Source organism: Canis aureus, chromosome 2 (genome assembly GCF_053574225.1).
Source record: "Canis aureus isolate CA01 chromosome 2, VMU_Caureus_v.1.0, whole genome shotgun sequence".
NCBI lineage: Eukaryota > Metazoa > Chordata > Mammalia > Carnivora > Canidae > Canis > Canis aureus.
This window is the reverse complement of record NC_135612.1, coordinates 85,467,847-85,754,141: the sequence shown is the minus strand read 5'-3', so window position 1 is coordinate 85,754,141 and position 286,295 is coordinate 85,467,847. Positions and strand designations below refer to the sequence as shown.

Here is a 286,295-nt window from a genome sequence, read left to right as displayed (position 1 = left end):
TGGAAGGATCGCTTGACTTGTCTGTGCTTGTAAAGTAAAAATAATAATACTACATCATCAGTTTCTCGTATAGGTTAAATAAAATGACATATGTAAGTTTTTAGAAAATTGCCTGGCATGGGCACCTGGGTGACTCAGTGGGCTAAACGTCTAACTCTTGATTTCAGCTCAGATCATGATCTCAGGGTGGTGAGATCGAGCCTTACGCTGCATTGACTCAGTGCTCAGAGGGGAATCTGCCTCTCTCCCTCTGCCCCTGCCCCTCCAAAATAAATAAATCTTAAAAAAAAAAAAAAAAAAGAATTGCCTGGCATGGAATAAGAACTAAGTAATATGGTCTATTAATATGACTGTTACGTAATGAAACTGGTGTATTGTAAAATACAAAGAAAGTAGAAAAAAAGAGAAAATTTAGATTTATGTGACAAAATAGCAATAGAAGTTCGAATATGTCAAATCCTTGACATTCGTGGGTTATCTTGGGAAGCCTGGGGTTACCCCCCCCCCCCGGGAGACTCCCGAAATCAGCAATGAGAAGAACATACCGTGTCCCTAAGTATTCGGCTCTCTAGGTATCTTGTAAAGCTTGGAGGACTGTGGGTGGACTTCCCCACATGTGGATTATGTGCACTCTCATTTCTACACTAATCTCCTGGCTTCTCTGCTTGTAAACAGTAATCAGGTGGGGCTGAGCATGGGGTTGGTGAGTCCTTGGCGTCCCGGCCAGTCCTGCCTGCCTAATCATTACTCGGGATGGAGCGGTGCCCGGGCTTTGCTCTGTGCTTCGTCTGGGCCTCCCTAGGCTTAAGCAACTCCTACCCAGCTTAAACCCAGGGAGCTCTAAGCCCATGGGAACAGCTGCATGGTCGTCTGTGCTGTGAAACCAGCCATCAGTGTAATCAAATGTGGTAACAGCTGATTAAAACAGAGCTACCTAAAGACAGGTTTGGAGTATGCTCACACTCAGTCCCCTGCTGCCAGCAGCTGCCCTTCTTGACACTTGGCCAAACCAGAGAGCTCCAGCGGCCAGGGAGCTGCTGACCCTGGAAATCCTGAAAGTGGCTGGCTGCATTGGGACTTGTTGAATGATTGATTGGTATGTGGGGAGCACCAGCTAAGGCTTGACTCTGTCCAGGGACGTTGCTGGTGGTGCCACATGAACAATGGTGACTGGTAAACCTCGTGGGAACTGGGTCTGGTTCCTGATGAGAGATTTCAGTGGATCTGCAGACATTGCCCCAAATTCCAGCTGATTTAGGTCAGATCATTTTAGAGCTGAAGAGGGCCCCAGGGATCGTCTAGTAGATCCCAGGCCTGGCTGCTTCCGGGGTCACTGGGGGAGCTTCCAACTTTCTTATGATGGGTTAGTTCACGCACATAAGACAATGTGACTATATCATTGTACATTTCACCCAATTTAAGAAACCAACTTTTCCAGTACAGCTGAAGTCCCTGGGTAGGTACCTACTCCCAACTGGATCTCCTTCTCCCCTCAACCCAAAGGTGACTTCAACCAGAGCTGGATGTTTATCATTCCAATTAGGGAAACACCTTAAAAATAAAAGTTATCTCTGAAGGTTTGGATCCAGTGCAGCTGGGATGATGCTTAGGAATCTGTTTTGTTTTATTTTCTTTTTTAAGATTTATTTATTTATGAGAGAGAGAGAGTGAAAGAGAGAGAGAGAGAGAGAATGAGAGCACATGAGTGGCAGGAGGGGCAGAGGGAGAGGGAGAGAAGCAGATCCCCTGCTGAGCCCAGAGCCAGATGTGGGGGTTTGACCTCACGACCCTGAGATCATGACTTGAGCCGAAATCAAGGATCAGGCACCTAACCGACTGAGCCACCCAGACACCCCAGGAATCTGTTTTTTTTTTCCCCAGATTTTATTTATTTATTCATGAGACACACACACACACACACACACACAGAGAGAGAGAGAGAGGCAGAGACATAGGCAGAGGAAGAAGCAGGCTCTGTGCAGTGAGCCCGACGTGGGACTCAATCCCGGGTCTCCAGGATCACGCCCTGGGCTGAAGGTGGCACTAAACCGCTGAGCCACCCGGGCTGCCCAGGAATCTGGTTTTTAAAAAGTTCCCTAAGTCCCTTCGATGAGGAGCCAGAATTGGTGGATGCCCGTCATCACTGAGGCTTGGCTGAGTGGCCTGAGCACTAGACTTGGCGCTAAAAGATCAGAGGTCCTACCTGGATTGCCACCTCCCACCTGTGTGACATTGGGCAAGGGATGCAATCTGTCTGAGCCTCAGTTTCTTCATCTGTAAAAAAGAAATAAGGACAACGAATCCCCTGATAGCTCACATGTGCCTATGAATCTGTAAGACGCTATACAGACCTAAGACTCATGAGCTCGTGCCCTGGCATCACCCTAGGGTTTCTCACCGATTGATGGGGACTTCCTTCCAGAGGCAGCCCATTTTGTGAGTGTGTTGGGAAGGGGCATGGGGGGGGCACTCTGAGATACAAAAAGTCCTTCCAGACCCTGGGAAGAAGTCTGTTCCCTGCAATTTCCTCCTAACTGGATTTAATCCGGTCTCTGGGGGTCCCTGGATAAAATGTAATCCCTAATCTGCAGATCTCTAAATTACCTCTGAGTAATTTCAGACGATCCTACTCTTTCTCCCCTCCCCATATCTTAGCTCTAGGCTTCCAAACACATTGCCTACTGAGAAGGCCCCTTAGTGGATAAGCAATATCCCCCCTCCCCAAATTACCATAGGCAGGGCTGCGTTCCAGCCATGCTAGAGAGGTGGCTCCGGGGTTAGGAATTCGGGAAGGGCCATTTTGCCTCTAGTTAATTAAATCACTCAGTTAAACTAATCACTCATGCTCTGGTAGCTACTTACTAAAGAATTTACTTAGAAAAGGCATAATGTTTAAGGAGCCCTTTTTCTGTGTCATGCGCTGTACTACTAACTCATTTGCGGGCACTGAGTTCTCCAAATAAACGTCAAAGCTAAGTGCTAGCATTATTCCCACTTTACAGATGATGAAACTAAGGCACAGAGAGGTCAAGAAAGCACCCAAGTTCATGCAGCCAGCAAGTGGCACAGTGGGATTTGGGCTTAGGCCCGGCGGACTCCGAAGCCTGCGTGCCCGTGACCGTGGCATCACCTCCTGAGCTGGTGGCTTGCACAGCTGGAGGGACAAAGCGCGGTAGTTAGTGCGTGGTTGGTTCCTCTAATTTATGGATGCTCTCCCTTTGCCTCTGGAACACTCCCTGCTCAGGCAAGAGCTAAATGTTCTGAACACGTCGACCACACCCTAGGTTGATGTGATCCTCATCAGATCCAAGGGAGAGCTTTGAACTCGCGTCAGCCAGGGCTTTACGGCCTCCTCATCTCGCACCCTGCCTCCCGCCTCCCCCGGGAGGTTGAGTTACTCTTTTTTTTTTTTTTTGGTTGGTTGAGTTACTCTTGAGCTGCTCATAGGTGTGCAGTGAGACCACCGTGGCGCCCCTTCCTATCCTCTCCCTGTTCTCCCAGACAAATTGGGGTCACCTCCCACTCGGTTTCCTGCTGCGTGGGCCTCGTTGAGAAAGAACGGCCCTGGCTTTGGAACAGCAGAGTTTCTGACACCGGGGCAAGAAAGCTTCCTGCCCGGGATGCCCCGTGTGATTTCTCAGATAGATATTTCTCCACACTTGGCCTGCCTGCCCACAGAAAAACTTCCCTGAAGGGAGTCGAAAGGATACAAAGCTGTCACCCACAAAAATCATGCCAATCCAGCCACACATACCACCCAGCAACCTGCCTCTGAGTGCCTGAGAGAGTTCGTCTTTTAGGTGAAGCTGTTCAGAGAGAAGCAGCAGGTTCTTTTTATTTATTATTATTTATTTTTATCTTTATTTTTAAGATTTTATTTGTTTATTCATGAGACACACACACACAGAGGGGCAGAGACACAGGCAAAGGGAGAAGCAGGCTCCATGCAGGGAGGTTGATGCGGGGCTCGATCCCAGAACCCCGGGGGTCACGCACTGAGCTGAAGGCAGATGCTCCCCCACTGAGCCACCCAGGTGTCCAGATGCAGATTCTTTTTAACTTACTGTACGATGAGGAGGTGATTGGAAACTTGCAGTATTTGTCGAGCAGGTTGAGGATATTAGAGTGTGGCCCTTTCTTCAGGGTCTATTTCTAGTTGGAAAATTTATTTTACCTCCACTCAGCAGCCTCCTCCAGGGCTAGACCAGAACCTATTCGACACTGACTCCCCCAGCCCCCAACTTCCCTGAGTTTCTCTTAATCTGTAAAGCAAGCTACTGGGTGTCAAGGCCTCACCTCTTGTGGGTGTGGTGAGGGGATAACCAATGGAAGAGTCTGGGGTAACAGTGGCCCTGACAAGAATAAAGTGTGGCTACCGTTGGCTACTGCAGATTCATTTCTTTGGCCCAAACTGATGGATACTTTCGAGATGATTTGGTATTTGTACTTAGGCGTGATGGTCAGAAGTCTGGGGTGAGGAGTATATATTTGGCATCATGCGTTACTTGCCTGAAAATACTCCCCAGGAGCAAGGTCAAATCTACTTTGCAAACAAACAAAGCAAAAAACCCAAACGGAAAAGAGTCGGTCTCTGAGCAGAACCGCACTAGATATATTATCATTTTTTATGGTATGACAAAATAGGGCCAGACTGTGTCCTCCTATCCACACAACCCATAGAAGCTGAAAGAAACTTAAGTTGATATTCTAAAACGATTGGGACCCAGGATTCCAAAAGAGTCTCTGAACTGGAGCTAAAGCAAATTGATGTTTCATTCTGAATCGATTGATACTAAGAAGTTGGCTGTTCTATTTATAAGAGTAGGTTTGGTTTTGTTTTGAGGGAAAATTTCCCTACAGAGAGGTGTACGTATCTGGAGTGTATGACTTGGTGACTTTCAGCAAGTGTAGAAGCCCCTGTATCCTATAGTCCAAGCAAAACAGAGTGGCTTCAGTGTTAGAGGATTCCTTGCGTCCCTCTGGTTGGTTCTCATCCTTAGAGAATAACTAGCTACTGTTCTGATTTCTAACACCATAGATTGACTTTGTCCTTGGCCTTTCCTTTCCCTTTTCTTTCCTTTTTTTTTTTTCTTTTTTTTTTTAGGTAAGCCCCTTGCTTATGAGGCTTAAACTCATGACCCTGAGATCAAGAGTCGCATGCTCTCCTGACTGAGCCGGCCTGCTGCCCCTGTCCTTGGCATTTCCAATGAGCAGAATCCTACAGAGCATTCTCTGTTGCTCAGCATGCTTTCAAGATCCAATCATGTTGTGGGTGTATCAGCAGTGTGTTCTTTCTCGTGGCTGTATGGTATTCTGTGGTATGAATGTACAGTTTGTTTACCCATTCTCGTAAACTGGTTTTCCCACGTCTACAGGTCATGTAGAGTAGAGGTGATCATATATAATCACTCATCTACTCATCAGGCAAATGTTTTTTTCCCCAGAGCTTTCTCTATGCCAGGCAGTGTTGGAGGTGCTGGGAAACTATAGTGAACAAGACAAACCCCTTGTCCTCATAGGGCTCTTATTCTAGTGGGGAGAGAAACAATATACAAGCAATTAAAACCATGAGCAGGCCGGTGGTGAGAAGTGTGTTGAGTGTCCTCCATTTCCACGATGGCATGAAAGTGGCTTGTAAGGACCCTGAGTCTTCTTTAGCTTGGGTGGTTGGGACTGGCCTCTCTGAGGAGGGGACTTGGCCGACATGGGGTGACAGAAAGGTGGCCAGGTGAAGGTAAAGACCCAGAAAAAGAGCACTCAGGTCTAGACAACAACTGGCCTAAAGGCCCTAAGGCAGGACTGAAAGGGCCACACATCAATGCTGAAGGAACAGAAATGAGCCAGGGGACTGGAATGATGTGAATATGGGCGCAAGTGGCAGGATATGGGGCCATAGAAGAAGAGGGGGAGAAGCAGGAGGTGTGTGTGGGAAAGGAGCTTGGGTTTTATTCCGAGAGTGATGAAAGGCCAGTGGGAGGTTGAAATAGGGTCTGATGATTTACATTTTTAAAAAGCCTTTCAGTTAGGAGGCTTCTGGTAGGTGTGCGTGAGATGGTAGTGATTAGGGGGACACCATCACCAATGAGTAGGGGGCCCTGGTAGTGGAAGGGATAGCGCAATGACCAAGGGGAACCAAGGATGATGACGCCTAGGTCTTTGAGCTGAGCAGCCACTTCTGAGACGGGAAAGACTCAAGGTGGTAGTAATGGGTGAGGGGGGTTGGGAGACAAGGGGTCAGGAGTTGTTTTTGGCCATGGTGAGTTTAGAATGGATGCCTGTTAGTCATCTTCCATCTGAGATGTCTAGGGGACAGTTGAGTATGTGTCATCAGGAGTTCAGTTGAGAGGCCAAGGCTAAATATAAAATCATAGAAGTCCTCAACATAGGATGGATATTTAGGGCTGAGGGACTAAATGAACTCACCTAGAGAGAAAAGAAGGATTAAGGATTGGGTCCTAGAGAAGAACCAGCAAAGGAAGCTGGGTGGACAGATTTGCTTAGGTCTCTTACCCTCATCTCCTTTAGCTCTTGAACATTCACAGGGGACTTAGCCATGTGCTTTGTCATTTGGGCTTCCTGACAATCCTGTTGAGATACTCATTAGAACCTTTGGTGCAAACTGACCTAAGCCGATTGGGTGATGCCTGGATATCAGGTTCTTTAAGGTAAGTCTTGGAGCCCTGGGAGTTAGAGTTAGTTACTCACCTACAACCTGGATAAAAGGCAAGAAACAAAATATGTATTAGATTAAATGTTACTACACAGGTAGATACTAGCCCATGGGCTCAGAAGAGCCCTGCAGAATAGTCCTTTGGTGGTTCTATGTGGGATATTGGGTGTTCTAGGGATCAACCCTCTGGTGCCATCCCTGAAGGTTAAGGGCAAAGGATCTAGTAAGGCTAGGAAGTGTCTAAACTATCTTATCTTATATTTTACTCTGTATATTGAATACCACTAATTCTACCAATGGAGCCCATTCGGTACATCCACTATGCAGATCAACAACTCACTAATACCCCCGGTAGAAACGCGTTCTGACATTCATTATGTGGATTAACAGAGCCTCTAAGTGTCACGGTTGGACATAAAAATAGAGGAAATGCTTATAGGACTGTCCTCTGGGGGGGACTTTCTGGGGTTTAGTGATCGCTCACCAGGCCTCAAGTGTCCGTACTTAAGGTGACTGAGTGCCCCTTGTCATGCCTGTTAACATCCTCCCTCATTTGTATCATGCTGGATTTTATTTTTATCTATTTATTTTAAAAAAGTTTTTATTTATTATTCATGAGAGACACAGAGAGAGAGAGAGGCTGAGACCAGGCAGAGGGAGAAGCAGGCTCCCTGAGGGGAACCCTATGAGGGACTTGATCCCAGGACCCCGGGATCATGACCTGAGCCCAAGGCAGACACTCAATCACTGAGCCACCCAGGTGCCCCTTTATTTTATTTTTTAAAGATTTTATTTATTTATTTGAGAGAAAGAGAGAGCACGAGCAGGGCGAGGGGCACAGGGAGAGGGAGAAGCAGATTCCCCACTGAGCAAGGAGCCCAATGTGGGGCTTGATCCAAGGACCCTGAGATCATGACCTGAGCCGAAGGCAGATGCTGAACCGACTGAGTCACCCAGGCGTCCCTTGCTGAAGTATTTTAAAGTAAATCATTAGTATCATAGTAAGATTTATACAATTAAAAAACAACCTGAGATAATAGAAAAAGTCTTAAATTTAGAAGAGTAATAATAATAATAGAGACTAAGGACCAAATCCCTATTCTGCACATGGTGCCGAGGTAAGTTCCTTGCCTGAGTGTCATTTAATTTCTATAACCCTGGGAGCGAGATGGTATCATCTGTTTCATGTGTGAGAAAATGGAGACTCAGAGAGTGACTTGCTCAAGGACATCCCGCTGGTGTTTGGCAAGAGATGACTTTGAACTTGGCTCTGATTCTACAGAATGTGTCGTAAGCACAGAGCTCTGCTGCTTGGGTTCAAGACTTGGATTTGACACTTGCCCTTGGAAAAGCTGCTGATCTTGCTATGCTTCAGTTTCCTCGTCTATAAAATGGGGGAGGGGGTGGCAACGGATGAGCCAGTGCAGGTGAATAAGCTTCCTAAGCTTCGAAAATGCTCCTGTGTCAAGTGCCACTATTTGCATGGCCCCCATCCTCTTCCTGGTCCCTCCCTTAAGTGACACACATCTTCCTTGATGGCAGGCGGGTGGCTGGGTGTGTTCTGTGTGGGGTCCAGCCTAACCCCTTGGTCTTATCTTCCCTTGATTGTTCTGCAGCCTGGACAGCCCAAGGCATTTTCTTGAAAGTCACTGCACAAGCAACAGTCCCTCCCCATTTCTTAGAAGCAGCCCCAGGCCATCCTCCTTGGGAGGGCAAGTTAGCCTGCTGGTGAGAGCTGTGCCAACTCTGGTCTTTCTTTAGGCAGGTGTTGGGCATCTGTGAGGGAACATGGAGCGTGTTACGAGAGGATTCCTGGCGTGGAGAAAGATGAATTCAAATCCCACCCCTGACACTTTGTGTGCCCATTCATTCATTCATTCATTCAACACATGTGAATTTAGCATCTACCACTAGGGGGTGAGAACATAATGATGGATGAATAAGCTAACAGAGCTGGAGCTGATGGTCTATCAGGAAAGAAAGACGATTAAACACGGAGAATAGATAAATTCAATGGAGTGAGCCAAGAATGCGGATAAAGTACCTCGAGAGCTGACTTCACTTAGTTTTGTGAAAGTCAAGGAAGGCTTCCAGGAGGAAGGGATGTTTAATATGGAAGAGTTCACCAGTAAGGAGATAAGGAGTTGGGAGAGGCTTCTTTGTAATGGCTTTTGGGAGTGATTTAGGCTTCATAACTTAAATTCATCTGCATGAGAATTGGAAGGAATCCACTTGGGGCCATGCGCAGAACAGTGTTGCTCATTTTCTGCAAATGTTCCAGTGCCCTGACACCAGCTCCACGGGCCATCTTTTTCAATAGACTCTCAGGTGTGGTGTGATTCCAAATCTAACATTTGGTGCCAAAATAAACACTTGAAGCTTAAGGAGTTGTGTTTGAGGAGCCAGCAGCCCCGAGAGGGGCCTCTCAGTCCTGTAGGCCTGCTGGTGGCGGAAATGCAGCTCCTCTGGCTGGCTGGCTCTGCATTGCTGTCCCAGGCACCGTGGTCCTGGCATCTGTCTGGTCTAGAGCTCACTGCTCTGGCCCTTCCAGCGATTTTTGTAAATTATTTTTCTTTGTAATGGAAACATAATTGAACATAATGTACAACCATGTCTTGTATTAGTCTCGGGGGTATAACATAATGATTCAATATTTGTATGTGTTGTGAAATGGTCATGGCCATAAGCTGACTTCCATTTAGCACACGCAGTCACACATTTTTTTTTCTTGTGATGAGAACTCTTGAGATCTATTCTCTTAGCAACTTTCAAATGTAAAGAATATGATATTTTTTTAAAGATTTATTAGAGAGAGAGCGCATGAGTGGGAGGAGAGTCAGAGGGAGAGAGAATCCTCAAGCAGACTCCTTGCTGAGTGCAGAGCCCGACGTGGAACTCGATCCCAGGGCCCTGAGATCACGACCTGAGCCGAAACCACGAGTTGGATGCTCAACCAACTGGGCCATCCAGGTGCCCTATGTACAATATGATATTATTAACCATAATCACCATGCTGAACGTTACTTAGTTATTTTATAACAGGGAGTTTGTACCTTTTGACTCCTTTCACCCATTTTGCCTACCTGCCACCTCCCGCCTCTGGCAACCACCAATTTATTCTCTATTTCTGCTCATTTTCCTTTTTTAAACTTTTATTTTTTTCCATATTCCACATATAAGTGAAATTATATAGTATTTGTCTTTCTCTGACTTATTTTGTCTAGTATAATGCCTCAAGGTGCATCCATATTGTAAATGGCAAGATTTCCTTCTTTTTTATGGATGAATAATATTCTGAAATATGTAGAGATATAGATATACACCAGATGTTCTTTGTCTATTCATCCATAATAGATATGTAGATTGCTCCCAAGTCTTGGCTGCTGTAAGTAATGCTGCAGTGAGCATGGAGATGCATATATCATTTGAGTTAGTGTTTTCATTTTTTTCTGGATAAATATCCGGAAGTGGGATTGCTGGATTATATAGTAGTCCTATTTTTAATTTTTTTTCAGGCATCTCCATACTGTTTTCCAGAGTGGCTGCACCAGCTTGCATTCTCACCAACACTGTAAGAGGATGCGTCTTTCTCTGCATCCTCACCAACATCTGCAGTTTCCTGACTTGTTAATTTTAGCTGTTCTGACTGGTGTGAGGTGGTATCTTGCTGTGGTTTTGATTTGTATTTCCCTGATGCCAAGTGCTGTGGAGGATTTTTCTTTTTTTAATGTGTCTGTTGCCCATCTGTATGTCTTCTCTGGAGAAATGTCTGTTCATGTCTACTGCCCATTTCTTGATTGGATTATTTGTTCTTTGGGTGTTGAGTTTGATAAATTCTTTATAGATTTTGGATATTAGCCCTTTATCTGATAAGAAATGTCTGTAATTTTTTTTTAAACGATTTCATTTATTTATTCATGAGAGACACAGAGAGAGAGAGAGGCAGAGACACAGGCAGAGGGAGAAGCAGGCTCCATGTAGGAGCCTGATGCGGGACTTGATCCCGGGTCTCCAGGATCACGCCCTGGGCCGAAGGCAGGCGTTAAACCACTGAGCCACCCAGGGATCCCCAAAATGTCTGTAAATTTTTAATTCCTCAGGTTAAATCCCTTTTTGCTTGAAATAGTTGGAGTGGCTTCTAATTCCTGCTGCTGAGCCCTTCCTGATACTATCGAGGTACCCCCAGATTCATTTATTTGGTCAATAGTTTCTGAACACCTAACATGTCCTTGTTTTAGGCTCTGGGAATACAATGAAGAAGACAAAAGTCATGTAATTTTCATCATATTGTCATGGCAATTATGGTCTAGGGCAGAGTTATCCAATAGAAACACACGTGAGCTGCATATGTAGTTTACAATTTCTAGTATCCACATCATAAAAAAAAGTAAAAACCCAGGTGAAATTAACTTTAATAATATATTTTACTTAATCTAATATATCCAAAATATTTTTATTTCAACATGTGATTAATAAAAATAATTCTTAAGGATATATTTCATAAATATTTTTTCATACTAAGTCTTGGAAATTCAGTGTTTTGTTTTTACTTACAACACATTTTGACTCAAACACAAAATTTTCATTGGATACATTTGATCTCGGTTACATTGCATAAAATTTACAGTTTAAAAGGTACTTTGTATACCTAATATATTCCAAACATAAAAGTTTTCACTAGCCAACAAAAAGACAAAAACCAATTTTTCTTTAATATTTACATCCATATTGACAAAACCTATTTATCTTTTCTAAAAGAATTAATTCGACTCTGAAACACAAGCATATCAGTTTCAAAACTGCATCTGTCCAAGTGAACTAAATTCAACTTTTGGGCCAATTCAGAAGCCTACTGTTTAAGTTGAAAAGCAACTTAAAACTTATCAGTGACAATGAAATGTTCTTTATATTTTTTTGTCTTTATGTCCAATTTACATAACACCTGTCAATTACAATGAAAATAATTTGCATACTAATCATATCAGGAAAAAGTATAAAATCATTATTGTTGATTTGTATTATAAAAGTTTCAATTTCAACATAAATTCTCGTCTCTAACTATGTCGCCAAAAAGCTTTTCTTACCTTGGAATTTAAAATTTAGCTCATTCATATGCAGTATGATTTTGATGAGAAGATATAAATCACACAGCTCTTTTCTGTCTTTGATTATTGAATATTTGACAAGCATTCTTTTGTTTCAAAAATCTTGGATGGGAGTTAAGGATTCTAGAAGTCTTTGTAAAATCCTTCCATGACTCAAACACAGAGCATTGGCAAGGAACAGAAGTTCATTAAAATCATCTATTGCTTTCAACTGTTTCATAAACTGGAGATCATTTATAGTATTTAATTAAATGTATATAAAAAAACAATTTGAACAACTATATCCATAAATGCTGTTCATTTGTGGAATAAGTGGAATAAGCAATAAGGAAAATATTGGTTTCTTATTTGAAAATTCCCGTAAATCCAGGGGCCCCTAGGTGGCTCAGTCAGTTAAGCTCAGGTCGTGATCTCAGGGTCTTGAGATTGAGCCCTTTGCTGGGCTCTGCCCCAGGTGTGAAGTCCACTTAAGATTCTCTCTCCCTCTTCTCTGTTAAATCTTTTAGGTTGTGAATTGACAACATGTCTTCGTAAATTGGAAGTACTTTGAGACAAAATGTACCCAAAGTATTAATTGGGTGGTGTCTATTATATGGCATGACTCATCTAAAGTTGAGGAAGGTCATTGTGATTTTTCAAGTGTATTGATTGATCTTTGCTATTGTTAGAAAAGCCTTATATTTTACGGCGACTTAATGGAAGGGCTTCTCTTTTCATAAAATATCTTTTTTTAGTCTTTTCTCAGGATCTTTTAATAATATTTCTATGACTGAAGAATAATTCCTTTTACCAGTTCTTCATCTAGAAATATTTTTCTTTTGTGTAAGAATCTAAGCTCTTTTATTGCTGGCTAAATTTATAAGCACAGATTCTGTTTAAGTATATTTTCAAAAGCCTAAGAAGTTTAAAAAAATTTAAATTAAAAAATTAATTTTTGGGGATCCCTGGGTGGCGCAGCAGTTTGGCGCCTGCCTTTGGCCCAGGGCGCGATCCTGGAGTCCCGGGATCGAATCCCACATCGGGCTCCTGGTGCATGGAGCCTGCTTCTCCCTCTGCCTGTGTCTCTGCCTCTCTCTCTCTGTGACTATCATAAATAAATAAAAATTAAAAAAAAAATTAATTTTTTTGTTGAACATTTAATTCTGTTTTTAGGCAGCTAATTTCATTTATTTTTTTTGACCATTGAAAAGAAACTTATCAAATTCACTGTGCATTTGCTGAAAATGTCTTTTTACATTATTAACTTTATCATCTTTAAAAATTTGTTTTACACCACTATCTGCTGCAGCAAATTGCAATTGCTTTTCATTATCTTTTTTTTTGTTGTTGCTTTACTCTTTCTATCATAGTGCTAGCTTCTGCGTCTCCACATGATTCTGAATCTTTAGTATACCTTTGTTTAGAATTTTTTAATTTGGTGTGGTGCATGGATGGCCCAGTCAATTAAGCATCCAACTCTTGGTTTTGGCTTGGGTCATGATCTCTGGGTCATGAGATTGAGCCTGGCACCAGACTCTCTCAGGGTCGTGAGACTGAGCCCCATGTTGGACCCCAGGCTCAGTGTGGAGTCTTGGGTTTCTCTCTCTCCATCTTTTCTGCCCTTCTGCCTCCCCCATAATCTCTCTCTTTCTCTCTCAAATAAATAATCATTAAAATAAAAAAAATTTTGGCTAAACCTTTTTTTAACTAGAAAAAATTAATGACATTATAATTAAAATAATAAGTTTTGCGATTTAATTACCAATTATGACTTCCATAGGTATCTCTGTATCCTTATTGTCTGCTGAAAATATTTGAATAAACACATTATAATGTTATGTAGGTGCATAGAGAAAAGCCATTGGAACTGAAACAATTCACTGACAAGTTCGCATGTAAAAATGACATCTGTGCTCTACATGTGCACTACAATAATATATTGTGTAAGGCAGTGGTTAAAATGAAATGTAGTTCCAGCACAACAATCACATTGTGTTAATGGCAGAACAAGAGCGTTTCTCACACCAGTAAGACTGTCCTGAGTCTCACCAGGCTCATTTCAAATGCTCAGTGGTTTCCACACTGGTGGATTGTGAATCTCGATTACGTCATGCTCTGAAAATTGGGCTAAGGGATTTGACCTGAACCTTGGGCAGAGGGGGTCATGAGTATGGACTTCAGCAAAGGATGCTGGGAGGAACTCAGGGAAGTGAAGTGGTGGATGGGGAGCTGGAAAGCCCAAAGGCCAGGCAGGGGCAGAAGTCAGGGTGTACAAAGGTGATGGGAACACGGGAGAAGGTGAGTTGATGCCGTTGGAATAGGAGGATCACCAGGCCTTGAGCGACAGGGAGGTAGTGGACAAAGGGATGTGTCATAGGTTTCTGCGCCTGTGACATTGGAGTGAGGCTGAAAACCAGGGGAAGCTCCTCTGAGTTTGTTTCATGAACTTTTATTGTTTTTCTCCTGATTTTTCTCAAAATACACATGTTTATTTTAGATTATCTAGAAAGAAAGAAGGAAAGAAAGAAAGAAAGAAAGAAAGAAAGGCAGATTCCTGAACATTTATTTTGTAAACTGCCTTTTCCCCACCATGTTTACATGGAGAAGAGAGGGATAGGCTACCTTCAGCTTGAAGCGGAGTTTAACTGGTTCCTATTCAACTTGATATTTATTGATTGGGTTTTAAAACATTTTATTGATTTGACAGAGGGAGAGAGAGCACAAGCAGGGGGAGCGGCAGGGGGAGAGGGAGAAGCAGGCTCCCTGCTGAGCAAGGAGCAGGGTTTGATCCCAGGACCCCGGGATCGCGACCTGAGCAGAAGGTAGATGCTTCACCAACTGAGCCACCCAGGCTCCCCTTGATATCGATTTTTGCATCTGCTTGGTACCAGCCCTGTGTCAGCCTGTGGGGGTCTAACAGGGGCTCCCCCCACCCCACCCCCTGCCCCCAAGGGGGAATGAGAATGGCTGTTGCCCTGACTCTGTGAACTCAGTTCTTGGGGAAAATACTAAGGGAATAGAGACCGAAGAGTAAAACCCTAAATAAATTTGACCTTGTCTCCCTCTCTCTGCCCACTGGTCTGCAGAAAGTACTAATTGTTCTTCAAGTGCCCCTTGAAGAAAACAGAATTTTCACGCAAACAGTATTTTCCACCTAGATGGAGTTTTTAATGATTTGCAGTTCAGCGATCTGGCTCGACTGTACATTTGCTATGCACGCTTCTACCCTCAAATCAAATACCTATTATGTATACATGTTGGGGAAAAGGCAGTTTACAAAATAAATGTTCAGGAATCTGGCTTGCTTTCTCTTTCTTTCTTTCTTTCTTTCTTTCTTTCTTTCTTTCTTTCTTTCTTTCTTTCTTTCTCTCTCTCTATAATCTAAAATAAAGGTGTATTTTGAGAAAAATCTGGAAAAAAACAATAAAAGTTCATGAAACAAACTCAGAGGAGCTTCCCCTGCCTTTCAGCCTCGCTCCAATGATCCCAGCCCTCAAGCCATAGGCTCCTTGGTCAGAGAGGCATCATGCAGGGTGTTTTGGAGGCTGAAAAAGACCCCGAAGGCCCAGGAGGACATGAGGGTGGTGCAGGGGCTGAATGTCATGAGAGGTGAAGAACAGCATGTGGAGAGGGTGGGGACAAGCGTAGGAGGGACTGCTCGGGGCTGGGAGGTGAGTGGGGGCAGAGCTAGGAGTCGGCCTGTGCAATTCTGAGCAGAGGAGAGCCAGAGGATTGTCTAAGCAGTGGGTCATAGGGTCAGAAATTACTGTACAGTAAGTCAATTGGTGGCAATACAGAGATTGTGGAGTGTGTGTGTGTGTGTGTGTGTGTGTGTTGGGGTGGGGGTGGGAGAGCCCAAAAGACAGGGAGACCAGGTAGGGGGCTGCTAATCAAGTCCAGGGAAGTGACGATGGCCATCAGACAGAGAGGAGCACTGGGTTTCTAAGGACCTCCTTAAGGTAGAAGCAACCAGAACGGATCACCATGATCTCCTTCGGGGAGAGAAATATGACTTGTTAATGTTTGTGTTCCTGGTTTTCTAGCACAACATTGGACATGCATTCTTCCTCCACGTATGCATCCATCCAACAAACATGAATTAGGGCTTATTGTGAGCCAGGTCCGTGCTGGGTTTGGGTCACTTAGACAGATGCCACCACTGCACGGAGTTGGGGATGGACATTAAGCCAGTAAATCCACAATCAGAAAATATGGTAGCTTCCAATTCTGTTAATAAGTGCTACAAAGAAAATCAAAACAGAGGAATCTGACAGCGGGCTAGGGGTAGAGATGGGAGGGTGGCCTCAGATTCCATGGGGCTGAGTCTTGAAGGAACCAGCCACACAGCAGCCAAGATCCCTCCTGCCATTACATACCTTGGCCATTGTTGATACTCTGAGCAAGGCCCATCACTCTTTTATCCTAATGACTTATTTTTAAGTTGAAGTAGGGCTTGATGTAAAATGCAGAAATCTAAAGGGCATAGCTTGGTTAATTTCTATAGTTTTCTTTCTTTTTTTCTTACATTTTACATATTGTTTTCATATATATGGGTCCCCACCACCCAGATCATACGTAAAACATTTTCAGCTTTCCAAAAGTTTCCCCAATGCCCTTCCCCGTTAATACCCCAAAAGTAACCTCTGCAGACACCCATTACCATCAGACTTGCTGGTTCTTGACTTTGTATAAAATGGAATCATTTAGCATGGCGTTTTTGTTTGTTTCCACCTGGATTCTCAGTGTGGTACCTACAGGGTTCACCCCTATTGCGGTGTGTAGCGGTAGTTTGTTTTCATCGCTGTACCGCATGCCATTGTACAAGTAGATAGATCATTTAAAAAAATCTATTCTCTGGCTGGTGGGCATTTGGTTTATTTTCAGTCTGGGGCTATTATGATTACCATTGCTGTGAACACTATGCATAGTTCCTGGTGAACATAAACACTCGTTGCTATTGGTCATATAATCTAAGAGTGGAATTGCTGGTTCAGAGAGCAAGTTTCAATCTAACTTTAGGGGACACTTGCAAATAGTTTTTCAAAGAGCTCGGATCAATTTACACCCAGCTCACAATGAATGGGAGTTCCTGTTGCCCGCTTGTGGCTTTTCAAGTCCCCACACGAGAAACTTATCAGCTGTTCGGACTCCTGTGATGAATGATGAATGAATGTAGGTATGATAAAATGTGCCTTTTCTTTCTTATTATGTCTCCGAGTTCAGTGTAGTTGGGAAAACTCATGAAACTGATTGTAATTCATGGTCAGCTGGGAACTGTGTCTGGGAGGAGGGTATCAAAAATAGCACACGATTTCCTTCCAGGTCCTAATTTCTAAATTCTTCTCCGTGTGTTGATTACACCTGCCTTGTTTCTGGCCCTAAACTCCCTTTAGGATTGATCACAACTTGGCCTCCTCTCCTTCTCCTCCTTGAATCCATGTGGCTTCTCTATTTTATGGTTAAAGCTCTTTTCAAAACTGCTGTGAGTGGCCTCCTTGAGCTCCTCCGCTCTCACGGTTGCACGTCATCTCTTGGAATCCATTCCTCCTCTGGCTTCCTGGTCGGATGATTTCACCTGACTCCTGTCGGCTCATGGATTCATCTCCCCTAACCAAAGTCAGCCTCACTCACAATCACATTCCCTTTGATGCTCTCTTCCTGCCAAACTTTTCCACTCCAAGCATACTGGAGGTGATGGCTCCATTTTTTCTGTATTTTTGTATGGCTTCAGACCACAGCTTAAAAAAAAACAAAAAGGCCTGGGGCACCTGAGTGGCTCAGTCAGTTGAGCGTCTGCCTTTGGCTCAGGTCATGGTCCCAGGGTCCTGGATCGAGCCCTGCATTGGGCTCCTGCTCAGCGGGGAGCCTGCTTCTTCCTCTGCCTGCTGCACCCCCTGCTTGTGCTCTCTCTGTCAAAAAGAAGTCTTAGTACATAGAGTTCAACATACTCACCTGCTTTTACCCACAGGCTCTCCTGTTATCAACATCTTGCATTCGTGTGTCACACTTCTTTACAATTAATGAACCAATACCAATGCACTACTATTAGCTATAGTCTGTAGTTTATGTAAAAGTTCACTCTTGGTGTTGGGCACTTCGATGGGTTTTGACAAATGGTATGACATGTATCCATCAGTACAGTTTCTTATAGAACAGTTATGCCAAAATAATAACCCCCCCACGCCATAGCTTTCAGGATTTCCTTTTTTTTCTCCATGGCATTTCATCTCTACTTGACAACACTCTCGAGTTGAATTATTAGTATTATTATTTTTGTATTTTTACTGTCTTTCCCTCACCTCAACCCTTTCTAGAGTGCAAGCTCCATGAAGGTGCAGATTTTTATCTGTTTTGTTGGTTGTTGCATTCCCCAGCTCCTAGACTGTTGGCCACCAAACTGTAGGCACTCAGTAGATATTTGCTGAATGATGAATAAGTGAACGAGTGGATGAGTGACTTAATGACCCTTTGGAGCTGAGTGATTTGTTGATCTATGTGTCCTCTTTGTTAGTTGTTGAGAGTTTTGTAGCAAAATGTATTGGAATACATTAAAACCTTTATGGGTTCCTGTCTATCTGAAAATGGGCAGCCAGCTCTGATCAAGGTGGAGGGACCCTGCTGCAATTAGCTAATCCTACTGAGGGGTGTTGGCAGCTCTGGGGAGACGTCCAGTGGGCTCATGATGTTTGCTCTGAGTCATATCCTCTAGGTTAGTGTTTTTCAACCATTTGTTCATTATCGTCCCCATAAAGAGCTTTATTAGACACTTTCCCCCAAATACCTATCCCTCTTAGGAAATTTTAACACTACAGATGATATACTATATGCTCATTTATGTCCTACATGGATATCTACGATTTATGCATAAAAAGAGCAAGATGGGTTTTGCCCCTTTGGAGGTGATGTTACCCTCATGCTCTCAATAGCCTTACTAACGACCTGGAGTGAAAGATGGGGAAGGCATACTGACAAGACCCGGGTGGAACAATAAGGAAGGGATAGGGGATATAACAGGTGACAGATTCCAGATTTTCCAAAGTTTGGAATCATTAGATTCTCACCAACAAGCCTTCGATATTAAACTCCTGCACCCAAATTCAAAAATTCATTTGCACAGACAGCCTAGAGGAAAACCAAGTTGATGGGTTGCACTCACGGAATCAGAATTTCTTTTTCCTGTCAAGTGGTGGATTCACTGTGTTCCCTGTAGTCGTGTTGCATATGGAGAAACCTGTTCTGTTCCGGAAATGGAACTAAAAGGGATCCTACCAAAGCTGAGGGTGTCCAGAGGAGGGTTCCCGAGACTCGGAGCCATTTGGAAATTGTGGCCAGTAAGAGCAATCTCCCCCGACAGGAAAAAGGGATGCAAGGCGGAGACAAGGCGGCTATGTTTAAGTGCTCTAAGTATTGATGTCTGGAGCAGGGAATTGGCTTCTTTGGCCTAATTCCGTAGTGCGTGGCATGGGCTGACGGTGGCCCCCCACCCCGCCTCACCCCTCTGCAAACATAGTGAAGTCCTAACCCCAATACCTGTAACTGTGGCCTTTGGAAATAGGGTCTTTGCAGATGATCAGGTTCGGATGAGGTCATTAGGGCAGACCCTAATCCAATGTGACTGGTGTCCTTCTAAAAAGGGAAATTGGGACGCCAAGACAAACAAGCATAGAGGGGAGCGCCAGGAGCTGGGAGAGGGGCACGGCACAGCCTCGCCCTGGCAGCCCTTGCAAGGGCAGCCCTGCCCTCCCCCTGTCCTGGACGTGCGGCCTGCAGAGCCGGGGCCAGCGCAGCTCTGACGTTGACGCCGCGGGTCTGCGGTGCTCGGCGACAGCAGCCACTGGCCAGTCCCGCAGGCCCTAAGCGGGGTCACAGGGCGGGGATTTTAGGGAAGCAGCGTTTGGTTTAACACAAGCGGGGAGTGAGAGGGAAGTTCGAGCCGCGGAGCGCCTGCCGCACCTCACTCGCGCATGCGCACCGAGGGCCCAGCGACAGGTGCACAGGGTCTCCAGGGCGCGGCAGGTGCACAGGGTCTCCAGGGCGCGGCAGGTGCACAGGGTCTCCAGGGCGCGGCGGGAGTGGGAGGCCCCGGGGTAGGAAGCCTCGCTGCAGCCAGCGTGTCCGAGCCAGGCTTCGGAGTCCGCGTCCGGCGACGGGGACGGGGAGCGAGGGGTCCCGATGCGGGGGATGAGGCGGGGGGGGCGGGGGGGGGCGGGGACAGGCCTCGGGTGGCGGATGGCAGGTGCCCCGGGGCCGCACGGGGAAGGCCACCCCGCGTCCCGCGTGCCCCGCCGCCCTCCGTGCCCTCCCCGAGCTATCCCAGCGTCGCTTGGGCCTAGGCGGCGTCTCCCCATTTCACAGACGAGAAGGTGGAGGCGCAGAGCACGGCGCGATCTGCCAGAAGTGGCGGAGGAGCCGCTGGGGAGAGGGATGGCCCGGGGTCTCGGGGCGCTCTGTCCTGTGGCCCAGACTAAGGCAGGCCCCGCCGAGGAAGGCCTGCGCCCCTTGCTCACCCCCGGGCCACGCCAGCTCCCTCGCGCCCCCCCCCCCCCCCCCAGCCCCGGAGCCGCAGCTTCGCGAAGGCCCGACTGCTGGCCCCGCGGTGAAGGCTCCTGGGCCTGGGGCCCCCTTCGGGCCCTCGCGAGCGCTGGGCGCCCTGGGGCGAGCTGGGGACGCCGGGCCTCGGCCCCCTCCGCTGCAAAATGCACCCGGCCTTGGGGGCGCCCACCTGCCGGGGCTCCTGTGCGACCAGCTGCCCTCCCAGGTAAAGGCCTCGGGGGAGCACCTGGCGAGGTGAAGGCCTCAGGGAGCACCTGGGGAGGTGAAGGCCTCGAGGAGCACCTGGGGAGGTGAAGGCCTCCGGGAGCACCTGGGGAGGTGAAGGCCTCGGGGAGCACCTGGCGAGGTGAAGGCCTCCAGGGAGCACCTGGCGAGGTAAAGGCCTCGGGGGAGCACCTGGAGAGGTGAAGGCCTCAGGGAGCACCTGACAAGGTAAAGGCCTCGGGGAGCACCTGATGAGGTGAAGGCCTCGAGGAGCACCTGGCAAGGTAAGGCCTCGGGGAGCACCTGGCGAGGTAAGGCCTCGGGGAGCACCTGGCAAGGTAAAGGCCTCCAGGAGCACCTGGCGGGTGCCAAGCACTCAGCGCCCTCTGTTCTTCTTATCTTTCTTTGTGAAGGCCTCACGGGCCTCCCTTGGGTCTTGATTTGAGCTCCGTTCGGGGACCGCATTTCCCACAGTAACAGTAAAGCAGACAAATTGGAGGCAGGGACCAAAAAATGCAAAAAAAAAAAAAAAAAACTCTTATTAGAAGGGAAGGACGCTTTAAAAGTCAGAAGCCACAGGAAGTGAAACAGCGCTTCTTCAGCTTCTCCCCGGGGAGCGGTTTGTCTTGGGCTTTCCAGAGGCACCTACGGTAATTTGCGGTTCCAGTTGGTGGTAAATCCTTAAAGGACGATTGTCTTCTGGGAGCTGGTTTCCAGAAGACGCACTTGAGGGAAACATCCCCCCCGGGGATGACGGGGCCCTTTGTGCCTTTTCTTTGTGTGGCCTCTCTGCCCGGTGGCGGGCAGGTCGGAGCAAGCAGGCAGTTTGTAACGTGATGTAAGGACCCAGAAGGGCCTAAGCACTTTGGGGCAGGGTAAGGGTGGGGGTGGGGCGGGGAGGAGGAAATTACTGCAAATGGTCTTAGCAGGAGGAACCGATGATCGCAGCACGTGATTTCAGAGTCGCGGGAAGGGGCTCTGGTGCTTCGGAGGCTCACCCTGGGTGGCACGTTCTTCCTCGCGTCGCACTGGCCTGGAGTCACCAAGGATGAGCTGCGGACTCTGAGCCCTGGTTCTATCATCTGAAAAAGCGAATCACAAGCTCCGGTGATTTCACCAAATTCAGCCTTCCTCTCTCCTTTCAGGGAGGGTGATGTGGGCAGGGGTGGGGGTGGTGAGGCGTTGGCAGGGAGCAAAGTTACCCGGGAAAGGAGACTCTAGGTCACCAACACTGTGGTGTCCATCAGCGCATTCTACTGTCCTGCTACTACCGACGACGTATCCTGTCACCGGGATCTATCCGCTCTGTGCCAGGTGTCCCGCCAGACCTGTGGATACCGTGACGAGTGTGGTCCAGAAGGGGATGACAAAGCCGAAACTCCCACTGAGGAGGCTGTGTCCGGGGGGTTAAGGGTGTGATTGGGAAGAGGCTCAGAGAGCCTGGGAGCCGGTGGGGGTCTCTGGCTTCTAGGAAGAAGGGATTCTTGATCCGAGTCTTAATCTAGGAATAGGAATTAACCGGATAAAGAAGGAGAATGAGAGAGTAGAGCCAGGTGGAAAGCCCATCTTACATAAAGGTGGGAGATCCGAGGACCCTAAACGTCCAAAATGCCTTTCAATTGGGCCTGCGGGCAAATTTCCAGAATTACAAGCCTAATCTCTCTTTCTGGGGGTTGGGAGAGGTTGAGGGTAGATTAATGAAGGGGGAAATTTTCACTTTTTTTTTCTTTCTGGTGAACCTATCACATCAAAACAGTGTGCGTGCGTGCGTGTGTGTGTGTGTGTGTGTGTATACAATCACAAGTGTGTAACTAACCTCTTCCAAACGCTTTAGGAGCCTCATGAAACCCCCCAACTTCCTAGATCAGGATCACTTAGAGACCAATGGGTAAGCTGGTCAGGGTCTGGGGTAATGTCTGCGGCCACGTGTAGCCCCAGAGCTTCCCTTTGTGCCATGTCACTGACGTGTTTCGGCTCTCCCAGGAGGAGAGAGAGAGATGGAGATGGAGAAGGGGAGAGACAGGATCGGAGAAGAGGAAAGGTTACATGAGGGTTTGGAGGAGAGCTAAGGAGAGGGGCGTTTCACCGCACCAGGAATCCTCCCCTGGGCTCAGCTCCAGGAGCTGGATCCACGAGATCCTCCTTGTGGACACCCAGCAGGGCCCCACTACCACCAGCAGCCCAAGATGGGCTCCCGTTTGCTTCCCAGATTTTTCTGGGCCCATCTCCATCCCCCCACTAGACAGGACTCTTTCATAGGCAAGATCCAGAAACTGAAAAGCCAACCTAGGCATTCAGTGAATGTCATCCCTGAGACTGCGTGATCTTGGGGGGGGGGGGGGGCTCCCATTGGTGAGGCTCGGGCATGACGCACGGCATCTGCAAAACTGGAGAAACACTTCGTGGTACCTAACACGTTGGACACTGTAGCAGGCTAAGTGGCAGGTGTGGAGATGGGGTTGTCTGACCTATTCATGGGGTCCCGTTAGCCAGTGGCTCTCTGCACCTCCCGCGCCTGCCCCCCCATGACTCGGTAAGTCACCCAGGTTCATCCAGAGGTGAGTGGATTTCATGGTGCCCCCGTCATGTTGCAGAGTCATTTGTGTGTGAGGAGAGTCGCATGCCCAGACAGGGCAGGGCCACGATAATTAATTTCCAGCTACACATTAGGATCTCGACAGTTCTCTTGCCGGGGAAGCTGGATGCTCCGAGTTTCCCTTTCTCAGATGGAACAGGTGACCTCGTGGGGCACAGCTAACCAAGTCGCACCCCTGAAACTGCCAGTCTGGTTCCCCTTTTGGATCGTTCATAGCTGACCACGTTCACCACTGCGAAGTTGAACGTCACATCAGACGAGTTCCAGAACATGCCCAGCGTGTCGGGAAGGGCAGGAAAGCAGGCCACGAGGCCAAGTGTTGGGACCTTCTCGTGCCTCTTTTCTCAGGGGCAGGCGATGCAGGCACGGGAGGGGGCAGCGTGCCATGCTATCGGAGTGATAGCTGTTTAATAACTTAATAGCTTGTTTTGATCACTTATTGTCAGGAGGGTGGAGTGGTTGACAAAGTCACCGGAGGCAGGTTCTTTGGGTCGAGATCCTGACTGCCTCCTCCCAGCAGCATGACCTGCTGACCATTAGCCTCCTTGCCTTATCTGAAAAATGAGACAGAAAGGCCCCCCGTTTTTGAGGGGGTTAAATGAGGCAAGGCCCCAGGCAATGCCCTTAGACCAGTACTCAGAAAACATTAGTCATTGCTCACTATCTGTACAGAGTGAGGACTTGTGGCCAATGATAAAGGTCAGCCAGTGCAGGCCCTGTTCTCTGAAGTCGCAGGAAATCGTTACTGGAGACGTTTTCTCCTTCTCGAATGGTGCTGCAGAGACAAAAAGGAGATATTGGAGGGATGCCAAGCTTCCCACCTTCCTAGGGTGGGGGTGGGGAGTCCTTGAAAGGTAGCAGTTTGGGAAAAAAAATTGTTTGTTTTTTAAACTGAGGTATCACCTACATATAGTAAAGAAAGTGCATACGTGTGTTTACACCCATGTAACATCACCATGATCCGTGAGAGTCCCGCATGCCTCACCCCGGGCAGGAGGCCGCCCCTCCTGGGACTCTCCTCACTGACATCGAATAGTATGTATTTGTCCTTCCTGTGCATGAACTTCATAAAAATGAAACCGTACCCGTGGCGTGCTGGCAGGTGTTCGGCAACAGGCTCTCCCACCTTGGTACCAATGGTAAAATAATAATAGTAAAGCCTGATTTGTGGTTTTTGTCAGCTTCCTCGGCCACCACCACCGCCACCGGTTGGAAGATCTCAACGCGACGTCTTTGAACACGGAGTTGAGAATGGATGCGCAGCAGGCCGCAGTTATTAGTACTCCCGTCATGCAGACGCAACCGATGTAAGTTGCCTCAAACGCATACATAGATAATAGTAAAAGTGTAGTAAAAGAATTAGGAAGTGAAGGGCTTTGAAAATTTACTACCTTTGTTCTCAATTTAATTAGTAAGCTGGTAGGATCGTTCATGTACATATATTTTAATGGCCGTAGGCTTTCGTTTCCCTTGGATATATACCTAGGAATGGATTTGGTTTGTCTTTAGAAGATTAGGCCAAGTAGTTTTACCACTGATTGAACCAGTTGGCCCTTCCATTTACAATGTTTGAGAGTTTCTTTGCTCTGCTTCCTTGCCAACACCTGGCATTGTCTGTCTTTAAAATTTTAGCCACTCTAGAGGCACCTGGGTGGCTCGGTCAGTTAGGCAGCCGCCTTCTGCTCAGGTCATGATCCCAGGGTCCTGGGATCGAGCTCTGAGTTGGGCTTTCAGCTCAGTGCAGAGTCGGCTTCTTGCTCTCCCTCTGCCCCTACACCCTGCTCGTGCTCTCTCTCTTTCTCTCTTAAATAAATAAATAAATAAATAAATAAATAAATAAATCTTAAAAAAAAAACCCCACAATTTTAGCCACTCTGGTAGATGTGTAGGGATTATCTCATAGTGATTTTAATTCATATTTCCCTGGTAAGTAATGATGTTGCATTCTTACTGGGTTTCGCCTATTGTCTTCCCCTCCATATCAGAGGCAGAAATTCATTTTTACAAACTGTTCCTGAGATTATTGGTGGTCTTATTCAGCTTTGCCAGAGGCCCTGGCTGCCATGCTGGAATTTAGGAGTGAGCACTGGGTACTTGTTAACACCTTGGCTGTCACCAAAGGGGCTATTTGTGTCCAGAGTGACAGATCCTTCAGGCCAAACTAGGGTGGCTTTTGAGGGCACATGAAGCCCCTCAGGGGGTGCCTCTGAAAAGCACCCCCAGGTCACAGTGCTGAGCTGGAAGGCATCAGGGATTTAGACCTGGAAGCCCTCAGGTTCAGGTTCTATTTCTGCCTTCTTCCAGCCACAGGATGTTGGGAGGCCGTATAACCTCCAAATGCTCAATTTGCTCATGGGGTAAATTGGATAAGAGCTATTGAGGAGCCCCAAAGAGACATGGAGAAAAACACCATGTAACAATGAATGGACGCCAAGTCCAACATCAGCTCTGTGGAGGTCCACAGGAGAGAGGCAGTGGTCTCCTTGGGGATGCTGGAGCTGGCTCTCAAGGCCTCCTCAGGGAACCAACACACCCTGGGAGATGCTTGACTGGGTGTATAATGAGCCCTCAACCCCTAGTTCTAAATTCTAATGTGGAAAATACCAAGGCAGGAAGAAAGTTGACTTTAGTGGTACTGCCTGGAAGCCTCAGCCTCTAGCCAAGTCCATTCAAGGGACAGGCAAAATGGCGGGAAGTCGTATAATGAGAAACCAGGACCCAGGGAGTCAAGGTGTCCACATAGGATGGGAGGAGAGGGTGATCTGAGATTTCCTTTCTTTTCTTTTTTCTTTTTTCTTTTTTTTTGTTATTTTTTTTGTTGTTTTTTTTCTTTTCTTTTTTAAAAAGTTTTTATTTATTTATTTGACATAGAGCTTAAGTAGGGGGAGTGGCAGGCAGAAGTAGAAGGAGAAGCAGGCTCCCCGTTGAGCAGGGAGCTCCATGCGGGGCTGGATCCCAGGACCTCGGGATCATGACCTGAGCCGAAGGCAGATGCTTCACCCACTGAGCCCCCCAAGTGCCCCTGATCTGAGGTTTCCGAACACACCGCATGCACCCCACAGGAAGGTGAACAGTGGGCTGATTTTGGCAAGTGCTCAATGACAGCGGAAAGTTTGACATATTTTCGAATTCTAAAAATCATGAATCCTAATTGAAGGACATGTGAGACACGCAAGAAAGTATAAAAAAGAAAAAATATTGTCTGTAATTCTAACCCTCCATGTTGATTATTATTAGCATTGTATACGCGCATCTCTTTCCCACTTTGCATTATGATATGCCATTCATGACTCTTTAATATCAAGTTCTTAGTGGTTGCATTGCATTCCATTTCGTGGACGTATAAAAAATTTGATATATAAAAAAATCAGATAGCTGCTTGTGGATATATAAACATTTATTTAACCACAAATGGTATTCTCTAGCTGCCCTCTACTTAATATTTTCTGGATACTTTAAGTTCCACCAATCAGCCTTATTGTGCTGTAGGAAGAAGGTGCCAGAACTTGCCTAGTTATCCCTTTTCGATCATGAAATAGCCTACCACGAACGTGACTGTCGGCCTAACAGTTGTTTATGGAAAAGAAGTGACTCTGGAAGTCGACAGGGAGAAAAACAAAAGTTCCCAAGTGAGGACTCTTACATTTCTAAAATACATAATAATGTTCATTCATGATTCCTTTATCATTCATTGGATTATTTCTCATACATTCATCATTTCATATTTTTTAGAGCCAGGCATAGCTCTGTTCTTGACTTAGCTCTGCCACTTATCAGCTGGGAGACCTTAAGCCAGTGACCTGTTTGCTTGGTTTCTTTTTTCCCATCTGCAAAATGGGTTGCAATGCCTCCCAAGCTGTTTTGAGGATTTAACCCAGTAGAGTACACCAGGCACCTTTTCCTGCCTGACCCTTGAGCTGCCGCCGCTCTGTGGGTCCAGGACTATGGCAGGCCCTGATGACTTGTCAGTTTTGCTGAAGGGTGGTGGGAGACACAGAGAAAGCATCTGGTCACTCGTAAAATCAGAGCTAGGGGCTGAAAAACTCGGTCTTCATTCCTTCCAATGGCCTACCGTGAGTCGTGAGGCTGGCAGGTGGCTTGTCCAGAGGGTTCAGAAGGCCATGCAAATATTTCCGACTCCTCACCACGCCTGGTATGGGAGATGTCGGACAGAGTTTGAATCTCAGAGCCGCACTTAGCCAAGTGACACCTAGGATTCTTAATTTTTTCCCTGTCACTTACCCAGGGTTACGTGAGATGTCATTTCGTCTGTTATCTTTCTGATTCTTTCCAGTAGTTTCTCTAGAAGAATGAAGGAGGAAGCCCTTTTGAAGTGGTCAGCATTAATGATGTCAACTAAGTGACTTCCATGGGCCATTAGGCAGCCAGCCAGCGACATTTATGTCCTTGCTCCCAGCACGATGTGGAATATAGGGGAAGGAGGAGCCATTCTCTCCTGCTGGTCCCACGTTCATTAATATATTGTTAACTGCAGCTCCCATCGGAGACAGACTTCTTCGAAAGATTAATGTTCTTTTCAACACGGAGGGAAAAAAGAGGGCAAAAAGCAAACCACCCAGGCCTTCCAAGAAAGAAGCCAAAGAAAGGTGTGCCTTGTACTCCTCCTTGCCCTCCTGCTCCTTCTATTCCTGCCACTCTCTTCGACAAAGGATTTCTCCATTTCTACAACAAATAACATTTGATTGAATTTCCTTTGTGCCTGGATCCTTTTGACAATCCAAGGGCACTGGGGAAACTGATGCCATGCCATCCCCATTGCCTTTTGCACGATGGAGAAATATTAGCCAACCTCCTCACCTCTTTCCTCGCCCTTGGCTCTCTGCTGAGCCTGTTCCTGCCAAGATCGCAAGGCCTGGAGACCCTCTGGTCACATCTCCGTCCTCATCCTCTCCGCCATCCCCCCAGCCCCTGGAGCCTCTGATGGTTGCCTCCTTCCTGAAAAGCTCCACTCCTTAGGCTTCCTTGTCAGTTAATATTCATTCCTCCTTTCTCTTGCATTTTTAGCAAATTCTCTCACCTTTGTGAATTGCTCTTTTCTCTGCCCTTTATTTCTTTGGATTTTTTTTGTGTGTGTTGTCTTCCTTCCTTCCTTCCTTCCTTCCTTCCTTCCTTCCTTCCTTCCTTCTTTCTTTCCTTTCTTTTCTTTCTTTCTTTCTTTCTTTCTTTCTTTCTTTCTTTCTTTCTTTCTTTCTTTCTTTCTTTCTTTCTTTCTTTCTTTCTTTCTTTCTTCTTTCAGATTTTATTTATTCAGAAGAGACACACAGAGAGAGGTAGAGACACAGGCAGAGGGAGAAGCAGGCTCCAGGCAGGGAGCCTGATGCGGAACTTGATCCTGGGACCCTGGGGTCACACCCTGAGCCAAAGGCAGACACTCAACCAGTGAGCCCCCCCATGTGCCCCTCTGCCCATTCTTCAAATCAGTGGTTTTCCAAAAAAATTTTTTTTTGCAGTGAAATCTTTTTTTTTTTTTAACCAGATGAAACTTTATGTACCTCCTATCCCACTGTAAAAGACCCAGAAAACCCCAGCTGCTGAGTTTGAGCTGGGAGGGGCTGGTGGTGCAGGGAAGCACTTTCCCCTCCCTGGCTCCTCTCCCAGAAGCTGGGAGGCACCTCTCCGGATCCCTGAGCTCTGAGAAGCCACCTCCGCTGTTGAGGTTCTACGCGGCCTCTGACTCAGCCTCCTCGTGTCTGCCTCCACCACCCTCCCCGGATGCCCTCGTTCTTCCTGGAAGTAACAGTTCCTCTCTTTCCTCCAAATGCGGGGTGGGAGGGCGGTAAGCAACACCCTCATTCTTCCCTCAGTGCTTCCTTCAAGTGATTGGGAAATGAGGCCCAGGAGACGGAGAGTAGAGTCAGCCTTACTGCTGCCCGGGCTGCTGGACATGTAGCCAGGTGGGCTGCTGTGCTTCCAGAGCTCCGCGCCGGCCCGATGCTGTGCAGCCTCCGCCAGCATTTCCATCGGGCTGGCGAGCAGTCCAGAAAGCGTGTTTCCTCCAGTGGGGCTCCCCCACCAGAGAAGCTGGGTGGGTGATGACTTCCCCAGAGCACCCACCAGTGTGCTCCTCCGGGGTGCGGGAGCTCAGTGGCTGCACGTCTGCCTCTGGCTCAGAGCATGACCCTGAGGTCCTGGGATCGAGTCCCGCACCGGGCTCCCTGCAAGGAGCCTGCTTCTCCCTCTGCCTGTGTCTCTGCCTCTCTCTCTCCATGTCTCTCATGGAGAAATACATAAGATCTTAAAAAAAAAAAAAAAAGTCAACTCCTGTTCCTCCCATGGGGAAGAAGCAGGAAGGGGTGAGGACGGAGACCAGGACTCTTGCCCCCCACCCCAGGGTGGTTCCATTGCTTGAGGTGCATTGTAATGGTTGGGGTGCTAAGGCATTTCGTGGTGGGGCCAGGGGTGCCAGGCATCACAACGTGTGGAACGATCCTGTGCATCGAAGACCCCAAGTCCTGCACTAGCGTCGAGTGTCCACCACGCATTAGTATGGGTGACTGATGCTTCTCACTACCTGCGACTAGAACAGAGCCCTGTTTTTACATCATCAAAGCACTTTTTGCGATCTGTCTTTATTTATGTATTTATGTATTTATTTATGTATTCATTTATTTATTTTATTGGAGGTGGCCCAGTGCTGACAAACATTTTACACTAAATTTTCTAAGGAAGCACATGCTATGAGAATTGAGGGCTGATGACAAGTTGGTGGATTGAGGACTCATCTGAGGATTGTTAATATTTCAGAAAACTATGTCACTGATGGTAACGCTGCCTGCGGTATTTTCATCACCGTCCACTCCAACGTCGTCATTGTCATGGTCACCCCATTGTCACGGTATCGCTAGTCTCTGTAGCTGTTGCATTCACTGTGTTTCCACATGTGGGTACAGACGTCTGGCTCCTTTACACTGGTGTCTCAGTATGTACAAGACTGAAATGCATCTTATTCAAAATTACCTTCTTTTTCTCTCTTACATTACAGTGAGGCTAGAATCATCATTTTAAAAAATATCTGTTTTTTTCTGGATTGCCCGGCTGGCTCAGTTGGTAGAGCATGGGACTCTTGATCTCGGGGTTATGAGTTCAAGCCCCATGTTGGGTGTAGTGATCATTTAAAAATAAAATCTTTAAAACATTTTTTCCCTTAGGTTGTATTGACTGTATATTCCATTTCATGATAGCAAAGGTGGTGCTGCAGAAATACTCCTTCTAAAAGTGAGGCATGCGTCTGATACTGTCCTAGTGGAGGATGCTCATGGAAACACAGTGTTGAAAAATGGAGTCTGTTCCTACAGGGAGATTTTTTTAAAAATTCGGATTCCTGGGCCCCATCCCAGGCCTGCTGGATTGAAGCCCTCAGGGGAAAGGCCAAGTTTCTTCCAGTGAGTACAGGTCCCTGTATAATGTGGTTTCTGCCTACTTCTTCACCATGCTATGGTCCAGGCTGCTCAGATGCAGACAGTTTCCAGAAGGTACCATGCCAGGCTCCGCCCCCCTCCCTATGCCTCCCTTACTTCTCCAGAACCTTCCCTGACACCCCTCCGAGCAAACAGGGAGTTGCTCATTCCGAACTGGAGTCTCTGCTTGTTTGCAGCCTCTGCCTCCAGACCTTCCGTTCTGACAGGGTGAAGGTCATATACTCTTGGTCTTTGTAGTCTTGTGCCCAGCCCAGGTATGAACATTCGGGAAGCATCTCTCTCCTTGATGCCCTGGACAAGGATTTGGGTACACATCTTCACACTAAAATACACAGTTTATTTGAAAAGCTATAAATCTCCCTCCATCAGGCATCATGGGGACAAGAGGTGGGATCGCCCATCAAACCTCAGGCGAGACAAAGGTCTCAGGGCGAAGGAAATGTTTCCTCCCGAGATTATTTTGGGAGACAGTGTCTTTTCTTCTTTAGTGTCTCTGCCAGAAAATCAATTGTTAAATTATTCATCGAGTCAAATCAGGTCCTTTTGAGAGCAATCTTCATGGCATGTAAAGCTTTATCAACGTTGACATTATTCCTGATATCAGAGCAGATTAGTTTTTATAATTTAAAACTTAAGGGGCACTTGAGCGGCTCAGTTGGGTAAACATCTGCCTTCGGGTCAGGTCATAATCCCAGGGTCCTGGGATCGAGTCCGGTGTTAGGCTCTCTGTTCAGTGGGAAGCCTGCTTCTCCCTCTGCCCCCTGCTTATGCTCTCTCTCTCTCTCTCTCAAATAAGTAAATAAAATCTTAACAAAATGCTTAATCTGTCCACAAAAATACAATGATGAGGAAGGTATCACCGCTTTCTGGATACCAAGGTAATCAAAGGCCTCAATGGGCTGTATTCTCTCATCACCTTATCAAGTGAATCAAACTGGAAAGCAATAAAAAGGGACACATGAGTTAGTATTCCTTTTGGTTTACATTTCTAATCCTTTAATTGCCAGCAGCTTAACTGCTTCTCCTGACTTCCTGCTGCATGACAGGGAAGGACACTGGAAGGGACCTGAGAGGTAGGTTATCCTTACTAGAAAGTCAGAGCAGGTGTGTTCAAGGGCACGAAGGTGAAGCTGGTACACCTGAGTTCTGACCTTAAGACATTGAGGGGCCCCTCCAAGGCACTTCTCTGAACTCATTTTCTTCACGGTAAGATAGGAGTGAAGGTGCCCACTTGGCAGACTCGTAAGGACTGAATGAGTGATGAGTGAATGTCCCCTGAAAGCAAGGCGATAGCAACAAAAGTTAGCCGCTTCCGGTGGGGACATAGGCCGCTGTGAGTTCTTTCTCCTGCTCTGGAAGCATAATCATCTCCGGCCCAAGACCACAGAACATCTCATTTCTCCATCTAATTAGATCTCTTGGTTAGACTTTGAGTCCTCCTCAGAAAGTCTCTAGGGTGGTAACTGCATATTTATCCCAGTGGGATTGGAGAGATTTGGATGTTTAACAAGAACCATGCAAATGGCTTGAAGGGTGGCAGGCCGGGGTGAGATTTTCGTCACCAAGACTTGCAGTGTTGGAGGAAACTAAGCCTCATCTTTTGACAAAGATCTCAATTCTCTTTATGGAGAGAACCTGACTCCACAATTTGCCAGGCCTCAAAACACTCTGTTAGCTTTTCAGTTGGCTAGGCCCAGCTCAGCTCATGAGTTACCTGGTGTCACAGACCAGGACATCAGGCCTTCCTGTGGATACTAAGCAACCTGAGGAGAGGATTGCATCTGTCTCTATACTTCAGTGTCCCCTAAAGACAGGTGCCTCATAGGTGTTCAAAATATGGTTGTCCCATGAATAAGTCAATATATCTCACCCATTCATGGAATTATAGTATTGAAATGGACTTGCTCATTGGGCCACATCATCAGTGGTTTTATATCAGCCAAGGCCTTCCGTAGCCCAAAAAATTTTCATATCTTGGGACGCCCGGGTGGCTCAGCTGTTGAGCGTCTGTCTTTGGCTCAGGGTGTCATCCTGGGAAACTGGGATCGAGTCTCACATCGGGATCCTTGCATGGAGCCTGCTTCTCCCTCTGCCTCTGTCTCTGCCTCTCTCGCTGTGTCTCTCAGGAATAAATAAATAAAATCTTAAAAAAAAAAGCAAAACAATTTTTCATGTCTTAACCCAATGACGGTTAGTAAAAACAACTGTCTTTTGGTGGCCATGTCCATCCAGAAACCAGTTCACGTTTGCCTTGGTCTATCTCACAGGTCACCCTTGATGAGACAGCTAGAGGAGATGTGGGAAAATTTGTGCCGGTGAGAAAGTCAATTAGAGCCCCGGTGAAAAGAATTTAATGACGGGCAATCATTCTGAGGTCTGAGGGCAAAGTCTCATGCCTCTTCCCTCCTCAAGCCAACGCTTGCTTTTCCAACCTTCTCAATGCTTTTGTAATGAGTTTTTGTTGTTCTTAATGCAGAGATTCCTAGTGAAATACGGACCATTCAGGGAACTGTTTAAAGCACTTACTTTAGTAAATGAGAAAATCTGAGAAATGTCTCTATTTGTGTTAATTTTACCAGATTTATACCTTGGGAAGACATTGGGTGCAATTGGAATAGTTAGGGAATCAAATATATAGGGGCCGGAACAACCTTATCATTATTACCGGCTCTAAATTACTGTGGCTGTTTTCCATTGAAATACTATAGGAAAATCTCAATTAGCTGGATGTCAGCCTTCTGGGGACTTCGAGCAATTTGGTAAAACACGACGCAACGCAATGATAAAACTTAACCAAATTCCCATGGTGGTAGGTAGGTATGCTGTGGGCTCAGTGCACGTTTGCTCTACATTTTGCATATTACTATCCTTGATATTTACTTACAGCATTAAATAAAGAGATGTTTGATGGACCAGGATGGTCTTGAGGCTCTGCAACTTCTGTGATGGTGGAAATGTTCTAAAACTGTGCTTTCCAATACAATAGCACCAACTGAGCATTTGAGATGTGGCTAGTGTGGCTGAGGAAATGAATTTTTATTTATTTTAAATTTTTTTCTTGCTATTTTATTTTATTTATTTTTAATAAATTTATTTTTATTGGTGTTCAATTTGTCAACATATAGAATAATACCCAGTGCTCATCCCATTAAGTGCCCACCTCAGTGCCCATCACCCAGTCACCCCAGACCCCCACCCACCTCCCCTTCCAGCACCCCTAGTTCGTTTCCCAGAGTTAGGAGTCTTTCATGTTCTGTCTCCTTTTCTGATAGGAAGTGAATTTTTAATTAAATTATATTAAGATTTGAATGTAGGTGTAATTTAATGATTAGAAAGCCCAATTCTGGGGCGCCCGAGTGGTGCAGCTGGTTAAACATCTGACTCTTGATTTTGGCTCAGGTCATGATCTCAGGGTTGTGGGATCAGGCCCCGAGTAGGGCTCTGTGCTGGGTGTGGAGCCTGCTTGTTTCTCTCTCCCTCTGCCCCTGCCCCTCCCCAACTCTCTCTTTCTCTCTCTCTAAAATAAATGAATCTTTTTAAAAAGCCCGATTCTATGATATTTTGAATCAAAAATACTTTTTTTATTAGGACACATTTCAAACATTCAGAAAAGGACAGAGAGTATTATAAACCACCAACTAGATTGGGGGCACCTGGGTGGCTCAGTTGGTTGAGTGGTGCCTTTAGCTCGAGTCATGATCTCAGGGTCCTGGGATCGAGTCCTGCATGGGGCTGCCTGCTCATTGGGGAGTCTGCTTCTCCCTCTCTCTGCCCCTCCTCTCTGCTTGTTTGTCTCTTTCTCTCTTTCAAATAAATAAAATCTTTGAAAGAATAAAGCACCAACTAGATTAAATACACAGGTAACTTTCTGCTGTATTTGCTTCAGATAATTGTAAAGGAACAAGATACTAAAGACACAGTTATGGATTTTTCCCTCCCTTTCTTCCTCCTTCCATTCCCAGAAGCATGTGTATCCTTCCCATCTATGTTTTTGTAGTTTCACTCTATAAACAATATGTACCATTGTTTGAGTGTTTAAACAAATTAAACAAATGGCATCATACTATATATATCATTCTGAAACTTGCCTTTTTTTTTTTACTTATTAATATATGTTGGGCCCTATCCACATTGATACATAAAAATCAATTTTATACATAAGTCCATTTTATTTGTTTTAAACTCTTCTAGAGAGTTCCAACTTATAAATATATTGCAATGTATTGATCTAGTCTCCGAAGGATGGTAAATTTGGGTTGCTTCTAATTCTTTTTTTGTTGCAAATAATACTGCAGTGAGCCTCCTAGTATATTTTTTTCCTGGGTCTGTGTGGGAGGGTTTCTCTATGGTTATTTATATTTCTTATGATTACTGATATGTGTGAATTTGTTTATACTAGATTATTATTTTTTCTATTTGCCATGATTTTTCTTTGCTTCTCCATCTACCTCTTTCCCTTCACATGTTTGGAAGCTACACATTCGATTTCTATTCATTTCATGGTTAATAGCACATGTGGTTAAAAGTTTGGGTCTAATCAATAGCCCTATCATTTTCTTAAACAATACAAGGAAATAAGAGTACTTTAACTCCTAATACCCTCTCCAAACTTCTATATTATTGTTGGGTAATATTTTGACTCTTCCTTTAAAAAGTAAAACCTCTCAGTTGGTCATCATCATTGTTACTGAGATTTTACATTCAGTGTTATTTAGATTTATCAACTTTTTCATCAATTTCTTGGCTTACCATTGCTTTTTGAATCCTACCCCTTTCTTCCGGGTTGAGTTTCTTTCTTTCTTTCTTTCTTTTTTTTTTTTTGAGTTTCTTTCTTGTTGAGATATCACCTTTGGTATTACTTTTAGTAAGGGAATGTTATAGTAAATTTTCTCAGACTTCTATGTCCAAAAAACCTTTGCCTATTCACCCCTGCATCCTGCTTTGGCCTGGACCTCCAGTAGTATCTCCTGGGGTCTCTCTCCCTTCTCTGGGACTCCTATTAAATGTATGCTGGATATTTTCTTTTGATGTTATGCATCTCTTAATGGTTTTCATATTTCCTACCTCCCAGTTGTGAGCTACATTCTGGATGATTTTCTCAAATCTACCATTCAGTTCATTAGTTCCCTTTTCACATGTGGGTCCACTGAATTTTTAATTTTAATGACTCTACTTTTATTTCTAGAAGTTCAGTTGAACTCGTTTTAAAAATTTTATAGTCCCTCCCTTAGTATTGTGTTCTCTCATTTTATTTTCTTTCTTACTCTAATGCATTTTATTTCTTTACATTATTGCATATTCAAATTACATGATTTTAAGGCCTCTTTAAGGCTGCTTTATATGCATAGCTCTTGGTTTGGAATTTTGTTGCATTTGTCATGTTTGCTGATTTTTCTCTTGCAGCAATTATTTACTTCATGAGATCGTTAATTGTTTTTATTGTGAGCTCATCTTCAGTGGGAATGGTTTCTAATGAAATACATGTACTTGATCAGAATTCTGTAGATTCCAGGCCTGTTTTATGTAAGCTTGTCAGAATGAGTTCTTGTGCTTCATCGGTAGTGCAGATTCTGATCAGGGGCTTATGCATGATGCAGATTGAAGTTCTGCTTTCTTTTGAGTGTTTTTTTTTTACCTTCCTTGGTCCTGAAAGATGGTCAACTTCCTTTTTGTATCACTGGCCAATGAATGGACTTCTGCTGCCTGTGTCAGAGACAGAAAACTTTGTGACTCTCAACTTTTGGCAAGAGAGGGCTCAGTTTCAGCTTCCAATCTCTCATGGGCTGAGATTCTGGTTAGTTGTTTCCAACCAGTCTCTGCAACCTTGTTCCAATACCCACGTGGACTCTTTCCTTTTAGCTCCTATGCCTGGTTCCCAGAGCCTGGGGAGATTCTCTTGTTTTCAAGCTTGGTCAAGTATTTAAACATTGGGGGGAAGGGTTTAAATTTTGTCCATCATTTGTATGTGATGGAAATAGAAGGGTCTATCAGTCTGCAAGATGAATTGGAAATATAGTAATCAACTATTCCAAATTTGTTCGTAGAGTATTCCTTGTCCTTTTTGAGTCTTGAGGTCTTATAATTGTGGATAAGAATAATATCAGCAGCTATTTAACAGGATAGTTGTCAAGGTCAAGGAAAGAAGATAATGGAAGTGTTACTTAGATGTCAGCTAGGGTCTTGCTGCCCTCTTTTTTTTAATTTGTAAAAAATTTAAAAATTAACTAATTAACATATACCATATTATTAGTTTCAGAGGTAGAGTTTAGTGTGCCCTCTTAAGTTTTGAGAGAATGTCCTCAAATTCTCTTTCATATGAGGTGAATGGGGTGGTAGTGGCACTTTACATTCTTCCACTCACTTCTGCTTCTGAATTTTAGCATGTGGCAAATTTGCTCAATTTAGGAGTTGCTTCTGTATCCTGAACATGCGATTCCTCTCCAACACAGTGTTATTTCATATGAGAAAATTTGACAGATACCAAATAAAGCCATAAGCCACTTGTAAGGCACTGTGTGCCCCATACCAGATATAAGGAAGAACATCGTTAAACTAAAGACTGAAGAACCCCTTGGTCACTTCACCATCTTGAGATCATCCACCTGCCCTGTGGACCAGCGTTCCTCTCTTCCCCTCCCGCCTCTCTTCCTTACCCTCTATCTCCACGATGACTTTAGAAACCCATATTCTTCTCAGTCCATGAAGCAGAGCATTTGAGCACCAAATTTACTTCCACTCATTTTGCATAATTGAACTAAGGTGCTCAGCAGAATAGGGCTCTCCAGATAAGAGACTCCCTCTCCATGGACGGAAGTTGTTAAATAGCAAGTTTTCCGTTCCTTTATATCTGTAAAGCCCACAGCACAGTGACTAGCACATAATAAACACTCACCAAGTGTTAGCTTTCACAATTTCCACTTCTAAAGACTGTGATTCTCAATTAGATGTAATGACCGGCGAAGCAGAATTGATTTCAAAGGGGAAGTGTTGAGACAAAACACCGATGGCTCCAATGTTCAATTAAAGTTATTTGTGAGCTCCTTGCATGCCTGTTCCATTGCTGGTGCATATGAATGAGAAAATCTGAGATGGCTGGGTACAAGTCAGGTATGATCATTTTGAACAGCGAAAGAAGATAAAAACCAAAACCATGGCCTACAAAGGGGCTCTTCATTCAGAGCCAGGGAAATTCAGAATAAAACCACAAGATGATACCATTTTACTATCACTAGAATGGTGAAAATTCTGACAAGAGTCTGATCACACCAAGCACTGGCAAGGATGCAGAATAACCAGTGACTGCCCCCTCCCCCTTGCTGTAAGCTCTGGTTTCTGTTTGTATTTTTTCAAAAATTACTCTGAGTACTTTTGCTGGGATCTGTTTTGAGCTTCATCTTTTGTCTTCTGTCCTATGGACAGTTTCAAGGGTCAAAGGCATCATTTCTTACTTAAATCTCTCCACGTATCCCTTCCAGAAAGAGAATCCTCTTCTCTGTAGAGAGCCCATTCCCTTTTTTTCTTTAAAAAAACTTTATTTATTCATGAGAGATGCAGAGGGAGAGGCAGAGACATAGGCAGAGGGAGAAGCAGGCTCCCTGCGGGGACCCGGTTGTGGGACTTGATCCTAGGACCCCAGGATCACAACCTGGGCCAAAGGCAGACACTCAACCGCTGAGCTACCCAGGCGCCCCAAGGAATGAATAATCTTGGGGTAAAGGAACACTTGAAGTCCTATTTAGTTATTTCATCAATTTGTATTGGTTCCTTTCAGTGAGCATGAGTCACCACACAGAGCACAGATGTAAGACTCCAGTGGACAGAGGCTTGAATTTTGGCTCTGTGACTCTGTGGACTCAAGCAGCTCACTTAATCTTCTGCAAAAAAGATAAAATAATACCCATTTCTAGAAAACACAAGTTCGCATCTTTGTGACTTACAAGCTTTCTTTACATAGAACTCGTCTATTTTTTAAGTTGTTAATATCCTAGGTGTGCTGTACTTTTCATTGAAAGGGAAAATTCTGAAAGCTCCCAGTGAGAAAAGGCAAATGGTTTCCTGAGAAGTCTGGAGTTCAAGTTCACCACTGGTGGAGTGGCCCCACAGTGTTACCTGTGTTTCCCGTCCTCCGTCTTTCCTGGGTGTCATCCTTAGCGGGTGGCTTTTGTCCTCATGCTTATCATCCCCTTGTGCTTGCTGTCTCCCCTCCAGCTGTGGGGCCATGTAAGGAAGAAGGAGCGCACTCGTGAGCACTTTTATACTTTGGACTATTCCTCTACAGCATCATTTAAAATGCCTGCCTTGGAACAGGTGTGCCAAAATTTATTTACCTCTTCCCCCATTGGTGCATGTGTTTATTAATTATAATTAATATTATATTTATATATAAATATAATATATTTATATTGATTTTATTAATTATATTTCTTATTTATATATTTCTATAACATAAATTATCTATATTTCTATAATATAAAGACATACCATATAAAGACATACTATATATTATATAATATATTTATATGTGACATATGTACACATATATGCATATATTTATTACTACCAATAACATATAATTACCCATGATGACATATATTATTACAGTATATATACATTAACAATACTGCAGTGGGGCAGCCCTGGTGGCACAGTGGTTTAGCGCCGCCTGCAGCCTGGGGTGTGATCCCGGAGACCCAGGATCAAGTCCCAAGTCAGGCTTCCTGCATAGACCCCGCTTCTCCCTCTGCCTGTGCCCCTCTCTCTCTCTCTCTCTGAATAAATAAATAAATCTTTAAAAACAACAAACAAACAAAAAACAATACTGCAGTGGACACCTTTGCAGTGAAATCTTTGCACTTATCCCAAGTTATTTTCTTAGGATGAATTCCTAGGAGAAATGTCTTTGAGTCGGAGCATATGGCTATTTCTAAGACTTTTGATGTGTTTTGCCAAATTGCTCATGGGAAATGTAGTGGTTTCTCGTCCATCATAACACTAGCCACTGTCAACTTTATTAAATTTCATTTATTCATTTAATAAATGAAAAGTCATATTTTATTATTCTAATTTCTTTGGGGATTAGTAGGTCAATCATTTTTTTTTACATCTTTTTGTTCAGTTTTTGATATTTTTAAAGGTCTGTGAGATAGCTTAAAGGCTTACTTTTATCCTTCTAGCTCCAGTAAATCATCTGAGAAAAAGAAGTAATATATACTATATACTACACACTGACACCGATTCTTAGTGCTGTACTGCAAAATAACTTATCTGTGTTGCAGGTCTTTAAAATCTTGCTTTATGTTTGTTAATGTCTTTGGTTAACACCTATATCATTTTAGTGGATTAAGATTAGGTCAGTCTCAACGATAAACATAAAATAATAATAGCCTACTAAAGTCATAATGTTTTCTGCTTACCCAGTTTGTTTCTTGGGAGATCAAAGAACTGTGATAATATTTTAATGAATCATCTTTGCTACCCCACCTGTTATTCCATTGAATGGGTGTTCATACTTACATCACAAAATTATCCCTTGTGTATCTGAAGTTAGAATTTAACTGGGAGCTCTGATTTGTTTTTGTTTTTTTTTTTTTCTCTGAATCTGGCAGCCCTGCGTGAGGAGGGTCCAGAATTTGAGATCCTGGTGGGGAGGTCTGTAGGGGCTGACACAAAGTAGAGGTTGGGAGCCGATGTCCAGGAGATGAAGCTCCCAGCCGCTTTCCCTCTCGCATCCACCAGGCTGCCAGTTACGGGTCCAAGCCCTCCTCTATGTCTGGGATTCAGTCCGGGGCCCCTGAGCTGGCATGTTCCACCCACAGAGAGATTCCATCTGCCTTGGCATGAAGATGGAGGCAGACAATCTTGACTTCAGATCCCATCCCTTCTTTAACTGACTTTGGGATTTGCGGCAAGTTGCTTAAGTTCTTTGAACCTCTGTTTGCAGGGAGAAGGAGGGCGAGGAGGGAGGAGGGGCAAGCAGAAATATTGATGACTGGGGGAACCATTACACCAGGCCTGAATGTTAACTCCGGACTCCTGTTGAGTGATTTCCTGTAACAGGACAAAAATAGACCCAGACTCAAAGGTCATCATAAGGTTTGCATGAGATGATGCTCAAAGGGCACTTAGGAGAGTCTTGAGTATCTTGCAAGCAGCCAAGACATGAGTCTGAACCTTGAGGCATCAGGGATTCATGGAGGTAGGGTGGCTACTCTCGGGGTTCACCTGAGAGGCCCTGGAAGGAGCGACAACAACAACAAAGCGAGGCGAGAGCGCAAGCCCGAGAGCCCGGGAATCCTAGTGTTTGGTGGCACAAGGTTTGGAAGCCTTCAAAGGGAAGTTATCTCTGTTTTTTTTCTATACGTGTTTTCCTCTGGGAATGACAGGAATTCCACAGAGGTGATGTGGAAGCAGCTGGAAAGCCAGAAGCCTCAGTGGTACAAAGCAGAGGCCCAGCCTGGTGCAAAGCCAGCCGCCTCCCCTGGTTTCCCAATAACACGACCAGAGGCTTGAGTTGACTGGGACATCCACGTGCTTTGGTGCAGAGGCAAACAACACCCTTGACCAAGGCTTTTATAGGTCTCCCAGAGCCTCAACAACTTCCTCATGATTCAAGATCTTATTGAAAAGCTAAAGAGTTACCTATTTGTAAATATTTTCAAGGGCAGGTGTAGGTGGCCCAGCCAACCCCTTCCCTCTGCCTCCCGGGGCTCGGGCCAACTGCTCAAGTGCCTTCCAAATTGCTCAAGAAGGGGCTTGTTGATGGTTAAGTGGGGAATGAACTGAAGGGGCCAGGGCGGCAATCAGGGCTTCCAGCTGCTCGGGGGCCTGTCGCTGTCGGGAGGGACAGGTGGCGCCTCCTCCTCTGGGTCGTGACCCACGCAGTCATCGTGCACCCTGACAGGCGCGGTCTAGTAGGAGCTGTCTCTGGCTGCCTCTAGATTAGGGTGTGGGCAACACACCCTCTGCTTTTTCCTTGAGGGTATGACCTTGACGCAGGAAACTGTTAGGATAGACTGGTTTCAGGGAATGGGACGCATCCCAGCCAACTTCTTTCTGGACGGCTGACCCAAGTAGAGGCAGGCATTTGTAAGGAGCAGAGAGGACAATGCCTGGAAGCAGGCAGCGTTGGGGGTCTCAGGCAGTGTTCCCCAATGTGTGGGCTTTTGTGTTCTACCTTAGTGATTTTTTTGCCGAATCTCTTTCGTGCCTCGGCTGTTGTTTACTGCATCCTTCTAACAATTGACTCTCTCGTTTTACTTTCATATCATTTCTATCTTCAACTTCAGTAGTGACATCATCGAAATTATGGGCAAGGTGCCTGCATGATTTCTTTCTAGGATCCACTTTTTTTATACATGCACACTATGAACTTTAAAAACTGTATCGGTATGACCTTTAAAATCATCCCATGCTAAGATTTTTTTTTGAGCGTTAGGGGCCAGGAACTGTGCCAGTCCCTTCGGGGGTTTGAATTTGTTTGACCATCATGGGGAGGTGCGGGCGGCAGGAGGAGAACAGCACGAGTGACTCCTGTCACTGTGTGAGGATGAGCTGGCTGGCTCAGGCAGTGCTCGGAACTGTGTCTGTGGGGGAGAGGGCAGGTGTTGATTGTTGGCCCATGGTATTAGCATTCTGTCCATTTTGCAGGTGGGAAAAAGAAGGCAGGTGTAGTGATGTTAGCTTGCACGTCAGGACCTGAGCTGCTGGAAGGCTAAGCCGGGACTCAAACCCAGACACTGGGTCCAGAGCCCAGGCCACCTTCCATGAAGCACCCCTGAGGGACTGGGGCCCAACCCCCCCAGAATGGGTGCTGGCTGGCAGTCCCCCGGATGCAAAGGAGTGGGGCATGGTGCCCACTTCCCTGGCCAGCGAAAGAAAGGCGAGGTAGGTTTGTTGGAGGAGCCAGGTACTGCCCAGAGACGCCAGGACCACGGCTGCTAAGCTGGCCGGTGGCACCTGGGCAGGGACAGCCCGGGAGGATGTCGTGCAGCACTGAGAGCAAGCCTTGGCCATTTGGGACCTGGTCTCTGGAGAACCCATTTCCCTTCACCGTGCCTGTAGTTCAGAACCAACTGCTCCAGCTGTGAGCAAAGGCATCGCCCAGGAGTAAATTGCTTACAAATATTCTGCGTGCCTGACCTGAGGGAGGCGGGATGGACTCTGTGCATCCGACCTGCTCCAGGAGTGTGTCCGGCCAGACTGTCTGCAGGAGGTTGCAAATGCTTTTGGCATTTTCGATCTTTTGGAGAATAATCTGTTTCGGGCCACCCCAGAGGCCTTCATTTACATAGGAACAGGTTGATTTGGTCAATAACACAGTCCCACGGCTTCTTTATAGCAGACCCCTCCGGGACCTCACCCCGACATTGGAGCCCAGTGTCAGCGACTCTGGGAGCCCGAAGGTGCCTCTCTGTGGGCATCGTGTGGTCAGAATCGGAGCTTTCCATCCATTCAGGTTTCCAGGTAGCGCCTAAATAATGTGCTGCCTACGCTACGTGCATTTGTCAAATATTCAGGAAACGCTTTGGCTGTCAGAAACCCTGCCACCTCTCCTCTGCCTTTCAGAGAAGAGCATTAATTATAAAACTTCACTTAGAACATGTTTCTCATACAGATTCAGCCCAACACACTGAATTAGTTTTATCATTGACTGGCTCCAGGAAGAGCTGTGACGTGGGCGAAGTTCATGAGAATCTCTCTCCTCCTCACCCCACTTCCCTTCCAGAATCTTACCGAAGACTGTTGCCCCGTGGCTGGTACCTACCGCCTGTGCCTCCCCCAGGGGCTACTAAAAGTAGCCGACTCTACACCAGGGACCTTACAGAAACCATTCTAGTTCTTGCCAGAGACCCTACAATGAGGGGACTGTCAACCCCATTTTATAGATTAGGAGCTGAGGCCCACCGTCACCCGGCCAACAGGCTGAGCCCAGTTCTGAATATGCATCTGGCCCAGAAGGGCCCGCTCTTGCCTTCAGGTGGTTCCACCTTTCAGGATAAGGTTGCCAAGCGTAACTTGTGAATTTGTGAGGAGTCCCCTGACTCCTGCTCCTGCCCACCAGCTAGCCTGCCGTACAGTCTTGGGTGAGTTTCCACCTTGCTCGGAACCTCAGTGTCGTAGTGTGTTTGGATTCTTATAATAGAATACCACGGACTGGGTGGTTGAACAATGAGCACTTATTTCTCACAGTTCTGGAGGCTGGGAGTCTGAGATCAGGGTGCTAGCCCGGCCGAGTGCTTGGTGAAGACCCTCTTGCTGGTTTCTAGACACCTGTCTCAGGACATCCTCGTGCTAGAGCGAAAGATCATCTCTCATGTCTGTCCGTCCTTCCTTCCTTCCTTCCTTCCTTCCTTCCTTCCTCCCTCCCTCTCTCCCTCTCTCCCTCCCCCTTCCTTCCTTCCTTCCTTCCTTCCTTCCTTCCTTCCTTCCTTCCTTCCTTCCTTCCTTCCTTCCTTCCTTTCTTTCTTTCTTTCTTTCTTTCTTTCTTTCTTTCTTTCCTTTCCTTCTTCTTTCTTTCTTTCCTCCTTTCAAAAGAGACCATGCACATGTGTGCATAGGGAGGGACAGAGGGAGAGAGACAATCTCATGCAGAGTCTGCACTCAGCCGGGAGCCCAATGTGGGGCTTGACACACGGCTCAATCGCACAACCTGAGATCACGAGATCATGACCTGAGCTGAAACCAAGAGTCAGGTGCTTAACCGACTGAGCCAACCAGGCATCCCTCTTGTGTCTTTTCTTATAAGGGACTGTAAGACCCATTCATGGGACTGATCCTATTCATGAGGCTCCACCCGTGTGACGCAATCACTTCCCAAAGGCCCCCCACTTCCTAACACTATCGCACTGGGGGTCAGGGTTTAGCACATGAATTTGTAGGGGACACACACATTCCAGAACAGTCAGTTTCCCTACTTATGAAATGAAGGTATCAAATGGGGATCCCCAAAGTCCTCTCGACCTAAAATGCCATGATTCTACTGAATCTGTATCTGTTAAGATAGAAATTCTGCTTCACCTCCAGTGCCGAGTGCACTGCCCGGTGCCTTGTAGGGATGTGGTAAATGTTTACTGAGCATGGATAAGAAAAAATGGTGAGATACTTTCTTCCATAAAAGCACATACACTCTCCCTGAAGGTTTCCTGACCATGGATCCTCGATCCTCATTTTTTGTGTCCAATTCAGTGGCACGGGCTGGGGGTGGCCCCCAGAGCAGTTGGTGGGACACAAGCTTGCAGCAAGTGACACCGGGAGGAAGCCTTCCCATCTCTCTGCCCTGGAGGTGCTGGTCCACCTACACACAGAAACCCAGGTCCCCACGGGGACCTGAGAACAGAAGCGATGCACCCCAGCTCTGGAAAGCATTCCTACAATGGCCTCCCTGCCAAAAATTAGCTTTCCCTCTTGGTTTGGTGCCCCTGATCTTCCTTCCTCAATGATCTATTTTTTTTTTTCCTGCTTCTCCCCAGCCCCCTACCTTTCTCCATTACTCCCATCTCATCTTTCTTTCCTGCTTGGGGCACATATACAAGCCTGGGGCGACGGGGGGAAGAACCCCCTTCAAGCTGTAGGAAGAAATATGGGCATAATGATGAAAATTAGTCTTCTTAATTTTTTTAAAGTCAGGCCTCATTGAGGTATAGTTTGCACATAGTAATAGGCATGTTCGTTAGGTGTGCAGTTCTAGGATTGTGACACATGTAGACAAGTGTGGTACTACCAGCACGATTGATATAGGGAATATTTTCATCATCCCCCAAAGTTCCTTTATGGATCAGTCTGCACCCCTGTCCCCCGGCCCTGGCAACCACTGGTCAGGCTTTTGCCTCTGTAGCTTTGTCTTTTTCAGAGTAGGTATTATTTTTGAATGACAAGGCAGCTGTGGGTTTTGTTTCCTTTTTGTTTTTAATCACACCTTCCACTGGTTCCGCTAAATGTGCCTGGAAAGAAGCTGCTGTTTAAAAATTATGTGCATTCTGCACTCTTGATCCAGAGTGGATGTGAGGCAGTAATAGTCACAAGTCACACGGTGAGAAAAATCACCGCAAGGACAGGCAGAGAGCAGACTGGGTCTAGGAGCCTCCTTCCCTTCATTTAAGAAAAATGTGCAAATCTTCAAATAAGTTGCAAGGAGAGGACAATGAGCACCTCTATGTCCTCCACCTAGATTTACAGACTGTTAACTTTTTTGCCATATTTGTGCGCTCGCTCTCTCTCTCTCTCTCTATATATATATATGTATCCACCCTTATCTATCTGTTTATGTTTGTCTGTTTCTTTTTGCTGAACCATTTCAGTGACCTGCAGACATCACGACATCAGTCTAGCTGCTTTAGCAAGTATCATAACCATTATATGACTGTCACCCACAGCGAACGTAGCACTGACGGAGCGTCATTATCAATGTGTGATCGGGCCATGATCTCCTTCCTCCAGTTGTCTCAATTATGTCTTTTATAGCTGTTTCAGTTTTTTCTTTTAATTATATATATATATTTTAAGAGAGAGAGAGAGCATGAGCAGGGGAGAGGGGCAGAGAGGGAGAGAGAGAGAGAAAATCCCAAGCAGGCTCCACGCTGAGCTCAGCACAGAGCTGGACTCGGGGTTCGATCTCATGATGCTGAGATTATGATGTGAGCCAAAACCAAGAGACGGATGCTTAACCGACTGAGCTACCCAGATGCCCCCATATAGCTGTTTCAGTTTTTAAACAGCATTTAAAATCCAGGATCCAGTAAAGGATCCCAGGTTGCGTTTTATGGATCTTCTCTCTTTGGTCTCCTGGATGCTTCCACAGGCCTTCAGCCCCTCTGGGCCTTCCTCTCAGTGTTGCCATGAACCCAAAACTGCTCTAAAAAAATAAAGTCTTAAAGTAAAGAAATAGAAGAATATCCTAAAACTTCACACCCATGTGGATGGCTGCTGTCAAAGAACAAAATAAGAATTGGCAAGAATGGGGATCCCTGGGTGGCGCAGTGGTTTGGCGCCTGCCTTTGGCCCAGGGCGCGATCCTGGAGACACGGGATCGAATCCCACGTCGGGCTCCCGGTGCATGGAGCCTGCTTCTCCCTCTGCCTATGTCTCTGCCTCTCTCTCTCACTGTGTGCCTATCATAAAAAAAAAAAAAAAAAAGAATTGGCAAGAATGTGGAAACTTGGAATCCTTGTGTACTACCGGTAGGTATGGAAGAGGTTACAGATGCTCTGAAGAATGGTAAGGAAAGTCCTCAACAAATTAAAATAAGAACTACCATATAGGGGCACCTGGGTGGCTCAGGGGTTGAGCATCTGCCTTTGGCTCAGGTTGTGATCCTGGGGTCCTGGGATTGAGTCTCTCACATCAGGCTCCTGGCATGGGGCCTGCTTCTTCCTCTGCCTCTCTCTGTGTCTCTCATGAATAAATAAGTAAAATCTTAAAAAAAAAAAAAAAGAACTAGATATGATCTGGCAATTCCACTTCTGGGCATATATCCAAAGGAATTGAAAACAAAGATTCAGAGAGCTTTGTACACCCGTGTTCATCCCAGCATTATTCACCATGACCAAAGGTAGAAGCAACACCTAGGTCCATTGAGAAATAAATGAACAAAAGAAATTGATATATATTATGAAATATTATTTAGCCCTAAAAAGGAAGAAAATTCTGACACATGCTACAACATGGATGAATCTTGGGGACAGTAGGTGAAGTGAATTAAGCCAATCACAGGACGGACACGCTGTGATTCCACCTTTCTGAGGTGCCTAGACTGGTCAAATTCATAGAGGCCGAAAGTTGAATGGTGGTGGTTGCCAGGGGCTGGGGGGAGAGGGGAATGAGGGTTGCCGTGTAGCAGGCATGGTGTTTCAGCTCTACAAGATGAGGAGTCATGGTGTGGACGGCGGTGATGCTGGCGTCATGTTATCAATGTATTTAATACCGTTGAACTCTATGCTTAAAAGTGGCTACAGTGGTAAATTTCATGTTATGTGTATTTTACCCTCGTAAATTAAATAATGTCTAAGAGGTAGGATTGGGCTTGTCATTTGAACTTGGCTCATCTTTTGGAAAAGACTATTCCAGAATCTTGAGATTAAATGGCAGTGCAACGTGGGGCAAAGTGGTGTCCTTGTTCTAGCATCTTGTAACCTGGAGCCTTGGTGCGTCAAGCTCTGTCAAAGCGGGGCTCTCATCCGTTGGGTCAGACTCTTCTCCCATTTCCTTCATTTCAAGGAGATGCCCCAGGAGATAGAGAGGGGTTCCCCTTTGCCTTTTATTCCTTCTGCAAATAGGCATATAGCACTGCCAGTGCTTCAAACTTCCACCTGCAGCACATTCCATCTGGTGTCACTCCTTACCCTCAGGGGTGATGACAGAGGGGACCTTGCCTTCCTGTGAAGACTCAGTGGATTACTGCTGCCACAGGGACAGGGGGTCTGACCCCTTCACTGTTGATCATGGGGCAGAAGTTATGGCGCCGTGGGGCCCATCCGGTACAACTTTCTTGTATCTCATTCAAACTTCAAGGAGCAGAGTCTCCCTATTTTTTTCACAGAAAAAAACAAATCAAGGCAGAATGATTTCTAAACAAAGAGGAAGTCCCAACATGGAATGTGTTGGCAGCCCATGTTCTTTCCCTTTGCTATAGAATGTGGCCTCTCCCTTCCAGAGGCACATTGAGACCTCAACACACCTTGCCCGAGAACAAAAGACAGCTAGAGTCGTAGGCTGTTCCCCTGGAGGAGGCAAAGTCACTGTGGGTGCGGTCGTGGGAACCCACAGCCCTTGGGGGACTTTTCTGAGAGCTGCCCACACTCCCGGGGCAAGTTCCCTAACCTCTGAAATTGAGAGAATTGTTGGGATCCGTAGTTGGGGATAATAATATTTACCTCCCGTGGCTCTTGTAATGGACAGAGGTACTATACGAAAGCGTTAGGTGGATAGTAGGTATTCAATATTACTAATCAGGCTAATAATAGCACAGCAGCTGCCACTTGCTACGGAGCTATTCTGTGCCAGGTGCCACGCTAAGCACTGCATGCGTGGCCTCCTTTACCACGGCAGTCTCATTCCATAAGCACTGTAAAATAGTTCCATTTTACAGGTGTGAAAACTGAGTCTTGACCCATTAAGATGGCCCAAATCAGGAACATGCACACCACCAAATGCTGATGAGGATGTGGAGCAACAGGAACTCTCGTTCGCTGCTGGTGGGAATGCAAAACGGCACAGCCACTTTGGATGACAGCTTAGCAGTTTCTTGTAAAGCTAAAGACACTCTCACCATTCCATCCAGCAGTTGTGATCCTTAGTTTGTACTCAAATGAGTTGAAAACCTCTGTCCACACAAAAACTTGCATATGGTTGTTGATAGCAGCTTGATTCATAGTTGCCAAAACCCAGAAGCAACCAAGATGTCCTTCAGCAAGTAAATGGATAAATAAGCTGTGGTCTCTCCAGACAGGGGAATATTATGCAGCATTAAAAAGAAATGAGGGGGCCCCTGGGTCCCCAATGGTTGGGCATCTGCCTTAGGCTCAGGGCATGATCTCCGGGTCCTGGGATCGAGTCCCGCATCGGGCTCCCCGCAGCGAGCCTGCTTCTCCCTCTGCCTGTGTCTCTGCCTCTCTCTGTGTGTCTGTGATGAATAAATAAATAATATCTTTAAAAAATAAAAGAAAAAGAAATGAGCTATCAAGCCATGAAAAGACATGGAAGAAGCTGAAGGGCAGAGGGCTAACCGAAAGAAGTCAATCTGAAAAGGCTCCATACTGTATTTCTCCAACCATGTGACATTCTGGAAAAGGCGACACTATGGAGACAGTAAAAGGATCCGTGCTTGCCAGAGACGGGATAGAGGGGTCGAGGCAGAGACGAACAGGTCAAGCACCGAGAATTACAGCGCTCGAACTATTCTGATGAGTCCATGTCATTATCCACTTGTCAAAGCCCAGAGAATGTACTAACACCAACAGTGAATCCTAGGGTAGAAACCATGGACTTGGTGATGCTGACAACGGGGAGGTTAGGGGTGTGCGGGGGCGGGGTGGGGAGTGAATGGGAAATCTCCGTATCTTCCTCTCAGTTTTGTTGTAAAGCTAAAACTGCTCTGAAGCGACAACAACAAAAAAACAGTCTTATGGTCACCTGGGTGGTTTAGTCGGTTGGGTGTTTTGCCTTTGGCTCAGGTCATGATCCTGGGGTCCCAGGGTCGAGTCCCGCGTCAGATTCCCTGCTCAGTGGGGAGCCTGCTTCTCCCTCTCCCTGCTTGTGCTCTCGGTCTCTCTCTCTCTCTCCAATCACTCCCATAAATAAATAAATAAATAAATAAATAAATAAATAAATAAATAAAGTCAGTCTTGAAAACAAAAACAAAAAAACCCCACCTGAGCCTTAAAAGAACGTGTTTCTACTTAGGCCGCATGGGGAGAAGGTAGGAAAGCTTGGGATCAGGGGCCGGCTGCCTGGTTCTGGCGCCAAGTTCCCAGATTCCGACTTGCGAGGCCTCGCGGCCTCGTGCCTTTTCAAGGAAGTGAAGCACAGACATACAGTCTTTTCCTTGGAAGTTGTGCAGAGGGACTGGGCGTGAGCTAGAGATCTCTGTTCTCGTGCCTTTTCAAGGAAGTGAAGCACAGACATACAGTCTTTTCCTTGGAAGTTGTGCAGAGGGACTGGGCGTGAGCTAGAGATCTCTGTTCCTTCTGGGAACTTGGGGAGGCCACTTGCCTCCTTGGGTCTCAGGATTTCCATCTGCGTGATGCCAAGAATACTCTCACCACCCTGCTTGGCCCGGGTCAGATTCTGGTCGCCCTGGCCACCTCATCTCTCCCGGGAAGCCCCCCTTGGCACCCTTCGTGATGGTCTTTGGCGACAGTGTCAAGTGGCATTTATTGTGGATCTAGAGGGCCTTGGCAGGCTCTGGGCCGGGGGTGGTGACAGGGGAGGAAAGAAGATGAGCCCCGGCTTTGAAGAGAGGCTAATATGGGCGGGGGACCTGGACCTGAACCCGTGTGACCTTGGGCCCGCCTCGTAACCTGTCTTCACCTTGGTTTCTTTAACTGGTGGAAGGAGCACGGCGCTTCTCCCCCGCAGGCCGGGGGGCCTGTGAGCCTGTGTACGCAGCAGCACTTTGAGACTGGAATACATGGTAGAGATACAAGCTGTTCTCAATCATGGACACGCTCCTTTTGGTGGAATGCAGAAAAATTCAACCAGGTCTGCCTTGACGAAGTTTGCAGAGCTATATAGGAACTTTCAAATCCCTTTTGACTCTGACTCGATCTCCACAGAGTAAGTTGTACTCATGCTGCAGATTCACAGGGCTCTTTGCTCTGGACTTAAACAAGCCCCAGGGCCTTTGCATGGCTGCCTGAATACTCCCCATTAGCATTGCTTGTCTTCGCACTTCGTTCAGGTTCTTCTCAAAGCTTCCCTTAGCAGAGAAATCTTCCCTGACTCCCTTATTTAATATACCCCCCTCTCCCCCACCCCATGCCCACCCATCACTTTCACTCTGCATTTATTTCCCTTCAGAGCATGTAGCTCATTATATATTACTCATTGCTCTGATCCTCCTGCCAGGCTGCAAGCTCCATGAGGGCCTGCGCTTGTCCCCCATGCCTGACATGCAGTTCTTTCCCAGGAAATACTTATTGATTGAATCAAAAAGCCAAAGAAGACGATTGAATCCCTCAGAGGCATCAGAGAAGACAGGCAGGGCCAGATCTCCAGATCTAGAAGCTCTTTCCTCCTCGGGCCCCTGCGTCTAGGTTTCCGGGGTGAGGAGCAGCACTGCCTCTGGACCACCGCGGCTGCTTCTCGAAGGGCGTTGGCTCGGCCTCGGTTCCCAATGGCCCTCAGACATCTCTGATCTCTGAGCGTGCAGCAGGCTGTTGCAGTTCACGTCCTACTCGGTCATCAGTCACTTTGTCCCCCCTTGACCCTCCCCACGTTTCCCAATGATTGTGACATTTATCAATTCCCTACTAGGGGCCTCGAAGGGTGCTAACCGCTATGGGTGATTTAGAGAAATATAACGTGACTCTTCCCCCTGAAGTACGCTGGAGGCAGAACGGCTGAGTGGTTAAGGCCGGGAGACTGTCTCCTGATGATAGAAAGTCTGGGTTTAAACCCTGGTTTACTACTTACCAGCTGCAGGACTTGCACAAGTCACTTAAACTCCCTGTACCTCAGGTTCTTCACCTGAAAAGCGGGAGTAATAACAGTCTGTCCTTTCTTAGGGTAACATGAGCTCATGAAGGGTGAGGTTGGCACGTGGCTCACCTTAGCTTTCACTGTTTTGTTGGATTCTACTGTGGAAGGTGGAGTAACAAGATGCAGCCGAGGACCAACCAGTGCAGTATTTATAAAGGCGTGTCCGCCCTGTACGCCGGGGTAGGAGGGAAAGAACCCTGCTATGGGGCCATCCGACCTGAGGAGGAAAGCCTGCTTGTCACCAGCAAGCTGTGAGGCCCTGAGCAAGCAACCAGCCGTCCTGGAACTCTAGGTTCCTCTTTTATAAAACATGGATCTGGGGACCCCTGGGTGGCTCAGCCAGTGAGGCCGAGGTCATGATCTCAGGGTCCTGGGATCGAGCCCTGCATGGGGCTCTGTGCTCAGCTGGGAGTCTTCTCCTCCCTCTCTCTCTCTACCCACTCCCACCCCTTGTGTGCTCTCTCTCTCTCTCAAGGAATAAATAAAATCTTAAAAACAAACAAACATGGATCCATACTTTTACTTAATAGACTCCTCATGAAGACTTACTGAAATGACCATTTTTTGCCCCATCTGTGCCTCCTGCCGTTCAGAAATCCCAGTGCGAAGGCAAAGCCTGTCCTGATTGAGTGGGAATTGGGTATACCTCCCTGAGAGACCCAGGAAGACTCCATGCAGAAAGAGGGTTTAGGATTCTTAAAAAAAAAAAAAAAAAGAAGAAAAAGAATAAAAAAAAAATGTGCTCTATCAAAACAGACAAAAAGATGGAGGATAATGGTTGGTTTAGGGAATGTGTTAACTTCTGGGTTAGGAAGATCTGCATCCAATAAGCCGATGTCATAGAATTCTAGAAACCCCACCACGGGAGGGACCAGCTCATTGGAGAAACCCCTAAGCCATCCACAAAAAGGTCATCCCACCTCTAGGTGAAGACTTCCAGGGTGGCCCATACACTGTCACAGGAGGTTTGGACTTTTGGTGAGGTCAGCTTTCAGATTTGCTCCAAACTCTTTCTTCCTCCTTTTCAACTTCCGCCAGTCCCTGGCAGAGAGCATTTTTCTCATTTCTTCCCTCTGTGACTTGGAAGGGATTGAATCTTAAAGGTAATCTGCTGAGCAGATTACTGTACAGTTTTTTAAATGGCCAGGATTAAGACAAATCAATACTAGCAACAGTTTAGATAAAAATTAAAAAATTCACAAAGCGCCCGTTCATGGTGGTTGAATAGCAGCACCTCGGTCATCCTCCGTGAGGTCTGCGAGGCAGGACGGTGGCACCAGTGACTAACCCTAGCCGTGATAACAGGTTAAAAGCATATTTCTCAGTTACAACAGATTTCCTAGGATCGCATCCGGAGACCAGTTCATTCCATCAACGTCACTGAGCAGCCACCAGGCTGTGGGAGGCGGTAAATCCAACATAGGCCTGCACGGTGGCTTTCTCTTTGTGGGGCTAGTATCCCTGTTTCGAACCTCATTCATAAGATGGGAATCCAAAATGTGATCGATATTTTTACCAAAGCTGTGGGACAGCAGCAAGCAGCCTACACTTGAGCTGGAAGGTCTTGACGCAGGGCTGGGATGAGGGTGTTGAGAGGGAAGCACATGGACACAGAGCAGGGAGGCGCTCGTTCTCAGGGATCCCCCGTCACCCTCGTCCCAGCCCTGCCATCCCGCCTCTCCTGGGTCTGGCAGTCTGTGGTTCGGTGCATAAAAATGAGGTATGTGGTCTTGCTGGGAAAGCTTCCTTTTCAAATAGCGCGTCCATTCTTCACGGGCAGGGACTCTTCCTCCAGAATCATCTTCAGAGCCTGCAGTGCATTTTAGATGCCGGGACACCCGTGAAGATTGCAAAGCTTAGTCTTCTGAAGGTGAATTTGACGTTTGGCCATAGACACAAATCATCTGTGGTCGAATCTGGAGACCAGTCCAGAGCAGGCAAGTCAGCGGATGCTATGTCGGGGTCAAAAGTAGGTTTCTAGGAGAGTCTTGTAAATTGGTGTTGAAGGCCGTCTTCACGGAGGGGTTGGAGAAGGTGATTGAGCTCTTGCAACCGGTTCCGTATCGAAACATGCCTCTGAGGGTAACTACTCTGAAGCCAACACTCATCCTCTTCGGAAAGTGTTGTAGTGTTTACCCCGAAAGCCACCCCCAATACTCTCTGAGTCAAACTTTGTGTTATTCATTAGAGCAAACAGAAACCATTTAACTTATCTCCGGCCTTTTTTTCCCTTAAAGGTCAGAAGTCTGGAGAGATTACATAAGAATGACATATTACAAAACTGTAGATGTAGGTATTTGTTTTAAAATTCATGGAGTAACCCTCAAGAGAAGTTGAACGGAACTGAAACACCTCAATTTTTAACTTCCGGAACATGTCAATTTCTCTCTAGGTCCGATACAACGTTTAGTGTTCTGGAAATCCGAGGTGAAGAGTCGTTCCCGGCGGGTCATCTGAGGCCAGGCATTCACTGAAGTACTCTGGAGGGGTTAGAGACGGAGGGGAGAGGGCCCTTGGGATAGTTCTACTGCTGATCTCAAAAATCTGGGCTGGCAGAGGGGGGAAGGAAGAACTGGAGAGCCTGCCTACCTTTAACGGGTAAGGCAGTTCCGAGAACTCAGACTCACCGACTTCGAGTGTGGTCACGCAGCGTGGACCCACCGTGGAAAAACAGAACTCATGAGTTTCCTTCCTCAAGAACCCCATATCCCCCCCAAATTTGTGCTGGGCTCCTCCTCCCTCCAGAGTTCCACTCGCCCCTTTACCGTCCTTGCCCCACAGCTCCTACCGCTGGTGAGAACCTGGTGGCCCCAGATGTCAATCACTAGACTTCGGTGGCAGCCTGTTCGGGTCCAAGTCCCTCCGGCCACTTCCCGGTGGCACGGCCTCCAGGTAGACGTGGCCTCCGGCTGTGTGTCCCTGCCACTCAAGTTTCCAGGAAACCATTGGGTTCAAGTGTTCTGAGAACTGCAAGCTGCTCAACCCTCCTATTAGTCTGTAAATTGGAGCCTCGGGCACACATTTATACTCCCTGATAATTAATTATTTGATAGCAGAGTATTGCTAATTGTTTTATGGTTTCGCAATGATGTGTGGTGCCTTAGAATTGGTTCAAAGCCAGAATCAAAACATCATGTGCCTTCCAGGTATTTTGAGAAAAGGAATGATGTTTGAATAAAGGGAGTGAGAGGGGGAAAGTCCAAAGGTTTATGCTTGGAGGGGAAAGAGGAAGAGAACAAATACCCTTTGAGCACCTACTATGGGCTGGGCACTGGCGAGTGACTTTCTACCTCGTTCTTTTTGATCCACCGCTGCTAGAAGGTAGGGCTATTAGCTCGGTGGAGACTCGGAGAGGTTAATAGGTGTTGCACAAAGTCACAGAACTAGTGAGAGGCAGAGCCGGGGTTTCACCCCACAGTCCAGCTGAGCCTGGGAAGCGCGGAGAGGGGGGAGAGGGGACCCGTAGGTGGTGGAGCTGGGCAGAAAGCAGAGGGGGAGCTTGCGCGGAGGTAAGCGTGTCTTGGGGGGACAAGATGCTTGAGAGAGGAACCAACGGAAGGGGTGGAGAACGAAGGGCAGTGAAGGCAAAGCAAGGCCTCCTTCCCGCGTGATCTCATTCAACGAGTGTCTGCAATCTCAGCTGCTCCACCTGTCTAGAACCTCCGCTGCACAAGGCGGAGGGTCGGGGGTGGAGGGGTGGGGGGGGTGAGGAGGGATGGGGCAGCGGGAGTGAGGCGCTAACACGTGGGTGAGCATCAAACCCACGCGCAAGGGGTGCTCACGGGCCCCCGGCGGTGCTGCCCCGAGGGGTGCGCAGAGGAAATGAAATAGTTGTAGTTCCCGACCTCTGACCCTTGCTCCCTAGTAGCAGATTACCAGCATCATTCCTAGCTGGGTGATGGAGGGCCGGTTACTTTACCTCTCTGGGCCTCAGTTTCCTCACCTGTATAAGGGGATCATAAAAATAGCACCCACCTGGCACATGGGAACGTTCCTTTGGGGGCCGGGAGCTGAATGCTGCAGCTTAGAGCCGAGGGTGGCTCCTGGGCTGTATTCCCCGCGCGAACCTACGGTAGGAACTCCAGACTCTTACAATACAGATAAGGCCCCCTTCAGCCCTAGTACCTCACCGGAAAGAAGGGGATGCATGCATGCACGTGTGTGTGTGTGTGTGTGCGCGCGTGCATGTAGACACGAGTGCATGGTGCCGGCTGTCTCTACAGCAGAGCAGAATAGGAAGCTGCAGCCTCTTCCCCACGATGTGCCTGCACCCCCCAGATCCAGGTCTTGTGTCTCCCCATCCTGGGCTGGCGAGATGTTGGAATCAGTCCCCAGACACAGCTCAGGGTGGTGGTGGGAGGGAGACCCTTAGGGAAATGTGCCATTACCCTCTTCTGGGCGACTCTCCGTGTCCCCGGCCCCTCGAGGGAGCCAGGCCCCGGTGTGTTCTCTCCTGCGCCGGTAGCAGATATGTGGCCACAGCCCCTGTTCTCTGCCGTGGGGCTGGTGGACGGGGACCCTGCAAGTGGGGCGCGTCGATGTTCGCTCTGCTTTTCTGGCCGAAAGATTCTCCAGGCCCAGGAAGGAAATTAAGGCAGCTCTGAGGTGGACCCAGACTGAACCCCAGGCTTCCGCGAGAACCAGGACTCTATGAGTGAGAAGGAACTTAGGGGTGTGTCTGGTCCAGTCTCCCACGGGGCATCCCTGGGGGCGACCCTCGATTATGTTTACCTTAATCTGCTTGCTCTGGGGACTGGGGTTTGGCCTGGCCTTTGCGAGTGTGGCTTCCTCTGCCTTGAACACCCTTCTGCCTCTGGCTTGGGTGACCTCAACCCTTCCGTCAAGCCTTGGCTTAGTCGCCACTTTCTCCAGGAAGCCCTCTGTGATTTCCTCCAGAAGGGATGTTGCTTCCCCTGCTCTGTGGTTCCCTCTACCCGCAATCATCCTCTGTTACGCCACACAACCCCAGAGCGTGCTTTGGTTTATTCCATTGTCTGTTTCTCCATCTGGGTGGTAGCCCTGGAGGACAGAGGCTGAGTCTGTCGTATTCAGTCCATAGCCCTAGGGCCTGGAGTGGTGGGCTCGCAGCAGGTGCTTGCTCAGTGAATGTTTGTTGACCCAAATGAGAAGCTGGGGCAGGTGGATTCTCTGGGCTAGAAGCGACAGAGGTGACCTAGAATCATGTAGAACTTTACGGGGGGCAGGGGGAGACAGACAAAAGGAGAGGCCCCCTGGGTACCCTGCTTCCACCCCCTTTACTTGATTTTTTTTTTTTTTTTGATGTTTGTTTTTTAAACAGACAGAAGTTCGAGAGCAATAGGCCATTTAAATAGTCTCATATTTGGGGTTCCCACGCCTTGGTCATTGTGGATCAGCCTTATCAGGGGTTGAGTTGAGCACATTTGGTTGCAGAGACCTCCTACTCCTCCCCCCGCCCCCAACCACCACCACCCAAAAAACCCCAAACAAAGCAGGGACTGGTCTCAGGTCTACACGTGCAGTCATGATGGAGACAGAATTTCCTGGAAAGTTGGGACCTGGGGCTGCAGTGGGGCCCAGGCTCCGTAAGAATAGATGCATCAGGCGTCTGTATCCAAGACGGTGCCAGGGACCTCTTACATCCAGAGATCCGTGGATCTCGCTTTAGAGCTGCGCTGTCGATGCGATGGGGCCCGTCCCCTCCGTCTCCTTGCGTCTGACTGGGGCTATGCTCTCCCAGGAGGGGCGGGCATCATGTCATGCCAGGCATAGACGTGGGCTTCGGGTCGGCCGGAAGACTGACTGTCCCCGGGGTTAGGATCCATTCCCGGCCCAGTGAGTTGTAGTTTGTTGAGGGGGAATGCGGAAGGAAGCGGGACCATAAGGTATAAAATGTGGTCCCCATGCCAGGCAGAGCTGGAGGTGGATGGGCCCAGGGAACATACCCCGTATGATCCGTTACACCCAACTATGACCCTTCTCCCCACCCAGAGCTCCTCTCTGAGGCCGCTACAATACAAATTTTCCACACCTAGTCCTCAATCCTACATCATAAATATCAGAATGTAGTATTTATTGCCTTCCTACAGACCGGGTGTCAAGACAAAAAAGAAATAATAATTCTAAATCTCACACAAGGGCTTCGGAGATCAATGAGGTAATTTATATGAAATAGTTTGGGCTCCCAGGGAAACAAGGTGTGGCATAAATTTAGACTTTTTCACTGCATGCCTCCCCCGCCACCACCCCCCGTGCCAATAACTCACCCCAGTGCATGCAAAGCTCACTTGGCCATACAGTCTGTGCAGGCTGCTCTCTGAGTCCAGAATGGAATATTCTGGCCTGGTGCGGACTTGCTCTAACCGCCGTGCAGACACCTGTCTCAAATATTTTTCCTCACAGGGCAGGATGGACATAAATGACAGGCGCTGTGCTCGGGATCTGGGACACGATGGCCCGTCTGAATGACACCTGCGGATCACACCATCAAACTCCTAGTGGCTGCAAACTCAACTTTGGATGCCAAAGCCCGGTGTTTCTTGTGAATCCAAACAACCAAGTTTCTTGAAGCAGCGTGAAAGCACCCTGGTGCCATCACTGCAAGGCCGCGACACGGGCCTTGAGACCCGTGCTCTATCACGGGTCCATCTTTGGAAAAGGGATGACCCTTTATTGAGCATCCCCTTTCTGCAGGGAGCTAGACCTTTCCAAAAGAGTTGCTTGGACCCGGGCCCTCCTACCCTCCTCTTTTGAGCCCGTGTCACTCAGGCTTTTGCCCCCACGGCCCCAGGAGAACTGCTCTGGCTGAGGCCGCCGTGACCCCGGCCATCCTCACAGCCAGGGGCTGATTCTCTTCCTTCGTGGGAGTCCCCTTGTCAGCAGCATTTGATACCATCAGGTCGCTCTTTCTTGCAACAGGAGGGACGGCTTGGCTTCCAGAACGCCGTGTCTTCAGCTCTGTCTCCACGCTGCAGGACTCCTTACGGCACCTTCTGGCTTGACCGGAGTTTGGCAAACCAGAACCCGCAAACCAGATCCAGCTTGCCCATCCTTCTCTCTCTTTCAAATAAATAAAACATTTTTAAAAGAGATTTTATTATTTATTTTAGGGATGAAGGGGAGGAGCAGAGGGAGAGGGCCAGGCAGGCTCCGGGGTAGGCCCAGACCCCGAGACCACGACCTGAACTGAACTGAACAGTCAGACGATCAACCGACCGAGCCACCCAGGTGCCCCCTTGCCACCTATTTTTGTAAATAAAGATTTATTGGAGCTCAACCGTGGCCATTCGTTTCCGTATCACCTCTGGCCACCACGGTGGCAGAGTCGAGTGGTAGCAACAGAGACCAGATAAAGCTGAAAATACTTCTTACGTGGCCCTTTATGGAAAAAGCTCGCCAAGCCCTGGCATAGACTCCGTGGGGACCCTGGCTTTCCTATGCCTCCCCCACCACCCCTAGTCTTCTTTGCCTTCTCTGGGGTCCTTGAACTCTTCTCTGTCTGCACTTAGACCCTGGCTGAGCATCACCCAACCCACCGGCAGGTATACCCAGCCGTCGACTCCGCGCCTCCACTTGCTTGCCCGATGGCCTTCTCAAACTTCAGTGTGCCCTAAGCTGCCTGCTTCTCTGCAGACCTGCCCCTGGGGCAGTTTCCCTCCTTTCAGTCAGTGGCAACCCGGGGTCTCCGGCCCCGCGCGCAGCCCAAGTACCTGAAACACCCATCGCCTCTTCCCAGCAGTATCTCCGTGGCCTCCGACTGGCATCTCTCTCGGCTCTTGTCCCTTCCAGCTTCTTTTCCTTGCACTGGGCAAGGGGATCCTTTCTTCACCGAAGCCAAACGTACCCTTTGGCTGCCTTCCTAGCCCCCCCCGGGGTAACATTTAGCTCTTCTCTCCTGCCTCCTCCTGCTCGAGCCCCGGTCTGACTTTATCTCCTTCGTCAGGCTCACCCGCCTGACTCACCGTGCTCCAGCTGCGGTGCTCTCCTTGCTGCGGGACGGCGACGAGCAGGCTCCTGCCCCAGGATCTCTGTCCGGCTGTTCCTTCGTCGGCACCCTCCTCCCCCAGATCTGTGCATGACTCCCTGCCTCGTGTCTCCTCATCACGAACCTCTCCTGATGCCCCTTAAATCAAAGAGCCGTCGTGCCCCGCCTGCTTCCTGCCCCCACCCAGGTGTACCCCGTGTTTACGTGTTTGTCGCGTGGCCCCTCTCTGCTGTAAGCCCTACAAAGGCAGACCGTTGTCCTGTTTGCAGTCCTATTGCCTGGAGTAGGGCTTGGCGTGTGATAGGCACTCGATGATTAAAACGTCTGTTACGTCTTACAGGTCTGGGGACCCTATTTTAGAGCCCAGAGTGATGGGCCTCCAGGAGATTAAGGTCCCTGCACAAGGCCAAGGAGGGTGGCGGTAGGGCAGCGCTGGAGCTGGTACCCGGAGCCGCCTGACGGCAGCATCAGCGCTCGCTGGGCAAGGACGCGCTGGCCTATGAAGTGGCTCTGGGGCTTGTTTTGTGGAAAGACAGCTGTGCCGGGGCCTAAAGGACTCCGGGGCCCATTGATAACTCCTGTGAGCTTTTGTCTTCCTTATCGTATTTCTGTTGGGGGTTCTGATCACCCAGGGCGGGGGGTGTGGATGTGTGAGTCCCCTAAATTGACCCCAACGTAGGATTCCCATTGGTTTGCACCATCAGGAGACGTTCCCTCTCCTTATGAACCGACACCATCGGTATGTTGGGTTGGGCTTTAGCAGTCTTTTGTGGATGACCAAATGCCTGGAATTTTAAGGTAGTTGTTGGTTTCTTTGTTGTTGTTTTTTGTTTGTTTGTTTGTTTGTTTGTTTTGTTTTGGGTCTGCCTGCCTTCCATCTTCCTTCCTTCCTCCCTCCCTTTCCCCCTCCCCAGCTTCTAAACTCTGGTTTCCAGACCTCACCATGCAGTGCTTTCTCCCCCTTCCTGCGTGATCCTGTGACGGTCTCCTTCAACGTGGCCTGAGCAGAGGTGTCCGGGCTCCTGCGCCATGAGAGGGGGGGGGCTGCGGGCTGCAGGCCATAAGGAGAGCCTTGGGTCGCGTCCCGTGGCTGACTGTCGCATCCCCTGCAGAAAGTTCGGCCCCGCTTCTTTCAGTCCTCGCCACTGTCAAGTCCTTCCTTTCCCGTCACTCGAGTCATCTGTCCCCCCTTGTGGTTCTGGTGCATTGCCAGCATCTTTTGTCCCTTACACCTGCCCCACTCGGGAGGCAGCGTGTGGAACCCCGGGGGCAGCGGCCTGGGAAGGTTTATCACATCCCTGCCCTTGTGCACTTGCACACACACACACACACACACACACATGCACACACTCCGCTGGCCACACGCGGACCTGGTGGCCCTTGAACAAACAGGCCGTCATTGTCAAACTTTGCTCTGGGAGTTTCCCTTTAATCCCCGCCGGCCTTGCCACCTCCACCTTCTCCCAGCCTCGGCAAGGTTTGGTTTGATTTTTAATCTGATTGCAAAGTGTTTGACCTCTTGAGAGATTTGGAGATCACAGGGGTCATGTGAGAAAGGAGGCTGCCCGCCAGAGGTCCCACCCCCACCCGACCCCGCTGCCCAGCTGCCCGTCTCCGTCCCTCCTCCTCATGGCTCCTCTTCATTTCAGCCACGCCAGGGATGATCCAGGGGGTAGTCGTTTGTCATCCCGCCCTTGGAGTTTTCTAGACTCTCTTTTCTCCCTCTCCCCTGCCCTGGCAACTTTCTCCCTTTGACCATTTGGCCGGCGGCTCAGCGGCCCGCAGAGGCCCCAGCAGGAGTCCCGGCCGCCCGCACCTGCCGTGGCCCCGGGCGAGCCACCCTCCGACACCTGTGGGGGCAGATGGAGCCGAGCAGCCACAGCCCCCCCCCACCCCCCCAGGGCCGCGGGGACCGAACAGGGCTGCGCACCGCCCCGAGGCCCCGGGCACTGTCGCTGCTGCTGGTGTGATTGATTCTCTTGTTTGTGAAACAATTGAACTTTCCTCCAGAAGATTAGCGGGTAGAGAGAAAGCCTGGAAGCCTGAGCGGCCTCCGGGAGAACAGGCTGGAAGCTCGAGCAGAACCAAAGCCGGTGCCTGCGGGTCGGGGGGTGGCGGGGCCCAGGCTGGGGGCGTTTATTGACTCCGTATTATTATGACAAGGCGCTCCATGCATCACATGACTGTCGTTCGTGGTCACATGGCTTCCTTTCCTTCGCGCCCGGAGACCAGAACCTGCAATTGTCTTTTGGTCAATGACTCAGTGGAGACATCCTGTCCTTCCCGAGCTGTCGGTTTGGAGCGTCCAGGGAGCCTGGGAATCCCGGTCTCCGGGCTGTATCACGGGACACGTGGGATGGGCCACTCACCTGGGCTGAGCGTGCTACCACCCCCCTGATGTGTGGTCTTCTCCACAAGCCCGGGAGGTGTTTCTGTGACTGTCACCGTGTATAAATGGGGGTGCGAGGCTCAGGAATTTGCCTGAGGCCACGCAGCTTGCCACGGGCCTGCATCAAGCCCCAGACGGATCCAACAGCAAAGCGGGCCCTTGCTCCTGCCGTCCCACTACACCTACTCCTTCCTCAGGACGCCCCCGGCTCACCTGTATCGTGTTGGATGAAAGCACATCCTGCTTTCCTCTTATATCCACGACAGGTTGCTGAATGAAGACCCCCCTTGCATTTTCACCTTTTACAACACACCTCCCAACAGAGCCCCTCCTAACTGACATTCTCTACACTGTCTGTGAAGTTACCTTTTCACCAGACTCACTTCACATTCCTTGTTCTGTCAGGGTCACGATACCCCCCTGGTGAGGAAGAGAACCACGATGTGGTTGCCCCAAACCCCCCCTTTGGGTGCATGTCTGTCCCCAGCACTCACCTAGGGGTCCCAACCAGAATCACTTCATGAAAATATATGTGTGCGGCGTGAGGTAGGGGTGCCACGTGTAGAAGAGGGGCCAGCAGGTGTTGGCGACCCAGCTGCTTCAATATTTCTAGGAGGGGATCTCAGAATAATGTAAAATCGATGCCTATGTTCTACAGAAGGGAAAAGGGTAGTCATGGTTGGATGGGGAAGAAGGACTTGCACCCGACAAGAGGGAGAAGAGAGGAAGGATCACCTTCAGGAGAAGAAGATGTGGAGGCAGGACCCAAACCCAGGACAGGCCGATGCAGCCGAATAGCCCAGGTCTCGGGAGCCTCACGGGGTCTGAGTGCCAGTCCACAGCAGGCCGAGTTTTGCAAAGTGAGGTGGGCTTGAGCCCTGCCTGGGAAAGCTCACTGCTCTGGGGCCAGGGTTCTAGGAGGGGGGGTTCAGCCCCGGGCCTGGGGCAAGAGGTACAGGGAGAAATTCAGATGAACTAACCCGTCCTGTCCCCACCCCGCACAGGGCTCGAACATAAGGGCTCTATCTTGGAATCCACTGGGCTGTGTGTTAAATTCAGATTCCTGGGCCTCTTCTCTTGAGGTTGAGATTTAATATTCTGGGGACCAAGACATTCCCATGAAAAAAAAATTTTTTTTTTTAAGATTTATTTATTTTTTAGTTGAGAGAGAGGGAGAGGGAGAAGCAGACTCCCTGCTGAGTGGACAGCCAGACACGGGGCTCGGTCCCAGGACCCCGGGGATCATGACCTGAGCTGAAGGCAGATGCCCAGCCGGCTGAGCCACCCGGGTGCCCTGATACCCGCGTTTTAATGAGAGCCCCCCAAGGCTCTGAAGCGGAGATCTGTAGTCCATCCACTGACTTGGATGGATGGACAGAGAGCTCAGGAAAACCTCAGACCTGCTCCTGGCTACCAGGGCCCCCAAGAGCCTGCCGGCCATCAGCCCCACCGCTGGCTGTAATTGGGGCCTCTTGCACCTACTGTTTGGGGGAGACAGACAAGTTCACCCCTGGAGCTGGCCACTCACCTGGATGCACAGAGCCAGGTAGAGGATGCCAGAGTGTCGGAAAGGGGCCGCCCCCCATTTCTAGGCCTGGGTGCTGCCGCAGGAAGCCCTGGACTTGGGGGGTTCAAGATGAGGGCTCTAGCTGAGTCTTCCACCGACCTCCCCAAGCCTTAGTGCCCTTATCTGTAAAATGGGCCAACGTGCATTTTTAGTTCTGAGGGTCACTGAGCAGATGCTCTGAAGACATGTATGTGGAGGTGTCCAGCACGGCACGTGGCAAGGCCGGGAAGCGGCCATCACGGCTCCCAGGGACCACAGACATTTCAGATCCCTCACCCAGTGCCAGGCACAGCCCCTGGCGCTGCACAAGTGCAAACTCGTGTAACCCTGGCAGCAGCCCCACGAGGCGGCTACTGTTATCCTCGTTCACTCCCCAGGAAAGAGCACAGAGACGTGAAACAACTTGCCCAAGATCCCACAGCTTGGACCCAGGCCATCTGTCCCTACAGTTGGTGTTGCTTAATGGTTGGTATGCTGTTGTGCCACTGGGGAGAGGCCTCTTCAGTCACGTTCTCCCCCTGCCCCTCAACTGTTTTTGAAGCATTTGTGAGCCACCGACCCTTCGCTCCAAATGACACCTTGTAAGGAAATGCCTCACAAAAATAGATACCCATGGAGCAACTTGGGTGGAAAGGGGGTGCTGTGGGCCACAGCCTAGCCCCCTCCCCCACTTCCCAGAGGAGCCCCACAGGGCGGTTGAAAACTAGAATAGCAACATCACCGAGTGATAACTAATTGGAGCTTAAAGCGCTCTTGGAATTTGGGATAGAAACACGTGATTTGTTCCTGACCTCAAGGCGGGGACCTTATCTACCCAGCCCGACAATCACTACACCTACACGCAAACACACACTCCCACACACTACACACACACACACACACACACACACACACACACGGGCCCCATCCTCTGCTCCCCCCAAATCCTGTATTGCGTGGGAATCTGGTTGAGTTGGGGGAGGGTAGACGGGAGCCCCCAGCCTCGTGGGGTATCCGCCCCACACACAGTGGCCCTGCCCTTGAGCCAGACCCCTCAGCACCTTGCTGCACCGCAAGCCTCTTCCTCCCAGGACCTCCGTGAACGAGCGGCCTCGTTAAAGCCCATTTCACAGATGCAGAAAGTCTCCACCCTGGTGGCCTTTCACGGGCGGATCACAGGGGACTCAGTCCTCACACTCAGCAGCGGCGCTGGCGGAGGACACTGGCCTTGGCCCTCAGCAGCCCTGGGAAGGGGCAGTGGTGGAGGAGACTCAGGATGAGGAGATGAGAAGTGCAAAGCCCGCTTCCCGGTGGAGGAGCCTGGCTGGCTGAGGACGCCCAGTGAGCCCATCAGTAATTGGACCTTGGGGCACCTGGCGGGGGGAGGGGGGTGGATTTAGGGATGGAGAAGAAGCCTGTGGGAGTACTTGTAATAATACTCACGACAGCTACAAACTTGAGTGGGTGCTCCCTGCATGATGAACCCAGTTCCTACACCGCCACAAATCACAGGCCTTGTCTAGCTGTCTCTGGGTGAGAATTGGAGGCAAATTTTTTTTAGTGTTTTATTTTTTCATGAGAGACACAGAGAGGGAGAGAGGGAGAGAGGCAGAGACACAGGCAGAAGGAGAAGCAGCTCCCTGTAGGGAGCCTGATGTGGGACTTGATCCCAGGACCCCAGGGTCACGCCCTGGGCCAAAGGCAGACACTTAACCAGTGAGCCACCCACGTGTCCCTGCAGGCAAATTTTTAGGCATTTCTCAGTTCACTGCTGCTTGGAAGATGTTGGAAATGTCTCAGCCAGTGACGTAGGGTGTTTGGAGATCATGGGTATTTTTTTTTTTTTTTAAGATTTTATTTCTTTATTCACGAGAGACACAGGCAGAGGGAGAAGCAGGATCCCTGCAGGGAGCCCAGTGCAGGACTCGATCCCAGGACCCCAGGATCATGCCCTGAGCCGAAGGGAGACGCTCAACCACTGAGCCACCCAGGTGCCCCCGAGATGATGGGTCTTAAAGCTGTGTGTGTGAGATGAATTGCAAGGGAATCCTGGCATGGGGTCAGGGGCCATTGCCCCATGCGTCTTTGGGCCTGATATGACCTATTTCAGGACATGGCCCTGGAAAGGAACACACTGTAGAGGCATCGGAAAGCTACACGGCAGTAGGATAGAGACTCTGAATCAAGTGGCCCGGAGTGGGGTCGGATGTGGCCTCCAGCATGACCCTAGAGGAAAGCCGAAGCTGAGAATCACTGTTCTAAACTCTTGGCCCTGGAGGTGTGATCCCCACCCCACCCCCAGCCCTGGTGTCCCCTGGAAACTTGCTGGAAATGCAGATTCTCAGGCCCCTGCCCCCTCTAGACCTACCAAAACCACATTCATATCCTAAGTGCTTCTCAGACTTGAATGTGCCTACACACTGGGGGAGGGCCTTGTTCAAATGTAGTTTCTGACTGGGATTCGGATCCGCTCAGTGCTAAACCTGAGAGGTGCTCCTGAGCCCAGGCGGTGGTCAGCATGATAACTGACTTTCCCGCAGCGTCTGGAGCTCACCAGGCCTTCACACAGACTCTTATCCTAACTCTTACCCTCATGCTGCCCTGCAAAGCTGGTGGGCTGGCACTATTTACCCCACTGGGGGGAGGGGTTCTGTTTTGCAAGCGGAAGGCTGAGGCTTAGAGCCCTAACGCCACCTCTTCTTGCTCATGGCCCTCCAGCTCACATGCGACCAAGATGGGACTTGGAGCTGCAATTCTTGTGGCATCGGCTACCGCACCCCATCACCCGGGGTCTCAAGCCTCCTGTGACTGCTTGCTAGTTGAATGACAGGTTAGCGCACTCCGTGAAGGGAGAAAATGATTCACGTGTGACTTGTGTGAGGGGAAGAAAAGAGTCACAGGTCACTGGTTCTCAACCTTGGTTATATGATGGAATCTTCTACGGGAGCTTTAAAAAATACCCAAGCCTGTGTCCCAGCCCCGGCGATTCTGATTTAACTGATCTGGTTGTGGCCTGTGCTTTGCGATATATTTAGAGTCACCCCAGTGATTCTAATGTGCAGCTGAGGCTGGGAATTTCCTTTCTTTTTTTTTTTTTCTTTTTAAAGATTTGTTTATTTATTTGAGAGAGAGTGAGAGAGAGAAAGCAAGCATAAGTGGGAGGGGCAGAGGGAGAGGGAATTACAAGCAGACTCTGAGCTGAGTGCTAAGCCCAACATGGGGCTCAATCTCACAACCCTGAGATCACGACCTGAACCAAAACCAAGATTCAGATGCTTAACCGACTGAGCCAGCCAGGTGCCTCTGGAAACCTCCTTCTGTCTCCCATACCTCCTGACACAGTCCTGTCTCTGTGCGGACACAGCCTCTGATTGCAAGATCCTTCCTGTTGATTTTGGATGGATTCCTATGGAATCCATCCATTGCCCCTGAGCCTAGCGGGGGGGGGGGGGGGGGCTTCCTGCGGGGACAAACATGCTCTTCCAGGATCCCAACCCACAACCTTATTCCAGGTTGCCAGATTTAGGAAATAAAAATACAGGGCACCCAGTGAATGCTGAGTTCCAGAAAAAACAATGAGTCAATGTTTTAGCCGAAGTACGTCCCACGTAATATGTGGGGCATATTTATACTACCAATTCCTGTATTATTTATCTGAAATTCAAATTTAACTGGGTGTCCTGTATCTAGCTGGTAACCCCGAGTCTCATTCCTAGCAACCAGGCCTTCCGAAACGAGAGTATCTGAGGTGAGGATGTCTGGGGCTGGCTTGGGGTGTTCAGTTTTGTCAGATGACGGCTGCTCAGAGGATTGGTTTTCAGGTTCCTTTATTAAAACTTCCCCAGATGGACAGACACAACACCCTTCTTGTCTTCTTGGCTGCCGAGTTGGTTTTCCATGAATATGTTTCACGTGAATGAGCAAACCGGTTTCTCCTCTCCCTGGCACCAGGCAGTGTTCACCCATGACACAGCCCATCTAGAAGCTGGGAGCCCAGAATTTGAACAAGGAAAGATTCCCCCCCCCCCCCGGAACTGAGGAACATGAGCCAAACAACTATATAAAAAGTTTGGTATAAATGTCATAGATAGCACATTCTAGGAAAGTTGGCCATGGGTGATCGACTTACATATGCAGCTGGCACTCACACTGCGGGTCCTGATGTGATGTTCTTTAATAAAAATAATGGCCCAATAAAGTCAGGGTGATGAAGGTCTAAACTGCAAGGGTATATGTTAGTGAGCGTAAGTTGCCTGCTCATGTCATAATTTATTTTGAAAAATATTTCTTGTCCACCTACTGTGTGCCAGGCACTGGGCATGCACAGATGCACCCCTGCATTCTGGTTTCCCCATTCTGTTGGTGGAGACAGAAGAGGGAGGGCAGCACAATGAATGCTTTGATGAGGGTAAGTACAGGGGTACTGACCCAGTGGAGGGGGCGGGATGGGATCTCTAGAGGAAGAACTCAAACACAGACGTGAATTAGTGAGATGAAGAAGGTGAAAGGAACAGAGAATACTCCAGGTGGAGGAAAGAGCATATGCCAAAGCCAGGAGAGGGTAGAGGACATGGTGCCCTCAGGGAACTGTGGGTTGTGGGTAGAGCTAGAGGGTATGAGATAAGCAAAGGAAAGTCATGGAAGGGTCTATAAGCAGACGAAGCATATGACCAAATTTATCTTGACATAGTATAGAGGTTGGGGTGGAAAGGATAGACCTGGAGTCACGGAGATGAGGCTGAAGGCTGGTGTAGGCGGGGACTATGCTCTAGGAGGTTTATAGAGGAAGGGCTATAGGGCTTGGAGATTCCATAGGATACCAGGGGTAAGGAAAGGACAGTGTCCCTATGGCTCCTGGCAGGGGAGATGCATCTGGTAGCACAACTGCCCAGAATAGGAGCTGCATCTCCACACCCAACCTGCCACCGGAGCCCCAGGCTTGAAGACCCAACTGATTCTTGATCGCCCTTTTGGATGACTAACAGGCTTTTCCTGGTTGTGACTCTAAGGGAGGAAAAACTTTTTCCTCTCCCCTCTTAGGTTTTGTACCCAGGGCCCTGCAAATTAAACTGACAAGAGACAGAGGAACAGGAGAAGAGGCACACAGATTTTTCTTGTTGTTAATATTTTCATTTCTCCGTGTACACGAGGGTCTTGCAGAAAAGGAAGACCGTGAAGCCTGAGGGCTTATATACCATTTTAACAAAGAGTGAAAAAAGTGTGGGGAAGCCATAAGACAAAAGCATAGGGTTGGGCCTTCTAGGGGTGGTACGTTGTAGGAAGGTGAGCGGATGGGGTAAACCCATGGAAGATAAGGGTTCTTCCAGAAAGGCTTGTTGATGTAGATTCAAGTTGGCACCATCTTTAGGGGTAAGAGTAGTCTCCTCTTCCTAGCACAGGAGAGGAAGATGGGTACATCTTTGCAAAGGGAAATTTATGCCTTTTATATGGAAAGAGGGAAGGTAAAGAGCTTTAATGTGTCTGCTCTTTCTTCATTGCCTTCAGCTCAAAACCATCCTTAGGCCAAGGTGGCATATTTTGGGGTGGCATATTCTGATACCCTGCGTGGCCAATATAGAAGTCTCAGACTTATCCTCCTCGCTCCTCCCCTTTTGGTTCCCCTACCCTCATCCTTCTTTCTTTTCTTCTTTTCTGTCTTTTATTCCCAGTTCTGCATCCATCTATTTGACCTCCAGTGGGTCACACAATCCCTCTGGACCTTGGTTCCAATAAAATGGAGGTACCAGCAAACTTTCTCAGGCTCACCATCGACATCTCTTCCTGTTCTAAAATGTGAAGACTGGGGGCACCTAGGTGGCTCATGGGTTAAGCATCCAACTCTTGATTTCCGTTCAGGTCATGATCTCAGGGTTGTGAGATTGAGTCCCATATCAGGCTCCCCCCTGGGCGTGAAATCTGCTTAAGATTCTCTCTCTTTCCCACTCCCTCTGCCCCTCCCTGCTTCCACTCATAGTCTCTCTCTCTCTCTCTCTCTCTCTCAAATAAATAAATAAAATGAAATTTTAAGACTGGGCCTTTGAAAAAGCCAACCAACCACAGCAATTACAAGGTTGGGCTTTCAAGTCCAACCAGCAGGGTATTATCCTGGCTTTGCCGTTGCTAGCATTTCATCTAGGCAAGATCACATCAACTCTCCAAGTCTCAGTTCCCCATGTATAGAATGGAATCAACAATAATATCTACTTCATACAATTTTTGTAAGGAGATAATCGATTTACCTTAGTGCCTGGCACATAGTAAGCTGCCAATACATGTTGCTGTTAAACTACATCGATAATCATAATATATTAATAATAGCCATTATTATAAGCTATACACTAGCCAATGTGGTGATCTAGGAAGTGGGCATAAAAGCAACTAAAATTTTTGAACACCTGCAATATGCCATGAATATTTCTACATTGCACATAGTCCATTCTGTACACCTTGAGGTGGGCACTGTAACTAGCTCCCTTTCACATCAAGGGAGCTGAAGCACAGAGAAGTTAAGTAACTTGCCCAAGGTCACATCACTAAGAAGTGGCAGGACTTGGCCTTTGAACCCAGGAAGTCTGGCTTTGAGGACCACACTTTTTGTCACCATGCAGAACACGGACCATAATAATATGCTCAGGATCTTCCTCTGTTTATTCTTTTGCAACACTCCAAGCATTCCTACCTGTAAGGAAAAGAAATTTGACATTCATTTAATTTAGATTATATTTTCAATCAAGAACTCTAAATAATCTGAATCTGTGTTTCTCTCTCTTTTTTTTTTAACATGCTATTTACTTAATTGACACATAGAGAGAGAGCATAAGGAGGAGGTGCAGAGAGAGAGGGAGAAGCAGGCTTCCCACTGAGCAGGGAGCCTGATGCAAGGCTTGATCCCAGGACTCTGGGATCATGACCCAAGCCGAAGGCAGACGCTGAACCGACTGAGCCACCCACCTGGCCCTGGATTTGTGTTTCTCAAACTGTGTTCCATGGATCACTACATCTATAGCAACAAAATGTTAATAGGAGTTATGGCCTCAGAGGATTCTATGGCCAAGTGAGTTTGGAAAAGTCTAGGCTAAGCAAAGGTGCTTGCTTAGTAAACTGTAGGACATCTCAGGGACTTTAAAATACTAGTGCACACTGTGAATCTCTGGGTGGGAACTAGAAGAGCAGTGCTTCTCAGATGTACTTCACTGTGGAACCCTTCCTTTTCTTTTCATAGAACATTCCACAGGATTTGTGTTCCATGGGACACACTTTGGGAACTACTGTTAATGGTGAAATAGGTTAATAGAGAGCCGGGGAGACTGAAGAAGAACAGGGCAATTAAAGTCTGTAGGGACTCCTGGGTGGCTCCATCAGTTGAGCGTCTGACTTCTTTTCGGCTCAGGTCCTGATCTTGGGCTTCTGGGATGGAGCCCCATGTCAGGCTCCAAGTTCAGCGGGGAGTCTGCTTGAGGTTCTCTCTCTCCCTCTCCCTCTGCCCCTTCCGCTCATGCTTGCTTTCTTTCTCAGATAGATCAATAAATCTTAAAAAAAAAAAGTAATAAAATCTGTAGCTTGGCAGGAAAAGTCAGAAGTTTGAATACCTAGTTCAGAGAAAACAGAAATCCTATCTAACTTAGAGGTCAGAGACAAGGACAAACTGAACATGGATTTTGTCATGGGCAGAACTTTACATAAACACATAAATATACATAAATATTAGAGCATTTGGTAACACTGGACTTACCTTCTTACATGACAGTAACAAGCTACCCTGTTTCTTAGGCGAATGGTCCTATTTGCCACAACCCTCCCCATTCCCTGCTTTATTCTAAGTTGGCCCATTTTTTCCATCATTTGTGCTACAGGGAAATGTTTGGTTGTGTGACCCCTGATCCATCTGCATCTTATAAGCCTCATGGAATCTGGAGTAGAGGTTTATAGTCTATAATTGCCACTCAGGTATTTATTTTTATCATGAGTTCTTTTTTTCTCATTGTAGAAGTTACTCATGCTGTTTGCAGAAAAGTCAGAAGTATAGAAAAAAAAAAAAAGGAAAACTGAAACTACGGCATGCATAGTAACCAAAGCTCAGATAATAACCCAAACTGTTAATCTTCTGGTATATTCCCTCTTTGCATCTGCATATCTAAGTTTTTGTTATATTTTGGAACACACCATATGTGGTTTTGTATCATTCCTCATTCAGAGCACATTGTATTAGTTCCGAAGTATGGTTTATTCTGCTCTATTGTAATAGCTGAGTTTCTAAGAAAACTCATTTTCTTAAAAATCACTTAACAATGAAACCAGAAAGGTTAGGGGCTAGAAAATTTTAGACTCACAATAAAAAAGGTATTTTTCCTGCCCAAATATCTATCACTGAGTTGCTTTTCATAGTCATTAAGGGCACAGCTCTAAAAGTTAAACACTTGAACAAAACCAATGTTATATAGTTCAAAAGGGATTGCAAAAAACAAAAACAAAAACAAAAACAAAAAAACAAAAACCCCCCAAATGTCAAAATGCAGTGAAGGACTTGAATGTGATTTCATTAAATGGGAAAATGGGAAATGCAACTTTTCTAAATTCACGTGGGATAATTTAATATAATCTATAAGTTACGATTTATGTGGCTCATACAATACAAATGTAAATAGACAGTTGACTACTTCATCTACATTCCTAAAAGTTTATATATTCAAATTTGCTCAAAGGCCTCTTACACTGGAAAAATGAGGGCTGCTCTTAGAGGAGGGGCATACAGAGGCATCGGTTGGTCCTTTATGTGGAACCCCAGCATCCTATAAGTGAAGGGCTTCGATGGCCATTCCAGAGAATTGTCTCCTTGCAGTCTGAGTCCCGTCCACAAATCACAACCTGTGACTGTCCATTCTTGGCACGAAGCTCTCCTGTGATGGGAAACCTAGTACCTCTCAGAGGTGTGCTCCAGAGCTTGTGGCTAAGGACGTCTTCCTCACACCGAAGCTGAGCATCTCCTGCCAACTCCCATCCAGTCACCCAATTCTACTCTTCAAGTTGAAATCCAGTTCTTTTCCTCTTAAGTATTTCAAGAAAGCTATTATTTTGTCAAGCAATCTTTTCTAAGTGAGGCATCTTTTATTTGGTCAAGTTTCTAATAGATCATAGTTCCTCGGTGTTTCTAGAAGCTCAGGACTATTTCAGGATTGCATAAATGTAAAAAAGAGTTAAATGAAGATATCTCTGGATCAGAGCAAGAACAAGCACGGGGAGGGAATCTGGACCACAGTAGCTATCTTCCGTGTCATCTCAATCATTCCTCACAGCTCGCAATGAGAGCGTGTTGGTCAAGATTTATGATCCTGCAAGGGACAGCAAACCAACTCAAACTGGCTTAAGCAATCACACAAACAGATTAATAAGGAACACTGAAAATCCCCAGAAGTTGATCTTGGCTTTCACTAAGTTCACTGAGTTCCTGGTCAAGTTATGATCCGGGAACTTGCAGCAAGATCATCAATTTATGATCCAGGAACTCAAATGCTTCTTTTTGACCTCTCAGCAATGCAGTCTGCTGAAGGGCCTTCATTCTTGGTCAAAAATCTGGTAACTCCTTGCCACTCCAGGTCTACATCCTTGTAAATTCAAGTTCAGCAGGAAAGAGGCCTCTGGGATTACAAGAAAAACCTCATTGTATCTCATTGGCTTTGACTGCCTCATATGCCTGCCTCCGAACCAGTGGCCAGGCAGGGGACATGGGTGATCGTGTTACCTTGGCCTGAGACCCACGTCTACTTCTGAAGCTAAGAGGGGAGGCTGTGTTTAAAATGTGTGGACTATAAATGAGGGAGGGGTGGTTCCCCAGAAGGAAGTCTGGCTGCTGTTCCCCAAAGGAGTGGGACTGGAGCGCCCACTCAGCCATATCCACATACCATTATTTTAATCTCCCATTTAGAGACAAAGGAACCAAAGCTCCCGAGACAGGAAGCTGTTTGTCCAAGGCCACATACGGAGAAAGTGCGGAATGAGAACTGCTGTGTGCTCGGCTGCAAAGCCAGTCCTTTCCCCTCTGTCCACAACAGGGGTGGTTCTGCTGACCCGAACTGAACCCCAGCAAACGCATCTCTGCTTTTTATGATTCAGTAACTTTAGGTGACAAAGTAACTGATTTTAAGCCCTGGTGGATAAACTCTTCCTGAATCATTTAAGCTAAGCTACACATTTGATCCAGAATTCCTGGCAAAGGTGTTAGAATTTCTCCATGATTAGTCAGTGAGCTCATCAGTATCTTCCCAGAACCTGGGGGCCGCGGGGGCTGAGCCTTCAGGAGTTAGTCACCCACTTCATCGCCATCGTCATTTCCTGGTAGCGAGTCCATTACTGTCTGTCACGGGGCCTTGTTGGTCATGGACAGCCTCAGTGGTATGTCTGGGCATAGCAGAGTGGAATCCTGGGATGATCCTGCTCCAAGGAGGAGATTTGTTTGGCCAGTGCACTGCTTTAGACGTAAATACGAATGCCTTGGTCACGGGGGGCAGTAGTCCCTATTATCATATCAGTGAAGCGTATTATACATGAATCTGTCTGTTCTGAAGATATTTGAACTGCTATCCCCGAAAGACCCTAGAAAGCTAAGCTGCATCCCTTATCAAGAGCGTGATGGAATCGTGCATGAAATATCTTCATATATGGGATACCAGCCAGCCCTTAAAAGGAATATAACGAGGTCACCAAATATCAGCATTGGCAAATCTCAAAAACATCACGTTGAGTAACAACAACAGCAGCATTACAGAAGGTTCCATGCCAGATCATGTTGTATGTGGTGTAGGGCGAGACGCGAACTAAAAATGTAAATGCACGCATAGCCATTTCAAGATGGTAGGCCCTTGGGGCCAGAGGAAGAGGCTTGACGTGGTAAAAGGGAACTGGGGCATCATCAACTTTACTTGGAATGTTTTATTTCTTAAGCGGAGTGGCGGATCCAGGGACGTTTGTCACCCTCACTCTCCGCACTTTCTTTTTTAAAAAATAAAATATTTGATAATATTTGATAATGGGACATGTTAACCCTGACATGTGTCAGGGTTAAGTGTCCACCTGTCAGACGTTGTATTGGTCAGGATTCAGCAGCAGAGACACAATCTACTCTGGGTCCCTCGCTAGTTTAGGCTGAAGAAGATCTAACAGTGTTGACAGCATTATCCAAGAGGAGGAAGGCACCAAGCTGAGTTTTCAGGAATACTTTCGAGAACCATGCTGCAAAATGAGGGGCCGTTAAGAGCGCCACTGTCTTTTAAGATCATAAAAAGACCAGACTCTCAGCAATGACACTTGTCAGGAGAAACAGTGAGAGCAGCAGAAGTGTGGCTGCCCCCTCTCTGCTTCCTTCCTGGTGGTGGAAACTCATGGGCATCTGGGAAGCGTAACCCTGAACTTTTCCAGCTTCTGCGGTGAGGGAAGACCCACGAGGAGAAGGTAGGAAATGTCATTGATCTACCACATTTCTCCCAGGCTCTGAATTGTTCCACCATGTAATCCCCTCTGCCTTTACACCACCAGGCCCCAGCCTCGAACTCATACCTCCACCCCCATGCTGAACCTCTACCCCCAGCCTCCATGATCGACTGGGGAAGCGGTAGTCATAGGACCGTGTGAGAATCAAGAAGCAATTCACTGAGCACCGTTACAAGACGGCAGGTTTATGCACGTAGGACCGGGCAAAGGATGCATTTGACCTGGAAAAATGTCTGGGGTCACACAGGACCCCAGTCAGTAAGGTGCTCCCAAGGGGAAGGTGTAGTGCTTTAGTGGTGCAAGAGCCCAGCTCTGGGCTCAGACCAACCACGTCAGGCCGTTTTTGATGGCTTCACTGTTTGCTAAAGGGTGGCCTTGGGCAAGTCCCTTAAATCTCTCTGCCCTTCCGTGATCTGAAAAATGAAGATGATGGTGATGGTGATGATGCTAAGAATAATAAAACCTCCCTCACCAACTGTTGTAAAGATTACAGGAATAACGATAAGCAGCAAGCGCGAGCAGTGCTTACCAGGCCCTGGGCTGAGCATAGCATATACTGTAACTCATGTAACGTCACCGCAGCTGGGGAGATGGGTACTTTTGTGGTTGACATCTCCCAGGTGTAGAAACTGAGGTTTGAACCCAGTGGTCTGGCATCAGACTCTGTGCCCCTGATGGCTCCATGCTGCTCCTCTCAGGGTAACGTGAAGGGCTCAGGACAGACTGGGTACCCCGGGGCATTACCTGGAACAGCGGGTAGAGAGAGGTGAGCGTGGGAATCACAACACTAATTCCTGTCAAATGGGAAAAATATGTGCCACCTGTGGCCCGGGGCGAGGGCACAGCTAGGCGGAGTGTCACCCATCACTCCATGTCCCCACTGCCAGGGTAGGGAGTGCGGGTCAAGGTGAGGGAAGAGGCTGTAGCAGAAGCAGATGTGATTTTTATTGACCTTTGGGAGAAAGCCTCCCTGTTTCAAGAGGCAGCAACTCACCCTTGGAAGTCTGTAGGGGCTCTCACGACCAGTGGGTGCCCAAAGGTGCAGGCTGGGAAAATGGGCAGGAGCAGAGGAGAAAACTGCAAGGGGTGGCCACTGTCCTTCGCGTGTCCTGCGGAAATTCCCTGCCATGGCCCTCCCACGAGAGCTTCTTACCACTCTGGTGGGGGCATCCAAGGGATGTGCTTAGATGCGCCTGGGAGTACGAAGTACCAGAGATCTAACCTGGCTTTGGGGGTAGGAAGTGCCAGAGATCTAACCAGATATTTCTACACGGGGAGGATTCTGTGCCCCAGCTTACTCTCCATCATTGACAAAGGGGACATTGGCGTGTGTTAGAAAAGTGTTAAAAGACATGCTAGAGCCCAACTGGGACTTTCTTGGTGTACAAACTCTAATAATGCTGCCACAGCACCGTGAATAAAGGAGCTCTCTTTCAAACAAATGTGTATTTTATTAAATTCATCAATGACTACATAGCTTTGAGAAATAGCAGATGAGAGATATGCACAAAGTACTCAGCCTTCAGATAAGGAATGTTGGTGAATATGTGCATTAGGGGACTGGGGACTGGTCTTCGTCCCCAGGGCCTGGGAAGCAGGAGGATCTGAGCCCACAGCCCCCCGCGACTTCCATACACACCGGGCAGGACTGGCTACGTAATTAGCAAGGCCCCGTGTGAAAGGAAAATTAAAAATGTATTGAGAATTTTGAGAGTGAAAGGAGAACATTGAGCCAAGCAAGGGGTCCCTCTCAATGTGGGGTCCTCGGAGGCTGCACAGGTCCCATGTACATGAAGCTGTGCCCGCTGCTGAGGATTCTCCCCAGACGAAAGCATAGTCTGGATGCTGGACAATGAGCCCTCCACTGAGCTGCCTTTTCTTTTTCAAAGACGTTAGCAGAGCAGGATGACAAATGATTTCACATACAAAAGCTGAAGCCTGAAGAGCTTCCCACTGCCCCCCCTCCCTTCCTTCTACCTGCGAGCATTGAGCATTGGCCTTGTGTGGGGGGCACTGGGAAAGATTTCATTCCCAACCCTCAAGACACTCATTGTCTAGAAGGCAACGAAGGAGGCTCCTGGGGGGTTCAGTGGTTGACGGTCTGCCTTTGGCTCAGGTTTTGATCCTAGGGTCCTGGGATCAAGCCTCGCATCAGGCTCTCTACTCAGCGGGAAGCAAGCTTCTCCCTCTCTCTGTGTGTGCATTCTCTCTCTCTCTTTCTCACATAAATTAAATTAAATTAAATTAAAATGAATTAAATTAAATAAAATAAATAGAGGGCAACAAAGGATCCTCAAGAGGCCCTTCTAATTCTTCATGGACCTGGGGATCCAGGGTTCTGATTGTGTTTTAGAAAGTCACGCTGGCCCAGGGTAGAGGCTGGCTCTGAGCCAGGCGGATAGTAGGGAGCCCATGTGGGATTGCTCAGTGCCCTGGTGAGACACAGCCAGGTCCCAAGTGACAGCAGTGATCTCTGGTGCTCCTCCTGGGGAGGAGGAGGTGGATTTAAGAGTTAGTACGTGGCTGGGTTTGGTGACTGCTCAGGGGTGCGTGGGTATTAAAAGAACATCTTAAAATGACTTCTTGGCTTCTGACTTTGAGCAGATACATGGGCACAGAGAGAAAGCCAGTTTAGAGCATAAGATTATCCTTGTTCTTAGTAATTCTGCAGATTGAAGATTTCAAGAGAGCTGCATATCACTAAATGCTTTTCTGACTCTCCCATCACACCTCTCCTTCCTCCCAACCATGAGCCTCCTCCACAAAATCAACACAGAGAAGAGCACAAAAGAATCGCCAGTCCTTAGTGGAAATATGCAGAACTGCAAGTTAAGTGGAATGAACTTAATAGATTGGTCATTCCACCTCAGAAGCAGAGCAAATACAATTTGGGAAAAGGAAATTTCGGGTTTATAATTGTTTCTACTTCTGTAATCAAAGGCAATCATCCTAACACAAAATATGTTAAAAAAAAAAAACAGAAATAAATCCCTGGCTTTTATCATCAGACTCTTTGGTAACTATTTATTTACACCTTAAAGACTGTAACAGATGAACTCAGGTACTTTTTAAAAGTTATGGGGGTGGGGGAGAGAGAAGGAGGATCCTTTTCAAGTTTAGCCAGATCTTTACCTTAAAAAAGAAAATGCCTTTAATGGTTAATTGCTTCATAGTCACCTTGTGGCACAACACAAGTCCTTGAAATGATTAACAGGAGGAGAAGATTGGTGGCAGCCCATAACATTTCCCTTATTTAGAAAGCATTTGAGGCCGACTCTATCATGCAGTCTTAAAATAGTAGCTAATCAGATTCTGATTCGGGGAACTGTAAAAATATGGAAGCCCCAGCCACGTCACCTAAGCGGTAATTAGCATTAAGCTACACCGTGTCCACTTCTCATTTCACACTTTACAGATCCCTTAGTTCCACCTCAACAGTGATGGAGGGAAACTACTCAGGTATTCATGTATGCCGACTCACACCGATACTCTCAGGGGGAAAATGGTCCTTTGATAGAACTTAGCAAATGAATTCTTGTCCATGTTCAAGTCACCCAGAGTCGGTCTTAAAAGGGGTCCTTTTCATCCCTTGCATGTTGCGGTGGGGCTCCACCATCCTGGGTCACCACCTCCTTCATGCGCTTTTCTTGGTGTGGCTTTCGGGGACAGGCACGGGAGCTCCAATACCGAGCCATCTCCTTCCCAGAGCTCCTGTATTTCAGCTTTCTTTCATAGCTTCTGTGGGAGGGAGCTGCTGTGGCAGTTGGCAGGGGGAGATCAAGAGAGAGATTTCTCTACTGACCTGTTCAATGATGCAATAACACACTTTTCGTGGAAGTAACTGTTCAGTGGATTTGGTCTTTAGGTGCCTCACTCTGCGAGCCTGGGCAGCTGGAGAAGGTGCATCACACAAAGACCTGATGGTACAGCTCCAGTCTTCTCTCTGCCTTGCACCTGGTGGCTTCTCTCAGGGGCCAGGTGTCCAGTGGCATATGCGTCCCCATCGACCACAGGGTCTAAACTGGCCCAAAAGACTTCCTATGTGGGAATTGTTGTTATTATTTCTTACAGGAACCCATCTCTGTGCTTTGAACCGGCCAAACCAGACTTCTCTCTAGGAGGATATTTGATCAGGAATGTTTCTACCTCATGATGGGCCATGCTCTAGGGATTGAAGAATGACCAAATTGACTTGGGTTCTAAAGACTTAATCTAGCATCTTCTTAAATGGGATTACTCACATTCCTGAGGCATGTGAAGCGAAACTGGAATTTGCTCCAACATTTTTGCTGGAAGCAGGTGGAAGTTTTTTAACCAGCCTTTAGGGGAAGATGCCAGATATCCAGATGGACAAAGAAGGAAACTTCCTGGGGAGAGTTGGCAGTCAGAGGGCATGAATGGAGTTACAGATTGTACTTTGGAGCTGGAGTGGGAGAGCTTCTGGTTCTGGGGGAACACTGAGAGTCTGCTTGGTACATGGCTTCATGTCAAGATATCAGGCCATGAAAAGCCTAGGCCCTGTGTAATTTCTGGATGATTTGAGTGTAGAGAACATAAGGGATAAACCAGCTTCAAACTTTCTGCTACAGTAGAGACAGTCGTTGTTTGGCTACAAATTCCTGGGTATTGGGGCAGAGTCCTGGTTGCTAAGCCAGGGGGAATAGCTCTGCCCCATTCACTGAGAGTCAAGGATCCATTGCTGATGTATATTTCCTGGGCCCACTTGGGCAGCCTTCAGGTTGACACAGGGTGTGTTCATCCAGGTACTGCAAAAATGTCCTACTAGAAATGAGGACTGGAGTTAACTCAAAAGCTTCTTGGACAAAGGAATACGATAGTTTTGTGGTTTTTCTCCCCTCCTCAGGAAGGCTGGTTAGTAGCTCTCTGAAGCAAAGGGTCTTCCAGCTGGAAAAGCATCTCTGGGAGCCAGGAGGGTGGGATGCAAATGTGCGAAGGGAGAATGGGAATGACCCCAAATGTCCCTTCTGCAGTGAGGCCATTCACAGCCACCCAATATCATTTATTGGCATTGTCTACCAAACCCTTCTGATACATTACAGAAACTCTTAGAAATCATGCATTACCATCTAGCTAGGCATCCCTTAGCCCAATCAAGTTAACACACAAAATTAACCATTGCAGGCAATAATGGAAAAAACCCCAATTCATCATAATGTTCTTTCTGTAGAGTCTTCAAATTAATTAGAAACTCCATATGAGCTAGGAATTTTGAGGAAGGAGGGATCCTTGTACACTGAGGTCACATTGGGCTTTAGGGAAAAAGTGTGATAGGATTTGAAATTCAAGGGAGGTTATAACTTATTTAAGTAGAGAGGAATGTGGGTATCAAAGATGAGGTTAGAGCAGGAGCAAAAAAATGGGACCAGGACCATGTGAGACATTTTTAAGAGCAAGTAAGTAAACCAATCTGCTGGAGTAGAAGTTTTCCAGAAGGGGGCTGGTGGAAAACAAAGCTAGAAAGCTAGGTCAGGCCAAATTAGATGGGGCCTTGCAATGCCAAGCTAAGAACTTGAGGTGACACAGCCAAGTAAGTGACCTGGTAAAACAGCTGAAACCAATCAGCAGTGCTTAACCTACAGTCCCTCCATAAGTGGTATATTTATACCCTGGCCTTGAAAGTGTGACTTGCCTTCTTTTAATCTCCCAAATAAGGATGCTTGGGTGGCTCAGTGGTTAAGCGTCTGCCTTTGGCTCAGGTCATGATCCCCGGGTCCTGGGGTCAAGTCCCGTATTGTGCTCCCTGCAGTGAGCCTGCTTCTCTCTCTGCCTGTCTCTGCCTCTTTCTGTATCTCTCATGAATAAATGAATAAAATCTCCTATACAGAAAGTGACCACAGGCAGGTATGCTGTTATTTCTTTGCCAGAATTCCATAATCTTGTTTTAAAACCTATTACCCAATTTGGAATGAGCCTAAATCTTAACTCCCAGACAAAGTGAGCCTGGCCTTGAAAGAGCAGGAGTTTTTGTCCTTTAACACAAGCCAGTCATTCTAGGTAAGAATAACAATAATAATGGCTGAACCCATCCCAAAATCCTGCCACAAATTCCAAACTCTCAATTACCTGAGCCAGCCTAAGGGGTATGTGGTGAGTGGAACTGTTCCCTGGAGGTAAAAAAGGGAGTGGTGGTAGCCAGCTTCACCTCTCCCCCACCTGCCTACCTGGCATTGGCAAATTCCATCAATTGCTTTGCCAATGCCAACCAAGTCCTCTCAAGAGAAAAGTGTAGGTTTCCTGATTTTCTCAAAGATTCTTTACTGGATGGATGGATGGATGGATGGATGGATGTTGGAGAAATGTATAGACGGATGGATGGACAGGTGGATCGATGGATGATGGACAGATGGGAAGAAGACCCCACTTCAGGTTCCAGAACAGCTCACTTAATGTCTCAGGAAAGCATCATACTATCATTGAATGACAAACATCTTCCTCACTACAAAATGTTTTAAAAGACAATATAGTCCAGGGAAGTAGAGAAAAATCAATAACGTGCCCTTCATTTAACTACTTCTTAGTGGCCTACACTTTGGATTTGAATATTCATTCTTTAATATATTGGATCTTAACTCAAAATGTGACTATATCATTCAAAAGCAAAGTGTTGAGTGCCTTTGCATTATGCAAGGTGCTGGGGACAAAGCAATGAATGGGATGGAGGTGGTTCCTATCTTCTCATATATTCTGAAATTAAATAAGATACTTAATGAGAAAATAGCCTGATGTTGGGAAGCTAGTAAGTGTTCAGTGTGGGGAAAATTAAAAATTGAGTAAATAAATGAAAATAATTAATTAGTGATTTCTAAAAAAAAAAAAATAATAATAATTAGTGATTTCTGAAGTGAGTCATCTCATTTGGTGTTTTCTCCTCTTTTCTCATTTGCATACCGACATCATGATTTGTGCCTTGTACACAAACTGCATTGCTATTATTTATTGAATATTTATTCTTAAAATCAAATCACTTGTTTTCTATCTAAACATTTTTTGAAACGAAAATATCCTACCATTGCTGCAAATGGAAAATCATTGTCATTTGCTATCAAACAAAAGTAATCCTGAAAATACATATAATGGGAAAAATAAAACAGTGATGTTATTCAATTCTAGCTTAGGGAGATTGGGCCTAAGGCCCCCTTTCTATTATTTATACCAGGGAGTTTACCACATGTTGGAAAGTGTTGAAGCACATTAGTACCCCACTGAGACTTTATCTAGTACAAAATACATACAGTGATGAAATGCCAATGTGACTTAAGGAACACTTTCGGTGAATGTGGATTTTATTAAAGTCAACTATAACCACTTAGCTTTGAAAAATAGCAGTGGATAAATATATAAGAAAGTACTCAGTCCTCAAAAAATGAGTGCTTGGTGACTATCTGCATAGGAGACAAGGACTTGGGCTCATTTATCACTGTTTGTTAGACTTACAGAGCTGCCAGTAATAGACATTTATTTCTCATGATTCTGGAGGCTGGACGTCTGAGATCAAGGTGTCGGTGGGTTGGTTTCTTCTGAGGCATTTCTCCTTGGCTTATAGATGGCCATTTCCTATCTGTTTCTTTATGCTGTCTTCATTCTGTGTCTGTGTCCAAATTTCCTCTTTCTATAAGGACATCGGCTTTATTGGATTAGGGTCAACCCTAAAGACCTCATTTTAACGAAGTACCTCTTTAAAAATCCTCTTTCCAATTACAACTCTGAGGTACTGGTGGTTAGAATTTCAACACATTTTGAATAGACACAAAAACAAACTGTATCCTTCCTAGCATCTAGAATAGTGCTTGACATACAATAGGTGCTCAATAAATGTTTGTTGAATGAGAGAATGGAAAGATGAGTGGATAAACCTATAGCCCCCCTCCGGGATCTATGATATAGGAAGATCCTACAGGTTTCATATTATTTAGTCTTTTCAGAAATATTTTTCATATATGCTTATGAATAGGTACTAGCATGATTGTCCATAAAGAAAAGTTATTTCAGTGAGTTCACAGAAGTACAAAGGACCTACTTTTGACCATTTTAGATTCATTCATTCATTCAAAAGTATACAACTAGGAGGGATGGTTAATTGGTCCTGGCTTCTTTCTCTGTCTTCCTTCCCTGGATTTCACCTTGGATTACGTCCTAAATTTTGGTCCACGTCCAATACCCAGGAATCCCTGACAGATTATCTCTACATCTGCACATTTATATTGGGCCAAGGCCTTATAAATTCCAGAAGGCCTCCACACTTACCCAGCCCTGACTTTGCATTAGAATCCTCTGGGAAGCTTTGAACATTTTCCCCACTGCCCATATCTCAACCCAGTTGGATTGAATTGGAATCTCTGGAGAAGAGGCCTGGACATCAGTATCTTGTCGGCCTCCCTACACAGTTCCATTGTACAACAAGCCCAGAAAACCCAGGAAATCCATGTTCCCCCGGAGAATAACCAGATCATATAAACTCCAGGGGTCTGCACATACCCCAGTCTCCTAAAGATGTTGTCTTCCTGCCTTGAGCATCCTTACTAAAGCACATTCTCCTAAATGAAGACACACTTGTCCATCCATTCAACCAAGACTCAAGGAGTACCAATGTGGGAGCTTCTAAAAGAAAAATATAAACATGAAAAACATAAACATGGTATTTCTCATTTAAAAAGAAGAAAAGAAAGCTTATAATCTTATAGGGAAACCAGAAGTGTATTTGCTGAGTATGATGCTATTTGTTCATTCATGCACTCATCAGCTATTTGTTGAGTGTCTATTAGCCACCAAGCTTGAAGATACAGAGGTGAGCAAGAGACCCAGTGTTTATCTGATGGGGTTGACAGTCTGGCAAGAAAGAAAGGTTAGACCATAGTAAGGTATGGTGATACTATGGGAGAGAAGAACAGGGTAATCTAGGGACACAGATCAAGGGATGTAACCTGATTTAGGGATGAGGGAGTACTTGTTTCAGAAAGAGATATTTAAGCTGAGCACTTGAAGATGAGAAGTCAACTAGACCAGTGAAGGCCTCATAAGAGCAAAAGTCCTGTTTGCATTATTGCTCATAGTAAGGACTCAGTAAATTTTTGCTGAATGAATAAGTGAATGGATGGCCAAAAATAAAAAAAAAAAAAAATAAAAACAAACAAACCCAGGGGAAAGTTTAATGTACCTGGAGCAAGGAGTGTCAGAGGGAAAATCTCAAGGTTTACAACCGGAGGCATAGGCAGGGGCCAGATCAGGGAGTCTCCTAAACTATAAAACGGAGGTGGGACTTTACCTTGGGGTCAAAGGGAAGCCACTAAAAGTTTGGCAGAACAGCAACTGGCCAGATTTGCATTTTGGGAACATCACTCCGGCTGCCAGGTGGGATTGGACGGGAGGAGGTCCAGGAGACCGTGTGATGGGGTCAGCGTGCTGGGCGGTGGTCTGCTCTCCGGAGTGGGGAGGTGAGCATTACCCAGGCAGGACAGACTGAGCTTAGTGGTTGCTTGGCAGGATTTGGGGCGAAGGAGGAAGCAAAGCTTCCTTGGGAAGCTCATAGGATGGAGACGCCGAGGCGGAGCTGTGGGACGACTGTCCAGAGAGGGGATGGTTGAAGCTCTGGGAGTGGTGAGATCACTGGGAGGACTGTGTGAAGGGGGAGGAAGAGAGACAGGGTTATTTTGCATTTTGCTACTGCCTTGGCCAGGTAGCTATTGCTCTGGTAGGGGCCTCACCCCCCCTGCATCCCACGGGGGAGGCTATCCAATAGTAACCTGACTTCCTGGGCTTTGGTTACCATGACTAATAGCTCCTCTACACTCAACAGCTAAACATGCATGGGGCACCCTGCACTTGGGACTGTGTGACTTTGGGGAAATGGTTTAGCTTCTCTGTTTCTCTGTTGCCTAACAAAATGAGGTTGAAAGTACTTACTTCATAGTGTTGCTGTGAAGGTTGAGTGAGTTCCTGTAGGTAGGCTCTGGGAACAGCTCATGGAACATCATAAGCACTATCTCACATCTGTTTTTTATCACATTTTTAAAAAAGGTTTTATTTATTTAATCATGAGAGACACACAGAGAGAGGCAGAGACATAGGCAGAGGGAGAAGCAGGCCCCATGCAGGAAGCCCGATGAGGGATTTGATCCCAGGATTCCGGGATCAGGCCCTGGGCCAAAGGCAGAAATTCAACCGCTGAGCCACCCAGACTTCCCTTTATTACTTTTACTATTGTGATTTTATCCTTTTATCTGTCTGCACAGGAGGAATCAGTAGCATCATTTTCAGGAGGAGGAAACAAAGGCTCAGGGAGGTAAAATAACCTGTCCAGGGTCCACCCTCTAAGCTCTAAGGACCCTTGGCCATGAGAAGTGGAAATCCACACGGGCTCCCCTAAGGGGGATATACACGGGCTGTCTCACGGAACCCAAGCTGGTGATGCAACAGGTGACTCTCAGGCAGGACGTCCCAGTTGCAAACAAGAGAAACCAACTCTGGTTTTGCTAAAACTAAAGGGAATCTGCAGAAGGATGATAGGGCACACAGAGCTTGCAGCCGATCGTGGATGGGCAAGGCCCGAGGCTGTCTGGAGGGACAGAACCTGGAGGCCCAGCAGGCACTGCTTGGCAGCCACCACCTTGGTCACCGGGGTGAGTCAGTCATTTGCTTCACACAGCTCGGGACACATGCCTGTATGTGGCAGTCCCTGGGGTGGGTGGGGGGCAGTGAGAAGGATCTGGCTCCCCGTCACATAGGTGAGCAGTTGTCCAGAATGACAGGTGCCAGTCACCCAAAGCAACTCACAGAGGTCACTCCCCAAAAGGACAGGAGGGCGTGCCTCGACAGTGAGTGCTGGGCAGCCCAAACCACTCAAACCTGCACTTTCCCAGCTCTTGACCACGAACTCACCAGGGATGGAAATGCCCTTGAGGCTGCCTCCAAGTCCCAGTCTCAGCTCTCTTTAGATCTCTGCTTCATTCATCTTTCTCTCATTCCCTGAAAACTGACTTTCTCTGCGTCTTGGGTAGAAAATGACTATCCACAGCCTCAGGATTTCTTATTTTATTTTATCTTATTTCTATCTATCTATCTATCTATCTATTTATCTATCTATCTATTATTTATTTATTTATAGAGAGCACCTGTGAGCAGGGGAGGGGTCGAGGGAGAGGTAGAGAGAATCTCAAGCAGACTCTGTGCTGAGCATGGAGCCCAATGCAGGGCTCGATCCTACGACCCTGAGATCATGACCCAAGCCAAAATGAAGAGCCAGAGGCTTGATGGACTGAACCACCCAGCTGCCCCACAGCCTCAGGATTTCGTGATCGGCCCAGCCCCAGTGGGACCGAATCTCTTAGTACAGTTTCAACTTTCCAGGCAGGGAACTGATTGGTCCAGCTCAGGTCCTGGTGTTACATCCGGTCTAATCAGTTGACGCCAGGAGGTCAGAGACAACTCAAACTCACTACTGATGGGGAGTGGGTAGGGTAGGGTAGCACTTTGCAGGACCAGCATGGGGTCTTCTTCTTTTAAGATTTTATTTATTTGAGACACAGAGAGAGCATAAGCAGGCGACAGGCAGAGGGAGAGGGAGAAGCAGGCTCCCTGCTGAGCATGGAGCCCAATGTGGGGCTCGATCCCAAGACCTCAGGATCATGACCTGAGCCAAAGGCAGATGCATAACCGATGAGCCACCCAGGTGTCCCCAGCACAGGGGCTTCTCGTAGACTGTGAGCCACAGTCTGTGGGGTTTGTAAGCCCCTGGCTGTACTAAACTGCCTTTCAATAACTGTTCAACACTCCAGTTTACAGACCAACCGCTAGCCTGGGGTCACCCCAGTATCTACACTCTCCAGAGGCTGTCAGAAAGCTCAGCAGGACAGAGATGACAAGACACTTGTCACTGTGAGGCCAGAGGCAGAAGTGAGCCTCACCAGTTGATATTAGAGGGAGGGGGCGGGGGAGGTAGTTTGTGCAGAATTGGGGACTCCGTGTTGGGCAGGAAGCTGTACAAAGGAACAGAGTCCCTTTCCCTGCCTCGGGGAGCGGTGCTCCCGCACACTGCCCATTCGCTGGGACTCCAGTGCTTGGGGTCTGAGACCAAATCCAGGAGAGGAGGATAGACAGAGTCAGAGGGAAGGCCTGGAACTGGGATTTTAGAGCTCAGGAGAGGATCGAGGGGCCATCACTCCATCCCCCCCTTTCACAGCTCCAGGGGTTTAGAGAGAGGAGGCCTTACCCAATGCCCCAGTTGGTGACAGAGCGGGGACCCGCACTTCGGTCTCTGGATTCTGTGCCTGGGGCACTCCGCACTCCAAACACCATCCCGCATGTTTTACTTTTAGGACTATGCTTTATTCTGAGTTTTGCCAGGAAACCAGAAGGAGGAAGTGAGCTTCCCTCTGAATGGCTGTGGGTTTGGTGTCACCTCGGATCCCACGGTTAATCCCAAATGTGAGCTAATGGCTGTGATATTCCTTTTTCCCCTCCAATGAACCGAGAGAGTGGTCAGGCCACTTGCAACTCCTCTGCATTCTCTGGGAGCTTCCCGTGAAGCTTGTTCTGGAGTCCGGACCACTGAGGGCCAGCGTCGCTCCGGGCCTGAGAGCAGAGCAAAGTCACGTGTCTGGGGAATCTGGAACGTGGGCCCAAGGAGTGAATTAATCCCGGAGAGGCTGGCCCATCCTGCCAGCCGGGGAGGACCGTGCTGGGGGACCTGCCAAGATTCTCTTGAAGCCAAATGCGTCGAGGGGCTGATCCACTCCAAGGTTCTCCTGAGGATGATTTGTAAGTTTTTCTTTTCTTTTTGCATTTTTGAACTGGAATGTGAGCACTTATTCTTGAAGAGGTAATCGTTAGATTCGGAGGGCTCAACGTGCAAATCGGGATGCGTGAAAAGGCCTCCCCGCACCCCGTGCTCCCCAGGCACCCAGCGCCGTCACGTGACAGCAGCCAGTGGTAACTGGTAATTCTTTTGCCAAGTGTCGTCGTGGGAGAAAGAACCTACCTGATGAACACAAGTTGCTGTGGGGGCGACGAATTTTGTCAGATAACCTTAGCTGGTGTGACTTTCTCCTGAATCCTAGGTGTGCCCCGGGGAAACTTCCAGAGCCGTCCAGAGGTGGGGGGCAGGAGGTCAGCTGTGAGGGCAGGGGTCAGATTCTGAATCCGTCTCTTGCTCCTTCTGGGATCCCAGGCAAGTGTCTTGCTGACTGATGCTGTCTGCAAACTGTGGAGGATGAAAGAACCTCCTCTGTTGGCTGCTTGGCAGGATTAGACGAGGCCACGCAGATTCCAGGCCCATTCTCCGGCACGAGCATTGCACAAATAATATCATCTTAATGTATCTGCTCTCAGTGACCTCTTCACCAGAACACAAAGGCCAGGGCAAACGCAAGGGCAAGGCCACGTCCATCAGAAGCACCAAGCTGCAAGCTGTCCACCGTCGGGGCTAATGTGTGTGGCACTTGCCATGTGCCAGGCATTGCACCAGCCTTCCCACAGATGAATTCACGGTAGCCACCCTCGGAGGTAGTTGCCACCCCCCCATAGCGTGGATGAGGGCACGGAGGCACAGAGAGGTTGTCCCCTGGCTGGAGAACAGCACCACGAGCATTTGATTTCTGGAAGTCTGCCTTTAGTATCTAGAGCACTCAGGGCGACCAACTACTCCTGGTTTTCCCAGGATAGTCCTGGGAAAATCCAAATGGGCAAACCAGAAGGTCCCAGGCTAGGGTGAGGTGAGCGAGGCCCTTGCATCAGGCACAAAATGTAAGGGGACACCAGCAAAACTCAGCAATCAGAAGAAAGACTATGTGAGTGCAGTCTTGTTTGAAATGATCCAAATTAATACGAAACAAATCCCTGATGAGCAAAATGACCAAATTTAAATAAAGAAAAGATCAGGGCCAGTGAGAGTCCCTGCTGCTGATGTGAGAACACGTTTGGGTGGGAGAGGCTAGGCCGGACTCATGAGGAAAATGCAGGAGCAGCCCCGGGCAGGGCAGTGGAGACGGGGAGGCAGCCTCGGTGCCCTTCTCTTTCCAGCTGGGACTCAGGCACTTGTGTCTCAGGTCCTCCTTGGCTTCGGGCGGGTGGCAGTGAGTCCCTGGGAGCCGTCAGAGCAGTGGACGCAAAGCAGAGGATGCAGTAGGTCATGCTTGTGGGAGGAGAGGCAGGAAGTGGTGTCCCCTCCAGGAGGTGACCGCGAGCAGGTGCACAGAGCAGTGTTTTCTTTCAGGGTCAGAAGCACTGAGGACCAGCTCTGTCGGCAAAGGCTTCCAGAAGCCCATCGGCAGTCAAGGCTGCAAACCCAGGGCTTCCCTGGCAGCCAGGATCTGGGAAGGAGCAGCTGTTGCATAGTAGAGGAAGGAGAACTGAGCTGTAGCTGGGGTGGGGGTGGGGTGGGGGTGGGGGTAGGGGCCAGGGGGTAGGTGCTCCGGCAGTGACCTGACTCGACTTCCCCTCCGACCTCTCATCTCCATCTCGCCCTGCATTTGCAGCCATCGCAGATGGTCGGGGGGTCGGGGGGCAGGTCTGTAACGAGGCCGCAGAGGCCAGGCCCGGCGTGGCTCTGCTCCACTTCTGGATTTCTCGAACATCCTTTCTGCAGGAAATGCGTGCATCCCTTCTTTCCGGGAAAGATGGCTCATTTGTGGCTGTTAGGCAGCAATTAAGAGATTTCGGAGTGATTTTGCTATTGATTAGAAGCCTATTTCTGTATCCACTGCATCTCTGTGGAGCTGGGATAACAGTAGGCCTCTCCCACGTGTTTTTGTAGTGGCTTTGCCACTTGGCAGAGGTCTGGGGAGCTCATTCTCAGCAAGCCAAACTCTAAATTTTCTCCTTGAACCTGTGTCCCTCCCATTCCCCCAACCCCAATAAATGGCGCTGCCATCCACCTAGCTGTTCACACTCAATTCCTGGCCGTCACCCTGGAACTCTCTTTACCTTCCATCCCATCCGTCAGTGAATCGGGTGGACTTGGCCTTGACCCATGGCAGGCTAGGATGACCAGCTGCCCAGGCTTGCCAGAGGTTCCCCACTTCAGCACCGATGGCCCAGTGTCCCAGGAAGCCCCTGAAGCCCCAGGCAAACCAGGGGGGTGGGTCACCCTAACCTGCTGTAGCCACACACCAGTCCAATCGCCATGACCGCTTACCCTCCTCGCTGCTGGCCTCCTGGCTTCACTCTGGACCCACAGCCGGTCCCCACACAGCAGCAGAGTGGGCTCGTCGACAGTGAGGTCAGGGCCCCCAGCTTCCTCTGGTTGAGAGCCTCTGGAAGCCACACCTCTGAGGGCAGCTCCGGGAGGCTCTGGCCTTGCTCCAGCTTCCTCTGTCACCATGCAGGAGCACCCCCCAACACGCCACGTCCCGCCTCCCCGGACCTACCCTCTCTACCCTCTCTTCCCAGAACGCTGTCCCAGGTCTCCACATGGGCCTGCTTCTCTTCATTCACGTCTCAGCACACATGTCACCATGTCAGAAAGGGCTTGCCTGCCACCCTGATCTAAACTAGCCTCCCCCAAACCCTCCCTCTTCTTCCCATAACTCTGGCTTATTCTTCTCCCGTATGTGTCACTGCTGAGACAACCGTGTGCATTTTGTTTCTCTCTTGCCTTTCATTTCCCGTCTGCTCCTCCAGAGTGTAAGCTCCCTGACAGCTCCTTGACCTCCTTGTCTTCACCCTCCACTAAACCCCCAACACCTAGAGTCATGCCTGGCATGCAGCTGGTGCTTAATAAATGAGTGGAAGCGAGGCCCCGCTTCACAGGATTCAAAACTGCAGAAGAAATGGTAAGAGACAGTCTGCGTCTCCCTGGAGGGTGTGAGTCGTCAAGGAAAATGGGATCATCCAAGGGCACAGCTAAGGTCACTTTAAGGGCATTTCCCATATGTAGGCGATGGAGGCAAGAGGGAGCAACGGGCACAGGGCTCTGGGCTTGGCGCTTGGCGCGGCTCGTGGAGTTTGCAGTCACCAACGCCTGGGTGATGAAATCTGCCACGAGAGTAGCAAAGGGCCAGTGAGAGCTTTGGAGCGGCACCTCTGAGTCGTTCAGGGTGGCAGGCGGCCCTGGTTCCCTGCAAGCACTGATGCTGGGGTGAGGGGTAAAGGGACCAAGGTAGGACTGGGAGAAAGGAAAGAAGAATTGAGGGAAGAATTGCAAGGGCTTCCTGGCAGTTTAGATCTTCGTGGCAAAGGGAAGGAAAAGATCCAACCACTTTCCTAATTTTATTGATTTGCAACACAGTCAACAAGAATCCATGAGTGGAATCATGGCATTGCGGAAATCAATCGAATTAGGAAATTCAATAGAAAGATCAATAGAGTTAGGCCATTGGTTGGATATTTGGGGCAAAGCAGAGGGCAGAGGTCTCTGCGAGAGGGGCTGGTAAGGGGGGTGGGTCACTCCAATAAAATAGTTTTGCAGATGCTGGATGTGAGGTGCCAGGGGGACATCCAGGTGATGCTGCGTTAGGACCTGAGGGACACAGGTCACAGGAACTTGCCACAAATGGAAGTTCTTAAACCTCTTTGGGTCAAGGATCCTGTGGATACGGAAAAGCTCTGTGTCTACTCCCCGGAAAAACGCCCGGGGTCCACGTACACTGAAAAAACTTGCATGTCAAGTTCAGCCCGGTGGTCAAATAGGTGTTTTTTTGCTTTTTTGTCTTTGTATTTTATGTGCCCTTGAGGTTGGCTTTTGTGTAAGGAAAGGTCAGTTCTGAAAAGATTCCAGCTTTTACAATATTTTAAATTTGTTCAAGCTTCATTTTTTTAAAAAAATTCTTCTCTCTTCATCTTCTTAAATTTAACTTTAAAATATCTTAATTCAGTTTAAAAAGAAATCTACCCAAGTTTAAACAACCCAATTTTAAAAGTACTTTATGCACACTTTAGACTTCATTTATACTTTAAATATACTGGTTTTGGTTTCTTCAAGTTATTGCAATCGCCAAAGGTAACAAACCTTCCAGGGTACCCAAATAACTTTTATAAATCTAACAAATTAAACCATAAGATGATGGCTTTTAGGTTCTTAAGTGTTCCAATGTGGTTTACAAACTTATTAATATTTCCGTTTAAATTCACAAATCTGAAGCATTATGCAATTACTTATTTTAAATTAAAATCACCGGACTGACCAAAAAATAAATAAAAAAATAAAAAAATAATTAAAAAAATAAAATCACTGGGCTGATCTATTAAAAAATACTAATATGCTGAATTGCCCTTAACATTTCAAGAAACTAAAGTAACAGATATAGAGAGATTATTTCTAAATTTATCACAAAAATGTTGCTATTCTAAGTTTGATTTACTTTGTAGCTCTTCTTAATTCTGACTCTCCCTCCAGGTTAGTTTTTTGGCCTCATCAAGGGAGAGGATCCTGCCACTTGCAGTACGAGCCTGAGCCTTTCGTGGTCATGACTGTCGGGGCCCCAAACTCTGAAAGGGATGGTCATAATCTAATCACAGAAGTCTGCATCTCCGTCCGGGGTTGCGATGAGATTATAATTTTTAATTAGATTTGATTGCATCAGGCTTTTGTTTCCTTTTATTCTTAAGAGATTAAAGTGTCCTTTATGTAATTTTATGTAGTTCACACCTGGTGCCCCCCCATAGCTCAAGTCTGATGGGATCTCTAAGGTTTTGCCTGAGTCCTGGGTCACATAAATCTTGGGCCACTCCCATGATGACATCAAGGCCTTCAGACCCCAAATTATGACCCCTCAGATGTGTTTGCTGAATTTCGAGAAGGTAGAGAGCTTGTCTTAAGGGAGTAGGGGAAGTTATGGAAGCTAGTGTCCACCTGTCAGAGGTGGCCCATTGAGTCCAGGGTGGGGAGACAAGCACAACAAGACACCAGCACAGAAGCCAAGGGTAGAAAGAGTCTTAAGAAAGGAGCATTTAGGGACCCCTGGGTAGGTCAGTGGTTGAGCATCTGCCTTCGACTCAGGGCACGATCCTGGGGTCCTGAGATCGAGTCCCACATTGGGTTCCCTGCAGGGAGGCTGCTTCTCCCTCTGTGTCTCTGCTTCTCTCTCTGGGTGTCTCTCATGAGTAAATAAAATCTTAAAAAAAAAAAAAAAAAGGAAGGGAGCATTTATGAAGAATGTCAAAGCTGCGAAAAAATCGAGATGGATGAGGGCTTAAGCAAGACCAGAACTCACTTGGATTCCAAGAGCTTGGTTTCTGAACCGACGGTTTAGCCAGAGCTTCTCTGACGCTGGGCACAAAACTAGCATTATTTCAAGGAATGTTGTCTTTTCCTAAAATATGTTAGGATTTCCAGGTCCCCCACCCTGCGTTAGATTTGAAGAGGCAACTGTCTCTTCACGCAGCCTCCTTTTTGCCTACCGGGTATTTGAAACTTTTGTCAAACTCCCTTACTTTCTTTTTCTGGGAACTGGAAGAAGGAATCGATCGTGTGACTTTCCTTCAGGTCACTTTCCTGCGATTTGAAGAGAGGCATTACTCTTGACACTGTGAACCTCCAGGCAGGAGAGGAGAGCAGGGCCACACAGCAGACGGAACACAGATTTAGGGCCTAAGTGGTGAAAATGCAACCTCCACTAGTTTTGAAGAAAACAGAAAGACATGCTAGCTCAGGATCTCTCAAGCTTGGCACTAATGACATGTTTGGCTGGATCTTCCTTTGTTGGGGGGCCGGGCTGTGCCGTATGGGGTGCCTTGCACCATCTCCAGACTCTACCCCCACTAGATGCTGGTTGCATCCCAACTTCCCCCGTTGTGGCCAAAAATGAGACCAAACATGTCTCCAGACTTTGCCAAATGTCCCCTGGCTGAGAACACCTGCTCTAGCTATTTCCATCCGAGAGTGCTTTAATCCAGGGAATGGGGTGCTTCTAGAACCACACTGGAAGGCTTCAGTTTGGTGTCAACGTCGGGCAGCCGTGTCTGCGAATCCTCGGTTCTGCCCCCCGAGCCAGTGGGAGCTCTTGAACCAATTGTTTTGCTTCTCTCTGGCTCTGGTTTCCCCACCTTGCAAATGGTGAACGATGCCTATTTGGGCTGGTTCCTTAACCCTGCTCCCCAACAGGGGGATGAGTAGTACCGACCTTGTAGGGTCATTGTGGGGAGGAGGTCGCAAATAGGATCGGAGAGCTTGCAGCTGATGCCACAGGGGCTCAGCCGAACTATTTTTGTCATCAAGACTCCTCGACAGCACATGTGGACAAGGAGTGCGTGGGGACACTGCGGCGCCATGAGAAAGGAAGCCATTGGTGGTGGTAGTAGTGGTATAGCCAATGGCCCAGAGCAAAGGCTATCCTCTTCGGAAAAGGATTTTAAAGACGAGGTGTCCAGCTGTGGGCCACATCTGGTCCTCCTCTTAATTGCAGCCAGATGACAGGGCCAGTGTGAACCAGGTGTGCTTCCAGTTAGAGACCAAGATACATGGCACACCTGGTGGCTCAGCGGTTGAGCGTCTTCCTTCGACTCAGGGCGGGGCCCTGGGGTCCTGGGATGGAGTCCCCCATCGGACAAGCCTGCTTGTCCCTCTGCTATGTCTCTGTGTCTCTCATGAATTAAATAAAATCTTTTTTTTTTTTTTTAAAGAATAGAAAGCCACACATGAGTGCTTCATCCCTGCCTTGGTGTGATGCGCTCCCTCGCTCTGGAACGTGGTCCCCTGGGCATCATTCTCTGCTTACGTCCCCTCTCTGCCTGTTTCTGTCCCTCGGCATCTCAATCCCTTTGTCCTTCTCCATCCTTTTCCCTTCCATGTCTTTCCTTGAACTGCTGAAGTCCACTTATCAAATAAAAGATTTCATGGTGTGTTCTTTAAAAGACACGGGCATGGGGTGTGGCGCAAGAAGACACTGGATTGTAAAACAAAAACTCCAGCAAAGAAAATCTGGAAAAATAAGGAACATTTAAAAAGTTCCCTTTAATCTTATCATCCTCATGCTATTATTCTTACAAACCTGGACACATCTTATCTTTTGTGCTTTGCCAGGTTTTTCCTGGTGTTTTTTTTTTCCTTCCCACCCTATTTCTTAAACCTACTCTCTTTTTATTGGTTTATTTTTAAAGTAATCTCTACGCCCAATGTGAGGCTCAAGCTCATGACCCTGAGACTGCCCAATCTTTTTTTTTTTAATATTTTATTTTATTTATTTATGATAGTCACACACACAGAGAGAGAGAGAGAGGCAGAGACACAGGCAGAGGGAGAAGCAGGCTCCATGCACCGGGAGCCCGACGTGGGACTCGATTCCGCGTCTCCAGGATCGCGCCCTGGGCCAAAGGCAGGCGCCAAACCGCTGCGCCACCCAGGGATCCCGAGACTGCCCAATCTATTTCTGTTTTGAATTTCTTTGTGATGGCATATCACAAACGTTTTTATCTTGTTTTCATAAATGGTTTTTTTAATTTTTGTATTTATTTTTTTTTAAGTTGAAAGACAGCGGGCATATAGTATTATATTAGTTTCAGATGTACGACATAGTGATTCTGTGAGTATAATATACATTATGAAACGCTCACCGTGGAAACTGTCCCTACTCTCTATCACCATACAAAGTTATTACAGTATTATGGACTATGTGCCTTATCCCAAATTTTTCATCCTTGTGACTAAGTGATTGTATAATTTCAAGTTAATGCCTCTTAATCCCATTTGCCTATTTTACCCACCTCTCCACCCTCTCCTACCTTCTGACAATGAAAAGTTTCTCTGTATTTATGACTTTGTTTCTGTTGTCTGTTTCTTTTGTTTTTTAAATTCCACACAGAAGTGAAATTATATGGTATATGTTTTTCTCTGACATATTTCGTTTAACATAATGCCCTCTGGGTCCATCCATGTTGTTGTAAATCATAAGATTTCTTTTTTTTATGATTGAGTAATATTCCACTGTGCATATATATACACCAGTTTTTTTCCTTCATCTTTCTTTTTTTTTTTTTTTTTTTTTTTTTTTTAAATTTTTATTTATTTGTGATAGTCAGAGAGAGAGAGGCGCAGAGACACAGGCAGAGGGAGAAGCAGGCTCCATGCACCGGGAGCCCGACGTGGGATTCGATCCCGGGTCTCCAGGATCACGCCCTGGGCCAAAGGCAGGCGCCAAACCGCTGCGCCACCCAGGGATCCCTCCTTCATCTTTCGATGGATATAGAAATCGCTCCCGTATCTTGGCGAGTATAAATGATTCAATGAATACGTAGGGGTGTACATATCCTAAGAAAATACCCAGAAGTGGAATTTCTGGGTTGTATGGTATTTCTATTTTTATTTTTTTTTATTTTTTGAGGAAACTTCCTACTGTTTTTCACTGTGGCTGCACCAATTTACATTCCCACCAGGAGTAGGAATAAGCACTGCCCTTTCTCCACATCCTCAGCAATGCTTGTCACTTCTTGTCTTTTTGAAACTAGCCATTATGACACAAGTGAGGTGAGATCTCATTGCGGTTATGATTTGCATTTCCCAGATAAGCAGTGATGAACATCTTTTCATGTGCCTTGACCACCTGCGTATCTTCTTTGGAAAAATATTTGTTCAGGTCCTCTGCCCACTTTTTAATTAGATTACTTGGGTTTTTTTGGTGTTGAGTGTTATGAGTTCTTTATATATTTTAGATATTAACCCGTTGTTAGATATATCGTTTCCAAATCTCTTCTCCTATTTAGTAGGTTGACTTTTTGTTTTGTGGATGGTTTCCTCCACTGTGCTTTTTAGTTTGATATGTACCCCATTGTTTATTTTTGCTTTTGTTTTCCCTTCTCCCTTTCCTGAGGAGATAGATCCAGAAAAAAATGTTGCTAAAGCTGATATCTAAGAGATTACTGCCTGTTTTCTTTGGGAGTTTTGTGGTTTCAGGTCTCACAGTTAGCTCTTTATTCCATTGTGAGTTTGTTTTTGTGTGTGGTGTAAGAAAGTGGTCCAGTTTCATTCCTCTCCATGTGGGCACCAGTTTCCCCAACACCATTTGTTGAAGACGTTGTCTTTCCCTCCATTGTATATTCTTGCCTTTTTTCTTGTAAATTAATTGGCCATGTAAGTGTGAGTTTATTTCTGAGCTCTCTATTCTGTCGCATTGATTAATGTATCTATTTTTGTGCCAGTATCCTACTGTTTTGATTACTACAGCTTTGTAGGATAGTTTGGAATCTGGGATGATGGTAACTCCAGCTTTGTTCTTCTTTCTCAAGATTGCGTTGGCTCACAAATGCTATTTTTTTTTTAAGCGGCTGCAAATAGTTTTATTTACCCAGTGGAAGTATCATAGTTTATTTATCATGCTCCCATTTTGGACATGTGGTGTGCTTCCTTCTTTATTCTTTACACTACGATGAATATTTTAATGCATATGTTTAGGATCTTTTCCTAATGTGAGTTTCTGTGAGTATAATTACTAGGTCAAAGGGTAATAATCATGTTGTTTCTTAACACATGTTTCCAACTTTCCCCAAAGGCTATATCAACTTGAATTACCAGTCAAACAGGAGAACATCTATGCCATTGCTCACCACAACAGGACATTAATGTTTCAAACAAATCATACTAGTAGGGAGAAGTGTCCTTTAGTCTTAATATATATTTCAAAATATTATTAGCACTTTTCAAGATGGGATTAGTAGATATATATCTTCTGTGGTAGAGTTCCTGCTTACTCCATATATTTATGGGTGTCTTAGTATTTGATTTACTAACATGAATGAAGTTGAACAATAAAAAGAGATCAATTCAATGTTCATTATTGAGCGGGGATATTTTTTCTTACTGTAATTTTTTATCTGTTCTGTCAAATCTATAGCTCTTTTTGTCTGTCTCATTCGTCATGTATCTATAGTCTGAGTTTTAATGGTCCATCTGGAATTAATTTTGGTAGATGATATGGGTGTGTCTGAGTTAATTTTTTTTTCAATTTGCTAATAGTTACTCTAGAAAATGTATTAATATTCTTTGACTTTAAAGTTGATTTGAAAACAAATAAAGTTGATTTGAGATGCCTGCTTTATCAGATTTTAGCAGGGGTCTGTTTCTGGGCCATTTTATTCAATTAATCCATCGTTTTTATTATTATTATTATTATTATTATTATTATTATTAGAGTTCAATTTGCCAACATATAGCATAACACCCAGTGCTCATCCTGCCAAATGCCCCCCTCAGTGCCCATCACCCAGTCACCCCAACCCCCTGCCCACCTCCCCTTCCACCACCCCTTGTTCATTTCCCAAAGTTAGGTGTCTCTCATGATCGTCATCCTCACTGATATTTTCACTCATTTTCTCTCCTTTCCCCTTTATTCCCTTTTACTATTTCTTATAGTGAAATGAATGAGACCCAAATGAATGAGACCATATAATGTTTGTCCTTCTCCGACTGACTTACTTCACTCAGCATAATACCCTCCAGGTCCATCCACGTTGAAGCAAATGGTGGGTATTTGTCGTTTCTAATGGCTGAGGAATATTCCATTGTATACATAGACCACAGCTTCTTTATCCATTCATCTTTCGATGGACACCGAGGCTCCTTCCACAGTTTGGCTATTGTGGCCATTGCTGCTAGAAACGTCGGGGTGCAGGTGTCCCAGCATTTCACTGCATCTGTATCTTTGGGGTTAATCCCCGGCAGTGCAATTGCTAGGTCGTAGGGCAGTTCTATTTTAACTCTTTGAGGAACCTCTACACAGTTTTCCAGAGTGGCTGCACCTTAATCCATCATCTTGCTCCTAGGCTATTACTACACCATTTTGATAACTGGACTTTTACCATGTTTTGATGCCTTATAAGGCTTTTTTTTCATCTCACTTTCTTCTGAACGTTTTTCCATAGTCTTTCCTTTTCTGTTCTTATAGATGAGTTTTAGGATTATTTTATCGATGTTCATACCTTCTTCCTCAGCAAGGATGTCAAAAAGGGCTGGCCCAAGTGTCCTGGGTTTTTTTTTTAATTTAAATACAATTAATTGACATATCATGTATTATTGATTTCAGAGGTAGAGGTCAGTGATTCATAAGTCTTATGCAACACCCAGTGCTCATTACATCACGTGCCCTCCTTAATACCCATCACCCAGTTATCCCAGCCCCTCAACTTCCTCCCCTCCAGCGACCTTCAGTTTGTTTCTTAGAATTAAGAGTCTCTTATGGTTTGTCTCCCTCTCTGATTTCATCTTGTTTTATTTTTACCTCTCTTCTCCTATGATCCTCTGCTTTGTTTCTTAAATTCTACATATGATATGATCTCACTCATGTGTCTTGGATTTCTGATGCCCCCAGAGCACATGTATGTGAACCAGACTAGCCTACTCAGACAGGTCATCAGAGCAAGGGGCCTGTGGTGAGTATAAGCAGAACCAAGGAATCAGCCCCAAAGCCGGGTCTTTAAGCCGAACAAGAGGGAGTGAAAGCAAACCTAGGGAGGAAACAGAATGAATGGGATTAGGGAGGGTGCTGGCATGGATGGGATTGTTCCACCCTAAACTGAGTAGAGGAGATTAGGGAGGCTGCAGGCTGTATCTCGGGTGTAGGAGACTATATCTTGACTTATCCTGGTTCAGGTCTGGTGTCTTCTTCCTCCTCAGGCAGCAGCAGTTTCCAGCTCTTCCTGACTCCAGCCTTCCCAGGTATGAAGGCAGGGTGCGAGGGACCTAGAGTCTTTGCCATGCCATAGTGTCCTTGTTTTCCTTAAGTCCTGGGTAAACAGACCTGTTCTCTGGGAAGGTGGTAGAGTGTGGGGTGTCACATGCTTCTGCTTGGCAGAGTGACAAACTTAAGTCTGAGTGATCCATCAAAAAGCTTCCATTTTCCAATTGCAACAGGTTCTGAGTTGGGGGTGGGGGTGAGGTCCCATGCCCAGAGAAATGGTGGTGTACTCAGGTATTACTGAGCCCCTCACTGGGGGGACCCACTGTGGGAAAGCTTGGGTCTACAGATCCATGCTTAGGCCTGTGAGGGGTTGTATGGAGTAGTAGTTAATCTGAGTCCTGATTGGACCAGAAATTAACTTTGTGCCTTTGGGCCAAATGTGGAAGTCTCTTTGAGTGAGTTTTTCATCTGTAACATGGAGTCAATGACCGGTTGACTCAGGTTTATGAGAATTAAGCAATGACTATTATGTTTGCCACAAGTTTAGAGATGAAAAGCAGTAGGTTTTGGTACAGTGGGTTTCCTGTGCTCTACCACTTACTAGCTGTGAGATTTTAGGTAATCTGCAAAATGTGGATAATGGTGGGGTCGAGCTTACAAAATGACAGTGAGGATTAAATGAGAAAACCCAAACCCATAAAGGTAATGGAGGAGACTGGGAAGAAAGGCAGGCAGGGGCAAGGCCTTCCCCTCCCCCATCCTGTCCTAAGAGGGCAACTACCCTTAAAAGAAAAAAGACGCCATCCTATTATTCTACACCTCCCTGGAAGGAGGGACCCTTATCCCACAAAAACAACTACCTGATAAATAGATGAGCGTGTGGACGAAACCCTGATTGGCTGACAGGCGCATGGAGGGTTAATCAATTAAAACAGCCAGGTCTCATAAAAACCCTTAGACTTAGAAATTCCAAGGGCTAGCCTCTGGGGTCCCTTCCCTCTTCGGGAGCTTTGTACTATGGTCCTATAAACTTTGCTTTGCTGCCCACCACTCTCCATCTGGTCTACAGCTTCATTCTTTTAATTGGTATAACCTAGAACTGCAATTGGCAAGACCAAGAACCTGGGCACTCAAGGGAAAATTCTAAAAGTGTTAGCCCTGGACCCGCCTGTCACTCCACCCTTTCCAGAGTCCTGGGGGGGTAATTCCTTTACTCTGCAGGGGCTTCTGCTGCACTTCCTTCAGGCAAAATCTGGGAGGGGGAGTTGAGACTTTGAGAGGACCCTCAGTGTTGCTTTCAGGCTAAATTACATAGCCTTGCTTTTCTCTCTTGCTTCTGGGGAATTTAGGGTCAGAGGGGAAGGAAATACCCCCGAGGGTGAATGGACCCACCTCATCCTTAGGGAATTAGCCAATAGGACCTTATGAATGCAAGAGGGACCATCTCCTACCTCCCTACCCCACCCCACCCCCAGTTCTAGAATCCCTATAAACAACTATCTTTGCAAGATGCAGGAAAGGGTGGGGAGGCAGGAGGGTGAAGGTGTCCACCAATTTCTCTTGGAGGAACTAACAGAATCCAGAAGAGGTGTTTGCAATTTGTGGAGTCAATAACCTCACGAAAATTTAACAACAAAAAGATGTTCACAATGTAATAGAGGGAGAAAGAGGGAAATTAAAAACTTACGTGCAGAATGACAATCTTATCAACCTCTCTGTAAGCCACTCATCTCCAAGCCAGGGGTACCCAAGTAGCCTTTGTCTGCAAGGGCCCTTAGTCCAGGGCCTCAAGTTATTCATCAGCTCAGATCCTCCCAGTTTGTGGAGGACACCCTAGGAACAGGAATCGTCGCCGACCCTGGCATTATAAGATGGACTCACCTTCGAATACATAAATCTTAGGAAAAGCCAGTTTGGTTCTAAGTAGAGAATTTATGCTAATGTACCATCTGGTTGGGGGGACAGAGGTAAGCCAAGTGCCAAGTGTTGTTCAGGATTGAAACGTCCCCTGGATCTGCTCTGTCCATTATTTCCAACTAGGCAAGTACACCTCGACAGCAGGGATTGCCAGGAACATTTCCGTGTTGCAACAACGCAACTTATCTATGTGGCTTCTACGAGGCCTCATAAACAATTCTCATTTCAGCTAGAAAGCCAACCCCTGTACTAGCTTCAGAAGACCTTGACCCACCTTGGCTTTGTTCCAAATCACAGCGTTACCCTTGACAAGTCACTGAGGTTTTGAACTGCAGGTTTGCAACATGTTTAATAGGGAAAAATCTCAAAGATCTTAGATTCCAGTTCTAATGTTTTGGCTTTTTTAAATCAAGGCCCCCACCCCTCTATCCTGTTTAGGTTTTGTTTTGCATGTGAATCTGAATGCTTTAGGGCAGGTCTTGTTCTATCCATTTCGCCTCAAGCCCCACTACCCCTTATCCCTGTCTGGCCATTCTTACACTGACCTGCTTTTAATGAAGTACTTGAGCATAGTTTGTTATTTCAACAATTTTTAAAAAAGATTTTATTTCTTCATGAGAGACACAGAGAGGGAGGCAGAGACATAGGCAAAGGGAGAAGCAGGCTCCATGCAGGGAGCCCAGTGTGGGACTTGGTCCCAGGACCCCGGGATCAAGACCTGAGCCAAAGACAGATGCTCAACCACTGAGCCACCCAGGTGTCCCATTTCAACAAATATTAAATGAATATTGTGTATCAGGCACTTACTAGGCCCATCGAACAAAATAAACCCTCCCTCGTGGAATTTACAATCTACAGACAATGGAAAGAAGGAAGTAGTACATAACAATGTTATGTGATGACAAGTGTCAAAAAGGAAAACAATACAAAGCAAGGGGCTAAATAGACCTCTGGGTTCTGAGCGAAGCAAAGAAGTAAGTTGTACAACGCCTGTGCCATCCAGGAAGGGAAACCAGTAAGGCTAATGGCTCTACGAGAGGAATATACTTGCCAAGGCTGTGGCTGGTGTGGATGGAAATGAGGTTAGAAAAGCCATAGGTGTGGAGGGTCTGTAAAGACTTTAGAGATTGAGTTGCAAGTGGGATCGGGGACACATGGGAGGCTTGAATAAAGGAGGTGATTTAGTTGATATCAAAGATTCCTTTAGCTGCCATGTTGAAGACTAGATTGTAGAGGATGGGGTGGATGGGCAAAGACCAGTTTAAGACACTAGAAATAATCGGGGTGACAGGGTAGCTAGGCTAGCTAGCTAGCAGATGGTTACCATGGCAGCGATGGCGTTGAGCTATGTTTTGAAGGTAGATCCACTTAGAAGGACTTTTTTTAAAAAGCAGAGTTAGGGTGAGAAAGGAAGAAGTCAAAAGGGCACCAATGCAGGCTTTAAAGCTTTGGATCTGAGCAGCGGGGTGAGTCATCCCTGAACTGGGGAAGCCCAGGGAGTCCAGTTTGGAGCATGTCAAGTTTGAAAGGCTGGTGGGACGCACCAATGAGGGACTGTTGAGTAGTAGGCGTTGGAGATTCATGTCTGAAGGTCAGATTTAGGCTGGAGATGATAAATCTAGGGGTTGTCAGTACAGATGACTTTGAAAGACGAGGGCAGGACCCAATGGTGGTCCTGAGCAGCATTTTTAAAAATAGAAAATTTCAGAGCGTGTTGCACATAGTCAGGTTGGTCATCATTCCACGAAACATTTTGTGATGGCTGTGTCAAGATGCAAAATATATTTTACTGTGAGTCGTGGTCAGAAAAGTTTTTCCGTCATTGATCTAAGGGGTGAGTGGAGGAGAGCTGAGGACTGAGCCCTCAGGTGGCACCCTTAGGTGTGCAGAGGTCAGGAAAGGGATCCAGCAAGAGAGCCCATGAGTGGGTGGCCCGTGATGTAAGAGGAAAGCATTTTGGGTCAGGGAGAAGGATCATGCACCTCTCACACTGTCGCGAGGTTGAGAAAGGTCACTGAGAGCTGACTTGGATTGGCCACAGGGAGGGCAGTGGTGAGCTTGGTAAAGAGCTCTTATTTTTTAAAAACTATTGAGAGAGAGCACGAGCAATTGGAGAGACAGAGGGAGAGGAAGAGAAGGAATCTTAAGCAGACTGCTTGATCCCAAGGCCCTGAGATCATGACCTGAGCCCCAATCAAGAGTTGGATGTTGGGGCACCTGGGGAGCTCAGTGGTTGAGCATCTGCAGGGGTCCTGGGATGGAGTCCCACATCCGGCTCCCTGCAGGGAGCCTGCTTCTCCCTCTGCCTGTGTCTCTGCCTTTCTCTGTGTCTCTCATGAAGAAATAAGTAAAATTAAAAGTCGGATGCTTGAGCCACCCAGACACTCCTGATAAGAGGAGCAAAAGCCTGGGTTGAATGGGTTCAAGAGAATGGGATGCAGGACGAAGGTGGAGATGGATTATGAGGGACTCTGAGGAGTATTGCTATAAAGAATATAGTAGCTAAGAGGGGGATGTGAGGTCAAGGATGAGGGGAGGTTTCCACAGACAGCAGAAAACCCAGCATTTGCATGCCAATGGGAAACCTTCCCACCCAGGAGGGGGGGTCGTGGAGAACTCAGTGACCCAGGAGAGGGATGGTGAGGGACACTTCTGGGAAGTTGTCCTGGAGCAGGTGAGAGGGAAGAGGATCTAGGAAAGGGAGTATGTGAAAGGAGCCAGGACAGCTGAGCCAGGCGTTAAGAGGAAATGCCAAGGATGTGGGCACAAAGTCAGGAATTTCGGTTAATTTGGTGGAGGGATGGGGATGGTCTCTTCTGAAGGCTTCCGTCTGCTGGGCAAGATGAGAAACAGTTCAGCTGAGAAGGGGGAGCTAATGGTCCCTGCTTACTACTCAGGGTTAATCCTGAAGTCTTCCCAAGGCTGGTGGCCTGAGACTGGAGCACTCCGCCCGCCCTCCTCCTCCCTGGGACCTGCTGCAGAACCCTTGGGTGACCGTCGGGTGGCTGAGCGCTGAGTGGGGCCTAGTGTACCCCACTCTCCCATCAAAATCTCCCAAGGGCCCTGCATCTGCCACCAGGCTCGTCCACGCAGAGTGAGGTCACCAAGAAGGGCAGTCGGGGTTCTGAACAGAGTGCAGTCAAGGGCTGTGGAGTCGGCCTGGGAGGAGTTGAAGTCCACGGCCACTGGTTCACCCTTCCATAGGAACTGGGGAGTTCTGTTGGATGCAGCCCCAGGGGAGAACCCAAACCAGAACAATGTGTAGAAAAATCAGAAATGGAAGGAAATGCACCCAGGCTGCCATGGTGGCTATTCGCTGGTGGTAACGTGCCCCTTTTTGGGGAAATTTCCATTTTCCCAGGAACCATAAATTCCTTTTTATAATTGATCTCTAGTAAATCAGTAAATTCCTCCCTCCCTGCCCCCAGGTTATCCCAGGACTGGAAGGAGATGGGGAAGAGGACAGAGCTGGGGGAGGAGGTGCGGCTCTAGCAGTCCTGCTGTTATCGGTTTTATCTGTTTGCGCTGAAAAATCGCTGGGCTAGATGATTTCTAAGGTTTAGGTTTGCTCCAACTTACACATTCTGTGCTCCTATTGTTCCTGTAAGTCGTCCAGGTGATAGCAGCGCTGCGATTTTATCTGAACGATGTTTTCCACCGAGTTATGGACACAGGTCCATCCCTTCAATTCCTGGGAGAGGGGGAGAGTGTCCTGACAGGTTCCTCATAGAGGGGGGCGGGGGTCAGTGGGTAGCATGGTGCCTGGATCAGAAGGGGTCACCCCGGCAGCTTCTGGAAAGAAGTGAAATTTGGCCAGACGTACCACCCAGGGAAGGGACTATGGGGCTTGTGCAGTGACCCCAAATTGGGAAAGACCCACTTCCTGAAATCAGATGAGACCAGGGTGTGATGGCTCCACGGCCAAGGTGGGGTGGGGGGCTGCCCACTGCATTCTTCCCTGAGTTACACCCAGGGGACCCTCCCCACCCCGCCCCACATCAGAAAGAATGGCATTAAGTGATGGGTAGCCGTGGAGAATGGCAAGCCTCCTTTCTTCTGTCTGGGATGATAAAGCCTCTGGCAACGGAAGGAAAATACCTTGATTTTCTTGAGTTCCTGTAAGGACAAAGAGCTTGTATTGTTCTGGGTAACCAGCAGTAGTTCCCAGCATAGAACCGTCTGGATACCTGCGTGGTGTAAACATAGACACGTCGTATGGGAGCTGCTCCCCTGCCTCTGGATTCCGTCCTGGGAGAGAGTCCAAGAGGCAACCACGTTGCCATGAGCCGTGGGGGTGCGGAGTGCATTGGGTGATTCAGAGAGTAAAAGCAAGTGGGTTTTTTGGGGGGCCCTCCTTCCTTAGACGAGCCAAATTCAGATAAGGGAGGGGGGGGTACCTGGCACAAAGATGGGCTGTGATGGTGATGGTGTCGGGCCGTCCGCTGTCATTCATTCATTCCTCAAACTGCTCCGAGCCAGGCACCCTTGCGGGGTGGAGAGTGGGGCAGTGAGCAAGGCACAGGACTCAGGGGTGCAGGCAGGGTTTTGGTTTTTGGTTTTAGTGTGGGTGGTTTTTTTTTTTTTGAGCCAATATCTAAAGATTCTGAAATTTTACTGAAAGGTCTTGATTTCTGGCTTCTGACCTGTGAGTGAAGTGGCAAGCGTCGCCCTCATTGCCACCCGTAACAGCCAGCTGGACCTGAGTGGTGGCTGCCCCATTCAGGGGGAAGTGCTTCAGTTCACTCCTCCGAGCCCCTCTGTGGCACCTGGCCTTGTCACCCAACACCTGTGGCCGCAGCCCTAGGCCGTTGGCCAGAGTTCTGGTTCCGGGAGGGGGCGTTGCACCTTCTCCATGGTAACCACACCCTGAGAGCCCCACTTTTGCTCCCTCGTCTGCTTTGATTTCGTTACTATTCAACAAACATTGACTGAGCAGCTCCTGAGAACCAGACACCAGGCTGGGCACCAGGCACTCGAAGATTAACAAGGCAGTGTGTGCCCTTCTCCGGAGAGGGCTTCCTGGAGGAGGTGATGCAGGGAGAGGGGAGCGATGAGGCGGGAGGTGTAGACACAGCCCACAGAGGTTCTGCTGGAACAGAGCTGGGGTTTTACTTTTCAGGTCAGTGGTTCACAAAATTAAGTGCACTCCGGACTCACCTGTGAGGTTGCTGGGCCACATCTCTAGACTTTTTGATCCAGGAGATCCCAGGGGTGGGGGGTGGGGAGAGGAGTTGTATTGCCAACAGATCTGCTGGGTGTAGGAAGGTGCTGCTGGTGGCACTGGTCTGGGAACCATAAACGTCCTTGGCCATTTGAGCTGTGTCCGGTCCTGCTAGACCGCTCCCCGTGGCCTAGATCCAAGTTTTGCCAGCACATGGGCCACACTTTTCTCTTTAGAGGCCACTGGCCCAGAGGTGTGTGCCTCCAGAAAGCCAGGAATGGAGGGGCCACTCTGCTATGGTTTGGGAGCAGCGTGGAGGCCAGCTTCGAGCTGGGTGGGGGCAGGAAAAATGAAGAAAGGAGTCTACAGGTGGAGGACAAATGTTTGATAGAAAACCTCCAAGCTAGACTCTCAGCAGGCAGGAGAGAATGCAGCCACCGGGACACTCTGGGGGATCCTGCGGGACATGGAGGTGTGGACACGAGAGGAAACGCCTGGAGTGTTGTACTTCGGTGCCTCTTGCCTGAGTCTGGATCTGAGTCTGAGCCTGGAGCCGGACCTGGACTTGGACTTGGACAGAAGCATAACCTTTGGAGTAAGGCGGACTCAGGTGAATCCCATCTGACGGGGAAGTAATGAGCCTCCGTGGTCTGGATTTCTTATCTCTAGAATGTAAACAATAATCCAGTGACGAGTCACCGTGAGGATGAAGTGAGGTCATGCATGAGCAGCTAGATTTCGTGCTGAGGCGAGAGCAGAGAGGCTTCTCACACGGATCTAAAAATAAGAACCACCACTGAAGACCTACTGTGGGCGGATCATTCTATCCGACTCGGTGTGTGCACCTGGTAAATTATTCTCTGCCAGTCCACCAGGGTGGCGTGAGGAAGGCCGGGGCCAGGCCTTCACATACAGCCAGGCTCGCGGTAGGTCCTCCGTGAGGCTTCCTGACTGATGTCTGTGCCAGGTCCCTACGTCTAGAGTAGATGTGACACCGCTGGCCAGGGCGAAGGGACAGAGGAGCCCTCGGATGCCAGGGGGAAATAAACAGGATTGATCTGTTGCTCTAGAAGTAGGAGGAGAAACCCATCAGGATAAGCCACGCTGGCAGCAGAGAAACAGGATGGCAGGGGATTTTAAGGGAGCATTTAAACAAATTATTTTTCATTTGTTTTTATTGAAGTTCAATTTGCCAACCTAGAGTCCAGTGCTCATCCCATCAAGCGTCCTCCTCAGCGCCCGTCACCCCCTTACCACAATGCTCCGCCCGCCTCCCCTTCCGCAACCCTTTGCTGGTTTCCCAGAGTTAGGAGTCTCTCATGGTTTGTCTCCCTCTAATTTTTCCCACTCAGTTCCCTTCCTTTTGTTTTTTTTTAAAGATTTATTTTTATTTATTTATGATAGACATAGAGAGACAGAGAGAGAGGCAGAGACACAGGCAGAGGGAGAAGCAGGCTCCATGCAGGGAGCCCGACGCGGGACTCGATCCCGGGACTCCAGGAACATGCTCTGGGCCAAAGGCAGGCGCGAAACCACTGAGCTACCCAGGGATCCCCAGTTCCCTTTCTTTTTAAGGGAACATTTTAACTTAAAAAAACCAAAACAAAAACTTGAGGTTAAAAAAAAGTTCAAGGTTCTGAGGCCTGATTCATTAAACTGATGATTATATATCATACCTACCATGTGTTCAGTGTATGGAGAGTGGTGGGGAAGGTTTGAGAGCCAGAGAGGCGAGGGTTTGAGATCCTGGCTCCGCCTCTGGTTGTAACAGACCCATAAGGGAAGAAAGAAATGGGCTATGATACTTTCTATTCATCGACTCAAGAAATAATTTAGTTAGAACGTCCTACAAACTTACTTAGGATCTCTTCGTTTTCGCTTGGGCACAGCATTCACGTCTCTTCCTAGTACTGACGATCATTTCTGTGGTTAATCTCCTGTGTCAGACATCTCACGCAGGGCACGTTACCTACAGCACTTAGATTCACCAGTTTCGCGTGTTTGTTAGATCAGTGACCATGACCCTCTGTGGCCGACTTGTTACTAGGCCCCGGCACAGTATCGGACCATCGCAAGCACTTAATAAACGGTGCCTTTACTAGGACTTCAAGCCTTAATTTCACATAACATCATCTTTGAATATTCAACACCCACATTTGCAGGCGAGTTGAGCAGAGATTGTCTTCTGCTTTGACAGATGGAGGGAAATTGCCCCAAATCTGAGGACTCAGGGATGGGGGGACTCACAAGCCAGCATCAACTTCTTTAGAAAGCATTTACCTTAGCGCGGCTCCGTGCTCAGCGGGCGGCCTGCACTTGCTGTAAAGATCTCTGGTTGCAAAAGGAAACTGTGGTCTTAGGAAACACGGAAGGAAAGCTCTGAGCACCGAGCTTGTTTCCACCTGGTGGACACCATAGGGTTCTAACTGGTGCTTTTCCCCCACTTCTAATTGGTGCCTAGAGAGCGGAGAGCCCGCGGCCCCTGGGCTCCAGCCAGGGTAGATCTCCAGCACATTTCTTTGCTGCTTCTTTCACTTATTTTGTAATCAGCCCTTTGTCTATTCGTAAGCTGCCTTAAAATCCTTTCTGCAGCAGCATACAAATGGGGTAGCAAAGAGTCCCCCGTTCCCAGCATCAGAGGTGACCGCAATGATTTGGGGGCATCTGTTTCCAGGGTTTTTTCCTCTGCACGTTTATATGCAGATTTAAGGAAGTTGCAAACAGCCTACCAGGATGCCAGCCTGTGCTCTGGTCCTTTTAGCAGTTTTCCACTTAAACCTGATCCTTCGAAGTCTAGTGCTTTCTCCCAACGACGACGTGCCACGTGATTTGGCATTTCCTGAAGTCTGGCAGCTTCCTGGGGGATAGATCCCCTGTCTGGGGGGCCCGACTGAACAATCCCAACATGATCAGCACTGAAGCGGCTCCTAAAGAATGCGAAAGTTCAGAGTGGTTTTGTGCAGGTGATTACTTGGGGAGCCACTTTTTTGGGCTTTTAAGGTACAATCTGCCTCCGCAGCGGTGGCTGCGGCCAGGAGATCACCAAGCTGCCAGGCCACTGGCCCCAGGGGTAGGGGGCCCGAGCGAGTGGCAGGTGCAGACCCCAGCTGCCGCCTCCTCCAGGCCCAGCCTGAACAGCCGAGTCCGGCGGCCTATACCTGTCTTTCCTGCTTCCGTCACCCGCCGCTTCTTGCTGCTAGAGGGTTTGGCATGGACAGGGCAGGGCCATGGCTTTGCCGGTCAGTCTGGGTATCTTGTCCCCCTGCTGACTCAGGGCAGGGCACCGAGCCAAGGAAGAAGAATGAGAGCCAGGTTCCTGGGGGGGCCCCCATCTCAGGCACAGCCATCTCCCGGGGAAGAGTGCCATCCTCCTCCCCTCCGCAGCCCTCTGTCCCTTGCACCCTGTAAAGCATGCCAGCCCCACAGAGTGCATGAGATTGACAGGAAGAAGCACCTGGGGGCCCAGAGCACAAGCCCTGTAGGCTGGTCAAGAGGGCCCGGGGCCAGGGTCTGCACACCTGAGCATACGTTCTGGTGTCAGGATGAAATTTGGCAGTGCACAGACCCGCTTTGTTTGGCCTATTTTTTTTTTTTTTTTTAGGGGTAAATTTCATAAAACTGGTTATCTGGCTTCTCCCAGAAAAGTCCAGAGACCTGGCAACCTCACTCCATGTCTTCCCATACAACACTTGGAGCTGCTCTCTGATGGCATTTCCTGTCCAGGCTGACACAGGACGCACCTGTCTTCTCCACGTGTGATTCCTACCTGCAGCCTGCCCTTGAGGGAGTGACTCCTGCCCCACTCTGGGCAGCACTTTATCTGTTTCCTCATCGAAGCCGGACTGAGCTCTAAAAGCAAGAGCACTGTTTAGAGAGATGTTTCCCTCCCCCGGCCCTTGTGTGTCCTGCTCCTCCAAAGGCTGCAGCGCCGGATGGAGGTGGATAAGCGCTCGGAGAGGTAGAGGCAGGGACACCAGGAGAGGCTCTCTCAGGCTGCTGGATTTCCAGGGAGGGGATCTTTCGTGAAGGAAATAGCATGAGAGGACACTGTATGGGCAAGAAGTCTTAAGTCGTCGGTTAGCTGGTGAAGTGTGGGGTGGATAATAGGGTTACCCAATGAGGAAGCACTTAGAAGGAAGAGAAAGGAGGATGATCCTGGCAGAGGCCAGGCCTCCCCTTCACCTCACTTCCCCTTCACCTCAATTCCTTCTAGATCATCATTTGCATGAGAGTAGGTAAACAAAGAGCTAGAGTTTGTGGTTTTTTAAAAGTTTACCCTGCCTTTCGGTGGCTTTTCAGGTAAAGTGGTTGGACAAGTAACTGATGAAAATGTTTAAATGCAATTCCAATCCCCATCAATGCACACAGACATTTGGTAGAAGTTTGGGGGGATGTGGGTAGACTATTGTGCTTTCTACATATTCAACAGAATGTGTGTTAGGCAAGCGCAGTATGTCCGTACCGTCCGCAACCCTACATCTGTGTCACTCTTTACACTTACAATGCCCTTTCCTGTCCTAATTTTTACTAAATTTTCATCACGAGTTAGGGAAGGTAGGTTTAAATGTTGCCCCCATTTAATGGGTATGAAAACTCCAACTCAGGCATCTCCTAATGGATGGATTAAAGAAAAATTTTTTTACCTAATTTTTGAAATAATGTGGATAGTCTTACGCATGACAAGAAATTATTAGATTTTACCCTCAGGTCATCCCAGTTAAGGTCAGGTATATACCTTCCAGTCTGTTTCTTTCCATGGCTACTCCGTTTTTTCTGTGGTACCCCATTGGCTCGTGTCTGGCTTAACAGGATTCTGTTCCCTGTACGTATAAAGCAGTAAATATTTTTTTGCCTACATCACAGCATCATAATATATCAATGGGAAAGAATTTGTTATACATTCATTTAAGTGGTTTCCAATTGTTTGCTACCATAAGCATGAGCTTTTGTAGGAGCAATTTAAAAACAAAATACTTCTGGGGGAGGGTCATGAGACAATTTAGGTGTAAAACGGAATAGACACCATTTTTAAGCACCACTGTCACTGGGCAGCAGCATCTCCTGAGATACTACACATGCCACCTTCTTTTTCTCCATAGCTCCTTCCACACTGGGTTCTAGAACTTTCAGTTTTGGGGGGGGGATAGTTGCATATGGTGGGAATGAGATGCCCTAATGGGCTGTGGGAGATCTTTCTCTGCCAATGGGTGCTCAGGAATCACTCACCTCTTTTGGCATCTCCAACCAGGCATGTGGGACCCAGACTCAACCGAGAGCAGAAGAGAGATTCGAGCCTCCAGGACGGTGTTCAGACACGAGTTCAGAGCAGTGAGTTTCCACCTTAACTTGATCAATTTTTTCTTTTGATTGTAATTCATCAAAACTTCATTCTTAAAAATGTGGTCAAAAGTTATACTTTGATAACTCTAAATCCCCTGGGTTTAAAATTTTAAGTCACATGAGATATTTAGGGAGCAATCTGCACCCCAAATCCCAGTCCCTCAACTCAGGAAGAAGCCATTTCTTTGGAGATCTGCTGTTGAGAAAAGAAGCCCCATGACAATCTTCACAGAGTTTTACCATTTTTTGTAAAATGGTCCACAGAACTAGGGTGATAAGGACTGTGGGCAAGGGAAATGCTCAGTGAAAGTTTGACACGTGAATGATAAGGAGTGTCCATGTGTAAAATTTAGAAAAATGTTCTGGGCAGAGGGATGGCAAGAGCAAAGGCCCTGGGGTGGGAACAAATGAGAGAAGCAAAGAGAATGTGGAGTGAAAGAGAAGCCACCTCTTTCTCTGCACTGGATTCCTGGCCACCATGCAGGCCGTGGGGCCCTGCGTGATGATCCAATCAGCACCCGTTACCCCGGGCCCTCTGTGTGGTACTGACTTGTTAGGCTCATTGCCTTACGGTAGGTCCTAGTAAAGGGGGATTTTAGTGTCGGTGGCTTCAGCGCTTTGGAATCTAGCTCAGTACTTACTATGTAGTAAGATGTTTTCTGATTATCCAAAGTAAATAGTGTTAAGTCAGGGCGGTAAAAGATGCGCACAAATAGGCCCATTAGACCCTTCAGGCTTACTTACTCTTGCTTTTACGGTTTTAATGACCACTAATTACATGGATAAATTAATGAGGTGAGCTATTTTCTTAATCCACAACAGGTCAGAAATAGCAATATAATGATGGCTTCTGATGATGATAGAGCAGGAGGTTACTGCTACATATACTTAGAGTGGCCACTTGGAGAGAGTCTCTACTGACCCAACTGCTAACACTGCAGCAAGGAAAGAAGCAGAGAAGTCATCAGAAACCTCCGCAAACACATATAGACACACACGCGCGCACACACACACATGCATACGCACACACAGGAAAAATCTAAAACTTTGCTATCTGGGCCTATTTAGGGTAGAGAACCAGCTCAGGTGCTTAAGAAATTCTGAGATTGCCACGAGGTTTTGTAAAATGGCAAGTCACCGGGAGGGTTGTTGGAGTCCGCTTGCTGCTGGCAGCAAACGCCTGCGTGTGTGCTGTTTTAAAAGTTGATCACAAAACTGGTTAAACACCAGAGACGGAGCAGCAGGCCACCCGCGTAAGCGGTAGCCGTGCTGACGACTATGGCAAACATTTAGGTGACACAGCCGGTAAGTGGCTCCAACCGACTGGCTTCAAAGGATTTCAAACTCCCGTGACAGAGCCCTGCGCCCCTTCGCCCCTTCGCGTCCCTGTACCCCGCCCCAGTGCCACCAGGTTTTCTGTAAGCTGTTTAATGGTGAGATATGCGGAGGAAAGAAAAAAAACCCCAAAATTAAAAAGCCATAGGATTAGCCCAGCTCAAGGATTTATCGCAAAGCAAATGACCCGTGACCCCAAATGGAGAACATTGTCAATGCCTCAAATCCCTGCAGGGTCCCTCAATCTCACCCTCTCTTTCCCAACACAGTGACCCCCACCCCCCCTTGTGACTTGATGCTAAGTCCTTGCTTTTCTTCAGAGTTGTACCAGCTAAGCGTGCATTCCTGAGCACTGAGTTTCAGTTTGGGCCCATTTGGGAGGGAGTTTCATGCAAGTGGAGTCCCAGCAGTAGGAAACCCTAGGTCTGGGGGCTCCTCTCCCTCAGCGGTTACCTGTGAGCCCTGTGAGCACCGAGCCACTCCCTCCCACCTGGCCTTAAGTTGTGCATTTCCCTCCCACATTATCCGGCCACTTTTGCCTCCCAAAGTGGAGATTTCATAACAGCATTTCGTTGTATGAGTGTGTTTGTACTTAACAGTCCATCCTATTAATGGTCACTTCGGTGTGGTGCAGGCGTCTCCCTCCACTCTGCTTGGCCTTTTCACTGTCACAAAAATGTCTTTTCCCTTAGGGTTAATGCATCTTGTACGCTATTTAAAAAATCTTTCTCCCGCTCCGAGTTCATGAGCATTTGTTTATACTGCTTTCTACAAGTCTTATTATTTTGGCTTTTACATTGAGATAAATTCTTCGGTGTGTAGGGTGTCAGGTAGAGGGTCAAGTTTCATTTCTTGCTGCTGGGATATCCATTTAGTGCAGGTTACCTTCACCTGCTGTTCTGCAGGGATTGGGCTACAAGTCAAGTGTCCCTATCTATTTTTTTTCTGCTTATACATGTTCTTTGGGCAACACAAATATCCCTATAAGGAAAAGGAGATAAGAAATTAATGAAAATTCTAGCTGGTTATGTGAACGGGTTAATACTTTTAACTCTGGGGGTACCTGGGTGGCTCAGTTGGTTAAGTGTCTGCCCTCAGCTCAGGTCATGATCCTGGGGTGCAGGGATCGAGCACCCTCAGGCTCGCATCGGGCTCCCTGTTCCGTGGGGAGCCTGCTTCTTCCTCTGCCTGCAGCTCCCTCTGCTTGTGCTCTCTGTGCTCTCTCTCTGACATCTTAAAAAAAAAAAAACTTTAACTGTCAACTACTAGTCCTGCAACATTGGGATTAAGTTATTTCACTTCCCTGGGGCCCCATTTTCTGGCCTTTATCCCTAGCTCCTCGTATTCTAGGGATTAATGATTTAATATATCTAAAAGTGTTTAGGACAATACTCAGGTAAGCACCCTAAGAGCAGTCATAATCTTTAATCTGCAATTTAAAAACTCCTTTACTGTCAAACCCTAATCTGACCTGAGAAAGTTATGCCACGTAGTATAACATTCCTACATCTTCACAGCAAAATAAATAAATAATAAATAAATAAATAAATAAATAAATAAATAAATAAATAAATAAGTAGGTTTGATTGCAGAGTGCTTGCCCAGGCCCCAGAAAGTGTCTTGCATCTTTTTAAAACTGGAAAGTTCTAAATTCTGAAACATCTGGCCCCGGAGGCTCAGTATGGACTGTGGGCCTATATTATTAGCAAGATAGTTTTGTAGCCTTGGGCAAGACTCTGGGTGGGCCTGGATCTTGCCTTAATGATACCACTTAATCCAATCAGTTTTACTTTTACAGGACAACACTCGAAGTTTGTGTGTAAACACAGGCTGTTGAAAGTATGTGTAAGTCCTCAAGGGGGATAGTGCGTTGTATCAGATAGGATAGGAAAGGAACCTGTAGCAATCTGTGCTCCCCTAAACAGAAGGACACGCATACACACAGCACCTAGATTTCTTCCAGACTTTGTGGAAAAAGGAGCAGAAAAACCATCCAGCACTAGAATCAAATAGATCTCGCCCCTGATCTATTACCGGGATGTATACACCTTAAAAGAAAGCCTCCTGATTGAACCAGCATTTTGCCTTTTCAACTGGAACATAAAAGGGAAAGCTTCCCTTTCCCCATGTTTTTTTGAGATTTTGATCTATTAGCTCCTTGTTGGGAGTGATAGAAAGGCAACGTGAAAGTGGTTTGCTCTGTGCCCCACATCAAAGCCCACAGTGACTGGTTGGGGGAGGCTTGTCGGGGTGAAGGCCCAAGTAAGGCCGCCCCCGTGAGCCCCTAAGATGGGATCTGCAGGCTGCTTGCCCAGGGCTGGAGGAGGAGCTGAGCTCAGAAGCACGGGGCGTGGATCTCCATCACCGGGAGACTCTGCTTTGGAAGTCCCTGTACCTGTGCTGGTTGATCCCTGTCCCCAAGGGCTGCCTTTGAAGTCTGGCACCCACTAGCAAAACCACCGTCCCTCTAAATAAGAACAGCCCGGGCTGATTTGATTTCTGTGCCTACGTTCCAAGCAATATGTCCTGACCCTTGGACTGATGTGCCTCAGCATCTGAGGCTGTGGAGTAGTGACCTCAGACACCAGGTTCCAGATGAGACTCCTCAAAGCTTTGCCCAACACCGGAGGTTCCGGGACGAAAACTATAATGGTTAATATGTACCGAGTGCTCATCAGGAACTGTGCTACGTGCTGTAAATATTTTAGCTCACTCTACGCCGAGGGGGACATTATTCCCATTTTTACACAGGAGCAAAATGAAGGCCCGGAGAGCGAGGGGTAGAACAGGAACCTGAGCTGCGGCACTTTGACCCAGAGATACTGTGGGTAACCAACCACTGACTTCTCAGCTCCGGGGACTGCCCTGCTCTGTGGGTTCTAAGAAGCAGGACTCCTGACTCCCTCCCTCCTATGGAGAAGACAGCTCTGGGGTTGGGGATGAAACCCCTGAAACGGGCTACTCTTCCTTTGTGTGCACACCTGGGCAATAAGTAAGCTAAGCCTCGCTCACCTGCGCTGTAAATGCAAGCAGGGCCGTGGCCTAGCGAAGGGGCCTGGGTGTTGGAATAAGGTCCAGGTTTGCTCCCCACTTTTGCAAATCCAAGGGATCCTATGCCATGCCTCCTAACCCTTCCAGAAACCTTGCCTAGAAAGGAAGCTACTGTCTCTCACTCCTGAAGGAGTTTGTCTGAGTGTTGTGGGATGTCCGCCTGCACCCAACTGGGCAGCTGGTGGGATACCTGTGGATGGGCTCTCCTCCGGTGGTGGGGGGGGGGGCAGGTGCTCTCCCGGCAGGGGGTAGGGGGGCAAAGGTGTGAGGTGCCCCAGGGAGTACGCAGAACAGATGAGGGTGCAGAGGGTGCGATGAGGGCCACGGGCGGGGGGGGGGGGCAGCCGGCAGGGGTGCTCCAGAGGTGGGAGCAGAGCCTGGCTGACCCGCCGCCCGCCCCGGCCCAGGGCTCCAGCCGGCCAGGTGTCTCAACCGCAGAGCGGCGGCCGGCAGGGCAGAAAGCACCCCAAACACTGATAAGGCCGAACAATCCGGGCTTTGTTTCGGAAGGATTTGCCTCCGAGTTTCCAGTTGGCTTTTATCTGTCTCAGCGCGTGTGACCGTCCGGCCCCGGAGCTGCGGGAGGCGCCTGCAGGGTCGCGGCGGGAGAGGGCAGGGGCCGGGGTGCGGGCGCGGGGCGCCTGGCGGGGGCGCTGCGCGGGGGCGGGCGAGGTCGCGCAGGTAGGCCGCGGCGGGCGGGCCTGGAATGCCGAGGGGCGTGCTGCCCGGCCTTTGCGCAACCCCGTCGCTATATATAGGGCGGCGCGGGGCTCTGCCGGGCGCCTCCTTCGGGCCTCGCCTGCCGGGCCGCGCCGGTGAGTACGCGGGCGCCCCCCCCCCCAGACACCTGCGGCCGCCCCGGGCCCTCCCCCCGCACCTGCGGCCGCCCCGGCCCCCCCCCGCCCCCGCCCGGCTCCGGCTGCGGGCGCACGGAGAACCCTGCCTGCCCTAAGTGGCCACATTTCTTTTTTCTTCTTCTTCTTCTCCGTGCTCCTGCAGTGGCAAGTCCCATGACGCCGCTGATGCGACTGCTCAGGTTGTCAGGTTGCTCGCCAGCCGCGGTGGGCAGCTCAAAAATGCTCCTGGGGCGGGGGGGGGGGGGAGGCCCAGAATTCGAGTTCTGGGGAGAGGAAAATTGGGGAATGGAAGGGGGCGCCCAGGGATCAGGATGATGGGGCTCTTTCCCTTTCCCTCTCTTTCCCTTTCCCTCTTTCCCTCTTTCTCTCTCTTTTGGTCATTCACTAGCTGTGTACCTAAAGCAGGTTGCTGTCCCCGCCCCCCGAGCCTCAGTTTCCCCGTCTCTGTGAGCAGGGGAGAAGAGGGAACCCTCTCACAGCCTTCCCTGCGCCGCGAATCCCAGGTTGGTGGGGCTGCCCCAAGCCGTGCCCTTCCCACCAGCGCGCCACCACCGTGCTTGTTTGCAGGGTTGCTTCTTCCAAGGGGCTGCAGGGCACCCCGGCTAGTTTGCTGGGCCCAGCGATCCCGCGCAGGGCAGGTCTTTCCAGCTTGTCTTGGGGGAGAGCGGAGCCCACGGTTTTTTAGGGTTTTTCAGAGTCAGAGGGTACTGCCACCGGGTGAGCACTGTGGGGCAGTGGGTTGCAAGGTAGTGTGCAGAGGTGAGGTCGGGTTGGGGGGCGCCCAGCATCTCCCGGCCAGAAAGAGGGTGGCGCATGGAATGGGAGTGAATTCAGGCTCCAGATTCCCAGAGGCGGATGCCTGCCATGGGTAGCTGGCGCGGATGCCAAGGCTTAGACTCATTCATTTTCCTTAGGCAGGTGGCAGCCTTCTGGAACATGTCAATTTCTTGGGGGCAGCTGGGGGACTTCATCACTTAGACTCCTCTCTCCATCCCTATTTTCCAATCACAAGCCATCTCCGTAGTAGCCCCGCTTGCTTCCTCGACCTGTTCCTCTTTCTTCCCCCACCCCCTGTCCTCCTCCACTCTCCGGAGCTGGAGTTCTTGAAGTTGTTCTGGCTTGGGTATTCTCGAAAAAAGTTGTGCCTCGGAGGAGCAATCATTGTTTGAGGTCGTTATGGGTGTTTGAACCTCTTTGCCGGTCCCAGCCAACCAGCTGATAATGATCTCTATTTCTGTAACTTTGGGAACCGGTGGCGGGAAGAGCGTGCTTGTACAAGGTTTGGATGTTTAACAAATTGCCCCCTGCAACATCCACCCCAAATCACTCAACCATCTCATTGAAACAAGTCCCCAGTGGTGGGAGGACGGACGTCTGGATTATAGCGGCTAAGCACAAAGCTGACGCAAAAATAGCCTGGATTCAGCTTAATGAAGAAAACAGCTCATTGGGATCAGTGATTTGGAATAAACTTAATACCGTTTTCAGCCCCCTTCCTCCCTGCCCTCCCTCGGTCTCTCCCCCTCCCTCCGCCATAGGGACAGAATGACAGTATCATCGGGAAGTAGGACACCCCACTGCACTGTGCACCAAGGGCTGCAGACAGGTTGCAAGTGTTTAAAGTGTTTTTGATAATGAGCTCTTTTGACCCCAACCCCCAACAGTGCAAAATAATAGACATAGTAAAAAAGGATTTCGCTTAAAACTTCCTAAGTGTAAATTGAAAGTGCACCGTGAGGGTGTGGTTGGGAATACAGCCCAGGTTTAAAGAGATAGAGTTAATGCCTTTTTAAAATCCCCTTCGTGCTTCTAGTCAGAAGTCTAAACTAAAGCCATTCATCAAAGCAAAACCCAGGCCAATGGTTTCTGTCTCCTGTCCCAGCAGCCCCCACCCTCCCTTCCACCACTACTGTGTCTTTGGGATTATTTTGCCTTGTGATGGCTGACGGAAGCCGAAAAGTACCCATTGCCCCCTTGGAGAATTGTCGAAGTCTTGGTCATCCTTTCAAAGTAGGAAAATATTTCGGAAGCGTATGGAACGTTGGACTCAGACCACCTGAGCCTGAGTGGCTCCTGAAGGCGTGGTGTCTGTATCACTGGAAGCAATTCATTTCTTTGTGCCTCGGTTTCCTTCTCGGTAGAATCAGCGTGAAAGGATAAAGACCTAAAAGTGAATTCATAGGAATAAAGTGGGTGTGAGATTGAATGGGTTAATTCGTGTCCGGGCCTTGCAGCAGGACCCGAGACAAAAACACCCCGTGATCATTTGGGTGGCTACCGTGTGCCAGCCCCTGTCCTGCATCCCAGGGCTACAGAGGTCACTCCCCGCCCCCTGTACGGTGCCGTGGGGGCCACTGCCTGGCAGGAGAATGTGTGCCTGTCTCAGTTTCTCTGCAGGGCACTGCCCATGCCTCCTCCTCTTCCCACTTCTTCAGATGGCAGCTGCTGTTCTGAGTACAGGCGGCCCCCCAGGACAGGTCCTGGTTGGAGAAGCTCAAACAATGCAGAGTGTGGGGGCTGGGTGAGTGCCAGGTGCCCTACATTTTCCTGCTACCCAGGTCTGAGAAGAGCCGAGAAGTTTCCTCTCCTTGGCCTGCAAGAGTTCCTCCTGGCAGGGGATACACATGCGGTTGCAGGAAGTCAGGCCAAAATGGTTATTCTCACAGCCAGCTCAGTTGTCGGGACGAGTGGTAGGGGGCAGGGGAGCAGATGTGTGGTCAGTCACCCACCTCATGCCTAGGCATTAAAAAAGAAACCCATCTTTGTGAATATTAGACCCAAACAGCCAGAATGGATGATTTTTATCCTTCTCTGCTTTTTCTGGCGGGTAGCAAGAGTGTGCTAGAGTGTGCCCTGGGGAAGGGGCAGGGTAGCTGGGTCAGAGGACACCCTTGGGCGAAAGCCTTTGGAGGGACTGCAAAGAGCCCTGCTGATGCCCAGAGCCCCTTCCTAGAGAAGCAGGTTCCAGACCGGCCAGTGCCTGCCAGCCCACTGGCAGAGTGGCCTTGGCTTCAGGTTGGGGCCTCTGTCCGGCTCGTTCAGTGTCACCTTTGCTGCTTAGCTGAGAGTCTTAAAAAGGCTTGGCCTCTACGAATCCAGGTCTCTGGTGTGCCAGAAGCCTTTGTGGGAGCAGCAGCCTGTCACTACAGCATTCTTGGCTGGCATATCTAGCTGTTGGAGTGAGGACGGCGGAGGGACCCCTGCAGGGGACCGGCCGGCTCTCCCACAAGTCCCTGGAGCCTGGACTGCGGCCCCCTGGTGCCATGCTGCTTTGCGGGTGCCCAGAGGATTCCTCTTCCCTCCTTCTCAGCACCTGGCCGGGGGGCCGTGGATGGGGCCCCAGCGTTGGAATCAGCATTCCTGGGTTCAGATCCTGACTCCATCTGCAGGTAGCTCCGGGACTTTAATTTCTCTGTGCCTCTGTCTCTTTGTAAACTGGAAAGAATTTGGTTATTGTAGCACTGAATGGGGTCACGGATCACATAAGACACTCCCCCACCTCCGGGCCCCGGCACAAAGCAATGTTAGCGCCTTCCTCTCCTGTGCTTTGGGTTCGTTTTTTGGACAGATATTTACAGAAGGTCCACTGTGCTGAGCACGGAGGTGACGAGCTATGGGCTAGGGCCCAGTGGCCTGTGGGCTATGCAATTGCTGGTGATGCAGTTCATTCTGGAAAGTTCTCTGTATTGACACTGCCAGGCACTCTGCTCGGGGCGTCCTCTATGCCCATTGATCAGTCAGCCCTACACCAGCTCAGAGAGGGAGATGGTGTTCTCTCGTTTTGAGATGCTGAAACTGAGGCTCAGAGAAGTTCAGGGTCGCACACAGTGGTGGGACTCCGGAGCCGGTCCTCACCCACCGTGTGGTTCTCTCTCGGGGCTGTGTGCCAGGCGCTATCCCATCAGCAGACCTGGCAACCCCAGGGGCGCAGAGGGGGAGCCCCTGAGCAGCCGCCTTATGGCCGATGGTGGGAAGTTCGCGCCGGGTCCTCTCTTGACTCCAGATCCATAGGGTCAGTCTGCACAAGAGCTGGGGCTCTGCTGCCTGGGAAGGCCGGACGACTGGGGCCTGTGTACCCACCTGCTGAGGACAGTGATGGGGTGCCAGGTGCTGTACATTTCCTCACCTCCCAGGTCCTGGAAGGAGCAGCCAGCGGCGTGGGGGTGGAGAGGGCCAGGAGGGGAGTGGCCAGCAGGTGCAGGGTGCCCTGGGCTTGGTCAGATGGCTCTCCTGGCTGCCTGCACCTCCTTTTCTTACCTGCCACAGTCTAGCATGAGTGATGCTGGAGTCCGTGGACGAACCAGAGAAGGAAGTATTGCGTGAGGGGAAATAATCGCTTCATCAGGGAAGTGTTGATAAAGAGGGAATGGGCTTGGGCAGATGGTTGGACTCAGAAGAGGGAAGAGCGCAGTTCCAGGAAGGAGGCATGGAGACGTTCAGTAGAAAGTTGCTTTTGCTTTTTTGGTGGCACTGACCAGTGGGAGAATGAGGGCCTGGGGGGGGGAATGAAGCCAGCACAGGCCCCACGCAGAGCAAGTTAGCATTCAAGACGCTTTGGCGTGCGGCTCCCCTGCCGTGATGCCCCGTTCCCCCCTGCCCAAGTCCAGCGGGTGTCCGCTTGTTCCACTGCTTGCGACGTTCTGAACTCCTTGGACATTGGGCCCGCGGACGTGTCTGTTTCTGCATTTGCTGGACTGTTCACTCCAGAAGAGTATTCTAGTCAGTCAAATCCAGAAAACATGACCTATTTATTTTTAAAAGATTTTATTTGAGACAGAGAGAGATAGAGAAAGAAAGAGCATGAGCCGGGGAGAGAAAGAGGGAGAAGCAGGCTCCTGGCTGAGCGGGGAGCCCGATTTGGGACTCGATCCCAGGACCCTGAGATCATGACCTGAGCTGAAGGCAGACTTTTTTAGATTTTATTTATTTATTCATGAGAGAGAGAGAGAGAAAAGCAGGCTCCAGGCAGGGAGCCTGATGTAGGACTCAATCCTGGGAGCCTAGGATCATGCCCTGGGCCTAAGGCAGGTGATAAACCGCTGAGCCACCCAGGGATCCCCCTGAAGGCAAAAGTTTGACCGACTGAGCCCCCCAGGTGCCCCTGAAAGCCTAAATAATCATCCTTCTTGCACCTACCTGCTAAGAGTCCCCCCAGTGGGCCTGCTGTGATACTTAGGGTACGGATGCAGTTGCTCCTTCCAACAGATCTTGTCCACCCCAGCTTGCTTCCGGTGACGAGGGACACCCACTCACTAGTAAAATTCAGGCTTGCTTTGTTTCCTGGTCAGGGATCCGGTTCATCCGTTCAGCAAGGCCCCTGTATGTGGACTCCTCCATCCACCAATGCAAGGGGCCCGGCGATGCGTGGTCTGCTCAGCACCCGGAGAAAAAGCGCCACGTATGGCTCTTGCCCTCAAACGTAGATTCCAGTTGAGAGGGCTGTAGAGATGTGCAAAAGGGAACAATTATCGAGTGGATTAAGATTATAAAAGAAGCGGCAGGTCACAATTTTCAAATTTCCCCTTTAAATGACCCGCAGGAGCAGAATAAGCCCAGGATGTGGGCACCTGTTGCAGGTGTGTGAGTAGGTCAGAGCAGGCCCTTGCAAGCTCAAGGCAATTGTTTTGTGTCCTGTCTTTTTTAAATTTTGAATTCGTGGAACTCATACCGTATTGTGTCCTTACTCGTTTTAGTGTGATAGCTGAGGACCATAGAAGGTCTGCGACGTGTCAAACACTTCTGAGGGCTTCTGCTACATAATGCTCTTAATCATAACGATGTTGTCAGTAATGTCATCCCAATTTGACAGACAGGGAAACAGAGAAGCAAGGGAACTAGCCCAAAGTCACACAGCAGCTGGCATTGCTGAGACTTGACACCAGCCAGTCGGGATCTAAAGGCTGGTCCCCTCACCTGTAGAGCAGCAGTTCTCAGCCTCCAGCGGACCTTTGCCCAGGTGCGGAGACCTTTTAGGTTGTCAAGACGAAGGGTGGGAGTAGAGACCGGGAGGGAGGCTGCGTATCCTGTGGTGTACAGGACACCTCGCACAGCAGAGCCTCATGTGGCCCCAAATGTCACCAGCGCCGAGGCTGAGAACGTGCTCTGTGCACATCTCACGCCTCCGGTGCCAACCATCACCCAGTCACGCTGCTTGGCCTCCCCACTCCCCAGTTAGGGGAGTGAAATCAGCTCCTGGAAAGTAAGTCTGTGTCGTGGCCGAGGAGATTGTGAATCCGGGTCCCAACCTCACTTGACAGGTTGAGCTGTGCTGAGAGCGCCAGTCACTCCCCTGCTGGGTGACTTGGACAAGTGGCTCTGTCTCTTTGTGCTCTGGCTTCTTCCCGTTTGCAAGCGGGGATGAGCCCGACCCCTTTCCTGCACAGAGATCGCAGGAGACAATGTGTGTCGAGGCCCCGGGGCAGCACCCGCACCTGGCTGGTGCTCCCCAAGTGGCAGTTGTTATTGGAAAGCAATGGCCCTGTGTGTGGCGGAGAGTCCTGTGAGTCACACGGGCACTGGGCACTGCAGGCCCGCCTGGAGCACTGCAATGATCAGAGAGGCCTATGGACCCCAGGTAGGGGTGGAGGGAGGACTCGGGCAGGGAGATGAGGGAGGGCCTTCGGGAGCGCAGTGCTCCCCAGGCAAGAGCAGAGGGTGGAGGCCAGTTTGGCCTGAGGAGGGGGATCATTTAGGGAGCGGTGGGCAGTGAAGAAATGGGGAGTCCACGCAACCACACCGGGTGAGAGACTGGAGCCCAAACCAGTTAAACAGGCTGCCGTGCTGGCTGAGGCAGGAGGAGCTGGGGCCCAGCCTGGGGAGGTGGCTCCCGCAGCCAGTGCTCCCGGCTGGAGTCCGCAGGTCCTGGTGCTGGCCCGGTGGGGGGCTGTGCCCTCAGAGATGGGAGATGACCTCGCAGCCCTGCGACGGTGAGAGCAGGAAGGGCAAATAGCAAAGCTCCAAGGAGGGGAGCGGGGTTAGGGTGACGGGAAGTGAGCTGCATCTGAGTCGGGGTGAGGTGCAAGCGCGGGCTGCTTGAAGCGGCAGGTGGCAGGTGGCCGAGGCGACAGGAGGTGAAGTTGGGCGAGGGGATGCTTTTGTACCAGAAGCCAGGGCGGCAGGTGCTTCCAGACCGAGTCCACGGAGCCCCGGCTTCCTCCCTGGGCTCTGTACGCTGAAGCGGGTTGCTGACTTCTGTCACCGGACCGTGGCCACATCTTCCCATTTGCCTGGCACTGGGTCTTTCATCAGATACACTGCACTTCTGGCGACAGTGTGGCTGACTCATCCCTCCCAGGAGCAGTCCAGTCCTGCGGCTGCCAGGCAAGCACAGACTCCGAGTCCGACTCCTCGGGTCGCGCTGTGGCCTCGGGCCAGGTGCCCCGGTGTTCTCATCTGTAAAAGGGGAAGGGCACTAACCCTCCCAGGGTTGCTAAGAGGAGGAACCCGCACCAGTTGATGGCACCGGCTACTGTTCCAAGCACTTTGCACAGACATCGACTCATTTCAGCTGCCTGATAACCCAGTGGGTTATAGACTGTTATAAACGCCAGTCTACCTCGAGGGAAACTGAGGCACAGAGCAGTCGAGTGGCTTGCTGAGGCCACAGTGCATCTGGAGCAGAGCTGGAGTGTGGTTCTGAACCCCTGTGCTATGTAAAGGACCCAGCCTGCCTGACGTTAAGAGCTCCAAGGTTCTTTCTTTCCCCAGAACCCTGTGGCTAAGGATCCCTGCGTTGGGAGAGTCAGAGGTAGACCCTGCAGCTACGCTCCCCAAACCACGTGGGCCTGGGCCTGTCTTTTCTTATCGCACCGGCATAGTGGCCTTGAGCTGAGCTTAGCTCTCAGGCCAGCCTTGATCTCCTCCCTAACCACCCAGCTCCACCCCACCTCCCCTGCCTGGGCCTCGGCCTTGGAGCTGCCTCCCAGCACACCCCAGGAAGGGGCCCCCTGGGCCCAGCAGGCCTTGAGCAGCAGGTTTGCCCCACCTTTGTCAGCTCTAAGAAAGCCTTTCATTGAGCCTAAGGGAGGAGTCCAACCTGGGAGAGGCACAGCCTCTCCAGAAGCCAGGCATTAGCAGCGGCCCTGCTCCTAGAAGCCAACCTTGCAGCATGCAGCCAACACCCAGCCCTAGGGGGGCTGCCTGGAAAGGCTCTGGATTCAAACTGACCCGGCTTCAGAGCTCTGCACCTTGGGGCCTTGGGCAAGTTGCGTAGCCTCCTTGTGCCTCAGTTTCTTCATCTGTATAATGGGAGCGTAATTCCCTTGAATGGGTGGCTGCGAGGCTGAGCGCAGCCCGGCTTAGTCAGTACTGGCTGTCGCTGGCCAGGAGGTCCCAGCACCCTACTCAGAAGGCACGTGAGGGCTGTTGTGTGGCAGGCCCTGTGTCGGGTGCTTGCTAAGTTGAAATGAAAGGCCTGGTGTGTGCTGTCATGGAAGCCAGTGGCTGCAGGACATTCCGCAGCAGAATGTGTCATGTCCTGCAGGTCGTGGGGAAGGTTGGGATTCCTTAAGCTAAAGAAATTGATGAAACCCCTGCAAGATGGGGACACACAGAATCAGCTTAAGTCCTGGCTCTACCCGTACGAGGAACAGTGACAACACGCGTGTCCCTGGACCACCTTGCTTCGTGGGTCTGGGGTTGGGCGACATTCTTAAAAGAACTTGGAAATTTCATACAGAAGAAAAATAAGTCACCCCCAGTCCCGTCACCCTCTCTGAATCCCGTGGAACATTTCCAGATCCTATGAGAACATGCTGTGAGAAGAACTAAAAAGTAATTTCATTCAGTTTAGCTAAAGCATTTTCCTGGGTCTTTCTTTTTCCTCCTGATTCTTTATAATGTTTTTAATAGCGTGTTATTACACTGCATGCATGTACCCTGGTTAGGACAACGATTTCCTTATTTTCACTTTCCATCTCTTTGACAGTGTGGCGACGTCTTTTCGATCTGCATCACATTCTTTCAGTAACCCCCCATTTATTGGGCATTGCAAGTGCGCCAGGCGGAGCTGCAGACCCTTAGGATGTAGTGGTGAACAGGACCAAGCCTTTTTTTTTTTTTTATTTGTTTGTAGAACTTACATTTTGGTAGGCAGGAAGTAGATCTATTTAAGAAAAATAGGCCAGTCAGATAGACCCAGATTCTGGGAAAGTCTCTTCAAAGAAGCGATCAGAACAGGGTGGAGATGTACTTTGGGTTTTCTGGGAGAAAATATTCCTAGATTCTTAATTCCTGGAAGTGAAATGACAAGGTCAGAGATGGATCGTAAAACACTTTAGATACGTAGCCAGTGCTTCTCCAGCCGTGCTCATCTCACTGCATCTTCTCCAGCACAGCGTATTATTAAGAAATAATTTTTTTCGGCTGATTTGATGGCCGAAGCTCCCCGTTCTGATTTGCAGGGCTTGGGTTGTTACTGAGACCCCATTCTTGTTTTGTGGTGTTTTAGCCACTGGTTCTTCCTCTTCTGTGAATTGTTTGTGCCAGTCCTTTGTACTGCACTGTCTAACGTGTGTCATAGGACAAGGAGCCACAAGGAGTGGACTTCCAAGTGTGTCAGGAGCCACACTTCCTCTCCGTGTAAGCAAGAAAGGCTTTGTTGAGAAAATGGGTTATGAGGAAGCCTCTCAGAGGTTAGAAGGAATGCGATTCTGACAAAAGGTCGTTAATCCAGGCAGCATGGCAGAGAAATAATTGCCTGCTTCATGCCAGGCACTTTCTAGGTATCACCGTTGATCTCGTGGCCCTGCAAAGTATGCAGAACTAGCCACATTTTATAGATCGGGAGACATTTATGCCTTAAGCTCAGCGCTGTAAAAGGACGTGCCTCAACACACGCCCACTGATAAGTGGCACCACTGGGATTCGAACCAGCTCCTACGTGTCACGCTGCTCACCGAAGACACGGTGGCAGGTGGAACGTAGGTGAACATCTGCACCTACGGTCAGTCCCCTGGATGAGGCTGGGCGCAGATCTGGGGTCTAGACATAAAGAGCAGACGGGGCACCCATCGGCAGACCCGAGGACTTGGCTTCCCGTGAGCTGATGGAGATGGATGGGTTCGCGTCCCCTTTCTGATGAAAGGAGGAGGCTGAGAAGGGAGTCAGAGAAACTAAAGGGAGTTCAGCTGATTGGAGGCTAGAATGGGAAAATACTGTAAGACGTGGCTTGATGTAGTGACAGCCGTGGCCAGCAGTTGAGGGAGACCCAGACGTGGAAGTCTGGGGCTTCGGAGCCCACGCTCGCAAGGTACAGAAGCACAACACCCTTCGTCTCTCCCGAATCTCTGCAACCACTGGGAGCTCTTCTTCCTGTCAGAGCACCCAGAGTGCCTCCTTTTAGGGGATCCTTCTTTAAGCTCTTTTCCCTCCACAGACCATGGCTCCTTGGCCTGAGCTGGAAAATGCCCAGCCCAACCCCGATAAGTACACTGAGGGGTCCCCCGGTCTGCAGTCCACCACCCCCGTGAATGGCAAGGAGACCGCCAAGAGTAAGTGCCGCCCATCCTGCCCCAGCCTGGCTCCTGGGGGGCATCCCGGGAGACCCAGGCCTGACCCTTATCCCATCATGGCCTTGTTTGGGTAGGTGACACTGGGACCCCAGTGACCAAGATCGAACTTCAGCCGTCCTATTCCACTGTGGCACTGATAGAGGAGCCCACGGGAGTGGAAGACCCCTGGGACCTGCCCGAGCTTCGGGACACGGGGATCAAGTGGTCAGGTAAGAGTGGCAGGACGGATTGGGCTTGCTGTGTCCTCGATACTGTCTCCTTTGTGCTGTCCTCCTTTCGTTCTGATGCCCTGCACGCAGGTCCCTGGCTGGGGGGACCTCCCAGCAGGGTCCTGGAAGCTTCGAGTCCAAGCCCAGTGTGAGAACTGGGGGCTCTTTTGTTCTCATTCACCCAGTGCATGTGCCAGCATTGGGGTAATAGCCAGACCAGGCACGACACCCGTACGTGTGTGCCAACTGGGTCCCGGGAGTGGTGCTCCGGATGCAGCATGAGCAGATAAGGCTGCTGCTCCCAGAGCTCCAGGATGGGAGGGGGGCAGGGGGTGTCTCCTCACCTAAGTGTGGGCATCGGGGAAGGCTTCCAGAGGATAGACTATACAGCCAGAAGGGCTGGCCTGCAAGCAAATGCTGCATTTCTTTTCTGGGCGCAGGGCGTAGAGTCTGTCTGCTGAGAGGGAGGAGGTGAGAACCACTGTCAAAGTGAGCAGAGAAAATAGCATCCAGGGACACAGCATTCCAGGATAAGCGAGCGCCCGGGCCCTCCCCAAACGGAGGCTGTGATGGCTACCTTGCGGCCACATTCTAGAAAGTATTCTGTGCTGTTCAGAAAGTGCTCGGCAGAGCCATTATCTCTGACCCCACACTTAGCAGGTGCCAAGTGCCCTTAACTGCCTCACTCAGCAACACTGGTTCTGCTGAGCCTGGAGTCTGGTTTGCCTGTCAGTAGCCCAGACCCCCCCGAACCCCCCCTCCCCAGAGCCAATCCTTCAGAGACACTTGGCCACAGGCTTCAACTAAATGGACTATAGCGGGAATCGCTTTGAAAACTGCAGTCATGGATGCATCCCGGGCCTTGCCATACATAAGAGCTTACAGCCACCTGGATGAGGGGGCTGCGGGAGTGGGGAACTCTGGGCTCATTTCTGGGTTTCAGGCACTAACAGCCTTCTGTACCTTTCCCCCTACCCCAGAGAGAGACACCAAAGGGAAGATTCTCTGCGTCTTCCAAGGCATTGGGAAATTTATTTTGCTTCTGGGTTTTCTCTACTTCTTCGTGTGCTCCTTGGATGTCCTCAGCAGTGCCTTCCAGCTGGTTGGAGGTACGGAGGAGAGGGACAAAGATCTGGGGTGGGGGTATTTTTCGTGGTATTTGGTTCAGATGGTCACAACTCAGCCGGCCCTCTCCAGGTCTAGCCTCTTGGCCTGTTTTAGGACAGGAAGTCACCTCATGTCTTGGGAAGCCATGCCCCCATTTTACAGAAGAGAAAACTGAGGTCAGTAAAGGGGCCATGGCCGGCAGCCAGGGCTAGAGCCAGTTCCAGGCAGCCGGCCTCGTGTGTCTGTCCCCAGACTCTGGACAGGAAGTTGTTTGACAGCGGGACTTATCTAAGGGATCCCTACTGTCTTAAGCCCTCCCACCTAAAGAGATGAACGGATAGGAGTGCTCCCAGGCTCCAGCAACTGGAAATCGGGACTGGGCCTTTGCTGGAGAAGGACAAGGGTCCCAGCACTGGTGGATCTGTATCCTTAGCGGTTGTCTAACCATCTCCCAGGACTGAGCGTGGCTATGCAGTGTGGTGAGGAGGAGGGGGGTTCCTAGAGGTGAGACCAGCACCTGCTAGGTCACCTGTGTTCCTCTGACAGGTGACATCAATAGCCAGCGCTTTGAAAGCCTCCTGGGATCCTACACATTCCTTCCCAGAGCCCTTCCCCACTACGGGGAGCATCTGAGGCTAAAAGTGGTCATGCTGTCCAGCCTGGAGCTGGCGTAGGGGATCCAAACTCAGATCCCAGTGACATGAAAGACCATGGATTTCTCTACCTGCCCCTCCCCCTCCAGTATAGAAATTTCTTGAACTCTGTGACCTGGGATTATTGGGGGTGGGTGGCATTTGTAGGGGTGGGTGAGGGGCAGACTGACTTTCCAGGTGCCACTCCCGGTCCCCCCAGCAGGGGCTTTCACTCTGAGCCCCTGACTAGTGGCCTCTACCATCTGGGCCTCAGTCTTCAGTGAATGCGTTGGGGAATGGATTGACGGTCTCGGGCGTGTGGGGCCAGGCTGAGGCTGGACAATGGGCATTGGGTGAGGTGGAAAGAGAGAAGAATGGGAATATCCATTCCAAAGGGTAAATCTGAATGGGCAATATATCCAGAGACAGGAAATGGGGTCTCAGGGGACTCGCTGACCCCGTCTGGGCCAAGTAGAGTTGAGGCCAGGCTGGTGGTCAAGGAGGCTGGAGGAAGGGCTCGGGGCCAGAAGGAGTGGAGGAAGTATGGGAGGCTGTAGGGTGAAGGGCCGAGGGGGACAAGCGGTGGTGGGGGGCCATAGGGACCTAGGTCACAGAGGTGGAGACAGGAAACCAGGGCAGCGGAGTGGGGAGGCCATAGGTACCAGCTGGGCTGGAGGCTGGCCTCAATGTCCCCTCGCCAGCTGGCCACGGCTCGACATTATGATGTGTCTCATGCCCACCCAACTTTCTTTTTTTTCCAGGAAAGGTGGCCGGACAGTTCTTCAGCAACAACTCGATCATGTCCAACCCGGTGGCGGGGCTGGTGATTGGAGTGCTGGTGACGGTCCTGGTGCAGAGCTCCAGCACCTCGTCGAGCATCATCGTCAGCATGGTGGCCTCCTCACGTGAGTCCAGGCCCCTGTGGGCCCCGACACATTCCGGGCATTTCCCTGGCCAGCTGGGGAGCCTGGGACTGACTCTGACTGTGTCCAGGCTTGCCACCAGCATCTTCCTATCTGTGTGCCCCTGGTTCTGCTTTTACCCCGGGCAGGCTCCTGTGTCCATCCCTGTGGCAGAGTCTGAATCTAGACCTCGAGGCTTGAGGGCTCGGCTCTGAATTCTCTGGAACGGTGTTGTCCTGTCCAGCAGCCACTGGCCACATAGGGCTACTTAATTTTATTTAACCTTAATTTATTTTAATTTAAAATATAAAAATCGGTTGCTGGGTTGCCCTGAGTGTATCTTAGGGGACCGGTAGTCACATGTGGCCAGTGGCTGCCATAGTGGGCCGTGTAGACGAGAAACATTCCCGTCAGTGCTCGGTGATAAGAATAAAGACGTGTAATCACATCACACATGGGCTTTGGGACAACGGAGCTCGGGAAGCTGGCGTTCCAAACTTGAACCTGCTGATAGTTTGCTCTGGCTAAGTTGGGGCAGATGCTCTGAGGGGGGGCAATTTGAACAGGTTCATTTTCTGCCCAAACCAGTTTTTTTTTTTTTTTTTTTTTTTTTAAGCAAAATTAGCCAGAACTTTTCTGGGCTAACTTAGAAAAAGGCATTTTTCAAAATAACTTTACTTTCAGGGCACGTGGGTGGCTCAGTTGGTGTTAAGTATCCGACTCTTGATTTCGGCTCGGGTTATGATCTTGGGGTCGTGGCTTTGAGCCCCATGTCCTGAGTTCACCTTGTCTCTCTCCCTCTGCTCTCCACACCCCCGCCCCAACCCACTCAGGCAGTTTCCAAAATAAGTAAAATCTTTAAAAATCAAAAATGACTTTCATGTGTTAGAACATTGTGTTAGGAAAATAAATTTGCCATAATAAACAGACAAGTCCTTAAACATTGGTTCCTGTTCTCCCATAAGCCGGCCTTGCACCCGCCACAGGGAGGACAGAAATTTAGAGACGCGTTTGTAAACTGGGGTCCACAGAAGGGCTTCGTCACGGAGTCTGCGGATTCCCTGAAATTATGTGCTGGAAGTTATTTTTGGTACACGTGCCTATCTCTGTGATGAGCTGTCCTCACTGGCATCAGATTCCTAGCCGGGTGCCCACCCCAAAATGGTTAGGAAATGCTGCTTTGGCAATTAGCAGCTTGGCCGAGGTCGGCCCCCTTGGGCCCCCGTCGGGAGCGTGGCCAGGCCCCCTTCCTGAACTTGCTAAGTCACTCGCTTTCTCTTCACCACCTCCAGTGCTGACTGTGCGAGCCGCCATCCCCATCATCATGGGTGCCAACATCGGGACATCAATCACCAACACCATCGTGGCGCTCATGCAGGCGGGAGACCGCAATGAGTTCAGAAGGTAGGAGGCTCAGACTCGGCCTTCGCCGGCACGAGGCTCATGGGTGCAGGCCCGGTGGCCCTAACTACCTTGGACTACCAGTGGCAACATGCTGGTGGTTCCTGGAGCTCTCAGCAGTAGCCATGGGGGGTGGGGGGGAGCGAGTACAGCTCGGGGTCGGGGTGGCATACCTACCAGTTGATGCCACCCAGCTCCCCAGTCTGCGTAGCCAGGATACTTGGCCGTCACCACTGTTGCCCAAAAGACTAAACCCAATTCACCGACAGGGAAGTGCTTAGCCAGGTACCTGGCACACAATCAGAGCTCCCTAAATGCAAGCCCTAACTAGCAGCCTGCCTCCCGCGTGGCTGTTGTAGTTAAAACGAGGCCAGTTAGGATAGGATTTTACTATCCCGCTTAGTCAGAAATAATTATAACCTCCTCAAGCTTCCTCTTTGGGTGAGCTCAACCCCTGCCACCTTCCCTTTGTTCTTCACTCGCAGGCCAGTAAAAGGCAACATGTGGTTTACGTGGATGCTGGAGATCTGAAAATGGGGCAGGTTGAAACAGGCCAAGGGAACCTTTTCCTTCCAAAGGGTTAAAGTGAGAATGAGGCACATTCTCGGCCTGTCTTCTAACTGGTGGGCTTTTGCCGGAAGTTCATAAAAACAGAGGCAATTTGTCTGCGCCGCGCAGTCACCCACGGGTCGGGCAGAGAGCTGGCCGGGCGGTCCACAGATGTCATCCCTCTTCTGTTGGTTACCCGGCGGGTGGCCCAGGTCCTCAGGGCTGCTCATTCCTGCTCAGACACCGCTAACCTTCTGAAATGTCCCAAGGGTCGCAGGAGTGATACACATCATCCAGGGGGGTGGCTAATTATTTGATCTTCTCAAGAAGCTGAATAGACTTTTCTGTGCCCCGTTTCATCAGTATAGAAGCATAGAGAGGTTCAATAGCTTCACTAAGGGGCACGGCTGGACTCAGCCTAGGTTTTCTTCCAGATTGAGGGCTCTTTTCACTGCTACATCTGAAATATAAACTCGCCAACTAGAAGCGTGAGCTGTGAAAGCGCCTGCACACAGGCGTGTAATCGAACTAGGCCACCCCTCGTTTGGATTATTTAAATAGATTGCTTTCAGTAACGTCTTTGGAGACGTGCATTATTCTTTCCTGGAGGTTTGGAAATACTTCCTTCGGTTTCTCGAAAAGTAATGATTATATCCGACACCTATAAGGCTCTTAAAACATTTTGCCAAACTACTAAGAAATATTTACATCACTTGCCATCAGCTTATGAAGATGTCTTAAATCACCTGCTCTAGGAAGAATAAGTTACTTTTAAATTTATAAGCTGATGCGATAGGTAAAGATTTGTACTTACAAGTAAATTGTAAATAAATCTTTTACTCCTAGTGAAGTTAGAGCATTTCCCCCACAGGTTTATTAGCTTCTGTCCATGTCCCCTTTGGTTTTGGGTATTTTTTTGACATGCAGATATGTCTTTTTTTTTTTTTTTTAAGATTTTTATATTTGAAAGAGCTGGAGCAAGGGCGGGGGTGTAAGGGGCAGAGGCAGAGGAAAAAGCAGGTACCCAGCTAAGCAGGGAGCCCGACACGGGACTCGATCTCAGGACCCCGGGATTATGACCTGAGTCAAAGGCAGATGCTTCACCGACCGAGCCACCCAGGAAGCCTGGAGATCTTTCTTAAAGGAAAACTTTTTCATGGAGGAAAAAAGTCTGGAGTTTCTTAGTCTGGAGATAGAATGGAATTCAGGGGAACCTGCAGCCCTTCTCAGTCAGAAACTGTGGTGCATATCGGCCTTGTTCGATGTGCAAGCTGTTCAAAGGTTTCATCAGAGTCCCAAGATCTTGAAGTTAAGAGTTGAGGGCTTTGGATACCACCAAGGAAGGTGGTCTTCCATGTGCATGATTTGGAAGAGGTCCTGAGGCAGCACCTCCAAACAGTGGTCCCTGAGCCCATTACTGCAGCCACAACCTGCCTGCTTCCCTCTGTCCCAGCAGAGAACTGAATGCTGTCTGGCTGGGTGGGAAAGGCTCTGCTGGGCGGTGGGAGACAGGGTCCTGGCCCCAGCACCCAGGCAGGGGTCTTTTCCCCTATGCTTGCTGGCCCTCAGTTTCCTCATCAGCCAGCCAGATGAGGATATTGGTACCAGCCACTTGGGCATTGCTGTGAGCGTGTAGATGTGGATGTAGAGAGGTGACTTGCTGGCAGATGGTGCCATCAACAACCTGCCCGGACTGGGGCCCACTTGCTTGCTGACTCTTCTCAATGTTGGCTCCGGCTGGGGTTCTTATAGGGCTTTCGCTGGAGCTACTGTCCATGACTTCTTCAACTGGCTGTCCGTGTTGGTGCTCTTGCCCCTGGAGGCGGCCACCCATTACCTGGAGGTCCTCACCAACCTGGTGGTGGAGACCTTCAACTTCAAGAACGGAGAAGATGCCCCCGCCCTTCTGAAAGTTATCACCGATCCCTTCACGAAGCTCATAGTCCAGGTAGCCCGGCTCCCTTCAGAGAGGGAAGGAAGGAACTAACTGCCCCCCTGCCCCCTCCCACTCCTCCCAACCGGAGAGAGATGGTGGACAAGGATGAGGGCCTATAAACACTGCTTGCTCTCTGGTTGCCTCTGAGAAAGGCCAGAGGAGCCAAGACTTCAAGGGCACCTGCCCTTGAAGAGTAACCAGCCTTCTTCATTTCCTTGACTTTGCGTGTCATCTTTATTGGGGTGGGAGCGGAGTGGAGGGTGGCAAGTGCTTCTCAAGACTCAGGACTCTGGATGCTTGGGGCCACTTTATTCCCCCTACTGACCTCGGCACCCATGGGCTCACTGATAAAGGATTATCCTGCTCATACCCCCCTGCCCCCCAGGCTGATTGAACTATTATTGAAATAAATCTTAAAAGGTTTTGTGGCTGTTGCCTTGAAAAGTGGGTCAGCTTAGACCTTGCCCTTTATCACCTTACCGTCTGGGCTTTGCTGTCACCTGATGACCTTCTACTGTGTGCTTCCCAGCTACCAGCCCACTGTTTCTACAGCCATTCCCTTATTTCTCAAGCACCTGCTAATGTCTGGGTGCAGTGCTCCATCCTGGGAGCATAGACGGAGCAAGTCAGAACCCACTGGGCTTATGTTGTTGGAGCCCCTTCCATAGAACCTCCTATGTGTCTTTCCCACATCAGTGCTGAGACCTGCTGACCCTCTCCTGTCTGTCTTCCTCAGCTGGATAAGAAAGTCATCAATGAAATTGCAATGAATGATGAAGCAGCCAAAAACAAGAGTCTGATCAAGATTTGGTGCAAGACTTTTACCAACGTGGTAAGTTTCTAAGGATGTGGCTGGGTGGGCAGACTCTTGGATCTGTGGGTTCAGCAAAACCTTGAATTCAATGTGGGCAGATAAGAGGTCAGAGGAAGTAAAAATTGGCCCTGGGAATCCTTAGGGAAGCAAGTCTTTGAATGCTTGATGGACAGATAATGCAGTAGGACAGATTCCCTCTTGCCCCACCCGCACCTTGGAAAACATGTTATTCCTGGCTTGATATTTTCATGTCTCTTGGCTTATCTATGGCTCCCTGTGTTCCCATGAATGGAGGGACCCGTCGCAACAGTGCATCATATTTTAGAGACACATGCATTGACATGTGTCTCCTCCCTGCTGGCCACACTGCCTGCAGTCCCCACCAACAGGGAGATGGTGGACTCTCTATACCATGTGTCGATGTTTGTCTTCCAGACTCAAATGAATGTCACCGTTCCTTCGTCTGAGAACTGCACCTCCCCTAGTCTCTGTTGGTCGGACGGTACCTACACCTGGACTCTCAAGAATGTGACCTATACGGAGAACATTGCCAAGTGTGAGTGGAGCTCAGCAGAGCACCAGCCACTGGGCTGGGCTGTCGGGGTGGGGGTGAGGGGGTGCTGACGTTGTCCTTTATCACAAAGATGTGCTGGCCCGAAAAGACCACGGAAAGCCTCGTTAGGAGGGCAATGGGGCTCCCCAAGGCCAGTGTGAAATGCAGTTAGTGAAGGAAAGAAAGGCACGGAGATTCATTGAGCACCAACATCATACCAAGTAATGAACTGTGCACTTTCACAGCAGCGGGAACTAAGGTTTCGAGCCAGGTCTGGGGTCCCACCAGGAGGGGTGGAACCAGGATTTGAATCCCAACCCCTCTGGCAGGTCCATACTGCACTAGAGCTCATCTGCAGATTCCAGAGGGCTCCTTCTGTCTGCTTTGGTGTATCCCTTGGGCTCTAGGGAGATGCCAACCAGACCTGTAGGAGATGTAAGGCCCACACAGAACAGAACAAATACATTCAGCCCGAAGTCATGAGTCCCTGCTGTACGGGAGGCCCCCTTCCAAGCCCTGGAGCCACAGCACTGAACAAGGCAGTGAGCCTACATGATGCTCCGATTCTTTAAGAAGCTGGACTGTTGCCCTGGGAATCATGGGTCCAGACATCCTTAACTCTTCTAACCATGTGTGTGTCTCTGCTTCCCTTCATCCTCTCCACGCCGCCCATGTTAATTCTGAGCAGTAGATTCCAAGTGTGGCTCACCTCACAGCATCAATGAGTTTATCACCTCCCATGTTCAAGATGCTATACACCCATCAGTCAAACCCTAGAATCCTAGGGCCACACAGGACTTCTAAAAAAATGAGGCTTACAACTGGCAATAGCTCCTACTCTGACTTCCCCATCCTACCCCACTTGGCTCTTCAAGCTCTTCGAGGTATCAGTCGCTCTCAGGAGTAAAACACACCGTGAGACGTAGAGGTAGAAGAAAGGCCCCGACCAGCTCTGCAACTGGAAGGATTTTACTTCATGTTCTAGCCTCCTAAGGTCCCATTGGCCAGAACATGGCCTCGGGTTACAGTCAGCTGCAAAGGAGGCCGGGAAGTGTGGTCTTTGTTCTGGGGTGCCATATGTTGAGCCAACAACCCAGATTCTGTTACTGTAAAGCAGAAGGATGATGCTGGGGAATGAAGAACAATCGGTGGCCTCAGAGCCCCACTGGCCTCTAACAAGGGCTTTCCCTGGTCCTTTCAGGCCAGCACATCTTTGCAAATTCCACCCTTCCGGACCTTGCGGTTGGCATCATCCTGCTGTTGGCCTCCCTGCTGGTCCTCTGTGGCTGCCTTATTACAATCGTCAAGCTCCTAGGCTCCGTGCTCCGGGGACAAGTAGCTGTGGTCATCAAGAAGACAATCAACACAGGTAGGCACACCCTCACCCCAATTCTGGGCTTTCTAGGGCATGGCATCACTGGGGCCACCCCGGCGGTGGGGAGGTTCCTTTTAGATTTTCATCTAGCAATGGCCTCTGGAGTTTTTCTCTTGGATCTGATAAGCTGAAGATGTCCTTTGCCCTTGAGATCTTTTTTTGTGTCTTGGGTGGAGCCTGGGCACCAGTGTCTATCACATCTGAAAGGTCCTGAGAAAGAGCCAGCTCATATCCAGAGATCTATGAGATAGGCCTTCCTTCCTTCCTGGCAGGTTTCCCCATGCCCAGGTCTTTCGGGTCTGTCAGAATCCCTTAGAGAAAGGGTAACGGATGCCCTCTCTGCTCCCCACTTCCCTTCCACTCTTGGGAAGAAAACATGGTTCTAGATAACCCATCACCATCTTGAGGCAGCCAACACAACCCCAGTGGCCAGGAGAAGCCCCTGATGCTTATGGCATCCTGGCCAAGCCAAGGATGTCGCCTCCCCATGAAACCTTCATGAAACAGGGCCAGGAATATCTACCTCTGAGGGCTGTCCCCAAGGTTGTCATGTGGCTGAGCTGGGTGACTGTGGGGACCTGCTGGGTGTGCAGGGCCTGATCCCGTGTGGGTGTTGCCGAGAACTCAGCGTGTAGGACTTCCAAGCTGCTGCCCTTTGCTTCCGTGTCCCTTCAGAAAGGTGGAGGATTTACGGCATTGGGAGAGCACCGTGAGTGCTCCGTGGGAGGAAGGTGCTTAATTGGGTGGTGTCCTAGTTCTGATTCTATAACAAATTATCGGAGGCTGGCAACACTTGTCACAGTCCTGGGGGCTGGGAAGTCTGGCATTGGGGTGCCAGCATGGTCAGGCTCTGAGGTCCCACTTGCTGATGTACAGATTGCCGCCTCCTTGCTGTGTCCTCACATGGAATGAGTAGGTCTCTCTCCTGTAAGGGCACTAGGCCAGTCAGGAGGATTCCACCCTCATGAACCAATTACCTCGCAAAGGCTCTACTTCCTAATACAATCACATGGGGTTAGCATTTCAACATGGGAATTGAGAGGAGACGCTTAGTCCGCGACATGTGTGTTCAGCATCTCTACTTCCGAATTCAGTGAATGCGTGTATTGGTCCGTGGTTCCACCATCTGAACATGCAAGGTGAAAGGATTCTAAAAATCCAATTTGTAATTTATGACTATTGTGTGGGGTGGGGAGGCTTCTATACAACCTGACCCTCTAGCCCAGCCCATACTGCACCCCTCCCCACCCCGGTCCTCTGGAGGGGCGAGCTAGGCCTCCAACCCAGCCCTTCCTTAGAAAGCCTGTGACAGATCTCCTTTCCTTTCTGTCTCCTAGACTTTCCCTTTCCCTTTGCCTGGGTGACTGGCTACCTGGCCATCCTTGTGGGGGCAGGCATGACCTTCATTGTGCAGAGCAGCTCCGTGTTCACATCCGCTATGACCCCACTGATCGGTGAGTTTCTCTCTGGCTACCCTGTCTAGTTGCTGTCACCACCTCCCATCATCCCTCGGGGCTGATACTATAGTTTTTGTATTTTTCTGCCAGGTATTGGTGTGATCACCATTGAGAGAGCATATCCACTCACGCTGGGCTCCAACATCGGCACCACCACCACCGCCATCCTGGCCGCCTTGGCCAGCCCAGGCAATACTCTGAGGAGCTCCCTGCAGGTTAGGAAAGGCTGCGTGGGCGGGAGCCCAGGGGGGTGGGGGGACAGCCCCATTTGTGGTCTTAGAAGCAGATGGTTTGGAACAAGAGCCAAGTTTTCTCTATCTTCAAAACTGTGAGGCCACCATCACTGGTGGTTGTTTAAACAGAGGTGGGGGGCGGCCACTACACCACTTCTCATCTCCTCACCCCCCACTTGGGGAACACTATTTGGATTTTGGGAGGTCACTTGTGCTCTGGGCTTAGAATTTAGAATTCTAAATTCAGGGCAGGTCCCCTGCCCTACCCGGATCAACCAGGTTACTTGGGCAAGAAGATCTTTGGCATTTGAACTCCGTCCTGGGTTTACACACTAAGCGACTTTAGACAGGTAACCTAACCTTTGAGCATCAATTCTCTCTGCAACCCGGGAGCCTTATCTCATTAGGATTATTCCAAGGATCTGATGAGACTCAGCCTAAAGCCATGCTCTCTGAGAGATATACGAGTGTAGAATAGAAATTTGAGCCACCCATGTCATTTGAAATCTTTCCTAGCCATGTTTTCAAAAAGTAAAACACGATCAATCTTAATAATGTATTTGATCTAACTCATTATCATTTGAACGTGTAATTGATTTAAAAATTGGCGAGATGTCTCACCTTTTTTTTTTTTTTTGGACGAAGTCTTTGAAATCTGGTGTGCATCGTGCGCTTGCAGCACACTTGAGGCCAGCCACACCTCCAGCACTCAGTTGCCACATGTGGCCAGTGGCTGGCGACCAGACAGGCTGGTCCAAAGCCCGTAGTGTGATGCCTGGCACCTGGTGGGCCCAAGGAAGTGGCAAAGTGCGTGGCCTCTGGAGCCAAGGCTGCTGGGGTTGGAATCCCACCTCCGCCATCTCCTGCGTGTGCAGGGAAGGAGCCTCACCTCTTCCTCAGTTGGCTCGACCACCACCAACATCAAACGAGGATAATGATGGTCTGGCAGCTCTGAGGGTATTTTTTGGAGGATTGAGGTACTCGTTGCATGTGCTTCCAACAGCTGCCTCAGCCTAGTGGGTGCTAAGATGAGCTGCTGCTGCCGTTATTTGTACCAAGTGCAGCCCTCTCCCTGGCCTCCCTTGGATGGGGCCGTGGGGACCCCCAGCTACCTAGCAAGCCTCTTCTTGGGCCCCACCAACTGGGTCAAGCCCTAGGTTTCTAGGGTTTTGAGATTGATCATTGTGAATTTCAAACTCCTGAAGGACTCCAGGGGGCCTGGGCTGTGGTTCATCTGGTCACCTCCATCGGCGTCCACCCACCTGCACTCGTCTGCACCCACCTGCACTCGTCTGCACCCACCTGCACCCACCTGCACCCACCTGCACCCACCTGCACACACCTGCACCCATGCACACACAGCAAGTTCCTGGGAAGGCCCAGCGGGCCCTTGGCGCTGCCCCAGAGGCCTTGTGATGCCCCTGCCGTCACCCCGGCCTCACCAGGCACCAGACCCGCTCACCCCCACTCCCCTTGCATTTCAGATTGCGCTGTGCCACTTCTTCTTCAACATCTCGGGCATCCTGCTGTGGTACCCCATCCCGTTCACCCGCCTGCCCATCCGCCTGGCCAAGGGCCTGGGCATGCTCTCGGCCGAATACCGCTGGTTCGCCGTCTTCTACCTCGTCTTCGTTTTCTTCCTGACCCCGATGGCCGTGTTCGGCCTGTCGCTGGCCGGCTGGCCGGTGCTGGTGGGCGTGGGTGCGCCCGTGGTCGCGGTGGCCCTGCTGCTGGGGCTGCTGGGCGTCCTGCAGTCCCGCTGCCCTCGCATCCTGCCCCGGAAGCTGCGGGACTGGGGCTTCCTGCCCCTGTGGCTGCGCTCCCTCAAGCCCTGGGACGACCTCATCTCCCTGCTGGCCGGCTGCTGCCAGAACCGCTGCTGCCTGTGCTGCCGCCTGTGCTGCCGCACCTGCTGCCTGCTGTGTGGCTGTCCTCCGTGCTGCCGCTGCAGCGGGTGCTGCCGCAGCCAAGACGACGACGAGGGGGCGCCGCCTGGCAAGGGCCCCGAGGCCTTTGACAACGTGGCCCTGAGCGTGGAGGCCCAGGAGGGGTCCCCTCAGCCTCCAGTGGACGACCCGGACTCCAAGGTCATGTCAGGCAGCACGGCCTTGTAGGGCGCCCCCCACCCCACGGCGGGAGGGAGCAGGGCCCCGAATCCCACCTCTGCCTGGTAGAGATCCTTCCCTCCTGAGAAAGGGTCAACCGCTCACCCATCACCCTGGGCCTGCGCCGTGGCGTCAGCTCAGCCTGGGCTCCAGCCTTCCTGTGGCAGGAGTGGGCACAGGGACCCTGAGAGAGCACGAGACACCGTGGCTACAGGTGATCCCGCCGCCCACCCCTGCCACAGTGGGGTTGCTCCACAGGACCCATTTGCTAGACCCCAATCATCTTCCAGAGAAATGCCCCGAGGGGATGGATTTATGGAAGGTTCTCTAAGATGCCCACATTAAGTGTGTGTGTTAGGGGTCTAGAGCTCAGGCACCTTTTCCCAAAGACTTGCTTCCTCCAAGAGCACAGTCCTTGCCCCAGACCAGACCCATTCCAGAGAAAGAGTGTGATTGTTTGGAGACTTGGTGAGGACTACTGGGGTGGGCCTTGCCCTCTTCCCAGATCTCCCCAAACCCCTGTTCGGTGTCCTCACCCCGGCAGGTGTAGCTCATCAAAGCGTCCCTGCTGTGCCCAAGTTTTCAGGGTGGGAGCCACATCTGAGCTACCAAGAGAGGTTCAGAGGGCACTTCGGCTCACCTCTGGGGTCTGTTTTATCAGAGAGGCGAGTGGTCCTGTTCCCGAGCAGGGCCCATGGCGGGTGAGAGCTGGGCATGGGGAGCAGTGGGAGGGGGAGATGGTTTATCTGCTGAAGGGGCCGAGGGCTCTTCATTTGGCTACTTTAGAAGCCAGTGGACCGCTGTGTCTAGAGCCCAGTGCTGCTCTCTCGTCAGATAAAATCATCCTTGTTGGGTCTTTTAGAATAAGATAAGCAGCCCCTGTGGGTCCCCTCAACTGCTGCCACTTTGAACCCCAGGAAAGATGTGAGCATGGAGGAATTGTACCTTGTCTCCGCCTCCTCACTCTGCAAGATCAATGTCCGGGTTGGCTTTTTTGATGGGCAGCTTGCATTCATCCAGCCAAGCCAGAAACCCTTTCCAAACATTCTCGCACATTCCCATAGGATTTCCTGCCCTTCTCTCCATGCCTGCGGAGATCCAAACTTTCCAAGGGCAGAACCCAGGGCATGACCGAACGGCCCATAGGATGGTGGTCACCAGGTAGCAGGAGGGGTCCGTGTGTGGCCGTGGGTCCAAGGACTGTGCTCCTTCTTGCCTCAGATACCTTCTCTGTGCCTTCTCCAGCCGCCTGTAGTATTTGCACCTCCTCCCTCCACTGCTCCCGCACCCTGAACAATCCCAGTCTGCCCCGGAGAGGGAGGGGGCTTCAACTGAGTTTGGGGGGGTCGGGAGGGGGTTCAGTGCAGCCGCACTCCAAGGCCCTGCTCTCCCCCATCCTGGCTTATCCTTCATCTTAGCAGGTTGGGATACCAAACTGAGCCCTCCGCTGACCCTTACCCCGTGTAGATACCAATTCCCCAACAGAGCCATTTATACTCTATTTATAGCCGCACGTCTGTACAGCATTTTTCATAAGTTATATGGTAAATAGGAGTGTGATTTGTGTTTTATAGTGCTCTCATTTGGAAATGAGGCCGGGTTCTACTATGAAATATAAAGAAAGCATCTTTGTATATTTTGTAATACCGCCCTTTAAATGTGCCTCTAGCCGCACCCATGCCACACACCCTGTAAATATGTAAGTTAAGCCTTGGCAGGGCTGTGGCCCTCTTTGCACACTGATTGTTTTTTAAAAAAATTGGATCCTTCTAACTGCGTTGATTGTATTTTTTTTTTTTTTTTTTTTTACTGGTTGTGGGAAGGGAGAAATAAAAAAAGGCAATCAAACCCCAAAGGAGTGTGTAGCTTTCAATTACAGGGAAATCGGGGCTTCGTGGATCTGTTTCCTGAAAACGTGGGGTCTCTTTTCTCAATTAACATCACGACCTACCTCTCCATCACCAGGGCCAGCTGTGTAATTTGTGGGGACCCTTGTTCAGGAAGCACAGTGAAAGGGACATAATAGGCACTAAATACAAACCTTTTCTTCAGGGCTTTTAAAATGTTGTGGAGTGCTATCCTAAGTAAGATTTGAGTTTAAATTATTGGCATAAATTTCATGGTTCATCTTTATATTGTGCGATGCCAATTTTAATGTAAACATAAGAGTTTCTAACTCACACGTGGGATGGCCGAAATTACATGACTCTTTTTGTAGCTCCTACATGTATTTTGTTCCTGCCAGAATAGCAGGGATTTTGCATAAAGCTCAGTTTTTATTTCTCTTCTTGACATCCGCACGTTCTGTCAATAGCATCCCTTACTGATGAGTTAGGAGGCAGTGAAAAGAAGCACAAGGGGCTGACGCTTCTGTGTCATCATTCCAGCCTAAGTGAGTGGCAAACACGAGTGAAAAGGAGTAAGATAGGGCTCCTCCATAATTTCTTTTGTTGTGTTCGAAGAAAGTTCTGGTTCAAATGGGAAGCATGTCCTCCTGGGGCTGTCAATACCCCCAGTATACTCGGTTGCAGACATAACACACTTGTACTTGGCCTTGAGTCTTGCCGCCTTTAGGCTCGCTGTGGGTCTACTTGAATTCTGTACTCATGGGGCTTTGCCAGTGCTCTGCGTGAGTGGGGTGGCAAGGGGCTGTGGGCATGGGTATTACCCATTCTGCTCACATACATGCTCCATTGCCCCACTGGACTTCACTAACAAGACAAAGTTAAAAGATTGAGATTTTCAGGACCGTGGTGGCAGAGCATTTCAGCCAAGGATGAGCTACTTTTCTGTTGGGTTCTGTTGGGTTCTGTTGGGTTCTGTGTGAGCGTGCCATCACACAGGAAACTGGCCGTACCCACCACCCCAGGCCAGTCCCAGGGTTAGGGAAGAGTTGATTCATTTTATTTTATTTTTAAGATTTTATTTATTCATGAGAGACACACAGAGACAGAGACACAGGCAGAGGGAGAAGTAGGCTCCTTGTAGGGAGCCTGACGCAAGGCCTGGTCCCAGAACTCTAGGATCATGCCCTGAGCTGAAGGTAGATGGTCAACTGCTGAGCCACCCAGGCATCCTGGAAGAGTTTATTTAAATTAAGAAATGTGTGCAGAAGGACTATAAATTGGTAGCACCTCTCTAGGGGCAGCTGAAACAGATGTGGAGGGCTGAGCTGGTGTCATAGGGTGATAATAAGTTCAGGGCTGGGATTGCCTGGAGAGCTGGGCCCCACTACTAGCTGTGTCATGTCATTTACTAGCAAAACTGCTAACCTTCCTCAATGTCAACCAACTCCTGGACTATGGGACAGTAATGCATGCTTCTTAGGAAAGTGAGGTAACATATGTAAATACTGAGCCCAGGATAGGTTTACTACAAAGGCTGGATATATAGACTCTAGGGGACTTCACTTATGCATCTATCTACCTGTTTTTTGGTAAATGAGATTTATCTGACGCATCCCCCCAACACCACCAATTTCCCAAAGTGGTAGTCAATATTTACATCACATTATGATTAATATGATTTACATTATGATGATGCAAAACATTTTCTTTAATTTTTTCATCAGTGCTGTCACAGACTCATAAATATTTTTTTTCTCTAATTGATCCAAAGTGTCTGACAACCTTTTGGTTGGTTTCCTTCTTTTCATTTTTTTTTCTTTTGTTTTTTTAAACCCGTATCCTCTTGGTCCCATGTAGACTTGTGTTCTGTCTGCCTTTTGAGAACAGCTGTCCATCAACCTGGGCTGTGCCACTCTGCTAGGATAGAAAGCTTGTTTTCTATTCAAGTTCCTATTTTATTGTTTTGATCACCAGTTTGCTTGAATTATCTGAGAGCAGTTACAAAAGAATTGATATTTTTGGGTCCAGGCACGTGTGGAAGTTTTATATCCTCACCACCCCCAAAGCCTATCCCACACTGCTGAGCAGTTTGGAAGCAAATAAAATGGTGGGTGTCTCTAAGGCGCTAAGTTTTGAGGTTGTTACATTGGCACTAGGTAACCAATACAGAACCAACTATTGAAAGCACAGATTTTTACATTAGCCTAATGCCTCTCCTGCACCTCATTCCTTATCACCTGTGCTGCGGTTTCTTTGGTTTAGTTCCTTGAGACAATAAATCTCCCCCTTGCCTGGAGTGGTTGGAGCAGACCTACAGGTCCACCAGGGTGTTTTATTTAATTTTTAGTTTCAGCTTAATGTCATTGGTGTGTCATATTAGCAGAAAAACCCATCATTCTCAGGTACTGGCTAATGTACAGCCTGTGAGTAGAGGGTGAATGGGGCTGTAAAATTATGCCTTCACGTTCAGCTCAATGTAATGACACAGGATCCAAAGGGGATCTGGGATCAGCTGGTGGTGTCAATGTCATAGTTTTTCTTCTCTTATGGAATATGGAATCAATTGAAAAAGAAGACGTAGAAGATGAACTAATGGAAATGCAACCAGCTACTTTCTTACTAAGGAGGCCGATTGTAAGATGTGGCTTTTCTATCTTCGGGGATGGGAAAAAGCTTCTTAACCTTCTGCTGTTGAATTAAACTGATTTACTTCACCAATCACAGGCAGAGGTGAATGCTGCAGGCCTCCCCCATGGGGGAGAGCCCACCCTGAGAGACCTACCACAGCTGATCAAAATAAATGGGACACTATGCATTCTGAAGCTGAGCATGCTCCATTTCTTCCCCCAGACTCCCCCATCAGATAACTGGGAGACCCAGATTGTGACTGCAGGATAACTTGGGGGTCCTCACTAACACCACAGATGGGGTTAGAAGGCTACCTTCCACAACCAACAGCACTTGAGACCTCTTGATAGCTATTTTCCACACATCACCGCATTGACGGGCACCAGAGCCTTGAGAGAAGGAGTTATTTGTTCCCATTTAATGAAGCAGATTCAGAAAACTTAGCTGCTGGTCCCAGATGATAGGATTTAAAGACAGAGCCCAATGTCCTGTCCCATGAACCATGCTGCCTTGTGACTCACTGACTTCCAGATTTAGGGCAGGTTTTAGACATAATCAGAGTCAAAGTGGAAGGATAAAGCTTAGAGAGAGGAGGTGGAAGTCCAGGAATGAGGAATAAAGGGTATGGGATCAAGTAGTATCCCATATGATGAACATGGGCTGAATATTAATCACTTCCTGTATCGGACTTTCAAGGCCAACTCCCTGTCCTCACAGGTGCCCTGGGTTTTGGTCCTCACCACTCAGGGAGGTATGGGTGGGACACATCACAAATCAAAGTGAGTAAGTCACTCCCCAAACATCCAGAGCTGAGGTGAAAAGAGCACCATCTTCTCACCACACATCACTTGGGAACCAGATGAGAACCTTGAGATTTACTGGTGGAGGGAGAAAGGTCTCATCTTTCTTCCCCCTAAAGTTTTTGCACCAAGTAGTCAATAGGGAAGCTTCACTCAGGGAAATGTTTGCCTTCCTTGCCTTGATCTTTTTTGAAATTTTATTTATTTGACAGAGTACGCATGCACAAGCAGGGAAGTGGGAGAGGGAGAGGGAGAAGTAGGCTCTCCACTGAGCAGGAAGCCTGATGTGGGGCTCCATCCCAGGGCCCTGGGATCATGACCTGAGCTAAAGTCCGTTGTTCAACCAGCTGAGCCACCCAGGTGTCCCCTGGGTGCGTTGATCTTACCTCTGTCCCCACCATTCTATCTGAAAACAGTAAGGGAATCTTGTTCCTTCCTTGATCTTACTATGACCTTCCTTTTTTGCTCCTCAAGAAAAAAGGAAGTATTAAGCATCTAGATGTGGTGGAGGGAAGATTTTTTTTTTTTTTAACAGAGCAAGAAGTTTGAGCAGAAGCAGGCTCAGCTGGTGGTGGACCAGGCTGATGCCACAGAATGTTGGCTGTGACCATTAGCTCCTGCTCTGCACCGCTTCACTTGTTTGTCTGAAATCCAAACCAACACGGGCATGCTTTCTCCTTTACTCAGGTCTAGGGAGATGGCTTCAATGGAAATGTCAGACAATGAGATGGAAGTGCTCTGCAGCAACTGGGACATGCTAGGGTGCTACCCAACCTGTGTCTGAAGAAAGTAGCTGGGGGCAGCAGAGAAAAAGACTGTGTTTGAGAAACAACTATACTCTACTCTGATGGATGGTTGAATGTTGTCCAAGATGGCTCACTCATACAGCTGCTGGCTGGGCCCTCAGCTGGGGCTGTCAACAGGGTGCCTTGAGTCTCTTTCATGTGGCCTCTCCACGCAGCTTAGGCTACACAGAGCATGGTGACTGGATTAACAAAGGGAGTGTACCAAGAGTAGGAAAGAAGCTGGGAGTCTCTTAAGGCCTGCCTTCAGGAGTTATACAGCATCCCTTCCAGCATTCCCATTGGGCAAAGCAAGGATGGTCTCAATTCAAGGGGAGAGGAATGGACTCTAGCATTCCAAAGGAAAAATGGCAACGACTATGTAGCCATTTTTAACCACCACACTGAATTTGTGACTTAAAGTGATCCTAAGCCTTTTTTTTTTTTTTTTTTTTTAACCTAGGCATGACTAGAAAAATTGTGAGTTTTTGTGAGGAACCAAAGAAAGAACTTCCCATTGAAAAAAGAATTTAAGAGATCAGCAGGGAAAAAAAGTTGCATTCTGATTATATAGAAGTAGTCATATTTAAGCTTTCAGTTATGATTATAAAAATTACAAAATAACATAGCATTGAAATACATAAAGCCACGTGCTGGAAATTTTTTTAAAAGATTTACTTATTCATTTTAGAGAGAGAGCATGAGCAGGAGGGGCAAAGAGAGAGGGAAAGAGAATCTCAAGCAGACTTTGCTGAGTGGGGAGCCCAACTCAGGGCTCCATCTCACAACCCTGAGACCTGAGCAGAAACCAAGAATCAGATGCTTAACCAACTGCTCCATGCAGGCATCCTTATACTGGAAAAACAGTTTTAAAAAGATTTTATTTACTTATTGAGAGAGAGAGAGAAGGTGCAAGTATGGGGAGGGGCAGAGAAAGAGGGAGAAAGAGAATCTTAAGCAGGCTCCCCATTGAGTATGGAGCCCAATATGAGTCTCCATCCCCCATCCCGAGATCATGACCAGAGCCAAGATCAAGAGTCAACATTTAACCAACTGAGCCATCCAGGCACCCCTGTCCTGGAAATTTTGATAGAAAGAATTCATAAACGGAAAAGGTTTCATCTAAATTTAAAATTTTTTGTCTTTTTATTATGAAAAATTTCAAATTTTCCTATTACGAAATTAGGAAAGTGTAATGACTTCCTATGTACTTGTATACCTAAGCTTCAACGATTATCAACTCAGCCAGTATTTTTTCACTTTATACCTAAGCCTACTTTCTCCTTACCCATATTGGTTTGAAACCGTTTTCAAAGATCACATAATTTTATTCATAAATATTTCAACATGTATTTGTAAAAGATAGAAATGAATGCCTTAAAAAATACATGATGATAAATGTTAACAGACATACTGTGATGATCATTTCACACTTGAAACTAATAGAATGTTAAATGTCAATTATCTTCAATAAAATTAAAAAATACTCAAATACCATTATCACATGTAAATAAAACCAACAATAATTCCTTAAAAGTAGTTGGACATTTTAATACATCTTTATTTGACAGATCTAGCAGATAAAAATGAGTAAGGATATAGAGCTACCCTGCCCAATCTGACAGAGTAGCTACATGTGGCAGATGAGCACTTGAAATGTTACTAGTGAAGCTGGGAAATTGAATTTTTACTCATATTTAATTTAAATTAATTTTAATATAATTTTAAAAAATGATACTTGATTCAGTATTGACAAATTTTCTAAGAATGTTGAGAACAACATAGGCATGTAAATCTACTTTTTCAAATGTAAATGTTATGGAATCTTGATACAGAACAAGTATTCCTGATGACAACTTAGCATCTGGATTGAGAAGGGCTGTAAATGTAAAAGACACATTGAATTGAAGACTTAGTCAAAAATGTAAAATATTTCATTAATATATTTTATATTTGACTTCTTATTGAAATGATAATATTTTGGATATAGGGTATTGCATAAATATGCTGATTAAAATTAATTTCACTTACTTTTTTTGCTTTTTAACATGGCTACTAGAAGATTTTCATCAATCACATGTGTTATCTACAGTATACTTCTGTTGGATAGCATTGACATAGAAAGTCTGAATGATATTATCAGGAAAGTCACGTGAATACATAAATACTGTATTCCCTTTTCCTATAAACATAAAACTTCTCTAGGACTTTTAGGCCACTTTGAACTTATTATATATTATTCAATAAAGAAAATTTCAGTAAATTCTCCAAAACACGAATTATTCAGAGTACTCTCTAAGCAATATTAATAACACAACTGCAATCAACAAAAGGACTCAACCCTATGAACATACAGGGATTCTCTCCTAAAAAACTCTTTTGTCAGAAATGAAACCAAAATGCAACTGCAGGATATTTCAAACATAGCAGTAAGGAGCATAGTGCGCAGCAAGACCGTAGGGCCTGCCAAAGCTGTAATGAGAAGCAAATTCAAAGTAGCAAATGCTTTCACTGTTAAATAAGCAAGAAGGAAAGTAACAGAATTAAGCAGCAAGCTCAAAAAGTTGGAGAGCAAAGTAGCCTCATGGAAATCCAGAGAAAGGAAATACAAAGATAAACCAACAAACAAAAAAATCGCCTTATAAAATAGGAGTAAACAGTCTTAGATTAAAACAAAACAAAACAAAATGGGCAATGTTTTGCTTATATAATAAAGAAAAAAGAAAAAATGTGAAAACAATGCAAATACCCAATACTGGATATATTAAAAACAGCCCACATTTACTGAATACTTCTGTGTTCTAGGCATTGTGCTAAGCATTCTTTTTTCCTCCCCCACGCCAGCATCCTTGTGAAGTACAAAGTCCTATTATCTCTATTTTTCATTTTCTGCATTTCAGGAGCAATGACTTACTTAATGAAGCTTATCATAGGAGGGAGTTGGCAAATGGGGATTTGAATTGAACCCAGGGCCTCTAGACCTATGTCCTGCCATTATTTTCTTTTATTTTACTATTTTTTTAAAGAGAGAGAGAGTGTGTAGGAGAAGGGTGGGGAGGGACAGAGGGAGAAAGTCTTAAGAAAGCTCCATGCCCCTGGCTGGGCTGGATCCTGTGAGACCTGAGATCATGACCTGAACCGAAATGACGAGCTGGAGGCCTGAACCACCGCACCACCCAGGTGCCCTGTGGTCCTGTTCATTTAAAATCTCTATATCATACTGAGTAGTGAAGGAAATTACAGAAAATTTTTAAATTGTGTGCAACTCGGCAACACGCTTGAAAATCCATATGAAAGATATGATTCTCTAGTAAAATGCAAATTACCAAACTTGAGTCAAGGAATGGATAATAATTTAAACAAACCAATAGCCACGAAAGAAAGGTTGATTGCCTTCAGAAAAGATACTAGGCTGATTACAAGAGAAAAGTCTTTTAAAAAATACTTTGAAGGAATAGATAATTCTCATGATAATGAACTTGTTCTAGCACAAGGGACAGGGAAGGGATGGATTGCATCACAATTCAGTTTATGAGGCTAATTCAGAACAAAGTTTAAAAGAAAAAATACAGATGATGTTGACTTATGTATATTGAAATAAAAATTTCCAGCAAATAAGCACAATAGTATGTGAAATTCCAAGTGATGTTACATTAGAAATATATGGATGGTTTAATATGAAAAATCTACTGATAAAATTCACATCAGTATCTGTCCTCTTGACAGATATTTTTGAAAAAAAATTGATAAATTGCAATATCCATTTCTGATTTATTTTAATTATTTTATTTTTTTAATCTATTTTTAAGTAGTAAACTTTGATTTAAAATAAATGATCTCTTTTTCTCGGTAAAGAACCTCTGTCTCAACACCCAGAAATCTAACTGGTACAAAATAAGAAGCAACATCGTATTTAAAAGTGGCACAGCAGGGGCGACTCAGTGGCTCAAACCTATGCATCTGTCTCTTGATTTTGGCCCAGGTTAAGGTCTCAGGGTTGTGAGATGGAGCCCAGGGTTGGCTCCGTGCTCAGCCGAGAGTCGGCCTGAGATTCTCTCTCTCCCTCTGCCCCTCCCGCCATGAACTCTCTCCTGCACTTTCTCTCTAAATAAATCTTAAAAAAAAAAAAAAAAAAAAAAAAAGTGACACAGCAAAGGCACTCCCATTAAAATCAGGAACAAGACAAATATTCAGGTAAATAAAGCAGACAATTATTTACCATTATTCCAGAAGTTTTAGCTGCTCCTAAATGATGAAAACAACAAAAACAAACAAACAAACAAAACACACACACACAAAAAAAACCCCACCAAACTAATAACAATAGAACCAATGCTGTTAGTTAGCTCTCTCTAGGAATAAACCTACGAAGAAATATGAAAAGCTAAAGCATCAAAATTATTTATATATTATTTTAGTAGAGACAGTGAGCAACTTTTAAAACACTTTCCTAAACCTTCAATTTAGCATAAACTAAATTTTACAATCAGGCAAAAAGGTAGATTAACAATAACGACGACGAAAGAATCCCTAGGGAGAGAGAGCTGGAGTAGGAACTTGGGGTGGGTTTTCGGTGGCGGGTGGAGAGGTCCTTGGGAAAGGGAATGATTGAAACCAAGGAGCACAGCCACCCATCCCAAGGACTTCTTAGGAAATCCTGCTTCCTGGAATATGTCTCTGCTCATCCAGAGATGACTGTGACTGTCCCTTAGAATATTGCAGTCCAAATTCCGCAGTGAGTCAAGCTGAAACCGGCTGGCAATCGGGTGGCTGTAAAAGCCAGCAGAGGCCCAGCATGAGATGAGATAGTGTTTTCCAGGCCGGTTAAAGTCCTCAGTCCCAGACAGCCTGCCGGTGGGCTTTGGGGCCGACGGGCTGCTCCTGCCCAGCTTCTCCCAAGGGCTTGCGGTCCCAGCCCAGGGCGAGCCTGAGTCCTTTCTGGCCAATTTATTTTTGCCTGCTAGTTTCCTGGCATCACTGTGGAGGGGGCGGTAAAAAAGAGATCGTTTGTGTCTGTGCGCACACACACGTGCGCGTCCGTGTCTGTGTGTACGCAAAAGTGTCACTATATTCTCCAGGCATTTCCTGTATTTACTTATTTTTAAAAGATTTATTTCTTCATTTTAGAGAGAGCGAGCGAGAGCACAAGTGGAGGAGCGGCAGAGGGGGGAGGAAAGCGGAGCTTGGAGCCTGCTTGGGGTTCGATCTCATGACCCCGGGATCATGACCTGAGGTGAAACCAAGAGTCAGATGCTTCACCGACAGAGCCGCCCAGGCGTCCCCAGATATTTTCTTTAAAACTCACCCTCTGAGGGTTGCTGGAGGGGAGGTGGGTGGGGGGTGGGATAGGTTAAATGGGTGATGGGGAATAAGGAGGGCCTTGATTATGAGGAGCACTGGGTGTTGTACATAAGTGATGAATCAGTAAATTCTACTCCTGAAACTAGTATTATATTATATATTAACTAACCAGAATTTAAATAAAAACCTGGGGGAAAGAAAAAACACCAAAAACCTAAAACCAAACCTCACCCCCTCTGTCTAGGGTAACAGGAACTCTGGTTCACTCCGGTCAACTCCTGAGGATCTCTCGGAGTGCTTGCACCTTCCAGCGATGACGGGTCCTCTTTCTCTTGCACTAAACTGTGCCTTCTGTCTCCTGCCCTTAGCTCCTGGTCAGCACACGGTACTTACTTCCGTGGTGCCACTTTACCTGTTCCTTCATGCTTCCAAAGCACCAAGACTAGGATGTTTAAGGACACAGGCTTTCCTAAAAATTTGAAAACGTCTTTTCATGGACAACACAAGAAAGCAAGCTTTCATCTTGACCCAGCCGGTGGGCCCCATGGGATCAGCTGGCGTGCCTTGTTGTCCAGCTTTTTCCTTGGCCTACCTCCCTGATGCTCAGCCAGCTACTTCTCAGATCTCAGCTCCGCATCATTTCTCCCTCCCCCTAGGCCTGGGGACCTCCCAACCCGCTCTGTCCCACATGTCTATAGGGGAAGCCCCCAATCAATAAGCAGCCTAGCAAGCCAACGCAGGCATGCTTGCCCCTCGCAGTGCAGAACGGTGGAACTCTTTCTTCAAGACCACAGTGTCCAGGCCGGGCCTTGGCATAAGCGTGAGGAAGTTCTTCTCCACAGGAAGCAGTCCTCTCCAGCCCTCTATTTCTAGGATGACTTCCATGGGCTGTTTGTTCCAGGAACGTTCTCAACTCTGCAGAACTTGTCCAAGTGCGGAACCCTAGACCCCATCCCAATGATGGCAGTTCAGTGGGTCGAGGGCCTGGAATCTGCATTTTTAGAAAATTCCCCAAGTAACTCTGATGCAGGGGATCCTCAAATCATATTTATAAGATCTCTGCCCCCACCTGGGTGGCTTAGTGGTTGAGCGTCTGTCTGCCTTAGGCTCAGGGTGTGATCCCGGGGTCCTGAGGTCGAGTCCTGTATTGGGCTCCCAGGGATCCTGCTTCTTCCTCTGCCTGTGTCTCTGCCCCCCTCTCTCTCTCTGTCTCTCATGAATAAATAAATAACATCTTTTAAAAAAAAATCTCTGCCCCAGCAAAGTGCAAAAGTTAACACACTTGCCAGACTGTCTCTTCCTCCTTCCCTCCTTCTTTCCCTTCCTCTCCTCTTCCTCCTGTCTACACACACAAATCTTAGTCATTTCTGGGTGGTAAGAAACCTTGATAAAGAAAACTACACAGAGTGATATATGTCATATATTTATTTATATTGCATATTTATAATTATACAGTCACATATGAGAATATATCAAGATTGCAAATACTTAGATATTTTTCCCTCCTCCCAGTTGTTTGGCCATGACCTTACATTATTTTGTCACGGGCGAGAAAATGTAATAAAGAAAAGCAAAACTCAAATGAACCCCAGGAAGCGTGTCAGGTGGGAAACTGGATTTGACCCAGGAATGTCCCCTTGCCCAAGGACAAGTCTTTAGCTCTTCCTATCTTATCTTATCCCCAGTGACTGTCTGTGCTTACCAAGGACAGGATGTTCTTGTGACTTTGGCCTGCTGGGCTCTGAGCTTGGAGAGGGAAAAAGTGCTCAAGCCTAAAGCCCCCCCCTCCTTTGGTCTGCAGAGTAGGATCTGACCACTTCACCCTTCCTTCCCTCTCTACACACCTTCCCTCCCCACATCCTGTCCCACCCTACCCTCCAATCCCCCGGGGTGGCCTCCGTGGCACCCTGGTGAGTTTGGTCCTTCTCTGACGCTCCTAGCTGGAAGGCCAGACTCTGATCGTGGTGCCCTCAGCTGGGAGGCAGGAAAGGGATCTAATAGGCCCTTCTTCAGAAGAGCGTCGGGCAAAGTGAGTGAAATGCTGCTGAGAGCCTTGCAAACCATGCGCCAGGCACACGGGCAGGAGATTCTTCTTTTCACAGAACCTTAGTACATTCTACTGTGCGGGGAGGTGCACCGAGCACAGGGTGCACAGGTGATAAAGGCATGTTCCTGCTTCCAAGCCCCTTCAGCCATCCAGAGAGGAAGACAAATCAGGGCAGGAGCTTCTCTAGGGCAGGAGGAGCCAGTCCAGAACCAGAGCAAACCCTACAACCTCCTTGCAAGTGCGGTGACCAGAGGCAAGTTATTTAACCTTTGTGACCCACGTGCTTCTATCTCAGAAAGGTGAAGATACCATTTTCATGGGGTTGTTGTAAGGATTCAACGAGATTTCCCCAAACCTCAGGACTCAGCATCCCTCCCTTGAAAAAGTTTGTCTGGGGTCTCCCCGCAACCTTTATAATTAGTTCATTAACGTTGCCACCCACGTTTACTTCACCGTAAGCAGAGGTATTTGTGAAACCTTAGGTTTGATGTGAGTCTGTTTTTTTTCTTTTCTTTTTTTCTGTTCTCCTAATGAACACGAAAGCAAATGCAGCTATTAAAATGTTTGAAGTTCACCTGGGTCAGAAACACTTCACGAGTCCCCAGGGATATAAACACTACACTTAGGAAAATACGGAGATTCATAATGAAAGCACCCAGCACATGGCTTGGTGCAAGGTAAGGCTTAAATGCACACCCTTCTGTTGATTCCCAGGAGGTGGGAGGACCCAGTGCCTCTGAGGTGGGGGGTAAGCAGGGGAGAGAAAGGCTTCCCAGAGGAGGTGATCTCTGAACATAAGCAGTGAAGCTTGAGCTGTCCCTCACCAGACCCATGAAAGGGTTGGAGAGAGAGGGGAGGGGAAGAGGGAGGTGCTTTTCAAGAAAAGGGAACAAAGGCCAGGATCCTAATGGGACCTTAGAACTTCGAGGAATGGTCCTGGGAGAGAGATAAGACGGCACAGAGAGAGATAGGGGAGTCTGTGTGGAGTTTGGACTTGATCGTGAGGGATATGGGGAGACTGGCTGAGAAGTCACATGTTCCAAGGTACCGCCTACGAGGATCTCCGAGAATGTTTGGAGTGGCCCAGGGCAGAAGGCTCGAAGGTCTCACACTTCCACCCTTCATTCACTCACTGGAGCTCCCAGATAGTGGAACTATGTATGTCAGCAGAGATGAGCACTTTGTTTCCCATATTAGCTTCTCTAGTCTGGAAGAGCTGAAGCTCCCTCCACACCCCCATGCTGCTCAGGCTCTTTGCATCTCTGGCCCCAGGGCTCTGGTGGGCTCCATCCCTGGCTCACCTCTGGTCACACCCGGACTCTTCAATGTGGGTATCTGTGGGGTCCCATGCAAACCCCCTATTCTCACTAAGTCCCTGGTCCCCCGTCTGACAGGTGGGGATAACCTACTCATGCATCTGCTCATGGGGTTTTTGCAGAGATTATGCAGATACGGAGTATATGGCACTTTGCTCTATTGCGTGTGGCACCTGATAGCAGCTCAGTGAGGGTTTGATAGTATTATAGTATTCTCTCTCCCTGGCCTCATTCTGTAATCTGTGGCTGCCTAAAATAACCCAACTCTATAAATGAATAAATTGACCTTCCAGTGTGAGTCACCAGCCTCTTGAGCTGAGTTCGTGGGAGTCTGTTGAATCTTCTCCCTGTGCACAGATTACTCAACCAGGTGAGGCTGGGGATCAATGGGGCTGAGACTAGGGGGAGGTAAGAGAGGTACCAGGGGTACAAATTTTAAGGAGGCGCTAATTCTCGAGGTCACACCAGTGCATCCTTAAATTGTGTGCCCTAGTTCCAAGTGTGGGGCTGTAATCTGCTTTGTTTTTCTCTGGTTGAGTGAACTAGACTCTCCAGCTGTGAGTAGAAAAAGCAAACAAGTGCCTGATGCATCCTTCCATGCAAGGAGGATGCATCCCTTCCATGAAGGGGGGAGGCAGGAGGAAGGGGGGAGGCTTAGGGTGACAGTGACATCATGTGATGGGGGTATTTGGGGAGGACATGAGTGTCGGTTTCCTAGGTGCCGGACAGTTCAGGGACAGAGATAGCCATCAACCCTGAGTTGACTAACAGGCTGGCACCTTTCAGGATTCAAGTACGGATTTATACTTTCTCCACCCCCAGCTCAACCTTCCAACAGGGGAAAGATTCCCTCTTGGTTGGTCCTGGCCCTAAACAACTAAAGCATGTGCTCATTAGCTGAGGCCCTTCATCCATGACATGACTAGCTTTGGATTGCCCATTACACATGCAACTCTTGATCCACTGAGTAAGATACTGGGATTTTGGGGGGGTGGCAGAGGGCAGGGATAAGGCATTATCCCATCCGGGCATGATGGGGGCAGATACCTCTGCCGTGAAACCCTCACATCCAGCATGGGTAGAGAGGCTTCCCTCACAGCACTGGGTGTTGCAGTGGGAATGGGGTAGGGTTGAGGTGGGAGTAGAGGACAGAGAGAGGTCTCAGGCATCTTTCCTGGCCAATATTTTAGAACTCCTTTCAAATCAGCAGGTTAATGTAGCACAGCGAGGCCACATCAGGCCGGTCCCAGTCTGGTGCTCGGGATTAATGTATCATGAAAGAAATCAAGAATGTGGCTGAGACCAATTAGAAAGTCAGTGGTGTTGGGGATAACAGTCAGCAGGGTTTTCACACCCTTGCAAGGCTTTCCCTCTGCCCCGGGGCTCTTCCTCCCCCCTCCTCCTCAACCAACCAACTCTCACCCTTGTCCCCTCAAGAGCTTGGCCCAGAGAGTGACTCTGAGTGGGGAAAGCAGTATAGTAGACTGGGAATTTATGAGTTTGGGTAAATCCTAGACTGGGTTTGAATTTTGGCAGGAATGACTTTGGTCTTCCCACGACTTTTAAAAAATCAAGACAAAATTCCTATCACATTAAATTAACCATTTTAAAATACACAATTCAGTGGCATTCGGTACATTCACGATGTTGTACACTCCCCACCTCTCTCTAGTTCCAGAACATTCCCATCACTTCAAACCCCTTACCCACTAAGCAATTTCTCTGCTACACCTTCCCTAACCCCTGGCAACTACCTACCTATGTCTTCTTTCTCTCTATGGATTTTTCCATTCTGAATATTTCATTTAAATGGAATCATACAATATGTGACTTTTTGTTTCTGATTTTTTTTTTACTTAGCATAATGTTTTCGAGGTTCATTTACGTTGTAATATGTATCACTACTTTTTATGGCTGAATAATAGTCCATTGTATGTATAAACCATAAATTGCTTATCCATTCATCCGTTAATGGAGATTTGGGCTGTTTCTACCTCGGTTATTATAAGTGAAGCTTGACTGACATAAGACCTCCTGCTGATTTGAGATAGTCAACAAAACTGAAATTGTAAATAAAACAGTTGGGAAGGACTCCATATTTATAATGTATGTGCCACACTGGATCTGCTGCTGAACTAAGAGAAGAGGCAAAGAGGATTCATGTTTTCTAAGTATTTACTGTATGTTAGGCACTCAGATGCACAACCTTTACTTTCTCATTTAATCCTTGCAACTGCCTATGAAGTAGGGACTCTGATGCCCATTGTACAGATGTGAAAACTGAGGCACAACAAAATTAAGTCACATGCTCAAGACCGATCTCTAAGTGTAAATGCCAGGATTTTCACCCAGATCATATGGTTTCAAAGTCCACACAGTCTCTTGTAAAGAGTGGAAACAAAGTTTAATTCACTTGCAATGGAAAATAAAAATAAGCTAAGAAAGATCAAACCGGGGCTTCTCTTGCTTAAGTATATATTCAAGCCCCTTGAACTGAAATATCACACGTGCCTTTAGTAAACTAGAAAAGAGCTCGTATTTTATAGAATGTCGGTACCTGTTGGAGAGTCCTTTGACTCCCTTCATTGATTTTAGATAAAGAGGCAGTTTTATGCTCCCTCTTCCCCAACCCAGACCTCCAGGAGATTTTCAGAGCTGATTCTAACCTGGAGTCATCAGTTCTTACTCCTGGTTCTAGAAGTTCTAGATTCTAGCTAGTTCTGGGTTCTGAACCTCTAGAGTTCTGAGGACTCCAAACATAATGTCTCCATCGGACCATGAGAGCTTCTGATTTTAATCCTTCCAGGTGAGAACACAGGTGGAGGAGCATCTGGTTCCCAAGGGTCCTAAGGCAGCAGGCCAGCAGTGGGAAGCCAGATAGATGTTGAGTTCTTGAATGCAACTTTACCCCTGGAGGCCAGAGTTGCTGTGACTCCTGCTGGAAACTCAGACATCTTAAGTGGTTATACCAGCCCCAACCTGAGATGCCACGCAAAGCCAGCCGAGTACAACTAGTCTTAAACTGTACACTCTCATTAACCCAGCAATTCTACTTCTGTGAATTTATCCCAAAGGAATTAGTATGGAAACTACAGATTTGACTACAAGACTTTTTTTATAATAACCAAATATCAGAGATAATATAAATATCCCATATGGGAGTTTTGGATGGATCAAATACAAATACAACCATATAATGTAATATAAATCAGCCATTAAAAGTGTGGTAAAGAAAAACAATTTTTTGACCTAAAAAATTGTTCTGTTAGATGAAAACAAGAATTAAATCAAAAAAGTTTACAAAGCAGTACTGACTGCTAATCTAGCTATCATCTATCTCCAGAGCCTAGAAGTGTAAACCCTAGTAGCAATGGGAGTCTTCAGCTACAGAAATTAGAAAACTTTTGTATTTTCTCATATTATCCAGATTTTGCTGTAATTCACATATTACTTTTCTAATTTATATATATAATATATATATGTACACATATATAATATATATATTTAATAAACAAAAATTAAAATAGAGCCAGAATCTTATAGTTCTGTTTGGAGAAGAACTTAGGATCTCATTACTTTAATAGAATTTGCTTTCTGGAGGATGAGACTTGTGTTTTTAAACATATATTTGGTATCTTTTATTGCTCAATCTGCAGATCTGAGAGCCAGTGGTATTATGGCTGCGGTACTCCTCTACCTAGGACCACTACCTCCTACGCAATCAGGTCCCTGTGATAGATATGTCCCTTGAGTAGCTGAAGAGCAGGTATCAGGCAGCTCAGTGAAGGTAGAAGGACCTAGTGGCCGCACAGGATTCCCAATCATTATGTGTTTTTTAATTGATTGATAGAGCATCTTGATTCCCTTTATTTTTTTAAAAAGATTTTATTTATTTATTCATGATAGACACAGAGATACAGAGACAGAGAGAGAGTCAGAGACACAGGCAGAGGGAGAAGCAGGCTCCATGCAGGGAGCCCGATGCGGGACTCAATCCCGGGACTCCAGGATCACGCCCTGGGGCGAAGGTAGGTGCTTAACCCCTGAGCCACCCAGGGATCCCCTTGATTCCCTTTAGAGGTCCCTCCAAGAACCAGGAGGGAGATCTATCTATAACCTCCCCACTTTTCATTAACTGCTTCTAATCATGAAGGTCTGATAATACTTTGACAACACTGATAAAGATGAGGCCCTTTTCTTTTCTTTTCTCTTTTCTTTCCTTTCCTTTCTTCTATTTTCCTTTCTTTTCCTTTCTTTTCTTTTCTTTTCTTTTCTTTTTTTTTTTTTTTTTTTTTTTATTGGTGTTCAATTTACTAACATACAGAATAACACCCAGTGCCCGTCACCCATTCACTCTCTTTTCTTTTCTTTTCTTTTCTTTTCTCTTTCCTTTCTTTTTTCTTTTGCTTCATTTGTATTCATACTTGGCTTTAGGGTACTGGCACTGATTTGGAGTTATGAAGCCTCCTACTCTGGAAAGCTAATGCAAGAGAGTGACACTACTGGCTCCTGAGTATGTGAGAACAGCAACTACACAATCGGAAGGTGGGCATGTATACACTTATATTCCACTTTGTGCCCAGCCTGAAATATGATCTTGGGCAAATTACTCATCTATCTGGGTATTTATTTCTGCATTTTACAAACAGGAATAGCAATCACAGGGTTGTTGTGATATTAAAAACACACAGCCTGATCTGTGTCTCAGATCTTTAAATGTCTCAGTTCTTTAAATGTCTCCTCCCCCCACCCCCATCTCTCTCAAGGGCTTTATTTTAAGTAAATGTGTGGTCTCTTCAAATTTTAAAAGATTCATTCTCCAAAGCAAGACTGCCATCCACCAACTAGATGACCTCAGGCAAGTTATATAATTTGTCAGTGCCTCAGTTCCTTCCTTTATAAAATAGGAATAATAGTAAAACTGCTTAAGAAAATTTTCCTGAAGATTAATTAAGTTAAAATATGTAAAGTCCTTAGAATAATGCCTGTCTATACAGGAGATAAGCATTTACTACTGTAATAGCAGCAGTAGTGTTAATATTATTGTTTTCAATATCATGTTCTCCTCATCCTTTACATAAGAGGAAAAGGCACGGTTTGCACACAATAGCCACAAAACAATAATATGCCAAAGAATAGATTTAACAAAAGAGTTGTTAAACTTTTAGAATAAAAATTGTAAAATTTTCATGAAAGCCTTTTAAAGATTTAGGAAGATGAGAATGACTCAATGATGTATACCATGTTCATGGATAAGGAGACTGAATAACATAAATATTTCAAGTCTCCATGATCATGATGCCTGATCTTAAAATTCTTAAAATTCTTTTAGAAAAGCAGAGAAACAGAAAGGAATTAGTGGAGATAATTTTGAAGAAAAAAAAAAAAAAAGAAGTGACTTGCCTTACCAGACAAATACCAAGCTTTGTTATTACAGGCACCACCCTGTGCAGTTGAAAATCTGCATATATCTTTTGAGTCCCCCCAAACTTAACTACTAGGAGCCTACTGTTGACCAGAAGCCTTGCTGATAACATAAACAGTTGATGAACACATAATTTATATGTTATATGTATCATACACTATATTCTTACAATAAGTTAAGCTAGAGAAAAGAAAATGTTATTAAGAAAATCATAAGGAAGACAAAATATACTTACAATAATGTACTGCATCCAAAAAAAATCCATGTGTAAGTGGACCTGCATAGTTCCAACTTGTATTGTTTAAGAGTCAACTGGAGGGGCGCTTCGGTGGCTTAGTGGTTGAGCATCTACCTTTGGCTCAGGTGGTGATCTTGAGGTCCTGGGATCGAGTCCCACATTGGGCTCCCTTCAGGGAGCTTGTTTCTCCCTCTGCCTATGTCTCTGCCTCTCTCTCTTCATTTCTCATGAATAAATAAATAAAATTAAAAAAAAATAAGAGTCAATTGTAAATTATAGAAATAAAGCAGTTTGTCATTAAGGTCAATAGATTTGACTCTCCTCCATTGTGCTAAAAATGTGCTGAGATACTGATTCAGCCAGCCCTTGGAGTGGCTAGGGGAGGCCTGACGTGGCCTGTAGCACCTGAAGTCCCAGGAGAGACCATCAGCCTCTTCTGTTTACTCCCATGTGCAAATCGAAGATGATATTTTTCTATGTGTTCATGATGTGTAAAGGTTACAAAGGTTTCTATGTGCTCATGATGTGGAATAGACAAGACGAATAGAGAACTCAAATAGATCCACATATTCTTGGAAGTTTTATTATCTTCAAGAGTGCCATTACTAATCTATTGGAACAGAAAGGATTTTTCAATAAGTGATAGATATATATACACACACATACACATACATATATGTATATATGTTTGAATAGAGTTATAATATAACTAAAATACATATAGCTATAGAATAACTAATTATAATATATATAGTACATGGGAAATACACTAAAATTGTTTTATTACCTAAAACACTAATCAATTTCAGATGAATTGAAAAGCTGAGTGTAAAAAACCAAAATATACAAATATTAAAAAGAAAACCCAGGAGAAATATTTTGATGACATCAGATCAGAGGAGAATTTAGCCAAAGTAGAGAACACCATGGGGGTGCATGTGGCTGGCTCAGCCTCTAGAGCACACAACTCTTGATCTCAGGGTTATAATTCAAGCCCCATGTTGGATGTAGGGATTACTAAAACAACAACAACAACACCTTAGTAAAAAATACTAAGGAACTATCTGGGAAAAAATTTACAACTTACATCACAAAGAGCTAATTTCACTAAGAAATAAGAGCCTTTTTGCAAATCAATAAAGCACTACTAACGTTATTTTAAAGACCTTTAAAAAAAAATCTAAAGCCATTTTATTTATTCCTAGTAATAGAAACACAAATTACAACCACATTGAGATACTATTTTTTACCTCTGAGGTTGGTAAAAATCCAGAAATTTGATTTATAGCATCATCCATAGTATAGGAAACAGACCATCTTCCAGTGCTGTAGAGAACACATTTTTACAACCTCTATAGAAGGAATTTTGAAGCAATATCTATCAAAAATACAGTTGGCATGCACCCTGTAACCACGCATTTCCATATCTAAAAATTTTTCCCTTAGACATAAACACACATGAGTGTGATGATAAAAGGACAAGGTTACTCAGTGCAACATTGTTTGTATTCCTCAAAAGTTGGCAAACTCCCAAATATTAATTAGTAACTGGTTAAATATTAATTATGATACATTCATACAATGGGATACTGGAGCTGTAAAATGTAAACTCTTTAGTACTGACACAGAATAATCTTCAAGGTGTAGCTAAAGGGTGAAAAAACCCTAAGACACACTGCACACAACAGTGTATACAGCATGTTAATATTGGGGTTCAAAGGTGGAATGCGTAGTTTATTTTCCTGTGCATAAAATAATTTTGGAAGAATGTCAAGGGAAAATGGGTGACTGAGGAAGAGTAAGATAAGACTTGTCAGTGTACGCTCTTTGTTCCTATTGAATTTTAAGCTGTGTGTATGTATTGTCTTTCAAATAAAGATTAACATTTAAAATTTAGTGAATTAACTACACTGAAATTTAAAATTTCTGTATGATTAAAGACACCTTTAAAAAGGTGAAAAGACAGGTGATATACTGGGAGAATGAATATATTTTCAACACACGTAACTGACTAATAGTTAGTATCCAGAGTTCCAAATCAATAAGAAAAAGACAGTTCCATCTGAAAATGAACAGAAAATAAGATTAAAAAAAAAAAAAAACATTCACAGAAGAAACATGACAGGTCAAATGAGTACTAAAGCTCACTTCCTCTGGGGCGCCTGAGTGACTTAGTTGGTTAAGCATTTGCCTTCAGGTCAGGCATGATCCTGGAGTCCTGCAGAGAGCCCTACATTGGGCTCCCTGCTCAGTGGGCAGTCAGCTTCTCCCTCTCCTTCTGCCCCCATCTTGTGCTCTTTATCTCAAATAAATAAATAAAATCTATAAAAAAAATTCTCTTCTAACAATCAGAAGACTGTAAATTAAAATGAGCTACCATTTTACTGCCATTAGATTGGAATATACTTAAAATTCTAACAATCTTGAGTGTGGGTGAGGATATAAGACATGGGGAGCTCCAGGTCCTGCTGGTCACAGTGTGCAAACTGGTATGACCCCGTTGGAGAACTGCACAGCCATCAGATAGAAAATACATCCTTCAACACAGAAGTTGCACATTTTGGTACTTTTCACAGAAAACTTCTGGCAAATGTGTATGAAGAAACAAGGACCAAAAATACCCACTGACATGTTGTTTGTACTAACAAAAACCAACAGGAAAAACAACATACATAGCAATATTCCCATATGCATCAACATGGATAAATCTCAAACACATCAAGTGGGATGAAAAGCAGATTTAGGAAAGATATTATGTAAACAAAATTTTGAAATGATCAAAATAATTCTATATAATGCCTGTCTATATTTACCCCACGTAGCAAACATTCAAAAATATGCTGGAATTAAAAATACTAAATTCAAGTAATGTTTACCCCGAGTATAGATTTTTTTGGGGGGGTGGGGTGGAGTGGGGTTTGGTCAGGGTTTTACTTCTCAGTGCCACCATTTGTCAGACTGGGACCCTGGACAAGTCCTTTTATCTCTTTAAAACTCATTTTCCCCAGCTGCAAAAAGGAGAATAGTTATAATAATTACACAATTATAATAGCTATAAGATTAAATAAGATAAAGATTGAACAAGGTGATGAATGCATGATCCTTGCACACAGTAAGCACTTAGCTACATGTTAACCTGCATTATCAGCATCTCAATTTGACTACAAGGGCATTCTTGAATCACTCTGATTCTCATTTCTTAACTCTCTCGAGGAAATGAGATTTTGTGCATCAGATCCCTCAAATTTATGCATTTTTTTTAAAAAAAGATTTTATTTATTTATTCATGAGAGACACAGAGATAGAGAGAGGCAGAGACACAGGCAGAGGGAGAAGCAGGCTCCATGCAGGGAGCCCAATGTGGGACTCCATCCTGGGACTCCAGGATCACGCCCTAGGCTGAAGGCAGGTGCTAAACCGTTGAGCCACTCAGGGATCCCCATTTTATGCATTTTCTAATTACAAATTTGTACCCTTTGACCCACATCCTAAACTCTCACATCCCCCAAATCCTGGTATCCACTATTCTACTCCGTGTTTCTAGGAGTTCAGCCTTTTTAGATTCCACATATAAGTGACATCATACAATACAGTATTTGATTTTGTCTGTCTGACTTATCTCATCAACATTATGCCCTCAAGCTCCATCCATATTGATGCAAATGGCAGGATGTCCTTCTTTCTCGTGGCTGAATAATATTCCATTATATATGTAAACACACACACATATAATGTCTTTTTCATCCATTTATTCATTGGTGGACACTTAAATTACTTTTAAATCTTCACTATTGTGAGAAATGGTGTGATAAACATGGAAGTTCAGACATCTTTTCTATATCCTATTTCCACTTTTATTTTTGGATACGTACCCAGAAGTGAGATTGCTGGATCATATGGTAGTTCTGCTTTTGAATTTTAACTCTACTGTATTGTTCATTTTTAACAACACTGTCTTATACACTTGAAAGTTACTCAGAATCTAGATCTTAAATGTTCTCGCCACAAAAAAGAAATGATAATTATGTGATGTGATGGAAGTGTTAGCTAACGCTATGGTAGCTATCGTATAGCAAGATGTAAGTGTATCATCAAATCAACACGTATCCTTTAAACTTCACAAATGTGATACGTCAATTATAACTCAATTTAGAAAAAGTGAGACTTTAGCCTCATATCTGGATGACATGTAACTGAGAATAAAGATATAGGCTTGGAACAGTTTCCTTTTTAAAGTCTGGTTTTAACAAGAAGCTGAGTTTCGACTAGAGCTGCTAATTAAGTCTGCAAGGAGGACACAGTGCTGATTAATCCAGCTGTACCTGCTGGTGGCAGATCCTCGGAAATAACAAAGAGCTGTCATCTTCTTCCAGCACTGGGGGTGGGGGGTGGGGTGGGAGGGGAGGACACGGTTACACACTCAGCTCTTTTGGGCTTGTTTTCATAGAATCCGCCACAATACTCAAAGTGCCACTTACCGCAGACTTCTCGGTACGATGATATACCTGACCCGTCCTTCTGCGATGACTCACCGCGGTCCTTCTCTGTGTCAGCATTGTGCCGGGCTGGGGTGACCCAGAGGTGTCCCTGCTTTAATACCTCACCCATCCCATTGGGAGACAGAGCAAATGCCAAGGAACAAAGACCTGAACAATAGGACAAAAGTATGCAATTAACGGTGTCATTTGACTCGTAAAGACAGCAAACCAGGGAATTCATAGGAGGGGGCAGTGAGCACAGGCTGCAAGAGAGCATCCCTGGCTTTGGCTTCAGACAAGTAGAAGTAGAAAGCAACCCCACCTTCCTCCTCCACAGGAAGCATCTGCTTCCCTGCCCACGTGGCTTACCGTGTGACTTGCTTTAACCAATGGGGCGTTAGGAGAAGTGATGTGAATGAAAGCTTTATTTAAAGCTTTAAAAATTTTTTTTGAATATTTTATTTATTTATTCATGAGAGGCACACAGAGAGAGGCAGAGACACAGACAGAGGGAGAAGCAGGCTTCCCGCGGGGAGCCCGATGCATCCATCCCAGGACCCGGGGATCACGATCTGAGCCAAAGGCAGATGCTCAACCACTGAGCCACCCAGGCACCCTATTTTAAAATTAAAAGAAAAAAATAAAATAAAATTTATTTTTTTTATCTGACGGGGGGCTGGGGGGAGAGAGAGAGAATCTTAAGCAGACTTCTTGTTGAACACAGAGCTCAGGGTGAGTTTGATCCCATCATCTGTGAAATTATGAGCTGAGCTGAAATCACAAGAGGGATGCTCAACAACTGAGCCACCCAGGCACCCCTGTGAAGGCTTTAAATATGCTGACACTGTTGGATTTTTTAGCCTTTTGCCATGAGGTTGACATGTTGAGCATGCCCAGATGCACTGCATGGCCTGGAAACAAGCCCAGCCAAGTCCAGCCTAAATCCCTGAACTGCAGCCACCCCACAGGTGCCTGAGTGAAGAATAAATGCTTATGGCTGTGTGCCACTGAGACTTACAGTGGCTTGATATTCAGGCTGACTGCAACAGTAGTCTATTCATCTGTAAAATGGGGAAAATATGTGTCTTATGTTCAGTGGTAGTGTGAGAATTAAGTGGATATAAACCAAATGTCTCAGACTTCCACACGCCGAGAATGCAACTAAGGTGCATTAATAGGAATCCCTGATTTGCAATAGCCCCTCTACTCAAGAGGAAATTCCCTTCTTGGAAAACAAATGATCAATAAAAAGTCTTGCTGTTTCTCAGTGTGTGTGGCAGGTGCTCCCTACCCCCCACCAGCCCTTGGTCCCCATAATGCTGCCAGGATACCACTCTAATCTTGGATTCTGCGTCTGCTGAACAGTTCAGTCCGGCCCTTTGGTGGGGCTGCCATAGATTCACCGACAAACAGCCGAGGACTTGAACTTCATGATGCAGGACAGCTTGACTCACCCAACAAATATCTATTGCCTGCTTACTGGTGTACTTCAGTGGGACACTGAGGCAGATGCATGACTTAGAGTAATTGCTTTGATAAGGAGAATGAGGTTAGGGGCACATGGGTGGCTCAGCAGTTGAGCATCTGCCTTCGGCTCAGGGTGTGATCCCAGAGTCCTCTCTGTGTCTCTCATGAATAAATAAATAAATAAATAAATATGTTTTTAAAAAGGAGAAGGGAAATGAGGATAGAAAATACTGTCTCCCTCATTTATACTCAATTGGCAAACTCCACAGCTTGGTTAGAATTTAGTAATAATTCTAAAGGCCTGTTTCTGTGAAACAGCCTTTTCAAGTGTGGAATGTTTCTAGAATGGCAGGGTTAAGGAGAGGCCCCCTGACAGCCATCACGGCAAACCCCGTTCAGGTCTCCCGTGCAGCCCTCAAGCCTTATGGCTGAGTCCTCCCTGGCCTCTGTAAGGCCTTGCTAGTCCATGGCCTTGAAATCTGTCAGGCTTGTCTGAACGCCAACCATGACCAGCAGTGAAGATACGTTCCCAGAAGACATTCTAGTTTCCGTGCACATCTGAGTCTGCAAACAGCTTCCTGTAAGGTGGGGTATCCTTCGACCATGCTCTGTCAGTAGGTCAGGCCCTGCTAGGATCCCTGCTTCCAGAAATAACATACAGAAAGTACCAAATAAATGGTAGGTAGTCAAGAGTGTCAATTTTCTTCTGCTTCCTGGAGGCCAAGAAACTTGAGCTGGATTATGGAATAGTTGGAATGAAAAAAAGGAAGGGGTCTGAAGTCTCTGTGCCCAGTGTGCCCAATCCTTATGTGTCAGACCTTGATGTCCACTCAGAGATGATGGAATGAGACTAATAAACGGAGCCCAGATGGTCTGCTGGTTGCTCAGGGTTACTAGCAAGTAATGTAGGCCAAGCATTCCTGCTCTGGGCCATTGCAGACCTGTGAGTCTCACACACTCTTTTGGTGATGAAATTATTATAAGGCCTCCCAGAGGTCCTATAAATGTCTCCTAAAGTCCTAACGAGTACTGTGTTTCTTAGGTTTCTGACTCTTCAAATGTGAACATTATTTATTTAAATGGCTACTAATCCCCTATCAGCTTTATTTTTAATTGTTTAAACTTAAGACTAGTTTTTTAAAAATATTTATTAATTTATTTGAGAGAGAGGGAGAGAGAGAGTGCAAGTGGGGGTGGTGCAGAGGGAGAGAGAGAGAGAATCTCAAGCAGACTCTGTGCATAGAGCCCGACGCTGGGCTGGATCTCAGGGTTGTGATATCATGACCTGAGCCGAAACTGAGAGTCAGACGCTTAACCAACTGAGCCCCCCAGGCATCCCAAGGCTAGATTTTAGGGGAGTTTTATGTTCACAGTAAAATTCAAGTGAAGATACAGAGATTTCCCATCTACTGCTTGCCCCCTCACACCATGTAGCCTCCCCCATTATTAACATCCCCCACCAGCGGGGTGTATTTGTTATAGTTGATGAACCTACATTGACATGTCACTGTCACTCTATGACCATAGTTTACATTGGGGTTTACTCATGGGGTTGCATGATCTGTGGGTTTGGACACGTGTAATGACATGTATCCATCATAGGGCATTTTCACTGCCCTAAAAATCTTCTGTAGTCCACCTTTTCACCTCTGCCCTTCCCGATCACACAACACTGGCAGTCACTAAACTTTTTATTGTCTCCACGGGTCTCCCTTTTCCAAAATGTCATATAGTTGCAACCCTATAGTATGTAATTTTTTTCAGATTTTTAAAAAAGATTTTATTTATTTATTTGAGAGAGAGAGAGTGAGTGAGTGAGAGACAGAACACAAGCATGGGGAACAGCAGAGGGAGAGGGAGAAGCAGGCTCCCCATCGAGCAGGGAGCCCAACACAGGGCTGGATCCTGGGACCTCAGGACCATGACCTGAGCTGAAGGCAGACGCCCAACCGACTGAGCCACCCAGGGGTTCCTCAGATTGTTTTTTTTTCACTTAGTATTAATGTATTTAAATTTCTTCCGTGTCTTCTGACTTGACAGTACATTTCTTTTTAGCTCTGAGTGTTAGTCCACTGTCTGGAAGTACTACAGTTTCTTTATCCATTCACCTGTGGAAGGGCATCTTGACTGCTTCCACATTTTGGTAGTTACCAATAAAGCTGCCATAAACCTCCATGTGCAGGTTTTTGGGTGGACAGAATTTCCACTTCATTCAGTAAATCCCAAATGCAGTTGCTGCATTGCATGTTAAGAGGACTTCTGTGGCAGCCCCCGTGGCGCAGCGGTTTAGCGCCGCCTGCAGCCTGGGGTGTGATCCTGGAGACCCGGGATTGAGTCCCACGTCAGGCTCCCTGCATGGAGCCTGCTTCTCCCTCTGCCTGTGTCTCTGCCTCTCTCGCTCTCTCTCTGCCTCTATGAATAAATAAATAAATAATCTTTTAAAAAAAAAAAAGAGGACGTTCGGTTCTGTGAGAAACCACCCACTGTCTTCCAGAGTGGCTGTACCATTTCACGTTCCCATCAACAATGAATGAGAGTTCCTAATGCTCCGCCTCTTTGCCAGTATTTGGTGTGGTCAGTGTTCCAAATTTGGGCCATTCTAATGGGCATAAGCTTTTCGTTGTTTTATTTTATTTGGGGGTCCAAGTGGGATCCTTCTATATAATCAGTTTGGGTCCCCTGGGCATGCCCAAACCACTCTGTTCTTCCTCTTTGCAGCTGTGAGGCCCTTCAGACACAATCTGTCTTCATGCCACATGGAGGGAAATGGTAGGTGGGCTTCTGGAAGCACTCACCTGAGGTATATGGGGACTCCAGGTGCAGACAGGAGGCCTGGTGTCTGTCCTGTGACTACATGGCCTGCTGTGGGTGACCCAAGTCAGAGAGGGAGAGTGAGAGGGGTGCCTGAAAGTGATAATCAATTAAAAACACACTAGGCAGGATGTTGGAGGGGGTGGTGGGGGCAGGCTGTGTCCAGGCATCAGAGATGCAAGTAGCAACCTTTCCTACTCTGTGACTCTCAGCAAGTTCTGGCTGGCGGAGTGGACCGGCCGCAGGAATTATGTGAAATGGGTGCAGGAAGTACATGAAATACTTCCAGTGTTCATGAGCCAAGCCAGTTCTCAATGATCAATCCAGTACATAGTCTTCAAGGAAGACAGAAGGTAAGAGGTCTCCTTACTGGGTATCAGCCAGCCTTCATTCTGACTCCCTGGTTTTCTTAGGTTGACTTACTCGGAGAATAACCCTTGGTATTTCTAGTGCTTTAGACCTGCCCTCTAAAGAGTCATCTCAGTCTAAGTGACATGTTGAAGCTCTGCCACTCTGTAAGCACCAAGAGCCATGAGATGGCCACATTCAGCTTCCTGACTATTGAGAGACCCACTGACATCTGGGTGGCCACGTTCCCTGGTTTTCTCTCTGCAGTTTCCAGAAGGCAAATCTATGCCTGTTCAGAGCAAGCCTTTCCCGAGCTCACTCACTGCTGAGTTCTGGGGTCATGCTAACCACGTGGGGCACCAGTGGGAAGCTCCATGCTCCACTCTCTCCCACATTGTGCATGTTCTCACCTGCAGACCCTTGTCCAGGCAGCCCTCCCCAGCTGACAAGCGCCTCTGATCTGCCTGGCTAAAATCCTTCCCAGCTGAAGGGACTCAGCCCCCACCTCTGTGACTGCCCCTCACTTCCTCGCTACCACTAGTGCTTTCCGCCACTGAATGCCCTGAAATGTATCTTGTATTATCTTGGCAATGGGTTCCAAATGTATGTGCATCACACCAAGATGTGCACTGGAAATATATTTTCTTTAGTTTGTTCATAGTCTAGACTTACTTCTGATTGTACATCCTCTGGGTATTGGTGGGGATTGGTGGGGGGGATTGGGGTGAGGGATCTATTTCGTCCAAAGTAATAAACTAATGCAGTATCTTTGGGTGATGTTCAATTTCTTTTTTAAAAAATATTTTATTTATTTATTCATGAGAGACACAGAGAGAGGCAGAGGCACAGGCAGAGGGAGAAGCAGGCTCCCTGTGGGGAGCCTGATACAGGACTCGATCTCAGGACACCGGAATCACGACTTGAGCCAAAGGCAGAGGCCACTGAGCCACCCAGGTGCCCTGATCAGTTTCTTTAGGTAAAATGCCTCCTCTTTCAGAATCATCTCCCCCATCCCCCAAATTTCCTTGTAAGATGGTACAATGGTGTAACCTACAGCATTTTTATGGTGGTGTATGGAGTCTTCATACCGTCTAGCCATCAGGCCAGCCTCTGAGGCAAACATCTGCTGTCAACAAGATTGTGGTCCCTTCCCTTGGCCTGGCCACTGCTTCAGGGACGTCTTCTCCAACTTCTGCTGACCAATGAACTCCACTCTGGCTTTCATTGATGTTTAAAGATTTCCATAGCTGGGGCACCTGGGTGGCTCAGTCCATTAAGCATCTGGCTCTTGATCTCAGCTCAGGTCTTGACTTCAGGGTCATGAGACCTTGAGTCTCATGAGACCTCCACACAGTGTGGAGCCTACCTAAAAAGTGAATAAAGATTCCCATAGCTGCAGCCCCTCTTAAAGCAGACAGCCAGCACCCTCAGCTACCTTCCCCATTTCTCCCTCAGGGCACACACATTTCTGGACACCTTCAGACCACACAGAAAGCCAGGAAGATTCAGGGAAGCTTCAGGCTCTTGCCCTTGGCTACAGAAAACAGAAGTACTGGTTGAACCTCAGGTATGGAGGGAGGGCAGGGGCTACTGAGAGGGTGTAAAAAAGAAGAACCATGGCATGTGCTTTCCTCTTTCAAACTCTGTTCCTCTCTTCTTTTCCCCACCCTCCTTTGGGTATAAAGAGTGCATTTTCTTCTTACACTCTTGCAACCATAGCATCTAGTCACAAGTGGAAGGAATACTGTCTCTCCACTATTGATAGAAAAATCTTTGAGCTAGTCCTCCAAATCTGTCCTTTGATTTAACTAAAGAAATGTGAGAAACCCATCCTTTCCCCCACCAGGCTTAGCTGTCAGGCCCAGTATCCTGTTAATGAAGTCAAACACCTGTTTTCTTCCACTCTCTAGTAATAAGCTTCAGGGCTCTCTCTGAGGGAGAGAGCTTCAAAGGAACATGAGTTGTAGGAGAAATTAAGATGCATTGGTTTAACGTTTACTAATATTACCCCAAGTTTCATCTTGCTTAATACTCGTGCTCTTATTTACCTTTTCGTATTTGTCAGTTCTCTCTCTCCAAGTAAGTAAAATGTTTGTTTTATCCACCATGAAGTTTCACACAGTGTTACACACAGAGTAAATTCACACAGGAAAATTAAAAACAAAAGTTTACAGCTTCATTGAAGTGTCATTGACACACAACATACTGCATATGTTTAAAGACCAGAATTTGATAGGTTTTGACATGTGGAAACACCCGTGAAACCATCATCAAAATCTAGATAATGAACATTATCTATCACTCCCAAAGTTTCAAAAGCATCTTCCCTGCCCCCCATATCTCACTTCACTCTTACATGCCCTAGGCAGTCATTGATCAACTTTCTGTCACTATGGATTAGTTGGTATTTTCTAGAATTTTATTTTATATTGGATAGTAACGTGTTGTATGGATATACTATAATTTGTTTATCCCTTCTTTTGTTCATGGACATTTGAGTTGTTTCCAGGTTAGGGCTATTACAAAGGGAGCTGTTATGAACACTATGTGCAAGTGGACATACATTTTTATTTTTCTTGGATAAATACCTAGGAGTGGAATGGGGGAGCTGTATGGGAAGTAGAGTTTCCAGATTTAGTAAATAAAAATACAAAGTACCCACTAAAATGGAATTTCAGATAAACAAGTAATTTATTAATATATATGTCCCATTAAATTTTTAGGTCATACTTATATTAAAAATTATTTATTATTTATGTGAAATTCAAATTTAACTTCCGTGGTATTATCTGACAACACTAACTTAACTAAACTAATGTTTAATTGACACTATTAACTTTTTAGGGAACTGCCAAACTTTTTTCTGAAGTGGTTGTAACATTTACATCCCACAAGCAGTATATATGAGAATTCTAGTTTTTTCGTGTCCTCATCGACACTTGGTATGATCAATCTTTTTAATTTTACCCATGCTCGTAAGTCTGCAGTGGTATATCGATGTGATTTTAACTTGCTTTTCCATAATGACTACTGATACTGAGTATATTTTCAATGTGCTTATTTGGCATCCCTGTCGCTAGCCTGATGTAGAGTCTGTTCAGTTCATTCACCCCCCAAGTCTTTTTTTGTATTGGATTTCTGATGTCTTATTGAGTTGTAAGAGTTCTTTACATATGCTGTATACAAGTCCTTTGTTGTATACCTTATTTGCAGGTATGTTTTCCCAGTTTGTGGCTTGTTTTTTTCATTTGTGTTAACAGTGTCTTTTGAAGAGCAAGAATTTTTCATTTTGATGAAATCTAGTTTATTGATATTTTTCTTTTATAGTTCATGTTTTTGTGTCCTTTACATAACAGCTTTGTCAATTCAAGATGACTAATATTTTCTTTCAGAAGTTTTATAGTTTTGTCCTGTACATTTAGATCTATGATCCACTTTGAGTTAATTTTTTCTATGGTGTAAGGTAAGGTATAGGTTCAATTTTTTGCTTATGACTCTCAAGTTGTTTTTATTTTTATTTTTTATTATGTATGTATGTATGTATGTATTTATTTAATTTTATTTTTAAAAGTTGTTGTTTTTAAGAAAAGATTATTCTATCTCCAAGGCAGTTGAATGTCTTGGCCAATTTGTTGCAAATCAATTGGCCATATATGTGTGGGAATTTCTAAAATCTCTATTCTGTGCCATTTATCTATATGTCTATTTTTACAGCAATACCATGCTGTCTTCATAACTATAGCTTATTCTAAATCTTAAAATCAGGTAGTGTCAGTCCTCTAGTTTTGTTTCTCTTTTTTTTTTTTTCAGTATTGCCTTAGTTGTACTAGGTCCTTTGTGTTTCTATATAAATTTTAGGATCAGCTTGGCAATTTCTGCCAAAAAAAATCCTGCCACGATTTTGATTGCTATTTCATTGAATCTATAAATAAATTTGAAGAATGACATCTTTAAGAAATTAAGTCTTTTGACCTATGAACATGATCTATATCTTCATTTTATTTAGTTTTTCTTTAATGTTTTTCAGTAATGTTCTTTGATTTGGAATACAGATCTTATAAATCTTTTGTTAAATTTTTCCCTAGATGTTTCATATTATCTGATGTTCTTGTAAGTAATTATTAAAGAATTTTGACATTTCAATTGTTTATTTATTTTTTTAAATTTTTTTTAAATTTTTATTTATTTATGATAGTCACAGAGAGAGAGAGAGAGAGGCAGAGACATAGGCAGAGGGAGAAGCAGGCTCCATGCACCGGGAGCCTGATGTGGGATTCGATCCCGGGTCTCCAGGATCGTGCCCTGGGCCAAAGGCAGGTGCCAAACCACTGCGCCACCCAGGGATCCCATTTCAATTGTTTATTGATAATATATCAAAATATAATTTGGTTTTGTATGTTGTCGTTGGGTCCTACAGGTGTACTAAGGTCATTTAGTTGTTATAGTATCTTTTTTATGTATTTCTTAGAAATTTTACAAAGGACTTTCAGTACAATACTGAATAAAACTGAAGTGAGTAGACATCTTTGCTTTGTTTCCCATCTTAGAGGGAAGCATTCAGTCTTTCATTTTTAAGGGAATGTAGCTATAACTTTTGCTGTAGATACCCTTTATGCAATTGAGAAATTTCCCTTCTCTTCCTAATTTGCTGTCTGTTTTATCATAATGGAATGTTGGATTTTGTCAAATGTCTTTTCTGCACCCATTGAGATGATCCTGTTTTATATATATATTTTTGTTTTTAATATGGTGAATTACATTGATTGGTTTCAATCATTAAAACCTTGAATTCCCAGGGCGAACTACATTTGATCATGATATATTACCTTGTTTATTCATTGCTGGTTTCAGTTTGCTAATATTTGGTTTTTGTATCTGTGTCTAGGAGAGATACTGATCTGTGGTTTAGTTTTCTCTTCTTGTAATATTTTGTCTGATTTTATGTCAAAGTAATACTGGCTTCATAAAATAAATTCTGACATATTTCTCTTTCTTAATTTTTTAAAAAAGATTTTATTTATTTATTCATGAGAGACACAGAGAGTGAGGCAAAGACATAGGCAGAGAGAGAAGCAAGCCCCATGCAGGGAGCTCAATGTGGGACTCAATCCCGGGACTCCAGGATCACACCCTGGGCTGTAGGCAGACACTCAACCACTGAGCCACCCAGGCATCCCTCCCTTTCTTAATTTTCATGTAAGTGTTTATGTAGAGTTGGCATTATATTTTTCCTAAAAAATTTAAAAATCTTAAGTAATCTCTACACCCAGCATAGGGTTCAAACTCACAACCCCAACATCAAGAGTTACATGCTCTGCCGACTGAGCCAGCCAGGTTCCTCATTTCTTAAATTTTTGATAGAATTCACCGCTACAGTCATCTGAGCTTGGAAATTTCTTTTTGAAAAGGTTTATAAACTATGAATTCAACTTCCTTAAGAACTGTGGTCTATTCACATTGACTATTCTTACATTAGCCTTGGCAATTTATGTCTTTTAGGGAATTGTCCATTTTATGTATGATGTCAAATTTATTGGTGTAAAGCTTTCCTAATATTCCCTTATTAATCTTTTTATGTCTGTAAGATCTATAGTGATATTATTCATTTATTCCTGATATTGGCAATTTTGTGTCTTTTCTCTAGAGCTTTATCAATTTCATTGATTCCCCCCCAAATAATCAGCTTTGATTTCATTGATTTTATTTTTCTGGTTTCAACTTCATTAATATCTTTTCTTTATTATTTCTTTTCTTCTGTTTATTGTAAGTTTATTTTGCTCTTCTTTTTCCTTATGGTAGAAATTTATATCATTGATTTGAGAACTACCTCTTTTCTTCCTTCTTTTTTTTTTTTAAAGATTTATTTATTTAGTTTAAAGAGAGTGAATGAGAAAATGTGAGCAGGGAGAGGGGATAGAGGGAGAGGGAGAGAGAGATTCCTCAAGCAGACTCCCTGCTGAACACAGAGCTCAATTTGGGGCTCAATTCCAGGACCTGAGATCCTTACCTGAGCTGAAATGAAGAGTTGGCCAATAACCAATTGACCCACCCACGTGCCCGAAGATCTACCTCTTTTCTTATAAACAGTTAACGTCGCACAGTGCCACAAATTTTGATGTGTTATTTGTATATTATTATTCAGTTCAAAATGTCTTCTAATTTCCTTTGAGATTTCTTTTTGATCAGTGGGTTGTTTAGGAATGTATTGTTTCTTTTCCAGCTAGTCTAGTTGCTTTATTTTTGTTAACTTGCAATTTATTTCCATTGTGGTCAGATAATAGATTCTGTAAGATTCTATATTTTGAATTCTATTGAGACTTGTTTTATGGTTCAGGATATAGTTTATCCTCGTAAACATTTCATGTTTCCTTCAAAGAAATGTGTATTTTGTGATTTGGGGGTAGAGCGTTTTATGTTAAAACATTTTAAAGATGTTTTGTCATTCAGATTTTCTATATAGTTACTGATTTATTTTTAGTTGTTGTATTACTGAAAGAAGTGTGTTGATGTTTAACAATTTGTGGATTTGTCTATTTTTACTTATTTCTGTCAGTTTTTGCTTCAGACATTTTTGATACTGTTACTAGTTACATCTATATTTCTAATTATTCTATCTTCCTGATTTATTGTCCCTTTTAACATAATGAAGTGTCCTTTTTTGTCTCTTGTAACTTTCCTTGTCTTAAAGTCTATTTTGTCTGATATTAATAAAGCTACTCTAGCTTCCTTTCTTTCTTTTTGTTTCTTAAAGATTTTATTTATTCATGAGAGACAGAGAGAGAGGCACAGACATAGGCAGAGAGAGAAACAGGCTCCCTGCAGGAAGCCCAATGCAGAACTCAATCCCAGGACCCTGGGATCACAACCTCAGCCGAAGGCAGACGCTCAACTACTGAGCCACCCAGGTGCCCCTCTTGACACCTTTCTATGTGGCTGCTCATAGGTCTAGTTCCTTCCTTTTTGACTGCTGCATTGTTTTCCATTACATTCATCTGTTACATCCATTCTCCTACTGAGCAGTCTCCTAGACTGCTCCATCTCCTTGCTCTCTGAGACAGTGCTGTGATGAACATCCCCTCTCCTATGTATACCCTGTCAGAACTGTGCAGTCTGTGGAGCCCATCCTCAACAGTTAGGCTTGCTGGATAATAAATGCTTAATTTTCACTAAGTATGTTACTGTCACATTGAGCACCAGTTTGCCCTCTTGCAACAAGGCATGAGAGCTTCTATTTCTCATATCTCGGTGTATTACCTGTCTTCCTCATTTTACAAAATGTGGATATGAAGTGATATCTTCTAATTTTAATTTGTCTTTCTTCAACTTCAGGTTGGATTGAGCAGCCTTTTAACTACTTGTAAATCGTTAGATTTTTCTCCTTCTGGGAATTGCGTGATCATATGCTTTGAAACTTTTTTCTACTACGTTTTCTGTTGTGGTTGATTAGTGTGCAATCATTGTACATTGTAGATATTGATCCTTTGTGGTGATGGATGTTGCAAATGCCTTCTCCCAATCTGTCACCAGTCTGACAATTTTGTCTATGATTATCAGAGCAGAAATCCTTCATTTTTGAAAAAAAGAAATCCATCTGTTGTTTAAAAAATCCTTTCTGATTCAAAATCAGGAAAATACTCTCCTGCATTTTCTCCTACTAGCCTTGCAGTTCTGTCTTTCATAGTTAAGTCTTTAATTAAATTTGACTTTTTGTATAAAGGACATGAAATACAATTTTCATCTTATTTTTCTACTATGAATAGCCAATTTCCTAACTCTATCTACTAAACATTCCATTCTTAGACCAACTGGTTTGTGGTGACACTTTATCATACACCAAATATCGGTTTATAACTGGTCTGCTCCTGAGCTCTCCATTGTTCCCCTTTGAACTATTTGTCCATTCTTTCATCACCGCCCCACTGTGTTACTGTGATTTGTAGTAAAATGATGTTTGGTAGGTCAATTCTCTTTCCATTTTCAAATTTTCTTACCCTATTCATGGACTTATATTCTTTCATACACATTTTAAAATCAGTTTTTCAGGGATCCCTGGGTGGCGCAGCAGTTTGGCGCCTGCCTTTGGCCCAGGGCGCGATCCTGGAGATCCGGGATCGAATCCCACATGAGGCTCCCGGTGCATGGAGCCTCCTTCTCCCTCTGCCTATGTCTCTGCCTCTCTCTCTCTCTCTGTGTGACTATCATAAAAAAAAATAAAATAAAATAAAAATAAAATCAGTTTGTCAGTTTTTCACAAACACAAAATCAGGAGACTTTGACTGAAATATTGAACTTATACATAAATTTTGAAGAAATTAACATATTTATATATTCTTATTTTATCCATGGACAAGGCATATTACTTTATTTATATCTTCTTTTAAGTACTTTAATATCTTTAATATTTTTTAGTTTTCTTTGTAAAGGTTAAGTGAATTTACTGGACATTTTATAGCTATGTTGCTGTTATAAAGGAAATTATTTAACATTTTAATTATCTAATATTTTATTTTATTACTGCTGATGTAGGAAAAACTACTGATTTTTTTAATTGACATTAAATCCTACAGCTTTTTTAGACATTTTATTTGGACTTCCAATGAATCACAACTTGGCATCTCCCTCTACCAAAGAGAGGAAAGAAAGACTACCACTTCCCCAGCTAACAGAGGATTGGCAATGAGCAAGCAGTAGATGAATGTGGGCATCAGTCTCAGATTTGCCAAAATGTGACCAGTAAGAATAAAGAGAAGGAAATCCAAAGCATGGTTTTTAAACTCAAATGCCTAGGTAGGCTAGGTGTAAATCAGCAGGGAATGGTGGGGACTGGAGTAAACGAGAAAGCACAGGCTCTATCTAAAAGGGGCAGACCTCCTTAGCTTCAGCTAGTTCTTGTCATGCAGCCATGAAAGCTACTTTTTTTAACATCTTCAGATTTTATTAGGAAAAACCCCAAATCCTTGATTTTAAGATGTTAGGAAATGATTCAAAATTTTAAAAATGTTGGGTGGGCCGAAGAAATCACATCTGTGTGCTAGATTTGTTTCACAATCTACTGGTCTATAACCCCTGGTCTGAGGATGTCCTAAAGGGAGAAGACAATAGGGTACTAAGTGAATATCACCTCTGGGCCCCACTCTTCCATTCCTTTTCCCCATGATTACCCCATGTTGACTTCATTCTGCAGTGTTCTGTTCCAGTTCTCTTAACACTAGCCTCATAGGAATTGAATTTAGAACTTGAGGAGAGAAAAGGATGGTCAAGGCTTGAGAAGGTGTGAGCTGGACCCAGATCATATAGGCTGAGAACTCCTGAGAGAATAAATGCCTAAGCTGGGGCATGCATTGATGTGTGACCTACCTACCAGCTTTGCCTGAAAGTACTTTGGTGCTGGAACAACTCCAGCTCTTTTCAGCATTACCTGGAGATGAGCATGTTTGGACAACTGCCTCAGATCAGGATGGCTCTCATGAGTCCAAGTTCTGGAATGGAATCAACCTCCCACAGTGTTTCAGGTTGGCGTTATGGGCTGAACTATGTCCTCCCAACATTCTCACGTGGAAGTTGAACACTCAATGTCTCAGAATGTGATTGTATTCAGAGATGGGGCCTTTACAGATATCATTAAGTAAAATGAAGCCATTAGGGTGGGCTCTGATCCAGAATGATTGGTGTCCTTATAAGAGGAGGTGAGGACACAGACACACACAGAGGGAAGCCTGTGTGAAGACATCGACATAAAAAAAAATAAAAAATCTTAAAAAAAAAAAAAAAAAGGGCAGCCCAGGTGGCTAGGTGGTTTAGCGCTGCCTTCGGCCCGGGGCATGATCCTGGGGTCCCGGGATCGAGTCCTGCGTCGGGCTCCCTGCATGGAGCCTGCTTCTCCCTCTGCCTGTGTCTCTGCCCCTCTCTCTCTTTCTCTCATTAATAAATTAAAAAAAATTAAAAAATCTTAAAAAAAAAGACATCGGCCGATGATAGCCATCTAAGCCAAGAAGAGAAGCCTCAGAAGAAGAAAGCCCTGCTGACACCTTGATCTTGCACTTCAAGGCTCCAAAGCTGTGAGGAATTAAATTTCTGTTGTTTAAGCCTCTCAGTCTGTGATACTTTGTTATGGCAGCTCTAGCAGACCAAGATAGCTGTGTTCTTCTAAGATGCACGTTGCAAGTGAAGTTTTATGGGACTAGTGTCAGGACATCCTATACAAAAACAAGGAAGACAGAGGGAGAAATTGAATTATAATGAGGTTGCCACCAAGGTGGTGTTCTGGAGCTGGGATGGCCCTTCAGGGCTGTTCCAAATTGAGGCAAGAAGCCTTTTTTTCCTATATAGGTTGTTCTTAAGGTGAAGGGTGGCAGGAGGTGATTCCTTCCCCCTCCATTCTATCCCCTGAAACATTTGGCAATGTCTGGAGATATTTTTCAGTTCTCACAACTAGGGAATGGGTGTGTGTGTGGTGGTGGTGGGGTACATGCACTACTGGCCTCCAGTGGGTCCAGGGATGCTGCTGCTAAATATCCTATGATGCATAAAGCAGCCCCCACAACAAAGAGCCATCTGGTCCCAAATGTCAATAGTTCTGAGGTTGAGAAAGCCTGCCCTACATCAACAAGTCATTGACCATGAGGTTCTCTTGCCAAGACATAACCTTGGGCAGGTCCCTATAGCTGATGGCAATTCCCAGTGAGCCGTCTGAAGTCTTATGATCCCAGCAACTGAAGAGTGAGTGTTTGTCATGAAGAGAAGATCCACGTAGAGCAAAGAGCCTTTTATCTGGACTCTCTGACTTCTCTCTCTTTTATTTAAGATTTTATTTCTAAGTAATCTCTACATCCAACACGGGGCTTAAACTTACAACCCTAAGATCAAGAGTTGCATGCTCTACTGACTGAGCTAGCCAGATGCCCCTCAGATTTCTCTTCCTAATAAAAGTAACAAGCAACCATGGTCAGGACACTGTCTTGCAGGTTTTACCTACATTACCTCGTCTAAACCATATGAAAAGTCAAGAGAGGTGGACTTCATATGACCCTTATTTTATAAATAATAATCCAAGATTCAGAGAGGGTTAATCACTCGCTCAAGGCTATGAGCTAGAATTTGAATCCACGGCTGTCAGACTCCAAAGTCTGGCTCTCTCCAGAAAAGATAATCTTTGGTAAAATAAGAGCAGTCTACACAGCGCACATTGGAGAAAGAGGATGGACCACAGATGCCACCCAGAACCGATATAAATACAGCCCCAGGGTATCCAGAGGCCCTGAAACAATGTCTGGTACCGTGTAAACATCACAGGGGCCAGACTCTGAGCACGGGATGCCTAGAGAGGAGACTCTTTCCATCTTTATATCTGTAAACATTAATGGGTTACCAGAAATGAATCCTTTCATAAGGAGGCCTTTTTTTTTTTTCTTTTCTTTTTTTGCCTCCTTGAAGAGAATGCATGGAACTTAGGACTCTGTATGAGGACGACAGTAACCATGAAAAAGAAAAAAAGCCACTTTCCCGGAGTCAACAGTATAAAAATAATTTTTATTTACTACTGTAAATAAAGTAGTGCAAAGAGTAGTTGGGACCCACAATATTGCATTACTGATTTATTTACTACCTTAGCAGCATACAGTGTACAGACAGTCTGTTCTTCTTCTTCTTCTCTCTCTCTCTCTCTCACACATACACCTTCCACAGACTCAGGCAGGCATAAGGGGTAGGGATGGAACTATGAGCTAAAGGCTTATCTCCTGCATATTCCACTTGCTGCCAGTCTATTCTAATGGGTAATTCATGGAGAAGACTACAGTTAAATACTAAGAATTTTCTACATGTTACTTTATGGATTCAATCGAAAAGTAAATGATATCCAACAATGTCATTAAATGATTCGGAAGCACGACCCTAAAAAGTCAAGGAGGAAAATGTAAACCCATTTACAAAGCCGTCGCCTCCCCTGCATTTCCAGCCACAACCTATTTATTTCAAGGTGCCTTAGAACTGCTGGGTCTTGGAAGCCTAATTGAAGTCTGTGTTTTGGACTTGGAGGAGCAGGGCTGTGGCAAACACACCGAAATATTCTCTAACGGGTGGAGAGGTCACGATTTTCTGTTCTTCAGTGGATGGGAACAACCAAGGGGCTAAGCTGTTTAAAATACGCCGCAGTGTGCACGGATTCAGCTACACCACAGGGCAAACTATGACTCCCCGACACACAATCACTAGGGATGGACTCAACAGTGACCCAGTCAACCTCCCTGACACACCCCTGTGCTCAGGATGTTCCTTGTATTTGTCTGATAACCTCTGGTTTACCCACTGCCTGCTCTGGGTACTTCCTTATACTTGGATTAAAGAAAAAAGAAAAAAAAAAAAAGACACCAAGTGCAAAATTCGCATCCAGTTTGACAAGACATATATGGTGTTTTTCAGTATAATGCCCTAGCCCCAGCGTTCCAATACCAGCTGCTGACGGGGTTCTCTCTTGTCTGGAGAGACCTGGAGCGCACGGGTCACTCTCGAGGCTCTGCGTTATTAGTGACTGTGGGCCGGTCCTGAGCGGAGGCATCTGCAGCTGGAGTCACAGCTGGACTTGCGGTGGGAGCCGGGGGGTCTGAGGAGGACCGGGCTGGTGTCGGACGGGAACCGCTGGCTGCAGAGACACATGCAAGTGCTGAATATTCAAACCAGTGCATGCATGCATGACACACAACCAACACCTGGACCCTAGCAAGCCAGGGTAGATGCTTCTAGTCCAGTGGCCCTGACACTCACTAGATAATTAACTCTACGCTTCTTATCTGGGTTCTTTAGACTTTGGTGTCCCCTTGTATGAAATAGTGGATTGGAATAGATGTGCAAAGATCTCTAACGGTTCTGACATCCTGGGATTCTAAGTTCTGCCTTTATGCTGTGACTTCCAGGCAAATGTTTGAATTAAGAGAGAAGAAAGAAAAGAAAAAAAGAAAGAAAAGAAAAGAAAAGAAAAGAAAAGAAGAAAAGAAAAGAAAGAGATGAAAAGAAAAGAAAGAAAAGAAAAGAAAAGAAAAGAAAGAAAAGAAAAGGAAAGAAAGAAAGAAAGAAAGAAAGAAAGAAAGAAGAAAGAAAGAAAGAAAGAAAGAAAGAAAGAAAGAAAGAAAGAAAAAGAAAGAACGAACGAGCAAGTGAACAGCTCGCTGGTCTGCGTCTTCTGAGGTCATCTCTTTTTTCTCACGGTGTTGATGCAATGCAAGCCATGATTATACCAGTCAACCAGAAAGGAGTGTTCATTTTATTCACATTCTTATTCCAGTTGGATGAAGTATAAAATTTGGTTTAAATTATGTTCTTTAAAGTGTGCGGAAGTCTTGGAAATCATAATTATTCAGTTTAATTATTTATCAATCTATCTTTAGTAAGAAGACTGACCCACCATAAATATAGGGAAGCTTATAAAGTTTTGTACTTTATGTCAGTGGTTTTCAAATAGGGCAGTCTTGGTTTCCAGGGGACAGCTGGCAATGTTGGTAGACCTGTCTGGTTGTCACCACTGTGGACGGTGGGCTGAGGCCGGGGATGCCGTTACGCATCCTACACTGCGTGGGAGAGCCTGCCTACCACGAAGAATGACCCAGCTCCCACTATCAGTAGTGCTGAGGCTGCACACTCTGCTTTCTACGCTGACGCTGAGAGGTATCCTGGTTAATAAGATTTCGGGCTCTGGAAACTGGCCACCCTGGCCACTCTCCTTTATCAGTTATGTGACTTGGACAAATTACCTACTCTCCTTCTGCCTTTAAAAAATGGGGAAGATAAAAGTGTCTATACCACGCTAACTTGTTATTAGGATTCAATAGAGTTAAAGTGCCTAGAACAGCGTCTGGCATGTATAGGTACTCAGTAAATGTTAGCTATTAATACGAGTGATAGTATACCTGTCTTGCCCTGAAAAGGTGTCTTCAGATTTATGAATCTCAGGGACATGGCTTGCAGGACTGATGAAAGAGTTGGTGCATTAAATTCTGGGATTCCTCTGGTTCTCTATTAGGCCCCAGTAGCCTATGAAAACAGCAGAAACTTTGAAGTCAGAAAGACCAGGAGTCCCATGGCTCTGACATGTACCAGATGAGTGATCTTAGGCAAGTTATTTAACCTCTCCGAGCTGTGGTTTCTTCATCTGTGATATGGGGGTGGCAGTTTGCAGACGAGTGTGACATACTCAAGTGTAACACTAACACAGTGGCCCTAGGGTGTGCCAACAATTGCTGGCTTGTGGTTGAGCAGTGATCTTAACCAAGCTCAGCAGTCCTTGAGTCTTATATAATTTTCAGTAGGTGGGACGATTTTTTTTTTTTTTTTTTTTTTTTTTTTAGGTGGGACCATTTTTAAAGGTTCCCAGTGTCTGTCTGCAATGTGTTGGCTTTAAGATGATGACACCACAGGGATAGTCTGACTTCTAGATAAACACTTCAAGAGTTCCACCTCCACGAGGCCATTCTAGGGACTTCAGGAATGAGCTCCAAAGCCTCTGGCTTTTCTAGATACGGAATTTCCTAAGAACCCCTTCCAACACCTACAGAACATTTTGTGGATCCAGAGACGGTTTTTGAATGGACGGGACAGGGATGGTGGTTGGTGGGGCGGGGAGGAAGCAGGGTATTATAGAATGACGCGATGTTTCTAGGTTAAAGCCGTCACTCTGGTAGGTGATCTAACCAGGGCAGGGAGCATGAGGCCCAGTGACACGGTACAAAGACCATTTGCTGCAGTCAGCAGACCTGGTCTGGGCAAGTCTTATTTATCTGCCACTATATCAGGTGACTTTGGGGTAGGTACTGAGTGGTAGATACTTTAATCCTAAAATGCCTGAATCTCATGGGTCTCAGTTTCCACATCTATGAACTGACGGGCTTGGATCAGATGGTGTCCAAGACCCCCTTGGGCCCTGAGATCTATCTTTCTGATGATCTCTGAGGAAATTCACAAAGTACTAAGGCATGCATTTTTTTTTTTTTCTTTTCAAGCTCTGGGGGGAAAAGAGTTTAAATCACCATGGTAACAAGATAAATCAGCAATCAGTTTTCTGATTAAAACAAAAAAGTGCCAATGTGTAAACGTAGAAGGAATACATAATTAGCACTGCTACCATTTAAATCTTGTGAGAACATAATAAAAATGCTTGATGTTTCTACAGTAAATGTGTCCTTATCCATGTGAGAACGCTCCCCCTTCCATCAGGGGTTTGCAATCACTGGACAAGCCCCCCACTGCCCATCATAATTTTAAAGTGGCCTCTTTGTCTCTGCTCACCTGAAATGCGTGCTAATTTGATTACCAGACTGGAATCAAGGTAACCAGGGAAATAAGTGTGTGCTTCAAAAATTATAGAATATATTCCAGAGCCAAATAGAAGTGATTCTTGTATTATTTGCCCATGGGGGACCATTTTCTGTACATTAGTGAGAATGATCCAAAGCTGGCCCTCAGTGGTAGACCAGGGCTTGGCAGGCTGCAGCCCACGGGCCAATTGGGCCTCGCTGCCTGTTTGCGAATGGCTTGCAGTCTAAGAATGGTTTTTACATGTTTAAATGGTCGAACAAAAATCAAGAGAGGAGTAATATTTCGTGATGGGTGAAAAACATATGAGATTCAGATTTTCACATCCATAGTAAGGTTTTATTGGAAACGAGCCATGCCCATTTGTTTTCATGTACGGTCAATGGCCGCCTTGGCCCCACGATGAAAGCCAAGTGGTTGAGATGACCCTCAAAGCCCCAAATGTTCATTATCTGGCCCTTTACAGAAAAGGTTTGCCAGCCCCCGATGTGGCCCATCATAGGAAAAGGGTTTGCTTGCCAGTCGACCAGATGGGAGCATAAAAGAAAAGAATATGATGGAATATCCTCATACTCAGGGGCAGTCCTGGGTCAGTAGAGTGTTTGCGAAGATGGAGTACGTGGGGGCGGGGCGGGGGCGGGTTTGGGAGGGGAAGCCCTGGAAGTCCTAGGCAATGAATAAGGTCTAGCCTACCTCACCTAGGCCTCTGGATCTGGGGGTGGGGGGTGGGGGGGCAGGGGGGAGGCAGGACAAGCATAGGATTCATGTCATTTAAACATGTCTTATGAGTCAAGCTACTGGGGCAGTGCCAAGGGTAATGAGATCGAAGCAAAGTGAAATCTCACCACCAAATAGCTCTGACTTTAAGGCTACTGCTTTTTTTCATGAGCGCCACTTTCTGACATTTCACTGCAATTTTCGTAGCAACCTCATTAACTGGAAATGTAGAGGACAGGAAAAGAGTGGAAACGGTTTAATTAATCTTGTTCACATCATCCCACTCGTTTGAAACGACCACTGGGCTAACCACGGAGGCAGAAGGAATGAGTTGGCTTACAGCATGCATGTTGTCAACAGACTGACATCGGTCTAAGAGGTGGCCTCGTCATACCTAGGAGCTGCCAGTTCTGCAGGTCTTGCTCTACGCTGGCCATTCTACTGAGACATCGAGTTTCCAGTAATACTGGTAGGGCAGGACTCGCTCTGAAATGGGCCCTTCCATTTTGTGCCTCTGTTCTCTCTTTGCCTTCCTTCGGGCAGCTAGCCAGGCTCCATGCTTTCTGTGTCTCGGGGGTGGAGGGGATGGGGGAGACTCGTGGCAGCGCAGAAATGGAAACAGTTCTAGATATACTTTGCTTTGGGATTTTTTTTTTATATCCCAAAAGCCTGAGTCCATTAAGGCAATTATGCTTGGCGTCCCCGACAGGGAGGGGAGAAGCAGAGCACTTCAGGGACTCAGCGAAGCATGGAAAGGAGTGTCTGGAGCGTGGGAATGTGGCTGAGCCCAGTTATGGGTTGTACCGGCGGCTGAGCCTTCACCTTGGCCTCCTAGCCCCAGCCCCATAAATCTCAGAAAGGAAGCCTGGAGAGGGAAAAGGTGAACAGCACCCAGCTTTGGCAAAGCCGGTGGGACTCCTCGGTGCCCAGAAGCTGCCAAGCCAGTAGACCCGGAGGGACAGAGGAGGCCCAGGGCAGTGTGCATTCTGCTATCAGACAGGTGACCATGGATGGAGTCCTAGTGCCACCCATGACCCAGGGAGCCTTGGGCTACCCTGGGAGGCATGGACCTCAAGACAGACTGGGCTGCCCAGTGGAACACCAGCTGGGAGATAAAAACAAGTTCCTTTAAAGGAAACAGGAGATGTGTGATATTTTTCATATATTTGATATTTGCTTTGGTTCTCTCGAGAGCCTGGTCAATATCTTTTAAATGCAAAAAAAAAAAAATCTTTTAGATGCTTTAGAAAAGAGTTTCGTGTTTTAGAAAGAGTCTAACTACATAGAAACACCCACTAGGCTCTGGGAATTGTGTCCGTTACTGAGATCAAGGAAGCTAGTTAAGTGCCGGCGCGACCTATGTCAGCATGCTTTGATTGCCACTGGAAGGCCCCGTGATGTTACTCCTCGGGGAGCTACCAGCTATTTACCCAACAAATGTTGAGTTCTAAGCACTTTACACTCTGTTACCTGGTTATCTGCTTCCCTCAGATACAACGGGAAGTGGGTATAAAGCTGCTGCTGCCCTACAGAAAGGGAAACCGAGGCACAGATGGGCTCCCTCCCTTGTCCAAGGTCACACAGTGGGTGGCAGGGGCCAGAATCTTGGCAGCATGGCTCGCGAGGCTGTGTCATTAGCTACTGTCCCACGCAGCTAGCCTTCTGAACACGGGACAATTTAGTGTGGCAGAGGCGGTGCAGTGTGGGCTACACATCACAGAGCACATAAACCCAGGAGGAAAACGAAGGTAGTTGGAGCTGAAAGCAAGACGGATGGACAGCTCAATGTAAAGGTTTGACCATAAATCACTAATTTTTAAGAACAACTGTCCGGAGAAATGCAAATCGTGAAATGACAAAGATCCCTCCTCACTTGGAGCAGAACCCTTACACAAGGCTACCTAAGGGAGGCTCCTTCCTTTCAAATCTGGTCACTCTGCACCCAGACTGCCTTCCTAAGCCTGCTCCACGAGGCCCTGGCTATCACCAGCGTCTGCGAGGGGGTGCCCTCCTCCCCCGGGGCAGGTCACCAGACCCCAGGCACCGGGTCCTTGGTGGCAAGCCACCCATCGTAGCAACTCTGCCCTCGAAGCAGTCTTCTCTCGGGCTCCTCTGTGCCTCTCTGTGCCCCACTGCCTCATCTCTGACAGAGTAGAGTACCTCCTATTTCAAAGTTATTGACAAATTTGCACTATGTTGAGGACTTTAAAAATAAAAAAAAATCATTTACTCTGTATTTTAACTCTCAACATTAGTTCTAACAGAGCTAGTAGGCACCACTTATGGCACATTTTGGAAATAACATGGAGCCTTTTTTTTTTTTTTTTTTTTTTTACCTCTAGGTCCTTCCTACTCAAAAAGCATGGTCCATGGAACAGCAGCGTGGACATCACCTCAACATCTTGTTAGAAATGTGGAATCCCAGAGCCATGCCCTGGACCTACTGAGTCAGAATCTGCATTAAACACCATCCTGGGGTTGATGCATGTGCACATTACAATAAAGTAGGGGGCTAGAATTTACCTACTGAAGTATGTGTCATTTTATTAGAATTAATTTCTTTTTATTTCCCCTTTATCTTGCTGTTAGGGCATTACTTTTAAAAATACGTGTGTAGACAGGAAAACGATCATTCATTTCAAGGCACCAAAAAATGTGCTACAGAATATTTTCTATATAAGGGGATAATAGGTCAGAGATAGAACAGTAACCACTGTTTTAAAATACTGTTGACCCTTGAATAACTCAGGTTTCAACTGGATGGATCCACTTATACGAGTTTTTTTTAATATATAAGCACAGTACACACCGTAAATGTACTATCTCTATGATTCTCTGAATAATGATTTTTCTTCTCTAAGAATATAGCATATAATGTGTATAACACATAAAATATGTGTTAATTGACTGTTTATGTTCTTGGTAAGGCTTCTGGTCAACAGTAGGCAGCAGTGAAGTTTTGGGAGAGTCAAGAGTTAGATGCAGAATTTCAACTGCAGGGTAGGTCGGCGTCCCTAACAACCCCCCCCCCCCACCCCCTTTGCTGAAGGGTCAACTGTATCTGGAGTCAGAAAAAGTTTGAAAATCCTGCTGCCCTCTGTCCTTTCTTGGACATGACTTTGTGGTTTGGGGTAGATCCCCTCATCTGTGTGGCCTCAATTTCTTCACTTGTAAAACAAAGCGCATAGAATTGAATTAACTTTAAGAGCCCAACCAGACTTGTCTAGGGCCAGTAACGGGGGTGGGGTGGGGGGTATGCCCAGGAAGTGCCCGAGGTTGCAGAAAATGAAGAACAGGTGCAAAAGAGCGAAGGCTACATAGCAAAGAGGAAAAAAAAATATATCAAAGGGCAGGAGGGACAGGGAGGCGAGAATGTGGAGAGACTGATAATGCAGACAGGAAGACAGGAAAAAGAGACAACTTCTGATAAAAGCAATTCCACCAGCCCATGAATTTTCATGGCTACCAGCTGGCATAAAATCATAAAGACAATTTTCAGCTCCTCTAACGGAATTGCATTTGTAATAATCATAACAATATTTCTACAGAGTAAAAATGACAAAGATAATTTGAAATGGAAAACACTGACAAGATGCAAAATAAATGCGCTCTACCTGGCAACAAATTTAGGAACGGGACGGAATTTGCATGAGGAAGATTTATAAGCCGGCATACGACAGGGCATCAAATCTGGACGGGTTTTGATGGCTCCCTGTTAACCTCCTCAGGTAAAAATCATAGGGAAATGATTCTGCGTTAGCCTCTTGCAGCAGACTTCCTTCCCCCTAGGAATGTGTGGTGAGATGCACTCCTTTTGCTTTTCATTGTCGGAGCCACTACACTAAGAGTGGCGGAGCGAGTGCTCTAATGCCATGGCCAGGTCTCCCCTGTCCATTTGTAAGCGCCCCCTTGGTCTTCCTGAGTGATTATGTCCTTCTGCGGCTGCCCCAGCTGGAGGAAAGTTGTGATTCTCCCCCGACAGATTGGCCACTTGAACACCTACTACGTGGGAGATACCCTCCATGATGCACTAAAGCCCCCCTCTGGCTCATCTGATGGCCTGATAGGGGAGAGGAACACAAGAGCCCGCATTACTGAGGGGGTCTTCTCTGCCAGACAAAAGTAACAGCTAAACCTGCCTGCTGTAGTGACTTGGGTAAGTGTCGTGCGTAATTTTTTTCATGGAACCCTTGTAACGTCCCTGGGAAACAGCCACTATTATAACCTAGTTTTATTGGGGGGGAAATTGGGAGATCAGAAAGGTGAAATGACTCGCCATAAGTCACGCAACTAATGGGCAGCCAAGCCTGGACTCCGAGCCCAAATAGAAGCCACGGGAGTGTCTAGCTCTTCAACGATGGTCTTCCGCTAGCTCAGAAAAATTAGCAGTGACCGGTGGAAATCCTGCGACCCTAAAGGCTCACTTCATATTCCTCCTCATCCCCTCCTTCTGAATCCACGTGGCTGCGTAGTTTACTCATCATGAATGTTGTTGATCATCCCACACATTTGACTCCTTGACTGGAATAAATAGGAAGAATTCATACCGAAGGGGGCTTCAGAGCTGGGTTCTAAGGCAACAGAGTAGGATATTGATGGTGGGTATATTTTCAATGGGAGAACACATTTCAGTTCAATTTCTTAAGCTTCTTATTTAAAAAAAAAAAAAAAAATCCAGGATGCCTGGGAGGCTTGACGGCTGAGTGTCTGCCTTTGGCTTAGGTCCTGGGATCAAGTCCTGCATTGGGCTCCCCGCAGGGAGCCTGCTTCTCCCTCTGCTTATGTCTCTTCCTCTCTCTGTGGACCTCTCATGAATAAATAAATAAAATCTTTAAAAAAAATCCTTGCTTACTTTGACAAATAAAACAATAATTGAGCCCTTCCCTCAGCTACAGACGATGGCACCATCCTGGGGGGAGCCTCCACCCCATGAAGGACCAATCTAATGAAAGGAAATAACATGTTCAAGGGTGTGAAGAGGGAGCGTGTCATCCTTTTTTCTGTAGAGAAAAAGAATCCCCACATTTTTATATCACCCTGGCTTCTTATAAATCTTTACCTGAAACAAACTGGAAATACTGCACGGTCCAGGCGATCAGTACAGACAGCAGAAAGGTCCCCAGAAAGTAGATCTGCAAAATCCAAAACATGACTCAGATACTGACAGGGGGCAGGGGTCATAGGGGCAGGGCTGGGGAGGATGCTCCTACCAGGGCAGAGTGTAGGACGGCACCCCAGATGAGCCGCAGGTGAAGGTAAAGCCAGGCCAGGGAACAGGGGCTGAAGGACTCCTCGCTGCTTTGGCTCCAGCACCTACAGATAAAAATCAGAAACAAAAACAAAAAACACAGGGGCTCCTGAGAGACTGGCAAACTTGGGTGGCATTACTCATGACCCGCATTGTCCGATCCTCAAACCCACCTCCTGCTTTGAGCAAATGGGCACACTCGCCATGAAAAACAAAGAAAGGAAGCCACTTCTAAAGGGTTTGGGCCTGCCCTGAAATTCCAGCAGAAGCCTCTGAAAAAGAGCAGTCCTGTCCTTAGTAAAAAGCTAACGAATGGGTCAAGGAGGACTCTGAAGCATGGGGCCCACCCAGCAATACTTCTGTTTGTCTGTCCAAAGTCTGGGCGTCAGAATGCTTCCCTATCTTGCAGAAAGGCATGGTCTCATCAGACATATTTATTCTTTCGACTCTCGTGGAAAACCTTGGTCAGCAGTTTAACTTCAGATCAAGCACATTCTGTATGGTAAGCCTCAGACGCTAAAAAAGGGAAATAGTTTGGGTCCAGCTGAATGTTCTCGAATCAAAACAAATCCTGGGCCCTTTTTATAACTGGCGTTACATAATGAGAGAAACTCTAACTTTAACTGAGAAGCAAGCACCACCCACTTGGGTTCCCCCAGAATCCACAGCACTAAAGAGGCTCTGAACTCACCTTTCATACAGTTCCTGGAGGATGGAGATGTTATTAGAATGGATAGTTGGGTCAATTTCCAAGAAATCCAAAATATGATGTGGGATTATAGCACCTTCCTCAATTAGCAGAGCCAGGTTAAAAAATCCCTGAAAACAAGCCACAAACCAAACTCATCAATTCCTTATAATAAATCCCAGACACATACCCTTCATCAGAATGTAAACTTTTACAACCTCTAGATTTTTTTTCTTTTTTAGTCCCTCGAGCCAGATGGTTTTGTCATTCATTGATGGATTGTCTCCCTAAATATATGCATCTGAGAAATTTATTTGCAGGAGAACCAGGAGGCTTTCAGAAGATGCTGTGTCCCATCTGCTCCGAAGCCAGCCAACCAGGGGGAACCTGTCCTTTCCTGCTCATTCTCTCAAGACAGAACTCACTGGAAAACGTGCCCTTGTGTCATCAACAAACCAGAATACCAAGTTGAAGGCAATGTCTATCACGTATAGATTATGCTCTAGGACATCATCAGCCTGTCAGAAAATCTAACAGAATGTTCTTGTGGCTGGAAGGGCTCCTCCAACTGGCTTTCTAATGTGGAGAGTCTCTCTCATGCACAAAGTCACCTATGGGGATTTGTCCCTGCTCTCGTAGGCCAGTGTGGGAAACTTCCTCTTATGATCCTCTTTGCACAGCTCCACTCAGGTGCATTTCCCTCTTCCTTATACATCTTGGTCTTGACCCTCAGAGGTAGGACCTGCCTTATTGGGCTGGATGATCAAAAAAGCCAACAGACTTAAGAGCCTAACAGTAGAGGTGCTTTATAAACAGTGGAAGCTATTAAACCACTGTCTATTCCACTGCCCACAATGAGCTGAGCATGTGGCCGGACCAAAAAATCAACAAGAAATACTGTGTTACTTCCCATTAGGGATTTACAAGTGAAACTGGATTGTTGCCCTTCAAAGAATTCGTGGTCATGTTTTAATGATTTGTGTCCTCCCTTTCACCTTTCCTTTCAGTTGCCATGGACAAAGGATCTCAGTGAGGATCACCCAAAATAGGTTGTACACACCAGGCCTCTCATTACCATTCTGGGCAATAATCAAGATAAAAAGAATAGCAGCTAACATTTAACGAGTGCTGTTGAAGGTCAGGCACTGTTCTGTTTTATATGTATTTCCTTAATGCTCATATCAGCAAATTGAGATAGGTACCATTATCCTCTCTGTTTTATAGGTGCGGAAGCTGGCGTGCAGAGAGGTTAAGGCACTTGCCCAAGGTAATGTAGCTGGACAGGGGCAAGAGCTGGAATCCAGACAGGGTCCAGAGTCTCAAATCTTAACCTCCACTATGCTGCCAAATAACCTCTAAACTGATGTAAGTGCTGTATCTTTGAGATGCATACATAACATACACTCACACACAACCAGAAAGTGGAATATTTCTCCACTCTCTAAAAGGAAAGTACTCTTAACACTTGAGCTATTAGAAGAAAAGAAAAAAAATCACTTTATGTAATTTTAATGTCTCTTGGAAAAATAGCAAAATTAAAATAAATGGGAAAATAGACCAGGGGAATGTTTGTATGCAAAGTAATAGCTTAAGGTCCATTATCTACTGGGCCAATGTAAAAAGAACTAATTATGATTTACATTTAAAAAAAACAACAACAACATAGTTCCAAGGGTGCCTGGGTGGCTCAGTTCATTAAGTGTCTGCCTTTGGCTCAGGTCCTGGTCCCAGGGTCTTGGGATTGAGCTCCAAGCCAGGGTCCCTGCTCAGTGCGGAGCCTGCTTCTCCCTCTCCCTCTGCCTCTCCCCACTGCTCATGCTCTCTCTGTCTCAAATAAATAAATAAAACCCTAAAAAAAAAGCCAGTATGAAACCTCCAATAGATACATAGGAAAAGAATACAAATAGAGAATCCACGTAAAATAAATCATGAGTAAATGATCATAAAGTATACGTAAAAATGTCCATGGCTACTAGTAGTCAAATAAATGCAATGTAAAACAATGAGGAAGTTATCAACTGTTAATTATTTAATTCGAATAATTAAAAGTGAAGTCATGAAAACATCCAGTGCTGACAAGACTTCAGCTCCTTTCCTGCACTCAACCACTGCTTGGTGAACCCTTTCAGGAAGCCCATCAGCCTGATGGGCTAGTATTATGTATTATGCTAGTATTATGTAGCCGTGACGCATTTTGACTGACTCAGTGATACTAGCCCTCAGATTATAAAGAAATTATTCAAATGGAGATAAAAGGCGGAGGTGTGAATATGTCTACTGTAGCACTCGACAGCATTGCAACACAACGGATACGGCCTCTGTGTCTTCCTTAATGGACAATATAAATCCCAAGGAGGCAAGAATATTGTCTATCTATTTATCTTTTGTCCCCACCACTGAGAAGTGTCTAAGACATGGCAGGACTGAGTGAATAGGGGCCAAGTCAATGAATAAATTAGCAAACAAGAATAAATGTCCACCAATAAGATAAAGCTTAATAAATTACCACCATTGGCTCAACAGAAAATGGGACAGTGGTTAAGAGTAATTAATAATTACAGAGACTGGGCAGTAAAATGCACACATTCCTACAATATGTTAGAAAAGATGGATTTTTTAAAAAGATTTTATTTATTTATTCATGAGAGACACAGAAAGAGAGGCAGAGACACAGGCAGAGGGAGAAGCAGGCTCCCTGTGGGGAGCCCGATGTGGGACTTGATCCCAGGACCCTGGGATCACAACCTGAGCTGAAGGCAGACGCTCAACCACTGAGCCACACAGGCGTCCCAAGAGATGGATTTTTAAGTGGCACAGACACTCTTGTTAACATCACAGAGAGACACTTGCCCGTGGCTGGAGGGGGACAGGAAGACAGGAGTAAAGCCCCTGCCGCAGAACTGTGGCTGCATCCTTTAATTTTTATTTTCCTTTAAAATGATCTTTTAATGTTTGAATAACATTGTTTGTCCAAAAAAACAAACATCAGAATTGAAAAAAAAAAACAAAAATAAAACTCGTCCCCTAAATTTGAGTGACAGCAGATATCACTGAAAGGCGTTTGGCTCTATTGTGAGTCCTTTTCAGCAGCAACTCCTATTTCATTCCAGAAGAAATAATAATAGGAAAGATCATGTCCATTGAGTATATTCAGTGCTGAATGTTTAATAACATTCAATCCTTATAACCTATGAGCTAAATACTATTATTATCCCCAGTTTCCAAAAGAGAAAACACAGACTCAGTGATTCAGTGACTGGCCGGGTACAAATAGCTATGAAGTGATAAAGACGTGGGGTTTTAACCCAAATAAAGAAACACCTGGATGTAGGACCTCCTTAGAAAAAAAGTAAAACAGGCACTACGATAGGGATGGGTTTCCAGCTTTTGCTGTGTCATCAAACTCCAAAGCACGTTGCCAGAAACCTGGTGTCTAAGAAGGCATCAACCATTGCGACTTCCGTTGTGAGAATGGCCCTCAGATGCTCAGGGGAGAATTCTGATTAGCCAGTGTCAGAGCAGTGAGGGAAACAGAGGATCATCATTAGCACACCACACTAATGATCGTTGCAGGCAAGACCTACTAAAGGATGCTAAAATTAGTGGACAGAAATTTGAGGAGAAACAGAATATTCGCAAAGTTGCAAACTATCTCCCCAGGATATATATAACTTAGAAAGACAAATATGAACTTTACAGGGGAGAAACCCAGCAGAAACCACCCTAACCAGTAATCAGACATACTGGCATCACGTATGCCTCATACGACACACCGAGGAGGACACATCACTTTTGTGCTTTCCTTGCTCAAAACACATAACTTCATTCTAGAAGCCAAATCGAGGCCCGTTCTACATGATACCCAACCAGGGTTCTTCCTAAGTATCAAGGTCATGAAAGACAAAGAGACTGAGGAGCTATTATTGATTGAAAAAGACTAAAGAAATATGACAACTAAATGCGATGTGGGACCCTGGATGAGATCCCAGGATAGAAAAAGGGCATTAGTGCAAAAAATGAGTGAAACCCAAGTAAAGCCTGAAGTGCACCTAATGGTACTGAACCAACACTACCTTCTTAGTTTGATAATGGAATTGTGGTTTTGGGCCAGATAGTCACGCTAGAGGAAGCTGGATGACTGGTACATAGCAACTCCCTGTACTCGTTTCGTAACTTTTCTATAAATTAAAAAATACTCCCAAGTCAGAAGCTTCCCCTGCCAAAAGTCACGAAAAGCAAACTCCTATCACTGAGGGGTTGGCTCAGCTAAACAAGTGAATCACTTGCCATTCTGACCACACTTGCCATCTCTTCGGTTTCTATGCAGTGAGTTAGTTTGATGGAATCTGGTAGAAAGACTCCTGGACTCAGAGCCAGAAGATGTGGCTTTAAGATGGGCGGCTTCACCTGCTACCCGACTGTTCGGCTCTTGAGCAATTTATCACCTTATTGCAGTCTTGTTATCCTCCCTATAAAATAGTTATAACAGAATCCCCAGCTTCACGGGATTGCTGTGAGAACGGGGCAGCCACCACAGTAGGTGCTCAATAAAGGTATCACCATTACGGTTCGCGTCCTCACAGAGCCGTGAAAATGGATGCGAAATGACTCTGCAAACCGGGGAGCAGATACAGGCGGGAGGGCATCTGAGGACTCCAGGCCTTGCAAGCTCGCAAAGAGACATCACCAAGAGCTCGTTCCTGCGGTTTACCTGCGAGTCTCCATCCAGGGCTGCCTGGGCGTACATCTGCACGGACAACTCAAGGTCCTGTGACTGGTTTTGGTGGCCATAGTAGTAAAGGTCTCCCATTTTCAAATATGCTGTGAAACAGAAAGCACAGGACTATTTGTGAAGTGGTTTTATTTCAGACAGACATTTTAAAGGTTGGCCCAGTCTCACCATGGCGAGTTTTTCCTACCAGAACTCAAATGCGTAACATCATTGTTTCCTTGGTGTGTCAGGAAGGGAGGGGTAGGAAAACCTTTTGTACTGAGCACCACCATTTCTAGACACATTTTCTTGCTTTGCTGGGCAGCTCTCCCAAATGGGTCTGTGAAAATCCCCATCTGCAACCTTACAGCCCAATTGACCGAGATCGTTTGGGGCACTTTACTTGACGTCTGAAATTTTGCTGCCTGGGCTTGATGACCGATGGGTATTTCTGTACTCTGTTTAAGCCATGTATTTTATCTCCCCCCCCCCCCGGAAAAAGTTTTGTTTAATGGTGTACATATCGCTCAATGTCTAGGCAGAAAAATAGAATCTGTGTCAAGTAGTTCAAAAGATGGATTTCAACACTGGAAAATTGCTTACCAGGGCTGAAAAGGCAAATGGAGGAACAGCCAACAATCCAGACAACAGTAATATGGGAAACTACTACCATCCCTAGATCTGGGACGACCTGAGACCACAGAGGGCGGCCTTGCCAGGCAGGAGCTGGAACCATGGGCGCGTATAGCCATTGTCGGAATGGCCCGAAATAGAGAGAGAAGGGGAGAAATACTTAGGCTTCTCACGTCCTCCCATCCAGCAATCTCCTGCCACCACCTCCCATTGGCTGAAGCCCATCAGATGCCCAAGGACACAGGAGTTAGGGGACCATAGTTCCTGGGGATCAACCCCTCCCATACAGAGCAGAGCAGAGCAGAGCAGAGCAGAGGAAGACAGGGATACATCTGAGGGCAAAAAAGGCAAATGACTGGCCCAGAGAATCTCTCCAGAGTAGCTTTCTCTTTTGAATTCTCATCAACTCTGAAGAAATGGTGGGTTCTGAAAGGGAATATAAGGGAAGGGAGAAGAAATGTGTGGGAAATATCAGAAAGGGAGACAGAACGTAAAGACTGCTAACTCTGGGAAACGAACTAGGGGTGGTAGAAGGGGAGGAGGGCGGGGGGTGGGAGTGAATGGGTGACGGGCACTGGGGGTTATTCTGTATGTTAGTAAATTGAACACCAATAAAAAATAAATTAAAAAAAAAAAAAAAAGAAATGGTGGGTTCAAGCATTCTGTGGACCATGGAGGAGGAGAAGCCCATTGCCTGAGGCTGATAGCACTTTACTCATGACCTTAATAGCAGGGTTTTTCACACTCCTTCCTAATTGTTTAGACACATCATACTTCACACAAAGCTGTTAGATGGTCCCTGATCCTAAAGATTAAAAGCTTTCAATGCTTCAGTTTAGCACCCCTTTTCCTATACATACCAAATGAAGGAGCACCAATTTGAAAAACAGAGAAGTTATAGTATCTCCAAACACAATTAACACCCAAGTATCTCTTGGCCAGGTCCTAAGGGGGAGGAAAGGGGGGAGAAAAAGTGAATTCGTTAATATATTTCAGCCAAGTGACTAATTTTACCTTTCATAAAACCCAATTCATTATCCTTAACCTTAGAGCTTCCACTCCGAGAAGAATACATTTACTTACTGGCCTCTCCTCACAGATGTGTGCTAAATTTGTCTGTGACACTTCAATTCCAGTTTCTGCTGCTAAAACATAATACAGCAAAGCTTCATGCCTAAAAATAGATGATTAATAATAAATTTCATATAGTGGCTCTTGCTAATATTCACAGAGAGCTTTATATTCAAGCACAAGAGGGCACAAAATAAGCAGTTTTTTTAAAACCACAAAATCATGAGTTTGGTGTGTGTGTGTGTGTGTGTGTGTGTGTGTGTGTTTTAAATAAATACTGTTGTTAAAAATACTGCAGGCACTGATTTATTTTCCATCTCCAAGGCTGAACTCACTGATAAGGTTGGGGAGCTGGTTGGTGCAACAGCTACCTCTACTGGCCGAACGGCGTGTGGCATGCGGGCTGGGCTGTCTATTTAGCTTTCCAGCCTCGAATCCTTCCATCCCCTCTTAGGGGAGATGAGTGGCATTTAGAAAAGGCCCTGTGCTCTTGGGTCCTCTGTTCTGTGAAAGGCTTCTTGGGGCTTTAGATCCTGAGCAAGCTTAATTAAAGCTGATCTTTTGTGATGCATTAGCATTTTGGCAGAAGGGAAGGCGTTTACAAGGGGTCCAATCTCAATGGCCAAAAAAACACACAGAAAAAAAAATAAAAACCACTCATAATTGAATGATGGCAAAACAATGACGGATCACAGTGCATCTGTTGAAAGACTGGCACAAGATTCACAAGACAGAATAGCAGCAAGGGTTTGGGGGAAAAGATAAATTCCTACGGCCAGTGTTCGTGGGAGGGCAGGTTAACCCACTGGTTAAATGTGCAAAGTCTTCAGAATGCACATGCCAGTTGGCCAACTGGGAAGGGTTCTTCTAAAGAAACAGAGACGTGTGCAAAGATTCTGTGACAACAGAGTTCATGGCAGAGCCGTGTATATATGGCCAAAAAGCACTGGAAGCAACTCAAAATATCTGAAAAATCACTGAGTAGTTAAATTACCCCCACGGTGCGGCCACTTTCAGATGAGGCCATTAAAAAGGATGCTGTAGAGAGAATTCAAAGACGCAGAAAGATGTTTATGCAAAATTTTCCATTCGGTTAAAAAAAAAAAAAGAGCAGGATGAGAAGCAGAGCAATTCCATTTTTGTAAAACAGAAATAAAATCAAGTGTACACATTTGCACGCACATGCAGGTGCATATACGCAGAGAAAAAGAATAAAACCTAAAAATTATCTATCAAAATGCTGACAGTACTTATCTCTAGGTAGTGAGGATCAAGTCATTTTCTTTTCTTTTCACTTCTATGATTTCCTCCATTTTCTTTGTGTTACCCAGTTTATGAGTAAAATTTTATTTTGACCTTATATTGTTGTTCCTAAAGAGCTTATTTTTCATTCTCAGGTGTTGACATTAAGAATTAACTCTTCCTTAATTGCAGCTCTACCTGCAAACTGGCTTATGGTGGGATTGAGGAAATAAGGAGCGCAGATTCTGAAATCATTTTTTCTACTCTGTTAAAGCAGCTTCTGGTGGCCCGTCCCCTAGAGACAAAGAGAGGTGATTGGGGGTCAGATTAGGACAGTGAGGCCTTCACTCAGACACAGTGCGGGTCATGGGCCATGGAGCCGCTGAGTGAGCTGATTCTCGGCTTCCCGGACACCCACGGCAGCAGACCAATTAGCCATGACTCATGCTAAAGAGAGACGAGGCTGGCTGGGCAGTGTCCCCTGCATCGCAAGCCAGATAACAAGCCCATGACTACAGCTGTAAGAACAACACAAAAGATGCCTAGGCATTTTCTTACACAGCTGGCAAGATTCATGTTTCATGACAAGAATCTTCAGAACAGACCCCAGATGGAGAGCGTGCAAAGGAGGCCCAGCAGAAGGTCCCCATCATTCTCCGACAGGGACCCATTCTCAAAGTCTGACAATCTCACGTTTCTTCAGAGACACTTACATCTGATCCAGTGCCTGTTTCCCCCAGGAACGGACGAGGGAAGGAGATGGTATAAACTTGCTGGCTCAAGTTCAAATGTTGGGCCAGGTCCCTCTGCTGCCCTAACTGGATGGAATGTGGTTCACATTATTAAAATGTAACAAAACGATGTTTTCTCTGACAGCAGTCAGGCAGCCTGTTAGGATATGCAGGGGAGGCATGAGGTTGACGCTTCCTGTAAGAACTGAGTCACTAGGATAAACTTTATAAAGACAGTATCTTGTCTCTAAAGCTGCTTTGGTGGTGGGGAGGCCAGGGAGGAGGGAGTTTTAGAGGAATAACTTCCACTGTCCAATTATTGTAAAAGCCAAGAGGAAATTTCATAGAATTCCCAAGCATTTCCTTGGAGGAAGCACTGAAATCCATCAGAAAAAGAGAGGTCTATAAAACATTGATGTCAACAGAAGTACGGAAGGGGAAACCACCTCTGTCTTCCATCCCGCAGAAGCAAGCATCAGACGCCGGTGCACTCCCACACCGCCACCATCCACGGGGGAAGGTTAGAACTCTCAAGGCCAGGCTTTCTCAGCTGATTAAGACTTCTGAGAAATGACACCTCTGCAGAAATCCTACCCACATTTAGCTGCCCAGTGCTTTGTTCTTGCTTAATTGTGTTTCAGCAGAGACTGCCCAGAAGTATTCATTACAGATATTTCTATATTTATACTCACAGAACAAACATGTACGCAGCACTTAACTCGGAGCAGGAAGCCCAAAGGCAAGCCACAAAATTGTACTGTCCTTCCATGAATTTCCTCAAGGTTTAAGAAGCTAACCAGAGCTTCAAGCTTTATTTCCAGTGCACTAAAGTGAAGCTGCCCCCCAGACAGTCATTCTGACAGGATGGGGGTGGTGGCTGGATGCAGAGAGGAAGGGATTTGCAGCAAAGAATGAGTTTAGGGGCACCTTTGCAATCCTCCCACTTCCGACTCAGCATATACACTTAGAGAATTTTTTAATGATACATCTTAATCATCAATCCTTTGGTTGCTTGCTGTGAATTGTGAATTTGAGTGCCTCAGAGCAGCTTCTCAAACAATTATATTATGTTCTTTGTGCTCTTCTCTGCCAATGCCTGAAGCAGCTCAAATTAAAAGGAAAAAAAAATCCTTGGATCTCAGTGGCACTCAGGACCCCTGGTCTATTGCAGAAAGGTGAATCTCTTTCAACTGGAACTTGGCAGGCCTCCTTCTCTTGCCTCAAGCCCACCATAATCTGGCTAACCTCCTGGGTTAAATATTTGGGGCATATTTAAGACAAAGGACAATAAAACACACAGCGCACAGATAAAACACACATGGGGGAAGGCGGAGAGAAATGGAACATGACAGCCAGCCTCTCCTTAGCTGACTTCTCCTGGTGTCCGAGGACAGCCCCAGGCACGACAACATTATCTTCCGTATTATGCCTATACAGCAAAAAGCCCCTTTCTCAATCATGCTCCTCTTTTAAACTATCCCATATAAATCTTGGAACAACACAGAAAAGTACAAGCTCATCAAACTGACACATGTAATTTGAAAATAACGTCCAGAATAAATTCACTTACAGAAAATGAAAAAGGAGGATGGACTTGGGACATTGATGGATGATTTAGTTCTCTTACAGCAAAATAGAGGGTACCCCCAAAAGCCACATTGTGGTGTGGGGAGGCCAACATTCATGTATTTCCTATTTAACCCCAGGGCGGGTTTCAGGACTTGGGAGAGCAGGAGGAAATAGAAGTACTTTGCCTCAACTATATTTTGACAAAGATCTTTCTCATTCTAACAGATACTAGATGTCTCTTCCTGTTGATAGAAAAAAGGCTTCAGATCCAGATTGAAACTTAATAATACTTAGCATCAGCATCAAGATCGGCAATGATATGGAGAAACAAAAACATATACATGGTTGGCAGGGGAATGAATTGGTAAAATCCTTTGGGAAAACAGTTGGCATTGTCCTATAGAATTGAGCATTATCTTATAAAGTGCCTGCCATGTGACCCCACTCCTAAGTTTATATTCTGGAGAAACTTATCCAATGTATACCACGATACACATAAAAAATGTTCATGGCCACACTGTTCTTAAAAACAACAAAGAAAAAGGGAAACACACATGCGTGTTGAAATGAGGATTGGTAAGTTAAGTGTGGTGTATGATAGCAGTCAAAGTGAGTGACCCGCAGATACATGCATCAAGGGATATGAATCTCATAACACGTTATGTTAAAAAAAAAGGCAGTTGAGCTGTGTAGGATATGGTTCTAATAATATAAAGCTCAGACACAAGCCAAATAAATCTACTGCTTAGGAATCTATCCACATATAGCAAAACTATAAAGAAAGCGAGGCAAGGGCAGCCCGGTGGCGCAGCGGTTTAGTGTCGCCTGCAGCCCAGGGTGTGATCCCGGAGTCCTGGGATCGAGTCCCACGTCGGGCTCCCTGAGTGGAGCCTGCTTCTCCCTCTGCCTGTGTCTCTGCCTCTCTCTCTCTCTCTCTCTCTCTGTGTTTCTCATGAATAATAATAAAAAAATCTTTAAAGAAAAAAAAAGAAAGAAAGCGAGGCAAGACCAACAACAAGGCTCAGCATGATGGTTACTTCTGGGTGCCGGGGGTTTAATCTGGGAGAGAAACGCAACTGTTCCTTTTCTTTCATAGGGTTGCAGGTGTTCATTTTATCATTATGCTTAAGAATATATATATACATATATACATATATATATATAAAATATATAACATATATATTTTTATATATACATAAGAGATTTTATATATATATAAAATATATTACTTCATACGTATCAACTATTGAATGACAGAACTCAACTGGCTTGGCTACATCTCTAGTTCAGATGCTCAGCACCTTTTACCTGGATTCTGAACCAGCACACCCCTTCAGACTCTCCCTTCTCTTTCCCCAAACTATCAATAGCTCCCCACTGCCTCGTAAATTTAAAAAGTGTATGACCTGCCATTCCAAGTTCCATACAGCGGTACCTCTTTGGTCTTGTTACGTGTCACTCCCTTTTACAAATCTTCCTGAAGGCAAACTGGTGGCTTAAAAGTTTCTAGACTCATCCAGAATTTTCCTATCTCTGCTTTTTTGTTCCTGTATTCCCTTCACCAGAAATGCTGTTCCCTGCATAGCCAAGCGGAAATCCGAGCCACCCCTCAAGGCCATATCACCTGCTACCCCCGGCATGAAGGCCGAACCTAAGTCCCACAAACCAGATAGCATCTTTTCCTTCTCAGAATCCCTTGTGCTCATTACATACTGTTCATGTGCCTCAAGTTAGGGTTGTTCTATTTGCCTTTGTTTGTGCACTCATTTGTTTTCGAGCACTTCCAAGGTACCACTAGGTGCTGGGCACCGGGGTGCAAGCCAGAGGGCAATCAACAAAAGCGATCAGGACCTTAAAGGGAGCAAGGAGTTAGGTAGGACTTCTTGGCAGAGGAAAGAGCAAGTTCAAAGATCCAAAGGTCGGACAGAATGTGGGCCCCGAGAGGAATAGCAGATTGCTCTGCATAAGGAAGAAATGAGGCAGCCAACTTCCCCACACCCTGCTTGTGGCATTCCCTGCAGCTTGTGGCAAGGCAGCCTGCATTGAAGCGTACTCAGTAAAATCTGCTGAACAGGACCTGAACTCACAAACCGTGTAGAGCACACTTAATTTCCCCCTCCCCTCTACCAAAAAAAAAAAAAAAAAAAAAAAGTCAATCAATCTCATGCTGTGGTTGACTATTGTAAGACAACAGGTCACAAAAACCTTAATGCATCTTGACCTTCACAGCAAATTTCACAATATGCTAACCTGAAATGTTTGGTGATGTTAAATTTAAATGTAGGCAAGAAATGTAAGCTATTAATAGATACTCTCTTTATGGGAAAAATAGTGTCAAACATCTTGGCGTGTGTGTGTGTGTGTGTGTGTGTGTGTGTTGTCAGTGTGGGGGTGTTTACAGATATGCTCTCTCTTTGGGAAAACCCACATAAGCACTTCAGTATTTGAATGCTCTTTTCCCCCTCAAGTTTCTTGAGGGAATGAAGGGTGGGAAGTTTGGGGGATGAGAAGTAGAGAATAAATTAAAGTCAAATTTGTGAGTTTTATAAACTGAAGCTCTCTTGGGAGACAAGATAAAACACCAGAAAAATTATAAGGTTTATCAATCGGAAAATAATAATTTCATTAAAATCTTTTCCCCAATTGTGCAAAGTGAGGCTACCGATGATAAACTTTCACAGGATAATAACAAACACTCCTTTAGGTGTTGTTTTCACCGGGTTCCGTTCCCTGCTCTTCTTTAAGATTTTCATTCACTGACATGCTATCTGCCTATGATGCAGGCACCTGTGGACCAAAGGGGAAAACGGTGTTCTTTTGGGCTTATATTTTAATTCTTAATTAAGGTTCAGATCAGATGATGATCTAGACAGGTCTGGTCTAACATGTCTTTGAAGCAGTGGATCAATGGGATACGTGCTGATGTGCATACCCTTTGTAGCCGTTACTGAAATACCCAGATCATTTAGGCAATAGACCAGCCAAAAAAATATGACCCCTTGGAAAACCAAGACAGGGCGGTAGGACCAGCAGAAGAAAACAAAAAGATGGAATCAGGTGAAGTTTTCAGCTTGGAGGGTTGTGCCCTTATTTGTAAAATCAAGGCACAGCAAACGGGGAGCATCTGCAAATCCTCAGTGCAGCGTCTCATCCTATAGGGTACAGGATGAGATCTGTTAGCTTTATGAGAAGAAAGTTAAAATGGGGAGTCTGTTTGGCTGTGGCACTGAAGGTCTGGTAAGTGAGTTCCAGTAATCCCAGGCTCTTGGCCATGGACGGGATAGTAACGTATCAGTGGAAGGATTCAGCTTGAGCCTTAAACACACTGCTCTATCTGCTTCCTGTGCACTTTCTGTGGTCTGCCAGGGAGAGGCGGAGGTTCAGCTAAGACTCCCTGTGCTGTCTTCACTGTAAAACCAAGAGGAACAAGCTTGAAGGGAAGAGAAGTCAACACTTTCATGTGTCTCTCAACTTGATGAATGTGGACGCTTCCCCTAGAGAACTAATTTTTGTGTATAATTAAACATGGAAATGCTATGTTTTCCAATCAACAGCCAATCAGTCTGTGATACTCTGAATATCATTACTGGGAGGCCGTGATTTCCCTGCAAATTGCTTTTTCGGTTGTATTTTAAGACTCCATCTCATAAAGACTCCACTGACAAGTTGAAAGGTGAGGGCTGAGAAAGCTCATTCTAACGTGGGTCCCCAACTTACCATGAACCCTCCAGGTAGGCATTGAGGCCTTTGCGAATGACATGACCCAAGTAGCCATTTTTCTCAGCTACATGTTTTGCCCATCTGAAAAGAAAAGGAACAAGAAAATATCCAAACTGTGGAAAATTAAATAATTGCTTTTTTCTTCATATGATCTCAATAAATCCCACTTGGGGATTATTTTGCTGGTTAGAAGTTTTACATGGCAACAAACCTGAAATGAATGTTAAGAAGGTAAAGAAGGATGCATTTTGAGAACTTTGCATTCAGTGCCTATCTTATGAATACTTAGGAGTTATCATGTATGCAAACAGAGACATGAAAGGTACCTAATGAAAAAGAGCTGCCAATATGAAGAAGGATAATATTTACCAGGAGTCCTGGTATTCTCTCCATTAAAACATGTTTACAGATTTATTATAAGGTTTCCTCACTTTTTTCTGTCCTCTAATTTATCCTGGAGAATTTTTACTAATAATGAACTGGCCTGTTGTAGTCTTTAGATCTACAACCACTAAAAGAATATTATAAGGATACACAACTAATAAGCTAATGGATGGGGGAAATAAATTTTTTAAAAAATACTTGTTTGATATAAAGGAAGGATGAGAAAAAGGGAAATAAGTACAAAGAATGGATGGGACAAATAAGGAATAAAGAGTAAAATGGCAGATTTAAAACAGAATCTATCTTTATGTTGCATTAAATGTAAATGGTCTAAATATACCAATTAAAAACTGAAGATAAAGTATATAAAACCCAATTATATGCTGCTTTGAAGAGACACACATTAAAATTAAAAGAAGAAAAAATTAAGAGTAATGGCTGGAAAAAGATATAACATGCAAACTCTAATAAAACATAAAAAGCAGGTGTAGCAAAATTCGCTGTATGCTGGTCATAGAGCAAGCCTCAACAAATTCCAAAGGACTGAAGTTATTCAGAATGTATTCTTTGATTGCAGTAGAATTAAGCTAGAAATCAATAACAAAAGAAAAACTTTAGTATATGTGCTGCCGAAGCGAGCACACAAAAGAAAAATTTATGAAACATGAATGTTCACATCAAGCATCCTAACCAATAATGATAAAAAGCTTCAAGAGTCTGCCTAGGTCAAGTTTTAGCACTGAGTCCAGGTCAGGTTGGATTTGCTCACAAATGTCTTATAAAAAACAACCTTTTGAAAAGCCAGACTATTAGTATGAAGGTGGTCTTGAGCAGAGGTCTGCGAAGTTTTGTTTTGTTTTTTTTCTTTTTTCTGTAAAAGGCAAGATAGTATATATTTTAAGCCTTGCGGGCCACACATAGTCTCTACTTATATTCATCTCTGTGTGTGCTTGCCTTAGAACTCTTTAAAAATGTAAAAAGTATTCTTAGCTCTTGGGGCCACACAAAACAGAGGGTGGGCTTCATGTTACTTATGGGCCAAAATTTACCAACCTCTGAAAAACATTTTCAGATGCACATAACCTCAAAAATGTGCCTCCTGTTCACCTTTCTTTAGGAAGCTACTGTAGTATGTACTCTACAAAAGTGTAAGAGTAAGCCAAGGAAGAGGAAGAAATAGGGTCCAGCAAGGAGAACCCAAAAAGTTAGAGATGAAAGAAAAGGAAACCCCTACGGTGATGACAAAGTTAATTTCAGGAGGGCAGCTGTGTCCTAAGCAGACTCCAGGAGAGATGTCACTGAGATTAAGTTAACCCAATACCTGGTGGGTCTGGACATACTGGGAGAGATCTTAACAACTGTGGGAGAACTTGGAGATCAAACACATGGAAAATGATAAGCACGCAGAAAGCCAAGCCACTAAAGAACTATGAAATATAACGATTACTCCACAGAAAACAAACAAAAAAAACTGGGTAAGAAAGAAAAAGTAGTCATAGGATACTACATGGCTCAGCTGTGCCTAGCACTCATGTGGTCATAATAGGGGACACTGATACTAATCGAACCAAAAAAATGATATATTTATTGGGAAAATGGGACAGGGCAGGAAGTGTGGATGTGAGGGACAGCAGGCGGGGGCAGGAGAGGGAACTAAACCTTTTACAATGGATTAACAACAGACAAAGCCTATAATGAAAACAACAAGAATTAGTGCTATATAAACGTGTCATTGAAAGTTAGAGCCAAACAGTAAAGAAATAACGAAAAGACTGAAAATGACTTATTCTTGAGAGCAGGGAGCAGTTCTGGGTGGGGTTGCAGATTTCCTGATTTTTCCATGTCACATTATTATTTTTTGTTTCGGTTAAAATTTCCTTATTTTCGCCTTTGTCAAAGTCTGTGGCTCTTTAAACCCCATGCATGCATAATCGCTAAAAAATACGGATTAAATCAAACATTGCAAAACAAAGAAAGGGAACTCCATTTTCAGTGAATAAAGGACATGGCTTTTCCTTTGCACACAACATCTGACAGATTCTTACACAACAGCCTTCTCGGGGTCTCTAGGGAAAGTCTCCAGGTTTCCTGTGATGTAATAGAGAGAACACCACAAAGTTCCTTCGATGTGTCCGCCCTGTGCAGCCTTATGGAAATATTCACCGGCCAAAGTCTGTAGAGAGATCAACAAAGTCATCTCATTGGTGAGGAGTCCTCCTGGCTGGGCTGGTTTCACCAGAGCCAAGCTGGGGGGCCAGGGTGAGGAGGGGGGGGGTGGACACTTAACGCCTGGTATTTTCACTGGCTTACAACTTCTTAGGATCTTTAGGAAAACTGAGTCAAGCTCCGGGAAGACAGCCAATCACAGAAGCTGGCCCCCGGATGTCATAACCTCGATGGGAAGCTATTCGGTGAAGGTTACCCACTAAATAAATAGGACAACACGTCGCTGGGACTCGCATAACCCCTGCAAGCTACACAGCTACGCTTCAGAGTTTTGCAGAAGTCACACCAGGTGAACATTCAGGCACCGGCTCTCCTCACCTTGCTTAATACCTTTCTTCAAACTCGTGTGCAAAAACTGCATTTCCCGTAGGAAGGTGAGAATTAGAATATGACAATAAAAAATCCACACTGGCATATACGTGGGTGGGTTAGCAGACATTAGCAACGCATGAAAATATACAGCCTCTCCTGCAGTCAGAGAGAGGCAGAGGGAAAAAATAAGACAAACATTGGGAAGGGTGAATGTTCTGCTGGTTTACTGTTATTTTTTCGGGGGGCACTTAGCAGTCGTTCTTAAGCCAGGGCTTTGGAGTCAGACAGGCCTGGGTCTAAATCCCGCTCCGCTCCTTAGCAGCGCAGGGTGACCTTGGCCATTGGTAATCTCTCCAACTGAGAAATTTCTCCAAGTGAAAAGTGGGGCTTCTGATGGTACCCAGCACGAGGGCTGTGGTGTCAAGGACCAGGGGAGATGCCTTCTGGAGGCTTGGCGGGGCTACACGGCAATCATCTTCCAGCGGCCTACCCCCGGAGACCTGCCGCTGCCTCCGTCTCGCCCCCTGCATCTTCCACCTCGACACATGCCACACACTTTGGAGTCACCCTGACTCCTCTCCCCGTCACACCTCACATCCAATCCGGTAGCAAGCCCTGTCACCTTGACCTTCAAAGGACATGCGTCACCCAGCCACATCTCTGTCCCCTCCTGGGGTGGCCCATCCTTTCTCGCTTGGATTCAGTACATTAACCCCCTGCTCCCCTCTGGTCTTCTTTAATCCTAGTCTCTGCTAGGATCCAGGGGGAAGCTTTTAAAACACAGCACTGCCCCGTCCAGAGCTGCTCAGCGGTTTCCCATCTTCCTCGGAGCAGCCGCGACCTCACAATGACCTGCGCACCTGCCCGCCCAACCTGCCCCCCCACCTACGCCCCTTCCCCGCTTCTCGCTCCCCCTACGCCAGCTTCCCTATTGTTCCTGGAGCATGCCAAGCCTGCTTTCCTCTAGGGATTTGCCCTCAAAGTTCCCTTTTTCTGGAATATTCTTCTCCCAGACAGATGGAAGTCTCCTTTAGGATTCTGTACTACATCACATCATCAAAGAGATCTTCTCTGATCTTTATTTCCCCATGACACGTATCTCCACCCGCCCTCGTGTTTGTTTATTGTCTTTGCTCCCCTCTGGAATATAAGCTTCCCAAGAGCAGGGGCTGTTTTTGTCTGTTGCTGTGTCCCTGGTGCCTGGAGGAGTGCCCGGCACAGGGTGGGCATTCAATGAAATTTGTTGACTGTAATGATGCAGAAATTATAATTACCATCATCAATAGTATTATTAATAATCAGAGGCTCCCATTGTGCGCAGGGATCCCGGTCCTGCCTCCACTAAGCATATGGCTCTGAGTAAGCCTTGACTGGTCACTCCGTAAAATGGATACAATCATAGCAGCTATTCCAGAAGATAGAACGACGTGGGATGCATGTCAAGTATTTCTGAGTGTCTGTCACAGAGGAAGTGCTTAGCAGACACTGAAGATTGCCACTCTTTTCACTATTATTAAATCTGGTCTCAGGGCACCTGGGTGGCTCAGGGGTTGAGCATCTGCCTTTGGCTCAGCTGTGATCCCAGGGTCCCGGGATCAAATCCCACATCGGGCTCCCCACAGGGAGTCTGCTTCTCCCCCTGCCTGTGTCTCTGCCTCTCTCTGTGTGTCCCTCATGAATAAATAAATAAAATCTTAAAAAAAAAATCTGGTCTAATATCAGGCAACCCTATCTGGACCCAGCTCTCTTTGCTTCTTGTAAGATCGATGCCTACATTGCCTGCCTGTCATGCATTCTTACCTCGTATCGTCTCCCCCTCCCTCCCTAACTGAGGACTCCCTCCTTCGTGCAGCCTGTCCGGTTTCCTCTGTCGAGAACTGTCTGGGTCACAGCAATTAGCTCACACTTGACACTTGGCTCGAGACCGTCCTTTGCTGTTTGCTATCCTATCTGCCTAACTGGGCCCAGGACCTGAGTGAGGACAGGGGCTGTGTCTTGGGAGGCGTCTGCACCACCCACAGGCCTGGTGCCACCCCCGGGGCCTCAGGCAGGCCAGACACACGTAGCTGAGCTGGTGGCCAGCCACACAGCTGGTCTCAAGTCTTACTTGATTCCTTTCAGGAACTCCTGGGAAAATGCCATCCAAATACAGGACTCCAAGGTTGTACGATGCATCCGGGTTCCCCATCTCTTCTGCTTTTAACCAGTACTTGGCTGCTTTGGCATAATTTTTCTTGAATTTGTGGTAATACCATCCCAAGCCATTGACTGCCTGATGCAATCCCTGGATTTCAGAACAACAACAACAAAAAGAAATCACTTTTTTTTTTTTTTGTTTTTACTGAGACCTAAAGAGAATTGATTGTTGTGAAAACACTTTGCCCGAGTCTGAGCAAAACCTCTCCTGTCTCTTTTTGGGGCACAGATGGCATTGAGGAAGAGCTAAATGTTAGAAGCCACGAGCCCGCCTCAGAGCCTTCCTGGGTGGCTTCCATCTGGCTGCTGCTGGGATTCCTGATGCTGCCCCCCAGTCACGGCTCAGCTCCTGAGGCTCTTTGACAATGCCCTTGTCTACAAAGAGGCCTCTTACTGCTCTGCAGTATTGACAGTGACCTTGAAACTCCCCAGCGCTCACCTGCGAGAGGAGGCCTGACACCATCCCTGGGCTGGGACACTTTCTAGGTTACCTGCCTGCCCGTCTGTTGATTACTCTGCCCTGAGCACCAACAGGTCCTCCGAGGGAAGAAGCTGCAACAGCCTACTTGCAAAGCACAGGTGCTTTGAGGCCACAGAGAGTCCTAGTCCTGACAGGTAGAGTGGAGGTTGCGGGGGGGAGGGTAGTGGCGATGGGAGGAGGCTTTTAAAACTATGTCTACACCTGGGGATGGACTTGAGGAAGCGCTTCATGCGAATCTAGTCTGGAGCCTCCCCGTGCTTGCCGATTTCGTGCTTTCAGATGCTCTCGTCTGCCTTCCCCGGGTGCTCCCACCTGCTTCCACAGGGCAGCCTGCAGCCTGGTTGTCCAGGCCTCAGAAGCCCTGCAGGGGTGTGAGTGCTCCCGGGGGAGCCTCCAGCCCAGCAGTGAGACACCTGTGTGCAAACCTGGGCCTGGGTGTACACGGTTCTCATTCCCCCCTTCCTGCCAGACCCACCAAGCCATGAAGAAGCAGGGGGACAAGGATCCGAGGGTCACACCATGCCTTGCATGTGTAAGACTTGTCAAGTCAGAGTCTAAGTATAGAACTGAATCTCTTTCACCACCTTCACAAGCAAAGGACGGGTGTCCCTTCAGAACAGATGCCAAGATCCCCGTCTGAGCCTTTTCAGTCTGCGGTAGAGCCTAAAAAGCTACACTTCCTAGGGTTTCTGTTGGGCTCCGGGAGCCAGGAAGACCAGGGGAAAGAAACTAACAAATCCCATTAATATGGAAGTTCCATGAGGGCGGGAATCTTTCTTCTGTTTCCCAAGTACCTATATTAGAACTTGCCACAGAGTAGACACTCAATAAATACTTGATGAATGACCCAAGGCCACCCTTTGAAGGCTGGTGCTACACAAAATGGAATCCAAATCCTATACCCTGGGGACGGAGAATAGGGTTTAGAAATGCAGGCCCCCAGGATAGCTGACCCCCAAGACGGCTGACGTCTGGAAGGGTGTCAGTGCCGTGGATCTATCTGGTCATAGAAGGAACCTTCCCGAGCCTCACACTGTACTAGGTGCAAGATGGTCTCCTAGGGAGTCTTCCAGAATGCCTTTCAATATTGGCCTAGATCAGAGCATACTACAAAATAGTAAGAACCAGCTTTGGAACAAGCCTATGCAATGTGCACATCACAGTGACTTTTGCTGCAAAGCCAGAGGCCACAGGCTTATTCAAATGCACCTGTCACCTCTCAAAACATCTGCAGAGCTCCTTGAGGAATTGCATTTGGAGCCCCACAAGAACTCCCGTCTTCCGGCTTACCGCTCATCCTCTGTTCTGCACATTGACGGCTCAATCACCAGATTTGCCCCCATGGGACTTCTCACTAGTTCCTCCAAACCAAACTACACTGGACCTTCACCACGGTGCCTGACAAAGAGTGGGGACTTAAAAATTCCTTGTCCAGTGAATGAGGGAGAATCACATCGCACTTTGAAGGAGGTGATGACCCCAGGCCATAAAGCTCCATTTCCCTATACTCAACCTAAACTTAGCTAAAAATCCCTTCAAAACAAAGCACATTAGACATCAGCCCACCACTCCGATGGCTAAAGAGATGCCAATTTCACACCTGCCCTGTTTAGGATGCTTTGGAAGGAAGGCCCTCTCTGAGCCCCATCGAACTGCTTCTCCACTTTGGCCTTTTAATTTGTGTGTGTGTGTGCTTGGAGGGGTGTGGGCATGAGGTGATGTGTCCTTCGTGGGCTCCCTTCTCATGGGTCATGTGCCCTCTTGACACCACAAAGGTGGAGAAAAATCCTCTTGGCTCTCTTGTTCCTTGCCCCAATCTCCTGTTCTACACACAAAAAAAGAGGACTCTGAACTTCTCAAGGGAGAAGGAGGGGAAAAAAAAATGAGCATGGATATATCAGGAATCTTTGTTGATCAGGCAAATATTAGCAGCCTTGGGGAGGAAAGCACTTTCAAGTGCCAAAAGGGCTATAAAGGACTCTGTCAAGGCTGTTAGAATTCTAGCGGGTTCTGCGAAATTTATTTATTTGCAAATCTGCGCGCACGCACCTGGGAGCGTGCATGCCCTGTATGTGCGTGGGTCCCCTCACAAGTGATATCTAACCTCCCTTCTGGGGTGCTGTAGTGAAACCAGCTGACCTGACGATAACATTGAAGAATAAATAGTGACAAAGACAGAGCAGGTTTTAAACCTGGCCACCAGCTTGATAAACATCCCCAAGACTAAGGCACACGGGAAGTCAACGGGGCATTGGACACGACAGGGTTAACCTTCCAAAGAATTAGCCTCTGGTTTCCCTAATTCAATGGCATTTCTACACAATTCCTAGGAACCCGGTCCCCCCCACCCTGCTTATTATCAGGGCAGCCCCGTGATTATAATTTTAGCTTTCAAACAAACTGGGCCTGAATTCTATTGACTGGAAGGTGAATTCGGCTTTTGAGCGTTGCCGTCCCCATTGTGGCAGGTCACCGTGGTGTTGGAGCCCCAAAGTGACTAATCACGGCTGTGCCAGCGACCCTCCCTCCCTGCTCTTTTCTATGGGCCGGGCCAAAGGCTGAAGGCTGGCCATTTCCGCCTGCAGACTTGGGAGCCCGTGGGCGTGTGGGGTGCAAATGTTTCCCTCTGACAATACGCAGAAGTGTTACCTTGGAAGCGGCTTTCTTCATCAGCTCTAAGGCAAGCCGTCTGTTCTTTTTCACTCCTTGACCCTAAACAATGGTAAACAGCAATGAGTATGAAGAAAATAAATCCAGGGTGCCCTCGAAAACACCACGCACGTGTATCAACTTGGCTCCATATAAAATACTGGAAAGAAAAATGAAAACTCCAGCCTTCTTACTTAAAAAGCCTATTTTCAAGATTTCTGTAGGCAGAGCCGCTCTACCATCATCATCACCATCATCACCACCACCACCATTATTTTGCTTGTACGTGTGGCCCAGAGACCGCAGACCTCACCTTGCCAGCTTACATCCACACAAACCCCCCATCGTCATGGGGTGAATCGCATTCCCGTTAACCCACAGATACTATTGGGAGAAGCCCTGAAGGACAATTAAATGAGTTTGGTCATCTTGGAGGCGACTTTCTGCAGATGGCCTCAATTGGGAGCCAGATAAAGCACTCGATCTGCCATGGACAGTCAGAAGTTATTGCGTTGTCCTTTGCAGCCTTCCTGGGTCCTCTCAGGAGTGCCCAGGGTGGACCAGCTCGAGAGCCAGCTGTGAGGGAGATAGGACCCCTTGGAATCCGTCACCTCAGATGCTGACAGAAACCGACAAGGTTCCTCCTGCAAGATCAAGGTTTTCCAGAAGAAGCGGTCTGAGCACCACATTGGGGCTCTAGCTACAAGAGAGGAACTTTGTGGGACCACAGTGAGTTGTCTGCAGGACCGTGTGGGGAAGTGGTGGGTCTGAGGGTGGGGCGGGAGGGGTCCTCAAGGTCATCTCACCTTAGGATTGACAAGGAAGCTGGTGGGCAAGGGGAGCCAGATGGAAACCATCGCCGCTACCAAACTCACCCAGCACCTGTGATCGACACGTACACTGCATGTGCCCTGTGGAGCCTTCCTGGCCTCAGACACAGTGGTTGATGGGCTACAGGTGATACCACGTGGGGGGCTTTGCTATATTCATTGCAACCGGATGGTCTTAGCAAACATCCCTGTGTTAATGACCGTGCGCCCGGCACCTTGCTGCCATATGTAGTCCTCGCCACAAGCCCCGGGGGTGCAGCTGGCATTCCCACCTGAGCCCCTGCATGCCCAGAGTCCCACACTGAGTGAGACACAAAGGCAGGATTTGAACCCAGGCAGGCAGGCCCCACAGTCCAAGCTTGTGACTACCACGCTCTGCTTCCTGTACATTCCCATCCCGTGCTGAGAACGTATAATGATTCATGACCTCCTCACGGGATGCACAAAACGTGCAGGGTACGTTTGCCTCTGGATTTTTCAGGCCCCAAAATAAAATTGTGACTCCAACTAAAAGTTAAATTACATACACCAAGTTTCTACTCGAAGTTACCCATTTAAAGAAACCGATGAGCTGAAGCGAAGTTGAAGATGAAAGCGTTTTTCAGAAATGCACCATTACTTCATTTAATAGAGAGGAAGAGGAAAGAAAAAAGGACATGAAGCCTTCTTGGAATAACTGGCAGTGAGACAGCCTTTTTGGAGGTCTGGAAAAGTGTCAGAAAGATTAGGACGACGGATGTTAGAACCTGGTTGAACTCAAGGTTTATCTTTTCCAACTTCTTTGCTCTGAAGGAATACAGTGGGCCCAGACCGGATGAGTTACCCAAAGCCTCACAGTTAGATCTGTGACTAGAATTCAGATACTCTCGTTTCTAGGCATCAAGCATTTTCCAGAATATTTGTTATTTATACCTAAGTGGGATAATTTCTTGCACAAAGACTCTGCACCATGCACAAATCTGAGTAGTATTGGAAGCTGTTAAGTGAGAAAAAATGTGAAGTCCTGGTCTGTAGTAAGTGCTCAATAATATCCACCGGGTGAATTCATGGAAAAAAGCTGCTACAGTAAAAGTCAAAGCTCTATCCTCATGAGGATGCAAAACAAGATGGCCTGGATTGTCTTAGACAAGAACAAGATGCCAAATGCCCACCCAGAGCTCCGAGGCATTTTACTGCTCTTCACATTTGGGAAGCTCATGCTCTGCATGGGGTTATTTCAGATGGAATACACTTAAAGTGACCTTCTGGCCAGAGGTGAAATCCTCCCATTACTGAAATACTGAGAAGGGGCTTCCTTCCTTCATCCCCACTCAGGGAGTTTTAGTTGGAATGCAGGAAAACCCAAAATCATTAAGGTTGGGAAAACAGACATTAGGTCACCTCCAGAGTCATTTATTCATGAATTTGCCTCTCCCTCTAGATGGTGAGCTTTTGGTGGTCAGAGGTAATGTCTGATTCACGCTGTTATCTTCTCTGCACTTTGACAGTGGCCAGCCCCAACTCCGGCGGCCAGATGCCTCTGTGTGCCTGCCCTCTCCCCATCAAGGGGCATGAGCCCCTTGAGGTCAAAGACATGGAGCACTCATCCATCTGTCCCTCCATCCAGCGCAGAGTCTGGCATTTTGTCAGCCCCGAATGGGTGTTTATTGAATAAACACATGGCTTCATCAGCATATGGCAAGGAGTCAAACCATTTCTAAGTTGACTTGACAACTGAAAAAGGAAAAGTCCAGACCCTAAATTTGGAAACCATATGAACCAATAGGTTTGAAGGCCTTAGAGGATTAGTAATGTAGCAGAGTCGTGGCTGTTAATCAGTGAGTGGCCACGGCGGTGGTTCTGAAGATGGACCTGGCACATGACTCCATGTCCTTGTTTGAAGACACTTGCTCTCTGAGGGCAGCTGTTTTCTTTGGGCATGACACGGGGCCCAAGGGCTTCCTTACCAGAACCAGCAGATTTTTTTTTTTTCCCTAAGGCTGGTGAGTTGATGTCTGTGTTTGGGGGTGAAGAACACAGATTCTGAAGCCAGACTGCCTGGATCCCAGTCCCAGATCTCTAAAATGCACCAACTGTGTGACCTTGGGCAAGTTAAAAAAAAATTTGCCTCTTTACCACATATATAAACAGCAATCATAACGTACCCCGTGCCTATCTTGCAAGATGGTTGTGAGGGTTAAATGCATGAACACATGTAAATCAGGTAGTAAGTGTTCAATCAATCAGTGCAAACCACGAGGATTTCATATTTTACATTTTACATTTCTTGAAGCCCATTCGTTATATTATCTCATTCAATCCGTGGTCCTTGCCATTGTCCCACGAGATCAAATAACTCCAAGGACACCTAGCTGATGACTGCAGAGGAGAGACTTGAACTCCATTCTGTCTCCTGGGCTAACGCTCCTTCAACCCACCCCCCATTCCCCTGTTGCCTTAAAACAAGATCTTTGTTTTGACCAACCAGACTGGCAGGAGCCAGGCCAAACACGCACTTGGGTTAGGCTGAAATTCAATGACAACCCTGCCTGGTGCTGAACTCGCAGTACCTCTGGGGGCCGGTGGCTGTTTTCCAATCCATGAAGTATGGGTGCCTCCTGGAGTGCTAGAGTTCTTGCAAAAGCAAAGAGAATCCAGGAGCCAAACCAACGACTAATGATTAAAAATTCGACCAAGGGACTGTTTCTGATTCTCCCTTTTCAGCAAATATCTCTTTCCATCAAGAGTGACAGAAGCAGATACTAAGTTTCTCCAGCTACAGACTCCTTGTTTGCCTGCACGCCTACAGGAAACTGCTTGGGAAGTCTGATAAGAATCGCATGATTTCAGCCCAAGTTGAGGGACTCTTACCTTGAATAACACAATGGCATAGTCATATATTAATGCGGGGTCCTCAGTCTCCAGGGCACCCTTGGCATACCACTCGATTGCCGCTTCAGGATTCTTGGCCACACCTTGCTGGCCCCAGAACAGCATCTGGGCCAGTCGTTGCTTCAAGACAGTAGCAATTTAGAATAATGACTCTCCTGTGGAATGCTTAACACAAGGCTTTAAAAGGTGGAAGGACAAACCTAGTTCAAAAAGTTTTCATACTGAGAACCAGGAATTAGGTAGACACACATTATCGTCCAACTGGGGGCTGGAGCCCTGAAAGGCGATCTTGTGTAAATACAAGGCAAGGCCTTAGCAACCAGCTGGAAACAATGCATTATGCACATGCATGTGAATCAGTCTACCACACGCACCCAGGGGGACAGCTGGATGGAACTTGGTCAAAATGACTGTCTCCTCTCTTTTGGGAGGTACATGCCATCCCCTTAGCCTAGTGAGTGGCACGAAGGCCTGTGCACATCCGAATCAGAAGGGCACTCATATCCTCCCACCCCAGCATTTGTCCACATGGCTCACCCCACTATGACACTCAAGATGGGGAGCTCTCCAGGGATCGGAACCTCAAGTTGTGATTTGTCTGCCTTTCCCCCCTCAGTCCCCACTCAGCAAAGCTCAGTAGAAGCCCACAGAAGTTACCCAACAGGGATTTGCTGAATGGAGGAAGGGAAGTGCATACTAGCTCTGGAGCACCCAGGAAATGACTCTGGCGTTGGGCCTTTCCAGAACTAGGCATTGGAATTCCTTCCTGCACTAGAAAGATGGGAGGCTTGGGATGCCCAAGGAGGGAACCAGAGGAATGTTTGTTAACATTCTGGCCCCATTCTGGCCCCTTATGGTCTTTCCTCCTTTCTGCTTCTTCTCTCATCTCCTTTTCCTCCTACTCACCCCCCTGCCCCAAATACTTATAAATAACCTCCAGCAAAGTATCTCCTGAAAGTCTAGGAAGACTTCCACAGATGGGCGGGAGGCCTATTACTAAAGGGTCTCTGAAATGCTTGCTTGTCAATGCATTTGTTTTTTCTGTTTTCTTTCTTTTTCCCATCTCTGGACTTCCACCTGCTTAGCAGATTCAGAGGCCCTTCCCCACACCATGTGCCCACTAGGAGCAAAGGTGAAGGCCATTCTTTGGGAAGGAGGCCTTCTCCCTCCGGGTGCCATCAGCCTAAGCTGGCTCCTGTCACGGGTTTCTCTTCATAGTGAAACCAAGGCAAGAAGTCAGATAGAGAACATTCTCCTAGCTTTCTGCCCTTTCTCATACCTCAGAAAAGTCCACCCAAAGAACAAGACATGTTCAAGAGCCAAGCTTGGTGCTTTGGTGTAAAACGCTGCACCTGATTTCTGTTATTCTCCTAGCCAAATTCATGGCCTTCTTCTTGCCACCCATCTAATATCTCCTGCCCCCCAAGATGCTTCTTTTTATTTCTATCCAATGCCCTAAAATATCCATTGGTAGTCTTGAGGCCAGATCACAAAGGTTGCTGCTCTCTCTCCTTCTGGGTGCAGGGTAGGGCTACACTTCTGGCCCACGTGAAGTCAAGAGAGCGCAAGTGACTTGCGTTGGCCACTGAAATGGGAGAGGTGGCTTGTGCCACTTCTAAGCAACCACAGCTGTGGGAAGCTGTTTTGCAGTGAAGCCCCTGGTAGCTTGGTTCGTAGGGGCCGGAGAGGACACAGCGCATGCTAATCCCATCAGACCGGTAGCAGGTGCAAGACACTGACCCACATTGTTTTAAGCCAGTGAGGTTTGGGGTATCTCGTTACCGTGGCATAACGTGAGCTATTATAACTGATAGGATTGCCAAAACAGTGGGCCACATTTTTACCTGAGCGGCTGCATTGCCTCGGGTGGCTTCATGCTTCAACCACATAAAGACATCTCCGTCCTCTTTGGTCTGTACCTTGAGCGTTTCATCATCCTTCAGTCTAATTGTTTCAACATATGCCTGAAAAGGAGGGCAGGAAGGGAGATGAGGAGGGAGGGAAAAGTGAAAGAAAGGGGCGGAGGGGGAGAAGGGAAATATCCAAATGATTTGGGCACGCAAAGCCAGGACATTATTCTGAAACTAGCAATTGCTCAAGTAAAAACAATATGAATAATTGAAACAAGAGGTGTGCTCACGATGCCATAAGATCAAATTGTTTTTAAATGAATGTATCGCATCTCATATATCTAAGTGGGCATTTTTGTTCCTATCAGAGCGTTTGCCTTGGGAGGGCAGAATTTATTTCACTTCCACTTCTGCTGCTCAGGCTTGTTCAGAAGACCACTTTCACGCCGCTGATTTCAGAGCCAGATTACACACAGCATCAAAAAAGGTAAATCAATATTTTCTAAGTATAACCTTGTGTGTGTGCGTTTTTTTTTATATCCCAAAGTGTTATTATCCTGCATGACTAACCTTTTTTATTTAGCGGGCTCAGCTTCAAATATCTTTTGGCTATTTCCAAAAATTAAATCTACCTTGAAAAAAAAAAAAAAAAAAGAGGGCATGTTCACTCTGAGGATGCGAGCGAGAATGTGCTAGAGGCTCTAAGGATGAACCCAAAGGGAGAGTTCACAAAATGTTTTGAATTTGTGCACGGCCTCCGAGGTATCCAACTCCTCTGAAGAAAATCAGACTCATTTTGATGTGTAAATTTGGGCTGTTTATCAAGAGACCAGTTCTGTTGTTTCACAGGCTCCCCTTACACATAATGAACTCTATTTAACAATGCCATGAGGGGCGCTGGAAAGGGCTTCCCAGGCCCGGCGCATGCCATGGGCAGATGGTGAAAAAATTGGATCTACATGAGTTTGGGAAAGAAGCCTCAGAAAACAAGGAGCCAGGCCTGATTTCCCTTCTGACCCTCTTTGTTAATTAAGAAAAGTCCTTGTATTCACAACTCGAGTCTGCAGCCCCATTCCAGAGACTGCTGTGGTCATGTGGAGCCATGGGTCCCTTCCAGGGCCATTCTGGGGGACTGAGAAGTGGGGACTGTGCTGGGGCTCAGAACCCAGCAGGCATCACGTCCTGCTCAGGGTTTAACCTGGGGAGGCCCCCAAGCCAATAGCAACAATCAGAATAATGACACCCACTACCTTTCATTGAAACCATTTCTGTACCGGGTGTTTAAAATTTTTCTCTCACTGCATCTTCACCAGAGGGCTGCGATCCAAACATCAGTGTCCTCAATTTATAGGCAAAGAAGCAAGGCTCAAAAGGTGAAACCATCAGCTCACGGTCACCTTGCAGAGCAGACCCCGAAGCCAGGCTGGCTTAACTCCAAAGACGGGTCCGCAGAGCATCACCCTCCAGCGAGAAGACCCTAGAACCCGCTCAGTCTCCTTGACTCTTGACAAGTGTGAGGCCAAATGAGCTGGTGCTTCAGCTCAAAGTCCAGGGGATGCTCTACTGTGTGAGCCTGGAATTGGGCTACAGCGTGAGCTGTTCTCAGCTAGAATTTTTTTGTTCAACTGGAGAATTTGAGTATTTTGATTTTTGGTTGTTTTTCTTCTCCTTATTTTGTGCCTTCCTCTTTAACTTTGTCCTGGGACTTCCTACCCCGCAGGGATTTAGGTGTTTCTGCCATTCTCGGGCAGTGATGATACATCACTGATGATATATCACTGTTTTAATTGCTTTGCCCGAGACTGACTCACCGAATCTTTGCAACCTTAGGAGTATCACTGTCAATATCCCCCATTTCACCCATGTAGAGAAACTGAGGCTCAGAAGTTAAGTAACGTATCCAAGATCATATGTTTAGTTCTTCAAACTTAAGAGGCAAAAACAAAAACAAAACAAAACAAAACAAACAAACAAACCTTAAGAGGCAAACTCAGGCTGGCTGGCTGTGGGGCCCGTGGTCCTCACCACCCAGGAGGGAAGGCCTCATGCATCTGAGAGGAAGCAAATGGTAGACTGTTCCCTGGTCTTCCCTGAGACACAGTGAACCCAAACTGGGTCATGAGGAGGGTCTTAGCAAAGGCCATGTTTCTGGGGGACCTGAGCGGCTGTGCCTCGGGCTGAAGAAGGGACACTTTTATCCTTTGGATCACTGTCCCCTGGCCTAGTCCTTCCTGCTCCCCTGGGCAGTGCCGTCAAGCTTTGCAGCAAGATGGAGCCATTAAGGGCACAACCTTTCACAGCAGGCCAAGGGAACCCTCACTCACCACTAACTGCCCGTGGGCCTCAGGCACTAACTTTATTGATCGAAGATTTAGTCTCTGCATCCATAACGTGGAGCTTAGCATGGTACTTGCTGTATCGATAGCACTCAACCTATCGGCTATTATTTTTTATAATATGAAGAGTTAGAAAGGCCTAGGTTCAAACCGAGGCCCCATGACTCATTTGCTGTGTGACCTTGGGCAGTTCTTTAGCCTCTCTGAGCCTCAGTTACCTCCTCTGTAAAACGGGAGCTGACCTCATGGGGTTGCATGAGGATTTAATGAGATTGTTTCTAAAAGAGCTTGGCTGAGGGTGTGGCCAATGGGAAGCTCTCGGTGAGGGAACTCATCATTTGTTAGGGCCTTAGGTCGCCCCAACCCGTAAAAGTCTGACAGCAGTGTAGAACATTCGCCCTCCTATTGGTTTTGGGTTTTGTGCAGCTCGCAGCCTTCTGTTGTGGGGATGGCCTGTCTAAGAGAGCTTTAACTTTAGAAGATGGGAGAGACAGAATTTGAGGAGGGACTTGCTGGGCCAGAAACGTTTTTGAGAGTTCAACAGGCACATGTTGTGTGGATTAACGTATTCAAGCTACAACCACCACGTGAGGTGCACTCCATCATGGCACCACGTGATGAAAAGCTGTACAGGGGCAGAGGTGGGCAAAATTACCCAAGATTTCACGCCCAGGGAACCGCAGACCTGGGACCTGAACCCCGGCAAATCTGGCCCTGCAGCCACACCTCAACTATCTGCCACAGCCAGGCAGCTGGGGGCCTCCGCGTAGTATTGGGGTCCATGTGGCGGCAACCAGCACCATGTCACAGCCACCTGGCTGGGGCCTAGAGTGAAAGCCAACCACCTACAGAGACATCTGAAGAAGGAACCAAGTGAGCAACACTTGGTTGGTCATTCATTCAAACAATATTTTGTGACCAGAGAATGATGCTTTAGACAGAAATGCCACCAAGCCAGGAAGAAGCTGTGGCCATGGAGAAGCAACCGTGGAGACGGGTGGGAGCCAGAGCTGGGTAGATGCTGGGCGGGGACCCAGAGGGCCCAAACTGACCAGTGCTGGCATTTTTGTGGCTTCTGGGGGCTTCTTTCTGTTGCTGTGTTACAAAGCAAGGTCTCTAGAGTGAACAGTACTGCACGGCTGAAACCTGCTGCTGACCAGGTCAGAGGAGCTCCAATGTCTGGAGACTGTGCAGTCCTCAGGCCCCCACATCCAGGGTCAGAGGAGACGCCACACTGTCCCAGACCGTGACGCTTCACCTGCTTCACCACCTTTCCCTCTGCTCAGCCCACAGGCTACAAGGGCAGCGTTCACAGCACATCCGCCACCTGCCATCGACGACGGTGCCAGGCACCAGGCAGGGCAGAGGGGGGGGGGGTTGGGGAGTGCCGGGGAAGTGGGGGGCACAGGGAGGGAGGGTGAGAGAGAAAGAAAAGACACAAAGAGAGCAAAGCGAACAGGTGAGAGAGAAGTAGGAGGAGAGAGACACAGAGATGGAGAGACAGAGAAGGAAGACGGAAACTTTGCAACTGGGGAGCTGGCATTTCCCGGAGCACCTGTGTTCCCTGGAGTTGTGAAACACAGCGGTTCAGCCCGCCCTCCCTGGGGACTCAGGAGCGGGATCGTTCTAGAACCTACACTGCCCACCTCCAGTAACTTCCCCGCAAGGTCCATGGGACCGCCAGCAGGAACCTGCCTCTGGAGGGGTTAATGTCTGCTAGAATGCTTGGCTCCCAATGGGGTGAGCACATGTTTTCTTTGTTAAAATTTAACATTTAAGGATTTCATCTAAGTAAGAAATATCAGCTATAAGTTCCCAAGATTCTCAAGGGAGGGATTCAGAAAGGCTGAATGTGAGACGCGCAGGACCTGAAGCCACGTGCTCTGGTGCGTCCACAGTGAAGGCTGGTCGCATCAGAGAGCACCAGGGAGTCCACAAGACAGCGCACCAAGTTCGTGTTCGTCACTGGATATGCAGCACGGTTATCCCGTCCATCATCCCATCGGTAAACACTGGGTGCCAACTGTGTGTCAGGCACTATTCGGGGCATTGGGGTCACTGATGTGAGCAGACAGGAGCTCATGTTGGAGAGCCTACAGTCCCCTGGGGAAGCCAGCGCTGGGACCCTGTTCAAGGCACCCATCGGCAGCTGTACACCGGGGTGCCGCGGCCCCCCCCCAAGCAGGAGATCTGGAGGAGGAGGAGGTGACGTCTGAGCCCAGGGTTCACGGAGGAGGGGTCAGCAGGCAAGACGGGGGAGCAAGTGTGGAGAAGCATACCAGGCGGGGGAGGCCGAACGGGGCTAGGAGGTGTGAACAGCACAGTGTGGCCAAAAGTACCGTGTCACCAGAGAGGACAGATCGAGCAGGGATTAGGGACAGCGGACTTCGGAGAAAGAGAAACCAGATCAAGGAAAGCCTCCCATGCCAAGCCACCAGCCGAGCTTAGATCTCGTGGGTCAGTTCCTCTCAACTCTGGCTGCATATTATGAACATCTGAGCTCTTGCTTTTTCTTTTTCTTTTTCTTTCTTTTTCTTTTCTTTTCTTTTCTTTTCTTTTCTTTTCTTTTCTTTTCTTTTCTTTTCTTTTCTTTTCTTTTCTTTTCTTTTCTTTTCTTTCTTCCTTCCTTCCTTCCTTCCTTCCTTCCTTCCTTCCTTCCTTCCTTCCTTCAGATTTTAGGTATTTATTCATGAGAGACACACAGAGAGAGGCAGAGACACAGGAGCCCGATGCGGGACTCGATCCCAGGATCCCGGGATCATGACCTGAGCCAAAGGCAGATGCTCAACCGCTGAGCCACCCAGGTGCCCCTCTGAGCTTTTTAAATACACTTGAACACACAGGTTTGAACTACACGGGCCCACCTACATGCAGATTTTTTTTTTAATACTGTACTATGAATATATTTTCTTCATGGTTTTCTTATTCATATTTTCTCTCTAGCTGACCTTATTGTCAGAACACGGTTTATAACACATAAAACATACAATATGTGTTAATTGACTATTTACGTTACCAGTAAGGCTCCTGGTCAAGGGCAGGCTATCAGTAGGAAAGTCTGGGGAAGTCAAAAGTTATACGTGGACTTTTAATTGTGTGGGGGGATCGGTGCCCTTAACTCTTAGGTTGTTCAAGGGCAAATGTATACACATTCACATATGCACATAGGGCCAGGCCGCCCGGCCTGTGGCTTCAAGACTACAGGGTGGAACCTAAGCAGAGGTATTCTTTAAACCCCAGGGGACTTTGATGTGCCACCGGTTGAGAACCTTGATGGTTGACAGCCTACTTTGGCCTCGGTGAGAAGAGAATGGATGGGACAAGACTGGTGACAGAAAGACCAGTTAGGAAGCGTATCAGTTTGCTGTGGCCGCCACAACAAAACAAGGTAGGGCGGTGCAAACCAGACGTTCATTTTCCTGAAGTTCCAGAGGCCAGAAGTTCAAGATCAAATTTTGGCAGGTTTAGTTTCCTCTAAGGCCTTTCTCCATACCATGCAGGGGGCCACCTTCCCACTGAGTCCTCATGTGGTTATTGCACTGTTTTATCCATGTCCTATCCCCTCTTCTCATAAGGACACCAGTCATATTACAGCAGGGCCCATCTAATGACCCCAATTCAACTGAATTAGCTCCTTAAAGCCTTTATCTCCAAAGAGAGTCTCATTCTGAGGTGCTGGGGGTTAGGGCTTCAACAGGTGTGGGGGGGGGCACAATTAAGTGCAGAACAGGAGGTGGTCCAGCAGCTCAGGGCAGAGATGACAAGGGGTGAATGTCGCCTGTGGCAGCAGGAATGGGGGTGGGAGGAGAGAGGGGTGGGCAGGTAAGGATGGTGGGATGAGTGTACCTGTGGGAGGATGGGGAGGGACAGCTCCTGGGCTGCTGGCACAGACAGCGGTGCCATCCATGGAGGAGTTCGGCGGGGACGGAGAGGGGAGGTGGTGTGTTGCCTTCACCACGTGTTATGATTGCAGATGGGGGCGCGTGAGAAAATCTCAGCTGGAAAGGAAGGTCTGAGTGTCATCAGTATATGGAGGGCAGTTGACCCCAGGGGTGTGGATGAGACCCCTGCTCCTCTAGGAGGTGCAGAGAGAGGAGGCCGGGACCGAGCCTTGTGGAAAAGCACATTCCCAGGGCGCCTGGGTGGCTCAGTCGGTTAAGCATCTGCTTCCAGCTCAGGTTATGATCCCAGGGCCCTGGGATCGAGCCCCGAGTCGGGCTCCCTGCTCAGAGGGGGGCCTGCTTCTCCCTTGCCCACTCCCCCTGCTTGTGCTTGCTTCCCCTCTCTCTCTCTCTCTCTCAAATAAATAAATAAAAATCTTAAAAAAGAAAAAGAAAAAGAAAAAGAAAAAGAAAAAGAAAAAGAAAAGCACATTCCCAGGAGCAGAGAGAATGAAAGAAACTCATTTGCGATCAAGCCACAAAAACAAATAACCCCCCCCCCACCAGCTCCTTTCTCTTTCACCTGAGGCCGAGTCCCGCTAAATCATAGAGAAGTGACATGAAGCGAGATTACTCATAAAGAAGATGAAATGATGTGAACCACGAGTTACATAAAAGAGAAAATGAAGTGAGAATCCGGGAAGGAGTTACTGACGGATCCTCGGCTTGTTAATTAGAAGTCTGGCTTTCCGCATCTCCTCATTGGTTACGTGCTGCTGATGAATTAATAGATTTCTCAACAAAAGGACATTTATTTTTTTTATTATTTTTTTTTTAACAAAAGGACATTTAAATCAATGTATGACACCTGCTTAAATTCTCAAGAAGCCATTAATTACACATTCTTAAAAAAATGAGCGAGGATACAACTCTTCTAACTGTATAATTCCTATCTGTGATTCTTTTTTTTTTTTTTTTTTTTTAAATTTTTATTTATTTATGATAGTCACACAGAGAGAGAGAGAGAGAGAGAGAGAGGCAGAGAGACATAGGCAGAGGGAGAAGCAGGCTCCATGCACCGGGAGCCTGATGTGGGATTCGATCCCGGGTCTCCAAGATCGCGTCCCGGGCCAAAGGCAGGTGGTAAACCGCTGCGCCACCCAGGGATCCCCCTATCTGTGATTCTTAATCATACGACTTTCAGCTGCAAGATGGATCTCTTCTATTCATCTTCCCTGGTTCTGACCAATTAAACCTTTTCTTTCATAATCGCAACATTTCATGTGCCAAATCTTCAAAAGAAAAGGCGCTTGTTAGCAACGTACCATTTCCCATTGCTAATTTATGCTGAATTAGAATTCTTAAAAGTATAATGTATACATAGAGGACAGTATTAACACATTCTGGCTGAGTGCAACAACTGCAACATGACTTCGTGGCTTGCTTTTTCTATGAATTTTTTTTTTTCAGAATAATTCCTTTCTTAAAAAAAAACCAACTTTATCGATTCATAAATTAATTCCTGTCGAACTGAGGTCAAATTTTGTGCACGGCTTATATACGCTGTGAGAATACATACAATAATGATGAGGTTGCGTAAGCTTATTCAGGAGAAATCACTGTTTTTGGAAGGAATTGGAACATCTCTGTAGATAGCCATTTGGTATTTTATAGTCTGACTCATGTTTAATGGTCACTGACAGCATATACCTCTGAGTCATTTATTTTGAAACCGTATGGCCGCCACTGCAGATTTCATTTCCAGACACCATCTACTCCTATCATCAAAGTGCAAGTTTTCTGCACTGTGAGTGGTTTTCTGAATGCAATCTAGAAGCAGCGCTGGGGACCACCAGTGACTGTGGACAGGTTCCCAGTTAGCTGCTCAGGCTAAGATTCTACAATCTTGACCTAGCCAGGGGTATCCCCTGGGCTCACGGGAGCAGAAGCAGGGAAAATCAAGAGTTTATGGCCTCCACCAGGGCCAAATCCAGCCATGCAGTTTACATACTATTTATGGCTACAGAAACCCAGGTTCCTTGTTTGCTTATATATTGTCTCTGGCAGGGGTGAGTAGTGACAACAGAGGCTGTATGAGCAAAGCCTCAAATATTTACTATCTGGCCCTTTACAGGAAAAAAAAAATCGCCAACTGCTGGTAGAGACTGCTTGCATTTCCTCTCCACCTCAAAGGCTACAACCATCAAAATCTCTGAAATCCTTCCTGGATAAAGAGGATACAGACAAAGACATTTCAAGAAGCCAACCACATCATAGTCTGTAGTCTACTCCCACCAAATGCAGACCTGCCTCATCTAGAGGCAGCTTTCCTTGAATTCCTGCATGATCACTTCTACTTATATACCCTTTCATTATGGTCCTCAAAACAAACCATCAGTTGATTCAATGTAACATGTTATGTATTTTTTTGGCAGATATAAGCCACTGATTTCTCCGCCTCATGAGTTGATAGGATTTGGAAGCCTGCAAGATTAGAAGCTAGAGTTATTATTCCTCATCCAGTCCTTAATTTGGGCTGGGGCAGTCTTCAAGCATCCCATGTCGGTCACTTGGAAGCCCTGAGCTAACAAGGCTCTTGTGATGTGGATGGATACTTCTCGGGATGCCCAGCATTGGGAACATAGCCAGGGGTGGAGCTTGCTTCCTTACACCACAAATTCTGCTTGCTTGTCACCCATTGATAGGAGCCCTTGGCTTACTCTCACCACTCTATTTGACCCAATCCCTAACACCTCCAGATCCACCCCTCACATGGTCTTGGAACAAAGACAAGGTGTCTATATCTCTGATACACATTTTTTTGCAAAATCAAAATATGCCCAGGGCCAAATCTACTCTTCCCATGCAAGTCCTCCTGTTCATGAAAGGCTTTTCATGTATAGATGTGGGATTGTTCCTGCATTCAGCCTGAGAAGACAGTCAGGAAATATGAATTGGAGAGTGCAAGATAGCTTTTCTCTCTATTCAATTATGCTCATCCTCTAAAAGCCTGAAAATGAGCCAACCACAGGTGCAGACACTATATAAAATTGTTCAGGAAGCCCCAGGAAACAGAGCCACAACCATCTCTGCCCACGTCTTTATCTTACCTGGTCTCCCTGAAGTGTGTGCTGGTCAAGGGGCGTCTTTGTGGCAATATTGCTGTAGTAGGCATAGGACAGCTCCCAGTCCAGGGGGTAGTTGTCAATACCCTGGTAGTGTTTGTATCCAAGATTCATTGAAGACAGCCTCTCACTGCCCTGGCCTCCCACCAAACTATACAACATGCCCTGTTAGGAAGAAATGTACAGTCACAAATTTACAGTCTTGTTCACAAGACTGTAGAAAAGGGTCATAAAATCCTAACATTGAAAAGTCATTTGACCCCACCCCTTATATATGAACCTCGTCATTCCAGAAACATGTTAATGTGCCTTTAAAAAAATTTTTTTTAGAAAAGAAGTCACAGCAGCTCTCTAATGGATTACAAATCCTAGCACTCTGTCCTTCTTAATGCCTAATAGCTCATGACTCCTTGACTTCTGTCCATTACTCGGTGAAAACAGAGGTCGTCTTCTGACTTCTCTCATAGGATCTGTTTGTGTATCCGCCAACTGTTCCAAGGATCCCCAGTCTGCTTCAGTTACATCATCTATGGCAGACGATCTGCATAGGGACCATGTCCTAACCTTACACTCTCAGAATGTTAGTGTTGGGAAGGGTCTTTGGAGGTCAGCTGGTCCAACAGCCTCATTTCATATTTGAGGAAAGACAGGAGAGAGATTTGAAGTCATGTGTCTATGGCCAACCAGCCACTTTGGGACAGAGACAGGGCTAGAATCCTCTTCACTATTTCACCTTTGTGGGGATTGCCGTGGGGTCTCGGAAAAGCATGCGATTGGGGATGAACTTCAAGAAGCCGGAGACATACACAAAGAAGTCCCTTGGAGGGGGCATGGAACCACCTGGGCAGGTTTAAACAACCTGAGTCTCTTCAAATCCAGGGTGTGTTCATGCTCGGTGTAGATCTGAAAACTAAAAGTGGTCAGGAACTGCTCATAGCACTTATAAAATGGGATTCCAAATGTTCAGCAAGTTCTATACTTAACTGGGTCTCAAAACCACAACTTAAACAGTCTGATATAGGCTTTTCTATTGACGGTAGAGGTCTGGCTGTGACAATACTTTGCTTAGAGAGGTCCGAATGACTTCACTTAGCAAAATGGTCATGAGAGATGACGGTCCTAGGGCCAGAGCAGTTAAGTAGTTTTAAGAATTGGGTTAGAGGCACCTATTCTGGATTCCGGTAAGCCCTGCCCAAACTCTGACTTAGAGTATACCAATCATACCCCCAGCCTGTGTCCAGAATTGAGGCACCTTTTTTCACTCACTGAAAATAGAAGATCCTGTATTTAAAATAGCCCTAGGACGTTTTTCTTGAGTGTAAAGATTTTTAAAGGATTCCATGGAGCACAAACATGTCTAGTTCCCACCTGGGGCATGAGAGCATTACTCTGCAAATAACGCAGGTGACTGATGTTCCTGGAACCCATGAAATACTCTACCTGCAGCTGATCCCGAGGTACATTTAATCCAGTTTCATAAAAGACTGCGAGGTAGTAGGATGCTTTATGGTATCCACAGCAGCTGGAATCCATCAGAAAGGGGACGACAGAGCTAATTTGGTGAAGACCATCAACAGTGGAGAGTCTCTTTACAGCTTTCTCAAATATCCTCCTGCCGATTTCTAATACAGATTCATTTTGGTTCCTTGGCACTGTAAATAACCACAATTCACAGCACACACGATTAATTACCATGGGATAGACGTGGCTATAGAAAGAAGAGGGAAAAGCCAATTAAACCACCTGAGTTATTAATATGGCTGTTTCTGCAGCGCCTTGAAATATACCACTTTCCAGGAAGGTAAATTAAGCCCTTTGGGGATGCCACGGTGTCATTCTGCAAATAGTTTTTTCTTTGGCACTAAATGACAGCCCAGTATCCTGGGGAAAAGGATGTGCCTTATATAGCTGAGAAAGCACCTCCAGAGAGTAATTTACTCGGTGTAACTCACCACCAAATCAGGACCACCGAAAGTTCCAGAGAGACTTTTTTCCCCCCCAAGACTCAGGGAAGAAGAATGTATTTTATCTCAGAAACAGTTCCTAGGTGCCGCTCTAAAAAGTCGAGCAAAAGAACCTTATTTTGAGATGCTTTCTTATCTTTTGCCTCCAGTTTTTCTTGAGGGTTTCTAAATACAGTAAAAGGAATGAGTCAACCTTTTAATGGAGGGCTTAAAAAACACCTAATATTGGATTAGGTGTCTTATGCAAATTATGTCATGTAATCGGAACAATTTGATGAGGTAGGGACTATTATTAGTGTCCTCATTTTTCCAATGAGGAGTTTGAAGCCTGGAGAAGTCAACTAACCCGTCCAATGTTACAAAACCTGGTAAGTGGCTGAGCCGGGTTTTGAGTTCAGCTTTGCGGGTCAGGAAAGTAAGTCAGGGTCTTACTTACTGTGCTGCACCTACCTGCTAATTAAGGGGCTACCGGATGTCTTAATAAGTGCCTCACCATTATCGATGGGCCCTTCTCTATGCAACTGCCTTAAGCTGTACGGTACTTCCTTTTACCTAACCGTCTCACAAATCTGATAAACATTTAAGCCCCAAACTAGCAGGTTATATGGTCTTACTACATACGGGTGACTGTCTTCCAAAGTCTCTCTACACTATTCATCTCCCATGTTCATTAATTTAGGCAACAAATGTTTGTTTTCTAATCTATTAGATTATATGTTACAAAGGACCATATAGAATTCTGTAGATGTTATTTATCTTTAAAGAGACATGGGCATCTTATTTAAGACAAATTTTATCTGCCTGAAAATTGTCATGTCCAACATTTTTCTTGTCTTTTCTCATTCTATCCCAAACTGAAATGCTCCCAACAACTTTCAGGAGGCAACAAAGGACTCATTCCATCAGTACCCCCATTAAGGGGAGCTTCCAATGTGGGAAAACTGAAATGGGCAGGTCTGAGATTAGATTTATTTAAGGGCAATTCTCTTGCAGAAGTCCATGCTAAAAACAGAGGCCAGTGGGATCCAAGCATGAAATTGTGAAAGCCAAACCAGTGGGAGCCAAGGATGAAATTGTGAAAGCCAAGCTATTGGTTATGAGCTGGTGCCAGTCCTTTTGGGCACATAGGCGTGCTGGCTGTTCCCTGAGTGGGGGACACGTGCCTCCACTTTGCCGAGCTGCGAAGAAGGAGCCCAGCCCTGCCCGGAAGGCAGTCTCATCTCCTGGCTCCCAAAACACCTCACCTCAGCCTTCTAGATTCCAAGAGGCAACTGCTTTTACTCTGTCGATCCCAAGCAACAGGTGCTGAAAAAATCACCAGACTAAACAATGCAATTTGCTTCTCTTTCTGTATTTTTTAATCCCTAAAGAAATAGCTGCTTTAAAAAAATTTCAAATAATGCAGATTTGTATAAAATGAAACCACAAGTGCCCTCTCTCCCAATCCTTCTTTAATAGCGAAGATAAACACTGTTAAAAGCTTGGTGTGTCTGCTTCCAGACTTTTCTCTTTGCACAGACAATAATTCATATACACATCTATCTGTGTTGATACATATGCATTTTCTTTCCAAAAAGCTCCTGTAATTCTGACCTTCAACTTTCTTGTTTAAATTAACCAAGTATCATGAGTATTTGTGTCTGTCAGAAACCCACGCTTTCTAAAGCTTCGGTAGTATTGCATTCTATAGCAGTGCTGTGTCCCCAACCGGTTCTCTATTTTTAGACTCTTGGGTTGCTTCCAGTGATTTTGCTATAACCGACAACATGGCAATGAACATCCTCGAACATTTCCCTCTGCTCATCTGTTGGGATATATCTGAATAATAACACCCTTTTCCACCAGGAGTCTGGGGATCTCATTTTGGATTTTCCCTTTGAATAGGTGAGAGAATTCCATCCCACTCAACCATTAGACAGGATAAGAACCTACTCCACTGGATTTAGTATGCACTGCAGCACTCAGATGGAGTTGCAAAATAAATCCTACTCCTACTTATTCATATATTTACTTTCAAATATGTACTCATCTCAGATGCCCCTCTGTGCACGTTCTGAGCAGAGCAACATTAACATTTTGTTAATGATTCATCCTCACCTCACCTGCTCCACCGAACACCTAACCAAGATGATGAGTTTTGCCTGAGTACCCACAGACACAGGCTTTGTGGGCTCAGAGGAGAGAGGAGGCTCCCAACCAAATGAAGCTCTAAATGAAACACTTGCCCTGCTGACCCCTGGCACAGAACCCCAGAAATCATTAGCAAGAGTGCCCAGGTAGCTGGGATTGCTGAGGAGCAAGGAGCAAAAGGGGAATCCTCCATAAAGCTCAAAACCTTAGCACAAAAAACCTGCAGACTGCAACCAAGGCAGATTGAAAAGGTTTCATTATTTCTTTTACATATTAAAACTCCTAACTCCCCCCCCAAATATTACCGATCAGTATTTTCTCAGCAAAAGAATCTAAACAATTTTCTGCACTAGTGAATATAATAAAAAAATAATAATATTCTAAAGTAAAACTGCTCTTTTTGCACATCCTTTAAAGTTCAAATTCCAACTGCGGCAGAAAATGAAAGCCATGGTACCACTGGTGATACTGTAAAACTGGCAATTTTAAAATTAGTTTAATGAAACTGTTAATTTCACCCATCTGGTTTAGCATATGCATTTTTTTTTCTCCTCGATCTGTAACTAAAAAACATGCCTTGTTTATGGAGATTAATGGCATAATGGAAAAAACAAACAAACAAAATAGAAGAAGGAGCCATCTTCTTTCCCATTTTCTCGCCTCCTGCCCCAGAAGCTAGGGAAACACAAGGCCAGCGCCCCCACTAATTAACCCTTCCCGTTTCCCCAGGAGCACGGGCCTTGTTCATTTTGTTCCTTTTTCTCTTCTACGCAATCCCATAAGGCGGCCGTTTGCAGGCTCATCATTAACGGAGGCAAAGAGCAGAAAATGAGAAGGTGGGCCCTTGCTGGGGAGCTGGCGTGGGCACCTGATTGGGAATTCAGGAGACAGGCTGCCTCGTGCCTCGTGAGGGGGACGGGGGGCATCGACAGGAAAGGCATTTTTAGTTTCAAGCTTCCAAAAGGTGGAACGCATCCAAAGTACGAGTTGGAAAGGGAAAAAGAAGTGAAAGGAGAAAATGTCAGCTAACCAGAAAAGGAAGATCTCACCGGTATACTACTTAAAACAACAACAACAAAAACACAAAAAAACCTACAACATGCATCATATTCCTTATTTGCATTCTGATCCTGGGAGCCCCAGGGACCCAAGGAGATGGCTTATTTCTCAAAAGTGGCTTGGGACATGCTTGTGTGCCTCGGCGGGTTGGGCTTAGGCCTTGATTTCGAGCTCAGGTCCGTGTGGTCCCAGGGTCCTGAGATCGAGCCCCGCGTCCGTGCTCAGTGGGGAGCCTGCTTCTCCCTCTGCCTGTGTCTCTGCCTCTCTCTCTGTGTCTCTCATCAATCAATAAATAAAATCTTTAAAAATAAAATAGATAAATCTTAAAAAAAAAAAAAGGTAAATGGCTTGTACTCCAGTATGCAAGTTTTCTAGTTTGTCCCCATAATTTCTCTCCCTCCTTTCTCCACAGCCCAGCCCCCCCCCCAACCAGGACCCCCATCAGGGGTTCACTGAGCAGGAAAAGTATGCCCCTCTCTGTTCTCTCCTTTGTGCTTCTGTGTATTAAAAAAAAAGAAAAAAACCCACCACCAACAACTATAATGTATGTTTTCTTAAATAAAAATAAAGATGATGGGTTTTCAATGAACAACACTGAAAATAGCTCTTAAAGGACACGGTATCCCGGTGTTATTAAGAAACATTACTGTCTGTCTAACATTTCCGTGCTCTGCATTTTAGTGTTTCCAAATAAACACTGCCATCGTTGGCAAAAATACGAACAGTTAAAAGCAAACTAGAGTGACGCCAGCAAGACCAGCCACCCCTTGGCATGTCGTGGAGGTCCCTCGTCTGCTGCACTCAGCACTGCCGAGCCGGGGCAAGTCAGGCCAGACCCGAACAAAAACAGAAACGAGAGGAACCAGACGCAGATGGTGTCCGCCCCGGGAGGCGAGCCCATGCAGGACCCGGCCTCCTCTCGAGACCCGTTTGCTGGTGGACCTTGGCTTTCTGCAGCCTCGGCCTCTGACTCCCGTGGGCCCAGAGGCGCCCAGCCCAGGAGGGAGGGAGGGAGTAACAGATCCAGCCTCCGTGCAACGTCCCCAGGGGCATGCCAGCCGGCTCACCTGTCCCTCCCCGCCTTTGCACCCCACCTGCACCTCAGTCTTTGCGCTCTCCTCACTCCTTCCTACCCCAACCAGCTCTCTGGCCTGGAGCCCCACCTCCACTACCATCCCCCGCCCCCCACCCCCAGCCTCTTACCAGCAACCCCCCCCCAACCCATCCCCACCACCTCTCTTCCCTGGATGCTGGAGCCCCATTCAAAGGGTTTTTTTGAATTCTAAGGGCTCCCTTTTGACAAGGAAGTTGCAACAGGAGAATGAAAGACATAGCCAGCACACCTCTTCAATAATGAAAGAGCACACAGACTGGAACACTACCATCCCGGCATTGGAGAAGGCCCAAATGCTAATAGGGCAATTTCTATGCTCCGACAGAGCCATTTTCCTAGAGAATTGGAGGTTCCCCAGGAAACAACATAGAGGGTGACCAATCAGGATGGTCCCCCTGAGGTCTTGAACACGGGGTCTCGTGTTGGATGCCACCCAGGGCCTGGGCCGTCGTGGACTTTGGGACAGAGCAGCACAGTAGGATTCCCGTGCCAAGCATGGCAATCAGAATGCAGAGCAGTGGCTCTGGAATGCCGGGAGGCAGGAATGTCCCCTGCCACGTCTCTGTGACTGCAGCTGAGGGCCCCGAGCGCTGCCGTCTCTAATTCAAAGGCATGCCTACTCGGGGCGACGAGGACCACGTCCTGTGATTCTTCAGGGTGGGAACCACCGGTGGGCACAGCTGCATTTTATACAAGGCTCGCACATCAGCTGTCAACCTTTAAGAAGCCTCCCTCCTCCTCAACCCCTGGCACTTGGCAGAGAGTTCTGTGTGGGCTGGAGTTAAGTCTTTTCATTCGGTTGCCCCAGGGCCCAGCACGTTGCTGGAGGGATCCAATCCACGGGTGCCGAATTGGGCGTGCGTGAACCTTGCGGCTGTTTTACATCTGGGCACCTGTCTCCTTCAGCAGTAGATTAACAGACAGCGAGATCCATGAAATGAAATGAAAACGCGAGAGCCATGAGGGCTACGTTTTTTGGGAATTCTTTTGTACCGGCTGTGCGTAAGAAGGATTCCGGGCTGCTCTTGTGGACGGGGAGGAGTTGGAACCCAGCTCGCTGGCAGGCCTGGGAAACAGAATTATGTTTGCAGAGGTGTCTCAGAGCCAGGGCCGCAGCTCCAGGGAGAGAACAGACTGAAGGAGTGTGCAAGAAATGAGAAAAATGTAGAAAGAGGGCCAAGAAGCCCATAGACTTCTATCAGTTGAGATTGGTGTCGTGGCTTGGCTAGCGTAGACCTTGAACGTGTGTCTCCTACTAGTCAAACTCCTCCTTCCCTCAGCGATCGATTGACCCAACAAAGACATTTTTAGTGCTGCGAATGTATCGTTTAATCATTTGGAATGCGTTCAGTTACTCAACAAATACTTATTGGGGGACTTCAAAGGAAACGTAGATCCCAGTCCCTGTCTTTGAAGCCTTAGAAGCTCCACTGTGGAATCAGACAGGCAAAGCAACAATGATGATGCGGTAGGACAGGTATAGTGAAGAGGATACCCACGAAATGGCAAGGGGAGCGTGGGAGGAAAAGCAGTCTCCCTGGGGACAGAGAAAAGGGCCGTTTGAGGGGGTAGTATTTGAGTTGGGACTTGAAGACTATTTGTAAGCCTGCCGAGGAGCATGGGTGGGTGAAGGATGCTCTGGGAGGGGAATGTTACAGAAACGTGCTGTGTAGGGTCATACAGAAGAAGGCTCCACAACTAAGCACCTCCTGTATGGCCAGCACCTTTGTAGGCACCGTGGAGAACTGGAAGTATAAGTGGGACACTGCTACTTCCTGTGCTACCCTCAACAAGCTTGCAATTGTGTGATAGAGGCACAAACGGGATCAAATCGTTATGACTCAAGGCAGAGTGAGATGAGCCCTCTTCAGGCGACCCTATCCCTCATATCCATATGGTGCCTCTCTGTCCACAAAGAGCTTTCATGTCATCGATGAGAGCATCATTCCTAATTGCTATTAAACCAAACTCTCCCCAGTATATAAATTACACACATAAATTACATGTCACACCCACGAGGATGGCTATTTATCAAAGGACCAGAAGATAACAAACGTTGGCCAAGATGTACAGAAATGGGAACCCTTGGGCACTGTCAGTGGGAACGTAAAATGGCGTAGCCGCTTATGAAAAAGAGTAGGAAGGTTCTTCGAAAAATGAAACAGGATGCCCACATGATCCAGTAACGCCACCTCGGAGTCTATCCCCAAAGGAATTAAAAGCTGAATCTGGAGGAGGTATCTGCACACCCACGTTCATTGCAGCTCTACTCACAATAGCCAACAGGTGGGAGCAACCCAAGTATCCATCGACAGACAAACGAAATGTGGTATATACAGATGATGGGCTATTATTCAGTCTTCAAAAGGAAGAAGATTCAGACACATGCCACGACACTCCTGAGGACATGGTGCTAAGTGAACTAAGCCAGCCACAGAAAGACGGACACTGCACGATCCCACCTACAAGAGGCTTCTAGAACAGGCAAGTACATGGAGACAGGAACTAGAACAGCAGTTATCAGGGGCTGTGGGGAGGGAAAATGCGGAGCCGTTGTTTAATGGGTACAGTTTCAGTTTTGCAAGGTGAGAAAGTTCTAGAGATCTGTGCAACAATGTGGATGGGAAAAAAAAAAAAAACAATGTGGATGGGCTTAACCCCACTGAGGAGTACACAGAAAGATGGTTATGATGGGGAGTTTTACACTACATGTATCTTACCACAAAAACATATTTTCGATTACAGTCCTTAAAGAGGGAGGGTACAAATATTGGGTGATTCTCTCTTGCGGTAGGAAAAGTACAGCTCAGACTTTGGGGAACAACTGAAAGGTGGTGACCACTGCTGACCTCGCGAGGCCGGATGCAGGCCTCCGATGAGGGTCCCTGCTGGTCGTGGATGAAGCCAATGGTCCCGACTGTCCACCCCCTGCAATGTTCTCATCACTGCTTTGACGTGCGTTGTTGGCTTAGCGAGAGAGCAGATGATCCGCCCGAAATCACACAGTGCGGAGAAACAACTCTTTTTAAGCCTGAAACGTGCGCATGTAGCGGCCTGGAAGCGGAGTGGGCTGTGCATGTGGGGACATGCTGCCAAGAAAATAAATGACTCTGCCGCAAAGAACCAGAAATCACAGGCCACTGTCTTCCGTGGTCTTATTTTTTCAAATTGCCGGGAATGAAAAATAATAATTCCACAAATTAATTCCCTTTGTAGGAGCAATGAGAGCTGACCTTTTTCTTTACGTTGACCTGATATATGAAACACGGCCCCGTTTTTGTTCGATCCCGGCTCACAGGGTCACTTAGTCAACATCTGCTGAGTGAATGAATGCAAGGAAGGTCAAGACATGAGCAACCCAAGAAGCTTCTCACACAGTTGAAGTCCTGCCCTCTCTTCCTGTGCCCATTCAGTTCCTGCAGCCAGAATTCAAAGCCCCAAACACCTGATGATCCTTGACTCCACTCCCAGAGCTTACCTCAGATATGAAAAATGGAAAACCATGAGGATGGTTCTAATAGAGTCTACTAGCAAGAGCACAAAACAATGTAGGCAGAGTTCTTATTAACTAGAGTTGTCCAGAACGCTCCAAAGCCAGCGAGGCCCTTAACAGCAAGACGAACCCACAAGGAAGGGGGGTGAGGAGCCAGGAATGGATCTGTAGCCACACGAGTCTACGATGATTCCTTTTATAGGAGACCAGACTCGAGATCTGTGAAAAGTGTAAACTCGTTTTTTTTTTAACCTCAATTTACAAAATCAACTTCTTCTGCGTTGCGCTCGGCCTTGTTAGCGAGTGAACACCATGCGCCACACCAGTCTGTCTCCAGGGTTAGCAGGAGGACGCTCTGCTGGCCCCAAGCAAGGGCAGGGTGCCAGGCAGAGAGATGGATTTTAATGAGGAGTGTAGGGCCGACCTCTGCAGAAGGCTCCCCAGTCCCCACGGACAGGGCGGTGTAACCCAGGAAAAAAACAGGAGCTGAAGGCAGAATGGGGGTTTGGGGTTCATTTTGGAAACTTGCCTACCTTGCCTGGCGCCCCACTCCCTGCCTGCCCCTGGGCCCCAGGAAATGGGAGGGAGAAGAAGGAGCACAGGGCCCGAGTCAGGCCCCGGGCTGCAGGGGCTACGCAGTCCTTGCCCGCATCCAAGCAGCCCCACGTCCTTGAGAGCCAACCTGTCTCCACCCCCGTTAGCTCTGTCCCCAGCACCCTGTCCCATCCAGGCCTGCGTCCTCGGCCAAGGACCCCTGCTTTCCGCGTACACCCCTCCCTTCAGCTCCCCCTCACCGCCCGCTGCTGCCGGAGAACCTCAAAACCCAAGTCTGATCACATCTGCTGCTTCTACGGGCCCCTGTCACCCACGAGGTGAAGCCCAAACTCTCAGGACGGTGCCCGAACTGCATCACAGTCACACTCTCCAGGCCTTCTCCCACCTCCCAAGCCCCTCGCGATTCATTTCCAAGGGCTGCGCTGCTCCCATCGCTTTGCCTCTGCCCTGCCTCTGATGCCCAGATACCTTGCTTATCTGGCAAACACCTACCGACTCCTCAAGAATCAATCCCGGTGTCACCTCTCCCAGGAAGCCTTCCCTGACCACTCCTTCCTTGCGACTCTACCACTTATTCCCACTGCTTTTACTAAAGATGCATCCCCAGGGGAGCCTGGGGGGCCCAGTCCGTTGAACACTGGACTCTTGGTTTCGGCTTACGTCGTGCTCTCGGGGTCATGAGATCAAGCCCCGCGTCTGGGCTCCTCCGCACGCTCAGCACAGGGTCTGGCTTGAGACTCTTTCCCCCTCCTCCTCCCGCCCCCACTGCTCCTTCCCCTACTCACACTCTCACTCATAAATAAATAAATAAATAAATAAATAAATAAATAAAAAGTCTTTAAAAAAAGATGCATCTTTAATTTTCCTTTGTTTCCAAGTCTTCCCCTAAGGACAGGGACCTTGTGTGATTTTACTTCTCTCTAAAGTCTAGCCAAGTAACTGAGCAGACACTCAGCAGGTATCAAACGAACGAAAAGAGGAAATATCTTGTCTGGTTTGGATTCCCTCAGGCCGGACGAGATTTCCTCTGCACTGTCTGCAACAGGGCATCTCTTCCGTGGAACGCTGGCACTCTGCGGCACCTCGGGTGGCCTCTCACCACTAAGACCGTGATCATCGCTCGCCTTGGCATCCCCTTCCCCGGGCTGAGCACTCCAGGCTCCCCTCCTCTTCCCAACAGACTTCATTCCAAGATCCCCTGTGGCCCTCCAGGGGGCACGGAATGACTAAGCACACCCAGACTGTGCCAGGCCTACGCAGAAGCTGGCCACGGTCGGGAAGGTGAGACAGATGGCTGAGATCCCGTTTACGGTGCCAAGTCAGGAATCTCAGGTTCAAGTGCCTGAGGGAGCAGGCAGGTAAGCCGCAGGAGAGGAGCAGGTGGTAGGTGCTGGAATGGGAGGTGGGGTGGGGCGTACCGTGGATGGACGGAGCACGCCTGGGCCGACTCTCACTCCCAGACTGTGCCTAGCATTGCCAGAACTTTGGTTTTTCAAGAAAAGCTAAAAATTTGCATTTTTTATGCAACTTTTGAGATACCAGCAAGTACTTTTTATTTTTTTAATTGACAATAATGTACAGGCCAAACCAATGGCCTTCGATGGCCAGCTCTGGCGGCACGCCATCCTCTGTGGCCTTGGCTTTAAAAGAACGGCTGGAGTGATTCCTCAATTTGTCCTTGTATTTAGTGTTGGAAATGCGCACAGCGACACCGAGGGAGGTGGGCCTACAGGGGCAGAATGTAAATGTGAAGTTACCCTAGAACATAGGGTTAAAAATAACTTTGAGGCATACGTCACCAAAGAGGGTGAGCGGAGCTGCAAAAGGAGGAGCCTTCCTAGCCAGTGTCCAAAGGCGAGGCAAAGACACAATTACCTACCTGTCCACAGGCCCATCTCCAGCAAGGCCTGGAACAAGCCCGGGTGCTGGTCTTTCAGCTCTTTCTCCCAGGGGAAGGCTCTGCACGTGGAGGGACTCCCATATCTGAGCTTCAGGTCCAGGTAGGAGTTCTGGAGGTCGCCTACAGGCAAAGGAAGCACGAGACAACACTCCCCTTAGGGGAGGGAAGGTCTCATCCTTCTAAAGCCCTCCTCCCTAAGAGGAACTAGAAAGAAGAGGTCAGACTTCATGTTACTGGATGTTGGTTTGGGTACAGTAGGGATTTGAAACCAGCTACGATGCCTTGACCTCGAGGTCACAAATTCAAAGCCATGTCCAAGGGAAATGTGCCAAGTTGCTGATGGCTGTGGAATAATTCTACGGAATGAGCAGCTGGCCTCGGACTGTGCCCCAGGAGGCCAATATCTAGGCCATTTTGTTGGCAGCGTGAGTTGAGGAGCAAAGCACAAGGACCCCCGGGGAGGCAAGGCAGGGGATGTTAGGAAAATGTTCAAGGCCACCAAACAGATCAGCATGCAAGGATGGCCTTCCAACTCAGAGTATCTCTCCTGAAATTACATCACTTATCAAAATCAGTTTCTTTCCTGTTTGGGATATTACTATTCCTATATATCTTCCCCCTCTTCTGACAGCATCATATTTTCTGGATGAGTCAGCTGTACGAGCAGCAGCTGGGGACCAGTATTGCCTATTCTTAAATTAAATTGCAGAAGCGCTGCCTTTCCACACTCACCTATCACTGCCTCTCCTCACTTCCCAAGACCCTCGTCTGTGAACCCTATCGGACCGAGGTACGTTCCAGAGGCACCCATCCCTCCACAGCCTGGGGCGGGAAGTTCAGCTCTGGAGACAGTGAAATGCGTGGGCAGGACTGCCATACTCAATTCTCTTTTCCTGATGGCAAAGGCCCCACAGGAATTTCTCTTCCAGAAGGAACATATGTGACTAACTCTAGTGCCACCGTATCAGGCAAGGAGCTCTAAGCACAGAGAAATTTATAAGCCCTAGATCCAAGCTGAAATATTGCAAGACGGGCCAGGAACCAAGTCTTATAATCAACGACCACCCTGTATGAGTGAAGGATGTCCGTGCAAATATGAGCAGGCATGAAAGCAATCTATTTGAAATTCATCCCTTCTGTTGGCTATTACCAAGGTCTTCCAGAATGAATCAATTTCAAGGATTAAAAAAATAAAACCGAGCCCCAAACAACAAAGTCACTGTTCAACATTTCTGAAAGCTAATATTCAGATATTAATGGCCCAAGACAAAAGTGCACCGATGGGGAAACATTTCTAATGATTAATTTATTTTCCAATTCACTTTTATTTTCTTAGACTGGCCTAAGATCCCATTATGGGTGGGAAGAATGCAATGGGAGGCTCGAAACGCTTTCATTTGTATTCTTAAACTGAATCGCATATGGTTGAAGCTAAGAGGCAGGTGTGGGTTCCTGTTGGCCGTTGGTCTGGTTGGGGTCCAGGTAGAACGTACAAGGTCACCTGCCTCCATCTGCGGAAGGGCTTGCAGTCATATTTGTTCCCACTGCTCAAGTCATATATATTCCATCTTGACCATGGTAGAAAGAAGCCAAACGTACTGACACAAATACACAGAGCTAGAAATTGCTCTCCGGAAGCTCAGTACTTACATGCTTCTTGTCTTCCGCCCCCTTGCTGTACCGTGGACGTGTACATGGACACTATTTCTTGGACCTGAGCACACCTTTCGTAATATGATTTGATCTGTTCAGCAAGTTGCTTCTCAAGGAGGGGATTAAAAATCTACAAGAAGGCAAGAAAATCGACTGAGCAACAATTGTCACCAAGCTCCCATCGATACCGATGAGGCTGCGTTGGGGTTAATGTCCTTCCCCCATTGGTATCACCAGATGGCTTGCTTGCACACGGATCATCCACTCCGGATTAGCAAAGGGAGGGTATGCACCAGCTCTGTCTGCTTCCCTCTAGCTGCTTTCCGTGGCACCCTCTCCTCTGCAGAGCTTCTTAAATGTCAGGATTTCCCAGAGACCAGGCCTCCACCCTCTTCTTTCCCCTCACTGCATGCTGTTCCTAGACACATTCATCTCTCCTTCAGTTCCCAAGCGATGCCAAGTCTCCCCGCGCTGTGCCCCTCCCTGGGAACCCTCCTCCCACTTTCGTCTGTTTGTCAGGCTCCTACTCAGCCTCCAAGAGTCAGGTCCAAGGTCATGATACGGGGCAGCTTTGCTAACAACCCACCCTCAGGTGTGTGCGGATGCAGATGTGCCCACAGACCCCAAACCCTGGGCTCGAGTGTGAATTAAAGCATGTACCGCATTCTTTCATGACCGAGGTGTTTAAGACCCAGACGGGGAGCTTCTCGGAAACAGGCCTTATCTCAACTCATTGGTTTTCAAAATGCAGGTTGTGACCCATTAGGGGGTCATGAAATGATTTCAGCAGGTTGTAACCAGCAGTGATTTTTAAAATATATATAAAGTAGAACACAAAATAGCAGAGTGCATTTAACATGGGAAGGGTATGTGTTCTTTGTAAGATCATTGTTTCAGTTTTGTATTTTATACGTATACGTGTCTATGTGTGTATGTATATGTATGTTCATGATATTACACGGATTTCTTCTTTTCTTTCTTTTTTTATTATTACATAGATTTCTTATGTGAACCACCTTCAGAAAAAAGTTTGAGAGCTTCCATGTTAATTATCTTGGATGCCTCAGCACCAGCACAGGGCCTGGCAGATAGCAGGTGCTCTAGAAGTGTTTGCCGTGAAATGAATAAATTAATTTATTTGTTTTCCTCTTCATAAAGGTCTCTCCATAGGGCCTTTGAGATGCACCCATGGGTAGAGGGCTCTGCGTTTTTCTTCCTTTACTTTGCCTAATGACTCCCGCTTTTCCCAGAACAAATCCCACAGGGTCACAGGATGCATTGACGTTCCTTGTTCAGGTGTCTGGTGATCCCCTTACCAAGGTGGAAAAAGACACCTCTGTAATGGTGGGAATCCCCGTCTCCCTGCACCAGCCCCGAGGGAGCAGGCCTGCAGAGCTGGACAATCCCATCTGTGGGTGGGTTTTTTTTTGATGCAGGGTCACGATACAGTAGATTGAGTCCTCCACAATCCCTAGTACAGCCAACCCACCCCAGTGGGAGCCCAGGGCCTGCGTTTCTGAAGAGAGCAGCAAACGGAACCAAGATTTTAATTTGTTAGAGCATCTCCTCTTCTGATACTTTAAATAATAGCACATAAAAGAAGCTCTACCAAATAAGTAAGATTCTCTCCTTTCATTAGCTTAATCACTGGATAGGCAACAGCCTGATAAAAATCTACTCTATAATTAAGCTAGTAGTTATTAAAACAGAGGAAGTAAATGGTTTCCATTTTATGAGTACTAAATGAACCAAACCTTAACAGAAATCTATTATCGAGTTTGCTGGGGGAAAAGCCTCCATATTAATTATGTTTGATGACAGAGCCAATGCGAGGTCCGGCTTGGGTAAATCTTTTGTTTACATGAGGTTCCACGTCCCCGAGGCACACACCCATCGTGCATGAACACCCAGAAACTTCTCGATGCCCAGGGCTCACCTGTGTGAGGTGCAGAGTGTGGAGACGATAGTACTTCAGAGGTCCAAAAAACCCTTCAATGCCGGCCACATACCTGCTCCCTCCAATAATGAAGTATCCAGCAGTGTCATTATAATAGAAATCCTCCCTGAAGCTATAGAAGAACAAAGAATTAAGAAGGCTCTTGGTCTGAACCAGATCTTCAAAAAAGAGACTCTTTCATTGACCGTCCCTGACTTACACCCCCAAATTTCTTCTTGCTTTTCACGCTGAGTTCTAGTGGATAAGACCATGGTGGGGTCAGACACACTTGGGCTAGGATCCCAACTCTGCTATTTACCAGCTGTGTGACCTTGGACCTGTCCCTTACCTTCTCTGAGACTGAGTTTTCTCATTCATAAATCAGTTCTTTAATAATTAGATTCTTGGATGCCTAGGTGGCTCAGTGGTCGAGCTTCTGCCTTGGGCTCAGGGTGTGATCCCGGGGTCCTGGGATCAAGTCCCACATCGGATTTCCTGCAGGAAGCCTGCTTCTCCCTCTGCCTGTGCCTCTCCCTCTCCCTCTGTGTCTCTCATGAATAAATAAATAAAATCTTTAAAAAAAATAATTATATTCTTAGGAGGACTAAGATGAAATGTAATGGTATATGCCCAGAAGAGTGCCTGGCCCACCATAAATACTCAGTACCTGGCGGCTTTCGATATTGGTAAAATTGTTTGGAATTAGAATTTTTTGGAATCTCTAGTCTTACTTGGAAATGTTTTGCTCGAAAAGGAAAAAAAAAAACATCTTGTTGAATGGATAGAAGGTGGTTGTGAAGGAAAACTAACAACATATCCTATTAGATAAGAACCAAGAGAAAATTCAGAGTGAGGAGGAAGAGGCTGAAAGCGAGAGGTCAGCACAGGTGATATGCTGGAAGTCCGCCTCGTCCTGAAAGACTTGAAGAAACAGGAAGGGAAACGAAGGGGGACAATGGGCCAGCATGAATAAAATGCACAAAGTTGTTCCTTGCTGCATTGTTTATATTCACCAAAGCCTGGAAAACCCCAGGTGTCTGGCCCACAGCCATCCAGTGGATCCTAAATGTGAGCCTTTTCCTCGTATATAGCTTAAAAAAAGGAACAGAAGGCTCTGTGTACTGACCTGGAGAGATCTTTAATATATTAGGTGAAAAAAAAGTAGAACAAAAGTGTGGAACAAAGAATACATACTTTTTATCCAAGAAAGAGGAGAATGGATTTTCTTTTGGTATTTGCATTTTAAAAAGTCTAAGTATACACTGCAAGAAACTAATAATAGTATTTCTCCAGGGCATGAGGGTAGGGGATGGAGTGGATGGGGGCGGAGGTAGAAGCAAGACACCTAACTGTATATTTTTTCATATAGTTTTGATTCTTTTTAAACATGTGCCTTTATTACCCATTTAAAAACTAAAATAGGATAGGTGAACAAGGTGCCATCATATGTGGACAGCAGGTTGGGGGGAGGGGGTCAAGACAGATATCAAGTGAGAAGCCAAGCAAAGAGGAAGCGCCAGGGAAGGCAGAGGGCAGATGGAAGCAGATGGAAAGAAAACAAAATGTCAGGCAAGCCGCCAGGAGCCCGGCGAGCCGCGAGAGCAATGGGCCAGGGTGACGCCAACAGGGATGGAGCAAGATACCAGCCGTTGGATCAGAGAAGCCAAGCAACCTGGGGTTAGCCCCAAAGAGAGGCTGTACTGACTGTTACCAAGGAACCCGAACCCTAGCAGGTGCACCTGGCTGGAGAGGAAGACAAAAGGGAGAACACATCCACAGACGGCAGCAAAAGTGAATGCTCAGAAATTGGCTTTACAAGAATGTGGCTAAAATGGAAAAGAAGTGCTTCTTCTCTGGATTTTTTTTTTTTCCTTTCAGAATCTTAGGCTTGAAGGGCCGTGAGAAGATGATGGTCCTTCCCTTTATTTTCCTCTAGGACCACGAAGTTATTATCTCTGAGAGCTATGAATTGATTTTGTTTTTCAAGACCATGGAAAGATTTAACATTCCAGCCACCCTCACGATGCAGTACCTGGTACTTGAAGGATACAAAGCAATGCTTCTACAATAGAAGCTCTCTTAAGGGAACTCGGCTCAACCAACTCACCAGCACACCTGCTGGCTATCCCTGCTACGTGCTGGATGCTCGGCGGCTGGAGCCCACTCTCTGCAGCCTTAGTCTTCACACTGCTTAAGTAGAGAAGGTAACAGTACCAGTAGCCCAGAACTACTGGGCTGTTGGAAGGATTAAATAAACTAATTTTTGAACAGAGCCTTTAGAACTGCACCTGGCACATGGTAATTAAGCACCATAACAGTTAACTACGGTTATTATTATTAACCTAGTCCACGGCCGGACTTTTACTGCCATCTTAGTAGGATCACATGCCCAGTGAGAATCAGGAGTGTCTGTTCCCAAACCTGACAGTGCCAATTGTATGGTCATTAAAATTATAAAATTTACTATTATGTTATTCAATAAAATGTGGACTGGAAAGAAAGACTTGTCCATTCTATAACAATTAGGTTGACTATTTTCGGTAGATTCAGAAAAGAACAGTTACTCAAAAAGTGTGGAATTAGGACAACTGTAGAAGACTAGAAGAAAATGGAAGCAATCTAGATGTATTTTGGCTCTGACAGCTTCACAAGTGTCTTTGTTTTCTTTCCATTTGTAAGAAACAGAAATTGGGCGCCTTTTATGCAAGAAAGTCCACAGGGAACTTCTATAGGTAGAATCATAACAAAGGCCCTATCTGGAAAGATTGGTGGATGAATGTATGTTTCTAGGTTTTTTTCATTAAAATAAAATGTTTATGGTAAGTATCTTTTTACATGGATCTTTGCTTTAACTGAATTTTTCAACTGATCCATAAATTACTTGGTCCCTATGATATGGGATTGTAATTTTTTTATCACTATCATAATACAATTGCAACCTTGTGGTTTATAAGAAATATATATTTGAGGGCACCTGGGTGGCTCAGTCGGTTAAAGCGTCTGACTCTTGATTTCAGCTCAGGTCGTGATCTCAGGGTTAAGAGATTGAGCCCCAGCATTGGGCTCTGCACTGCTTCAGATTCTTTCTCTCCCTCCCTTCCTCCCCCTCACTCTCTCTCTCTAAAATAAAAAAATAAATTTTTTTAAAAGAGAAATATACATTTGATCTTTGTCCACAGTTGCTGGCTCACAATGCTCCTCAAACCCTTGGGATCTCCTAAGTGTTGAAGGTGGTAAAGATGCTTGTTGTTATATCAGTGAAGGTGATTCCACTCAAAGGCAGAGGCTGGTTCCCAGCTGGACCAACCATATGATTAGAGGATTGAAATTTTTAGTTCTACCCCCTAACCTCCAGGGAGGGGAGAAGGGCTGCAAGTTGAACCAGCCAATGGCCAATGTCTTAGTCAACCATGGCTATGTAATGATGCCTCGGTAAAAACCCTAAAGGCCTGGGTGAGAGCCTCAAGGTTCGTGAGCACATGGAGGCTGAGGAAATTGGCACACCTGGAGAGGGCGTGGAAGCTCTGTGCCTTTTTCCTAGCCATTGCCCTATGCATCTCTTCACCTAGCTGTTGATTAGTATCCTATATCAGATCCTTTAATAAATGGGTAAATATAAGTAAGTACTTCCCTGAGTCCTGGGAGCTGATCTTGCAACTAAAAAGAACCTAAGGAGGAGGTCATTGGAACCTCCAATCTACTGCATGGGCTTGGAACTGGTATCTGAAGTTGGGGAGGGGGCAGTCTAGTAGGACTGACTCTGTGGCCGTCTGATGCTATCTCTGGGTAGACCGTGTTGGAGTTGCATTGAATTCTCGGACACCCTGCTGGTGTCTGAGAATTGCTTGGCGGTGGTAGGCGGGAAGCCTCCCCCATCTTGGAATTGGGTCTGGGAACCCCAAAGGAAGAGCTAAATAGGAAATCTCCCTAGCCTGGTTTCCATCCACATCAGCGCCTGTACATTTTTCTCCTCTAAAATCCTCCGTGGCTGCACAAAGATTGCAAGTGCTTCCTTGCACTGTGTGTGCACCATTTGATGGTCATCAATTTCACTGACATAAAGCTGAGCAACATGGTTCCAAGGCCCAGGCCATCCCTTCTGGAAACCTCAGACACACTGGCAAACTCTCTTTACTCTTATCTGGACATAGGAGACTGCCTTGGTTTATTACTGCAGAGCGCGGGCAGCCCAAAAGAATCTCCGGCGTTAATAAACCTCACTCAGGATTAGAAAACAGCTCCAGCTTGAGCATTCCTTAGTAGGGGAACATAGAGCTTCAAATTAGCTGTCCCTCTGCCCCCTTAGAGTAATCACCATCTCAAATGTCATTTCTCTGGAACCTGCTGAAAATTCTGATCCCTTTGGTATCCTCTGAAGCTATTATTCTATTCAGTTCCTTCCCAGAATTCACCATGATATGCAATTTTAAATGTATTTGTGAATTTATTTAAGATCTGCCTCCCCCCACTAGGGTTTTTGGGGTTTTTTTGTTTGTTTGGTTTTGCTTTGTTTTTGTCTTTTTGAACTCCATGCAGGTAGGGATTGCCTATATTCTTTTTGTTCATCATTTTATTCCCAGAGTCTGGCACTGTGTCAGGTTGGGTGAATGAGCATATATTGGATGAATGAAGGAAGGATAAACCCTATACAGGCCTGAAGTTGTTACCTGTCACCCACTGTCACTGACAGCCTTTCATTTGTGTGTAGCGCTGCACTCCTGAGCACTTAATTACTGATCTTTCTATACCACCTTTGTGGGACGGCAGCTATCATTATGTTTACACGACAACAAGGAATGAAAAGGAGCGCTATGATGGAAAGCCTATAACCATCTGAAATATCTGATGTTTAGTTCACTGGCTTGGCCCACTCGGAAATCTCTCTGATGGATGAGATTCCAAATATCTAACCACAGGAATCCCAGGTAGGCCAGACATTAAATCCAGTTCTTCTATTGATGGGGAAGGTCCCAGGAGTACAGGCAGGACAGCTGAGGAGGTGGCAAGGGGTACTCCTGGGTCCGGGACTGCCCCTATTACCACGTAAGAGATCATTTCAATGTTTTAAGCAGAATGTTGAGTTGGTCTGTACCTGATAATCCATCCTCCTCTCCGGAATCTGATATGATCACACGGATTCTGTATTTACGGAATACCTTTATTTTTTGTTCATTGTCTATTCCTTACATTAATTTTTGTTTCTTACAATATTATGTTAGATGTTATTTGTCATGATTACTGTTATGAGTTAAATTGTGTCATTTCCCCCCACCCTCCTACCTCAGATTTGCAGGTTGAAGTCTGAACCCCAGGCTCTCAGAATGTGCCCTTATTTGGAAATAAGGTCATGGCAGGTGTAATGAGTTGAGATGAGGCCATAAGAGCAGAATGGGCCCTTAGTCCGATATGGCTGGTGTTCTTACCCAATGCGGAAATATGAAAGACCCGCACACATGCATGCAGTCACAGGGAAAATGTCCTGTGAAGATTGGGACACCTGCCACCACAGCCCCAGGAGCTGTCAGAAGCTGGAGACAGGCCTGGAAGGCTCAGAACCCAGAACAGCTCTTTTCCCAGACCCTTCAGAGAGAGCACGGCCCTGCCGACACTTAATCTTGGGCCCCTAGCTTCTAGAAACATAAGACAACAATTTTCAGTTGTTTAAGCCACTCAGCTCGTGGTGCTGTGTTCCAGTAACTCTAGCAAACTAATACAATTATGGAGTTTTCTGGAACCTCCTTAAATCTTATGTGGAAGGCGTATGTCTCTGTCCCCGCGTGCTGGTCCCAGCCCTGGATCACCCTGTGATCGCTCCAACTACAATTCAGCACCTAGGTCTCTGGGATGTATGATGAAAGGAAGCCCTTATGTCAAGAATGAAAAAGAGCCTATGAAATCAATCTTCTGTCAAAAACGTCCTGGGGTCGGGCGTGGGGGTCAGGAAGGAAAGGAGGAGGTATTATTTCAGATTTCACATCCCAAAATTTAAACCCTCGATTTCTGGGGCCCACCATGCAGAGCGGGAGACCAGCAGACGCTCCCAAAGGAGCCACATAGCATCTGTTTCTCCAAAAAAAACTGCCAGGCCTCTCTCCTTCTTGAACTCTCTTCTACAACAAAACTCATGCCCGTTGAACTCTTTCTGACTGGTCTAAGTCCTCCTGGTACCCTTTCAGCCTTCCTCCCCTCTGTTTTCAGGCCTCAGCCTCTCTGCTCCAATACAGCTGTCAAGTCGCCCCTGACCTTCTTGCAGGCTAAGGAATAACACCTCTTTAGCCTTTCCTTATAACTGTAATCCTTTAATCCGGCCATGAAAATAAGAATTGTTCTACCTGCCCAGAGCCCGAAAGCAAGCAGTTTGACATAAATATAAACTGGAATGACAGGGGGGAAAAAGTAGGATGTGTGCCCTGCCCCCCTCCATTCCTGCGTCTCTCTCTTTGTTTTCATTTCTTCAATAATTGGTTTCCAAGAAAATGTGGATTATGTGAGGAGTCTGAGGGATCGGGCCTGTTCAGAGAGACAGTTTCCTGCTCGCTGTAGTAGAGTAACTACAGCGGGGAGGAACGAGATGACCCCCTCCTTTAGCCAAAGTGCCTAATACATTTTTTAAATTGTACAGACAAAGCTGGTACATGGGTATTATACATGCATACATAAATTATACATGCAAAGCTGGTAATTTGTGTTTCTGTTTTTTACACTTATTTTTAAGCATTTGATTGTAGATATATATATATAGTCTAGGCATGTTGAGGTATCTTGGGTTCCCAAAGCAGGCTGCCCCATGGTTCTGCCACTAGAAACCCTGCTATTAGACAGGGATGCAGAAGGAAATTAAAAAATTATGAAACGCAAGGCAAAAGACCTAATTCTCAGCTTCCGTAACTCTTGTGGAGAATGGTTACACGAGGATGAAAAGTTACACCAATATCAATAGTTGCATGCATTTCAAATTTAGATTATAAACATAAATATGAGGACTGTCTGCTTTTATGCTTTATCCTAGGCCAAAGCTACCAACCATTCTCAATAAGCAACATTAATACTTTGATTTATCTTTCAGAATCCCTCACAGAAGATAATTTTCAAAGAAAATGAATTATAAGGTGCCACGAAGGGAAGAATTTACAATGGGATCTGGAGAGAGAAATAGTTTCTCTTGCTTAGAAAAAAATGTTGTGGGGGGAAGGGAGAGGAATTTGCAGATGTAAAAAAAAAAAAAAAAAAAAAAAGTGCAAACACTGGCTCTCAGGCAGACCAGACACAGTCCATGTTCAGAAAAGCTGAATAAGGAAGTGTGGGAATAACATGAGGGTTGAAGGCTAATGTATGAAGATTTCTTAATCCTTATCCAACAACATGTTGCCTAAAAAGAAAATATCACACTTACCTAATGGTCTGATTGTGGTAGCTTTCCAAGTCCTGTCCAATGCTGGTGGTTACTACGATCTGTGTTGGGAGAAATATACAAGATCAGTTATGCCCCAACACCTCACATCATAAATACAGTTCTGGGTATAAATTACTCATAAAATGGGTTGTGTGGTCTCTCCCCTGGTCCATTTCTGCAGAAATAAAAGGAGCACTTTACTAGCCCAGTGTACGTTTTAAGATTTAAAGAAATTTAATTTCTCCAAATGACTACACATGGTAACAATATCCATCACCCACTTTCCCCCAGTGGGGTTCAGATGCTTCCAGGCTACCAGCCAAAGCTTCGTTTGGTGTACTTGTGCTCAAAAGTGTGTTGCGTAGAAAGATGAGGAAATGTGTAACATACTACAAGGAGTTTATGAAATTTTACTCTGATCCCACGAGAGCCTTAGGGGAGAAATAAGTTGGCGCTGAGCGTTCTTCGCGTGCTGCTGTTCCCCACTCCCTTTCCCTAAGCACGGAGAATCGTCACTGGCATTTCAACAGTGACAATGTTTTTGTCGAGAATGTTGTTAGCTGTCCCGTGTTCTTCTCGTGCCTTGGACTACCCTGGAGCTAAGGGGCTCCTTCTACTCCCCCGGTGCTAGCACCGAGCAAGGGTTTAGGGAACATGTGCTGGCCTAAGCAGGGTCTCAAAGGTGTGGCTACGACACTGTGTCGATGAGAGACAAACTAATGCATAAAACCCAACCCAATTCATCCATATGCAACACGTTGGTTCAGAGAAGAAAATGACTCAGATCTATTGTTTCTCTAAACCAGCCACTGGCTTGAAGTCACTTGTCCATTTAGTCAAAGCAATGAGTATGACAGTCCCAACACAGGGGTGGAGGTTATATGGAAAAACCATAATGCTGTTTGGGGGACCTATAGATATTAGGGAGACCAGATAGGATGGAAGGAAAGTAGGACCAAAGGCATAAATCTACCAAAAGAAAAAGAAAAAAAAAAACCCAACCCTACTTCTTTTTTCTCTCTACCCCATCTGGTCTTTCTAATCTTTACCCCATCACGTACTCTGCTAAATTAAATTCATCTCTTTAATTAAAGGACTACTCTGATCTACTCTTCTCCTGCTCGAAAATCTTCCATGACACTAGTGCTGCCTTGCAAATAGAAATCCAGATTCCTTGATATTCAAGATTGTCCACATTCTAGCCCTAAAGACAATTTTTTTTCTTCTGTTAGTTTTCTACAGTCTGCAAATTTCTACTCCAAACTGGTTTATCTGCTGCTAACCTCCAACGATGTACTAAAATGTTGCCTCCTCTCCTCTCTCTCCATTCCATCCAATCTGTAGGAACCTTCTCTATGATACCTTCCCCGAGTGTCCCAGCGTGAAATGCCACCTCTCTTCCCTGAGTCAATATGAGTCATTTGGTAATTAAGCTCTCCTTATGACATTCCTTCACCTGCCTAATGCTTCTCCCATAAATAGTCGATAAGCTCTGTGAGCAAAGAGCCTTACATCCATAGGGCACAAAATAAGATCTGTGATTTGCTCTGATGATTTGATACCCGTTTAAGAGACACATAGAACCAATCTGACCTTCTTAGGAGCAAGCAGCAACCAAGCTATAATGCCATCATAATCCTTACATAAATGGGAAGCTGGACCACAGACCACAGCTGTGTCGCTTCACATTGTTAAGGAAACCAACAAACATACAAAAAAATCCCAGCTAACCTTTCACAGACTCTTCTTAGGAAGACAACAAGGGTTGACCTGATTTCTTGTCTCTCCAGGAAAAAGGAAATGTGATAAACCTAAGCACCAAGGGAAGTCTGTGTATTACCTAATACACAAGACAAACAAAACGTCTCTTCCACTTTTGTTACCGGAAAATCACAAATCAATAAGAAAAGCTGATGAGGAAGTAAAACGAGGGAAAAAAGTAGCACATCGGCATCAAGTATATTGAGAAATGGAATAGTCTTCAATTATAACAACAGATTTGCCACAATCCATAAAATCTGTGTTATGAGAGTTTGAAACAGTTATGTACACTGTTTTTATAGTACAAAGTAGATAAAGCCCCTCTGTCCTGCCATCACTTAGGTTTGTTGGTTATTATTTGTCTGTTTAATGCCAAACGTCAGCAATTGTGTAACTGCCAAAAACAGTCAAACCATTTCTTGGCTGAGCTAACCAATAAATTTCCTGAAAAAAAAAAAAAAAAAAAAAGTCGTAGATCTGATAACACTGCATAAACATGACCGATGCTGCTTTAACATTTATTTCCACAAAGCCTATCTCCCTCGGGGGGTGGGGGTGGGGGAATACTGAATTGCTGATATCATCCAGATAATTGTGGACATAGAGCTGGCTATATTATTTACTCATTCACAATATGGTCGAAAGAAGCACTTTAAAAGTTAATTAAATGGGATAGGATTCTTATGATTTAAACTTCCATCTATAAAAGTTTGATTGAAAAAGTGTAGAGTTGTAAAGAGTTTATCATTCGCCACAAATGTGCTCTTGCAGACATCCCTGCTTCCTGAGTTTATGGCAAGGCTTAACACGAAGTGATTCGCGGGGCGTGCGCACAGATACCTGGCCTCCGTTAAAAGAGATATCCAGTCGAAACCACTCCTTCAAAGGCATGGTGAATTTCGTTTTCACAGCAAGGTCTTCTCCTTTGACAAGATGCATCTGAATATGCAAGTGGCCTACAAGGAAAATGAAAGCTCGTGAACACGAAAAAAAAAAAAAAAAACTTAGAAAGTGCACGAAGTGGTTGCTCCTGTTTCGAGCAACCAAAATTGTCCAAAGGAGCGCTATGGCTAAAACATGTGTCATCTTCCTATAAACAAAGACAAAGCAAGCAAAAGAACACACAAGTGGATTCCTTCGTAAAGAAGACATGTGTTTTACGCTTCCAGGAAAAAAAAGAAAAAGAAAGAAAGAAAAGGTTCACATGAGGCCGCATTTGAAAATCATCGCTTTCGCTGAACTACCACGTTGACAGCATCTTCCTTAATTCCAGACATAACTGCCAATAGAGCACAAGAAAACTACAGTATTATTTTAAAGGTTCTGTTTTATACTCACCCTCTTCAGTGAGAAATACAGACGGCGTGCCGTACATCTCATTAGAATCAACAAAGTAGAGAATCCCGCAGAGATTGGCCTTGCAATAATGGAGTAAGTAAAGCCACAATGAAACAGTAAACCTACAAGAGTGAGGAGAAAAAAAAAAAATCTGCAGATTGATATCATCCAAGAACAGGTAATTATAGCTAACAATGACCAAGTAAATTGCTTTCTTTCCAATGAAGGGATGAATTTGCCTTCATGTTCATCATGGGAGATCAGCTTGCAAAGCTTGATTTTTGAGACAAAGGAGGTAGTTATAGTAACTGCAACAGACAGGAGTTAAGAATCATTGTATACAACTAGCAGATAGTGTCCCTTGCACCGAAAACTCTGGGTCTGTGCCTCTTTGACAATCTCACATGCCTGCCATCTGAATTCTTGATAAAGGGTTGGAAAGCCAGACATAAAATAAAAATCTGGATTTAAATAAGAGGTGGTTTGATAAGAAGCTATTCTAATTTCGATGATTAAAAGAAAAAAACATAATGAGGGCTTTTGAGCAATTTTTGTTTCCTTCCAAGATGAAAGCCTTAAGGTACAAAAATGTCATAATCTGCGAATGGCATCGTTATACGTTAATTGGGACACATAGATACTATTTTAATGCATACATTAGGTTGTCAGGATCACAGTTTGGCTGACCCATATGGAAACAACTAATCTAATTGTTCCATTTCTGGATCGGGGCTATTTTAGTTGAAAAAAGTATTGTACATCTGTGATTTGTGGCGTGAGAATAAAATAACAGTAGTCAACTTAACTAGGACACATTTAGCCAAGATGTGTGATCCATCCATCACTCAGCAAATATTTGCTGAACCCTTGCTTGATGCCACACATTATGTTAGTGACCAGCAGTTCAAAGATGAGGCGCTGGGAGTAACTGCATTTTGCAGGTGAAACAGGAATCAAGGTCAAAACAAATGTACAGAGTTCTGGCCGTTACCCCAGTAAGCAATTCACAGTTTGGGTTAAAGTGGCCGTGGCCCCGGGTTCTTTGGAGATAGGTCCAAACAAGTCCTTTAGAATTTTCTGGGCTTTGTAATCTGGCCTCAGAATCAGTGGTAAGATATGCAAACAGATGGTGCCACACAGCTCCCTCCTGACCCACCCAGCTGAGCAAGCTCATGAAGATAAGTTATTACAAGGAAGCTTAGCAAGAACATACGCTCAGTAAAGTGACTCAAGATCTTTCTACAGCCAGCAGCATGGGAAGAATTAAATCACTCTGCTAAATCCATCCGGTCTGAGGTGAACCAGGAACTGTTTTCAGCATCTTCAATTCAGCAGAAGGAAAAAAATATATCTGGGTTTTGCTGAAATCAATGGAGGAGATCAGAAGTTGTGAGATTTCAAGCAGCTCATCCAATCTTTCAAGACAGAAAAAGCAAAGCGAAGGCAGCAATGTGCGCTGGCTGTGGCTGGCTGCACCCGAAAGCTTGCGAGGCCTCAGGATCCCACACCTTGGTCCCCTGCTCGTGTCGTTCCTGGGACCGACACAGGAAAGTCCGAGGCATGCTGAGGATTGCTAATTGCAAGAATAATTCAGGAATACTTTGGGCCACAAGTTCTGTCTAAGCCGTGTGGATCTCCACATTTTTCTGAAACGTGCTACCAAGGCGTGTCTTCCTACGGGATTCCACTAGCCTGCCCTGGTCTTCAGAGAAACACAGTACTGCCCCACCAGCCCCCATCACCTGCCCATTCTTACACTGGATAATCTATCCGCTGGCGTCGGGTGGCCTCCAGCTCTCGGTTGTGAAACCTCAGGAACTTCTTCACAATGCCTGTGTTTTCTCCACTGGAGGCGTAGAGAAAGCCCAGGAGGGTGACCACATCTGCAAACAGCAAGACGGCTGCCTTTCAATTATCTCCAGCAAAGCACTGCTTCCCAAATCACATTCTTCCTGGAACCCTCTGCCCAGTTCCAATCTGCCCAGTTACAAGAAAGCATCTGAAAACATTAGCAAACATTTATTGAACACTGAATCTATGCCGGACGCCTGCTAAGCCCTTTACAGAGAGCTGTCTCAATTCGTTTTCCCAGCAACCCCACTGAGGAGATTGAATTATGGGTCCCAATCTACAGACGAAAAGTCCGAGGCATAGAAGTAAAATAACTCGCCGAAGGACACAGCTAATAAGCAGGAGAGCCAGACGTGTGATGTTCAAGCTCGGGTCCTAGGCTCTTTCACATGCTGCCCTTCCAGTGTTAAGGAAAGCGTTTGGAATCCGTGCAACAACAGTAACCGTTTTCACACGAGCAGCAGGACACCAACCACACTGCTGTCAATGGGTCTATATCTCATTCAGCTAGCTAGCTGCCTAGAAAGAGAGATTCTTTTAATCCTATTATCCCCACCTTACAGATGGGGAAATGGAAGCACAGGTGCCAAAGTGGTAGCTAATGCTGATGGAACACAGAATACGCCAAGGGATGTGCTAAGCAAACCATTCCAGGAGTCATCTCATTTAAGTCCATAACCATCAATGAAATGGGTTCTGTTACCTCCATTCAACAGATGAAAAAACTGAGCTCTAGAGAAGATTGAATAATAAGAGGTGGAGCTGGGACTCCAACTCAGGCGGTTTTGTCTCAGAATCCATGCTCTTAGAAGTGCACAGGTTTTTTCCTTCTGTGCAGATTTTCCAATATATTCCACACATTACCTTTGGCAAAAATGGCCAACCAAACCCCTTAAAACTAGGGAGCCTTCCACTTTATTTTGCAAATGTGGGAGAACTCTGTGGCTCTAGAGAAGACAGGGTGTCCTTAACAAGTCTTAAAAGGAGAACTGAATTATCTCATCTATATTTAATACCCACTGCTTTCAACGAGGCCAGAATGATTTTTTTTCATATTTTCCATACCCAACCCCCTTTCAAAGGAAGAAAAAGAAAAGAATCCCTTTTCTCTTTTAAAAAATGCTCTTCGGTTGAAATGTCCATGATCCAATGGTGGAAATTATCTATTTTCCTCAGCTTCTTGGAAAGGGAAGAGTTAACTTCTGTGCAAGTTATCCAATACCTCAGCCTGCAATACTGAAGACCCCAGCTGTCATTCCTCAATGGAGAGAAATGTTTTATTATAGAGGGAGGTAGCTCTGGCTCATTAAAACTTAAAAATCACAAGAGCAAAGTGTTCATAATCTCAGACCCCTATATCTAATAGAATTAAATAAAATAGAGCCACATTGTCCCCAGTGTCCACAAATCTCCCTGTTTTGTGAGAGGTAGAGAGGCATTTGAAATCTCCAAAGGATAGAGTTATCAATTCCAACAGAAACAACGCAAACTTTTTTTTATTCTTCACTATTTGAGCTCAATTTGGGGACATTGGACTTGCTGATCTATTATGGGAAAGGGAAGGGGGGATTAGAAATGGAAACACTGCAAGTGTGTCTTTGGAATCCAGGGAGAAAATCACCAAGAGACTGCTGTCAGCCCAACCTTGGTTTGGCTTCCACCGTGTGGAGTGGAACATAAAAGACCAGATGGCCACGTTAGCCCCCTAGGAGGCCTTCTGCTAGTGATTGCTGTTGAGTTACCTAGTGTGCAGTAGAAACATTTATCAAAAAGAGCAGGATTTGATTCTGTCCAACCTGACTCCGGTAAAAGGAGGCTTCATAAAGAGGTTTCCAAAGTGAAAGGAGTTAAAAGTCAATGCTGATGAGCCTCTCCTTTATCCAGGGATCAAAGTAAAGCGGGTTGAGCTGGAGAACTTGCAGCAAAAGATGTGGAAGGAAAAAAATCTAAGATAGAAAGATCTAAAATAAATTTTACAAAAACACGTACCTTTTGTACCCAACAAAACCAAAGCGATGATGGTTTTCTTGTAAAATCTACAGCTTGAATAGTTCTATGATTTGGAGTTCTCCTGCAATTTTTCTTTCAGCATAATATTGCCTTCCCACTTACTTAGAAATAATACGAATGAAAGTTCAGAGCAGGAAAGGACATTAGGATTCAACATCTAGGCTTGTTTTCTAATATCTGACTGTGGGGCTGCTTGGAGCACTATGTTTCATTAGTGATGGCTGCCATGGCCACTAGAATGGGAAGTAATAGTACCAGTGTCATTCTCCATTAAAGAATTTACAGGTAGAAACACGTAAGCCCAAAATTTAGGTCCAAAGAGGATAAGAGGCTTGCCCAGTTTCCTCCAGAACGTAAGTCCCAAGAGAGCGGGGACATTACTTCAATCATTACCCCATCCCTGGAGCCCAGCATAGTGGCCAACACTTGATAGGCTCCACAAATATTGAGGGAATGATGAATAAATGAATGGACAAATAGGCCTTCAGTCCTATCCTATTCAATCAGGATCTGAACCTGCCTCTCTCCTGTTCAACTCTTTTCACAATTCTATAATGTGCCCCATGCTTCTGAAATCAGATCACAGCCTCTCTTCCTTGAGACCCTTCCCCCAAATCCATTTCTCTGGCTAATCTTGAATGCAGAAGTTAGGTAGGAAAAAGGCATCATTGCGACAAACATAAAAATACCAGGAAAACGGGTCAGATTTAGAACCCACCACTTTGACTGTTTTTGCTTGTTTTCTTTTATCAAATTTTAGAGAAAAAAGAGGGATTAGATTCCATCTGTACGGCACAAACTCCTTCATTTGGAGACAAGAAGTGAAGGTTGCACGGCCCGTGAGAGATGCAGGTAGAACTCAAAGCTGGTCTCCCACTACAAACCAATGGGCTTCTTATTAAACCACATCACATCTCACAGGTCTTCCCAAAGAGGTCGGTGCTGCCTTGACCCTCCACGACTCCAGCACCACTACCCATCCTGGCTCTCCTTCAGGGTAGAGTTGGCTCAGCAAGGGCCTCCTGCACCATCCTGCTTCAGCACTACGGCTAGCACCCGCGGAGCCTGACCTGGAGACCCTGTCTTATACGGGCTCTTAAGGACTTTGAGCATCACCTCCGAGTGGGGCGGTTGGGGTGAGTCACGTAGCCCATTCTCCAGGTCAGTAGAGTGATCAGAGCCCTGACATGGACACCTGCTCCAGGGACAGTCCCACGTCCATGTAACAAAACCCTACTCAGGACGTGCTTCAAACACATCCACAATGATGCAGCTGAGACCTCAGCCCATTTGGGGAGAAGTTAGAGATAGTCTTGGGGCAAAAACAAACAAACAAACGAAAACAAACCAGACTGTAAGTCTGTAAGTAGCAGCAGGAGGAAAAGAAGCTAAGATGTTCCAACCTGAAGAAGGAAAGCTGGAGCGCAGGTATCTCAAGAGTGCTTTCCAAATGCAAGACATTAAAAGGCACGTGTGTTCAGGGGTTCCATTTTCTTTAAAACCAAAGCCTGAGAACTAAAACTCAATTTTCTCGCAAGTATGATTTAGGTCAGAACTTCCCCACAAAGGATACCAGGCAGTGAAGTGGGCGAGTAAGGAAGTCAGTGGAATATTCAATAGTAGGAGTGTTAAAAATAAAATAAATTTCACTCCCAGGAATTTATCCTCTGAACATACTTGTAGGTGTGCCCAAAGATGCATGTACAGGGATGTTCGACGAAACCTTGTTGCCAAAAGTAAAAGACTAGAAGTGACCTGCGTGACCACCAGCAGGGGACAGGTTAAATAAATTATGGGCTGTCAGGCAACGGGATGCTGAGCAGCTACTGAAAGGAATGAGGTCGTGTAGGACATGCTCTGCCTATAGAAAAATCTCTGCCGTGTTGTCAATGAGAGCGGGACAGAGTTTTTAGTAGCTTCCCATGTGTGTCTGAAGAAAGGGGCATGAACTTAATGCTTATAGGAGCAGAGAGCATTTCTGGAAGCAGATGCAAGAAACTAGTGTCCGTGAGTTTGCCTCTAGGAAAAGAACGAGAGCACAGGGTGGGTGGGAGCTCACTCTTCCTCCAACCCCTTTTACACTCTATGAATTTTTTACCAGGTGCATGTATTTCTTTTTAGGCCAAAAAAACAAAACAAAACAAAAAACCCAGAGAACAAAGTCTGAGCATTCCCATGCAGGCCGGGAGAAGACGCCAGCCCCCCTACAGAAGGCCTCCCCGCCCTGGGCCTCTGTGACTATTCAATCTGCTTCAAAGACACAAAGTCCAGTGGGTGAGGAAAACAGGATGATTCACATCAGTAAAAATTCAACTTAAAAAAAGAGTATTCCTTTCTAATTTAGAACCTGGGTTAGGGCTGTATTAGCATATTTCAGAGAGGCGGCATAGCAAAGTCGAAGGAATCAGGAAGCTTGGACTCCCCTGAAACAAGCTGAGCCTTGGTTTTCTCCTCTGAAAAGAAAAGATGAGAATAATACTCTTTCCCATGGGCCTATTATGAGGATTAAATGAGACAATGTGCACGGAAAAAGTGTTCTGGAAACCATAAAGGGCCATGCAGATGCGAGGCATTAATTAGTGTTATTACTGAGAAATTCAGACCACCGTGATTAACTGGAGGGAAAAAAAGAACTAAGTCTCTCTCTGTCTCTCCTTTTGAATAAAAGTGCCAAATACATAGTTCTCAGAGTTATAAACGGTATCATCATGTCATTGCCTTAAATAGTCTCACTGCATCAACTGGTAGTTTCACGGGGACAGGTAAAGCCTGGCTCCCACATTGTCCTTCCATGACTTTGTTGTAATGGAGTTTTGTTATAAGAAATCACACTTCTAATCCATTGGCTCTGAAGAGGAGAATGGATCGTCGACGAAAGGGAGAGAGAGAGTGGAAAAGAAGGAAGCTGCCACGCTCCCCAGTGTCTGCCCCAAGCGGAAAGACCAGAGAAATGTTCATAGAGACGCACAGCAGGGCAGACGGTTAATACACACGTCCGTGTGGGCCCAGCCTGCTTCTCCAGTCTAAGTTCCCCGAATCGCCCAACTCACACCTGGGGTTCTACCTCGAAGGACAAACACAGAGCAGGAAGCTGCTCCCCCACATTTGCACCCGGTGCCAGGCACCGGGAACCCATCACCCGCCACTCTCGCACTAGGCACAGACTCAGCCTCGGAATCCTTCTTACTCCTCCGGGCTGGCAGCCAAGATAAGGCCTAGTCGCCATCCCTCCCATCGGGAGATGCGGGGTCACACCCCTGCCGCCATCGGGATGCATATTCTCCTCTCTGTGTCTTGGTTCATGCTTCTCCTTTTCCCTGGAGACCCTTCTCTCTACCCCTTTTCCGACGATGAAACCTCTACTCATCCTTCAAGTGTCTGTTCAGATGTCGCCTCTGCTGAGAAGAAAGCGAAGCTCTGGATGTGTAAAGACTGCTCAGTGACTTCTTTCAGTGAACGAAGGACTTAAAATAGGTAAATAGTTTCATGACATCCCTCAGCAGTGCAGCATAATAGCTCCCTGTGGGGTTTGGGAACCAGACTCCCTTGGGTTCAAATCCCAGCTCTATCATGGAGAGCTGTGCGACCTTAGACAAGTCCCCCACCCTCTCTGAGTCAGTTTCCTCCCCTGTAGAGGTGACAGTAAGGCTCTGGGCAGATTAAATGAGATACATAGAGCGCTTAGCACAGTGCCTGCCACACCGCGAGCACTCAGCCGCAGGAAGCAGCTGTCACTACGGGTAGCTGCTCTTCCCTCCTGCTTAGGCACCTAAAGACAGGGGGCACCGTGTCTGTATCTTCCCGCCTCCAGCCCTAGCAGAGAAATTGATCCCTAGCCGGTGCTCAATGTTCTCTGTTTCCCTGACTTGAACATGACACACAGGCACCCACAGGCAGCTAGGGGAGGCCAGAGGGCAGGGAGTTAATTTCTGATTGTGGGGATGAAAAAAGAAAAGAGAGAAGCTTCGGTGGGGAGGGGGGTGGGCAGGGGAGGAGTGGACATTTGAGCCAGCTACCAAAGTAGGAGGATGATTTTGCCACGTGGTGCGGCAGTGGGGGCAGGGGGGAGGCCTATTTCCCATAAAAGGCATCAACTTGGTCGAGGCGGGGGTTGGGGAATCCCAGACTCAAACTATGAGGGCAGGGCAAAGGGAGTGCTCATGTGCGGTTGCCAAGGAGAATGACTGACCAAGAGATTGCATCCTTAACCAGCACAGCCCCCAGAAGGGCTCTCCCGGGGCAGCTGTGGCCTGTGTGCGAGCCTAGGGACAGCCGCCCGCTACCCCTGGGTGCTCGCTAACGTGGCAACACAGCTGTGTGAGGATGTCCCAGTGTGATGGTCACACGCAGTCCTTGCCCCTTGGCTGAGAGCATCTGTCACTCAATTCACAAATAGTCACTGGATGCCTGCGGGTGCTAGGGGCTGCGGCAGGGGGCACCGCACAAAGCGAGCCAGGACCTTGGCCTTAGGGAGCTCGCGTCCCAGTACAGAGAGACTCCCCGGGCAAAGAAAGCAATGACGCATATTTAATTACAAAGTCTGGTGACGATAGGGCTGGGAGGGGGGTGAAGATAGAGAACAACGGGGTGGGGCTGCCATCCTAGATAAGCGGCTCAGCGAGCCCTCTCTCCTGACATGGCATTAGCACAGGGAGCGATAACGTAAGTGTCCCAAAGGGAGAATAACCCCGAGAAGCTCAAGGAGCAGGAAGCAGGCCCGCGCGGCTGCAGCAGGTGCACAAGGGGGACACGTCAGGAGACGCGGCAGGGTAGGGGACAGGGACCCTGGGCACAGGGGTCATCGAGGGGCTCTTCCTCACTGCAGTGGGAGGAACCACCTGCGGGGGGTGATGCCACCTGTTTGCACTGGCTGCCACGTGGGGAATGAGGCCGCTGCCGGCGGTGACATCCACCGGTTATGACGGCAACACTCGTGGTGCGGGGCGATCGAGGATGGAGGCACAGGGCCAGCTGACCTGGCACGGTGGGACAGGCAGGAAGAGAGGTCCAGGCGGGCCTGGAGTTGTTGCCTGGGGGTGCATCGCTTTTTCTCGACGAGTTCATGGGTGAGTCAGGCACATGTGTCACCGCTGAGGGACAACGGCCAAGGCCTGGTCCCTTCCCCCAGGGAAACGGACAATACGCTTGGGGCCCTAGGTGTGGCGTGCCTGGCCACCGCTGGCCCAAGTGCCCAGAATGCAGCAGGGACAGGTGCACCAGGAGGACACGTGGCCAGGCCTGGATACACCTGTGTCCTGAGAGGCTGCCGACTTCTGATCTGGGGAAGGTTTTCTCGGCAGGGCCGGACAAAAATCTGCTGCACGTCCACCAAAAATCAGGCCAAAGGCCCGGCCTGGCATAGTCGTGGCAAAGCAGATAAACAGCGGGCCGCGGGGAGGGGCGGGCGTCCAGGCGCACAGCCTCACGGTGGGGGCCGGCCCTGGGCCTTTGGGGGAGAGGGGCTCTAACCGTCCTCACAGAACAGCCCCGTGCATGGGGGCACCTTGGCTCTCTTCTCTCTTTATAAAGGAAAAAGAAAATGAAAGCAAGTCACAGCGTCCTTTAGTCCAGACGTGGAGCCGTCGTAGGACACCAGGCACTTGACACAGAAAACGTCCCCCCCCGCCCCCACCCCACACCAGCGCTGGCTGCAGACTGCAAGGGGACAGGACATGAAAGGCGCCCCCTCGGCTCCCTAATGCCATCTTGTTGTTCTGACTTGACTCTTGTTCATCGAGAGCTGAATAAAGAAGCCCCTGCTAAGAACAAGCCAGAGGCCTGGCCCCCTTCCATCGCACAGCGTATCAAGAACAAAGGTCGTGGACACTTTCCATAGGGCTGCTGCAGACGCTCTTTTGATTCCTCTTTTAAAGAGAGGGCGAGGGAATTTTCCCCTTTTCGGTGAACAAATCACAGCAAACAGAGCTGGCTTTGAGAGTGCACGAGCACCAACCCCCTCAACCATTTTGGAGGACTTTAATTATTAGAAAAGGTTTTTCCTCTGCATCATGCTTTTATCAGATTGGTTCTCACCCCAAAAGTAATGCTTGGAAGAAGGTGGAGAGAAAAATCCCACTGCGCTATTCCGCAAAGCTCAGTGAATACGGGAAGGAACAACAAAAGAAAGAAAAGGTGGTTCACATTGTAAGGGTATGGGCAGGGGCCCTAAGACCTCGGCTAGTTCATAAATGACTTCATCTGAAAACTTCCAGCTTGCAATTTAGTCATTCTTCAGTGAGAAATATGTGATTTGCCAAACATGAAATGGAATCATTACGCCCTGACAAAATCGGAGGCAAATAAAAAAAAAAAAAAAAAAAAAAAAACTGGCTTGTATGTGCCTCGTGCTTCCTTCTCCTTAATAAATTAGGTCTCCCCGTGGAAGGCATTCCAGAAAGATGCTAGCATGGGGTTCTGCGTGGAGGAAGGATGCACACTAATCATTGAAATGCAGGCAGCTCGACTGTTTCAGACATTTAATTGCCCGCCCGCCCTACCCCCAACTCACACGCACACGGGAACGGAGTCTGGCTTCCTCCTCTCCAGATCTGTACTTTCAGCACCACACAACCATGGAATCAGCCAGACACGGAACAAGGCTACTCAGACCAAGTGCAGGATAGGAGGGCAGAGAACTACACACACGTGCGTGCACACACACACACACACGCACGCACACAAGAGCTCCTGTAAAAACTAGTGAATTCTGAATAAAGTCCACGGTCTAAGTCAACATCAGTTTTGTGCTCTCGCTAGCATCCTACAGTCAAGAAAGATTTTTATTAGAGGGAACCTGGGGGAAGGATACGCGGGGCTCTCTACCATTTTTGCAACTTCCTGCACGTCTATAATTATTTCAAATAAAGAAAAGTTTTTTTTAAATGCTAAATGTAAAAAAAAAATTTTTTTTTAATGCTGAATGTATCTGTTCTACAGCAGGTGGCCTCTGACCCACCATAACGTATGGCTAAACAGACCCCTCACGTTTCCTCTAGATGCAGGGCCATTTGGGGTGGTCCCAGGGAATACTCATCGCTGTTGTTTTCTCAGGGTTAAGTCACCTTGCCCCAAAGCAAGTCCTCTCAAAGACTAGCAGGGGTCAGGCACCTCCCGAGGAAGCGTCTTCTGTCACAGGCTCATGGCGGTTGGGCCACCGTCACTCTAGGTCAAGAGCCCACCAGCTCTGCTGCAGCTCCAGAGGTCCTGGAGCTTCAAGATGCGTCAGAGTCATGGGAGTGTGTTTCAAATGCTGATCTCGGGGCCCTGCACCCCACAGCTCCTGACCCAGTAGGCTGTGTGGGGGCCTGGGAATCTGCATTTACACCAAGAGCCCTGCGTGACTCTGGCAGCTGGTCCTAGGGCTACACTGCAGGAAGCACTGTCAGATTCCAGGTAAGTGCCTGGGAGCATTCCCGGCATTGCTCCCCATCGGGGGATGAGCAGAAGAGCTGGGGGGCGCTCAGCATCCCCATAGGAAGGTGCTCCTCTTGCCAAGGGAGAGAACTTCCCCTAAGGGCACACAGCCAGAGAGCTCCAACCCCGGTGCTTAAGGGAAGGCACGGGAACCCCCTGCATGGGTCCTTCGGTGGCTGTAACCACGTGGCATTTAGGATAAAATGGAGAGTTTGGACTCTATCATCGTCACGGCTACTTTTTTACTGAGTGCTGATTATGCGTTAAGCAAATTACATCTCATTTCATTTTCCCAACTCTGCTCTGAGGGAACTGTTACCGATCACCCCCACTTTACAGACAAGGAAACTGAGGCTCCCAGAATTCCAAGATTACACAGGCAGAAAGGGGCAGAGCCAGGAGTTGAACCCATGCGCTCTGGGCTGGAAACTACTGTGGGATACTTCCTTCCCGCCCAACACAAAGGCTCCTCTGGTTCTCATCTCCCCTGGGATAAAACATTCCAGTTAAAAATATCAGATACTCATGAAGGGACAGAGGGAGGAAGATGTTCCCAGGGTCGGTCTCGGTGGCATTAACACTCCTTTGACAACTTCAGAGCCAAACCTCTCAAGGTCCCTCCATGACCTCTGTGACTCTCAAGTGCACTCTATTCTCTACTACTGTTTCTTCTCTCTTCACCTTTTTCCTTCCACCCTCTTTCTCCCCCGGAGTCCTAAAGCCGATCCGGTGTGTTCGTCGTTTTCCTTGCCTCCCCCACCTGCTAGTGCGAGAACCTTCTCCTGCCAACCTCTCGTGATACAGGCTATCTGAAGAAATGAGCACGAGGCTCCTCGCAAGGCAAATGACCTACCATTTTCAAGAGGACACTGGGGAATCTTGTTTGCCCGAAGGTTCCAAATATAATCCATGTTCCACTCAAGGCACACTTGATGATCTTTGAAAGGGCGTTCGAAAGGCGGGACTGTCTTCAGCAGAGTATAATTTTTCGCTACAGCATGTAGCAAATTTTCCTCCCATTTAACATTCAAGTCTCCACCACTGTATTTGTGAGTAATCCAGGCGCGTAGTATCACCGCGGATACTGAAATGGAGTGTCTGATGAAATAATCATCTCTGTAAACCATGATGCTTGGAAATTTCACATGTACTATTTGTGTCCTGCTGGTGTGAAGATGCTTCTCATTCTTCCACCTCTTTTTGTACACAGGGATGCTACTTCTGAACTCGGATGAAACGACCGCTTCCAGATTGACAACACAAGGCTGAGAGCATAAATACTCAACCGAGACTTCAGAGACATTGCGGACATTCCCTTCAAAGACAGTGAAATAAATAAAGTCTTTGTAAGCCACGCTCTGCTCGGCTTTGGGGGTCACCGACGTAGTCAGGGAGGTCGGCCTGCCCAAAGACGGAACAACGTTCTGAAAAGGAAAAAAAAGGAAAGAAAGTACAGGGAGTTTAAAAATCATCATATTAACAGATATGTGCATTTTTTCCCTGGAATAAAAAATAGGCATCTACATAAAGCAATGAATGTGGGACGCACAAGATGGCAAAACCACGACCGAACAATTACAGAAAAACCAACACACACACTAATGAAGATTAGGCCACATTAAACTCTCTCCCCAGACTCAGTAGCATCTGCTGATCAAAATGTGACTTTCAAAGCTACGTGGCAATCATTCCAGAGTTGGTTTCCAAATGGAGGAGCTAGTTCGCAACAAATCCAGTATCGGCGACTCTGCCTTCGCGTGAAAAAGAGATGAGCAGCTTCAGACATTTCCAAACTATTGTCCTGACTTCAAATGGTGATCAGACGCAGCCAAATCAAAGGGTGGGAGACGAGTTCAAAGTGCACCCGAGAGGGAACATGACAGGGATGCCAACCTGGCCCTTCCTCTCCCGTAAGTTCTGAGCCAGCACAAGCACGCATGACGGATGGCCCAGCAGGAGTTTCCACTGCTCCAAATCACACACAGGCAAGGCTTGGACCTCAGACTGTGTTGTCTGATTCTCTCACCATGGATGGTGTTACCTGTGCCAAGAAAGATTTTAGCTGTGTGTTTATTTATCTCGTTCTTTAAGTATGAAGACCTCTTAAAACGGACATTCCTTCCGGAAGAAATTTGGACAGTTGGTCATGAGATCAAGGCAATGTTGTTTTGAGCATAAGGCACTGATGTACGGGCACTAAGAGCTCTTCTAAATAAAAGTTTGTGATTCGGGCATCCAAAACACAGTAGGAAAAAGGTAACTTTGGACCACTTCACTCCCATTAGTATGGCTATGATCCAAAACCAAAAAAATAAATAAAACAAAAATATAAAGTGTTGGAGAGAACGTAGAGAAACCAGACTCCTGGTGCATGGCTGGTGAGAATGTAAAATCGTGCAGCCACTGAGTCAAACAGTACATCAGTTCCTCAAAAAATTAAACACAGGATTACCACATGATCCAGCAACTCCACTCCTGGCTGTATACCCAACGTAGCAGAACACAAGGACTTGAAGAGATACGTTCATAGACATACCCTGATGCTCACAGCAGCCGTATTCACAACAGCCAAGAGGTAGACATCCACCTCAGTGAATAAACGGAAAAACAAAATGTGATATATACACACAATGGAATCTCATTCAACCTTAAAAAGAGAAGTATGGCACATGCTACAGTATGGGTGAAATTTGAGGGCATTACGCTAAGTGAAATAAACCAGTCATAAGGAATAAATACCATACGATTCTACTTGTACGAAGTGCCTGGAGCAGTCAGATCCATAGAGACAGAAGGGCTGGTGGTTGCTAGCGATCAGGGGAGGGGGGAGAGATCATGGGCACTTATTGTTTAATGGGCACAGAGTGATAGTTTTACAAGAGGAGAAGAGTTCTGGAGATGGATGGTGGGGATGGTTGTGCAACAATGTGAATGTACTCGCTGCCCCTGAGCTGTATACCCTTAAGAGTGGTTAAATTGGTAAATTTTATGCTGTGAATATTTTTACAAGTCTAAAGAAAAAGGTCACTGTGGCCTTTTCTAAAGAAGGAAGTGCTAAGAACCCCTTTCTTCCCAGAAGGGGCTGAGACACAAAGCTAGGTATCAGGGAATTGTGTTGACAAAGAGCAGTGACCCAAAGGCAGAATGTGCTCAAGGCTCCTGTCAACCTAGACGCAAGAGACGCAAGTCCTAATGGAGTACAGTCCCAGGTGAGGGTAATTCTACCTGGGGGATCTAGAATTTATGGAAAGAGTGGGTTTTCATTGGGCTTTGAGGGGTGAAGAGAGGTTCTTTAGGTAGAGAGGCTCGTGGAAGCCCCCACAAGCAATGTCAACAGCTTAAGGAAGAGCAGACATACTAGATAGAGGCAGACTGGTTTGACCGGAGAACAGAATGGGATTAAAGATGCAAAAGGACATGGGGTTATGAGGTCGGGGGGTGGGGGGGGTGTGTGGAGGTTAGGTCCTGGCTCTGAAGGACACTGAATCCCAGCCCAGGGAATGTGGACTCTCATTCTACTGACACTGAAGAATCATTGAAAGTTTCTGGAAAAGGGAAGCGTGTTTCTATTTTAAAGCACTGACAGTCAATTAGAAACAAAGCTGACAACCAAGAAAAATGAGCAAATGACAGAGTTCATCAATAAGCAAATTCCCACTGATAATAAGAGAAAAGCAAATTGAAACCACGCTGAAGATACCAGTTTGAACTTACTCGGTTCACAGAAGTTCACAGTTTGAACTTACTCGGTTCACAGAGATCCAAGAGTCCAATAACACACTGTACCCGCCAAACTGGCCTCTTACTGTGTACTGCTGGTGAGAGTGATCTCTATGGACGGCGGTCGGGGAGTATCCAACAAACGTAGAAATGCACCCACCCTCTGGTCCAATAATTCCTCCTCTAGGATTTTATCCTCCCCATATACTCAAATTTGTGCAAGATGATGTATGTACAGGTTTTCACTGCAGGACTATTTGCAACAGCAAAAGATGGAAAACTAAATGTCCATCAAGACAGGGCTGGTTCAGTAAATGATAGTACATCCTCTCCTGGAGGGCTAGACAGCTATTAAAACAGGTAAGAGCCTCATGTACAGATAATGAAATGATCTCCAAAGTTTGAGGGTTTCGTTTTGTTTTGTTTTGTTTTTTTAAACAAGTTTCAGAAGTATCATTTGAGTTTTGTTGTTGCTGTTGTTGTTTTTTAAGAAAAGGAAAAATAGGGACGCTTGGTGGCTCAGTGGCTGAGGGTCTGCCTTCAACTCAAGGGGTGACCCTGGGGTCCTGGTATCGAGTCCCACATCAGGCTTCCACATCGGGTGTGGAGCCTGCTTCTCCTTCTGCCCATGTCTCCACTTCTCATGAATAAATAAATATAATCTTTAGTTTAAAAAAAGGAAAAACAAATACACATTTGCTTGAATCCACTAGCTGTTCACATGGAGAAGGACGAAGTGACCAGGAGACAGGATGAGGGAGAGACATGTGCTATCTATTTTTATTTATCTTTTGAATTTTGTACTACATGAATATTGGGGGGGGGAGTCGGGGGGGTGAAGAGAAAAGCAAGTGTCCTAAAGATGAAAATTAAAAAAAAAAAAAAAGTAGCTTCTCCACGTAGCAGAGTGAGGAGGGCTGGCCATCCCTTTTGATTAGTCATGGGAAAAGTGTGGGAAGAAATCTGTAAAGAGGTGGGTACAGTCCAAACTGTCTGCCCCCGCCGTGAGAGGCTTAATTGTTTTATGCTCTCATTTATATTTCCAAATTACAGGGGGGAAAACAAACATAAAAATAATCTCATAATTAGAAGTAGTGACTGTTAGAGCCCTTGGTGATGAGCCAGCCCCCCCCAACTCTTCCAACGAGGCAGTGATCGCTGAGTGGTCCCCCCACAGAACCCCCCTGGTGGCTTAGCAGAGGCAAGCCCAGGAGCCCGGCCCTCTCCCACGTTGTCCCCCCACGTGCACGGCAGCAAGGCTGTAAGGAGTGGCTGGGCTCAGTTCGGCTTTCTTGGGGTTACGGGTACCCTCAGCATTTATCCACAAGGGGCGGTTTGTTCATTCAGACAGATGTGCCCAGATGTGGCCCCTTCTCAAGATGTGAACCCAGTGCAGAGGCCAGCCGAAGACAGGGAGGCTGGACAGCGTGGCGGCTGATGGTGGCGAGTGTCCCTCGTTCCCAGTGCCCCGAAAGCCACCACCCTCACTCAATCCCACACGTGCCCAGTTAATAAGGCAACAGAGAGCAGAGGCCAGGACATACTGAATGTCACCGTGTGTTCTTTTTCAGAAAATGCCTTAAAACGTCTTCCTCGTTCCTTTTATGTCTACCTTAAAAACACACCCTAGCCCTCTTCTGCTGCTTATTTTTTATTTTATTTTATTTTATTTTATTTTATTTTATTTTATTTTATTTATTTTATTTTATTTTATTTTATTTTATTCTTTTGAATCATGTTTTTATCGCTGACGCTGGCAACTCCAGGCTAATGCTTCTCTTAAACAGAATTCTGGGGGGAAAGGCTATGTGATTTCATGAGCTTCCACTGGAAAGTGCAGTTAGTGGTAACGTTCGTTGCTTTCCATCTTAGGGTGAAACGTGCACCGGCCCACTTTCCCACGTTAATAAGCGCAGCCTGCTGACACTGGCTTCAGCTTTGCCTGATGAACCATGACTTTCTGGACGTCGGGCTCATCACTGTGGAGATCAGTGGTGACAGAGGGGAACGAAAAAGGTATAGGACACCTGACGGTGTTCTCTCTCCAGAGCCTTCCCTCAAAATTCGGTTTTAAAGGAAATCTTCATCTGTGCATATGAAGATTATTTTATTTTCACCTACTTCAAAACCTCAAATGCAGGAAAAGTGAATCCACGGTTTAGGAGCTTATGGGTTCTAGACGCACGCCAATACAGAAGAAATGCGACGGGTTCCGATCGAGATGTGCTGTAATGTACGATATACACTGGATTTCAATGTTTTAAAAAATGCAACCTATCTAATAGTTCTCATACCGACCACGTGTTGAAGTGGATCATACTGAGATGCAGTGAGTTAAACAAAATATGCTCCCCCAAATGAATTTCACCTGTTACTTTTTAAATGCAGCTATCGAAAAATTTGAAATTACACAGGTGGCTCGTACTCGTGGCTTACGTTATACTTCTACTGGCTGGTGCTATTCTAGATTTGAAGTTAGCAGACTTTTCCTGTAAAAAAAAAAAAAAAGGGCCATATGGTAAGTATTTTAGGTTTTGCAGGCCACTTGGTGTCCATGAAAACTGCTTAGCTCTGCTGTGGTATCAAGAAAGCAGCCACAGACAACTGACTTATAAGCGAATGATCACGGCTGTGGTCCCGTTCAACTCTGTTTACACAAACAGGCAGCTGGCTGCGCCCGTCGACCACAGCTTGCCGACTACGGTTCTAGATTATCGAGCTTTTATTCTAGATTTAGAGTTTCGGAAACCACAAAATGACAGAAAATGTGCTTTTTAAAGGAATGATCATACGGGAGAAATGAGATGAATAACCCAATTAGGCATAACTTTGTAGACGTGTGGTTGATGGCGCTTGATGGGTTATTTTGCAAAGGTTCCCCAGTGGTGGCAACGTTGGCATCTTGCTATTGTTTCCTTTGGTAAAGATCTAAGTGGGATGAGAAGTTCGAGCTAGCCTGGGTGCAGAAAAATGTCACGGGCTGAGCCAGATGACTTGAGAAGTGGGAGAAGCAGGAGTACAAGAGAAGAACAATTTCAGGGATGGACAAGGCTTTCGTAATATGGTGGGGGAGGGTGCTGGCCCCGAAGGGGACCTCAAAGCCACCATCTGCGGCTCTAGGGGCAGGGTCCAAATCCCTCAAGAAGACAGGACGGCCTTCAGTCTTTGGGGGCACATATGCAAAGTAGGAAGCTGGTGTCTCGTGGGTTGAAGCAGACCCAGTGGGCAGCTGCCACGCCATGAGCTGTGGCTACCTCTGTTATGTACACAACCAACACCAATTAGCAACACATCACACTCTAAATATTGATTAAGCTGAAGCTGATTTCCTGGCTTAAGTCATGTGTGTGGTTATCTGTTTCCTGCCAGGAAAATAAAGCAATTAAGTGGAAGAGTTTCAGCTACAGCCATGACACGTGTCCAACCTTCATAGGTATTTTCACATGCCAGCTTGCATTAACGGAAGTAAAAAAGCACCCAGTCACTCCTTTGTTTAGAAATTATGAGGTCAGAGTCCATGTCTTATTCATTGTTATGTTCCTGGCTTCTAAAATAGAGCTTGGCACACAGTAGGATTTTGGGTGTTTCCCGCTGAAGTGAAATACTGGGCGGGAGCATTTCAGCCAGGAGCCTCTGTGGTCCTCCTCGGCTCACTGCTCCAGGGAGCACCTGCGCATAAACCGGAGGACTGGATCCAGAGTCCCTGCCACCCTCTCCTGAGGTTCACAAGCTCTTCTGTGACAGGGGCCCTCTCCGCTTCTCTATTTCCATCCAGCCTCATTAATCTCCTTGGAAAGAACCCTTACCCTTTGGCACTGACCCCCCCCGGGGGGGGCTCCTGGGGATCATAGCTGACGTGAGGTCAGGGAAGGTGGCCCTCTGGTACCTACCTTACCCATTTAGGGTGGGCTTCTCTTACCTATGGAGTCCCTCCAGACCTTTCAGACAACCACCCTACCTTCTAGAACTTTTCCATCTCTCCACACCAAAAAACATGAGTTAAATTTTTAAAATTTCCTATCCCTCTACCCCCTGTTGGACTCTTGTTCATCTGGCGAGTTCATCCGTGTTAATGTGATAATGAAAAAGGACTGCAGTAGTATCACAGATCTGCATTTCTCTGCCAGGCTGGGGGAGATAATGCCTTAAAAGCAAAGCCCAAATGCACTGCAGCTATAAAGAGAAATTTAGGGGGGTGAGGGGGGGGGCATTTCTGTGCCCCTCAAATTAGCTATTTAGGCAGCCACATAGATGTTCCACCTCGGAAGCTACTGGACTGTTTTGCACACAATGGAGCTGGGCCCTGAAAGATGCCCGAGCCCTCGAACATCTGTTTACACCAGAAGTAAGCCTTAATCAAAGTCAAATTTGACAATGTCACACACACTCCGGAAACATAGATTCCCTCGTGTTTGTCTAATTGTGTAAGATGTTATGTACTGTGTATGTACTGTAAATTCTTTTTAAAGAAAGAAATGGGTCATTAATGTTGTGTTCATGATAAAAGACCCCAAATTAAAAATCAAAATGCACTCAATTCATCTCTATATTTCAAGAGGGGGAGTCAAGAAACAGATGAATTTATGTATCTTCTGGATAGAAAAAAAAAATCTATCAATTCTCCCTAAGCTTCTTTTAGGATGACTGCATCTGATGCCTTTCAACAAAATCAATAAGAAGAAATTCTATTCAAATAACCCTCCCTGTTCCAAAAAGCTGAGAAAACTTGGCTCTTTTCTCTGCATGGTCCACTTGTTATTTAAGGAAAGGACAGAGAGATTGGAACATCTGAAATCACTCACGGGGAGGGTTATTTACACCAACAAATGTATGTGGGTTCATGTAATATGCAAACAATTATCGAGTGTCTGTTCTTCTCATTCCTGCCCATCCCACCCCATCAGTCACCTAAGGAAACCTTGCTCATGAGTGCTTTCTCGTCAAGCCGGCTGGATCAAACTTTCCATACATCAGAAGGTAATTGTATTGGCTTAAAAGGCCTACTTCTCCAATTTCTGCTGACCAGAAATAAGTAAAAATCCTGTTTATGTCAACAAAGTATGCAATTAAACAGAATGGGCAGTGATGTCGGTATGGAATCCGAAATCGAGATGTGCCTTGGGAACTACATCCCAGGTGACCCATATGCCTTCCTAAACCTGAGAGCTGGCTAGAGAAACACCACCACCACCCCACAGGCAGTACTCCTAGTTGCACTGGCTCCCCTCCTCTCTTTGATACTGCTTTGATTTGATTTAACTTAAATCACGAGGGTAACCAAGGGTTGGTTTGGTTTCATTTCACTGAGTACCCAACTCTGTGCCGGGCGTTGGGACCGATGCGTAAGTCCACTTCTCACTCACTTCGAAACTCATCCTCTCAAAGAGAACCTCACAGAACTTCTCCCTTCGAATCGAATCTTCACACCAGCTCTGGGAGGGACACAGCATTCCAGTTTTACGGCTGAGAAAATGGAATGGATTCAGAGACGGGAAGGTCAAGCAACTACTCAAAGACAGAACCAAAATTCAAATTCCTATCTGACTCCAAAGTCAGTGACGGGGTCTCTCTGGCCTTCCAGAAACGCCCAAAATGAGGCCCTCGACTCACCAACTTACTTCTACACCTGTCCCACTTTCTGGCCATGGGGGGCCTGGGGAAGATAGGTATTATCTTACCCACAAACCTACACGCCACACCGAGCCAACTCCCCAACTCAGCCAAGCCCTTCTTTGGATGAGGATGGCAGACAAACCAGGGCAACCCAAGCCGATGTCCCAGCAATCCCTCCCATGCTGCACAGCCCTCCTGCTCCTCGGGTCCTTTCTCAGGGGAATAGGATGAGCCAATGAACAGGGCAACTGAATTCGCTGGAGGCTATTTATGGCCCACTCATGTCCATCCGTCTCCTCTGTGAGCTGCCTGGGTTCTTTATGCCTTGTCTATCTTTCCTCCAGCTGCTTCCTTCAGCCGATTCACGACTCCCACACTTTTGCCCACAGGACTCGGAGGTATAGAGAGCAAAAGGCAAATGCCATGGCTTGGGAGATTTTAGGTGCTCTGGTCAGGGTGAACGAGGACTCTGTTGGCCGACGGGAAGTTTGAAGCTCATCTCTATATTTCAAACATCCATTTTCACTCTCGAGTCAAGATAAGTGAGAGCCTCTCTGTCTCCACCCTGTTCCGATCTTCCTAGGCCCTGTGTCACGCACGGAGTGAGGAGTCTGTGAGTACCACTCGAGGGATAACCGACCGTCTGCGGCCACTGATGGAGAGCTCTGGCACAGCCACCGTCCGCGGACGACCCCCCATACATCTGTGCCACCAATGCCCTCTTATTTCATTGTCCTCTGGTCGTCTAACAAGTGCAAATGTCCACCCTGAATATTTCGGCTCTACAGCTGACATCAACACTGGCCATTGTGAGATCTGTTTTTCTCATTTAAGAAAAAATTATACATTCGAGACCAGCGTTCGGAATGGACAGATATGCCTTCTCCAAGTGCCACCGTCACAGATGGGGCCGGGCAGCCTCAGCTGATCTGGCCAAATCTGGAGGAAGGTACGAGTTAATGATGTAAGAGAATGACAAGGGCGGGGGGTGGGGGGTTCTGTTGGCAAGTCCTGCGCGGACCACACCACTCAGCACCAGTGACCTCAGTGGAAGCGATTCCATTACCTTTTACTTTTCAAGCCCTCACCCTCTCGGAGGAGGCTCTCTGCCACCTTGACCTTTGGTGACCTTAGAATTTTCTGGCAGCTGCTGGAACCAGGGATCATCTTTTCAGAAATCTGCTTGGCATCGTTCCGTGACTTATCTTTCAGGCCTCGTCACAATTATTCATGCTTTGGCAGTATCCTAGCTACAGTCACAGTACTGTTCTTGGGCTGCCACTGAAGGTTATTCTGTCCCAGCCAATGGGGACGAAAGGCGCCCGTTGCCTCAGGACCCTGGCTCCGGGAAGCGTGCTCCCCGTGAGGGCAGGGGCTTAAAGGCATCTGTTCAGAAAACCAGTCTCCATCTCCAGTCCTCGAGAACAAGCAAAGAGGTAGGGATAACACAAAGTGGGAATCGGCCCCCAAACCAGAGACAACTTGACTTTGGAACGCATTCCAAGGCACACTCGCTCGACACCTGGACGCACGTTCACACAAACACAAGTGCCAACCAACCCCCCAACCCTCAGCTGCCTCTGGACTAGACAAAGACCGTACCTTTTACCTTGCCATCACAGATGGCAAATATTTCCTGGTTTCACCTATTCTTCTCTTTAACATCCTACTTCCATTCTGGGGCCTCTTGCTTCTGTTTTGTGTATTTTAGGCTCCTTTAGACATGACCTCACATCCTGGCCAGTGGCACAGTGACCGCTCATTGTAAGAGCTTTGCTAATGGCCCATGCATCTATGTATGAGAGGAACGAGCTCAGAGCAGCAAAAAGCAGAAAGCAGTAAGTTAGCCTGCCTAGGAACTGGGGCTCCGGAAGTGGACAGACTTGGGTTTCAATCTTGGACTACCTGTGTGGCCCAAGGCAACCTACCTAACCTGAGTCTCAGCTACCTCAACTGAATGAGGAGCATAACAGCTCCTACCACACGAGGTTGTCGTTAGAATACTGGATAATGCAGGGGCGTCTGGGTGGCTCTGCTGATTAAGCATCAGATTCTTGATTTCAGTTCAGATCACGACCTCGGGGTCCTAGGACCGAGCCCCACGTCGAGCCCCACATCGGGCTCCACGTTCAGTGAGGATCTGCTTGAGGATTCTCTCCCTCTCCCTCTGCCCCTCCTCCTGCTCACATGTGTGCGTGCTCCCTCTCTCTCTCTCTCTCAAATAAATAAATAAATCTTATTTAAAAAGCCCTGGAAAATGCATATAAATGACTTAGGATAATGCAAACTATTCTTATTATTTATGATTCCAAATTATGGGATAGCTTTCTTCCTCTAGTATCTACATGTTCCTGAGATCCTGCCCAAGCTACTCTGCTCCACCTCTACCCTCCACCTGCTGGCCTCACCTCCCTGACCAATCACTTCCTCTAGGAAATATTCCTTGACAAGGAAAATGGACACGGTTACGCATCCCTCCCCCCTTTTGTTTTCTGTATCTCGTGTTTCCTGCAGACGTTCCCCTGCCTTGCACAGCGAATTTCTCCAAGGTCAGAAAGCCTTCCTTACCTCTCACCACTGGCTTAGGTAGCACACACCTCTAGAGCAGAATCTTAAGGAAATGGATAGATAGACCTTTAGAACAAAAGGTGGAGCCCATCTTCCAAATCACACCTCTGCTTTCCTGGGTTTGACAAAAGCTTAACATTTAGCTGCAAAGTGGTTTGCTTGTTTATCAAAGTCCTTCCTGCGCAGTGGCATATCTGCAGCCCATCTGAAGGAAACACAGTCAAGAAGCACTGCCGTTTCCCTCTTCGGATGGTTCCAAAATCCAACCCTTCCCTGTCTGCCAAGACACTCGGCCGCGCTCAGATTAGTTCGACTTTGCGGTATTTTCTATAATCTCTGTCTTCGGAGCCCTCACCTCACTATCTTGCTCTACTCCACGCAGAGCATCTCTGTCCCCTCCTGTGATCTGTTCTCTTAAACCCCCCTTGGTCTAAACAGAACTTTTATACTTTCTCCACCACCTGCCTCTGTTCCTGCAGACCACGAGGCCTTTGGGCTTTGCTTCTGTCACTCTGATTCCTCGGAACTGTCAAGAAGTGGTCTCTCCTTGCCAGGTCTTGGGATTTCCACATGGAACTTTTCAGACCACCTGTACATTAATGTTTCACACACTGCTCCAGGACATCATTTCTGCCTCTGTGGGTAACCAGGGCCTTGTGGATGTGGATCATCTGTTTAAACTGAAACCCTGTCATCATCTGTTTTGGCAGTTATATTTACGAGCCTGTGCGCTGTAGCCCTGTGGCATAAATATTAAATAATACCACCTCTGGGGTGAAAAAAAAAAAAACCCAGACCATGCATGTTAACCGACAACTTCTTAGGAAAATATTGAATAAATCTGGCCACGAAATCTGGTACTGGTTGACTTTAAAATAGGAGGAAGAGCCTGGATAGCTCAACAGGTAGACGCTAAAGCAGAATTACAATTAGCATTTTTACACCCTCCTGCTTCAAGAAACGCAACAGACGAGAAGTAAAGAGTGTTAAAAGAAACTTGGGCTGGATGGCGATCTCTTTGGAATCAAATTTCTAATGCCCGACAACAACGTCTCCCAAGCAGTTTTTAGCTTCTACGAGGAAAGACTCCAAATAATGGCGGTACCACATAAATGAGAACAATCCTGGACAATGACACTGCTCAATTTTAAGCATTCTGTGAACTTCCTATTACATCAGTTTCATGATTCAGCATTTTCGATTTCACTTATTTACAGTAATATATGGCGAGATAACCCAGGGCTTCTGCAGGATCCTGGAGCCTAAGGTAGGCAGGGCAGGAAGGGTGTCGCCTTCTGCAGGTTCACCATTGTCTGGGAGAATTCCGAGCAGAAGCTAGCAAGCCTTCAAAGGAATCGAGGGCTAATTCCCCCACCTTGTCCTGAGGGTGAACATTACTCGGGTATTTTTAAATGGGCTGGTTTGGGAAAAATAGGTTAGTGCCATTCAGCTGGAGACTGAAAGAGGAGCCGGGAGGAGCGCAAACGGTCCGCGGGCGCGCAGCAGCCGAGCGTCTGTTCTCCGAAGCGGCAACGTTGCAAAGCTCGAGACGCAGCTAAAGTCACCGCTCGGGCGGGCGGCAAGCGTGTTACCAAGAACTCGGATTCTTCCTGGCATCCGCAACTTGGCTGGAGTGACCGCGGAGGAGTTGGCGAGCGCTGCAAGCGCGGGGTTCGTCGCCGGCGCGGTGGCAGAGAGCGGTCCGGGCCAGGAGGACCCGGCGGGGACGAGGGGAGGGGAGGGGAGGCAGGGGAGGGGAGGGGAGGGGAGGGGAGGGGAGGGGAGGGGAGGGGAGGGGAGGGGTTCGCCGGGGGAGAGGGGGGGAGAGAGGGATAGAGAGGAGAGGGGAGAGGGGGGAGAGGGAGGGGGGAGAGGGAGGGGGAGAGAGGAGAGGGGAGAGGGGGAGAGAGAGGGGAAGGGGAAGAGGGGGAGAGGGGAAGGGGAAGAGGGGGAGAGAGGGAGAGGGAGGGGGAGATGGAGAGGGGGAGAGGGAAGGAGAGGGGGAGAGAGGAAGAGGAGAGGGAGAGAGGGGGAGAGAGGGAGAGGGATAGAGAGGGGGAGAGGGGGAGAGGGGGAGGGAGGAAGGAGGGAGGGGAGAGGGAGAAAAGGAGAGTGAGGGAGAGGGAGAGGGAGAGGAGAGGGAGAGAGGGAGGGAGGGAGAGGGGGAAAGAGGGAGACAGAGAGAGGGAGAAGGAGAGGGAGAGAAGGAGAGAGAGGGAGGGAGAGAGAGAGGGAGGGAGGGAGAGGGAGAGGCGAAGTTGGGCACGGGAGGCGAGGAGCTGCGAGACTGCGAGGGAAGCCCCGGCCGGGTAGGGGGGCCGGAGGGAGAGCCGCGCGCAGGGTGGAGGGGCGCGGGGGCGGGAGGGGCCCCCGGGGGCCGCGCGTCCCGGAGGGAGAGCGAGCGCCGCGTCCGCGCCCCCGGCTCCGCGCCCCGCGCCCCGCGCCCCGCGCCCCGGGCCCCATCCCAGGTGCCGGCGCGCCCGGGGCGCAGCGGCCGGGAAGCGAGCAAACTAGCAGCGCCCCGCCGCCCCGAGCCGCAGCTCCCGGCCGCCCCCCGCCCGCGTCCCCGGGGCCCCGCGCGGAGGGGAGGACCCGGGCAGGGTCCGGCGCTCACCAGGTAGCAGAGCAGGAGCAGCGCGCAGGCAGGGCGGCCGCCGAGGCCCGGGGGGGCGCCGCCGCGCGGGGGGGCCATGGCTGCGGCCCGGGGGCCGACCGCGGGCGGCGGGGGGGGTCGCTGCTGCCGCCGCGGCCACCCGAGCCCCGCGCCGCGCCGCTGCATGGCGAGGCCGCCCGGATCCGGGCCGGAGCAGGTCACCTGGTGCAGGGACCGGCCCCCGCCCGAGGCGCCACCTTCCCGCCCGCCCCCGGCCGGGCCGGCCGCCGCGCGCGGGGCCACCTGCCGCCGCCGCCGCCGCCGGACCCGCCGCCGCCGCCGCCGCCGCTCCCGCCGTCGCCGCCCCCGCAGCCCCAGCCGAGCGCCGGCTCCTCCCCGCCTGCCGGTGCCCGTCCCCTCCCTCCGCGCTGCCTCCCAGCCCGGCCCGCCTCCCGCGGCGCCCCCGACCCCGCCGCCCGCGCCCGCGCCCCCGCCCCCGCCCCCGCAGGTGGGGCCCGCCCCGGTCCCGCCCCCCCGGCTCCCGCTCGCACCTGTCTCCCCCTCGCCCCCGCTTTCCTCCACTTTGTGCCTTCCCTCCGGGTCCCCGCCCTCCCCCCTGCGGACCCCGCAGCCCGGGCCCGCGGGCGCAGTGGGTTTCGTTTCGTCGCCTCCTCGGCGAGGGCGCCATTCCCGCGGGGCGCGGGGCGAGCGGGCCCCCCCGGACGCGCTCCGGCCCCCGCCGGCCTCCACCTGCCCACCTGCCCACCTGCAGGGCGGGGCCGCCTCCCCGCCGGGCGCAGTCCGCACCCGGGTTGCGCCCCGCCCCGCCCCGCCCCGCCGCCCGGGACGCCGCACGTTCTGGATGGTTCCCGAGGGTTTTGTGCGGTGCCGCCGCCGCCGCCGCCGCCGCCGCCGCGCTCTTTGTCTTAATTGTCCAGGGCCCCGGCGCCCGAGGCGGGTCTGCGCGGGATTCGCAGCCCCGTGCCCCGGCCGCTACTCTGGACCGACGGGAAAATGAATCAATTAGGCCAGTGCCATCTGCCGAAGCCCCAAACGGAAGGGCGAGGCCGGCGAAGTGCACGGGCACTTTTTAAGATAAATCCTGGCGCGCCCTCGGCCTCGGGACCCAGGCTGGACCCGGCCACCGCCTCGGAGCCTGCGCCCCCCCCCCCCGCCCCCGGCGCCCCGGGAAGCGCAGGGCTGGGGCCCGTAGCTGCGGCTGCTGGGAAACGCTTGACCCACCTTGGAAAGTTCTCCAAAGCTTCCCTTTGGCGCCGCTGGATTTGTGCGTAGTGCGACTAAGGACAGTCGGGAGCCAGGGATGGGATGGGGGTCCGGGGGGATCCGGCCCCCGCCCGCCCTGCGGGGATGCCACCGCGGTGGGTGCAGTCCAGCCGGGGCCAGGCGGCAGGAGAGGCTGGCAGCAAAGATGGGGTGCCCGGGGGCTCGCGCCCCCATATGCCCTCAGCCCTCTCAGTGCAGGCCCGGCCGCGCTCAGCAACTCCGCTGAGTCATCCCTTTCTCTTTATTTAGGTCACCTGAGGGCTGTGGCCGTGGGTCAGGCTCCGGCTCCCAGGCACTCACCGCCAGGTAATGGCTTACATCGGTGGTTTTCAAAGTTCATCCTGCGTCCCAACCGCCGGGAGGCCGCGGAAACCACGCAGGCTGGACAACCCCACGAGAGCTTCAGGTGCAGCCGGCCCGGGGGAGGCTTGAAAAGCTGCCTTTCCGGCGAGCTGCCAGGGGACTGCCGGTCCCCAGACCTCATTCCCAGAAGCACTGGCTTATACCAAGGGTCATTCTGCTGCCACCTCATCCAGCAGCCACCACGTGAAAGCATCTGAGGGTTTCTTTGTTTGACAGATGTCTCCAACACCTGTCCCGCTTCCATAGACCCAAAGCATTGAAAATCCTCCTGTGCGATGTGCAAAATCACTTATTCTATTGAGTGTCCGAGGGGATGAAAGATTTGGTGGCTTTGTCCCAGATTGTGTCCATATAGATATATATTTATATGTTTGGTCAGATCAAAGGCTAGACTATGCTTTTCAATATATGTGGAAGGAAAATTGCCGGCCAGTTCCAGAAGATGGGGTTTCACAGTATTTCTGGAACTTCCACCTGTCTTCCTGGGGTTCTCTGGCGTTCTCTCCTTCTTCATTGCACACAGACTCGCTTGGTCTTCAGGGAACTAAATGGTTTCCTCGGGTTGTTTGTAATCAGGATTCGTGGCATTGGAGGTTGAAAAGCCCGTGGGTTTGAATTTCCCCAAGTGTAGTCACTATGGAGGCACCCCAGAGGGCACTGGGCTATTTTTACCCTGGTATAGCAAACCTCTTGATATACTCGCTGGGCTTCTAGTGTGTTCCTTCTGTGTGCATCAGGCATCACCCAAGGCCCCAGAATCCAGAGGTGAGCAAACATTCCTTCCCCAGGAGGAGCAGCAGGCATTGCAGAAAACTAACCAGACCTCAGTGTGGTCCTCAAAAGGGGATGTTCAGGTCGCTCTGTGGCCTAGGACGCTCTGTGGCCCAGGGTAGGGGGTTGCGGGGCAGACTGATGACTTTGTGCTGGAGGGGGGCAGAAACAGAGGGTCAGGATTTCTATTCACAGCGGTCTGCGACAGCTGATCCAGAAGCTAGAATCAGTTTAGGCCCTCGCCTCCTCTCTAGCTGCCCCTATGGGTCATTTGAAGGGTGCGGCCTTGTTATAGAAGAAGACCGTTCAACTTAAGCATAACCATTCTTTCCCGCCTTTACAATTTATTGGTTTAAATGAAGTTTTGATGCTCCACTAAACTGTGAAGGTCCCCGGGGACTGTATTTATCCGGTATGGCTCACCACTGCCTCGGCGTGAGTCAGTTTATCCCATCCCCTCCGACAGGCCGCGAGACAGCAACTCCACACCTCGACCTGGAACAGGAGAGAGTCCCAGGGGAGGGTGGGAGCCTCTCTCCACGGGCTCACCGGGAGGAGCAACCAGAGGCCTGGGTGGGTTGGGTCAGGGCTGCAAGAAAAAGGCCAAACCTCCACTGAACAGGCTTGCCTCCGTGGACACGGAAGGGCATCCCAGGCCAGTCGATCTTAGACGCCGATATGGTTTGAAATCTTGTAAAGTCTCAGTGACCTATGCCGTTGGCCAACTATTCACTTGTCAGGTAAAGATATTTAAAGCATTTAATAAAGCTAAATTTAATAATATAAAAGTCATTATTTTTTATATTTATGTATTTATATTTATATAAAAATACAATTATTTAAGATAAATAATAAGTTTAAAAATAATTTATATTTTATTATAATACATTTAATAAAATTCATTTATTTTATTATAATAAATTTAAAATAAAATAATTATATTATTTATGTAAATAAATGTATTAAAATGTGTTTAAAATAAAATTTGTTGGGCAGCCCGGGTGGCTCAGCGGTTCAGCGCCGTCTTCGGCCCACGGCGTGATCCTGAAGACCCAGGATCCAGTCCCATGTCGGGCTCCCTGCATGGAGCCTGCTTCTCCCTCTGCCTGTGTCTCTGCCTCCCTTTCTCTCTCTCTGTGTCTCTCATGAATAAATAAATAAAATCTTCAAAATATTGTTTTATTATTATTTATTAAAAATGAAAAAATATTTAAAACAAACAACCCCCTTGCCCCCATATGCTTTCTTTTATCAACAGTATTTCATCCAACAGACAGGGTATTCTTACCATCAAAAAATTAGGAAGGACCTAACATCATAATAAAAGAAAGTCCTTTAAACTGAATATAATTTGTGAAAAACACCCACTGTGTCATTGTCTTATTTTGCTGTGGGCCAATAGAAACTTAACCTTCAGGCTGTCACAGTCCGTGCAAGGGCCCTTGGCAACCACATGTCTAGGTGCCAAGGATGTCTCTGGAAGAGAGATCCACCCCTGCTGAGACACCTGGTCTCTGAGTTACAAGTGGGCACCGGGAGGGCACTACATAGGAGCCAGGAACGCTCCTGCTGCCACTGCCCTCCTACCGAAACCTTTGGGGCCCAAGCAGATGCGACCAAGGCTAGTGAGCCTTCCCTCGTGACCTCAGGTCACAAAGCAACTGGTTCTCTTTGTGCTCACGAGCATCTCGAGCATCTCGATGCATCGATGCATGGGAGCATCCCGTGGACCCCCATGGGGTAACCGGCTAATCCTGCTTCACATTCTAGACAGTTTCTTGGTTTCTCCTCATCAAGTGTACTGAAGGCTCCTTGAAAACACGGGTGGTTTCTTAATCAGCTCTGGGCACTGCCCTCGTGCCTTGTACATAGCAAGCTTTTAAGACATAGTCACTCAATAAAATCGACGTCATCATCTTGCTTTTCCATTTTTTTCTCTCCATCCTTCCTTTCCTTCTTGCCCCTTATTACCTCTCTGCACCCCCCCCCCCCGGCCCCCGGCCCCATATTCAGCACCAGGTGGGGGCTTTTCGCACCGACAGGGTTCCCTGGAATTCTGCACCCTACCGCTTCCCTCCTTCCTTTCTGCAACTTCAGATATGCGGAATAAAGATAAATGAACTGTGACATTTGCCTTTTACATCAACACAGGAGAGAAGAAAACAAAAACAGAAGAGAAGATTGCTGTCAGGCAACACGTGGCCCATCCCCGTTGGAAAAGCTTGGCCTTTTTTTCTGCCAACGATGACCTTCAGGATCCAGCTAAATCCTGCACACAGTAAAAAATATATATATTTTTTTTCAGCATTTGGTCCTTCCATTTCTTTCCTGAAAAAAAAAATGAGAAAGCCAAGGCTTTAGGCTCCCCTAAATCCGTTCCTATCTCTGTTCTTCCTTTTTTGAATCCTCAGTATTTACCAATTACTTCC

The 286,295-nt window shown here is 47.0% G+C and overlaps 2 protein-coding genes, 7 long non-coding RNA genes and 1 other non-coding gene across 23 annotated transcripts; 7 read left to right on the top strand and 3 right to left on the bottom strand.

Annotated features, from left to right (window-relative positions):
- The first annotated feature begins 21,089 nt into the window (after positions 1-21,089).
- On the top strand, positions 21,090-30,250 carry LOC144303043 (uncharacterized). Of its 2 annotated transcripts, XR_013370085.1 has the most exons (4): positions 21,090-21,161; positions 21,441-24,414; positions 27,402-27,714; positions 29,873-30,250. It is a non-coding gene; the product is annotated as an uncharacterized LOC144303043 (long non-coding RNA). The 2 variants fall into 2 exon arrangements; XR_013370084.1 differs by lacking the exon at positions 29,873-30,250 and having other exon boundaries at positions 27,402-28,262.
- LOC144303038 (uncharacterized) lies at positions 21,437-43,651 on the bottom strand. 3 transcript variants are annotated; one of them, XR_013370082.1, is made up of 5 exons: positions 42,685-43,651; positions 38,656-38,754; positions 33,431-33,566; positions 23,769-23,882; positions 21,437-23,661 (listed from the first exon to the last, which is right to left on the bottom strand). It is a non-coding gene; the product is annotated as an uncharacterized LOC144303038 (long non-coding RNA). The 3 variants fall into 3 exon arrangements; XR_013370080.1 differs by having other exon boundaries at positions 21,437-23,882; XR_013370081.1 differs by lacking the exon at positions 33,431-33,566 and having other exon boundaries at positions 21,437-23,882.
- On the top strand, positions 30,158-30,230 carry TRNAK-CUU (transfer RNA lysine (anticodon CUU)). The gene has a single exon. It is a non-coding gene; the product is annotated as a tRNA-Lys (tRNA).
- Positions 43,652-54,953: 11,302 nt separating the features above from the next.
- On the top strand, positions 54,954-58,806 carry LOC144291215 (uncharacterized). Its single transcript, XR_013358543.1, has 2 exons — positions 54,954-55,059; positions 58,120-58,806. It is a non-coding gene; the product is annotated as an uncharacterized LOC144291215 (long non-coding RNA).
- Positions 58,807-87,261: 28,455 nt separating this feature from the next.
- On the bottom strand, positions 87,262-106,529 carry LOC144303036 (uncharacterized). Of its 3 annotated transcripts, XR_013370075.1 has the most exons (4): positions 106,210-106,513; positions 105,174-106,078; positions 88,115-89,765; positions 87,262-87,926 (listed from the first exon to the last, which is right to left on the bottom strand). It is a non-coding gene; the product is annotated as an uncharacterized LOC144303036 (long non-coding RNA). The 3 variants fall into 3 exon arrangements; XR_013370073.1 differs by having other exon boundaries at positions 87,263-89,765; positions 106,210-106,524; XR_013370074.1 differs by lacking the exons at positions 87,262-87,926; positions 88,115-89,765 and having other exon boundaries at positions 101,933-105,710; positions 105,992-106,078; positions 106,210-106,529.
- A 50-nt stretch (positions 106,530-106,579) lies between these two features.
- Positions 106,580-142,977, top strand: SLC34A2 (solute carrier family 34 member 2). Of its 2 annotated transcripts, XM_077880652.1 has the most exons (14): positions 106,580-106,713; positions 112,004-112,083; positions 127,714-127,828; positions 127,924-128,058; positions 129,039-129,167; positions 130,559-130,702; positions 131,992-132,103; positions 134,402-134,597; positions 135,322-135,417; positions 135,835-135,955; positions 137,154-137,321; positions 138,665-138,781; positions 138,875-138,999; positions 140,502-142,977. In XM_077880652.1, exons 1-14 carry the CDS (start codon positions 106,626-106,628, stop codon positions 141,129-141,131), a joined length of 2,256 nt encoding a protein of 751 aa, XP_077736778.1. In that variant the 5' UTR covers positions 106,580-106,625; the 3' UTR covers positions 141,132-142,977. The 2 variants fall into 2 exon arrangements, with proteins under 2 accessions (XP_077736778.1, XP_077736787.1); XM_077880661.1 differs by lacking the exons at positions 106,580-106,713; positions 112,004-112,083 and adding an exon at positions 117,218-117,296.
- A 15,578-nt stretch (positions 142,978-158,555) lies between these two features.
- Positions 158,556-189,152, top strand: LOC144303016 (uncharacterized). Of its 2 annotated transcripts, XR_013370070.1 has the most exons (4): positions 158,556-158,649; positions 160,278-160,388; positions 172,066-172,177; positions 188,973-189,152. It is a non-coding gene; the product is annotated as an uncharacterized LOC144303016 (long non-coding RNA). The 2 variants fall into 2 exon arrangements; XR_013370071.1 differs by lacking the exon at positions 172,066-172,177.
- On the bottom strand, positions 182,119-282,956 carry SEL1L3 (SEL1L family member 3). 5 transcript variants are annotated; one of them, XR_013370052.1, is made up of 25 exons: positions 282,691-282,956; positions 267,808-268,378; positions 257,437-257,581; positions 255,681-255,802; positions 255,183-255,298; positions 252,582-252,640; positions 245,189-245,321; positions 243,250-243,382; positions 241,579-241,719; positions 230,825-231,036; positions 229,370-229,549; positions 220,037-220,156; positions 218,172-218,312; positions 214,492-214,554; positions 211,273-211,449; positions 208,673-208,800; positions 206,241-206,324; positions 198,994-199,084; positions 198,771-198,855; positions 197,278-197,387; positions 192,570-192,697; positions 191,841-191,943; positions 191,690-191,762; positions 184,512-184,635; positions 183,113-183,250 (listed from the first exon to the last, which is right to left on the bottom strand). XR_013370052.1 is itself a non-coding variant. In XM_077880581.1 (24 exons), the coding sequence occupies exons 1-24, from the start codon at positions 282,904-282,906 to the stop codon at positions 183,111-183,113; spliced, it is 3,471 nt and encodes a 1,156-aa protein (XP_077736707.1). In that variant the 5' UTR covers positions 282,907-282,953; the 3' UTR covers positions 182,119-183,110. The 5 variants fall into 5 exon arrangements, 4 of the variants coding, with proteins under 4 accessions (XP_077736707.1, XP_077736713.1, XP_077736720.1 ...); XM_077880581.1 differs by lacking the exon at positions 184,512-184,635 and having other exon boundaries at positions 182,119-183,250; positions 282,691-282,953; XM_077880587.1 differs by lacking the exon at positions 184,512-184,635 and having other exon boundaries at positions 182,119-183,250; positions 257,437-257,563; positions 282,691-282,952.
- Positions 208,682-210,851, top strand: LOC144303011 (uncharacterized). Its single transcript, XR_013370061.1, has 3 exons — positions 208,682-208,831; positions 208,948-209,227; positions 210,487-210,851. It is a non-coding gene; the product is annotated as an uncharacterized LOC144303011 (long non-coding RNA).
- On the top strand, positions 280,131-285,038 carry LOC144303004 (uncharacterized). 3 transcript variants are annotated; one of them, XR_013370058.1, is made up of 3 exons: positions 280,131-280,526; positions 282,982-284,606; positions 284,863-285,038. It is a non-coding gene; the product is annotated as an uncharacterized LOC144303004 (long non-coding RNA). The 3 variants fall into 3 exon arrangements; XR_013370056.1 differs by lacking the exon at positions 280,131-280,526 and adding an exon at positions 281,036-281,164; XR_013370059.1 differs by lacking the exon at positions 280,131-280,526 and adding an exon at positions 282,624-282,733.
- Positions 285,039-286,295: the final 1,257 nt, after the last annotated feature.

Coding starts and splice junctions, on each gene's coding strand:
- SLC34A2 (XM_077880652.1), top strand. CDS start 106,626: ATGCAGGGAGAGGGGAGCGATGAGGCGGGAGGTGTAGACACAGCCCAC. Junction 127,829..127,923: donor TGGCAAGGAGACCGCCAAGA/GTAAGTGCCGCC, acceptor TTGTTTGGGTAG/GTGACACTGGGACCCCAGTG. Junction 138,782..138,874: donor CGCTATGACCCCACTGATCG/GTGAGTTTCTCT, acceptor TTTTTCTGCCAG/GTATTGGTGTGATCACCATT.
- SEL1L3 (XM_077880581.1), bottom strand. CDS start 282,906: ATGGGGGCGCGAGCCCCCGGGCACCCCATCTTTGCTGCCAGCCTCTCC. Junction 243,383..245,188: donor ACACTCTGCACCTCACACAG/GTGAGCCCTGGG, acceptor GCCTTCTTGTAG/ATTTTTAATCCCCTCCTTGA. Junction 241,720..243,249: donor GGGCGGAAGACAAGAAGCAT/GTAAGTACTGAG, acceptor CTTTGCCTGTAG/GCGACCTCCAGAACTCCTAC.